The 288,358-nt window shown below is 44.4% G+C and overlaps 2 pseudogenes; both read right to left on the bottom strand.

The window, feature by feature from the left end:
• Positions 1–141,930: 141,930 nt before the first annotated feature.
• On the bottom strand, positions 141,931–142,042 carry LOC136646544 (5S ribosomal RNA; annotated as a pseudogene).
• An 85,611-nt stretch (positions 142,043–227,653) lies between these two features.
• Positions 227,654–227,770, bottom strand: LOC136646157 (5S ribosomal RNA; annotated as a pseudogene).
• Positions 227,771–288,358: the final 60,588 nt, after the last annotated feature.

Genomic DNA, 288,358 nt, shown 5'->3' with positions numbered 1-288,358 from the left:
GCTATCTTCAACTGTATATGCACCATTATAGGTATACTGTACAGCAGCATTTCTTAGCTTAGCAGCTGCGAGGGGCTCTTCAAAGTGACCCCTTCAAAGTGACTGCTACTGAAAGGGTGGCCCATGTGATAATTATGCTCCTCTAGCACTGGCCTTTCAACAGTGTTGCTTCTGCTATTGTGTCACTCTGTAGCTGAGCAGCTGATGGTGATGCTAGGAGAGCCCAATTACCATACAGTTGGATAAAAAGCTTCTGCAGGCTGTGTCCAGACTGCAAGCCTTATATTTGACAACCCTGGGCTAGAATGAGAGGTAGAGATCTTCCTCAGCAACTTGCGGTCCATTTCGAACCAACTTTCCAGCACTGATGCAGCACCAAACCTGAGGTAAGGGAACAAATTTTCCCTTATCTTGAGGATGCCTCCATGAGTGCCCCCACTCCACAGGATGTAGTACATGCCCATCAGCAAGGCTGCATTGGCTCCAGAAAGTTAGTTTCAATTGGGCTGTTGGTGAGTTTCACGGCTGAACCAGGTAGCACAATCCTACCCCCCCACCCCCAGTGTCATGAACATGCCGTAAAGAACATTTATGGCTACTCAGGAGCAGGCTAGGGCAGAGCACAGATGTGCACTGGCCTAGTAGTGCCAGACCTGTGTTGGAAGAGGGTAAGTTTGTGCTGGCTAGACCAGGGGGCTGGAGAAGATGGCAGGAGAGTGGGTTGGAGGAAGGGAGGGGGGACTTTTGGGCAGGGGGGTGGCAGCCTGGGAGGCAGGTTAGGCCTAGGAGGGGGATGGGACTGGCCATGGTAGCGCAGGCCAAATCCTAATCCCCATCCCTGCCCCAACTAGCGTTACACGGGCTGCTTGAATTTGCAGATCCAAGTAGCCTCATAGGACTGGCTGGCATGCAGCAAGGGGGATAAAATCCACTTACTCTGAGTTGCGCCCAAGCCCACAGCTACCTTGCGCTGTATTCAGCGCAGGTCAGTCAGCCTGCTTTTTCCAGAGAAAGTTAGGATTGCCCCCTAAGCCTCCTTGTGTAAGCCTAAGACGTGTAACACTCAGCCCACTATTCTACTCTGTCTCTCATTGGTACATTATAGTAAAGCGGCTACTGCTGACTTGGAAAACCAGGATATGCTTGCCTGCTACTGTTGCTCAGTGATGATATTCAATAATTCAATTATTGTGTTTTCGATAAATTGCACATTTAGAAGGACATGTCAAATCTGATTTCACTGCACGGAGACAACCTATGACTGTATGGTGCTGTGACACCACATCTCTCACTGCTGTCTGAAAGCACAATTTATGGGATATCTAGAGCCAAACAAATGCTCCCTTCCTTTTGGATTTTAAATGGAGTAAATTCCATGCCTCACATGATGTTTATATAAGGTAGCTTGGGGTCGATTTTACAAGCATAAAAGTCAGGAAATTTAAGAACGGATGGTTCCCACAGCAACCTTAACTCACTCAGGTTGCACATATCTAATAAGGCACAGTTAACGGCATACACATGAATATAAAATACTACCCCAGCAAATCTCAGCCATCACATTACATTAATATTGATTTGTTTCATTTAATAATAGATTGTCCCATCATTGCTTTCGAGAGAGAGCAAGATGCTTATTAAACCAGTACTTTAATATTAGGGCATCATTCTACCCCCTCCCCCTTCTCTTCCCCAGCATATTTTATTAACTTTTGCTATTCTAGAGAAGAGACATTGTTTCCCTGTCGGGAGGAAACTGACAATGTGCTCAGGTGGAATTTAGTCACAATTTAACAGTATCTCAGAAATAGCAGTTACAGGGTTTTTAATTAAAAATCTGAAAACCAAAGTGAGATGACAGACCAAAAAAGACACATGTAATCTCTGCAAAAGGAGTCTTTGATAGTAGATAATGAAGTGCCCTCCTTCTTGCTTTCTAGTTTGGGGCCAGGGTCTTGATGAATATAAATAGGTACCAATTCACAGCAATGGAGTTGCAGTTGCCATTCAGGTCATTGTAAACTTGCAGCCAGTAATTCTTTGGGCTGCCTCTGAACATTGTTCAGTAGCTTCAACAGGCACAGGCCACAGTGGCCTGCCTTCTGTCAATTTTCTATCAGTAAAACGAGAGTAATAGATACTTATCACATATATAAAGGTGACCTTCTAACTTTGGAGTTCTAGGGGCAAGGTAGCAAATGGAGTTCTTAATACATCATCCAAGGGGAGGCTGGAGTACCTCTCAGGCATGATATATAGACCAGCAAAGGTCAGAAAAACCATTGCCAGTTTTCTGATGTGCCAATGGCAAAATCTGCCTACCTGGAATTTAATCTGTTGCTTTTTTCACTGAAAACCATTATTCCCATTATTTAATATCATTATCTTTAAGAATACTTATATACCAATTTTAAACAAAAAGTAGTTCATAAAGCAGTTTCCATAGCCAAATAAATCAATAAATGGTTCCCTGTCCCCAAAGGGCTCACAGTCTAAAAGAGATGGAGAAGAGACACCAGCAACAGCCACTGGAAATGACTCCCGCTGCTTGTAATCACTGCTTGATTGACCCTCTCCTGCAGCCTCCCTGCCCCCTCTGTTCCTCCCCCTCTCCACCCAGTTTCTCCCCTCCCTGCCCCGGTTCTCCCCTCCCCCCCACCCCTTCCCACCTCTTCCGCTGACTTACTTGGTCTAGTGGGTGCCGGCAACCAGATCTCTGGTGAGTAATTCCATGAAGGCTCCGGCCTTCCCACCAGTGCTCAGACAGCATGCTCAGTAGCACGCTGCCAGAGTGTGTTTTATGACTGCTTTGCAGCAGCCAGTGCTAGCAGAACATGCATTCTGCCAGCGGGGCAGTCCAACAGGATTGGGTTATAATGGTCTTACGTTTTCTCTGGTCTAATGGTTTCACAGGTTAAAATGGAGGACCAGAGATCACCCCCATCTGTCTTTTTCAGGAGGATTCCCTTAACCATCACAACAGAAGCTCAAAGATCTGGGATGCCCACTAGTGTAGGGGGAGCATTCTTCAAGCACCTGAAGGGCCAGTTAAGAAGAACTGCAAGACTTGCTCTACTGCTACAAGCAAATGAAATGCTTTATGGAATGATGAAGGGCTCACCCTTTGTCTGGTGAGCTGATGTTCTAGGCTAGAGTGAACCCTGTCATGGTCTGATGCTGTGGTTGCAGCACTTGGTTCTTTCTACTTACTTTTGCCTTCCTCTCTGAGCATTCTCCTCTTCCCTTTCCTTCCACCTTTGTTGTCTACCCTTTCACCCCTCTGAGTAATCTCCTTTGTTTCCCCAGATACTAACATCTCACCAGCATCTATCCTATTCCCTCTTCTTTTTTCTCCTCCTCCATTTTGCAAGCTCACACTTCCCTCCTCCTTTTAAGGATTTCTCCTGCATTTTTGTGTACTACCTAGCAACTAATACCAGTTTCGGCTTAACTAGGTGTGTCATATTGATCCCCCTCCCCTTACTGTACAGTAATCCCCCAATAAATTGTATTGTGTTGCACCAATAGTTTTTTCTCTCTCATCCTTACGAAGGGTGACCGGATGTCATAACCACAAAAGAAGACAAGGCACCCCAGTGTAGGACATCCAAGAAAAATGTAGGGCATGACAAAATAAAAGCTAAAACACATGTATGTTGATTTCATGTGGTTAATTTAGACACTACATTACTTATTATTAAAGTTAAAACTATATTACATATTATTAATTACAAAAAGGCTATGCACCCCCTGCAGGGGCCTACTCACAGGGAAAAGGAGGGCATTTAAGTTCTTTTCCAGGACACAAGGATAAAAAAGTGGGCATGTCTGGGAAAAAGAGGACATCTGATCACCTAATCCTTAGGTGTCCACACCATGGAGAAAGGTAAGATATAAGTGAATTGAGGTATATCACTACTAACCGATTGCACTGAGGTTCCTGCATATGTGTTCCAAATCCCCTGCGTGTGCATGTTACATGTGTCCCAGATTACACTCAGTAAAAAAACATCCTGTTATCTTCTATATCGGGGATGTCAAATTCGTTTCATACAGAGGGCTGAAGTTAGCAGTCATGGTGCCTGCTGAGGGCTGGAAAGTGACATCATTAAGCAGAAAGTGACACCATTAAGCAGATGACTTTGTTCTCATATAGAAACTCATTAGCTGCAAATGGCAGAAGAGAAAATGGGCAAATCTTGTTCAGATTTTCAAGAAATGAGAAAGCCCAATTATCAAGCTGGGAGAGCCAATTATAAAGGGGGCCAGTACATTGCTTTGGAGGCTATACTCAGCTCATGGGCCTCATGTTTGACACCCTCCGCAAGACTCCAGCATGGGCCTAATCAGGGTGTGGGTCTGCAGGAAATGGGGTTCCGTAATGTAGTTCCTCATTCCAGTTCACACTTCCAGTAATTCTTGTCTCAGAAGCCCAACTATGGAGATTTCTGCTATCATCTTCCTGTAGCAAGAATTCTCTTTTTTTAATTTAAAAATGATGGTAACTGACAAGCCCGTCAGCATAATTAAAAACAAATGCTTTGAGGTGATTCCAAGATAGGGTCCAGATGGAATATGTCCGCTGCAGCCCACCCCTCCCCCTGCCAAAGTCCAGACTGCCTGTGTTTGTCGAGATGAGAAGCCAGATGAGACAAAGGCACTAAAAGCACATTGTTAACTTAAAAAAAAAAATCCATGGAAATGAATAGTAACAATTTCATTAACAAAGGAGGCTATTTTCCCCTGACAATTTACAAATTAATCATCGGAAGGAGAAATAATGTCTTTCACTGTTTTTTTCCCCAGCCAAATACAAATATTTTGCTCATTTCTTCCCATGTCCTCGCACAGCTAGCCCTCCTGCACTCACTTCCTAGCTCCTCATTTAAATTAACTTGCTAAGCATTGAGTCACTGGATGGTCTGAGGCACTATCTGGTCCATCGGAGGAGGCTAGGCTGGTCACATGACGGCTCTCATTAGCAAGAGGCAGAGACTCAGCTGTGGTGCCTTTGATAAGCCCAACTCCGTTCTCACAAGTACACCGCCAAGCAATTAAAACAGCAAAGGGGCCTTTTTTTCCCCCCACCATCCTTTTTCTTCGTTTTTCCGAACTTGAATAAAAATGATTTGATAAATTATTCTTTTCAGAGCTAAACACTCAGGGAAAAGGGAGGCGGGGGAAGGGGGGGGAGAAGCCACAGGAAAGAAAAAGTCGTTCTTGAGGACTTGTTATTTTCATGAATTCCCAACTCGCTAGCAATCAAGCTAAGGCTTGGTGACGGGTGGCAAGATGTGGCGTCGATGGAGGAACATTGCCCCCTCGGGCCTGCATTGCTTCTATTCAAGTGGCATGTGGGCTAGCATACTCTGGGCATGGGCAACCTAAAATCACAGGCACAAACTCATGAAGCCATGAAGCCAATAAGGCCTAGTTATCAGCAGGCTAATATTTAGCAATAAATAAATAAATAAATAAATAAATAAATAAAATTTAGCTTTAAAAAAGTAGCAATGATTGCCATTGCTAGCCCCCTATCAGCCGGCCGAAGGGCTTTTCTGCCAGCTGATTGGCTGGCTGGCATTAGGGGGCGGGACAACTGAGCCTGATCTAGCAGTTTTGGTTTGTTTTTTTCTGACAGAAAAGGCTCAGTGGACCACATAAGTGGTCAGTGTCTTTATTTGTGCTGAAGCTAGAAAAAGATCATACAAAAAGAAAGACTTTTCCTAGAGCACTCAGTAAAAATGACAATGGCACGAGGTGAAATATAAAAATGGAAGTGACAAACTGGGAAACAGGAGGCTAAATAGGAAGGCTACGTGGGGTGGGTACAGGGCAGTGATTTTCAACCTTTTTCATCTCACCGACAAGGCGCAAAAATGGTCAAGGCACATCATCAGTTTTTTGAAAATTGATGAGGTGCACCACACTGCTGGGGGGAGGGGAGGATCACCCCCTGATTTCCCTGCTAAAAATGACCTTCACCTAAACACCTGTGGCACATCAGCATATCATTTGTGACACACCAATCTGCCTCAGCACATTGGTTTAAAATATCTGTTATAGGGGTTAGGGATACAAGTTAGAATAGGATGATATATGTATGTTTAGAAGGTATGGCAGAGGGAGTTTCTTGTCCCCACTCGAATCCTGGGTTGGGGAATAAAGCTTGAATTGGATCCTCCTGTCAGCACTGTTCACACTTAGCCATTTGTCATCTTTTAGGCTTTTCTCTGTCAAAAGTCATCCTTCTCACATCATTTTCACATAAGCCCTCTTCATGCTTCCCCATATTCACCCAAAACATAGAGAGAAGCGGTGCAGAAATGTGCCAGTTAGCTGTGCCCACTACATCATTGCATTCAGTGGTCACACCTCTTGCTCATTCAGCATTTGTCTGCAGAGGAAAGTCTGCGCTCTGCAGCATTTGTCTGTGAAGCCATTTTCTCCCCACATTCAGGGATTGTGGCCAGCCTAGATTCTGGAATGCAGGGAGAAATTCTCTCTGCATTTAATGCTTGCCACTGTAGACAAGAGCCAAACATGGAAACAGCAGGAGATGTAGTCAAAACGGTATCAGTATGGAAGTGTGGCAAACTGGCACCTTCCACTCCCCTCCTCCCCCTGTTCAGGCTGAGTGTGGGGAGAAGATAGAGAATGTGGGAAGGAAGACAGTTATCCTGTACATGCATTTGCTGAATGAGTAGCATAATGATAGAGAAGAACATAACAGTAGAAACAGCAGTGTGGGGTGTTGAAAGTGGGTTCTAGTATATAGGTGTCCTCCCATAATCGCAAATTTGGTATCCGCAGATCAGGTTCTCCACAGTTCTCAGCAGTTTTCCATGCCCCCCCCCCACCATTTCCTTCATTTATCTTCTTTACGGGGGAGGAATGTATCCTCCATGGGTACTGGGGGACACCTGTATACATAACAGACAGACAATGCAATAGGTTGGGCCAACTAGTACCAATCCCCACCCCATCCAAAGTTTTGCATACTGAATTCAAATTTCAGCTAACAAAGGGTGCAATCCTACCCTTCGCTTGGGCCAATGCAAGTCCCTTGCGCCGGCCCAGGAGGGTCACAAACGTGCCATAAAGCATGTTTGCGCCTCCACAGGAGTAAGCCACACTGCTGCACAGAGGTGTGCAGGCACACGGATGCTGAATCCAGCCTCCGTGGCGGCTACTGCATAGAGCTTTACGTCAGCCCAGCTGGGCTGACGCAAAGCTCTGGGGTGGGCAGGGAGGATGCAGGAGGGAGGTGTTCCTGAGCGGGGGACGGCGGGCGGTGGACTGTCCCGGGGGTGAGTGGATGGGGAGTTGGAGGTGGGGCTGGGATCCAGCACTTATCTGGATCCCAACCCCTGTTCCCAGGGAGTTCGGACCGGCTTGAAGCTGCTCCATTCTCCTCGTGCCACCTCAGGAGGTGGTGCAAGTTCGAGGAGGCCCATAGGGGCAAAAGCGCCTTACCTGGAGGTAAGGGGAAAAGTTTCCCCTTGCCTCTGGCTGAGCTGCTTTGACCCCTATCCTGTACTGGATGCAGCACAAGCCTCTTGGCTTGCCTGTTCCAGCGCAGGGTAGGATTGCACCCTTACTTTGCTAACTTACTTTGACTGTTATGCATGACTACTGTATTATTGCTACTAAGTAAAGTAGAAGAGGACAACTATATGTATCCTTGTATATCAGAGAGAGATACCTTTTTGGAAATGCTAGGCTACAAATCATATCTTCTTTTTTTTAAAAGCTAAAACTGTACACTCCAAAATGGTATTTCAGGCAATGGTGTGTTTGAAGACTCGTGCAGGGTGTTTGAAAATGGCCGCTGTGTCTTTCCGCCTGGAGGATATTTCTCATGCAGAGAGAGTGCATCCCTCCAATGTGTCTTCCAGTCAGTGACACCCAGGAAATGTTTTATGGATGAGGCTTCATCACCTGTTGGCACGGGGAGTAGAAGGCACGGCAGCCAGTGATGGATGGCTCCTCCAAATCTGCACTGTGTCCTCTGTGTCTCCGCCATCCCTCATTATCATGCATCATTCCAAGAGCATCCTATCGCTGATGCTTAGGCCCTCCCTGCTGCCAACCCTTCTATAAGCATGTGACCTCTCCCCTTACATCCTGCAGAGCTTCTGAAAAGGTTCCACCTTCTCATACCTTTTAAAGGATCTATTTATAAAAAAAAATTCAAGAGTTGTTTTCAAAATGTACGATTGTCTAGAAATATGGGAGACAACTTCTTCTCTTCCTTCCTTCATTGTCTTCTACCTATCTGAGCTTTAATGCAATGGCCAACATAAGTCATCAGCATTGGTTGTTTGCTCCCATAACTAGAATAAACATTTGGTGGACTTCAGAAACCAGAGCCAGGATATGACAAACCAGGTCTAGAACCTTTCAATTTTCATTCGAGTTTATAAAAGCCAGCCCTAACTGCTAGTCCCTCTGCTTGGTGAATAAGAATACTTGAGATGAAGGAAGATGTACCTGGAAACAGGGAGGACTTGTTAGAAATATCATATTTTGTGACTGAAAATGATGCACATAAGATGCTCAAGCATGCTCAACGACAGCATTTCCTGCTGGAGAACAAAATACTTCCATACACTTGAGAGGGGAAGGCAGCAACTGGAACTAGATAAGTCTTCCAGGTGACAGAAGAGTCTTTGCTAGCCTTAACCAGAAACGATGCTGTTCAACATGTTCAAGACTTATTTCCTATGCGGGAGTATGGCATTTATTATTTCCTCTGCTTCCCCATGCAATTTGGGAGGCAGAGTAGACCAACAGCCCAATCCTGTTGAGCTCCAATGGCAGCAGATCAGGCACCATAAGTGCTGCTGCAGCACTGCAATTACAAAAGATGTGTAAATCAGGGCCACCAGTGCAAATGACCACAGGTCCCATGCTCATACTGGTGGCCCCCAGATGCTGCGTTGGTACAGGAAAGGATGTGGCATGGGCAGTTAGAGAGCAGGAGGGGGAGGCTCAGTCGCACTAGTGCATGCCAGATTCTATCCCTATTTTCTCAGCTCAACATATCTCCTGCCCCTCCTCAGATTTACTCCATCTGACATAGGTTAGAGGAGACCCATTGATGGCCAGGTGGCCTACAGAAAGTAAAAAGTAAGTAAAAAAAAATTTTGGTAGCAAAAAAATTTTTTTTTACTTACCTCTCCCAGGCCATCTGTCCCCCCCCCCCCCAATAGCATGCAGCACATGCTCCAGCAACATGGTTGCATCACATAGGATGGTGGGGGATAGGATTGGGGCATTAGACTCCCATGCACCCTGCGAGGAAATGTCACATGCTAAAAATCACCAACTGATGTAGGAAGAACTGAAGAGGTGGCAGAAAGAATGCTCAAGGTGTACAAAGGTGGTCTCATCTAGAAGAACAGAGAACATACACCCAACTAGGAATTAGCAATGGTGTCATATTCATCTAGCTTGGAACTCCCCTTATTGGCTCCTTGTATTTAAGTGCTACAACCAAATGCTCAGCAGTGCTCAGTGCACAAAGAGCCATAGTGCAAGTAATTTCCAAGGCACCTGATGTTCATAATCAAGAACTCAGGTGACCTGGGAAAACTGCATTGCCTTGTGCCTTGGATGCTACTATTGTAGCAGTAGAAAAATACTATAGCAGTATTTTTAAAATACTTAAAATTTTAAAATAGCACTAGAAAAATGGAGGAAGAGAGAAAAATACAGGTATAACCTAATTATCCATGGATTTTTTACCTGAGGTTTTATCTCAACATGATGAGAAGGGCCCTTTCAATTAAAGAAAAAAAGTCATTTAACAATAACCTCATTAATGCGAAAGAGGGCAGTTGGCTAACAGTCCATCAATCATTCTTTCTCCAGGCACTTAGAACAGCTTTACTTCAAGGCAAGCAACCCTTCCCCCCCTCCCCCTAAGAGCTAAGAAAGATAATCACTTTGCATTCTGCTCTGGGTGAAGGGACCGGTCGATGGTTCAGAGTGAAGCCTTTCTAAGCACTTGGAGAGAGACTGATGGATGGATTGTCTGCCTAATGACTCTGTCTTACATCACAAAAGTCAACAAGGCTGTTTTTAAATCACAAAGGGACACTGTTTTTTAAAAGGATTTGCTTTAATGCGATTTTTGTCATCCATGTGAGTTCTGGGAATAGAGCCCTTGTGAATAACAAGACTCAACCTGTAGAGGCCACTCAGGATGAAGGGATGAGGCAATCGGGATAAGGAATAGAGGCCCATCAAGATTGGCTGAGAAAAGAGCTTGGACCATTTCACATTCCCAATAAAAGGGCTTCAAATTTTGAAAACAGTTTTGAAAAGATATGCTCATTTTTTATTTCTTAAAAAAAGCTGCTGAATTAAGCAAAAGATTCTTCATCCAACACTACTAAGAACATATGCACACACCATATTTCTGCTAACACAAAATACCTCATTCACGAATCTACCATGTCACCAATTCCTCACCATGGCTGTTTCTCCAGGGGAGTGGGGACACTGATGGATCTCTCTTTTATTGCTATTATTATCGTAAGCCCTAGCATTTACGCTGGCTCTTTCTTTTCTAAGGTTCTTTTTCTTATAATTTTTTTTACCCCTTTCTAAGACTACATTTTGACAAAGGTCAATACTGATTTGGGAGTACTCTTAGATCTACCTAGTCAATTCCTTCTTTCAGGATGACAAGTGACGAAGTGGGACCACAGTCAACTGTGAGTCATGAATTGGTTTATATGAAGAGAAACTTAGGAAGGGTTAGAAAAATTGGTACTGATGATGGATCTGATATAGAATCCCATAACCTACATGAGGGAAAACAAATACCTCAAGAACGAGAGCTTATAAAATGGCACAGAACTGCAAAGACAAATGAGAGAAAGAACACAAGCTGGGAGGGATATAAGGATGTGGCCTATGTAGTTGTCCTCAGATCACCTGAACCAGAGTAAACAAGTAAGTAGTGGTTGCTGTTGCAGGCATGAAAAATTTTAGTACAATGTCCATACATGTTTCTGCAACAACCCTGCAAATGAGCTATATGCACCTCCTTCCCTAGCATGAAAAGGACTGCAGAAGACAAGATAACCCTTGCAGGTTTTCCTCTCTGGTTTCCTTAAAATGCATCCACTGCAGCACTGGGCAGTTGTGGTTTCAGTGTTTCAAAGTCCCTTTATGGGAAGCACTTGATAGCCAGAGACATCTCACTGTCAGGAGGAATATTACGGAGATTCAACTCCATTTTCTCTTTCATTTCATCATTTCTCTCTTGGTTATCAGGAAAAGCTGGGCAAATAGTGCATAATGAATCATTCATTAGATTAATTTCTTAAATTTATTCTCCCTTCCAAATCATTAGGGCCCAGATGCAGCAAACCACGGAGGCTGCTGAAACAAAGTCACGTGTTCCATGATACGTGTGTGGTGAAGTGGGCTTTTTCTCCTTCTGAGTTTGCCTGTCTTGATTAATTTTTGTTCGGCAGAAGAAATACAATCCTGATCTGTGGCTGGTTTGTGAGCCAGACAGTTGCAATTATTTGGCTGAGGTCTGATAGGATACCAAGTTCACATGGTTGTTCAGAAACCATTTTCACAACCCAATAGCTTTAACGCCGGGATCAATTTCCTTGGGGTTATGCTCAGAATTCAAAATCTGTTTTATAGGCAAGAATCGTACTAGCCACCTTCTCTCTATATTTTTAGAAAGTTGTTTTCGGTAGTTTGCTGTGAGTTTTTCTCTCAAAAACCACAGAGTGCAAGGCACCTAATTCAATGAAGTGCCCCAAACAGCATTTCCAATATTGATCCAGGGTGTTACCATCTTAATCAAAGCCCCCAACACCTCAATTGCAATCTGGCTGGAGCCTCTGTTTACTGCTGAGCTAAAATTTCCCTTCCATTTTTGCTACCTATTGGGGCCCTTGCCCCTTCTATCTCCTCTTTTTTTTGGGGGGGGGGGGTTCCTATGTCAAATGGGGTGGGGAAAGATATGTTGGACTCCATCTTGGCCCCAAGGAATATGGCACAGTTGTGTTTTGCTGTAGGAAAAGAGTTTATTCTTCAGTACAGTCTACAGAATGACCTTGGCGCACCCACAAGTCTGCAAGCCTCTCCCCAGTTCTCCTCACTTGGAGCCTCATCCCTCTGCTTCTTACAATGAACCCTTTCTCATAAGGTTGCCAGAATTGCACAGGAGGAACAGTTGTGCTCACTGAGGGATACCTCTTAAAGTGGACATGATAGCCCCATGGAGTTATGGGGTGATGGCACAGCCCTCCATGTCTTCTCATTTCCCAGAGTCTCCACCCTCAGAGCCCAGGTGGAATCATTCCTCCCTGTTCCTGGCTTTTCTTCTTGTCTGCACCCTTCCACTTTGTCTTCCTCTCTTGCTACCCCATCTACCATTTTCTTCCAACTCAGGCTTTGGGATCTTCATCTCCAATCCCTCCATGGATCCACTTCCTCACCTTCCCTTGTGCCCCTTGTCCTCATCTGTACCTTTCTCCATTCACCATGCTCTTCCCTCACTCCTCTTCCCCTTGTCCCCTTCATGTTCCTTTTTTCCCTTTCTTAGCTCCAGCCTTCTTTTCTCACCTTTCTCCCCTTCTGCCTGCCTCACTGCTGGCTCTGAGATACCCAGAGATGACATCATTCCAAGATGCCTCAGGCCCAGCCGGAACGAACATGCATGAGCGGCATGGCCCTCTCAATGGAACCAGAATGCCACACCACCACCCCATCTGCAGGCAGTGAAAACTGAGGGGCAGGGTTCCACTATTTTCAGAGGATGAAATGGGGCATTAAATGGCAGCAATTGTATCCTCCTTGCAGCAATCAACTCCAGGGTCGTCGTCCCCTTCCTCAAATACAACTGTGAAGACAGAAACGTAGGAAGTTGCATCACAACTGGTTATATCCTTGGTCAATTTTTATTTATTTCACTTTATTAACTTTTTTGCTATTCTGAACAGCAAATTCTATTCAGCTGCTATTCTAGCTCAGTATTGTTGACACTTACTGTCCATCAGGGCTCCAGGCAAAAATCTCTCTCTACCCTACTTGGAAATGGAAGAATTGAACCTGGGACTTTCTGCATGCCAAGCAGATGTCCTTCCACTGAGCTATGGCCTCACCTATGTCATCATGAAGCATCATTCCCAGGGAGCAATCTGGGGAAAATGGTGGCCGCAGCAACTAGCCATGGGAAGGGCAGCTGCCACTGTGAGAGAAGTGGTAGCGAAAAGGGGAAAGCCAGTGAGCAAGGTAAGCCAGATTTCCCCCCCCCCCACTGTTCCTCTCCCCTCCCCCCATTTGAAATCTATAGGAATCCTGTGAATTCCTTCTAGGAAAGCTCTCCCTTTGTTATACTCATTATTAACTGTTTAATATTAACTAAGAAAATGCTCATTATTATGATGGGTGGGGTGTACGTGGATGGACGACCTGTAATTTGCAAGGCAAGAAGCCAAGAGACATGTTACACCCCCCCCCCCGCAGAACCGCTGAGAGTGGGGGCAGGCCTCCTAGTGTTTCATAGATGAAATGCAGTGCTTGAATTTTGCCTCAACAGCCTCCTCAAATGCAGTATTTCATTTTGGTACAATATTTCTTTTCCACTTTCCCCAGCATGTGGTCAAAACAGCTCCCAAGAGAGAAGTAAAATGAAATAAAATAAAACAGCAATAATATATAATTAATGCAGGCAGAAGAAGGCTGCAATCCTGTGCACGCTTATCTGGGATGAGCTTCTTCAAACACAGTGGGGCTTACTTCTGAGTACACATGCAGGCAGCTGCGCTGGGAACCAATGAGAAATGGACTGGCCCATTAGAAAAGCCACGCAGGTTAGAAATCCTAAAGCCCTGATGGAAAAGGAGGGGCTCCCAGGTCTTCTGGAATACAACAAAGATGAACAATTTCTCAGTTCCAGATGCTCCCCAACCTTGGGGCTGTACCCTCCCCCATAAAGAGCAGTTACAGGGGAGAAAGTAAAGCAAAGCATTCAGGGGTGGCTGTCTGCCTCCCAGTGACCCAGTGATCAGGGCTTCTGAAAGGATGACAAGATAATGTCTGTGATTTAGCCCATAGGTGGTATCAGAGGTTGAAAGTCTGGACACTGGCCAAGAGCACATGTCCATAAAAGGGCCCATGTGGTCATGCTACCTTTGAACCCTCAGAACCAGTAGCAGCACACAGTGTACCATAGGTGGGGGGAGGGAAGGCAGGATCGTGGTGCTGGCACTGGTCTAGCTTAATGCTCTTTTAAAATAAGTTTTCTGCTGTCCAAGTTATAGTTCATTCTTCCTCCAAAGAAATCAGGGCACTAGTGACACCCCCCCCCCCACAAATCTTAATCCTTAGAACAGGGGTGCCCAAACCCCGGCCCTGGGGCCACATGCAGCCCTTCGAGGTTTCTCAATGCAGCCCTCAGGGAGCCCCCAGTCTCCAATGAGCCTCTGGCCCTCTGGAGCTTTGTTGGAGCCCCCACTGGCCCGACACAACTGCTCTCAGCGTGAGGGCAACTGTTTGACCTCTCGCGTGAGCTGTGGGATGAGGCCTCCCTCCACTGCTTGCTGTTTCATGTCTGTGATGCAGCAGAGGCAGCAAAGAAAAGTCCAGCCTTGCTTTGTGCAAGGCCTTTTATAGACCTTGAGCTATTGCAAGACCTTCATTCATTTATATAGGTTCATCTTTAATATATTCAGTTATGTAAACTTATGCAAATTTATTCAAATTTTAAATGTAAATTAATTATTTTTTTCCCCAGACCCCAACACAGTGTCAGAGAGATGATGTGGCCCTCCAGCCAAAAACTTTAGACACCCCTGCCTTAGAACAATCCTGTGTGGCAGGATAAGTTAACAGTCATCATGCTTGGTCTAAGGTCACCCAGTGAACTTTATGATTGAGGGGGGGATATCAACCAAGATCTTTGCTGTCCTAGGCCGACATGGTAACATTAACCCACCAAACAGGTTTTGCACAACACCTGGAGCTGGAGCAACAGATGTTCCCAGAGGGTTGTGTTTTTTTCTCTCCCAACTGAATTGACATTCCTCAGAGTAAACAGGCATATTTCTATGCCCAGCATGAGTCAATTCCAAGCACTTGTACAGAACTTGATTTACCCACAGAGCAAACTGACTGCCATGAATTGATCTCATTCCTGAGCATCCCATGATTTGTCAGTAACCCTTGTTAAGGATCCAGGTGTGCTGATTCCCACCTTTTCAGATCAAAACATTCTAGCCATTAAACAGGCTCTTGTCTTGCCTCTCTTTTACAAACCAAGCTTTGCTCCTTTCAACTCCATCCATGATGCCTGCACTCCCTCTGCTGGGTTCTCCCTCTCTGTGCAGTCTAATTCAGTTGCAAGTCCTTTAAGACCTTAAGAAATCTGGGTTGCTGCAATTGAAAGGTCTTGAACACATTGTTACTTGTGGTGATTTTTCCTTGTGGTCACTTGTGGATTGTTACTTGTGGTTATTTTATTTTATTAGTACTGTACTATGTCAATATATGCAGTCATGTTCCTGGCCGAATCCCAAAAGATCTCCTCTATGGAGAACTCGTGCAAGGAAAGCGCCCTACGGGTAGACCACAGCTGCAATACAAGGACATCTGCAAGAGGGATCTGAAGGCCTTAGGAGTGGACCTCAACAAGTGGGAAACCCTGGCCTCTATGCGGCCCGCTTGGAGGCAGGCTGTGCAACATGGCCTTTCCCAGTTTGAAGAGACACTTGGCCAACAGTCTGAGGCTAAGAGCAAAGAAGGAAGGCCCATAGCCAGGGAGACAGGCCAGGGACAGACTGCACTTGCTCCCAGTGTGGAAGGGATTGTCACTCCCGAATCGGCCTTTTCAGCCACACTAGACGCTGTTCCAGAACCGCCTTTCAGAGCGCGATACCATAGTCTTTCGAGACTGAAGGTTGCCAACTAACTAACGTTCCCTATATGCCTTGATGCCAGTCTACACCACTCAAGACAAACCTGTCTGCCCATGCCAACTATTTGCCATCATGAACTATCATCCATTCCTCCAAAATGGCCAATACAAACACTGCTTTCCTTGAAAGTCAAATCAAGCCCAAGAACTCCATTCGCTGGCTCAGGCCACACATCCCCAGAAGAGGAGATAATCCCTTTATGCAGTCTTCTGCTTCCAACACTTTAGTGCACCTCCTGTTTGGTACTGGCATTTGGCATTGTCCCCACTAAGTGCCTGTAATCTCTGCATTCTGCCTACAACCCTGTATCAAAACATCTGCATCTTACCTGTTTCCATTGACTGCATGTCACTATGTAAACTCCTCCTTGTACCTGCATTTTGAATGTATCTTTTCCACTGATGTCACCCCATTCCAATGTACTGTGTGTTGGCATCCCTCAGTCTCGGAAGACTATGGTAACACGCTCTGAATAGTGTTCTGGAACAGTGTGTCCTCTCCAGTGCGTGAAGCCTGGGTAAAGTAGGTATGGAGGATAGGCTGTCCCATGTACTGTACAGTACAATGTACTGTATCTGCCTGATATCCCCATCACATCTGTATCACAAAGCTGACTTTGTATCTTGGTTGTGAGGAATTCCTTGGACATCTGCATTTCAGTTGGTACTATTAAGGTTTTGATCAACCCCTTAAGTAAATTTAACCTCATGGAAAATTTAATGTGCACCTTGCCGGTTCATCAGATGCAAAACACAGCCGAGAATGACTTTGCACACAGCCGTCTGGTCATGGTGCTAAAATTGCTCCACACTGGAGAACAAACCCACACTTCTCAATTTACAATGCCCTGAAACAATGTATGGAAACAAATCCCTGCATTCATTCAGGAATTTGACTTCAAGCCGTTGTTTGTGGAATGGCTCATTTCTGTGCTATGGCCTCATACTTTCACTCTCTTAGGGCGCAATCCTAACCCCTTATGTCAGTGCTTTCCAGCACCGGCATAGTGATGCCAATGGGACGTGTGCTGCATCCTGCAGTTGGGTGTCACTCACGGACGCCTCCTCAAAGTAAGGGAATATTTGTTCCCTTCCTTCAGAGCTGCATTGCCCTTATGCCACTGCTGGAAAGGGGTTAGGATTGCGCCCTTAGTCTATAAAAAAAGAACACTCAAATCTCTCTCTCTCCCCCCCCCCCCAACTTGAGGTGCAGAACAACACAAAAAAATGAGCTGAGATATTTTAAAATGCAGGGAAATTGCATTTGGGGGGCAGGCAAAAAAGCAGCTCAGCCAGAGAGGAAGCGGTGACTGTCAGATCTTCCACCTTATTAAAACCCATTTTTGCCCAGTCTGCAGGTGTACACATGTGGTCCCTGTTGCGTATATGCAATGTTGAGCAGAAATGGCTTAAACGTCCCTTATTAAATCTGTCTACCTATCCATCATACAGTCCCTCCATCATTCAGTCTAGTAGGAATGAGGTTGCTTGCAGAAGCTTAGGGAGCTAAGATGACTAGGCTCCAGAAAATAGGTATAATAGTGGAAATGGAAAAGGTGCAAAAGAGAGTGACTAAGATGCTTACGGGGCTGGGGCACCTTCCTTATGAGGAAAGGCTACTTCCTTTGGGCCTCTTCAGCCTATAAAAGAGGCGCCTGAAGGGGGACATGATTGAGACATACAAAATTATGCATGGGAAGGATAAAGTGAATCGAGAGATGCTCTTTACACTCTCACATAACACCAGAACCAGGGGACATCCACTAAAATTGAGTATTGGGAGGGTTAGGACAGACAAAAGAAAATATTTCTTTACTCAGCGTGTGGTCGGTCTGTGGAACTCCTTGCCGCAGGATATGGTGACGGCATCTGGCCTGGATGCCTTTAAAAGGGGATTGGACAAGTTTCTGGAGGAAAAATCCATTATGGGTTACAAGCCATGATGTGTATGTGCAACCTCCTGATTTTAGAAATGGGCTATGTCAGAATGCAGGTCTCTTGTTATCAGGTGTGCTCCCTGGGGCATTTGGTGGGCTGCTGTGAGATACAGGAAGCTGGACTAGATGGGCCTATGGCCTGATCCAGTGGGGCTGTTTTTATGTTCTTAATAGCATAGGGCAGATTCAACCAACCTCCATAGGCTTAGAGGAGCAGATTCCACCCCCCTTTCTAGACTGAAACAGGAATAATTCCATTTAAAGAAACCTTCAGGATGTAGAGTTTATTAATCCAGTTCACTACAGTGACAAACTGTACCTGCTTGATTGTTTGCACTGAAACTGCCTGGCTAATTCCTTCATTCATGTGACAAAGGGATTCATGCACAGTAAATGGAAGCTCAGTGTAATTGTACCATCTCAATTCAGGCTGTTCTCAATAGTATGTGGGGTTATTACAGAAAGCCGACTTACTGAAATAAATATTGTGTAGTAATTCCACAGAGACAAAGTATAACAAGGTGAGAACTTTATTGGTGCCAAGACAGGGACAAGAGCTAAGAATGCCATTTAGTCGAGAAATACGAGTGTCACTTGTGAATTTTGTCAATGTGAAACAGAAAAAAGGCCATTTCTAAACTGAATGTGCTTTTGAGCCTGCGTAGCTTCGATTTAAAAATGGCTTTCTTCCACTTTCTGGCTCACATTATCAACATTCACAACATGCACATCTTAGTCAATGTAGCTTTTTCATTCCGTTTACGGGCACAGGAAATGCAAAGGACTAATTTCAGCGTTGCTTGAGAAAGCGGTTGGAAGCTATCGGAGTGAGAGCAGGTTTGCAAAGAGCCGAGCCACCCTTGCTTGTGTTCCTTTACTCGGACATAAATCCCACTGACTTCGCTGGGACTTCAGCCCAAGTAAGGCTGCAGAGGATTGCTGTCTTCCTCTCGCTGCTGAAAACATATCCAACATGACAAAGAAAGAGAAAAAGCTACTGCTGTTGAGAACATGAACACTTGTGACAAGCTAAGGCTAGGTTTTCACTTTGCGCCTTTAGCTGCCTTGTTCTAGGCTAGAGCCCACAGGCAGTACCAGGAGACTTGGCAGGCATCCAGGCAGGGCAGCTGGACCACAGACATGCTACATGACCAATATTTAATTTCAATTTATTTTTGTTTGATGCAAGATGGGCAGGAGACCATCATTGTGTACTTGGTTCTGAATCCCTGCTCGGAGAAGCAAAGGGCCAAACCAGTACCATGGCTATGAGAGAGGCTGCCGGCATGAGGCCACAGATCCTCAAGCCAGGAAGGCCACCCTTCTGATCTTGAGCCATGCTATCAACCCCCCTCCCCACTCTTTAAGCCTAGAGTTAAAATTGGGATGGAGCTTATTTATCTCTTAAATGTGAATGTAGTTTTGACGTCTTCAGAATGGAGATGAAGTTCTCCATCTCTAAATCCTGCTGGTATAGTTTCTGGGCAGGGAGAGGGGTGGGGAAGGAGGTGGAATGAGGGAGGGAAAAGGCAGGTTTGGTGCAGCCAAATCCCATACCTCTCCCTCTCCCTTTCTGCTGCCCTTACACTTCTTAGTCCTGTGCTGGTGCAGTTTCCAAGGAGCTCCAATGGGAAAGCAATGGTTTTCCCCAGGGCAATGGAACAAAAATCCACTTACTCTGAGGAGACCTCTCTATCTGCCTCTCCCAACCTAGGTTGTAGTACATGCTCCATTGGCACACTGGCACCGGCAGGGGGAAGTTAAGTAGGATTGGGCTGTAGGTGTCGGCTCCACACTTGCACTGTGATTTTTGTTTCTTACTATTACCACTGTTCCTGCTTCAAGTCTCTAACCACAGAGTCATTCACATGGAGTCGACTTAATATATTTATTATTTATTTAAAATATTTACTTCTTGCCTCCTATAAGTGGGACACCCAGAAGTGGAGCTAGAAGGGGCAGAGCAGTAAGTAGAGCATGCTCCCCACCTCCCCATGTAAGCACCTCCCCTGGGCGTCGGAGCTATTCAGGGCAGTGAGGCAAAGTACCATTGCTACTCTGAATGGGTCCAATGCTGAGGGAGAAGGGTGCTTACACAGTGCTTTGCAGAGCATGCCTACTTACCACTCTGCCCCCCAGCTCCACTTCTGGGGGCACCCACTATTATGAAGTCAACCATCTACCCTAAATGATCTGCTATCATCCCCGAGGAATTGCGAAGAATGACATTTTGCCTTCCCTGTCCATAACAAAAGGTGGAGAAAGCAGGGCATTTGCTGCTGTAAGGGCTGCGTGTGGGGCCAGCTGATTCAAGCACCCTGGCATTTTTGCCCTCATTTCTGTGAATGGATGCAGATGGCCCCTCCCAACCACCCAAGAGCTCAGGGAGTTAATCAGACAACCAGCTGGTTGTCAGTTGACGACAACATGGAATTTTTTTTTTGCTCTCTGACCTGATTGGATGCGATTTGGGAGAGTTGATTTTTTTTTTTTGCCTACTTTGGACTGAACAAATGGGTCAAGCGTTTATGTTAGCCAGGTGGTCACAACTGTCAGGTATAGTGTAGGTAGGGATTCCACAGTATAGGTTTTTGCCTCTCCATGTATAGCAGATAGTGGTGTACCCGGGGGTGGCATGCACCTCCATACTGCCTGATTCACAGCCTAATGCCACCTCTGCTCTCATGCACCCATGTGCACCCCTTCTAGGGCAGGTGGGCAAATCAGTGGGTGTGCTTCCATTCCCCCTTCTCTTTACTTACAAAGGATATGCCACGCAGCCTCCTCAGTCAGCACTTCTGTTTGAAATGAACAGCTCATGCTCGTTGCAAACAGAAGATGGGCGAGGCACAGGTGAGCGATTTTACTAGCGCAAATCTAAGTAGCCCCATTGGGCAGCCTAGGGCTCAACATGGGGTTCCCTCATCCTGAGGAGACCTCTGAGCTGTCCAGTGTCAGTGCTGGATATGGCATGGGCCTTGTCGCCTTAGTGCGCCAGTGCTGAACATGATTGGGCTGCCCGTCTCATCCAGTAATTTCTGGAATTGAGGTGATACCACATGCTTGAGCAACTTTCCCCCAAATTGGAGACTGGCTGGTAGTGATTCAAAATGGTGCAGTCTAGGGAGGGTTTCTTCAGCAGATGAGCTACTATAGCTGTCTTAGGCCAATTTTGCAAAGCAGTGACACCTAAGAACATAAGAACATAAGAACAGCCCCACTGGATCAGGCCATAGGCCCATCTAGTCCAGCTTCCTGTATCTCACAGCGGCCCACCAAATGCCCCAGGGAGCACACCAGATAACAAGAGACCTCATCCTGGTGCTCTCCCCTACATCTGGCATTCTGACTTAACCCATTCCTAAAATCAGGAGGTTGCGCATACACATCATGGCTTGTACCCCATAATGGATTTTTCCTCCAGAAACTCGTCCAATCCCCTTTTAAAGGTGTCTAGGCTAGACGCCAGCACCACATCCTGTGGCAAGGAGTTCCACAGACCGACCACGCGCTGAGTAAAGAAATATTTTCTTTTGTCTGTCCTAACCCACCCAACACTCAATTTTAGTGGATGTCCCCTGGTTCTGGTATTATGTGAGAGTGTAAAGAGCATCTCCCTATCCACTCTGTCCATCCCCTGCATAATTTTGTATGTCTCAATCATGTCCCCCCTCAAGCGTCTCTTTTCTAGGCTGAAGAGGCCCAAACGCCGTAGCCTTTCCTCATAAGGAAGGTGCCCCAGCCCCGTAATCATCTTAGTCGCTCTCTTTTGCACCTTTTCCATTTCCACTATGTCTTTTTTGAGATGCGGCGACCAGAACTGGACACAATACTCCAGGTGTGGCCTTACCATCGATTTGTACAACGGCATTATAATACTAACCGTTTTGTTCTCAATACCCTTCCTAATGATCCCAAGCATAGAATTGGCCTTCTTCACTGCCACCGCACATTGGGTCGACACTTTCATCGACCTGTCCACCACCACCCCAAGATCTCTCTCCTGATCTGTCACAGACAGCTCAGAACCCATCAGCCTATATCTAAAGTTTTGATTTTTTGCCCCAATGTGCATGACTTTACACTTACTGACATTGAAGCGCATCTGCCATTTTGCTGCCCATTCTGCCAGTCTGGAGAGATCCTTCTGGAGCTCCTCACAATCACTTCTGGTCTTTACCACTCGGAAAAGTTTGGTGTCGTCTGCAAACTTAGCCACTTCACTGCTCAACCCTGTCTCCAGGTCATTTATGAAGAGGTTGAAAAGCACCGGTCCCAGGACAGATCCTTGGGGCACACCACTTTTCACCTCTCTCCATTGTGAAAATTGCCCATTGACACCCACTCTCTGCTTCCTGGCCTCCAACCAGTTCTCAATCCACGAGTGCCAATCCACCTCTGTGCCAAGTTAGAGGGGTGAAGGCTTGGGGGCAAGCTTTCTCTGTACAGGCACAAGAGTTACAGAATTCCCTTTCAGGGGAATTAAGAACTATTCCCCCCTCATGGCTTTTCAGCAAGGACTCAAAACATACCTGTTTTGTCTGGCTTTTTGTTGATAGGTGGGTGCCTCTATCATAGTGCTGTGGCTTGACTACTTCCTGGAATTAATTTGCTCCACCTCCCAATGGCTTGATGATGTGTGTCAGGTTTTGGTTTGCATTGCTTTGTTTTATGTTTTTATGTTTTGGGGCTTAATGTTAAATTAATCTTTTAATATTTTTGATGTTTTTGCTATTCATAGTTGTGATGCATTTTTATTATGGAGGTGTGTAAGCTGCCTTGAGCATCTGCTTCGGCATGGGAAAGGTGGGATGTAAATTTTTCAAATAAAAATAATAATAATTACCACAAGAGGTGTATTACTAACCTTCAGCCTACTTAGCCTGTCTCCCCCCAACCCCAACTGTCCCCCCCCAACCTCAAACAGACTTTATGATAACCACAGGCAAGAATGCAAGTTGATAACCACACACATCCAAGGATCTTGTCCACATCCTCAGGCTACACAAGCGGAACAGGATCTAAACACACAGGACAAGAAGCATGTGCTAAGAACGCCTTAGCTGGAACAGCCAATGTGGAGGCTAAGTCATGCCAGATGCAAGCATTTGTATCTGCAATGTGCCTTACAAACTACTCACAATGGGCCTTGGATGTATCCTCTGACCTACTGTTTGACTCTTTGCAAATGCAACAATGGCAGAGAAATATAATATTCATTGCCATCGTTGCCACAGAATATCTCCCAAACTGGGATAGACCCTATGTATGTGTAGATCCCATGTATAGATCCCATGTGTGTGTACCTACTTGAGTCTTCTGCCACAATTGCTCAAGCCCACACAAGTGTTTCATTGCCAGGAGCTCCTCAGAAAATCAAGGAACCAACTTGGCTCTGTGATAAGGAAGAGGGACTGTCAACAATACTGGCTATTTTCCCATTCCAGAGGTCAGCCAAGGACCGTCAGCCATAATGACAGGAAATATACCTTTGGATTCAAATATATATTTGAGTCCAAAGCAGCATCAAAAGGCTGGCAGTTTTTCCTTACAGAGGGACGTGCATTTCAAACAGCAGATTGTACCCTGTCATCACTGGCTTATATTTGCAGTTTAATCCCCTGTGTCCTTTGGCCACTCAGCTCATTCACAATTCAGCTGCAAATGTTAATATTCATACCAACCACATTTTCCTTACTGTATAAACTGTGCCGTAATTATCTATTTGGCCAGCAGATGGCAGAGGAGTCGCATTTTTAATATACTTTTTCTTGTAAGGACAAACGTTACCCTCTGCAGTCATATGGAAGTGAAGCCTTAAAGCAGGGTTGGTCTGTCCATATTTAAGTGTGGCCTCAGTATCCAACACTGAACCCCATTCACCAAACCCTCACTTGTTTCCCACATTCATCACAAAGCACACTTCTTTCTCCTGCCCAGCACACTCCACTGAACCATGATCTCTTTCTTCTTGACTTCTCACACACGATTCCAGACACCTAAACCCTCCAACTCTTTCCACCTTCTAAGCACACAGATAGTGGACTGTGAGCACAATCCTATGCTTGTCTACTCAGAAGTAAGTCCCATTGTTTTCAATGGGGCTTACTCTCAGCAAAGTGTACATAGGATTGCAGTCTGAATCCTTTCCTCCACTTCTCTCCTCTGACAACCACTTCTCTCCTCTGCCTCACAACTGTTCCCAGGCAAGCCCCCTATGGCATCTTTTCCAATCTGATCTGGAAACACAGCCTGGTCTGGACATGCAACAGAGTGAAGAGGGAGCAGGTTGAGGCATTAGAATGAACTGTACCACTTCAAGCTACAGGTGGGGTGCGGGTGGGAGGTGGATCTCATTGTGAACGCTCTCCTCCCGTAATAACTGCAAGCAGTTTTCCACTTTCCTGGAAGGAGGAGCAATCAGAAGTGGCATCCCTCCCCTGTAGCCCTAAGAGGTACAGTTCACTCTATCTCCTCCCATTGCTGTACTTGTAGACCCAGCCTATACATCTTACCCTTCCACTAACACCACTTTTGCTCATCACCACTATTCATTCTTCCCCCGTCTACCCACTCTGTCCCCAATTCTGTCTCTGCTTCCATCCCAGAATTCAGCAGAGCAAGCACATACACCCAGCTCATGTGATTGTGGAATCTACTACACATTTCACATCCACAGTTTTGCATCTAGCTGCAATTGCTGGGGGTGAAAAATAACCTCCAGTATTTTCCTTAAACATATGTTAAATCTCCTCTCTACATATGAAGTAGTGATATACATGATGAATGCTTGCACCACAGGCCATAGGCCTGCTCATGATCCAGAAATACAATATATGAAGTTTCCTTCTACTGAGTCAGAGTCTGAATCCATCTAATTCTCACCCACAGCAGTTCTCCAGGGTCTCTTTCCCAATCCTACCTGGCGATGCCAAGCTCAAATCTGGAACCTTCAAAGCAGGTGAGCTATGACCCCTCCCTAAATAAAATTCATAAAGAAAAAAAAAAAGAATGCACCTTGAGTGAAAAGACCTTGTGAACCACATCCATTATATGCTGGACAACCATGGTTTAAACCATGGTTTAAAGAAGGAAGGGTGGATTCAGACAACTGGGAGCCACATAGTAGGTTGCTGCTTAAAAGCTGACCCATAGGAGCAGTTTTCACACCATCACTGTGCATATAATGAACATATGTGGGGGAAGTGGAATCACAGTGATAATCTGCCCCCCCCGACCTAGGTATCTTAACTAAACTAGACCATTAATACAGTTTGTATGTGCATATAACCAGCAAAATTTATGTTCCCCAGCTGCACATGAAAAGCCTGCATGTGCACAGTTTGTACATGCATGTGGACCAAGTGCATGTGTAAGGTACATGCATAGAGCGGGACTTGCTGCCATGATCTCCTCCCACATGTATTCACATGGAAAGTACAATACTGCCTGTAACTGCTTGGTTATCTGCAGCCTCTTCCTAGGCAGTTAACCACAGCATTACAAGACACAGACACTGCCCAGAAATCCAAAGACGCAGACAACACTAGAATTGATACAGGCAGAAGCAGCAGACAACCGTCTCCCCACATTTGTGCAGGCCCATTTGTGCAGGTGAGCATTTCCCTAAGTGGCTACCACACATGACTCCCCATCCTCTGGATTCATCCTAGGCATGGAGCACAAAAGAAATTAGCTGTAAGTGCGTGGGAGAAAATGACATCTCCTGTGTATAAAACGATGGCCTTGCTTGGAGCTTCTGTGTGAGGGAGGGTTTGGAGTTTGCCAAGCAAACAGTGTAATATTCTCATTTTCTCTTTGATTTGTGTGTGGGCTGGATTCATAAGCAGCTGCTCCGTACTATTAAATCTCTCACAGACAGTTGTTACTTGTTCACATCCATCATGGTAAGAGATGAGCTCCTCTGTCTCATTATGAACAATTTTGGCTGGGCTATGCCAGGCGCTCCTCAGATATTATTGGCTAACAATGAAGCCGAACTTCACATGGAACCCGACCTTTTCCTCCTTTTCAAACAATGACTTTGAAGTGTACTTGAAAGGCAGGAAGGACAAAATGGCTTCCTCTCAAGGTGCAACTTGCTAACATAGACAGCAGCGTCTCTCAGAGCTCAGATCTTTTTCACTCACACACAGTCACCCATTGAGCAGATGTGCATGCAGCAATCCTGGCATGCAGCTGTGCGCAGCCTGCTGCTGTGTACATGGATCAGGGCAAAGAGATACTCATCAAGAGTATTAATCCTTGCCACCTCCACTCTCTCTCTCGCCTGGCTCCAGTCCCACCAGCCCACTCAGCTCAGGATCGAATTGCACAACAAAGTCCAAGCTATTCTATCTGGTAGAACATCTGCAGGGGTGTGTGGGTGGCTGTACTACAAAGTTGCCTTTTGTAGTTCTAAGATGGAATGACAGGCATTGATATTCAGGACTGACTCAAGACCTCCTGGCACCTGAGGTGTCATTCTAAATACCCCCCCCCCCTTTGTGGTTATGCCTTAGATGCTACCCACTTATCCAGCAGCACATCAGCCACCACCTCTGCAGTTCTTTCTCCCAGGGCACAATACTAACCCCTATGTCAGCTCTTTCCAGCACTGGCATAGCGGTGCCAATGGGACATGTGCTGCATCCTGCAGTTGGGTGGCAGTCACAGAGGCCTCCTCAAAGTAAGGGAATGTTTGTTCCCTTACCTTGGTGCTGCATTGTCCTTATGTCACTGCTGGAAAGCACTGGGTTAGGTTTAGGATTGCGCCCCCAGTCTCTCAATCTGAAAAGGAAGGAGGTAGTGAACGGAAGTGTGGAGTAGAAAGGAATGACCTACTAGAACAGTAATCTTCAACCGTTTAAATTTCATGGCAACTGACAAAGCATTAAAATTGTTGAGGCACACCATCAGGTTTTTTTTTCTTCTTCTAAACAACTGACAAGGCACACTTTGCTGCTGGTAGGGAGTTCACACATCCCAAAGGCCCCAATGACCCCCCAAAAAACTCACGTGGCACACCTGCAGACTATTTGCAGTACACCAGTGTGCCATGGCACACTGGTTGAAAATCACTGTGCCAGTATGTTGGAGACACTCCTTAGTCAACTCTAAGGTCAGATTGACCCGCTGGATGTTCTTGTGGTTTCTATTAGAAGACTAGCATCACCCTCTCACTGGTTAGAGTGGAGGGAGCCTGGCAAGGTACTATGTGAGGCTTGCAGTTTAAGAAATGATGCTGGGGATGCTCTTTTGGCTGATCCTGAATGGATGATACACAGAGAGGAAATAATGACAGATCACAGTCAGATTTCAACATTCATCACACACACACACACACACACACACACACACACACACGTGGACATCACACTCAGTCACACACACACGCACACACAGCATGGACAACATGGAGATCCAGCAAGGCACTTTAAACAAAACAAACATTCTTGTGTTCCTTATCACAAGAACACACAGAAGCTTGGGAACTGGGATTTCTGGGAGCAGCAAGTGTATAGGACAGACAGCCACAGGGAAGTTGGGAATATATTCATGCAGTAGGCTTGGCACATGGGGTGATTTAACAGAATAAAATATCATCACGTGACAAAAACTCAGACCTTCTTTCCCACTGGCACCTGTTCGGTCTTGCCATTATCAAATCGACTGTTCCAGGGTCCTTCAGACTCTCTCCTTTCACAGTACAAGCTGCAACTCTGATAATTTCTTGTTTGCTATCAGAACAGCAAAGAAGGGATCTAAGAGTCTGAGTCTGAAGGGTGAAGTTATTGTTGAATCCCCTGAGAAAGGACAAGTATCCAAACAGAACAAGATTGCTGCACTGACCTCTTCAAACGGCACAGATACAGTCAATAGAGACAAATTATTCGCTCTCCAAATGCTAGAACTCTGGGTCATCCAATAAAGCAATTGGCAGAAGGTTCAGGATAAATCTGCCTGACTCAACACATAATTAGCTGATGGAATCCATTGCCACAATGGATGCAGTTATGGTCATTAGTGTAGATGGTTTTTAAATGGATTAGACAAATCAAGAAGGGCCAGTCTATCTACTATTACACTATTGAAAAATTGAACTTCCATGTTCAGAGGCAGCATGTCTCTGATATCCAGATGCTGGGACCAAAGACAAAGGGAGAGCATCCCTTGTCTCCTAGGTGTTTTTCCTAGATGCTTCCTAGCTGCTGCTTCCTAGTTCAAGCACTGCACCACATGAACCTTGGTCTGACCTAGCAAGGTAATTCTTATTTTCGTATGTTCAGCAGATGAAGAGCTAAATGAAAATGGAGGCTCCCAGCTAGCAGAGGATTGTTGTCTCCTTAGAGAGGTACTCCACGATGACCTCTCTTGTTAGCTGGGATAAAAGTCACATCACCCGGCTAAGCTACATTGAATTTGTTTCCAACCTTTTTCTGTCGGTGACAGCTTGATTCCAGAGGGGAAGGAGCAAGGGGAGAGATGCCCTTGAGTCAAGAGCTTCTGCTCAGAGATTAACAAAAGCCGTGAAAGGGAAAAAAAATGATTAAAGTAATTGTGAAAGTTAGCCTTTTCAGTACATACACTCTAGTTTGCTGGCCCCAAATTCCCACCTGTGTCAAGGTTAAAAGTTGGTCTCTAGACAGCTTGTCTAACGATCCTGTGGAAAGTCAAACAGTTACGATGTTCAGTAGGTCCACTGAAACATCAGGTTCCTTCAAGCAACCTGGAGGAAGAGCAAGAACTAGATGGATGGAGAAGAGGAGAAATACAACAAAAAGGAAGACGAGAACACCATGCTAGTTTTTGGCTATGCTCCTGACTTTTCTGGACCTTCAAAAATGGAAACAAAATCAGTGGACTTCATGGAAGCTCAGCTTTTGACTATGTTGAAGAAAGAAATGGAATATACAGAAAGGTGAATACATAGGTACAGGCCAGTTATACCATCAGGTCCATAGGTTCAAATGAAAAGAAAAGAAACAACAGCCTTCTGGGGGGACAACAGATAAGCATCAGTAACATTGCCAGGTTGACCACTGCCCAGAGCAGAGTAATGTGATGATGCCATCTCATCACACACATCCTGGTGTCACCACCCAACTCCAGAATGGCTCCGATTTGGAGCCAAACAGAGATGGGGTGGGTGGGGGCCCTCAAAGCTCCGCTAGGTGCTCTGGACTCCTGGGCAGTGAGCACTGTGCACACACCCCCAGTAGAGAGCCTTGCAAACCTCTGGATTTCCATGGGGGAGGGGTGCTCCAGCTGCCTCGGTCTGGCTATACCACTGATAAGCATTATTTTCTAATCTTGGTGCATTAACTGCATATTCTCCATTTTGGATAAGTGTCCTGAACAGTTAGCAGATTTAAGAATTTTATATGGGATCTATGAAGCAGACAACATGGTGAGAGATGTTGGTGGGTCGCAAAGCTTTAGCTGATAAGCTGATAGTTGATAGCTAAGAAGGCCAATGCATGTATCCTTATGGAAAGTGAAACTGAGCCATATCATATGTTTGAGTAGGAAAACTTGCTTTAGTCCATTGGAAAGGGCAGACTGGGAAGATTCCAATGACACTGGAATGGTCCCAATCCGATGAACACAGCCCCCCAAAAACACCCAAGAAGGAAGTCCCTCCCTCCAACTTGATGAATATGTTGAGCCCTATGGAAAGCAAAACTAAGCTACACCTTTGCGTTTACTCATGAGGAAACAATTGTGTCTTGGCTCATGGTCAGGCAAGGAGGAATGCAAGGCCACCAGAATGGTCCCAATCTGATGAAAGTGGAGCTCAACAAATGCTCCAGAAGGCAGCCCCGCCCCCATAAAAAGAATAAAACAGAGACTTGAGCTGGTAATGTTTTTTTTTTTTTCTTTCAGACTTGTAAAGCTGGGGGGGGGTCCTGATAGTTGTTGTTGTTGGCAACCTTCAGTCTCGAGAGACTATGGTATCGCGCTCTGAAAGGTGGTTTTGGAACATCGTCTAGTGTGGCTGAAAAGGCCAATTCGGGAGTGACAACCCCTTCCACAACGGGAGCAAGTGCAGTCTGTCTCCCTGGCTATGGGCCTTCCTTCTTTGCCTCAGTCTGTTGGCCAAGTGTCTCTTCAAACTGGGAAAGGCCATGCTGCACAGCCTGCCTCCAAGCGGGCCGCTCAGAGGCCAGGGTTTCCCCACTTGTTGAGGTCCACTTCTAAGGCCTTCAGATCCCTCTTGCAGATGTCCTTGTATCGCAGCCGTGGTCTACCTGTAGGGCGCTTTCCTTGCATGAGTTCTCCATAGAGGAGATCCTTTGGGATCCGGCCATCATCCATTCTCACAACATGACCGAGCCAACACAGGCGACTCTGTTTCAGCAGTGCATACATGCTAGGGATTCCAGCACGTTCCAGGACTGTGTTTGGAACTTTGTCCTGCCAGGTGATGCCGAGAATGCGTCGCAGGCAGCGCATGTGGAAAGCGTTCAGTTTCCTCTCCTGTTGTGAGCGAAGAGTCCATGACTCGCTGCAGTACAGAAGTGTACTCAGGACGCAAGCTCTGTAGACCTGGATCTTGGTATGTTCCTGATATTATGGTATAGTATGGTATAGTATAGTATGATAGGTATGGTCCTGATAGTGATATCATTTAAATATAAGAACTTAAATTGAACTGGGCACTGGGTAGGGTTGAAAATTTTACTTTTTTTTTTTTTGGTAGGGGGATGTTATTGCAGGCAGGCTACAGAGAAAATTCACTTGGTGGAACAGGGCTTCCCCTTATTTAATTATTTGTTTTACTTTAATTATTTATAATTATTTATTTTAGTTTGCTTGATGATATCACTTCCGGCCATGACATCACTTCCAGTGGGTCCTGGACAAGCTATCATTCTGAAAAGTGGGTCCCAGTGCTAAAAGTTTGAGAACCTCTCTACTACATTATTTTTTATTTATTTATTTGATTTGTACTCTGCCTTTCTCCCTGAAGGGCTCAAGGTGGCCCTTCAAAACAAAAATATATAATATACAAACAACAACAAATATATAATATACAAAAAATGATTAAAAAACAATATATAAAACAATAAAACAAAACAAAGACATTAGACATCATAGTTTAAGACATCATAGTTTAAGAACTACATTATAGTTTAAGAACCCCTTCTTTATATACTGCAAGAGCTTTACTCTGTCCATCCCTCTGCGTAGTTCTTATTTGCAATATTTCTGTTGCCTCTCATATGAATCCTTTATCTTTCCTTCTCCTGTTGCTCTTTTCTCTACAACCCAAGAAGATTACTGCCCATGACAACCTTCCCCGTCCCCAATCCAGAATTGCCAATACCCTACTCTTATTTCTTTCCTCTCCTCCTATAGCTATCATGTATGTAGCTGTCATGTGCATAGCCAGTTGGCCATGTTATATCTTGAACTGGCTGATACATGTTTTAGGACCAGCTGGGGCTTATAGCAGAGCCTAGCAAGCCCTTCATGCCCTGGAGGAGCCAGCCTTACATATATCTATATGTGTTAACAGATCTGTAGGGTTGGGATTTACAGCATTAGGATTATTGCTGAGTAAACATAGGTCACCCACAATTCAAGTATCTGAGGCAAGTGGATGGTTCAGGCTGTTCATTCTTTCTTTCCAGTACCCCAGGGAGAGCTGTGATAATATCCCTTTTGCATTAACCTGCACCTCTTCTGCTGCCCCATTTTTAGTCTTGTCACATAGGAGGCCCTTGGTCCTAATGTGCCAATTCAGTCCTTGTGGCCACAACTCTGCCAAGTCATTTCTTGTTCTACCTGCTGTGCTTGCTGCTTGCTATTCCAAGTCCAGCTCCCCTGCGGAGCAGTGAATGCAGGTTTCAGAATTTTCGCAGGCTTATGAGAAGTGTGATTAAAGGTACTTTTTTTTTGCAATTTGTGAAAACGTACGACAGCTTCAAATTGGATTTCAGGTACTTCCAGATGGCATGTTTACCTTGTGATAGGAGTGGTCTTCAGGAAGCAAACCTGATTTCTGTACAGCTTTGGCCCAGTTCACTTTACTTATGCCAACAGAAGGGGAAGAATGCAACCTACATGCCGGACTGATTGTATTGAGCAAGTACTAGGCACGTAAAGCTACGACATCAGGCCAGGAAACAATGGCCCTACTCATTACAGGCTGCAATCCTATACACACTTTCCTAGTGGTAAGCTCCATTGAGTATAATAGGAAAGGCATCCATAGGATTGTGCTGACTGTATGAAATTGACTTTTCTGAAACTGAGAAGTCTTTCAGTCTTCATCATTTCACTTTTTCTGATATCCTTTTGGGGTAAAGACTGTGATCCCTCCCTATCCTAAACCACTGGCTATACCTCAAAACGGCCACGGTGCCAGAAGATTGGAGGATAGCTAATGTCACGCCTATTTTTAAAAAGGGAAAGAGGGGGGACCCAGGAAACTATAGGCCGGTCAGCCTAACATCCATACCGGGTAAGATGGTGGAATGCCTCATCAAAGATAGGATCTCAAAACACATAGATGAACAGGCCTTGCTGAGGGAGAGTCAGCATGGCTTCTGTAAGGGTAAGTCTTGCCTCACGAACCTTATAGAATTCTTTGAAAAGGTCAATAGGCATGTGGATTTGGGAGAACCCATGGACATTATATATCTGGACTTTCAGAAGGCGTTTGACACGGTCCCTCACCAAAGGCTACTGAAAAAACTCCACAGTCAGGGAATTAGAGGACAGGTCCTCTCATGGCTTGAGAACTGGTTGGAGACCAGGAAGCAGAGAGTGGGTGTCAATGGGCAATTTTCACAATGGAGAGAGGTGAAAAGCGATGTGCCCCAAGGATCTGTCCTGGGACCAGTGCTTTCAACCTCTTCATAAATGACCTGGAGACAGGGTTGAGCAGTGAAGTGGCTAAGTTTGCAGATGACACCAAACTTTTCCGAGTGGTGAAGACCAGACGTGATTGTGAGGAGCTCCAGAAGGATCTCTCCAGACTGGCAGAATGGGCAGCAAAATGGCAGATGCGCTTCAATGTCAGTAAGTGTAAGGTCATGCACATTGGGGCAAAAAATCAAAACTTTAGATACAGGCTGATGGGTTCTGAGCTGTCTGTGACAGATCAGGAGAGAGATGTTGGGGTGGTGGTGGACAGGTCGATGAAAGTGTCGACCCAATGTGCGGTGGCAGTGAAGAAGGCCAATTCTATGCTTGGGATCATTAGGAAGGGTATTGAGAACAAAACAGCTAGTATTATAATGCTGTTGTACAAATCTATGGTAAGGCCACACCTGGAGTATTGTGTCCAGTTCTGGTCGCCGCATCTCAAAAAAGACATAGTAGAAATGGAAAAGGTGCAAAAGAGAGCGACTAAGATGATTACGGGGCTGGGGCACCTTCCTTATGAGGAAAGGCTACGGCGTTTGGGCCTCTTCAGCCTAGAAAAGAGACGCCTGAGGGGAGACATGATTGAGACATACAAAATTATGCAGGGGATGGACAGAGTGGATAGGGAGATGCTCTTTACACTCTCACATAATACCAGAACCAGGGGACATCCACTAAAATTGAGTGTTGGGCAGGTTAGGACAGACAAAAGAAAATATTTCTTTACTCAGAGTGTGGTCGGTCTGTGGAACTCCTTGCCACAGGATGTGGTGCTGGCGTATACCCTAGACGCCTTTAAAAGGGGATTGGACAAGTTTCTGGAGGAAAAATCCATTACAGGGTACAAGCCATGATGTGTATGCGCAACCTCCTGATTTTAGAAATGGGTTATGTCAGAAGGCCAGATGCAAGAGAGGGCACCAGGATGAGGTCTCTTGTTATCTGGTGTGCTCCCTGGGGCATTTGGTGGGCCACTGTGAGATACAGGAAGCTGGACTAGATGGGCCTATGGCCTGATCCAGTGGGGCTGTTCTTATGTACTGCTGTGATATCAGGGGGAAAAGGAGACAATACAAAAAATCCCTGAGTCATCACATGGTTACTGACAAAATGAAGGATTCGTGGCATACGAATGGCTTCAACTGCAAAATGTATTTAAAACATCATATACATAAATATTCCAAATATTAGATATAAGCATAAATCTGTCAAATTGTCATGAAAAATCATGGAATGCAAGGAATAATTGTTGATAAATACAGAATATACAAATAAAATGATCACATATTATATAAAATAAAGTCTATGTTATATAAATAGCAATGAACCCATAATGATTTTGTAAAAGAATGTCATTACACTTGATAGCAATGAAGATAGTGAACTGTTATTCATGAAAATGATGGCAATAACCCTAAAATATCATCATGATATACTCTAAAATTTAACTTCCATTTACCCCAGATAAAAGTGCACACGATTAAATGGGATGCTGAAATCAAATTCAATATAATAATAATAATACTGGTATTTATATACTGCCTTTCTGGTTATCGGATTACTCCTCTGACTTTATTCAAGACGGTTCACATAGGTTCACATATAAACCCACCCCAATTCAACTACATACTCCAGCTACCTGTTTCAAAATTAGAGGTCAGTAATATATTCCAAATAAATCAAACCCAACAGGGCACTGAAATGGTAGTTCAGTGTGTGCCCTAAGAATTCCACTATGTACTCAAAACAGATGTCATCTGTGATCCATTTCAACAACTGCCTTTTTCAGGAGCTTTTCAATGATACATCAAAGAAAAAGGACACAACAATTTCATGCCATAAATCTAGCACGTCAATGTTCACACATAGCAACCCCCCAATGGCTTTTCAGGATATATCATTACAAAAATTCAGTGTTCCTGGATCTCATTCTCCATATTAACTCTCTCCCAGAAATACACGATTGAATGGAAGTGAAATGGAACTTTCATAAAAATTATGTAACAGCGTGAAACAAGAGTCAGTCTTATACTGTTGATAACCAAAGTGCTGGACCTCACCTTTAAAGACCTGAACAGCTTAGAGACCAGGGAATCTATTGGAGCTTTTCATCCCACATGAGCCTGCCCACACATTTAGGGGAAACCCTTATGTATACCCTGACGCATCAGAAATCTGGCTGTTGAGACCTTCTTTGCTACTGTACCTAAGGTCTCAAATGTCTGCCCTAGGAGAGCTCTCTGGATCCATCCATAATGACCTTTTTGCTCTGGTAGGCCTTTGATCTTTTGGATGTTTCACCTGCGTAACTGACTTCCCTGGTTAGCCTGTTGTTCATGCCATTATGTTGTCTTTATTCAGTGCTATGTAAGGGCCCAATCCTATCCAATTTTCCAGCGCTGGTGCTGCTGTGCCAATGGTATTGGGGAGGCAGTCATAGATGTCTCCTCAAGGTATGGGAACATACCTTGGGATGACTGCGGGGCCAGCATCAAGGTGGGCCTCCAGGGTCCCCCCCGAGTGGTCCAGTCCAACCACCCGCAATGATCTCCTCCCATGGAGGATTCCCCCCTTCTTATGCAGGCACCTGACCTTGTTAATACTTCATCAGTTTCAGAGGATATCTAGAGGCACAGAGGGAGCCCCTGGCCATCTCTGATTGCTTACAGCCTGCGCTCCATCTATATGGGAGCCGCTTCAAAAGCTGCCAGGCCAGGCTTCAGCACCCATGGAATTGAGAGGAGTGGATGTGGACACTCTGGCACATTTAATACTGCCTGCCTACCGGGTGCACTTCCCCAACTCCAGCGTGGGTGGCGGTGTTCTGTCTACAATGCGCTCATCAGGAGTACTGCCCCTACTCCTTTAAGAAAATTGGGGTGTTCCGGTGCCGACCCATCTAGTGGACATAATGCCCCTAGGCCTTTGGGAGAGGGGAAGAGGTTCTGTTAACACCCCGTGTAGCCGCTTCTCCTTAGAGAAGGGTGATGTTCTATTACCAACCCACTTAAGGGGTGCACTGTCCCAGCTCCTGGGGGAGAGGCGATGCTTGGTTACAAACCCATTTACAGATTTTTAGCCCCTTCTTCTTTGAGAGGGGGACATTCTATTAGCAACCATTTAATGGGTGCTGCCCCTCCTCTTGGGAGAGGGGCAATGTTCAGTTACCACCCCGCTTGACGGGACCATGGTCCTTCTCCTCAAGAGAGAAGATTTTCTGTTAATAGCCTGCTTAACAGGTGCTCGGCCCCCACTGCTTTAAGGGTGATGTTTTACCAACCCACTTAATGGGTGTGCTACCCCTGCCCCAGTGGGAGAGGGGTGACGTTATGTCAACAACCCGCTAGCGGGTATGCTGCCCCAGTTCCTTGAGAGAGGGGTGAGGTTACCAACCTGCTTAACAGGCAGCCCCTATTCCTTGGTAGAGAGGGGTGATGCCACCAGATCACTTAACAGGTGAGTGGTCCCTGCTCTGGTGTGGGAGGAGTGATGTCCAATTGACAACCTGCTTAGCTACCCCTACTCCTTTAAGAGAGGGGTAATGTCTTCCAACCTGCTTAACAGGCATGTTGCCGCTATGCCCGGTTAAGGCGCTGCAGGAGTAGGTAGCACATTCGGGGGCGTGAGCAGGAGCCCTGTTCCAGCACGCCGATGGCTCCCCGCTGACTTTTTTCCAGTTCAGGGTGGTCTTTTTTGCGTGCCCTCATAGCCCTGAGGTTGCACCCAAAGGAGTATAGCCTTCATTCCCTGCGTATCGGAGTGACTTCCGCAGCCGCGGCATGGGCCTGTCTGGGGGCGACATTCAGCGGATCGGACGTTGAAGTTCTGCAGCGTATAGGTACTACGTTTGGATTTTTTAGAGGCAGGCTCCTTTATCGGCATCCCCCTATAGGGGAGGCACTGCAAAGGGCAGGGGTTATGGCAATAACTTCTCTTTCTCGTTCTGCAGGATGTGGTGAGAAGCTGGTTCGGGTACTGTTCTGCATTCATTCCATGGTAGTTTGGGCCTGGAAGTGGGCGGCCACGAGGCAATTTGGAATGCAGCTCGGGCTCAGCCCCGCCATACAAGTTGGCTGACTGGCCAAGCAGGGGACACGGTGGGGCCAGCTGCTGCCCGCAATGGTGGAGTAATTGAAGGGGAACTTGTCGCCTGACATATTGGTGATCCACCAGCATGAAAATGATCTATGTGGGATGTCCGGGCTGCTGCTCAGGCCCAGAGCAGGCGAGAAGCTCGCCACCCTTCAGGGTTGGCTGCCTGGCATCACAGTGGTCTGGTCGGACTTCCTACAGCAGCAGGCAGGCAGTTGGTGTGGTGCCAACCACTGTGCTAAGGTGGAGAGGATGAGAAGGACGGTTGCCAAAGAGATTGGCCAGTTTGTGGCATGGACTGGTGGACAGGTCATTGTGCATAGCCATTGCCTTCTCGATGCCTGCTCTCTACAGATGAGATGGGGGCACTGTTCCTCTACAGAGGAACAGGGGGCGGACATCTTTATGAGAGACCTGCAGGATGGCCTTAAGGCGCTTCTCCCCCTGTTTGGGAGTGGGGCAGGTCAAGCGCTAGACTGACCCCTCCTTGTGGCAGGTGGTGCAGTAGAGGCATGCTTGGGACTGCGGAGTGCACCTTCAGACAGCATAGGCAGGGCAGAACCCAATAGCAGTCCTCAGTGGCTCAGCAGCATGAGGACATTGACTGGGGCCTTGGCTGGGACCGCGGGGGTCCTCCTCAGAGGCTCAGCGGCTGGAGGCAGCACAGCCCACGGTCTGGCTGCCTTCCCCTTATGGGACAGACCTGCGTCGCCCAAGAATGGGGTGCAGCGAGTCAGGTGTGCATCCTGCCTGGGGGACAGAGTTGGTTCTGGGGCTGCCCAGTGGTCCCGCCTCTGCACCACACAGGGGTGTCGCTGCCCCTGCAGCTACAGGTCTCAGCCTCCTTTTCTGTATTAAAATGCTAATAAAGTGGTCCTTTCTCTAGTCTGGAGTGTTCATTGGACTGTGCCCAGACAATGACAGTGCCCAGAGGCAGAACATAAGATTTGCATGTATAAGGTTCAGTCTCTGCTATCTCCAATTAAGTAAAGGATCTCAAGTAGCAGGGCTTAGAAACAGCTCTGTGTAGGTCTGCCTGTCAGTGTAGATAGTACTCTGGTGGACCAACTAGATGAAGAGATGGTGTGTTTCATTATAAGGTTGCTTTATAGGTCCCAATATGAATGAATGACAAGTTTTGCCACAGTACCACTCAAATTCCCTTATGGGGGATATATTAAAGGGTATATTCAGAGCATCACATGAACGTAGGTTAAAACTGTCCTTAGTCAAGGGGATGTCAGTTTGAAAGGGCAGCTTTTGTCCCCCCCCACAGTTGGTTCTCAGATTGCAGCCTTTGTACCTCTCCCCGTGTTATTCAATGTGAGCTGTTCAAAACCAACCCTGGGCACAGCTCACCCTCTTGGGGTTCTGTGACATGTATACTCACAACTGAGTAGCGTACATTTTGTTTGTGTTCTTTACTTCTGAGCTGCTTTGAGTGTTAATGAAAAACAGAAACTAAATTGTGAAAATAAATAAAAGCACCCAAACATACACATGCCTGGCAAGCAGTAGTGCAAGTTCTTGCATAACTGCACCAAAGCATGGAGACATAATGGACATGGAGACATGAGTAGAAGTTGAAGAAGTTTTTGCTCAATGAGACTGAGAACCTGAGTTGCTACTCAGGATGTTCACAATTTAGATGATCTCTTCAAAAAATGGTAGAGCAACTTAAAGTGCATTTAGAGCAGTGGATTTCTTTGGAATGCACATTGCATTGGGAGATTCCTATAAATTATGTCCTCAAATAGAGGAAGTATAATAAATTTATAGAGGTACCACCATTTCATCACTCTGTTAATCCTGTTCTACTCCAACAATAAATCAGACCCAGTGGTGTAAAATTGGATGACATTTACAGTCCTGGAACACCATTAAACTTAGTTTTGCAATCTTGGAATTAAAGGTATGTCACTTGTGCTATCTTACAACAGCTAACTTGGAAAAAAAATCTAATAACTTTATAGTGAGATTTTTGTAGTCCTATCGTATGGGAGCAGCGCTTCTTCTGTGTTGCTACATTTATTGCTATAGTTTTATTGCTTTTATGACCATCTGGTTTCCATAGACTTACTACCTTCTTATGATACGGGGGCATCATAAGAAGACTCCTGGCATAAGGAGTGCAGGATGGCTTATACTGGAATGTCTCTGTGAATTTTGGAAATGTCAGTTATCTGATCTTGTTTTCAGGGAGACTCTTGATGCATTAGCAATTTGCCATTCTTCTGGTTTTGATTTCCCAGCTTTGTTCAGGTACCCACATAGGTACAGTCTGCAACAATGTTCTGTCTGCATTTGCTTTATATAAATTGCCAGTGCTCAGGAGCATGTGTGCACATTGATTAAAGCACTATTGAAAAAGAAATATTGATACAATGGTATCCTGATATCAAAACTGGTAGATAGACCAGTGCAAACTTACACTCCATGTCTGCATATCTCTGGGTTATGGCCCAATCCTATGCTTACCTAACACTGCCAGAACTCGCATTTCAGTAGTGTTTGGCACTTTACAATGGTTGCAAATGCGACCTGTCATTGGTTGGAGCTGGGCTGCCGCTGCAAGCATCATCATCATCCCAAGAGCAGTCCCTGGACATGTCCCAGAACCCGTCAGCGAGGTGGGAGGAGATGGGGGTGCTTAGCCTTCTCTTGTGGCAACCTGGCTTTTCTGCAAAGCATCTGGTCTGGGACAAGTCTTGTTGTTGGGTAAAGCTGTTCCTGTCCTGTTTTGTTTAATAGCTGTTTAAGGTGATACTCTACATCTGGAGCAGACCATCACAGGGAAAGGAGCAGGGGTGCTCCACACTTGCATAGTGCTGTGAGTGTGACGGAAATGGCAAAATCAACTATATGCAATGTAAGCTTCTGCTTGTAGTTAGTCCAATCTTCCATAGAAGGCAGCCTGGGTATACTAAGAGAGTACCCCTTTAAGTATATATAGAGAGATTTTGTGCTTGGGGAGTGGTAGTGGCTGTGCCAGTCTCTACATGGAATTCTTTCTCCTAATTAGTTAATTGGCCAAGGACACCTTGGATTACATGATGAGCTGCACCTGTGAGTCAGGAGGGAGGGGGCAAGACACCATGAGTAAGTGGCCTCCACTCATATAGCCTACTGGAAGGTTTGGCAGGTTCCAACTTCTGATTGGTTGGGGGGTGGGAGTCAGGTATAAATATCAACCATTTTACCAGGCATCTCTTTCCCACCTCCTGGATGTTAGCCTGCCTGCTCTCAAACTTGGACAGTCCTTTTGCCACTGCTTATCACTGAGGACATTAGGCTTTACTGACTGCAGCAGTGAGCTGATAAGATCAATCCAGGAGAAGTGAGTTTCACTTGGTGAGAGATATTTCAAGTAGGATATAGCTTTTATTATTTTGTATGTTGCTGCATAATGTCTGTGCTATACTTTTCTTAATCTTTCTTAGTGTCTGTCCTTCCTTTTTTTTATAACCACCTTAATTCTAGAATAAAGCACTTACTTCTAAAGGTGTGTCTTATTGAACATACTGGGGGATTTGTGGGTGTAGCTGAAACAAGACCTGGCCGCTTAGCCACTACCAAAGCTACCATAATCTTGTTTAGGCCCTGTGCCCTGAGGCAGAAACCAGAGCTGAGCCCAATGCAAGGTCAAGAATTGGGCTCGGCATTCATTCAAAGCTGCTATAGCAGTTTCTCCACATATGTGTACTTTAACATTGGGAAATTCCCATTTGACTCATGGAGGTTCAAATCCATGGGTTGAACTGGTGTTAAAATACAGCCTAGCTGCTGTCAGGGTTGATTAGTTTATGGTCCTGATTAGTGGTAGCTTGTTACAATGGGTGTAGAATGTCTGAACTGGGCTTCATTGTACAGTAGTATATTTTATGCTTTTATCAATGGTTAGGATGTCAGTGTTATCATGTTGCTATGTTGATCTGTTATAAGCTATTGACTGTTTTATTTTGCAACATAATGATTTATTATTTCATTATTGTGCCATAATCTATAGGAAATGCATGAGTATATACTACTACTACTACAATATTTAAACATTGTGTTTTACGTGGAAAGATAACTCCAACATGGCCAAAAGTACAAATTCATTCTCCAGCTACTCATGACTATACCAGATCCCTAAGTGTGAATGAGATGAAGGCAGTTTACTTTGGTTGTAAGGTCAACATGTAAGAGGTTCAGTTGTCATCTAGTCCTTGATGATGACTCAGCAAAGCACTCACTGTGTACCGCCTCCGAATATGGCCTCACTCTTTTCACACTTTCCAGGAAAAAATGATTAAAGAGGGCGCACACATACCATGGCAAAGGAATGTTTCATGGTTGAAAGGTTAATTCTGTATTTGATTTGTTTCAGAAGTATTGGAAATTTAAGGGGGAAGGATGAACTCGGTGAAGGATTAGTGGGGCTTCTGCTCTCCAAAGAGAATGATTACCAAGATAGATATTTATGCTTAAGAAAAAGGGAAAAAAAGAGTATAGTTGTATCTGAAAATTTATCTGTTTGATTTTCTTGTAATCTTCTTTCTGCTGCAACATCATTTTGTAAATTGTCTGCTTCAGACATGGTATACCTCAATCTGTACTCTCGCCCAGTCCATCCTCTTTCATTATTGAAGATTAATAGGATAAAAAATTTTTTTTTTTGGGGGGGGGGTGTGCCAAGAGAGGAACAGAACAGATAGAAACTGACTGCAGAATGTAGAATCCTCTGTGCTGAATGTTAAGGGACAGAGAAGTGACTCAACAACCTTGAAAGAGAGCAAATCCCAATTTAAATTCATTACATTTAAATTAAATTTAAAGTCCATGTAAATGATTGACTTAGTTAAAGATATTGAGGGTGGAGGAAGAGCACAAGAGTGGCATACAATGTAGGTGTTCAGAATTCACAGGCAAAATCTTTCTGCCCTTACACTAGATTAGAAAAACATACTCGGGACACCTCTTACAAAGAGCATAATTACGGTCACTTCAAATGTTACAATATTCCTACCTGGAAAACATGCTCATGTAGGAAATAACATGCAATCCAGATCATAATGTGAGATTATTACACATGGGGGCAGGGTTAATGCACATACATACAGGTGTGTTGGCAACAAATTTACCCTAATGTGTAATCTGAGGCCATTTGGAAGCTTCTATCCTGGACTGGTTCAGGCACTCCTTTGTGAAGCTCCTACACTACTTTCTTCATAGACAGCCCATAGTGGTTGTATGAAGGCTACCCTGAAATTAGCAATCAATCTCATGAATGAGCATTTTTTGGATCCAAAATAATTTAAACTAGAGATCCCTGTGTTGTTAGTGGTTCTTCAGAGGGGAATGAAACTAGCAATGTTCAAAGCTGCGGCACCCAGTTTCAGTAATGCTGGGACTAGTTCATAGGAGCCTCTCCAACCCCTGGGTGTACTGAAGTCTCCAGCAACATTCACACATGTTCTAAATAACAGCCTGAGCACAGCTGGTTCAGACAGGAATCCTTCAACTATGCACAGCATCCTCCACCTCTGGTGACAGTTCTAACAGTAGCTACATTTCAACCTTCTCAAGACTATTTTCACTATTGCTGATCAGAGAGCAGAGAGTGGGTGTCAATGGGCAATTTTCACAATGGAGAGAGGTGAAAAGCGGTGTGCCCCAAGGATCTGTCCTGGGACCGGTGCTTTTCAACCTCTTCATAAATGACCTGGAGACAGGGTTGAGCAGTGAAGTGGCTAAGTTTGCAGATGACACCAAACTTTTCCGAGTGGTAAAGACCAGAAGTGATTGTGAGGAGCTCCAGAAGGATCTCTCCAGACTGGCAGAATGGGCAGCAAAATGGCAGATGCGCTTCAATGTCGGTAAGTGTAAAGTCATGCACATTGGGGCAAAAAATCAAAACTTTAGATATAGGCTGATGGGTTCTGAGCTGTCTGTGACAGATCAGGAGAGAGATCTTGGGGTGGTGGTGGACAGGTCGATGAAAGTGTCGACCCAATGTGCGGTGGCAGTGAAGAAGGCCAATTCTATGCTTGGGATCATTAGGAAGGGTATTGAGAACAAAACGGTTAGTATTATAATGCCGTTGTACAAATCTATGGTAAGGCCACACCTGGAGTATTGTGTCCAGTTCTGGTCGCCGCATCTCAAAAAAGACATAGTGGAAATGGAAAAGGTGCAAAAGCGAGCAACTAAGATGATTACGGGGCTGGGGCGCCTTCCTTATGAGGAAAGGCTACGGCGTTTGGGCCTCTTCAGCCTAGAAAAGAGACGCTTGAGGGGGGACATGATTGAGACATACAAAATTATGCAGGGGATGGACAGAGTGGATAGGGAGATGCTCTTTACACTCTCACATAATACCAGAACCAGGGGACATCCACTAAAATTGAGTGTTGGGCGGGTTAGGACAGACAAAAGAAAATATTTCTTTACTCAGCGTGTGGTCGGTCTGTGGAACTCCTTGCCACAGGATGTGGTGCTGGCGTCTAGCCTAGACGCCTTTAAAAGGGGATTGGACGAGTTTCTGGAGGAAAAATCCATTATGGGGTACAAGCCATGATGTGTATGCGCAACCTCCTGATTTTAGAAATGGGTTAAGTCAGTATGCCAGATGTAGGGAAGAGCACCAGGATGAGGTCTCTTGTTATCTGGTGTGCTCCCTGGGGCATTTGGTGGGCCGCTGTGAGATACAGGAAGCTGGACTAGATGGGCCTATGGCCTGATCCAGTGGGGCTGTTCTTATGTTCTTATCTTTTGTCCATCTCCTTTAGCAGCAACACCTGACTTTGGGGCACCATGGATGAAGAGTTGCAGTGGCATCCTTATTCCTCCTTTAGCCTACCCAAAGAAGTTAGACATTGCTGAGGAGGGTAAGGAGGTGAGTGAAGAAAACTGTGGTTCTGAGAGGGCTAGAATTGAGCTCTAGATGGCTGTGGCTGCTGTCAAGGGTTGCTACTGCCTGCTTTTAGTTGCTTGCACCAGCTACTGTTGCTGAAGTCTTCAGGACATGCTGGAGCTGGTTCACAGGCTCCTGTGTGAACCAGCCTTACATTAGCTTGTTAACCAGAGAATATATGACCAAGGCCACCACTGGATCAATAATCAATACGTCTGCTGAATGTGTTCTGCATCAGAAATTATCTGTACTAGAAGAACTCCTGTTTAAAAGAACAGCTTATTTTTTGTTTACTCAATGCTTCCTGTTGTAGCTGCTATAGTTTCAATCCACTTTGAGAGAAAGCTTCTTAAAATGCCTACTTCGGCACCTGTCAATGCCAGCAGTACTAGATCACAGCCAATAAGTCTGTACTAACTCTTGCAAGCAATGCTGTAATTTGTTGGAGATGAAGATAGTGGAAGGTACTGCAAACATTCCCACTATGACTCATCCATTTCCAACTGGCTGGTAGCAGGGGGTCAGTTAGAAAATTTTGTTTACTTGTTTCTAGTACATTGAATCAAAATTGCAACCTTGCTGTTAAACAGCTGTTTTTTTAAAAGCATTTCTTTCCCTTCTCTCACCTGGTGGGTGGGAAATGAGTGTGTTTACTTATCAAAAAGAACCTGGATAGCATGATTCAAGGTGGACATGCAAAGTAAATGATTCCCAATGAATTAAATTTGAGCTGGCTGGGAAACTAACAGCAGGATTCAATGCATGTCTTCTCAGAAGTAAGCTCTACTGAATTCAGTGGGACTTATTCCCAAGTAAGTGTGTATAGGATTGTGATCTTAAGCACCCACATAAACAAAGAAATACAGGTGCCCCCCATCCTTGCTTAAATGCTGTAAACAAAAATGAAGGTATTGTAATGGGCTGGGGGGGGAGAGAGAGATCCACAGATAAGCGAGGGCCCAATCCAGACAAATGCATGCAGGCTCACTGCTGGTGCGCACTGTTGCAAATATGCTGCAAGGCACATCTGCAACCATTAGTGTGGGTCCAGCATGGGTTGGAGCTGATTGGAGGACTGGTTGGAGGCCAACGGACAGCCACTTGGCACTTCAAATGGAACACCAGGCAGCAGAGAGGTGGGTGGGGAAATGGGGGTAGGCAGGGAGAGGTATTTCAGGGTGGGGGGAGGCGGGGAGGAGATGTGATGGGGAAGGGAGGAGGGTGGAACTGGTGGAGCTCTGCTCCCCCAGATCCAGAGCCCCGTGTTGGCCCTCACAGTCTGACACGGGGTGTCTTTCCTCTGCACCAGCTAAAGAGCCACCACAGAGTCAAGCAGCCCAATTGTGGGGCTACTTACCCTGCACATGCCTGATCTTGGTAGCTAAGCAGGGTCAGGCCTGGTTAGTACTTGGATGGGAGACCACCTGGGAATACTGGGTGCTGTAGGCTTATACCATAGTCTTTCAAGACTGAAGGTTGCCAACCATTTTCCTTATCCAGGAGAAGAGGATGAATGTTCCCTTCCCCCAAGGAGCTGCAAGCAGCTGCCTGGTGCACTCAGTATGCTTGCCTGCCGGGGCAGCTCAGAATTGAGCTGTGAATCTGCAGATATCAGATCCACAGATATGGGGGATGCCTGTATCTTCTTTTGACAATGGTCTCAATTTCAAGGCTAGCTTTGAAGGCAGCATTTCCTACAAGCTACATTACCTAGATAGGATGCTCATAAGTGTGGGCAGCCATTTGCAAAGCAGCAGTGATAGCTTTGCTCATTATATGGCATAAAATCCCTTTTCTCCAGCATATAAGGGCGACTCTGCGTTATGCCAATGTTCTTTCATGAGTGAAAGCGGCAGCCCCCGCAAATCCAGCACTAGGAGAGACCAGTTTGGATAATATCTCTAGAACCCAATGGAGAGGAAATCTTTATAAATAAAATTATTGCTTCATCTCTTCTTATTGCTCAGATGTTTTTTTAAAAAATATTAAGCTGTAAGTGTAAGTTAATATTTAATGGAAAGAAAATGAGTAAGAGACTCCTGAAGGGTCCGATTTTGGTTTCACTTTCATCAGAAAGTTATGAATACTTGAAGATGGAAATTGTTTATAACATCAGTATATTTGCAGAGCTGAAAGCCCTTCATATCCAATTATCAACCCATCAGGCTTTGCTGCTTCGTGTGATTGGCAGAATCATCTCTATTCGTGGAGCTGAAGTCTCCTGCAGCCAGCATTTGGGCAGGTATGTCTGGCATGGTAGCAAGGAGAAAGGGATACCATGGTGTAGTTGTTCATGCTTTATGTACCTACAGCCCTGTGTTAAATGTGGGGCTGCCTTTGAGGATCATCCAAAGACTATGGATAGCACCAATGCAGCCACAAGAATGTTAAGAAAGGCAGGCTGTTACACCATATTATGCTGGTATTGTTTCAGCACCACTCATTGCCCCTTTGCTTCTGGGTGAAATTCTTGACCTTTAAAGTGTTAAACAACTTGGAATTGTTGTACTGGATGGACTGCCTTTCCCCATATGAATCTGCTTGTATGATAAAGTCTGCTGGGAGGGAGAGAGGACTCACAGGAGGACTTTCTCAGTGGTGGCCATTCTCCATGAATCTTGCTTCCTTGGAGGTTTATTGTGCTCCCTCCCTCTTTTAATTTCATTGCTCTCTCAAGACTTACTGTGGCTGCAGTCCTATACACACTTGCATAGGAATGAGTTCCATTAAAGTCAATGAGGCTTACTTCTGAGGAGGCATGCCTAAGATTGCACCCTTATTCACGTAGGCTTTTCTGGAGCATGTTTAGATTTTGGTTTTGCTCTCACTCCTCTGGGTTGTGTTCATTATATTATGTTTCATGACTGTTTTTATTGGTAAATATCTTAAAATTCCATAAGGTATGTTAGCAACTTAGAGTCATTTTGAGAATGAAGTACGATATAAGACTTAAAATAAATAATAATACATAATCTACTACCACACCGTCAGGATTTTGACAATTGACAAGGTACACCATGCTGCCAGTGGGGGGCTCACATCCCCCACTGACCCTACTAATAAATGACTTTCCCTCAAATTCCTGTGGCATGGCTCACCTGTGAACCATTTGCTGCACACTAATGTGCCACAGCACAGTGGCTGGGCAAAACTTTTCACAGTGGAAGCTTGCGGCTCTGCTAATTCCCAATATTAATATTTTGTGGTGTTATGTATTTCCTCCATAGTATATAGATGCATGGGGATAAAGACTACGGGCTTAGATGCATTAGTAGTCATCTTGGACACTTGTTCCTCTCATGTTCCTGCTGAGCTCTTTGTAACCTTCAGAGATACTTCTCCAAACACCAAACTTATACCTTCACCAGCTAAATAGCAGGTCTTCATATACATTCACCAGCTATAGAGCAGCACATTTCTAGCAAATACTACTGTGTTGCCTCAAATAACCTTTATAGATGCATATTTTGACTCTGTGGCCTGATTCAAACACTTACATGATCATGGTGGAGGAGTAGGTTGCACCATTGTGTAACTACTTGGACGCATGAATAAACCATCACAGATAAAACACGACAGACTGACCTCTCATATCACCTCTGTGACAAGCACACACATTCAGCTGCATGTCATCAAGAGACGAGATATCAAGTCATGTACGTGCATGTGTGGACCAACCACTACACAAGATTGTTTCTCACTATCTATTCCCTTTTGGTAGAAAGGGTGTTCTAATGACCTACTTCAGAAGGTCATTGTAAAAGACAAATGTCAAAATAACTGAAAAGAACTTCCCATCATAGAAAGTACCATGTAAATGGAAACAGAATTCTATGAAAACTGTCATTTGGACCACCACTGAGCTATATGAAATACAGGTGTGCACTACTTAAGGACAGGGATATGTTCTCCTATCCCTGTTATGCGATTAGGTCATTAAGTGAACATTTTGGTTGTGTAAACAGACACTCCCTGCCAGATACTAGCTGGCTGCACAGGCTACTGGAGAAAGAGTTCCTCTTCTTTGCATTAAGAGCCTCTGTTGTGTAAACAGACACTCTGCTGTAAGCTATGGGAGATGTGATTGCTTCATTGAAAGCATCTTTATTGTACTTTGACCACCGTCATATATGCAGTCCATCATTAAGTGAATGGTTGTTAAGCGGCGTACACCTGTACCTGCATAAAACTAGTTTGAGATGAAAAATCAGTCCTCCCAAGCTTTCCTTTCTCTCCTGACCCCCAAGTGCTCCTCATCAGAAACTAAAAGCTAAGCGGATGAGTCAATAACATACTTGTAAGGTATCAATCTGCTTTAGGCGCTGAGATATCTAAGCTTACAGCTTAAATTATGGTCACAAAAAGAAAACAACTATTAGCAGAAGCAACAAGCTAGAAATACTTACTTGAAAAATGCACCTGCCCTATCTGAGGATAAGGTCAGAACATGACATTGCTATTTAGGGGCAAATTCAGATATGTGGAGTCAGTTCATAGCATGCAGTGTGGGGGGAGGGGAGCCCAGATGGCCAGCAAGAGGTAAGAAGAGTATCTTTTACTTACTTCCTGACTGGCCTCCTGGTTGCCAATGGATTTCCTTGGATGCACACCATTATATTACTGGCTTAAGTCCGAGAATAGGAAGTGGGCAGGTTCCGCTTAAAAAATGGGGACAGGATCCCAGCACATGCTTTTGCCACCAAGATCCACACCTCCAGCTCCCAAACTGCCCTCCCCACTCTGAACTTCCCCTGAATTGCCCAGCACCTGCCACCACCTTATCCACTCTGGTGCAGCTGGGTCTGTCAATAGGAGATATGAAGAACTTCCAGCTGTTTGCACTAGTAGCTCTGACACACTTGGCAGTGGAGGAAAGTGGTGTATAGCAGGCAGACATTTATGGTATTGCTGCAACCTTTATGACAGCAGATCAAGAGATTCGCTGGTGTAAAGACAGCACAGGATTGGGCTGTAAAAGTATCAATGGTCTGATTCCGTTTACAGAAACTTCCACTGTTCAATTACACCAAAATTAAAATTCGAAGTACATTTGGGTGAGAGGGCTGTATTCTTGTCTTTGTTTAGAGAAACAAAAAGAGTTTTAATAAGACTACAGAAATTACTTGTGGGAGAAGGTGGCATCCACACATCCCCAAATTAGTACAGTATTTTGCCTATAGCAAAATTAAAAGTGAATTTAGAGCACCTCCCCTTCAGGCCAGACAGCTGAGGAATTTCAATGGAGGGCAAAGCAGTTTCACTAAGACTAGGAACATTTCTCAGGTGGCGGGACTTTGCACACCCTGCTTGCTCGGGTATCTGTCCATACTTAGAAAAATCTTGATTTAGTGGGAAAATATTGGAAAGAACTCATTCAGACACACATTATTTGTCTCCATTAATGGAAAAATGCAGTAAAAATTAAGCGTGAAGAATGAGAACATTGGAAGATGTAACAGCCTGCACCGACTAGCCACTAAAATTCACGGCCCCACATGATGGGTAACTAATCACAGCAGGCAGGCATTCCGCTTGCACTTTCAGTATTAATAACATTTTTCTTCTGACTCATCATTAAGCCAGAGCAGATTTATCGGCCATCAATGCTGGCTTCCCCCATGCTGCCAACATCACTGAGCACATCACCTATCGGCCAGCTGTTTGCCATGACATTTACCAGCAGGATTGCTCTGGGAGGATAAACTTTAACATTAAAAACTAAAATCCACTTGATTCAAATGCAACTCATTTCTTTACTCTAAGTTTCACAAATGCTTTCATGTTATATTGATTCTTCGCATTGTCTGTGAATCCAAATTCTCCCATTTTGCACACCAAACACTCATCCTAGCCCTAGTAAGGCACCTGGCTGGAACCTTTGGTCTGTGGCTCTTGATGATTCCAATTGTCATTCTTCCATTTTCATTTCAATTGTTATTCTTCCTGTTTAGAGCTCCTCAGGTTTCCTTTCCATGCTTCTGTGATTTGTCTACCATCCATCTACATGTATCTTTGTTCCTTTGTTACTTAGACCTTGTGTTCAGGCCCTGTTTAAATGGGGCTTCAGACCCTATGCATATAGGGTCTAGTCATATAGCCCAACACTATGTTAATGTGACTTAACTCACATGTTAAACACTGAAAATGTAGCAGTTTCACTGAAAGGTTTCCATTGGGGTCATAGATCACAATTATTGTGTAAATGCCAGGATGGTGTAGCAATTCAGGAGATGGACTTGGACATGGAAGATCCAGAGTCAACTTCCTGCTTGGCCATGAAACTTCCTGGTTGACCTTGGGCGAGTTACTAACTCTCAGCCTGGCATACCTCACAGGATTGTTGTAGAGTCAAAAGGAGAGGGACTATGTACACCACACTGAGTTCCTTGGAGGAAGGGTGGCATAAAAATATAGAAAATAAATAAATGCAGCACATACAGGGGCCAGTGGATGTTAAAGATCCCTTTAAACATGTTACCAGCCAGAGTGCAACCTTGCAGGGGTAACTACTCTTGTCCAGATATACATAGCATCTTTTTTAAACTGGACCTCGGGCTCTAATTTCCACTATAGTAATTTTATGTCCACAGTGATTTCAAATGTGGCACCATAGCTTTCCAGTACTGTGTGTTCACCTAATTTGTCCCTTAACTTATCTGAATTCTCATTTAAGTGGTTATTTACCAAATGTTTTAAACTAATCTTTCCAACTATGACACTGAGCAGGTGTGGCAAAGCCTAGCAAGGGTCATAGGACACTGGTAGCACCTTTGCCACTGATAACCACCCCCGCCCATCCCAGCATGCTTTCCAGCAGCTCTGATACCTGCCCAGATCTTTCCCCTCTCTGTTCCATTACTCCTCCTTCCCACCCACTGCTGGCATCACTCCTCCTTCTCAGCAGCTGCTTGGTAGCATGTGACAGTGCAAGTTCTGGCAGCGCAGATGGGAGATAGGATTGGGCAGTGGGTTTGATAGTCATGCTGGTGGCAGTATACTGACAACACACTCTCAAGTTTTTAAAGTGGTGCACCCAAATCCCTCCTTTCAGCTGCTTTCTGGACACCCATGTGCAAACAGCCTTGCCCCACAGAGTGTTCAGATACCTTAGCACCAAGTCTTAATATTGTTTCTGCAGAAGACAAAATACTATAAAACACCAAGGTTGTAAACAATTAACTAAATTGGAATTGTCACAATAAATGAATAAAGCGCCTTTTGTGATTCATACTCATGGCTCCATTTTTATGCTGTCTCAATTGCTTGCTAGTTCACAAAATTCTCAATGAGTGTCGAAGTCATTCATGCGAATTAGCCACATTCTCTCATATTCATCTTGTGGTAATGACCTTTATTACCCTCTTGCTACAATGCACATGAATAAAGAACGAAGCTCCATTTAAAAAGTGATGCATGCTCCCTTGTCTCCTCTTCTAGAGGAGAGAGACTGACCCAACAGGCCTGTGCTCACCTTTTGGGTTCTTGCCCACTGGTTTCTGCCCCATCCACCATCTTCAATCTGTTCCTCCTACCCTCCCCCCTCCTTACTTCAGCAAGGCTTGCTTTTCTGAAAATGCTGCAAAGCTGATGGTCATTACCCAGTAGATATCAGGAGACACAACGCTGGAGGCAAGTACAAACACCCGTAGCACATACATTTCCAAATGAGCTGCGTTTGCCAAACAAAGCATTGCAGACTCTATACTACAAGGGATGACAATCAGCAAGTACCAGGTTTTGAAATAAGCATGAACATGGAAATAATAAGGGAACAAGAGAGAGGATGTCAAACGGAAATGGCTCTCTGCTTCAAAGCCCTGTGCTAGAATAGAACCAATTTGTGGGGATGAGTTGGGATGATGGCAACTGACAGGATGGCACTTTCTCCATTATGGCATTTATGAGTCGGAGAGTTTTTCAGTGACAGTGACTTTATTAGCTGAATGCTGAGAACCTCAAAATGCAGAAGCACATTAAAAAAAAAAGTTCCCCAGTGGAAGTAGCAGGAAGCAGATGATCAGGGGCTCTCCCCTCCGGTGGCAAGATGAGAGGGAATGGACAGGTGGCTGTGTTTATGTGCTTCCCCCCCCCCCAGGCTGCGCATTGCTCATTTAACACAGAAACTGAGGCTGAACAATCTGCTGAGGCAGGACCGGCTCTAGTTGGGCTTCCTCCAGAGATAAAATACTCCTGATTTAGGGTCAAATTGCCTGTTACAATAAACGTGTTACATGACCTGGTTGGTTTGTAGTTGTCTGTAGTGGTGGGGAGGGGCATAGAACTGAACCATGGTGAGGGCTGGGGGAAGGGGCTTTAGGAGTTGGCCCCAACCATGGTTCCACTCCCAAGCAAACATACCTCCTGAGCCTTCAAGTGAAGCATTTCTTTTTCTATGCATGGGACAGTGCAATCACCCTGTACATGTGCTAAGAACCAGGTACACCACCTTGAACTCCTTGGAAGAAGGGAGCTATTAAAAAGTGTAGAATAAATTGGAAGAGAACTGGAAACCACTTCTAAACCTCCCCAGTCCCACCTCCACTGTAGTCCTATTAAATTTTGTGGCTTTATCAGTTGCTTTTAAAAAAAAAAAAATACTCACCGGGCTACATCATATGTTTAGTGCAATGTGTCATTTGGCTTTCAAAAAGAAAACGGGGATGGAAAATGGGGATTTTGCTGCTCTCACAATATATACAGCCTACATGGTGGATTTTCTGTCCCAATGGTCCTTAGAATAATACAAATTCTATCCATACAGAAAATTGCTCACAAAGATGCAATCTGTGCAAGGGCAAGGGCATAGTAGGAAAATCCTATTTTGAAGCTGAACCTCAAAGTAGCCACACTCAACATGCTGCAAGATGATTTACAAGTGGATACAAAGTGTAAAATGATTTACAAAAGTGATTAGTCTCAGGTCTAATTAATGATTGCAATACAGAAGTCATTTTTTTAAAAAACTGCCCCATGATTTGTCTTACCGACATCCCTTTAATAGCATTGGTATCATCATAATAAAGGAAATTATCATTGATGATGAGATCAAATCTCCTGGGCCGTATATCCCACTAAAAGGTATTTGCACTAAGGTCTGTGGGCAAATGTCTTTGTTAAGTCCAGGGCTCATTAATTAACATCATGATGCACTTTCCTGGGCTTTCCTTTCCCAGCAACACAAAGAACCTAGTCCAGCTAAATCATTTTTCACAATAGTTTATTCAGGCAAAAGAAAAAAAAAAACTTATTGACAGCTAACGAGAACTCAGCTTCAAATCAGAAATCATTCAAAAGGCAGGGCACCATATTGCCTGGGTGCAGAATAACAAAAAAGCACAATCCTAGCTTGCTCTGGAACAAGCAGGTTGAGAAGCCTGCACTGTATCCAGCGCAAGATAGGTGCTAGCAGGACGGCACCTTGGGGTAAGGGGATAATTTTCCCCTTATCTTGTGTCACACCCCAGTCACCCCTGGGGCTAGTTGGATCTGTGCCAGTGAATTTACTGTCACAAATTCAAGCAGCCCATGTAAGGTTGCAGGGTCCAGGAGTGGGGGGTTAGGATTTGGCCTGCGCTGTTGCGGCCAATCCCGCCCCCCCTCCTGTGCCCAGTCCACCTCCTAGTCCACCCTCCCTCACCCAAAATTCTCCCTCCCCACCTCTGTTCCACCCTCCTGCCACCCTCTCCCATTCCCTGAGATGACTGGTGCAAATTTATCCCCTCCAGCCAGGGATCTGAGCCAGCATACCAGTGCAAGTCCTCTCACTGGCCTAGCCAGCTCGAGAGTCGTTGTGAACATGCTTTACAGCACATTTGCTACCCTCTGGCCAGTGCAGGGGGTTTGCACCAGTCCAGGATTGCATTCAAAGACTTTCATAAGTCACATACATGAAAAGAAGTTGTTTTTTTTTGGGGGGGGGGGGGTCTTTGTGATTATTCTTGCCAGTCAAGTTTTCCATAAACATTATTTCTTAGGGGAATAAAATAAACGACGACATACATTTCCATGCATGCAAAAATTACTCTTGCCAATAAGGGTGGGGAGTTATGGTCAACTTTTGTTTAAAACATTAGCAGGTATCTGTATACAAAATGGAAGAGCACACAGCATGAGTACCAGTGGTGATGAAGCATCAGTCTCATTCTAAGCACCAATTCAACCACTCTGTCACTGCGATAGCATCAGTACTGCCATGTGCCCTTGCAGCACTGGTTTTCACACGCTTTCTCATTTGATGGAAAGCATCTCCATGTGCATCACCTCTCTTCTACCCTCCTTTGGACATTGGAGGAGGCAAGAGGGATTCATATTTGAATAAAGTTATGTATTTGAATAGTTCAGGTGGTATTTAAGATCATCACGTAGTTAATATAGCACGTGGACTCACCATGAGGTCGTTTTTTTCTCACATTCCCTCACTATTACCCATGAAAAGAAGATGCAGCTTAAATGGTTATTTTCTGTAGGTGAGGCTCTTCATTCATCAACTTTATATGAAAAAGACACTTACCTAGGAAGAAAGGATGGGGGAGGAGAGAGAGAGAAAAAGAAATGTCAGTGTTTGTGCAGCTTTTAAAAAAAGAAATATTGCTATTTACTGCACAGCTTGGCATATAAACTTTTCCCAACAATTTCTGCAATTATAAATACATAAACATACAAAGCAAGTAATCAACAACTCTTCACAGAGCTCTTAAACCTAGCAATACCCAAATTGTACCTTGCCTTCTCAAAACTAATAAAGAGAATTATTTCTCCCCTAAAGTCTCTGTCTCCAAATGAATATATTTAGTTACTCCTGACTTTTAGCCAGTCTTTGGCTACCCATTGGTTCAACAAATGAATGGTGCTGGGTCTTGGTAGAAAAATCTTTGCTACCCTTAGCAGGTGCCAGATTGGCTCATGGTGTCCATTCTCTTCATTCAAATGAGCATGTCAATGTGTATTTCATTCGTCATCACAACAGCGCTGTGAGGTCAGGCAGTCTGAGAGGTAGCCCAGTCCTGCCTAGTGAATGAGAATCTGATTGTCTTTGTTGATCAAATCTCATACTGAACAAACAAACACGCAACAAACCTCCATGCACATATAAAGCAAACATGATAGTTATTCTAGCCCAGTCATCTCCATGTGTGGGGTGCAATTTTCATATGGAGAGGACAAACATGAGCAAGTATTTTGTGGACTAGAAAAGACAGAAATGTTTAGTACTAAAGTTGGATGCCTGGGAGTTGATTGAATGTGGCCCCTGCCTGCCTTCCATCTGTTTCTTCTGTTTCATCTATTAATCAGAATGGAAAATTCCTTTCTAAATCCCCTCCCTAGCCCTGAGGTGTTCACAGTTATAGACCGAAATGCCTGTTTGATACACCAACTAATTTGTGAGTTTTACCAAGGAACACTTTGCAAAAAAAATACAAGAAACAAAACTAGGAAGAACCTGCAAATGAATTCTTTCTGTGCAACATGTGTGTACAGTCCCATTAGCAGCAGCACAGCGGGCAATCGATTAGGGAGGAAAAAATGGCTTTTTTTATGGTAATGGATTTTGAGACTCCTGGTGATAATTTATTTATTCGGAATTTTTGCAGAGCTGGCTAGCGTGCTGATGAAAGCCTTCAGAAGAGGTTCATTTTAAAATGAGCCCCAATGAAAAAAAAAAAAAGAGTTGTGCTGCTTATTTTGTAGAAATATTGTTATTAAATCATTTGAAATGTATTGATAAAATGTGCTTGAGAACTACACCGCTCTAATTTATAACACAAATTACACTGCTATTGACAAATGGCAATTTAATCTTGCAATTAACTTTAACAATGTGAATTCTTATGCAGGCTTTTTCTTTTTCTTTTTAGGGGAAACAAACAAAAGGGAACTATCCTTGTTATATATGGTAGAAGAGGCAGGCTTCATGCTATGTTCTCCAGCTACTATAATAATACTGATGACCTTGCACTTATTTGGTTCCATACGGAGCCATAGGGAATTTCCATAGGGAAATTAACCTAACCAACCATTTTATGACATTTAACAAAGAATGGAGAAGCTGTCTGCAAACAGACCATTAGCCACAGGTTGGGGTGCGACTACATGACAATGGGTGCAATCGTGCTTTATTTCAAATATACACATGCTGAAATGTAGTACTTCTGCTTAATTACAAACGATGCAACTGTAATAATACTTAGCTCTAGTAGAATGTGCAAAGAGTTCACAAGAAGTCATCCTTACAATAAATCTGTAAGTGCTGTCCCTATATTGCACCTGGGGCCCAAAGCCACCTTGTGAGTTCATGGCAGAGGTGAGAAATTCAAACTAGAAAAGTCCTCATTTGTTGCTCAGGGCCCAATACTATCCAACTTTGAGGAAATGATGCAGCCATAATGAAGCCTAGAGGTAAGGGAACAAACATTTTCTAAACCTTCAAGTCCTTCATGACTGCCCCCCCCCCCCCATGGCGAAGGGAATTCAGATGTTCATGCTGAATTTCTTTTAAGCTGATTTTAATGGGCTCAAAAGAATATTAAGTAATATACCATTGGAGCTTCTGAAGGACAAAACAGTCAAATATGGATGGAATTTTTTGAAAACTGATCTATCAAAGGCACAATCACAGCCTACTTCCTATTACAGGGAAGAAGATTTAGGCTAGACATGAAGAGTAATTTCTTTATTGTAAGAGCTGTCAATTACAGGAACAATATAGTAATTGGATATCCTTCATTGGAGCTTTTCAAGCAGAAGTTGGGCAGTCACCTGTCAGGAATGCTGTAGCCATTGCCTACATTGAACATGATGACCTCCAAGATCCTTCAAGTGCTATGGAATTGTAAACAATCTACGATTCTATGTCTGAAAGAAAATGCTGCTCCTCAAATAAATTCTAGCTAAGGATATGCTAGGCAGGGTGTCTTCTATGTTGAACTAAGTTCTCTTCCACTTGCTAGTCCCTAAAGCTAGGATTTTTCTGGAATTTGGAAAATAGGTTTGGGGGGATTGGTGGTGTAGCTAAGGGGATGCAGGAGGGTAGCAATTGCATTGGGAAAAAGCTTTAGGAGGGCAACAACCTGAGCTTGACACTAGTGGCCAAAATTGTGAAAACCTTGGTATTTTTTGACTAATACCATCATGTTATAAACCATTTGATACAGAATTTAATGCAGAATGCAGTGACACAAACCATGTCAAAATATCTCTATTTTTATCAAAAGTTATATCTCTAATTTATCAAAAGTAACACAACTGCGTTATGTAACGAAACCTGAATTTTCTAACTCAAAACTGACTAATGAGACTGTTTGTTCCAGGAGCCAATTAGGTGTTGTTATGGTATAGCAAGGAACCACTAAGGTTTTAATACTGGGGGGGGAGGGGAGCCGGGGAGCTGCAGAGCAAGTGGGTGAAGAGCTGCTGGGGAAGAAGGTGGATTTCCCCCTATTTTCACTTTTTTAAAAGCCCAGGTGTGAGTCACTTCTGGAGCACCATTTTGAGCTCAGCACTGGACTACACAATCATTAGCTATGCCACTGATCAGAATTTTGGAACATTACTACTGAACAATTGAGGGGGGGGGGAAACCCTTGAGGTTTTTTGAGCTTCAAAGGAATGCTTAAAAAAATTCTAATTCCTACTTTTTTGAGGTTTCCGCATCACAGTTCCTATTTCGCTTCCTCTTAGCTCCCTTCTTCTCTGATCTGCTGTGAATAACCCTGTTTTGTATTGTCCCCCACTTTGTTCCAGTCTTCCAATGTTGCTTTCAGCCTATCTAGTTGAGGCATGTGCACTCAGGTTGAAAAGTAATGAGAATGAAAAGAAAGTGTATCATTTGTTTTCATTCAGCTTGGATTGAAAATGAGGAGAAAATCGAAAGAAATGATCATTCACTCACTTTCTATTTGTTTTCATTCGTTTTCTCATTTTCCATTTTTTTCAATGGGGGACCCACCCAATCATCTGCTGCCTTTAACATTTTTAACATTACCATTTACATCTGAATTGCATTTCATTATCAGACATATTCCCTCAAGACATTATACATCCCTCATGTCATTATATCCCTGAGACATTATATAGTTGAGAGAGAGAGAGAGAGAGAGAGAGAGAGAGAGAGAGAGAGAGAGAGAGTAAAGGGTACTCTTTGGGTCACGGTCCACAATTTTACAGGCAATCTGAAAAGCATATCATTGTTTAAGATTGCCATTGTACTCAATGGAGGACCCAACAGTGTTTCTGCTACTTCTAACTGATCTGTTTTCCATTCTATTGGCATGAAAGGGACAGTTTAGGAACCCTACATCATCCTTTGCAGCTGCTATTGGAAAAAAAACAAAACAAACAAAAAAACTAAGTACATTAAGTACATTAAGGCCAAGCACTTTATTAATGATAGTTGTCATTTGTTCCTCAGTCTACAAGCCATCTAACCAGGACTGCATGAACCCTTCTCTCCAGCATCTATTATATTGTTGAGGCTCCATATAAAGCATTTCCTGTAGTTTGAATAGCATGGATAGGATTGCAACTTCAGTCACTATACTAAACTATACTCTCACACAATAAGAGACTGAAAAGAAGAAAATGATAGGATTGGTGAGAATGTATAAAATCACCCAGTATTGTATTAAAGGCTTCAGAATTCCAGTAATTGAAAGGCTGCCTCATATGTTATTACAGCATTTAGTGCTATGATATCCAGGCACGATAATGTGGCAGGGATTCCATAAAGTCCCCATGATATAGGGGCTCATTATGTGGATTGATCCTATTACATGGAACCTGCCTGGGATGGATTTGCACTGGGTCATAAGGCTACTGGCTCTGGTATGGACAATGACTTTTCCATATGACAATCTGTTCAAGGGAGAATCCCTTGCATATGTTAGAATAATTATGTCACCAAACTAAAATAACTTTAGACATAGATTTCAATAGTACATTCTTGCAAATAATGCATTCAGGATTTTGAAATGAGGTACAGAGGGCATATACCTGATTAAAGACAGCAAAAACTATTGTCACACTTCATCTAGACGCCAGTCATTCTACCACTGTGTTTCCACCATAGAAATTATGTAATGTTCAAATTAGTGTTTGAGTGTCAGTCCTTGACTGGGAAGATTCCAGTAACAGCAACATCCTTAAAATGTAATTTTGCATTTTACAGTGGATTTTAGGCAGCAAACTCTCCTAGAATTAACCTAATAAAACAAGTGTACAGTACTTCATAGGCATAGGAAACTGTTAAGGATCTGACAGTTCTGGGTTCTGTGGACTTCAGAGCTGTTATAATATGCAGTTAATTTTGCAGTACCTTTATATTAAAAAAACAATGAAGGTTTTTGCTTCATGGCAGAGCAGGGATTTGGATGTTCCAGGTCTAAGTCAGACTCCCAAACCACTACTACTGGTTCTCAAACTTTTTAGCACCAGGATACACTTTTTAGAATGACATTCACCAACAGGGCCGAGGAGAGGGGGGTGAAGGGGATAATTTGTACCCAGGCCCAGAGTCAAAAGGGGGGCCCAGCAGCCAAAGGAGGGGGGCCAGAAATTTCCTGGGATCTGACATTTTCCTGTCTGCTGGGGACACTACCATGACTGGGGATGCTAGGAACACTACTGATGCCACATGGGTGGGTAGACCTGGGCTCCAAAGATTTTTCCAGCTGTCTCTACCCTCCCCTCACCCTGCTTCGCCCCTCCCTGCCCCTATTCTGCTTACCCGTCACCACCCTCCCCGACTCTGTTTCACCCCTCCCCCTTTTCAAAGGGGCCCAAAAGAAACTTTGTACCCCCAGATAAAATTCCTCTCAGAGGCCCTGTTCACCACTGGTAGTGATGTAATTAACCTGAAAGTGATGTCATGGTCAAAAACATCATCAAACAGGAAATTATTTAGCATTCCCCATACAACAAAATCAAATCAATCAAGTAAGAAAATTAAAAGTTTACAATAAGTATATGTTTTTAAGTTTTTAAAGAAGAACCCTCCCAAGCAGTTGCTGATCTGTTTTTAAAAAACTCTGCAAACATTCCAAAGGCTGCAATCCTATTCACACTTACCAGGGGTAAGCCCCATGGACTATCATTGTTAAAAGCATATACATAGTAGCCTGTTCAAAGTACAGTTCTGTAACACGTCCCCAAATGCAGTCAAATACCATGGTAGCATCAAGTCTAATATAAATAGATTTATAAATAAAGTACCCGTTGAAATGAATGGGGACATACCTAAAATTGACTCACGGCTCACCTAATGGATCCAGACCCACAGTTTGAGAAACACTGCACTACACCAATCTGGCTCTCTTTTTTAAAAAACTTAATTCAGAATGAATATCAGCTTTTCTGTTTCTGTTTCCAGGATTTCTATTCCAACTCTTGAAACATCAACGAATGCAGAAATTCAGGATAAGTGAGAGTTTCAATAGTTGAGAGCAATAGATTTGCTCCCACTTCAGAATAGTTTGTGAGAATAAGTATGACAAAAGCCTGGAATAAAGATGGTAAAAATTTAGGGGCATACCAGAAGTTCAACTGGCTTCCATCCTTAATGCTAAAGAGTAAGAAATTGCTATCTTCAAGTAACTGAGCAGGCAAATATAAGACCGGAACAAAAAGGAGAGAGAGAGAGAGCGAGAGTAGGATTAAATGCCCATGCATGAACCAAGAGAACTGTGATACAGCCAGACTGTTCACACCAGGAAGCTGACAGGCATATTTGGGGAAATAAACTAGAAGCCACCAAGAGCTAGAGAATAAGGACCCAATCCTATCCTGGGCCAGCACCAGCACTGAGCTCCAGAACCTGCACTGGGTGAATCTGTTGGGGTGGGAGGGGGCATTCCATCTGTCCAGAAGGTGGGTGGGGGGAAGGAACTGGGGTGGGAGGGGGTAGGACCAGGGGAGCCCTGTTCCGCTGTATCCTATCTTCCGTGTTGGGTTGCAAAGCCCTACACAGAGGCTCTCAAGTCTGCACCAGTGAAATAGCCTGCACAGACTTGAAAAGTCCCAATGCATGGGTCTGGGCTTTTCCCAAGGAAAGGAGACATTTCCCCAAGGGGACTTTCTTCCCAGGGATACCTCTTGTGGCCCCAGCAGTGCTACTGGATGCAGTGGTAGCCATTTTGGTGCTGCTGCACCCGGCAGCACTGCTGGGGATAGGATTGGGCTGTAACTCCACCTCTAACAATGAAATTGTGCACAGGGGCATCTTTGTCCTGTCCTGCCCTGCACAAAGCAAGGCAGTGGCACCCTGGTGGGTATCTGGGTTTAACTGGGGGTATTGCTTACCAGCCATTGTACTATTTGCCTTCTTCAAATAGCTTCTTCACTGGAGCTTGTTAGTGATCGCCTCCTACCCCCCAGAACTACTTGGCCTCAGAGTGAAGCCTCCATAAGGTCATGTTTTGGGAACCTTCCACAGTGCACTTGTCAGTTGTAGCCCCTGACTATTTTTTCTGGAGGTTTTCTATTTAGATACTACTGGCCCTGCCCACCTCTGAGCACAGCTTGGTCTTACAGAGTGTGGCTGCAATTGTAATGCAATCAAGATAATGACTTCAAAAAGGAGGGAGGATCATAATCAGCAGAGACAGATGAACTCCCAAGACAAAAGCATTGGTTTCATGCAGATGTCCCTCCTAATGAAGAATGAGGAACTAGCAAAGCAAAAAAGATTATGAGATGGCAGCAGAATGATTTTTAAATGGAACTATTTCGGAGTTTACCATGGGGTGTTAGAGAAAGTGAATGGAAATGCCCCAGACACAGCCTGGATCCAACCAAGCTGCACTTTGTGTGAAAATGGCCATATGTAGCATATATATCTCCCTTATCTGTTCTGCAATTTACAGCCTTAGTAGAAATTGTAGAAGATAATATAAAATATGCAGGAAACATCCCGGACTCCCTCCAGGCACAGGTTGAGCTCAGTGTCTATGAAAATATTATGCAAATACAAAAATGTGTTTTTTTTGGGGGGCGAGCCATTTAACAGGAGCTTTCAGCACCTTGGAAGCCTGCAGAGAAAAAAGAGCAAGTAAAGATAAATGCAATTTATTTACCAGGAAAGTGCAGGCAGCTGATGCAAAGTGCTCATGCTGTGTGGTGGGGAATTTCAAGAGTAACTGAGCAGCACCCATCTTCGCCAAACGCAATCCCACCCACACATTGGCTGATTTGCACTTTGCAACACAGGTTGGAAAGGATTCGTCTGTAACTTTCTGCGGCCATTATGGACATGGGCAGCTAACCCAGAATTTGGCAGTGGATTTCAGGTTCTGTTGGAGTGGTGAGGAGAACTGTACTAAGAAGACAACATTGGACATGGAGGAGCTGTCAAGGCCTTGATGTTTCTATGATGCCACTGGCATATTACAAAGCTTAGAAGTCTCTTAGAACTTTAATTCTAGTTGGCAGCCTTCAGTCTCGAAAGACTATGGTATCGCGCTCTGAAAGGTGGTTCTGGAACAGCGTCTAGTGTGGCTGAAAAGGCCGATTCGGGAGTGACAATCCCTTCCACACTGGGAGAAAGTGTAGTATGTCCCTGGTCTATCTCCCTGGCTATGGGCCTTCCTTCTTTGCCTCTTTGCCTCAGTCTGTTGGCCAAGTGTCTCTTCAGACTGGGAAAGGCCATGCTGCACAGCCTGCCTCCAAGCAGGCCACTCAGAGGCCAGGGTTTTCCACTTGTTGAGGTCCACTCCTAAGGCCTTCAGATCCCTCTTGCAGATGTCCTTGTATCGCAGCTGTGGTCTACCTCTAGGGCGCTTAATTAGACTTTTATTATTGAGATAAAGGCAAAGAGGTTTGACATGAAATCCACAAGGTGCCTGAGGGGGGACATGATTGAGATATACAAAATTATACAGGGGATAGTTAGAGTAGATAACCCTCTCACACAACACCAGAACCAGGGGACATCCACTAAAATTGAGTGTTGGGAGAGTTAGAACAAAAGAAAATTTTTCTTAATCCAGCATGTAATTAGTCTATGGAACTCCTTGCCACAGGGTGTGATGATGACAGCTTAGATGCCTTTAAAAGGGAATTGGACCGATTTATGGAGGAAAAATTCATCACTGGTAACAAGCCATAATGGGTATGTGTAACCTCCTGGTTTTAGAAATAGGCTACCTCAGAATGAGGTACCTCTGCTGAAACAGAGACGCCTGCGTTGGCTCGGTCATGTCGTGAGAATGGATGATGGCCGGATCCCAAAGGATCTTCTCTATGGGGAACTCATGCAAGGAAAGTGCCCTACAGGTAGACCACAGCTACGATACAAGGACATCTGCAAGAGGGATCTGAAGGCCTTAGGAGTGGACCTCAACAAGTGGGAAACCCTGGCCTCTGAGCGGCCCGCTTGGAGGCAGGCTGTGCAGCATGGCCTTTCCCAGTTTGAAGAGACACTTGGCCAATAGTCTGAGGCAAAGAGGCAAAAAAGCAGGCCCATAGCCAGGGAGACACACCAGGGACAGACTGCACTTGTTCCAGGTGTGGAAGGGATTGTCACTCCTGAATTGGCCTTCTCAGCCACACTAGACGCTGTTCCAGAACCACCTTTCAGAGCGCGATACCATAGTCTTTCGAGACTGAAGGTTGCCAACAATCTGCCAACAACCTCAGAATGCCGGGTGCAAGGGAGGGCACCAGGATGCAGGTCTCTTGTTGTCTTGTGTGCTCTCTGAGGCATCTGGTGGGCCACTTTGAGATACAGGAGGCTGGACTAGATGGGCCTAGTGGGGCTCTTCCTATGTTCACAAGCCCTCTGATTTCTGCCAGTCACCAAGTGATGGAGCTGGTGCAGGTCCATGTTGCCTCATAGCATTTGCTGGGGCTTAAGTGACAAATGTCCCCTTACCCCATGGAGACCTCCAGTGGCTGAAAATCCTCTGTGGGATGTAGTAGAAGCTACCCTGGAACTGCTGCATCACTGCACAGAGATTTTTGTAGGATTGGGCTGCCTGTATCTCAATTAAAAAAGATCTTAATCCTTTTAAGATCTTTTAAGTTTTGCTGTTAGTAAAATCAATATTTAAAGGGGTGACAAATGAGCAGCTAATTACTGTACTACAGAGTCGCTTCTATATAAATGGCTTGACATCTAACAAAAATTTTTTCCTAATTGAATAAATTGCTTTATCTCTAGTAATTATTTACTTAAAATACAGTTTGTTGAAAATATCACATTGGTTTCTACAATGACACATGAAGTAAATATGCCATTTGAAAATAATTGTTCAAGTGGCACATTTTACTTAATACTGAGTCATAATTATATGGAACTTCCTTGCCACAGAGACCCCAAAGGATCTTGCGACCTTTTAAACAAAACCATTCCTGGGACAAAAGTTGGAAGAACTGTAGTATGGTGCTGTGATAATCATTAGAAAACACAGGATATGGATCCCTAGGAATTTCTTCTGCATGTGGAAGTCTCTGGATTGAAAGCTCATTAATTAGTCCTAAAGATTCCAAGGTTGTGTTTAAATCACTCCAGTTCACGCTCTAGCAACTCCTGCGACGCCGCTGGAACCAACCGTATTGGCATCTGCCTTTCCATTGGACCATTCCAGCGACATGGAGAGGGGGGATTTGCTGCATGGGTAACAGCCTATCCTCCATACCTTCTGTACCCAGGCTTCGCACACTGGAGAGGACACTCCAACTTCGCCATACGATGTCGGCACAACAGTGCGGTTTCCGATATGGTATTTCGCAGTGCGGTTTCCGATATGGTATTCTCCCTTAGAAAACTGAAGGAGAAATGCAGGGAACAACAACAGCCACTCTTTATAGCCTTCATAGATCTCACGAAGGCTTTCGACTTGGTCAGCAGGGACGGCCTCTTCAAGATTCTCCCCAAGATCGGATGTCCACCCAGGCTCCTCAGCATCATCAGATCTTTCCACAAGGACATGAAGGGCACTGTTGTCTTTGATGGCTCCACATCAGACCCCTTTGACATCCGAAGCGTAGTGAAGCAGGGCTGTGTTCTTGCGCCAACCTTGTTTGGGATTTTCTTCGCTGTCCTGCTGAAGCAGGCCTTTGGAACTGCAACAGAAGGCATCTATCTCTGGACCAGATCAGACGGAAAGCTCTTCAACCTCTCCAGCCTGAGAGCAAAGTCCAAAGTCCAGCTGAAATGTCTGCGTGACTTCCTCTTTGCCGACGATGCAGCTGTCACTACCCACTCTGCCAAAGATCTCCAGCAGCTCATGGATCGTTTTAGCAAGGCCTTCCAAGATTTTGGACTGACAATCAGCCTAAAGAAAACACAGGTCATGGTTCAGGATGTAGACTCACCTTCCTGCATTACAATCTCTGTGCATGAACTGAAGGTTGTCCATGACTTTGTGTACATTGGCTCAACGATCTCTAACACTCTTTCTCTTGATACCGAGCTAAACAAATGCATCGGTAAAGCAGCTACCACGTTTTCCAGACTCACAAAGAGAGTCTGGTCCAACAAGAAGCTGACGGAACATGCCAAGATCCAGGTCTACAGAGCTTGCGTCCTGAGTACACTTCTGTACTGCAGCGAGTCATGGACTCTTCGCTCACAACAGGAGAGGAAACTGAACTCTTTCCACATGCGCTGCCTCCGACGCATCCACCTGGCAGGACAAAGTTCCAAACAACACAGTCCTGGAACGAACTGGAATCGTTAGCATGTATGCACTGCTGAAACAGAGACGCCTGCGTTGGCTCGGTCTTGTTGTGAGAACGGATGATGGCTGGATCCCAAAGGATCTCCTCTATGGAGAACTCATGCAAGGAAAGCGCCCTACAGGTAGACCACAGCTGCTATACAAGGACATCTGCAAGAGGGATCTGAAGGCCTTAGGAGTGGACCTCAACAGGTGGGAAACCCTGGCCTCTGAGCGGCCCGCTTGGAGGCAGGCTGTGCAGCATGGCCTTTCCCAGTTTGAAGAGACACTTGGCCAACAGACTGAGGCAAAGAGGCAAAGAAGGAAGGCCCATAGCCAGGGAGACAGACCAGGGACAGACTGCACTTGCTCCCGGTGTGGAAGGGATTGTCACTCCCGAATCGGCCTTTTCAGCCACACTAGACGCTGTTCCAGAACCACCATTCAGAGCGCGATACCATAGTCTTTCGAAACTGAAGGTTGTCAACATGGTTTAAATCACTCCCATTGAAAGATTGTGCTTAATCTCTCCCATTGAAATCAATGGAATTTCAAAGGGCTTAACTTTAAGTAGCTCAAGGCCAAAGGTTTTGCTTTATTCAGAATGAATATCAGTATTATATGTGCATGTTTATATTCATTGGTGTTTTGGGACTGCACCAAAAGTACAGGAGATTTTCTTCATCCTGGTCATCAAATGGGTTCCTATAGTGAAGCAGTTTGGACTTCACTGCCTTTTCCGATCACAAGATTGCTTCCCCTATGGCCTAGACGGGCAGGGGATGGGAACAAGAGCCTGCTTTTCTGAACTTAATGTTCTGGTGTTGCTACAAAACTGCACTTTTTAAAGCTGTCTCTTTATCTTCCTGCCTAGAAACATTTAAACCATTTTAAAAAAAAACCTTAGTGAACAGAAATAAAGCAAGGCCTGGTTTAAATCATTATTCTCCTCCTGGCATTGAAGAGAGATGTGAGATCTTTGGAATTAGCTGTGCAATGCAAAATGATATTCAGACTCAATCCATGCTATCTCTGCTAGTATTCTAGATCTGTGATTTTTTTAGGGGGCTCAGAATGCCATTCATTTTTGTTTAATCCCCAGTTTGTTCCAACACTGATTGACTGAATTCACATTTAATTACAAATCTCCCCATTTTTTATTCCTTCATTTCTTTTCTTGAAGAAAGGGGGGCAGCCTTAGGGCACAGCAGAGCATCAGGCTTCTTTTTCCGCTATACTCTTTATAACATTTAAAAGGAGCAGCTGATATTTCTCAGGTGGTTGCTGCAGGGTCCCCCCCCTCCGCACAATGCTATTGTTTTAGGTCAGGGCATTATGGAAAAAAATATGGCAGCTGCATATCTACACAGTGCCCCGGACTGATACAACATCCAAGCCATTGTGAGGAAATGGGGGGGGGGGGATCATGATAGCCACCAGGAGAAAGCAGCTAGGAGGACCTTTGATTCTCCTTTTACACTTAAAAGCAGTTTAAAGAAAACGTTAAAAGCCTAGTGCTATGCCCTGCTACAATTCCATGCCCCCATCATCAAGAAAGCAAACTGAGCCTTAATAGATCACGTACCATTCTGCTAATTCAGGTCCCACAGGAATTAATTTTGTGACAAATGAAAATTGGACTAAATGGGCCCAATTCAGTTCAATTTTCCATTCATCATGAAAGAAATGCAGCCCTACGATTTGTGCATAGCTATGTCAGTGTGCCCCAGTCATGGAAAGGAACATCATTCAACCAAAGCAATTTCCTAGTTTGAAACATTCCAGCTGTCCTCCATTTACAGCGTTCACCTGCAAAGACAACTAGTTGTGACAAATCCCATGGTGATTTCTGCAGAGAGGGAGGGAGGGAGGGAGGGAGCAAAAAAAAAAAAAAAAAGATCAAGCTCTATAGATGACTGGAAAAGATAATCCAAATCAAGAAATTTCCTACAGCAAAAGACACTGGCTTTAGTTTCATTTTACCTGCAGCATCCATTGAACAAATATGTTCAAGAAACTGTGGAAATTTCAAAGAAAACAGAACATGTGCCAATAACAACAACAACAACAACAACAACAACAACAACAACAGGTATTTATATACCGCCTTTCTTGGTCTTTATTCAAGACTTTATTCAAGGCGGTTTACATAGGCAGGCTTTATTAAATCCCTATTAAATAGGGATTTTTACAATTTCAAAGAAGGTTCTTTCTTTCAAGAACCACTACATTCAAGGTGTTTCATTCTGATCTGGCCTCCATCCTCCCACGCTCAGAGCAGATGGAATTGCTCAGCTTCAGCTTGTCAGCTGCTCCAAGGTTGCATGGTGCCGGTGGCCTCGAACTGGCGACCTTGTGGATGTTATCTTCAGGCAGACGGAGGCTCTACACTCTAGACCAGACCTCCTGCCCAGACCTCCTGGCCCAAATAGTCCAGCAAGTGAAGAAAAAGCACATACTAAGCAAATGGTGACTTTTGCAATGTCCAGTTTATGGGGGAAAATGCATCAATGCTCTATTTTAATGAGAATGAAGTGTTATAAAAATATGCCCCCCTTCTGTCGCTTGTCAACTATATCAGCTGTGTCAGCCAACTATGTTATCTATTTGTGCATTTAATTATTCTTTCCTACGTGAACAATTTCTGTATATTGGATTTCAGGGCATTGATTTCCGACATTTCAGTCCTCCCATTCATCAAATGGGAGTCTAAGGCAGACCCTATTCTCCACAGTACTGGTGTGTGTTATCCAGGTTTATGTTACTCATGAATTTGATTAGCATGCTCTCCACTCCATCCTCCGAGATGTTAATGAAAATATTGAGCAGCGTTTGATCCACAGAAAGCCCATGTGGGCCTCCAAATCAACTCTGGGCAACTTTACATGAAGCCATTAATAATAATCAGTACTCCTAAATAGTTCACTTAAATAGTTGGGGAAACAATACAGTAGTTGCTCAATGAGAGAATTGCCGGATCTGATGGGATCAGATTGTAGCTTAGTTTAAATCTCTTTCCGTGAAGCAAAATTGTCTCCAACAAGATTTACCATTTCTTCTAAATGATGTATCCAAATTGCCCCTACCATGAAGCTAGTAAATACTCAGAAGTTCATTCCAAGGCCAGATGTGGACAAGATGGCTAAACCCAGTAAACTGAGGACTGAGCCTCAATTTTTTGAAGTATGTATGAAGGTGCCATTTATTCAGTCATACTATCAGCCTTTCTATCTGATCGGCAGCACTTCCCCTGGGTTTCAGATAGGGGTCTGTCCCAGCCGTACCTGGAGACAGATGGCATCATGTCCCCTCCAGCAGCAGCCTCCCTGTCCCATTTCTCCCCTCAGACTTTCACCAGTAAAATTGCTGGTGCAGGATCTAGGATACCCTTTGTGGAGTGGGAGACTTATGAAGGTGTATGGGGACTTAAATCCCCTTTCCCCTCCCAAGCCTCTCAATCTGCCCTGCTCCAGATGCAGTGTGCCTGCTTTTTGTGCAGCTGCACCAACAGGGGGGAGGGGAAGGACAGGATTGGGCTGTGAGTTCCTTTTACTTCTGCAAAGAAAATGTTCACGAGGCCCAAATGCCATTTTTTAATGAGTTGCAGTAACAGTGTTAAACTGCTGTTGCAAGTCAGTCTAGTTTATTGCCTCAACAAAGTATGGCAAGAATAGCCAACATCTCCAGTGGCTCAAGATGATTGGTCACCCCTCTTCCGTTTACTTTTAAAAGTTTACACCATGCACCCTTCCCCCTCTGTGCTTCTCTGTTTGCAATGAATATGCACGGGGAGGGGGGGGGAGGTCCCAGCATCTCTCCTGGCTCCTGCTTCCTTTAATTTCAGACAGAAGAGGTGTAAAGTGGGGGCTGGCATGGTGCAATCTTTGTAAGTAAATGGGGCGGGGGCACAACTGCATGTTCAATTTCCTGCCTGCCCTCTGTGGGAGGGGTGCAAGCTGCCCAGAGGCAGCAGCGGGTGGGGGATTCAGGTGGCATAGGGGCACATGCTTTGCTGTAAGTTGTTTTCATGATATTGGATATGACACACAGAAAAGGGTGTATGAGACCTAAAGGTTATCGGGTTCAGCCCTAGTCCCCAAGCAGAATCATCTACATGTATTCGGATGGCAAAATGGTCATTCCTTGCCTCTTGCTACAGTCCATGCTCCACATACACCAGTATAGCTTGTTCTGGCATTCTTGCAATTTGGCTGTGCTCCTTAAGATATGAGAGCCCTGGCACACTATGCCTCAGGCACTGTGATGGTGAACTTATCATTAAACCCTGGGTGGAGTTTGATCCCAAGTGGGCATTACAGAAGCTCTTTTAGAATAATCACACCATACTCATAATAAATGCATCCAGCACAGACGGAAGCTTTTCTTTCTTTCTTTCTTTCTTTCTTTCTTTCTTTCTTTCTTTCTTTCTTTCTTTCTTTCTTTCTTTCTTTCTTTCATCTGTTTGGAAAACTTGCATAACTTTAGAACTCTAGTAATCTAAAATCAGTTCCTCCCACATCAGCTTCTTTTCTGATTCCCTCTTAGTGTACATATTTTTTCTTTTGTAAGGAATTATTTAACAATCATTTTTGTCCAGAGTTACTGCCTTCTGATCACTGAATATTTTTTGCAATATTTTTTTTTTCTGAATCTATGCTCAGAAATAAGACTCCTAGGAGTTTCCTCTCCCTTTTTCAAAAACTCAACTAGTATTAAAGAATTCTGCTTAGATTTGAAGTTTGAATTTGAGGCCTCTGTAGTCATGGAGATTCTGGTTCTGAGTTATGTTGGCTCAGATTATTGATAGCACTCATTCCCTATTGATTATTGATAGCACTCAGATTATTGATAGCACTCAGTCTGTGCATTATGGTATTCCAGGGCACCACAACAAACTCACAGGGGCGCTGCTGGATGTCCCCAACAGCTTCTTCTTACTGGCTGACCCGGGCACCACCATTTTGAATCACATGAGATCTCACAAGATATTGCATAATTCAAGATGGCAGCACCCAGGAGAGTCTGGGAATGGTACCACCTTGACATGGCACCATGAACACAGTAAGTTTGGGGACCGCTGGTTTATAATAAGCATATGGCTGGTCAATGTCCATAAGTGTGATATGAGTCATCCCTTCTGAGACAATGTAAAGCTTGTAGGCAAATTTTGGATAGTAAATTGGTGCACTTTTCTTCTGAAACAAGCCTGCAGTGTTTATTTTGAATCCATTCCATCATCATGGCCAGTATTGCTTTAGTAGCTGCGGGTTGATCATCTCAGATGTTATAGGTCATGCTCTGGGAACCAGTGGTAGGTAGTAAGTTTTGCACAGTAACCTGAGACATTAAACCAACCAGCATATTGAGTTTCTTAAGCACGAAGCCTCATTAAATCCTGTTGAGGTATTAATCATGTGTTCAGGAGTTCTAATGAATGTGTATAGGGCAGAAGATGGAGCCTACTGCCACAATGCTGCCTCTCAAAATGCATGCCAGCATCTAAAGAGGTCAGACTCTTCACTGTCAAACGGGGGCACCCACGTGTGCACTGGAGTCAACCAGATGGGGCTCTGGGCAAGTGGCCACACCTAGTGGAAGATCCAATTGACTCACTTCTGTAGCCCCAGCACCTAGTGGCAGCTACTGCCATAGGAGTGGGTGGGCCCAGAGCTGGGCTTTGTTTCAGGGACTGCATCGAACTGGCTCTTATGCTAGATGCGTAGCAAACATCATTTCTCTCCCACAAGCTTACAAAAGCTTATCACTATCTTTTCCAAAAATACTCAAAGCATTGAATGGAATTTAGTAGCTCTTTTCATGTTTGATTTTTCTCCTATTCACCACACAAACCACTTTTTTTGTGCAATATGTACTTGAACTGTTTTGTCCCCTCTAGGAAATTTCAACATCTAAAATTGCCACATTTATTGGGACTCAATCAGGAGTTAGTTCTCTTTCTCTCATGTGCTTGAGTTCCCTTCTATGTGTATTGATGTGTTCTTTCATCTATGACAGTTGCCTTCAAGCAGAAAGTTCTTTGGGCACAACAATGTACACTATACAATGTTGGATGACTTTGCTTCAGCCCACAGATGGATCTGAAATAAAAAGGTCCCCTGGAGTGTGGAAGTAATCCCCCAGTCCATGTGGGACTGTGCACAATCTGGTGCGCATGAATGTCTAGCCATGAGGAGTATACAATTTAAAAACAGCCCACATTCCCCCCCCCCAATGCATAGCATCAGGGAGGTATTTCTGTATTACCCTGCTGACATGCCAGTTTCTGAGCATCCAGAACAGTTAGGGCATCTTATAGCTAATTGCCAGGATCTTTCAACCATTTACATCAGTGAAAAGTCAGTATTTTGATAGGAAGCTAGGTATATTGCCTCCTTGTGTCTCCTTCCTCTCTCCCTCTACACCTGCTACATCCCCATAAGGAAGCCTATTCCACCAAGAGAAGGGGCTGGACATCAGTCATTTCCAATGGCTGCAAGTGCATCATCAATCCTGATCACTGGATTATTCTGTAATTCCACGGTGAGGAACGCAGCTGGATTCATCATCAGCTTTAAGGCTCCCCATGCAGAATTCTTGATTGGGTTGACATTCAAAAGATTCTCTTTTATTAGGCCAGAGCACTGTAGAATACCTAATATTTTTTTCACAAAAAAAAATAAAAACAGCTATACATGCCAAACAATACAACAAAAATTAGCATGTTAAAAAGATACATACAGCAATGATATGCAGTACAAATTGCATTGCATATCTGGCAAAATCCAAAGAAAGAACTGTGTTCTACAAGAGAACAAACCCTAGGAGAGCTGGGGGAATCAGGAACACTTAGGGATCACCACTGAGTTAGAGACCCACAAAATTTACATTGCATCCCCCCCTTTATATTATCAGAAGGAAGCAAAAACATGGGCTGCATTGATATTAAGATATATTATATAATATGTATTGTTTGACCTGGGTGGGCTTGTAGTTCAGTGCTAGAGCACCTGCTTTGTATAGAGAGGTTCATTTTCTAGCAACTCCAGGTAGGGTGACAAAAGATCTCTGTCTGAAACTCAGGAAAGTTGTGGCCAATCAGTGTAGACAATTCTGAGTTAGCCAATATTATTATGCCATTGTACAAATCGATGGTAAGGTCACATCTGGACTTTGTGTGCGGTTCTGGTTGCCACAGGAAGGATATAGTGGAACATGAAAATATGCAGAAAGGAATGATCAAAATAATTGGTGGGCTGGGGTATCTCCCTTATCAGGAAAGGCTACAGTGTTTGGGGCTCTTCAGTTTAGAACAGTGATTTTCAACCTTTTTAATCTAATGCAGGGGTCTATAAACTTTTTGGTGAAAGGGCCGCATCAAACATCTGGCACAGTGTTGAGGGCCAGAAAAAAAAATTAAATATAAAATTTAAATAAATGCATTAGAGATGGAACTTAGATGAATGAATAAATGGGCTCAAATGTCCAGGATTTTTCCAAACACCAACAAAGCCCAAACCACACACTTAAACGGATCCCCATTCTTCCATCCCACAAGCACAACTCTGGTTGTGTTTGGTAAACTGGGTCAGAGGCTCTCAAGAAATCAGAGGCTGGCCGCGGGCCGGATAAAGGCTGGCCGCGGGTTGCATCTGGCCCCCGGGCCGGGGTTTGGAGACCCCTGATCTAATGGAACTCTAATACAGCACTAAAATTTTCAGGGCACACTATTGATTTTTTCACAATGGACAAGGCACTCCATGCTGCTGGCAGGAAGTTCACATCCTCAATGGCCCTACTAATAAATGTAGGGCCTCCCCTAAGCTCCCATGGCACACCTGCAGACCATTTGCAGCACACCAATGTGTCACAACACACTGGTTGAAAATCGCTGCTCTAGAAAAAAGGTGCCTGATGAGAGACATGATTGAGACACATACATCCTGGTTTTAGAAGTAAACTATCTCTGACATGCCAGATGCAAGGGAGTGGCAACAGTATACAGGAATCTTGTGGTCTCTGTGCTGTGCTGATGCCCTGAGGCATCTGGTGGACCACCATGAGATACAGGAAGCTGGACTAGATGGGCCTTTGGCCTGATGCAGCAGGGCTTATGCTCTTAGGTTCTTAGATGTGACTTGTGTGGTCTGCAACTTCCTGTGTGAAAAGGGTGGACCCTGCATGCGCAGTGCAGTTGTATGTATGCATACTGTGTATCTATATATGCACAAGTCACTCTTCAATGGGACTTCCAGTAAGCAAGCATAATTGGCCTTTGCAGGCTTGTTTTCTTCTGGCACTACGGAACCACCTTTAGCACAGGCAACAAGGCGCTTTCCCAACCATTCTCTGGCTACTGCTATTCTCCTGGCTTTAAATTCTCAGCCACACATTCTCTCTATCTGCTCTTGATTTAGGGATGAGCGGTGTATCTTCCAATATAAATTTGTTTCTGTTCTTGCCTGCCCTCATTATTATTTATTATTTCTAAACCTAGCCTGCTGTACATGTTCCAGATGAGTAGGCAAGCTTGTGAAATTCTGGGTAGCAGGGTGGCAGACACATTGTAACAATTTATATTCCAAGTTGAAAAATTGAGAATTATACATCGACTTCACCTTTTTATTGCACTTACATAAGTAACATAAAGTGCCCTGTGTTCTGAGGTTACCAAGGGCTTTTCTGTATCAGTTCACCACAGCCCTCATACGCCCATAAAAGGAAAGGCGGCTTCTGTTTTTCCCCCTGTGCCACACATCAGTATTGGAAGGCGTGACTATTACTTTTCATTCTCCAGAGTCCCCATGCTGCAGGGAAGAGAAATTCTCTCTCCACCCTCCTGCCACTTTCCCTGTAAAAATCTTTCTCTGGCCCACTTGAAAGGACTTTCCATACCTCACTTCAGTGCCTCTCATTATAAGGCATGCTTTCCTCCTCGGTTCTCATTTCCTTCCATTCCCCTGACCTGTCACCATCATAAATTACTTACAGTGCAATCCTATCTTGCGCTGGAACAGGCAGGCCAGGAGGCCTGCGCTGTATCCAGAGCAAGATAGGTGTGACAATCAAGACGACCCTCCCTTATGGGCCGTGTAATCTGTTTATTGCCCTTAGGGTGATCAAGTGGCCATAAACCCTTATAACCTGACACCCCACAGGTCTTTCTGATTCTAATTACCAATTGCTCTTTAACCGTAGAGCTTCCAATCCTGGTAGCCAGGCCAAATTTGGGGAACCCTCCCCTGAACTGTGCTCCAGCCTGACCGCCCCCTTTGGACTCGGCTTGAACCTCGGAGCAGGCTCCTAATACTGGGTCTCCAGGCACACTGAATTAACTCCCACAACCAGTCCCCTCTGCTTCGCCAGTTCCAATAATCCAGTCAGTTGTAATAGATGGGATTTATTGAATATAGGTTTAAAGAATAGTTATACAGACAGCACTGCATCAGTCAAGGTTTTAGAATTTAGGATAGAGCATACCAATACAATGCAGCACTAATAAAACAATAAAGACATAACTCCTAACTCTAACTATCACTCACCAAAGTCTTAGATTTCCAAAGTCCAGTCTAACCCATATTGCTGCAGCCGAGTTGGGTCGCTCCTGCCAGAATGGTCAAAGCTCGGCCCCCTTAGCCAGAGGCAAAGCTAGAACAAAGAACAACTCTTTTCCCTCACCTTTATAGGTCTCCTGATACATCCACCAATCAAACACAGTTCCAGCTGAACATTCTAGGGGTGGACATGCCACAAGCCTCCTTACTCATGGTGGAATCCACCCTCCCAATCTGAGAAGTTCACAGCTGTACCCTGTTGTTAATCAAGTTGGCCTTGGAGCCCACTTGGTAGTTTGGTACTGTATCTGAGGGCCCTGTGAACTGGCCTCCTCCACAGTTTCCCCAGACCTGGTATGTACTAATTAGAAGTTGGTTACAGCTGGGGCCCTGCACTTGGGCCTAACTAGCTACAAGCAGGAACTTTCCTTGTTCAGATGTTACTTGGTCATTGATACTCACTTTTCTGTCACAATAGGGCCCCAAAGTGGCTCAGCCGGAGGTAAGGGGAAACTCTTCCCCTAACCCTGGGTAAGCCACTACAGCCCCAATGGGTCTCCTTGGACTTGCGCCACCTCTGGAGGTGGCATAAGTCCCCAAGGAGAGTGGAGTGACTTGCAGCTGCTCCATGCAGTTCGTGAACTCCGGCATATCTGTTGGGTCCCAGCCCCACCTCCCGCTCCCCGCCTGCCCCAGGACCACCCTCTGCCTGCCCTCTCCCTGCCCAGGAACGCCTCCCTCCCGCCTCCTCCTTGCCCAACCCAGACCCTTGAGTCAGCCAAGCTCAGCCGATGCAAGGCTCCCTGTCAGAGTCAGAGCTGACACTTGATTCAGCCTCCAGGGATTGGCGCGCGTCCCTGTGCCAGCCCAGCCAACTCTCCAGGAGGCGCAAATGTGCTTCATGGCACATTTGCGATCCTCCTGGGCCAGTGCAAGGGACTTACACCAGCCCAAGGGCGAGCTAGGATTGCGCCCTTAATTTGCATAGAGTTTTTGGATGCAGGATTCTAGTCACTGTAGCATGGAATGTAGAGGAGCCGCAGTAGCAGACCTGGGGTGGGGCAGGGGGGCAAAAGCCCCAGGTGCCCACTGCCCTTTGGAGCTGTTCCAAGGGGGTGATGTGATGCAGGGGGTGGCATATAGTGGAAACTGCATCCTCGGGCAGCATTGGACCAGGTTCATTACTGGGAAACAGAAGCCTTCAATTGTTACCAGTCATATGCAGAACTTCCATTTTGAATTGTGTTTCCTCTGTCCTTCGACCTGGTTTCTAACATCATCGCCAATGGAAGATGATGCCACTTCTGCACATTCTGAAGAAGTGGGATGCAATCAAATGTGTGACCCTTGACATTTCTGCATCTAAGAGTGCAATCCTAACTGGCTGGCTCAGTGACCGCTGGACTGGCCAAAGGTGTCACAAATGTGCTGTAAGGCACATCACAATACTGTGTGAATAAGCAGCACTGGGGGAATGGCTTGCGTCAACCCACTAGTGCCACATTCAGAGCCCCAGACACTGGTGGAGATTCAAGTAACCCCATTCAAGTAATCCAGCGCTGGCTGGAGCATTACTGGGATGTTACTCAGGGTAAGGGAAAAACACCCCATTACCCAGAGGAGACCTTCAGCTGGTTCTGAACTAGCACTGAATACAGTGCAGGCCTGGCAGCTTGGCAGTGCTAGTTAGGATTGGGTTGCCCATCAGTGAGTAACTGCTGAGCACTGGAGTGTGTTACTCCTGTGGCGTTAGAAAAAAGCTTTCAAACTGCAGTGACTCCGACTGAAGGAGGGATGGTTTGAAATGCTTGGCTTCTCATTTGTGCCTAATTTTTTTTTTTTTTTAAAGAAAAAGAACAGCATTGCTTTTTCAATAATTTCTTTGTTGTTTTAACTTGAAGGAATGCAGTAGACAGATTAGGTCAATTTAAAAATGAGTCTTCTGCAGAGAATTAAACAGTTCTCTTTCAGTGGTGAGTGCCAAAAGTAATTTTCTGGCTATTGATCTCTTTCAAATGGGAATCGCTTTGAGATTATTGCCCTTCTCCATTCCTGCCTCATCACCTGCGCACAGTGGGCCTCCCCAAGGATTGCTATCTCAGAGTTATTCAATGGATAAAAAGGTTGGCGTTGGGCTGGAATGATCTGGGCTCAAATCCCAGGTCAGCCATTAACTTGCAAGTCATTATTTTTCAGCCTCACTTCTCCAGCTGTAAAATGGAATAATAATTGGTGTTGGATGACTGAGAGAAGAGCCGGTGAACTCTTTGCAACACATACGAATACAAGAAGAGCCCAGCTGGATCAGACCCTGGGCCCAACTAGTCCAACTTCCTGTATCTCACAGTGGCCCACCAAATGCTTCAGGGAGCACAAGAGACCTGTGTCTTGGTCCCTCCCTTGCATCTGGCATTCTGAGGGCCTATCCTTATATCTGGTAAGGAATCGGCCTATACCTTATATCTGCATCTGTGTGTATGTATAACATTGCTATATTTTTCCACAAGAAAGGCTTCAGCAAAATGCACTACACTGGTGCAGCCATCAAGGCATGACCAACTACCACAGTGCTCTTGCACGGCTCCCAATTATTTCAGTGCAGCTTGTGCAAGACAACTTCTTGCTGAATTGCAACTTTTGTGCTCATGGTGGCATAGCTTGTGTCCAGATCTGATCGTGCAAATCTTGTATAAATAGTAGCAATAGATAACAGACACTCAATTTTCTGTTGCACGTTATGGTTGTTTTTGTAGCCATGATCTCTGCTATAGACAAGCTAAGTCTGGAAGATTGCTTCTAATTTTAAATTGTGGACAATGTTCTGGGAAGAGGTGAAGGCTGGCTTCCCTTCACACTTTCATTCAGGATTCTGCCACACCATTTTGGAGTATATGAGGATATAATGTTTCTCATTACCGTATAACTTTATACCTACCTTCTATTACCAAAGAGAGATTGTATTCACAGCCTACCTAATTACGTAGTATTGCCTATCACCAATAAAGGACAAAGATTGTAAGAATGTTTGAGGGCCCAATCCTATACAACTTTCCAGCACTGATACAGATGAAACGCAACGCCAAGAGAAGGGAACAAACATTCACTTACCTTGAGGAGGCCTCTGTGGCTGCCTCCCCTCTGCAGGATGCAGCACACGTCCCATTAGCACGGCTGCGTCAGTGCTGGAAAGTTGGATGAGATTGGGCCCTAAGACATGGGGATGCTTAGAAGCATGGCAAAAGCATGGTACTGATGGTACTTATGAATATTATCTGGGAAACTATGGAACCATGAATTATATGGAAACTATTGTCTGGGAAACTATGGAACCATGAATTTTATCCTTTCAAATATTTTATGGCTGAGCAGACGTTTGAGATTAGATTGGAAGCCCAAAACATCCAACGTTCCAAAACGTTTTATCAGGAGAATCCAAGTATCATAATAGGGCTATACAGGCATAAACTCATTCACTGGTACAATCAATCAATTAGGACACTGATCAAAGCAGTGATTATAATTAATGTGGAACTGCCTCCAAGGCCTGAAAGACATGTCAATGTGTGAAGTGGCCTTGTACCAGATCAGACCCTTGGTCCCTCTAGGTCATTATTGTCTGCACTAAGTGGCTGTGGGATTTCAGGGGCTTTCCTAGCAATACTTGAAAATGCCAGAGATTGGAACTTGAACCTTATGCAAAGACTATGTTGTTCTATTGAAACTGTGGATTCTTCTCTTGGTTTTTTTCTCATTCCAAATGACTGCATTATTACATGCCCAATGGATCTTTTCTCTATAGACAGTTTTTTTGTGGAGGTTGCTAGCAGAAGAAGTCCTCATGGCCCACAACCGGTTTGGTTTTACTTACCATAACAGGGAAAAATATTCCATGCAGTACAAGTGGGGAAGCATAGCAAGGCATTTGCAGATCTGTGCCTCTCTAGTCGAGGTTCACACAGCTGCTTACCTTGAGCAATTAACCAAAAGATATTCCACTGCTCCTATCAATGAATCTTTACTGGTTACAAGCTTTATTTCTCATTATTTACTGCCCCAGGCACAAGTGGCATCATCCTTGATCACTGCTTGGTCTAAAGTTTTAGGCTGTTCTCTTGGAGCAGGCAGCTACAGACATCCTAGATAATGTAAATCCACTTTGTGACCATTATTTCATGGAATGAAAAGATTATATCTTCTGGAAAGTTCTCACATCACCTCTCTGCCATTATGGAAGACAACATGGGATGAAGAACCTATATACCAATGAACCAATGTAATGTATATCTTTCATACTTACTCAGAATAATCCATTCTTTTGTTTCCTTCTTTAACGAAAGCCTGGTGTTATTAAAGATGAAACATTAGATTGAATATGCAGGTCAGCCCTTGCTCTTTGCAGATTTGGTACCTGCAGATTTCATAATCTGCAGGTTCTGAACCTGTTGGGTTCTGGATCCTCTGAAGGCGACTGGAGCTAGGCTCCGATCGGCTTTGGAAGTTGTTCTGAGGCCCGCAGAGGTCACACACATCTGTCCGCGGCCTCTGCAGACCTCAGAATACCCATTTCAGGGGAAAAAATACAACTTCTAATTTCTCATGGAAACCAAAAGTGATGTTTATATGCCTTTAAAAGGTATTCTGAGGACCAGGGAAGCCCTCAGCAGCTTCCCAGGCCCCTAGTGTGCCTTTTAAAGGCATATAAACATAAGCATATATAAAGTTGTGCTTTTTTTTTTTTTAGCAGAAATGGGCATTCTGAGACTGGCAGAGACAATGGGCAGATGTTTGTGGCCTCTGTGGGCTTCAGAACAACTTCTGGAGGCAACCAGAGGCAGGGTTTTCAGGGGCCTGAAATCCAATTATCCATGGATTTCAATATCCACAGGATTCCGGGAATGGAATTCCCATGGAACTCCAGGAATATACTGACTTATATTCCATGAAGCAGCCTCCCCACACCAATGAGAGAACATAAACAGATATCCATCTATCTTCCACTAGGATTTTCAGTAAACAAATCAATTATGAGAGAGGAGGAGTGTTCACCAATGGACACTTAAATGGAAGTTCGACTACTGAGCTGCTATTTGGGAAATCCTTTGCAAGGACATATTGTATATTCCACCATGATGTATCATACTGTGTAGCAGATGATAACCGTAACTGATGTGATTGTGTTTTTCTGAGTGGCCTTGATTTACTGCATTTCTAATACAGGGATTAAAACACCTTTGTAATTCTTGAGTAATGGAATTCATTGTCAAGAACATAACAATAAAATAAAATAAAATAAAAACCTGTGTGATTTTTCTCATAGAAATACAGTTGCTAGAGGACTGCAAACAAAGCCCTGGTGTAAGGAATATTTTGTTATGGTTCCTGCTAAGGCTATCTTTGCTGTATGAAATACCCACATTGAATTCTTGCTTGCTAAGCTATATGTGGAGTCTTGATGTGTGCTCCCTCACCTAGCATCTTGCCGAAATCACTTGTGGAAACGACAGCTGGTGTCCACAGCATCAGGACTTTGCTGTGTACAGATCTTTGTGCCAGGTCAACTGAAACCAGGCCAAGGCAATGTGTGAGTAATTTCTACCAAAAAGGGTTGCAAAGTTTGTGTTGAAGAAGTCAATTTGAATCCCTCAAATTCTTATTTCCTTTCAGTGTATATTTTTTTTAACCATCATAAATCTGAAGTACAATGTGGGGAAGCACTGCAGGACTCACCAAGATCCACATATAGTGGGCCCTCCTTATCCATAGACTCAGCAGACTTGAATATCCATGGATGCTGAGCCTGTGGCTGGAGGCTTCAGAGGACTTCCTAGACACAACTGGAAGTACCTTCTAGTTATGTCTGGGAGGCTTCTGAGGAGACCGGGAGGCCATGTGCAGCCTTCAGCTAAGTAATTGTGATACAGTCCCCCTTCCCTGCAGATTTCATTATCTGCAGAATTCAGTAAACATGGTGTGTGTGTGTGTGTGTGTGTGTGTGTGTGTGTGTCCAGGAATGGATCCCCTGTGGATATTAAAGGTGCAGTGTATTTAGGCATTGTTTTTGTTTGCAGGGACTAACAGCCTAATCCTGAGCTGCCCACTACTCAGAGGAGCAGAGGCACCAAAATGCTTGCTGCCACATCTTATGTGTGCCAGGCAGCTGCCAGCATCTCTTTGGGGAAAGGGGACATTCATCCCCTTCTCCTGGATAAGGGCACAGGCCTTACAATGGGGCTTCTCAAGTGCGTGCAGGCTATTTTGCTAGCACAGAGTTGAGAGCCCCATGTCCGGCCAGAAGGACCAGAGCTCCGCTGGTTCCGCCCCCTCCCTGCTGCTCCCTACCCTGCCCCACCCTCCCCCCATCCTAGAATGCCTCTTCCCACCCCAACAAACCTCTCCACCACCCATAGCACTTCCCTTAGAAGCATTAGGCTTCTGGTTGGCGCAGGGCTCAATGTGAACTGGAGCTGAGCCAGAGTCAGCACTAACCTTGCACTGAGTGTCATAGGTGTGTCTTATGGCACATTTGCAACACTCAATATTGGCATAAGGCTGGTGCTAGGTGCTCAGGATTGAGCTCTAAGGCCTTAGACTGGAAATCATTGGTAGAAGAAAACTATTAGACATAAAAATATGGCTCTAGAGGCTCCTTGACTCTCTGGCCCAAAGGCTGCATAAGCAATTGGTGTTTCTGAGTCCCAACTTCTGACAGCACATGTTGAAAGGAACACATAGCTGTCTTGCCTATGATCCTCTGCAGTTCATGGTTGACATTTGTGAATCCTTTTGTTCTAAATTATGTCCTAAGTCCATGGCCTAAGTTACATGGACCCCCCTGTATATGATGTACAAACTGGAGCAATTTGAGATGGTGAGTGTTTGACAGGTTAGAAAGGAGGTGAGAACATATTTGATATTCATGAACAATTTGCTGTTGTGGACAAACTGTGTTTTTTCCCCAGGTATATACAACTCTGTGTTTGAAAAAGCCTGCACACAAATCTTTCTGGAGCTGTTGGATGTATAGATGCCTAGAGTGATGACCAAGAGCTTTGGGGCAACAGAGTGTCACTGAACAATGGACAGTGATATAAAGAGCTGACAGTGGCACCGTCAGAGAATACAAAGGTTTTCATTTTCTCCAGTCACAATAACACTGAACTGGAGACTCTAACTTTCACCCCTGCAGCCTGATAACTATTTCTATGGAAATAATTATGCTGCTATCAGTAATACAATCTGACAATCAACTCTCTGTTGGATTCAGGTGATGAACTACATCAGAAATAGATTTATGTGAGACAGGGAGCCAAGTTCAACATGTTTCGATCCATAATTCCATAAAACGTGGGAGGCCTGGATGACATAGTTGTTGGGATTTGGGACAATGTTCAGTCAAATGCCAATTATCTTCAATAATTAGAGTGATAGAGAAAACCTTAAAAGGATCTGAAAGCTGGGTATTAAAGCGGATAGTGTGTGTTAAAAAAATCATATTTGATACAGATTGGAATTACTGAGAGACAAAGACTTATGGAAAGCTATAATCACTTTGCAATTAAGATTAGAAGCAAAAACGGATTTCCCTTCTTTATAACATGCATGACTGGCAACAGCTAACAACCCCCTATGGAGATGCTGCCATTAACATGGAAATGATCTCTGTTCTGACCAAGGTATTTGCTGTAGAAAAGTTGACATCTATGCAAATTTCAAAGGAGCTTTTGAATCCAGGAAGGGAAGAAGAGGGAGGGAAACAATCTGTTTACGAATCCACACACAAAAGAATTACAGTCAATGCAGTATAAAAGCGGAAGACCGAATTGTTGAGTCAGGGATGAAAGGAAGGCCACAGTGTTGGATCTGGACAGAACTCTCATTGTCAACACGCAAAAGAACAATCATCAGGGCTATAATGTTAATGCACAAGGTGCATGTGTCTATGTCAAAGACTTTTGTTAGTGTAGCAACAAAAAGGAAAATGAGAAGTATATTGGGTTTTTTTTTTCCTTCACTAGGCAGCTGTATGATTAGGGTGTAGGGAAAAATTACTGCGTTTGGAGAATTCCCTAATTACAGTTGCTCTGGCCTTGAATCCCTGTATCTAATTACTTGATGTGGTATGAGTGGACTTTAGGTATGCCTAAAGTATGAAGTATGTACATGCTTAGAGAAATTTCTACTATTATTTCACATATCCTGCAAATTGGTGACCATTCTTTACTCTTTGGTCTTCGTTACACTGTGAAAAAATGAAAACAATATTATAAACTATTACCACTAGAGTCACTGTTATCCGTTTTTGATGCAATGTACAAAAACTGAAATTCAGAATAGTTACTAGATTGCTCCTAAACAATAAGAATGTAATCAATGGATCCCACATTGCAAATGTTTTCCCTGCTTTGCCTGACATTTTGATGATGTCATACCCATCTAGAGAAGCTCTCCAGCCAACTATCACGAGTCATATTAAGTGCTGATTTTTGTATAGACATGAGAGGAATGTAGTCAGTGACTGTGTGAAAGGCTGAGCAAAGGGAACATAGCCAAACACCTGGCGCTATCATGTGCCTGAAGACAACCTGATATTCTCCAGCTTCAAACAAAATTAAAGCTCCAGGAAAGAGCTTCAATTGTACCAATATTGGTGGAGTCAAAAACATCTGTTTGTCCAGGGACAAGTGCAAATATGGGCAATAAGAAGTGACCAATGAAACTGTGCAAGATGGAAGTTCACTGGACAGCTTGAAGAAGAAATAACACTGAATTGGCAGCTTGATGGTGGTCAAGAGAAGAGGGTGATGTAAGGAGCAGGAGAGCAAAACCTGGTGAAAGGTTTAAAAGATAGCCAAAAAGAACCATTCAGCAGAGATTGCTGACCAAGATGGAGGCAACATGTACATCTCAGAACCCCTGCCTCAAAAGATGGTGCTACATTAGGGCTCCTGCAGCTTGATCACCTGTGGCAAATCCTGCATAAGACACCCATAACACTCTACAAATCCTGTTCCTTCCACTCTCATTTAGCTGACTGCACAGCTCCATCACTCAATCCAATATTTGCAGAAGGTGAAAATTATCTGTAAAACTGCAAGTGTGTGACAGAACATCTTATTTTGAGAGCTGTTACGTTATTACTACTTAGCTGCACAGAATTGTGAAGAAAAAGTGGTTGAGTGCATAAAAAACACACAGTTTCATGCTCCTCTTTCCTTTAGAAGTGGAAAGTTTCCAATAATTTGTCATAGATTCAATTTTTTTTTGGAAGAGAAACAATCAAGAATGTATAGATTCTTACCTACAAAAAGACCCAATTGTGCACATATAACAAGGATGCCGAAGTAATAATAATAATAATAATAATAATAATAATAAAGGTATTTATATACCGTCTTTCTTGGTCGTCAGATTTCTCCACAGATTTTATTCAAGGCAGTTTACATAGGCAGGCTATTTAAATCCCCGTAGGGATTTTTACAATTGAAAGAAGGTTCTATCTTTCAAGAACCACAACATTCAGATGTTTCTTCTGATCTGGCTTCACACTCTGGCCTCCATCCTTCCACGCTCAGAGCAGATGGAATAGCTCGGCTCAGCTTGTCAGCTGCTTCAAGGTCGCACGGTGCCAGTGGCCTCAAACTGGCGACCTGTGGATGTTATCTTCAGGCAAATGGAGGCTCTACCCTCTAGACCAGACCTCCTGCCCAGAGTAGGCACAGAGATAATGCCAGATTCATAAAGATCTGAAGCTACTTCTGCAAAAGCCAAACATTGCCTTCAGGACTCATTGTATTCACACTCAGTTGGGACAAACTCCTCATGTTGTCTTATACATGTGCATGTAGTGGTGGGAACATGCCAGGACAGCATGACCCAGATCAGTCTTGTTGCACTGTCAATTGGGCTGATGGCAGGGAAGCCTCAGCATCCACAGGGCTCAGGGAAAATGCCACACTTTAATTCAGCAGAGCAACAGCCTGCAGATGTAAGCAGGAGTTTGAGGAAGGGTCATTTATTAGTAGGACCATTGGGGGATGTGAGCCCTGCACCAACAGCATGGTGTGCCATGTCAGTTATCAAACATAGCTCTAACCCAGTCAAACTCATTTCATACAGAGGGCTGAATAGCATTCATGATGCCTGCTGAGCGCCGAAAGTTATGTCATTAGGCAGGAAGTGATGTCTTTAAACAGTTTGTGACCAAAAATAAGCACTTTTTCTCACTTGGGAACTCATTAGCTGCAAATGACAGAAGAGAAAATATACATATCTTGATCATATTCAAGATATTGGAGAGCTCAATTTTCAAGTGGGCTGCCCTTTCAGCAGTAACACCTCAGCAGTGCTCAGCAGATGAGAGCCTGAAGGCCGGATAAAAAGCTTCTGTGTGCCGCATCCGGCCCACGGGTTTTATGACTGACACCCCTGCTCTAACCCATTGTTGACATCTTAGAAGGCAAGCAACTAGCTTAGCCCAAGGAGCATGGATGGCACTCAACACAGGTTAACAGGGGTGGTGCACAATGGCACACATAAGGTATTTGACAGGGTGGTTTGCTCAAAGCAATGGTAGATCTGGCCTCCACCTGAGATCCTTGGTGGAGACCACAGCCAGCAGTCACTGAAAATGAAGGGGGGGACCTGCCTCCCCCAGTGGAGGTCAAGTCTACTGGCTGCTTTAAGCAAAGGGTGAGAAGGAGAAAAAGGTAAAAAAAGAAAGGAGAAAAGTGCTTGCATCTGGCCACTGCCTTGAGTGACCAGCTGCTCAGTGACACATTTGACACCCCAGAAGGGTTTGATACCCAGGGCAACTACCACCTCCACCACCCCAACCTTGGTATGCTACTGGCAGCTCATGCCCCCATGTCATCTGAATCACCCCAAATGTCACCTCTGCATGCATGCTTATCCATACACATGCAGCCCCCATATGTGAAGGGGAGAAGATGGACAAGCAAATCAGCAGCAGTGCCCCCATTCTCTTTTAGGAAGAGTGCAGCATTCAGCTTCCCTTGTCTGTGCTGCCTCTTTTTCAGTTAATGGGAACAGTGTACTCTGAGAAGCATCCCCTGCTCCTGCTCATGCAAATGGGAGCAGTGTGGAGCAGGGAGGCTACATGCAGTGCCCTTGGTAGGTAAAGGGAACAGGGTCCAGATTGCTTATCCATGTCTACTTGGTGCTTCAAAAGCACCAAGTATGGGGAGAAGTAATTTGTAGCTTTTTTCCTGCCCCTTCTCCCTCTGGCTGCACTTGCGGATGAAGGAGGCTGTTCCCAGCAAGATGGAAGACGATTGCCCTATGGAGCAGCAGACTGAAGAGGGCAGTGGGCAGATGGGCTGGGGCTTTCTCTCTCTCCTACGACCAGCTCAGATCACTTCACCTGGCAGGGCCAGCCCTGTGCCAGAGACCCAAAGAGTTGTACAAACAGATCTTTGGTCTGTGGGATTGCAGAGATGACAGAAGCCTCTCCGTGCTGCTTGCTGTTGTTGCAATCAGAGTTCAAGTGCTTAGATGATTCAACTAGAACTCTGAGTCACACCAATTTATGGGGAAGAAATGGGGACACTGAGGAGCCAGAGGGAACCTAAAGGCCTATATATAAGCTGACACTAGCATACCTACAGAAGCTGTAAACACAGAATTCTGCAGGTGTGACCAGGAAGACTTTTCTACCACGTAAACAGGAACGGAAACAAAAAAGCGAGTAACTTGCAATTTTACATCTGATTTGCTCCATTTTTGACCCTGCTGACTTAAATGTCTCAGGCCCCAATCCTATCCAACTTTCCAGGGCTGATGCAGCTGCAATGCAGCCCAAGGTAAGGAAAGAAACATTCCCTTCCCTAGAGGAGACCCACATGAATCCCACCACTGGATGCTGTGCATGTCCTGTTGGCACAATTGTATCAGTGCTGGAAAGTTGGATTGGATTGGACCCCTACACATCTGCCTTACCCCAAGACTTACAGCCCAATCCTGAGCTCTTAGCGCCAGTCCACCACTGGCACTGAGTGTCGCAAACCTGCCATAAGGCATGTCTGCAGCCATCACTGCCAGTTCAGCACCAGTGCTAGCTCAGCCGCTGTGCCACCGCTCCACCGTCGCCTGAACTGCTGGGCAGCAGAGAGGTAGGTGGAGGCATGGGGAGAGGCGGGGAGGAAACTTTCTAGGGCAGGAGGAGGCGGGCGGAGGGTGGGGAGAGGGAGCGGGGTGGAAGCATTCCAGGGAAGGCAGTGGGGCAGGAGGGAAGGCAGGCGGTGGATGTCCCCAGAGGTGGGTGGGCGGTGAGGGGGAGGTGGGGCCTGTTTCCCGATGGCCTGGAGCAGTCCCAGGATACTCAGATTTGCACCACCTCATCAGGTGGCGCAGATCGAAGTAGACCCATTGGGGCTGCTGCAGCTCTCCATAGAGTAAGGAGGAAGGTTTCCCCTTGCCCCAGGCTGAGCCTCAGACAGCCCAAAACTTGCGTTGGATACAGTGCAGGCCCGCTGGCCTGCCTGTTACAACACAAGTTAGGACTGAACTGTAAATGTCTTATGTATCCACCTTATACTGAGACTTATACATCTCCCTCAATAGTCTCTACAAGGACAACAGCCTTCTAGGGTTTCAGAAAGAGGGCTTTCCTTAGATTGAATTGAACCTAAGACTTTCTGCATGTAATTGTACATGCTCTGTCACTGACCTGCATCTCCATCTTCAAACCATTTCCCTCCGTTTTTGCTCTTATCCTGTTAGTTTTACTGTGGATCCTAAGCTACCAAATTCTAACTAGGCTCCATTTCTCTCCACCTCCACCCTAACCAGGTTCTCCATCTGACCCATGACCAGCTACCTGGTCTTTTTTTGAAATCAAAAAGTTTTGGTTCTACAAAGTCAAGTCTCTGTTCAGAAGCACAATTCTTACTTAGGCTCTATATCCTTACTAAATGCGTCTCGCTTTCTTCTCTTTTCCCAAAGGTAACAGCCAAGTTCAAAACAGAACTTAATAAGCAAGCTGCTTTTTGTGCAGTCTGCCTGTGCCTGCCAGCCTTTAATGAAACTTTAAGGAAGTGCTCTCTGACTTTAAGCAAACAGTACATTTCTAAGGCATGTTATGGCTTAGAGAAAGGTACAAGACTGGAAATGACCCCTTGTAAGTGGAAAAGAATGCGCAGCCTGAATACCAGATCTGGTACAGAGAATTCCTTATAATGGTGCGATTGACGGACATGCCGGTAATATTGAGTTTGAATGAACTGCTGCTTCCCCCACCCCACCCCAACTTTGGCTGGTTGTAGACAACACTTTCCAGTGTCTCTCACGTTTAAAATGCCATGAAAATACTAGACAGTCTTTTCGTAAGATCCTTTGGATTTCACAGCATTCTAGGTATACATACTAACAGTGGTGTTGACTCACAGAGATTCATGCCAAATGAGTTGAAACAGCACATCTGAAACAGCAAAGCTACTAATGTTAGCATTCAGCCAATTGATTTAAAGTGACAAGAGCCTGCCACTTTATAGCCTTCTTCCTGTCCTGCTTAGCTGACCTTCATTAGGCCCATCAGAATTTGTTTGCAAATTTTCCCTTCACTACTGAAGGTGACTGATACCCCCCCCCCATATATCTCAAATCATGTTGCTTTTTAAATATCCTCCTGTGTGGTTAAAAATATGGCAAACCTACCAAGCCCTGTACCTAGGGTTGGCACATTTCTGGGTTCTGGGGCTCTGGAATAAAAACCCTGCACGTGTGCCCTCTGTGATCAGATACAGAGGGACTTTTTCTGCACCTCCTCAGAGGATAGGAAGCATATTTTCATTTTTCTCTGACAAAAGAGCAGACTCAGCCATTTTTTCTGGTCAGTTGGCAAACAAACCTAGGCTGGATATGCAGGAGGAAAGGGATTGGTGCCTATCCACTAAAGCACAGACAAGAAAGGAATGAGAGGGGTAATAGAAGAGGGAAACAGAGAGAAGTGCTTGCAGGTGGGCAGAAGAGCTCTCAGCTGCAACAGCTTCAGGTTTCCTCTTATTTTCTGGATGCTTTGATTTACGGATGCATTTTGTTTTCATCAAGTGTATTACACCGATTAAGCCAAGTATGGCAGCAAGATGCACTGAAATGCTGAAATCCCCAACTTTTAATCTTTCGTTTGCTTTGTTTTGTTCTGTTCCTATCTTAACACCACCATGTCAATGAGACCTTGGAGAAAGGTCTAGAGAGCAGCGCACAGTGGTGATTGGAGCAATCTTGTATGTTAAAACAGATTGGTAAACACCATTCATTTTATAAGGATGCACCCTTTTACGGGAGGGTCACATGAAGCGCAGATGGCTTTTCATTTAAGGCATCCTTCATTCAGTGCATCCCTCCAGCAAAGTTCTTTGGCTACTTCACTTTCAGGCTCTGCCTAAATGATCAGAAATCTCTTTCATTTTAAAAGGGGTCACAGTGGCCAAGGAAATGGCTCCTTCCAGAAAAATGGTGTTTCAGAGTGTCAATTGGAGAAAAGAAAACCTATTCACTTTATGTTCAATTTAACCTTGCAACTAATAAGAAACGGAAAGGAATCTTATAAACAAAAAGCCTTGGAGCTTAGAAAATGGAGAAATTGTGCATACACGGACTCAAGTCTTACAAGGCAAGCTACAAACAGAGGACCTGTGAACTGGCAAGATGTGAACAGGGAAAATCTTGATTATGCATATGAAATACCTATCACTACCTGTGCACAGTCAGAAAAAACATACCATTATGAAAATAAATATGCACAGAACGGAGTCTCAGGAACTCTTCCAGTAAAACAGGAGGCAGCTCCAAAGTTTTTCCTTATTCTTGAGTTGCCATAATACACAAGGAAACAAGGCTTGCACTCATATACGAAACAAAAACATACATAGGGAGAATCAGTCCTCAGCCACAGTCACCAAATGACAGAAAACATGAGAAAATAACACTTTTTAATCCAGGAATGAATTTGTAGAAGAGAGAAAAGGAGTGTGTGTTATGAACAGGGGATTATAAAGATCTTTCTTTCTGTTCTTTGCCAAGATTATGGAGATAAGAAATAGAGAACATTACAAGCCCTGCTGGAACAGATCCACCTAGTCTAGCATTCTGCTTCTTACAGTGATTAACCAAATGCTTCAATAAAAACTAGGGTATAAAGTCAATAGCATTCCTCCACAGTTATCCCTGAGCTGCTGCATTCTGGTCACTAGTCATAGATAGAACTATGGTCTCTGACTTTTCTAATCACCTATTAAATTCATCAAGACACATTAAGGGCCCATTCATATGTTATGAATAAATGGTACTACACTCAGAAGCTCACACTTTATGTGACAACTTATGCAAGCACTTCAACATGATTTTCTTATGTAATGTCAGAAGGACATCAGAAGTATTCATGGCAGGAGATGACACTCCTAGAAGACCATCTAGCTGCTTCTATGAGCAGAAACACACACACACACACACACACACACACACACACACACACACACACACACACACACACACTTCACAGTTGCACAGCTTTTTCTGTGTACTCTTCCTTTGATGTTACACCACTCACATAGATGTGCAGGTTAGAATTGATTCATAATGAACTGGCCCTAAACACGTATGGTCCAGTCCAACTCACCCCCTGCACCAGTGGAACACATGTTCCACACACCCATGCTGTTGCAAAAGTGCTGTAAAGTGTTGTGTATGTGCAACCTCCTGATTTTAGAAGTGGGCTATGTCAGATGCAAGGGAGGGCACCAGGATGAGGTCTCCTGTTATTTGGTGTGCTCCCTGGGGCATTTGGTGGGCCACTGTGAGATACAGGAAGTTGGACTAGATGGGCCTATGGCCTGATCCAGTGGGGCGGTTCTTATGTTCCTAAGCACTTTGCAACAGTGCTTCTAAACACCACATTGGTAGGAAGGTCAGAGCTTTCCTGCTAGCACCAACAGAGAGAAGGACACCTGCCAGACCAGGTAAGTCCAGCAGAGAGTCAGGGAAAGGGCAGAGTGGAGTGGGGCAAGCAGATCACACCCAGGAAGGAGGCGTGATCTGTAGCACCATATCTAATCCTCCTTCTGAGGCCTGATTCACCTGCACAGATAAACTTGGACTTGTGCCAGCAATATCACTAGTACAGGTCTGAGTTGACCATTGTGGCTATTGGGACTTACCCAGGGGCAAAGGGAAGAATGTCCCCTTATCCTGAGGAGACCTCCAGCAGGTGAAATTCCTGTGGGATGCTGGCACCGCTGCATTGGGAATGTAGTTAGGATTGGGCTGTTGAGGACACTCTGGTTAAATAGGAAACCTATCTCCAGAGAAAGCAGATCTTATAAATTCCACATGGCAAATAAAACAGGCTAAGAAGAGGAAAGCTCAAGGATGTTATAGTCTAATTTCCAAAATCCTTGAGGCTTTCCAACAATGGATGTTGCCAGACTTTACAGATGATAAAATGTATCCTTAAAACTAGGAGGGCTCACCTGGATCATGGCATTTAACTTGGCATTCCTTCTTCCAGTAGAAATTGTATCACTGTACTGGTTGAGTATAAGGTTATTGGTCTCCTGTGGATATCCTTTTAAGAAAGAGACTTGGGATATACTGAAGTGGTTTCACATGTTCTAAAATCACATACAAAAGTAGCACTGGGATAACTTTCATCAACTCAGCATTTATGAGCTTTCTCAGTGAGTGTTTGGAAAAGCTAATCTGTTTTCTCAGTGTTGTCTTAGAGTGCATGGAATTTATAATCCTGCTATCTGGGAATTGTAGTTTTCAACACCAGAGAACTGCTTAGAAATTCAACCCCTCCCCCCCAAAACAATATCCAAGAGCAAAGAAGATTTTTAGAACTGGATGGAGTACAACGGTTGCTTGCAAGAAACAATGGAAAGGATTGGACCAGACAGAGAAGATAATCACTAAACAAAAAGCCACCTGGTCAGGTGGTTTGGCCATGCAGTTGGTTCACACCTTTCATTGAGAGTAAGGGGTTCATTAAAAGGATTTTCCCCCAAATACATGTACAAAACATCCTGGTCTCACTCAGTGAAGAGGCACATGATCTGAACAAGATTTTGTGGGGCAAATAACACTCAATCCATAATACACCTATGTTATTTCTGGACACATTCATGTTTCAAACAAAATTATAACAAGTGTCAGTGATTTTCCTCTAAAAAGTTCTGTTTGTTTCTTTCATTCCCCCATAGATAAGGGGAGCACTCTGCAGGGGTGGCCTCCTGTGATTGGAGTTGAACTGGGGGGAAAAAAGGGTGGGTTAAAGGGACAACTCTTCCCCCACAGTGTTTCATCATGCTGCAGATATGGGGCAACCAGCAGTGACAGGCAGGGCAAGTTGACTTAACATCCTTCTCTGTTGTCTGGTGTTTGCAGAATCCTAGAGGATTGTCTGTAAGATGAAAAGAAAATGGGAAGTGGTCTGGTTCTCTATGCCCAACACTCTCTCCCCATAATAAGATGCAGATTGGATAATGGGCAGTAGCACTCAGAGGAACCCAGACCTGAAACTTATTTGTTTCTTCTGGACTTGGGTTTAAAGAAATTTGAGTAGTTTATTTCTTTCTTCAAGTCTAACAATTTCCTCTAAATTCCTTTGCTCTCAAGACAAACTAGCCAGGAAGCCACTGCCGTGAGCATACGACAAAACTGCTTTTATGCTTGCTGTGAACATTTCTGCCCTATGAAACCTCAAGAGACTTGGGGGAAGCTATGAACAATTGATTCATGGCTTGGCTCGCTTGCTTGATCTGCCTGGACTTGTTTTCCCTGCAGGTACCTTCAATACAGTTTGTCTTCTTTCTGCTAGTGGCAGACCAAGGAGTCTAGCTTATGTGGTTGGTTGTTCTCCAGGTAAGGAAGAGTGCCCTGTGTAAATTTCTATAGTCTTGATGTTTTGATCCAGTCCATCTCTCTGATGCCATGAAAGCAGTTTGTCTACCATGAGACCAACAAAATGATAAGCCTGGATTTGTGAAAGCAACAAGACGGGTTCAAGAATCAGCAGAATGGTTGTCAGGGGTGGGCTGTAAGGAAAGTAATTGAAGTCTAGCTCCCTGGCGACAATCCACCATCATATGTGGAAAGACTGAACTGGGAACGACATCAGGACATATGCTCATTTGATTCCTCCTGTCTCTCCTGAGCACCTTCCCCACTGCTGTTAATATTCCCCAGCTCTGGGGAGCAATGAGCCTATTAGGTTTCTCAGCAATCCTCTGTGGGCTCATATGGGAGTAGTTCATTAGGCCATGCTGCCTGACAGCAGGTACCCAGAGAACCCCAGTGTCGCACCACAATTGCTTGCAAGGGAATGTTCCGTAAGAATGAATTTTTAAACCCACTTATTTCCAGACACCAGGAGGACTCTATTAGCCCTTTATCCCAGACAGTTCCAAGTAAAGCATTAGCACATTATCTGTTACATTGGAACAGAGAGAAGAACACACCAAACTTTTACTATCTTGATGTCATTGAACTTGTTTACTTCCTTCCATCTCATCTTCACAAAGAAGGCAATTATCTTGATCAATTACATTCCAAAGCTATACTCTTAACCCATTGCCAGGCCCACAGGTGTACACATTTGGTCCCTGTTGCGTATATGCAACATCGGACAGAAATGACTTAAGATGGGCTGCAAAGAAAAATGCTTTGTGTCATCACCACCTGATTCATCGTCAAGGCATAGAACCCAACAATCTTGTCTCCAAACTTTAGGATCAGACTGCTATTTTCTGTAGGTGATTCCTCCTAATTAGGACAATTAGGAGGAAGTGGCTTATAAGCATTGGATCCAAGATGTATGATCAGATAGTTGTGATATTTAAATAGATTGTTTTAAAAAATGCTGGGTGTCCCAAATAAATTATAAACATGTAAACTGACTATAGTAACAGTGAAAATTTGGAACAGAGTCCTGAAGCCACTGTGTGGCTTCCAACTATATAGAAATTAGGACTCATGAAGCTCAAGATGTGGATCCAAAGTGTCAAGAATTTCAGGTGGTATGACTTCTCCAGACACAGAGTGAAAATGTAGCATATAAGTCACCTGTTGCTATACTGCTTTCAAAATTCCTGAAAGCACAAGTTCCCTGTCCTTTATTGAATTCAACCAGCAGTCCATGGCCACTTGAATAAGCTTAAAGGTAACGAGCTGACAGTATGTTCAGAATTATGTCCAATGAGCTGAACAGTCACAAATTTAAAAAATTCAGGGTGCCATCTGCATTCTGCTGAAGTCTCGGTCAAGTCTCCCATTGATTTTAATACTTTGAATTCTCCCTGTAAAAACTGCACTTGGATTCTTAATGCCTATTGAATGCCAATCAATGTTAGGTCCTGTAGAAAAGTTCTTGCCTTTTTTTTTTATTTGCAGGTCTTACATCTCAGCTGTAAACACACTTATTTGGAAGTGAGGCCCATTGATTTCTGTGGAATTTATGTCCGCGAACATTTGCCTAAGATTGACGCCTAAAGCAGTTTAAATAACCCTGCTTAAAAACTCATAAGTTCACAGTGGTAACCTCAGAGCCAGACCTCACAGCCTTTTGCTTCACTGAGACTCCTGATGTGCAGGATATTCAGATTGTTATATTATTGCTGGCCAGTCATTCACATGATCAGCATTGTTTGACCGCAAATGTGATGGAAGATTGACAGCATGTGAGCTGCATTTGTACAATAACAGTGGGTGTGTATATATAGGGGTCCATCCTCATCAATAGGGGGAGCTGTGACCTGTTCGGATCCTAGTTAAAACTTGTAGGTTGTTCTCTCCTACTTTGATCAGATTTCTCATTAGCTTCTTTTCCTGTCTTCTTGTTTTATGTCTATCTGACCAGGCTGCCCTGACTAGTTACTTCTCTTGTTTTATTTTGCACTATATATAAAGCTTTTTGTCTAACTCACCTCTACTGTGAATGAATTCTTTCTTTTTCACAGTTCTGCTAACAAAAGAAACTGTCTGGAAGTTATGATGTCTTAGAGGTATGCAGTCAATTATTTTGCAAATGAGTTCACAACATTTCCTGCCTCAGAAGCAACACATGCCCATCACACCTTCAGCTGAACCTTGCTGAATCCATGGCGTCAGGATGGCAAGGCTCATGGTGAATTCATTGGCAATAAGCAGGTTCCATACTGATATTGGACAACTGACTATTGCCCCCCCCCTTACTTCCTGATGGGAAAAGTCAAAAGGACTCTGCTGTCAGCCAAAGCTGAAAGAGAAGCTTTGTATGATCCCTGATTGACTAGGATTGCTGCTGTGACTCTCCTACAAAGAAACCACCCAGTTTTTAATAAATGACTATGACAATTGGCAGCAGATTGGGGGATACAATGGCAGCATACAGTTAGCTAATAAAAGGAGTGGGGTTGGTGGGAAATATTACACATTGCCCTGTTTGTAGCCATTGCTATTCCAGGCAATGAGGTACTCAACAACTTACTGCCTATCCTTGTTTCTGGGAGCAATTTTTATGTGAGGAAAACCGTAAGACATGAGATCACAGAAAATGCTCCAATACACAACAAGCTTTGTAGATTCCTGTGACACTACCAAGTCGATTCTTTCCCCCAGCAGTGGGAGTGATAACCAAGATGCCTGGGGGTGAGAAGAAGTTCCTCCTCAGGGGCTTGACTTAGGGCTTGGAAATTTGCTCAAGAACATTTGCTCAAGTGCAGCGATTAGGGGCACAAGCTTAGGATGTGGAGGAACGTGCATGCAGAACATCATGAAAAGGGAGAATTATGCAGATTCAGCAGGGGGGAATCCATATTTTCTGCCTATATATCTGCACAGGAAAAAAGAGTCAAAGAACTCCCATGAAAGGAAAATATTTCATTGGAACTAGCCTTTCTGTAAAGTGAAGATAATAGACCTTCTCTCCCTCGCTCAGATGATGAAAGGATAAATACATTAGGGACTGTAAGGTGCTCACAGATGCTATGGTAACAGAAGGCTGGCTAAATTCCTTATGCAGATTTTGCACTTCCTGTGGTCAAGGCCACTCATTTGCAAGTCACTCTGCTGGAATTACTAAGAAAACTATCAAGGCAGTCTAATCAGGATTGTCCCAAGTTTTAGTGTCTAGGTTCTTTTGTAGCTCTGCTTAGGCATTATGTGAACTTCTGTGCTTCCCTGAGGCATTTGGTTGACCATCATGAGAAGCAAGTTGCTGAACTAGATGAATCATGGTCTGATCTAGCAGGGGCCTTCTAATCTTTAAATGCTCCAATGCGCAGAAAAGAAATAGGATAGTAGTGCAGGTTTTTTATTTTCCAATCTAGGATGCAAGGGAAGGGAAAAATCACATGTCTGAATACCTCCCTGTGTACACCGCTCCTTGCATAAGCAAAAGTTTCAGTCTGAGAATGTAGTCTTCTGCATATAGAGAGGCTGTTTTGTTTTTTAAAGAAAAAATATGAGAGAGCATTCAAACATTAAAGTAATAGTGCAGACCTTAATGTTTGAATGCTCTCTCATATTTTTTTCAAGTGGTACAATTTAGGAAGGACTATACCTTGTACACATAGGGATTCTTTACATGCATGTTCTATGCCAAGCATCTATGCATACACCTCCGTTTTTCTCCCCCACCTGGAATGGCTTCCAAGAGGAGAGGCAGCTTGCACAACACAGTATGGCTTCCTGCAAAACTTAGTGCTTTGCACCCCTTCTAGCTATGTTACTAGTCTACAGGACTCCAGTTTACCTGTCTATGCACTACTGCAGTAGCCCAGTCCTAGGCATGCCTTTCCCAAAGTAAGCCCCATTAGAGTCAATTGGCTTCCTCTCAGGTAAACACAGCTAGGCTGGCAGTCTAAGAGCCCAGTCCTAGGCATCAAAACTTCACATATAGGCTAATGGGTTCTGAGCTGTCTGAGACAGATCAGGAGAGAGTGTTCTGCCAGATTCCTACTCCAAGCCTCACTTAGGGAACTTATGCCCACTCTAAACTAATTAGCTCCCCTTTTGTTCCCCCCAACAGTGGCCCCAGTTCTCTACAGCAACTTTGCTAGACTCCACCACCAGGGTAGCTTGCCTGTTTAAAATGCAGGGACCCAGTTCCTAAGGAAGCAGTCCTTCCTGGTATAGCAGCACACCTCAGCTCTCTGCAGCCTGTTCAAGTAGTCCATTAGTCACAAAGTCAGTCTGAGTACCCAGGGCAAAGTCAATAAGCCAAGTCACACTCTTCCATCAGTCCAGTCCCAACCTGCACTCCTTCTACAACCCACACCCCCTTCCTGCCTCAGGTTTTCCGTATATCCCTGAGGGCCCTATTGCCTTCAAGTGGGCTGAAGCTGTGCAGCACACTCTGCTGGATGCCCAGGCCTTACCCTTAAAGGGGCCACTGCTGACACCACATCTACCTCCTCACCAGATCTTCCATGATTCCAATACAGAGAGATCTTGGGGTGCTGGTGGACAGCTAGATGAAAGTGTCAACCCAATGTGCAGCAGCAGTGAAGAGGGCTAATTCCATGCTTGGGATCATTAGGAAAGGCATTGAGAATAAGACAGCTAATATTGTAATGCTGTTGTACAAATCACTGGTAAGGCCACACCTGGAGTATTGTGTCGAGTTCTGGTCACCACATCTCAAAAAGGACATAGTGGAAATGGAAAAGGTGCAAAAGAGAGCAACCAAAATGATTACTGGGCTGGGGCACCTTCCTTATGAGGAAAGGCTATGGCGTTTGGGCCTCTTCAACCTAGAAAAGAGGTGCCTGAGGGGGGACATGATTGAGACATACAAAATCATGCAGGGGGTGGACAGAGAGACACTCTTTTCCCTCTCACATAACACTAGAACCAGGGGACACCCACAAAAGTTGAGTGTTGGGAGAGTTAGGACAGACAGAAGAAAATATTTCTTTACCCAGCATGTAATTAGTTTGTGGAACTCCTTGCCACAGGATGTAGTGATGGCATCTTACCTGGATGCCTTTAAGAGGGGATTGGACAAATTTCTGGAGAAAAAGTTCATTACGGCTTACAAGTCATAGTAGGTAAGTGTAAGCTCTTGGTTTTAGAGGCAAGCTACCTCTGATTGCCAGATGCAGGGGAGGGCCTCAGGACGCAGGTTGTGTCTGTTGTCTTATGTGCTCCCTGAAGCATTTGGTGGACCACTGTAAAATACAGGAAGCTGGACTAGATAGGCCCTTGGCCTGATCCAGCAGGGCTCTTCTTATGTTCTTATGCCTTCCCAAAAGCAAGCCCCATTAGAGTCAGTGGGCCTACTCCCAGGTAAACATGGCTAGGCTTGCAGCCTGAGAACCCAGTCCTAGGCATGCCTTCCCAGAAGCAAGCCCCATTAAAGTCCCAGGTATAAATGGTTAAAGGTATAGGCACTCTGTCTGCCATTGTATCTGGTCATCCTGACCACATACACCCCTAGCGACCTTAGGAATGGCATCATCATTCTCTAATACCATAATTTACCACTGCATTCTGATAAACAGGACTTCACTAACTGCTTCTGTCACTGCAATTGTTCATATAAAGCCATTTCTCCCCTGGCAGAGAGATCCAATTCATTCCCTTTTATTGCTAATAAGGATTCTTTGTATATTCACAAGACTGGGAGAGCTTGCAAAATGAGAGCCCCTTAATACAAAGCTGTGTCCTTCAGAATCATCAACATTCTCTTCATTTTCTTGCAAAAGTAACTGAATTTAGTCTCCACAAATTGGAAAAAATCATGCAGCAAGGTGCTGATACTTAACACAGCATTTTCTCTATGGATACAAAAGACATAGCAATCAACATATAATTAACCCACATAACTTGTTGCTGGAGGATATTGTAGAAGAAAATAGCTAAAAAAGATTCAGGCAAGGATTAGGCTGTAGATGAATTGTATCTGCAGTGATTTCGAGATGGAATCAAGCCACTGGGCTTATTAGTCTCCCATATTTACAGACACCGTGATTGCCAACAAAGTCCGGAAAGAAGTGACATACGGTGTTGGGATTGCGTATTAGAAACTTTTCCATTAAATATGTAATGGACACACTTAAAGCATTCTTGTGCCAAACATGCTATTGTTGTTCTTTTTAGGATCAAATGATTGCAATATTGTAATTCATTTTCTATGATATTTGCTGCCTTGGATGACACCCAGGGCGCAATCCAGAGTTGCCCTTGGGCTGGCACAACTCCTTTGTGCCAGCCCAGAGGTGTCGCAAAAGTGTCTTAAGGCACTTTCACGCCACCACAGGAGTCGGGAGGTCAAACCCGGTGTCATTGTGCCAGCAGAACAATGAGTATGTGCCAGTCAAATCAGACCAGTGTGGGGGTCTTGGGAGGGTTGGGGAAGGGCAGAATGATAGTGTTCTGGGGTGGGGGGAGAGTGGGCGGTGGGCAGGCCTGTGGGCGAGCCAGGCTCGGGAGGTGGGTGGGGCCAGGATCTGGCACTTAGGTTGAATTCCAACCCTGCCTGGGTGACCCAGCGCAGTACCAGGCTACTCAGAACTGCGCCACCTAAAGAGGTGGCACAGATCTGAGTATTACCATTGGGTCTGCTTCTGCATTACTCTGGGAAAGGGGAATCAAATCCCCTTGCCATGAGCTAGGCCACAGCCAGCCCCAACCTCCCCACCCCCACCCCCGATATGGGGCAGGCCAGCTGGCTGCCTGTTCCAAGGTGGGTTGGAAATGGGCCGACAGTATGATTTTATATGTGTTTATTCAGGAGAAAGTTCCAAAATGTAAAATGGGATCCCCCCCCCCCAATTGCAGCCTGAATATGAAGCTGCTGTATATAGAATCTAGCCATTATCTAGTCTGGTTCTGTCTGCTCTGACTGTCACTGGCATTGCGGGGTTTCAGACAGGGATCTTTCCAAGCCCAACCTGGAGATGCCAGAGTTTGAACCTAGGACCTTCTCTCAATACTAAGCTATATCAGAATGCACTGAGCTATAGCTCTTCTCCAATAGATAAGGCAGGACATGAATAATGACATAATACATTGTTTTAAAATGATGTTCGACAATGGCTGGGGCAGACTGGTGACCATCAGAATGGGCTCTTCAATGCAACACAGTATTCAATTCCTCTTTTTTTAAAAAAAATATACAATTTCAAATTCATTTCCTTCCTCACAATCAGATGCACACATTGGCACTGAAGTGTAAATTTGCTATTGTAAGCCCAGGGAAGCAAAGAATTTAAGAACCGAGGTAGTAATAGTCATTTAGAGTACAGTAGTTTTTAGATTATAGCCTAAAGGTAAACACATGGAAAACTCTATCATTCTTGTCCCGAGTCTCATGCTGCCTCTGGATTTACATCAGGGAATATAACCTGCAGTTCTTATTTGCCAGCTTCTTCCTTTTTGCAATGTGGATTTTGAAATAAAACAGATAAATACAGTAAATACATATAGTTTTGTTCCAGATTACATAATATTTTTGCCTATTTAGGACCGGCACACACAGTGCATAAGTGAACATATCTTTACTCAAATGGAGGTTGCACAGTATTCAGTGGGACATAATCCTAGGTAAACATTCATAGTATGTTGCATTGCAGCCTTACAGCACATACCTATACATGTTTATTCAGAAGAAAGTCCCATTGTGTTCAGTGGGGCATATTTTCTAGTAAGTACCGTTTAGGATAACTGCCTTAATGAAGTCTTTCACAAAACTACATTATGTGTGTTAGCCAGGAGTGTAAGTGAGGGGCTGTGGAGTTCTGGGACTTCTCCTACAGCAGGACAGCAGTAGTACTCCAGGGCTGACTTTGAAACTGTTTTAAAAAGACTTTGGTCAAGAAGAACCACAAGGTACAGCAAGAAGAAAACTGAGAAAATCCCCTAAGGCAGTGGTTCTCAAGCTTTTAGCACCAGGACCCACTTTTTAGAATGAGAATTTGTTGGAACCCACCAGAAGTGATGTCATGGAAAATTTTTTAACAATCCTAGACTGCAATCCTACCCATGCTTACCCAGGAGTAAGTCCCGTTTACTGTCATTGTTAAAAGAATATACATAGTAGCCTGTTAAAAGTATAGATCTGTAACATTTCCCCAAATGCAGTCACATACCATCAAGTCTATTATATTAAAAATAAAATATTGAAATGAATGGGGACCCACCTGAAATTGTCTCCTGACCCACAGTTTGAGAAACACTGCCCTAAGGACATATGCCAATATCTAGGGCAGACCATAATCTTTTCCAAGGGCCGCCTGACAGATCACTCATTTTGCACTAAGGCTACAATCCAAATTTACCTGGTTGAAGTCCTGCTGAACATAGTAGAACTTACTTCTGAATAAACATGAATAGGCTAGCTCTCTAATATACCTTATTTATTTATCTGACATTTTTTTTTAAATCCCTGTGACCATGGCAGTCTCTTCCTTCTTACCATGATGGGGCAGTTCTGCCTCAAAAGTGTCATGATGTGACTTGGTATTGGCAAAATGGAGCAAATTGGACTCAAGTGCACTGCTTCTTTGACGCAGTTGATTGGCACTCCAAACATCAAGAAGGGGTAAACACACAACAGAAAATAGAGCAGCCCTCCAACTCTGGTGGGGTTCTTCACTCTTACTGCACCTGCACCTGCACTGCACCATTTCCCCATCTGTCCTTGGTACTGATGTCGATGTGGAGGCTCAGTGTAGGTAGGGTTATTGCAGAGCCCAGCTAAGCTCTTGCTATAGTAGCAGTGCAGGATCTCCCTATCATTGGGACCACCTAACTGGGTGGCAGGGAGCAGATAAGTATCTGGTCTGTTGTTTCAGAGGAGCCAACAGTAACCCTCCATGAGCCTTTCACAGGGCTGTAGCCTAAAGAAGGGTCAATGTGAGGCCCCCCCTTTTCTACCCCCGGAATGGAGGCACTACAACCAACATCCCCTGGTGCCTGTCTTCCTGTGGGTCTGTCTCCTGGCTCTTACTACCTCTCTTCCTCCCCTCTGCTTTCTGCACTGCCTCCCAATCCCTTATTTTGTCTCTTCATTCACCTCCCTCCTTGCCTCCTCCATTCTCTCTCTTGCATCTCAGCTCCCCATCTTACCAAACATTCTGCCTGTCCTTGCTTCTGTCCTCCATTTCCTTTCATCCACACCCTGCACTTCCTCTGTGCTCCCTATGTGCTGGTACCAGCTGCTTAGCCCCACCTCAGTGAGAAGGCCAGCAGCTGGCACCCATTCCTCTCAACCCACTGGCTGGTGCCCAGTGCTATTGTCACTGTCAAGTGCCACAGCAGTCAGCTTTGTGCTGTAATTCATGGCTCCTGTTCACATAGCCAGGATGTAAGCTGAGGCTCACAAGCCCTTTTCTCGATTGCAACTAACTCCAAGAGTTTGAGATGAAAATGAGCTAATATAAGAACAAAATAAGAGCCCCGCCGGATCAGGTCAAAGGCCCACCTAGTTCAGCTTCCTGTATCTCATAGGGCCCACCAGATGCCTCAGGGAGCACACAAGACAACAAGAGACCTGCATCCTGATGCCCTCCCTTGCATCTGGCATTCTGATATAGACTACTTCTAAAATCAGGAGGTTATACATACACATCAGGGCTTGTAACCTGTGATGGACTTTTCCTCCCGAAATTTGTCCAATCCTCTTTTAAAGACACCCAGGCTAGATGCCATCACCACATCCTATCGCAAGGAGTTCCACTAACTTACACACTGGGTAATATTTTCTTTTGTCTGTTATAAGAGCAAGCTAGATCAGTGGCTTCTAAACTGATGGGTTGCAACCAACCAGGGGAACCAGAAATAGGCAATTCCCCCTTCAGGGGAGCAGCCCGGGAATGGGTGCCCTGACAGTGCTGCAGCAATCATGGTGCTGTGGGGACCCAGCAACATTTTAACGTACCTGGGGGCCTGCTAAAGCCTCCATGATGGTTCTGGAAGCTTGCAGCCCCCTCTGCGAGGCTCTGCGTGGCTGCCCTGAGCTCTGATTGCTGATTGGAGCTCACTTCTGCTTTGTGCGATCTGCTGCACAAACCCCCTCCCCCCGGGTTGGGAGACCAGACATGGGTCTCCTCAATGCTGCACAATAGTGGGCACAGATACGAGGAGACTCATCAGGGCAGCCTGGGTTTTACACCTGGCATGGAGACCTGGCACTGCTTCCCTGGTCCAATACAGCAGTTGCCATTTTGGCCTCACTGTAGCCCTGGGCACTAGGGAAGGATAGGATTGGGCTGCCCAACTGCTAAAAGCATAAAAATACAAACCAAACATAACTCTCTCTCTCTCTCAATCTCTCTCTTTGAGTTCATATGTCTGTGCCTATGAGCACGCGCACATGTGTGTGTTTGAAAATTTTGGTGCAAAGTTGGGAGAAAAGCCTGATATATTTATTATGACCTATATCTTTACCTTCATGTTCTATGGCTGGATACAGGCCACAAAAGGCCTTCAATGTTTTCAAGCTAGATTCTTAGGTTATTTCAGGAGGCTCAGAGCTGCAGCTATCTCTCTTTCACACACTGGTCTCTGTAGCCTGACACCTGCCTTCTGCTCCAGCCTGATGGTTCCTATCTTTATTACTCCACAGACAGAGCCAGGTGACATCTCTCCTTCTCAGAAGAGGGGCAGCTGCGACCACGCATGAGTCTGTACAGATGCACACGCCGCTTCTCAATCGTCTCCCTTCTGGGCTAGGTAAAGATGTTCAGAATGTTTAGCAAAACATGCTGTGATGCTAATGTAAAGGAAGGGGAAAAGTCCTTCACCTGCAAAAGTAATTAACAGCAAACAAGCTCACTTCAAGGTGGGGGATGTGGCAGGGAAGAGAGGGAGGGAAAGGAACAGGGATTCATTTGAAGGCCAGCAGGGCTTAGTCCCTGCCACTAGGTGGCAGCACAAAGTCATGCTAATAATTCCATGGCTGGGGCTTGCCAAGGTGTTCGTCAGTTTTTAATATTGTGCAAATGTGATGCTCATTGGAGTGAGGTACTGCTGTAGCTGCAACTGAAGCCAAAAAGCTCAGGAATGTGGCTGTCACTGTCCATAAGGGAGCATCTGTAAGATATGGAAAGGACGGAAGCTGATCTGTGAATCAGTAGCCCTGCCAGAGGAGCTTGCTTACACTCTCTTAAAGCAACCCGTGCATTGAACACAAATTTATTAAGCAATGGTTCCATGTGTTAGCTGCTGATGAAAAATTAAGAGCTCTTATTCAATGAGTAAGAGTCAGTCCTTATCTTCAAAAGGCCTTGCCGGTATTAATTAGTGGTGTGTCTCTTTCTTAACCCCAGAGACTTTGCAGGTAGCCCTCCCTTCTCTACAGCAAGCCAGATCTAAATTCATTGCAAGAATGTGTGACCCCTCTAGTGCAACAAAATGAAATGTCAACAGCCGATCCAGGTGCACTTTAAAAATGATGGTTTTATGGTATAATGAATCATACAGGTGGCAGAGAATTCCCGGTGTTATTTATTTTGACATTATATTCCACTCATTTTTGTGCGTTTCTTATATTTTCAAAGTATGTTGGATTGTGATAGCAGCAGCACCAGGGCAGCACTGGATTAAAGTGCACACGAGGGCACTAAGCTGAAACATATTTGGATGGCCCCCAAACCTATATGTCACATTCTCATCTATGCCTGTGCTCTGAATTCATTTACGTGCCCAGGAATGCCTGCTGAGACGGGGGCTAGCAGAACACAGGTTGAATTTGTGTGCGTGACATCACAGTTGTCATGAAGTCCTGACTCTTCAAGATGCCTGGATATGTATTTTTATATTAAAGCTAGCGTATTTATTTTTAACTATTTCCATCCTGCTCCTCCCCAACACACTTTTTTTTATGAAACTCAAGGTACGGAAGAGAGAGACAACGCAATGTTAAAGCAAAAGATTACAGTAATAGCAGCAATCAATCATCCCCTCAAAAGCATTTTTGAAGTGTGACATCTTCTGGCACAAGAAAGCACAAAATGGATAGGAGCAGCCCACAGCAGCTGGACCATCTGCACTGGCAGAGGGTGTTGGGATCTCTCCCCACCTAGGTCTGTGGATGCCACTGTAGAAGGACTGAGAACTTTGTTGCAGCCATGAGTTTCCAACTGACCCAAAGACACAGGGGAGGCTATTAACATGAAGCCACAGTTAGGAAGAGAGGGTTATTTCCGGAAGCCACCTGTAGATGGCCCTGTGTCCCCAAAGGCAGTTTGCTCTCTTGTGGACTGGATCCTCAGTCTGGAGCACTGGTTCGCACAGGTGATCCACAAGACCCTGAGAAGCGATCCACACTCAGGCAAAAAAAGAATAGCTTTTGATCTCTTCCAGTGTCTTGCCAAGCAAACAACCTCCCACAGACCACCAAAGAGAGTGGAGACCACCCACAGCCACAACCACTTAAGTGTCAGCTGTGGCTGTGGGCAGTCCATTCTCTGTCCTCTCTGACAGTCTGAAGGGAAGGGCTTGGGAAACAGACCACCAGAGAGGGCGGAGGCCATACCACCCATAGCTGCATGTAGTCCACGACTATTCCAATTTTAGCCTCAGTGGTCTGCAAACTCCTAAATGTTGGGAACTATCGGTCCAGAAGGGTGATTTCTGGGTTGTATTTGTGGGTTTCCTCTGGCTCTGGATCAGGAATTTGAAGTTGTAGCTGCTCTATCAGACATTCCATCTGGATCCAGAGCCTGCGGGATAGCTCAGTCCTTCCCACCAGCGCTCCTTTGTCCCAGGGTGTTGTGAAGAGCTTTAGGGCACTTTTGTGACACCCTGAGCCAGCACAGCGGTCACTGTGCTGGTGTTCTTCAAGTATAGGATTGTGCTGTCAGTTTATTTACGAGCCGCTGAATTGAAGTTGAAAGGGATTTGAGCTCAGATTATAATTACATTCATTTTCCCCCTTCCCCAGTTTTGAAATCTCATGCTATTATTTTCTCAATGAGTGTAAAACCTATACAAAAAACATGGCTTGGTGTTATTCCTCAGCCTTCCTGGGTTGATAAATGAAGATCCTTCCCATTTTGCTCAGAACTTTTGCTCCAGGAAAAGAAGCAAAACGGCATCGACAAGCTGTTTGTGTATTTCCTTTTGCAAACATGAACAAGTCAAGCATTTCTCCCGGTTTTCAAGTAGAACCTTCAGTTTTGCAACAGTTCCACATGCTTGGAATATTTAGGCTGCCATGGGTAAGCAGTTAGCCTTAAATGCACCAGGGCTCCAAGTGAAGGGATTTGATGCTTCCCTGGAGCCAGACCGTTCCCCGAGGATTCTGCTTTCCAAGCTGCATTTCCCCCAGGGCTTTGCTGAGAGTCTGAGAATACTTATACTGAGCTGCACTGACAAAGAAGAGAGGAAGAGACAGAAGGGGTTTGATGTTATTAAAATAATGTTAGCACCCTATTTGAGGGTATTTCTATTATGGGGGGGGGAATGTCATTTTCTTCATTTTCTATAGGAATGCAGGCAGCAACATTATACTGAATCAGATCTTTGCTCCATCTAGCTCAGTATGGTTAACATTGTGAGCTCCTTGGGGCAGGGATCTGTCTTCTCTTATAAAGTGCAAATCATATTGATGGCCCTATGTAAATAAATAATAAGAGTGGGTGGTGCTTGCAGAGAAACATCTCTTTTGTGAAATTTCCTCCCCAGAGTGGTTTGGCTGGTGCCTCTGCTCCTATCCTTCTAGTGCCAAGAAAAACTGTTGTATTCTCCCAGATCTTTGACAGCTCTATCCTAACTGCCTGTGTTAGGATTGAGCTGCATCAATGCAGCTGCATCAATGGGGTGAATGCTACATCCTGTGGGGGACTTTTGAGCCATGAAGACCTCCTTGAGGTAAAGTCCTCCGTGAGGTAAAGTAACATTTGTTCCCTTGGTATATGCCCTGGTGTAAGCCCATGTGGCCCAGCCAGGTCTACTTGGACCTGCACCAGCTATATATAGCTGGCACAAGTCCAAGTGGACTTGGGTTTGGGGATCAAGGCCAGGAAGGGGGTTCAGATATTGGTGGTGGTATCAACATCATTCCCTTTCAGGTCTTGATCCTTCCATGCTTATGCCTGAGTTTTCTCCCCATTCCTCCCCCTCCCTGCCCTGTTCTGCCGACTCCACCCTACTTCTCACTTTCTTACTGGAACCAGGGGACATAGAAGGACCATGAGTATGCCACTGTGGCCACTCACCACTTGCTGTGGCAGCCCTGCTGCGTGAAACAGCATGTCACATTTTGCGACAGCCATAAAAGAGCTTATGCTGCCGAAATACAAAGTTTTAATTGTGTTGCTGTTTTTTAATTGCAGCTTTAACATTGTTAGGATTGCTTTATGCTTTTACCTAGAAACTGCCTCAAGATACTTGGTGAAAGATGCAATCTAAATTCCCTAAAGAAACAAAGAGCAGCTTACTGGCCAAAAGGCACAGCAATATCATCAATGGCTCTTCCAGTCCCACATATCTAACCTCAGCACAAATGGATCCCTATTATTGACTCTTCCTGTCTAGTGGCCTCCTGCAAAGCTTTTAAGAGCTCATCCATCTGAATCCAGCTCCAGAAGAGGTCTCGGTACCTTTCATGTAAATATTCTGTTTGGCAAAATATGCCACATAATTTGGAAGTGGATATTGACGGTAAGCAGACAGGGTTCACTGGCCCTGAACCATGCGCTTAGAAGATTTGGGGAGCAATCCTAACCGGCACTTATGCCGGTATAGGAGCCCCTGAGGAGTCGCAAATGTGCCGTAAAGCACGTTTGCACCTCCTTAGGTGGGAGCCGCATCGGCGCATCCAGATGCGCCAACATGCGGCCAGAGGCAGAAGCCTCCGCCGCAGCTCCCGCGCTGCCGCTTGTGCCAGTGCAAGTGTGCCGGCACAAGCAGCAAAGGTAGGCATGGGGGGGCGTGGCGAGGGGGCAGGAGGGGGCCTTACTGGGTTGGGGGAGGGCGGGGGGAGTGCGGGCCTGTGGGCAGGCATGGGGGGAGCTGTGGGTGGGGCTGGGACCCAGCAGTTATGCCGGATCCCAACCCCCGTCCCCAGGGCAAGCGGAGCGGCTTCGAGCTGCTCCACTCTCCTCGGACTTGTGCCACCTCCGGAGGTGGCACGGGTCCAAGGAGACCCATAGGGGCGCGCAGCCCTTACCCACGGGTAAGGGGGAGAGCTTCCCTTTGCCCGTGGCTGAGCCGCTACCCACTGCAATCCCATGTTGGATGTAGCGCAAGCTTTTTGGCTTGCCTGTTCCAGCGCGGGTTAGGATTGCGCCCTTGGTTGTTTTTATTTCTGAAGTGTGTTTAGTGTGAAGACATATTGTACATGAGTCAGTCTCGACGAGACCCTAATGAGCTCCTAATGTGCCCCATACTTCAAGGTTTTTCCAAAGAAGCCAGTAACTTAGCAACGACAGAGAATCCTTGATGAGAATAATCAGGATTTCTGCTGCTGTTTCAGGCACCTCTTCTCTTTATTCCACTCCAGCAAAGCGAGTGCAAGTGACAGTGGCAAAGAAGGGGAGGCTTTCTACTTAAATCTTCTCCCCTGTTTGGGGAGGGGGTGGACAGACATGCAAGGAACACTTATTCTTGCAGCTTTGAGGTGACTGAAAAAGTGGCAGCCAGTGAGTTCCTGCTGGAAACACTGTTTTGCATGGGAAGGAAGGGAGCTTACATAGGGCCAGTTCAGATTATATTCCTAATTTGAACCCTGAATCAGACCAATGCAGTAAAAGAGGTCCTCCCCCCCCCCCCCGGTCTGGGAGAATTCAGGAAACTCTTTTTGATTCTGTGGTGGGCACTTTATCTGAACCTCAGAATTTTACCTCAGAGTGCCAGGTGCAAGGGAGGGCATCAGGATCTTGCTGTCTTGTGTACTGCCTGAGGCATCTGGTGGGCTACTGGAAGCTGGACTAGATGAGCCTATGGTCTGATCCGGCAGGGCTCTTCTTATGTCTTGTAAACAATTCCACTACACACACTGACAAACCTAGGTTGCCACATAGGACTGATTCAGTAACTGAAATATTGTTCAGACTGGCCCAGAGTAAGGGGTATATTGTAACATAATAATAATAATAATAATAATAATAATAATAATAATAAACTTTATTTATATCCCCCCAAAGGGGTTGTCAGTCAGGGTTGGATTGGTGTGTCCAGAAAGGGCTGCCCTGGGGACTGACAGCCCAATCCTATGCATGTCTACTCAGAAGTAAGTTCCATTAGTGTCAATGGGGCTTACTTCCAGGAAAGAGTGGATAGGATTGGGTTGTAACAGCCCAATCCTATCCATACTTTCCTGGGAGTAAGCCCCATTGACTCTAATAGGATTTACTTCTGAGTAGACATGCATAGGATTGGGCTTTCAAACTCTAAACCAGCAATTTTCAATCACTGTGCCAAGGCACATTGGTGTACCGCAAATGGTCTGCAGATGTGCTATGGGAGTTTGGGGAGAAGGTCACTTATTAGGAAGGAAGGCCCATAGCCAGGGAGACAGACCAGGGTCAGACTGCACTTGCTCCCAGTGTGGAAGGGATTGTCACTCCCGGATTGGCCTTTTCAGCCACACTAGATGCTGTTCCAGAACCACCTTTCAGAGCGCGATACCATAGTCTTTCGAGACTGAAGGTTGCCAACAACATGAGGGATGTGAGCCACCCCCCACCAGCAGAATGGTGTGTCTTGTCACGATGTGTGTCTTAACAAATTTAGCACTTTGTCAGCATATTGTGTGATGCAAAAGTTTGAAAATTGCTGCTTTAGGCTTTAAGTTTAGAGCAGAGATCTTCAACAGCCCACCACAAATCAGGTTGCAAACCATCAGTGGGTCCCGACCCACAGTTTGGGAACCACCAGCTGAAGGTGTGAGACCTGCTCTCAGCCCCCTGTCCCCAGCTTTGGCTATGCCTGAGTTCTTAGAATCTGGTGTTCCAGTGTCAGCAGAATGTGCTTCGCTTCTTGCACCTTTTAGTGTTTTGTGACACGATGCTTCAGAAGTCATCGGCTTCTTATCGCAGGCAAGATTTAAAAAAAAATAAAACATGCTCACTGCTAAGAGCTGCTAATTCACATCTGGACACATACTGGACACATACTGCAGGACAAGTGCTGGACCTGGTGTTTACAGCTGGGCACGGGGGCAGTGATCTGGACGTAGAGGAGATCAAGATCACTCCGTTGTCATGGACAGATCACTTCCTGGTAAGGTTTAGGCTTGTTGTGACTTCCTACCTCCGCAGAGGCGGGGGACCATTTTCTATGGTCCGCCCCCGGAGGCTAATGGATCCTGAAGGTTTCCTGAGGGCTCTGGGGGATTTCCCCACTGCCAAGACTGGCGTCTCATCTGAGGCCCTGGTTGACCTCTGGAATGGGGAAATGACCAGGGCAGTGGATGAGATTGCTCCGGAGCGACCTCTGCCACGTCGCAGACTCGGAGCGGCTCCTTGGTTCACTGAGGAGCTGCGAAGGATGAAGCGGCAGGGCAGGCGTCTAGAGCGACGGTGGCAGAAAACTCGGGATGAATCCGATCGGACACGGAGTAGAGCCCATTACAGAGCCTATTCCGTGGCGGTGGTAGCAGCGAAGAGAACGTTCTTCTCTGCTACCATTGCGTCTGCTGACAACCGTCCGGCAGAGCTGTTCTGTGTGGTGTGGGGCCTCCTCCATCAGGCCCCCCCAGTAGACCAGGAGGAATACACGGTCAGCTGCTGTGACGTGTTTGCGCAACATTTTGCAGATAAAAACGATTGTATTCGTCACAACTTGGATGCCACATTGACAGTGTCTGACGATGTCCCCTTCGCAACTGCTTATCCTGTGTTGTGGGATTCTTTTCAGCTTGTACAGCCTGAGGATGTGGATAGACTCCTTTGGAGTGTGAGGCCATCTGCCTGCCTGCTCGACCCTTGCCCAGCTTGGTTGATAAGAGCTGCCCGGGGTGGGCTGGCTGAGTGGACAGGGAGGGAGGGTGGTCAACTCTTCTTTGATGGAGGGGACATTACCACTCGCTTTGAAACGGGCGGTGGTTTGCCCCCTCCTGAAGAAGCCCTCCCTGGATTCCACTGTGTTGGATAACTACCGGCCAGTCTCCAACATCCCGTTTCTGGGCAAGGTAATTGAGTGGGTGGTGGCGTCCCAACTCCAGAGGGTCTTGGATGAAGCGGATTATCTGGATCCTTTTCAATCTGGCTTCAGGCCGGGCTTTGGGATGGAAACCGCCTTGGTCGCCTTGGTGGATGACCTACGCCGGGGACTGGACAGGGGGAGTGCGTCCCTGTTGGTCCTGCTGGACCTCTCAGCGGCTTTCGATACCATCGACCATGGTATCCTTCTGGGCCGATTGGCTGAGTTGGGAGCTGGAGGCACTGTTTTACAGTGGTTCCGCTCCTACTTGGAGGGTCGGTCCCAGATGGTGGTGCTGGGGGATGCCTGTTCGACACCCTGGCCATTGAGATGCGGGGTGCCACAGGGCTCAATTCTGTCCCCCATGCTATTTAACATCTACATGAAACCGCTGGGAGAGGTCATCCGGGGGTTTGGAGTGGGGTGCCATCAATATGCTGATGACACCCAGCTCTATCTCTCCTTTCCTCCAGACTCCAGGGTGGCGGTTGAGGACCTGGAGTGCTGTCTGGAGGCAGTGAGGATCTGGATGGGGGCTAACAAGCTGAAATTAAATCCGGATAAGACAGAGGCTCTCCTGGTTCGGAAATCCTCGATGCAGGTGCTGGACTATCGGCTTGCGCTGAATGGGGTTGCACTCCCTCTGAAGGAGCAGGTCCGCAGCTTGGGGGTCCACCTGGACTCGCAGCTGCTCCTGGATTCCCAGGTGGTGGCTGTGGCAAGGGGGGCCTTCGCTCAGCTTCGGCTGGTGCGCCAGCTTCGGCCGTACTTGGATCGTGCAGACCTGGCCACGGTGATCCATGCCCCGGTGACATCGAGATTAGATTACTGTAACGCGCTCTATGTGGGGCTGCCCTTGAAGACGGTTCGGAAACTGCAACTAGTGCAGAATGCGGCGGCCCGTGTGGTTACTGGAGGTAGGCGGTTCGACTCTGTCAGTCCGCTTCTCCAGCGGCTGCACTGGCTGCCCATTCGTTTCCGGGCCCAATTCAAGGTGCTGGTATTGACCTTTAAAGCCCTATACTGCTCTGGACCAGGGTATCTTAGAGATCGCCTGCTCCCGTACAATCTGGCTCGCCCTCTCAGGTCATCAGAGAAGGCCTTTTTACAAGTGCCGCCGCCTAGGGAGGTACGTGGGGCGGCTGCAAGAAATAGGGCCTTCTCAGTAGTGGCACCAACGCTATGGAACTCCCTTCCCCTTGACTTAAGAATGGCTCCCTCTCTTGAGACCTTTCGGCAAGGCCTGAAGACCCTTCTGTTTAAACAGGCCTTCTGAGTTCTTGGCCTTTTAACATCTTTTTAACATCTTTTAATATTTTTTACAGGCCTGATTCTTTTATGACTTGCTGCTGCTCTATGCTCTTTTGACCTATTTTTTTTTTACTCTGACTGCTGTTTTTAGTATGTGTTAATATGTTTTTATTTGTTTTTAAATTGTTTTTAATACGTTGTAAGCCGCCTTGAGTCCCTTCGGGGAGAAAGGCGGGGTAGAAATAAAGTTGTTGTTGTTGTTGTTGTTGTTGTTGTTGTTGTTGTTGTTGTTGTTGTTGTTGTTGTTGTTATCTGGGAGAAAGGAGCAGATCTTTCTGAACAAATCTCCTCAATATGCTGGAGGGAGGCATTGGTGCCCTAATGACCACTTCCCAGCATCCAGATTTCAGTTTAGGCAAGGTGAAAGAAGTTATTGCAAAATGCATCAAGTTGGCAGCAGAACCCAGGCAGTTTTCCAAAGCAGAGTCCAATCTTTCAGTGGCTTTCCAACATTATTCCATCATCATGGGTTGCCGTTCACTGACAATGGGATACAAACTGCTTTGATATTTTGACGGGCACCAGACATGTGCATTGCTGATAGCAGTAAGCTCGGCTTCAGTTTCTAAGGCAATCTGCACCCCTCCAGATTATCATTAAACCAGAAATACACCTGCAATTTTCTTAAGTTCTTTCCGTTACCTCTCTCCTCCCACTCAAGCAGGATTATTTTGAGATAACTGACAAGCATTCCAGCATCAGTGCTAGTTTTTTAAACCACTAACTCTAGGGTAGTCCTAACTGATTCTCAGATGAAATCTCTCAGATCATCCAGAGGTTCTCCATATCAGTGGTTCTCAAACGTTTACCACTAAGACCCACTTTTTAGACTGAGAATCTGCCAGTGATGTCATGACTGGGGGTGACATCATCAAGCAGGAAGTTTAAAAATACTTGGCTGCAATCCTACCCACACTTACCCAGGAGAAAGTCCCATTTCTATTATTTACTATCATTGTTAAAAGCATATACATAGTAGCCTGTGAAAAGTACAGATCTGTAACATTTCTCCAAATGCAGTCACATACCATAGCAATATCAAGTATAATATACTAAAAATAAAATATTGAAATGAATGGGGATCCACCTGAAATTGGCCTGCAACCCACCTAGTGGGGTCCCAACCCGCAGTCTGAGAAACATTGCTCTATATTAAATGGATTGTAGACTGAATCCAGCATCAATGCTTAAAATTTTTAAACCATTTACTGTAGGGTAGCATAACTCTGCAGCCTCTCCAAAACTAGAAAAATCATACCTGGAGGGCCAATTTAAGAAATGATGAGGGACATGTTGGCATCCTTTAGTCTCGGAAGACTATGGTATCGTGCTCTGAATGGAGGTTCTGGAACAGTGTCCTCTCCAGTACGCGAAGCCTGGGTAAAGTAGGTATGGAGGATAGGCTGTTACCCATGCAGCAAATCCCCCCTCTCCACGTCACTGAAATGGTCCAATGGAAAGGCAGAAGCCAATACGGTTGGTTCCAGCGGCGTCGCAGGAGTTGCCAGAACGTGACTGTGTTCAGCCATGAACTGCCTTAGGGACTCCGGCTCTTGATTTTGCCTCGAGGTTGACTCCTGAAGCCTTTTCCTTAACTGGATGTAGCCACAAGGCAGTGGAGGTTTGGGATCAGAGTTTTCCTTCTCTCAGATGAGCTGCCTTCCCAGGCTGACAAGCCCCATCTACCCGGTGGTTGTTTAGTCGCCTCTTACGACAAGTACAGCCAAACTGAGGGCCTATTCTTATCCCCAGCCCCCAGGGGAGGATGAGGGAGGAGATGGGGATTAAGTGCACGTGCATATACTCTGAGACAAACCCAAGTTTGGCAATGTGCAGGCTGATTCACCAGAGAGCACAGTGAGTTTAAGCAAATCCAGGCTTGTTGCCTCACAGCACAATCCTAACTTGTGCTGGAACAGGCAGGTCAGCGGGCTGATTGCAGGCCAGCCCAGGGCAACACTGCAGCCGGGGTAACACTGCAGCATCCCCAATGGGGCTTATAAGATCCACGCCACCTACAGAGGTGGTGCAAATTCAAGTAGTCTGGGGCTGGCCCAGGCTGCCCTGGAACGGGGCGAAGATCCAGCATAAGTGCCAGATCCTGGCCCTGCCGCCCACTCCCCTGTCCACTCCCCTGCCCACTGCCCATCCTCCCCGACCCAAAATGCCCCCTTCTGCCTCACCCCACCGTCCCAATCCCCCCCCCGGCCCCTGCACAGGCCAAGCTTGGCTAGCGCATACTTATCTGTCCCTGTCAGCATGGAGGCTGGATGCGGCTTCAGCAGACGGATCACTTCCCTGCACTGGCACAGCCAACTCCCACAAAGGTGCAAATGTTCTTTACAGCATGTTTGCAACCCTTCCAGGCCAGTGCAAGGGACTTGCATCAGCCGTGGGCACAGTTTGGATTGTGCTCTCAGTAATGTGTGGAACTGGCCTGACAAAATGTCTTGAGCCAATGCAGACAGAACAGTGATGTGTGAAGGGCACCTCCCTTGCCTTACTTCCTCTCATTTCGTTCAATCCCTGAACTTTTTTGACACCTCAGTCGCTACTGTGCTGTAGGCTGGTAAGCTAATTGGGTAAGAGGCACTTTTTCAAGTGGGTGCTCCTTTTTTTAGCAGGGGGAGAGTAACTGGCCCACCTCACCCCAGCAGTATCTTTTCTACTGGCTGTCTGCTGGTGTTCTTTTTGCATCTTTTTAGATTGTGAACCCTTTTGGGACAGGGAACCATTAGTTATTTGATTTTTCTCTGTAAACCGCTTTGTGAACTTTTAGTTGAAAAGCGGTATATAAATACTGTTAATAATAATAATAATAATAATAATAATAATAATAATAATAATAATAAGATGAAGAAGAAGAAGAAGAAGAAGAAGAAGAAGAAGAAGAAGAAGAAGAAGAAGAAGAAGTCACCGCATAGTGTGGTTGCCTGTACTGTGGTTAAAAAGCCCTGAGGAGAGCGTGCAAGACCCAGTTCACACAACCAGCAGCAAGCTGGAGATTGGAAAGGCTCTTTGTGAATGAGAATTCACAGTGAACAGCCAGGACTGCCTCTCTTTAGGTGACCTGGGGTTTGGTCTGCCTCGGCCCTGCACCCACCCCGCTGCTTCCCTCTTGCAAAAATGTTGCGCTGCGTCCCTTGTCTTTTCGTGGCAGACTCTGCTCCCCTCATTTCTGCTTTTTCTTTTCTGAAGAAAGGAATTTTTCTGGGGTTTTTTTCTGAACCCCCAAACCTGCCTTTCTTCCTCTGAGTTCCTCTGGGAAGCCCAACTAAACCCTCTCTACAACCCTTCTTTCTCACATTTTCCCCCTCTTCACGTTGACTTTCTCTTTCTAACCACTTTCTTTAGGGCTCCCTTGTTGTGTGAATATAAGTTGTAGAATCCCCCGTCTAAAATAAGTGGGAGTGAGCTAATTCAGAGCCTGATACTGAGGTCCGCGGCACGGTTCCGCGCCATGAACCTCAGTTGGAAACGTGCCACAAGGCACGTTTGCGGGGCTCACTGCCAGGCTCCCACCAGAGCTAGCCCAGCTCCGGCCAGCGTTGGGCTAGCACACGGCAGTCTCCCGGGTTCCGCGGCCTGGTGGTCTCCCGGAACGCCAGGCTGCGGAATGGGAGGTAGGGGCGTGACCGGGGGCATGGGGGAGGCGTTCCAGGGAGGAGGGAGGCATGGTCAGGGGTGGGCAGGCGGTGTGTTGGGGGAAGGGAGCTAGGTGGAGCTGCGGAGCCGAATTCTGCAGGATCCAAGGTGCTCATGCAGGGCTGCATGCCATACACGAGCGCCTTTACTTTAGCGGTGACCTTCTGGTTGCCACTAAAGTGAGTAGCCCCATTGCAAGGCTGCTTCCCTTACTTGGGGGAAGGGGACGAACGTCCCCTTCTCCCAAGGAGCCTCCCACGGTAGCGCGGGAGGTGCAGGATCCGGCAGCAGCTCTCCACGGAGCTGCGGGCAGCTCAAGATTGGGCTGCCCATTAGACCAAATTGAATCCCCTTTCTTTTTGTTTTGGGTTATTTGTAGTAAACATTTGTGCACCTTCACCCGAATCTCCATTATAATTTCACCTCCAAATTATACAATCACACCATTGGCCATTTCACTGGATCCCTGCACACAATCTCCACCCACCCCCACCCCATACACATATTAATTGTGTTTTTAAAAAGTTCTGCTGGTAGCAGTGAATAGGGCAGGTCTGTGTGTAACAACCCTGCAGTTGCTTCTTACTTCCCATTAAGCCCTCCCATTAATCCTGCAGAACAAGGTAATGCTGGTAACAAGGTAACAAGTACTCCATATTGCACAGACATAGTTGGTCTAAGTAAGTTCATAACAGAGGCAAGATCTGAACCAGGGGCTTCCTAGGATATAATTAGCGCAGAGTAGCGCTCCATCCATCATTCCGCTGAAAATGATGTTAATCGCATTGAGATGGCTCCATTTGCTCTAGCTGGTGATGTATTGCCGAAGTGGACCTCGGAACAGAGCAAATTGCCGACACCAACTACATCAGCAATAGCTGTGACTGGTTTGGATTCTCCCCCACCCCCTTCTGTAGCTCTCATAGTTAGCTTCAACTATAATACAGGAGAATTCTGGGGTGCTTTTGTTCTATTCTAAAAGAATTTGAGGAAAAAGAAAAACTGGCAACTAGATCAAAAGGGATATTCTCAGAGGCATGAATGGGCTCCTGTTGCCCTATCATTCTTCAGCAAGAAAAGAAATGAGTCTGATTCTGGGATATTTATAAAAAGACGAGAACACAAAGGTGAGGGGTCCAGGTGGGGAACATGAACCTGATTGATCCTTCAGCATATTCCTGGATCATTGCGCTCCTAGGATCATCATATCAAGGGGGGGGGGAGCTTATACTTAAAAGTTCAGTGTTCTTCTTAGGATTCTCACCTCTAATTATTTTTCACATGCTGTGTTCTGTGGAGTTTAGATCCTTTGCAGGGTCAGTCACATTCTGCTTCTCAATTGATTTAATACATCTGCCTGTCCCCAAGTATTCTCCTGTTTAATAGATTTTTACAGTCCTTGATTGTCATAAAAACATAAGAACATAAGAACAGCCCCACTGGATCAGGCCATAGGCCCATCTAGTCCAGCTTCCTGTATCTCACAGCGGCCCACCAAATACCCCAAGGAGCACACCAGATAACAAGAGACCTCATCCTGGTGCCCTCCCTTGCATCTGGCATTCTGACATAACCCATTTCTAAAATCAGGAGGTTGCGCGTACACATCATGGCTTGTACCCCGTAATGGATTTTTCCTCCAGAAACTTGTCCAATCCCCTTTTAAAGGCGTCCATCACCACATCCTGTGGCAAAGAGTTCCACAGACCAACCACACGCTGAGTAAAGAAATATTTTCTTTTGTCTGCTCTAACTCCCCCAACACTCAATTTTAGTGGATGTCCCCTGGTTCTGGTGTTATGTGAGAGTGTAAAGAGCATCTCTCTATCCACTCTGTCCATCCCCTGCATAATTTTGTATGTCTCAATCATGTCCCCCCTCAGGCATCTCTTTTCTAGGCTGAAGAGGCCCAAACGCCATAGCCTTTCCTCATAAGGAAGGTGCCCCAGCCCAGAATTGAACTTAGTCGCTCTGTTTTGCACCTTTTCCATTTCCACTGTCTTTTTTGAGATGCGTCGACCAGAAATGGACACGATACTCCAGGTGTGGCCTTACCATAGATTTGTACAACGGCATTATAATATTAGCCATTTTGTTCTCAATACCTTTTCTAATAATCCCAAGCATAGAATTGGCCTTCTTCACTGCTGCCGCACACTGGGTCAACACTTTCATCGACCTGTCCACCACCACCCCAAGATTTCTCTCCTGATCTGTCACAGACAGCTCAGAACCCATCAGCCTATATCTAAAGTTTTGATTTTTTGCCCCAATGTGCATGACTTTACACTTACTGACATTGAAACGCATCTGCCATTTTGCTGCCCATTCTGCCAGTCTGGAGAGATCCTGCTGGAGCTCCTCACAATCACTTCTGGTCTTCACCACTCGGAAAAGTTTGGTGTCATCTGCAAATTTTGCCACCTCACTGCTCAACCCTGTCTCCAGGTCATTTATGAAGAGGTTGAAAAGTACCGGTCCCAGGACAGATCCTTGGGGCACACTGCTTTTCACCTCTCTCCATTGTGAAAACTGCCCATTGACACCCACTCTCTGTTTCCTGGTCTTCAACCGGTTCTCAATCCATGAGAGGACCTGCCCTCTAATTCCCTGACTGTGGAGATTTTTCAGTAGCCTTTGGTGAGGGACCGTGTCGAACACCTTCTGAAAGTCCAGATATATAATATCTATGGGTTCTCCCGAATCCACATGCCTGTTGACCTTTTCAAAGAATTCTATAAGGTTCATGAGGCAAGACTTACCCTTACAGAAGCCATGCTGATTCTCCCTCAGCAAGGCCTGTTTGTCTATGTGTTTTGAGATTCTATCTTTGATGAGGCATTCCACCATCTTACCCGGTATAGATGTTAGGCTGACTGGCCTATAGTTTCCCGCGTCCCCCCTCTTTCCCTTTTTAAAGATCGGTGTGACATTTGCTATCCTCCAATCTTCTGGCACCGTGGTCGTTTTGTGGGGCAAGTTGCATATTTTAGTCAAGAGATCAGCAACTTCATTCTTCAATTCCTTAATAACTCTTGGGTGAATGCCATCAGGGCCCGGTGACTTATTGATCTTTAATTTATCAATGAGGTCTGAAACATCTTCTCTTTTAACCTCTATCTGACTTAATTCCTTGGTCAGGAGGGGCCGTTTGGGCAGCAGTATCTGCCCAAGGTCTTCTGCCATGAAGACAGATGCAAAGAAATCATTTAATTTCTCTGCCATCTCTAAGTCCCCTTTTATCTCCCCTTTCCCTCCCTCACCATCCAGAGGGCCAACAGCTTCTCTGGCGGGTTTCCTGCTTCTAACGAATTTGAAGGAGGGACAGGGTTGTAATCATGGGGGACTTCAATTATCCTCATATTGACTGGGTCAATTTGTGTTCTGGTCACGATAAGGAAACCGGATTTCTTGATGTGCTAAATGACTGTGGCTTAGATCAGCTAGTCATGGAGCCCACCAGAGGACAGGTGACTCTGGATTTAATATTGTGCGGTACGCAGGACCTGGTTAGAGATGTAAACGTTACTGAGCCATTGGGGAACAGTGATCATGCTGCGATCCATTTTGACGTGCACGTTGGGGGAAGAATACCAGGCAAATCTCTAACAAAAACCCTTGACTTCCGACGGGCGGACTTCCCTCAAATGAGGAGGCTGGTTAGAAGGAGGTTGAAAGGGAGGGTAAAAAGAGTCCAATCTCTCCAGAGTGCATGGAGGCTGCTTAAAACAACAGTAATAGAGGCCCAGCAGAGGTGTATACCGCAAAGAAAGAAGGATTCCACTAAATCCAGGAGGGTGCCCGCATGGCTAACGAGCCAAGTTAGAGAGGCTGTGAAGGGCAAGGAAGCTTCCTTCCATAAATGGAAGTCTTGCCCTAATGAGGAGAATAAAATGGAACATAAACTGTGGCATAAGAAATGTAAGAAGGTGTTACTGGAGGCCAAGCGAGACTATGAGGAACGCATGGCCAGCAACATTAAGGGGAATAATAAAAGCTTCTTCAAATATGTTAGAAGCAGGAAACCCGCCAGAGAAGAGGTTGGCCCTCTGGATGGTGAGGGAGGGAAAGGGGAGATAAAAGGAGACTTAGAGATGGCAGAGAAATTAAATGAGTTCTTTGTATCTGTCTTCACGGCAGAAGACCTCGGGCAGATACCGCTGCCCGAACGGCCCCTCCTAACCGAGCAGTTAAGTCAGATAGAGGTTAAAAGAGAAGATGTTTCAGGCCTCATTGATAAATTAAAGATCAATAAGTCACCGGGCCCTGATGGCATCCACCCAAGGGTTATTAAGGAATTGAAGAATGAAGTTGCAGATCTCTTGACTAAGGTATGCAACTTGTCCCTCAAAATGGCCACGGTGCCAGAAGATTGGAGGATAGCAAATGTCACACCTATTTTTAAAAAGGGAAAGAGGGGGGGCCCGGGAAACTATAGGCCAGTCAGCCTAACATCCATACTGGGTAAGATGGTGGAATGCCTCATCAAAGATAGGATCTCAAAACACATAGACGAACAGGCCTTGCTGAGGGAGAGTCAGCATGGCTTCTGTAAGGGTAAGTCTTGCCTCACGAACCTTATAGAATTCTTTGAAAAGGTCAACAGGCATGTGGATGCGGGAGAACCCATGGACATTATATATCTGGACTTTCAGAAGGCGTTTGACACGGTCCCTCACCAAAGGCTACTGAAAAAGCTCCACAGTCAGGGAATTAGAGGACAGGTCCTCTCGTGGATTGAGAACTGGTTGGAGGCCAGGAAGCAGAGAGTGGGTGTCAATGGGCAATTTTCACAATGGAGAGAGGTGAAAAGCAGTGTGCCCCAAGGATCTGTCCTGGGACCGGTGCTTTTCAACCTCTTCATAAATGACCTGGAGACAGGGTTGAGCAGTGAAGTGGCTAAGTTTGCAGACGACACCAAACTTTTCCGAGTGGTAAAGACCAGAAGTGATTGTGAGGAGTTCCAGAAGGATCTCTCCAGACTGGCAGAATGGGCAGCAAAATGGCAGATGCGCTTCAATGTCAGTAAGTGTAAAGTCATGCACATTGGGGCAAAAAATCAAAACTTTAGATATAGGCTGATGGGTTCTGAGCTGTCTGTGACAGATCAGGAGAGAGATCTTGGGGTGGTGGTGGACAGCTCGATGAAAGTGTCGACCCAATGTGCGGCGGCAGTGAAGAAGGCCAATTCTATGCTTGGGATCATTAGGAAGGGTATTGAGAACAAAACGGCTAGTATTATAATGCCGTTGTACAAATCGATGGTAAGGCCACACCTGGAGTATCGTGTCCAGTTCTGGTCGCCGCATCTCAAAAAAGACATAGTGGAAATGGAAAAGGTGCAAAAGAGAGCGACTAAGATGATTATGGGGCTGGGGCACCTTCCTTATGAGGAAAGGCTACGGCGTTTGGGCCTCTTCAGCCTAGAAAAGAGATGCCTGAGGGGGGACATGATTGAGACATACAAAATTATGCAGGGAATGGACAGAGTGGATAGGGAGATGCTCTTTACACTCTCACATAATACCAGAACCAGGGGACATCCACTAAAATTGAGTGTTGGGCGGGTTAGGACAGACAAAAGAAAATATTTCTTTACTCAGCGTGTGGTCGGTCTGTGGAACTCCTTGCCACAGGATGTGGTGCTGGCGTCTAGCCTAGACACCTTTAAAAGGGGATTGGACAAGTTTCTGGAGGAAAAATCCATTATGGGGTACAAGCCATGATGTGTATGCGCAACCTCCTGATTTTAGAAATGGGTTATGTCAGAATGCCAGATGCAGGGGAGGGCACCAGGATGAGGTCTCTTGTTATCTGGTGTGCTCCCTGGGGCATTTGGTGGGCTGGTGTGAGATACAGGAAGCTGGACTAGATGCGCTTATGGCCTGATCCAGTGGGGCTGTTCTTATGTTCTTATGTTCTTAAGAAGCATTTATTATTCCCTTTAATGTTGCTGGCCATGTGTCCTCATAGTCTCTCTTGGCCTCCCGTATCACCTTCTTACATTTCTTTTGCCACAGTTTATGTTCCTTTTTATTCTCCTCATTAGGGCAAGACTTCTATTTATGGAAGGAAGCTTCCTTGCCCTTTACGGACTCTCTAACTTGACATGTTAGCCAGGCAGGAACCCTCCTGGACTTAGCGGAGCCCTTCTTCCTTTGTGGTATACACTTCCGCTGGGCCTCTATTACTGTTGTTTTAAGCAGCCTCCATGCATTCTGGAGAGATTGGACTCTTTTTACCTTCCCTTTCAACTTCCATCTAACCAGCCTTCTCATATGAGGGAAGTCCACTCATCGGAAGTCAAGGGTTTTTGTGAGAGATTTTGTGAGAGATATTCTTCCCCCGACGTGCATGTCAAAACAGATCGCAGCATGATCACTGTTCCCCAACAGCTCCGTAACACTGATATCTCTAACCAGGTCCCGGGTACCACACAATATTAAATCCAGAGTCACCTGTCCTCTGGTGGGCTCCATGACTAGCTGCTCTAAGGCACAGTCATTTAGCATGTCAAGGCATCCGGTCTCCTTTTCGTGACCAAAACACAAATTGACCCAGTCAATATGAGGATAATTGAAGTCCCCCATGATTACAACCCTGTCCTTCCTTGTCACCTCCCTGATCTGTTTCCTCATTTCAAGGTCTCCTTCCGATTTCTGGTCTGGAGGATGATAGTACGCCCCCAGTAGTACATCACTCCTCAAGCCTTGTAATTTAATCCACAGAGATTCTATGGTGGAGTCGGACCCACCTTCAATCTCTACTTTGCTGATTCTATCCCTTCCTTAACATAAACGGCCACCCCACCTCCCTGTCCCTCCTGTTGATTGCGGTATCCCACTGATTTTCCACATTCCACCTGGTTTCCGTTACGCCCACTATGTCAATATTTTCCCTAGTCACCAGACATTCCAGTTCTCCTGTCTTTGCTCGGAGACTTCCGGCATTTGCATAAAAGCATTTGTACATGGAATGCCCCAGGATGGGCTGCTTATTAGCTCCTTTGTCTCCGCATCCTCTCACTGTGCCAAACTGTCTATCACATCCCATCATGCTACCATTCCCAATTTCTTCTCCTACTCTGCCTTTGCCTTGTTGTTCTCTAACCTCCCAATCCTCGTCCCATAGAGATGAGGAGTCCCAAACCGGATGCCCCTCAGCTCCTGTCGGCCTTCCCCCAGGGATCAGTTTAAAAGCTGCTCTGCCACCTTTTTAATGTTATGCGCCAGCAGTCTGGTTCCATTCTGGTTCAAGTGAAGCCCGTCCCTCTTGTACAGGCCCCGCTTGTCCCAAAACGTTCCCCAGTGCCTAACGAATTAAACCTCTCCTCTCTGCACCACTGTCTCATTCACGCATTGAGACCCCTGATCTCTGCCTGGCTAGCTGGCCCTGAGCATGGAACAGGTAGCACTTCAGAGAACGCTACCTTTGATGTCCTGGCTTTCAGCTTCCTACCTAATAGCGCTTCTGCAGAGAGGCAGAGTCAGGAGTTTTTCATCAAATATTGGGCACAGAATCCAGTATCAATTGCTTGATACCAATTAAAAAGCAATGAAATGGGAAGGGCAGTGAAATCCTGAGTGCATTTATTCAGATGTATGTTTCATTGGAGTTGAACCAGACACTCTCCCTAGTAAATGTGCCTTGAGTTGCTGCTTTTATGGCTAACTGAAATCCCATGCTTTTTAGGGGAATTGAATCATGATCAGCTATTTGTGAAGAGGCCCCTTTGGAGAGATATAGCTTTCTTTATTTAGCATCTACATATCTGAGCATTACTTTTGCCTAAGGATGTGTCTTATCTTTTACAATTTAACTGGTTTGCTTTATCTTCTTTTCAGCACTTTTTTTAAAAAAATATGCTTTCAATTAGGTCAAGTTTAAACTCTCTACATACTTTCAGAAATAATTGTTTAAGGTTAGGAGCATCAAAATCAAATACGTAAAATTCAGTGCTGCTTCAGCTTCAAATAGTTTGGATATCCCTTATCTGGAATTTTGAAATCCAAAGTATTCTGAAAACAGTAACTTTTTTGAGTGCTGACATGATGCCACAAGTGGAAAATTCCACACCTGACCTCATGTGATGGGTTACACAAAATTATTTAACATATTGTATAAAATTACCTTTAGGTTATGTCTATAAGTTGTATATGAAACATAAATTAATTTTATATTTAAACTTGGGCTTCATCCCCAAGATAACTCATTAGAAATATGCATGTATTTCAAAATATGGAAAAATCCAATATCCAAAACACTTCTGGTTCCAAGCACTTTGGATAAGAGATGGCCAACCTGTATTAAAAAATTTTAAAAAAAAGTTTCCTCAGCTATTAGATGCCCCCTGGCCACACACATTCTTCCAAAAAAAAGTTTGCAGACGACACCAAACTTTTCCGAGTGGTGAAGACCAGAAGTGATTGTGAGGAGCTCCAGAAGGTTCTCTCCAGACTGGCAGAATGGGCCAGAGGAGGATAAGATGGGCAGTGCCAGGGCCAAGCAAGGGAACCTTTACAATTCTTTCAGTTACACATACTTAAGCTTCATTAAGAAAATATATTTTCCCAGAGTGTAATTACCGCAGACACTCGCCTATAAGTCGACCCCACAGATAAGTCAAGGGCAGGTTTTGAGCCAACAATCATGGAATTTTCTATGACCCTTGGATAAATCGGGGGTTAAACTTAGAGGGGTGTCTGACTATAGTTTTGTCTGATTTTACCCCAGGCCAGATCCTGAAAAATAACCTACCACTAATTGTTACCTAAGAACTATAGCCTCTAATTTATTAAAAACATAGTAAAAGATCATAAGATACATTTTTATTATTTTTAAATTCTGGTCTTCACCACATTTTTGTAAACACTGTCAGAGTAAGTGCACTTTAAACAACATACCAGTAAATCAGTGGTTCCCAACCTGGTATTCATGTACTCCCCAGGACACTCAACAGGACTTTTAGGGGTACTTGAAAAAGAATGGAATAATGGTAGAAAAAGGCAGGTCATGCTCCAGAATGCCTTGCAAGGACCAGCAGTGCAGGAAGGGAGGTAGCTAGTCGGCAATGAAAGCCTCACCAACAGCTAGTTTTTGGTCATCAACTCATGTATGAACCAGTGATTGAAAACCAGCACAGTAAAAAAGCTGAAACATAATATGGAAAGTGATCAATCAGCCAGAATTTCTTAGCACACTTCTGGTGCAAAACAGTGCAAAGGCAGAATCTTCTGTTCTTCAAATAGATAAAAAGAGAAAATACTGTGATGAATACATGAAGTCTGGGTTTTCATAGAGAGGAGATGAGGGCTTGTATTATTACAAACATTTTGCTAATATGAAGGGTACAATTTATTATTGCCAAGGGATATGCAAGTGAAAAAGGTTGGCAACCACTGCAGGAGAACCATGAATCAAATCCACCTTTAAGGTATCTGGTGTGTTAAGCCAGAAGCTCTACATACAACATACAACCCATAATACATAGCTGAGCGTGTGCAATTCAATTCACAGCAGAGAGATGCAGCTGCATATATTTGCAATCCTTTTTACTCAGAAGTAGACCCCCTGCTTTCCATGGGTGTTATTCTTAAGTAATGCTGCATTGAATTGTAGCCTGGGAATTGTTGCTTCAAATGGAAAGGGGATCCCATCCTGGTGTTGAAAAAAAAGACCTCTGCCAAATGCAAAGCCTTTGCAAAAGGGAATCAGGTTGCAGCAGCAAAAGGGAACGGAGGGGAATAAAAGGTTAACTTTGGCTGAAACATCCCAGGAAAGTAACTATAGCAACTAACCAGCTGCCTGCCTAAGCTTAGCAGAGAAAGAACCTGTTCAGAGTTGAAAGGCTCTGCCCTCTTATTGACCTGGAGATAAGGCGAAGTGAGAATTGGAGCTGGATTACTTGGCAAAAATTTCACGTACTATACCTGAGTATCTACAGTAATCTGTGGAACTCCTCCCCACAGAATGTAGTGACTGCATCTAGCCTAGACACCTTTAAAAGAGGACTGGGCAGATTTATGGATGAAAAGTCCATCACTGGTTATAAACCACTGGTTTTAGAATCTGGTTTTAGAATCTGAATGCAAGATGGAAAGGAATGGCAACAGGATACAGGTCTCTTGTCCTGTGTGCTTCCTGAGGCATCTGAGGCATCAGCAGGGCTCTAATGTCCTTATGAGTATTGCTAAGGCTTATTGGAACACAATAGAAAAAAAACATGGGAGAGGCACCTGGGGCCAGTGTGGGGCCCAATATCCTGCCCCCTATGGTTGACCCACGTTATGTTCACGGACAACAGTATATCTTAGCTGCAACATTCCAAGTTTGGGTGCATTTTCACTCCTCATGTTATTCTTGTATTTCCATTATTATTATTTTCCTTCTGGTTTATATGAGCATTTAGATTCAAAAGTAAGAAGCACGTTGGTAGGCAAAACTTATATTAATGAATTCAATCTTCGGGACAATAATATCCACTGGCAGGGTGGAAAAAAAGGGAAAATCTTGAAAGAGAAGCTAGCTTCATGGTCCCACTGCTCACTGTAAACCTTACAAATAGATGTAAAATGATCTCAGAAATAAAGGATACTCTACAAAGTTCCACTCTCCCACCCCAGCTAGTGCCATATACAGCATGCAAATGATATGTGAGGGGAGAATATGCTCTCTGGATACTACAAGCTCCTTTCTTCCCCAGGTTTGCATTCCAGGGTGTATTCCTGAGACAAGAAGAGCTATTTTCCATCATGCAGCTTCGTGCTTAAGTGGAACGAGCGACTTTACACCCGTTGGTTAATTAGAATTGTCTACTACAGAGATGGATCTTTTCCACTCCCTTGATCCTTAGCAAAGGAAACAAAATCTATTTGGGCACCCCAAGGCTGACCCTTTAATTGAACTAACATGGGCTTTTGTTGCTAGTTTTTGTTTTTAAATAAGCAATTTTGTACTTGTAGGTTTTTTAATTTCCCACGTGGCAAAGCATTTCTGACTATATCCAAATCCCAGTCACTGCAGCTCCAGAAATGGCAATTCTATGAATCTGCCTGCCCCTCCTCCCTGCTTGTTTTTTAAAAATAAAATAAAATCCCTTGGTGGTTGCCCCTTTGCTGCAAGATCATCTTGATTTGGCTAATGCTAATCCCGTCATTAATCCCATTATTAAAGAGATAGAGGCAGAAGATCTTACAGCAGTTCTTTATCAAGGAGACATTATCGTATATGACAATCTAGCTGTTTCTACCCAATGTGTATACTTCTTCCAGCCTTCCAAACTTGACACTGCTTTTTAAAAAAAAACTGAACATAAACAGTTCATTAGGCATATTCTTGTTTATCTTGATTATCTAGTAGGCAATAGTTTAATGCAAATGCTCTAGCAGTCAACAAATATCGATTTTCAGTTTTTTCCTGAAAAATGTCTCTTATTCTCCCCTTTTGTTCTGTGGACTTAAGTATGCTGGTGAGGTGGAATCTGGCCTGTAGCAGTTTGAGATTGGAAGGCAGCTGCAATCTCAAGGAGTCAGTGATCTTTCATAGCTTGCATGGCACAAACCCAACTTGAGAAGCGCAGGCCTCCAGCCACTGTTGTTTTGCTTACTTCCCCCCCCCCCCCCCGAGAGCAGTGCTATGTGTTTATCTATCCTTGAATAGTTTTGAGGATGGCCAGATTAACAGCCCGTTCCTAAACTTCCCAGTGCCTTCTGGAGCAGCAGTGCCAAAATGGCTACCGCCACATCCAGTGGGTGCCGGGAAGCAGCTGGAGGTCTCCTTGGGGAAAGGAGACTTTCATTCCCTTCCCCTGGGGAAAGCCCCATGTCCCACAATGGGACTTCTCAAGACTGTGCCAGCACAGACCTGAGAGACTCGGTGTCGGGTCTTCTGCCCTGACACAGAGCTCAGGATCTGAAGGAGCAGAGCTCTGCTGGTCCACCCCCTCCCACCCTGGTTTCTTCCCCCTCCCCGTGCTTCCCCTGCCCTCCCCCCGCCCTGGAATGCCTCCCCCCGCCCCAACAAACCTTACCGCTGCCCGGAGCTCTTTGTTTGCTTTGGGTGGTGTACAGCTGGTGCTGGGCCAGCACCAGTGCTGACCCGGTGCAGTGTTGCATGTGTGCCTTACAGCACATTTGCAACACTCTGTGCCAGCAGAACTCAGGATTGGGTTCTAAGCCCAGATGGGAAAGTGCCTTTGTAACAAAAATTAGCTGTTTCAGCGAACAGCAGGAAGAGAAGGAGGTTTGTGTGTGTGAGAGGCAAGGTTTTGAGTCTTCTAGAATCTGCTTTGTACATATATAGGGATATAACCCCCAACAGTAGGGCAGCACCCTTTGGATTTCACCAAAGATACTGTACAGGCATGCCAAATCTGCTCCACTGAGTCCATCCACTGCTGTCAGGAATCCCCAGCAAACTGAAAGGAGACTGTAAGCTTTCTTTGGCTGATGGATCGTCTTTATATGTAACCATTATTTTATCTAATGCATTCACATTTATTTATATTCACATTTACTCACATCTACATTTACCTGCCAGGGTGGTGTAGTGGTTTGGGAGGTGGACTTAGACCTGGAAGATCCAGGTTCAAATCCCCCCTTAGCCACAAGGCTTCCTGGGTGACCTTAGGCCAGTGACTTTCTCTCAGCCTCACCTACCTCACAGGGTTGTTGTGAGGACAAAAGGAGGGGAGCAGCTATGTACAACGCCCTGAGCTCTTTGGAGAATGGGCGGTGAAAAAATAAAAAAAATAAAAATCTTTGTCTGCATGCCAATAAATCTTATTCTTTCTAATAGGCATGATAATCTGGCTCTCTTTGGCTAGCCTTCAACTAGTGCTAGCCTTCAACTAGAGTAACACAGAGTGCAGTCCAAGGCATGTCTACTTCAAAGTCTCACTGTGTTCAGTAGGGCTTCCTCCGAGGAATGTGTGCATAGGACTGCAGTCACAGAGTTTCACTGAACCATCCTCTGATGTTAAGACATGGTGCAGTACGTGCTTGATTACGTTATCTAATCACTATATGGCCAAGACTTGTCATTCCACAAACATCTGTGTGATGCTGCTACATGTGTGCCTGGTGAATGCTCTTTGGAGATCTTTTGCATTGTATAGGCCTTGAAACTTCGTGCTGTACATTTGTGTTTTTGATTTAGTTCTCCAATTTTGTTATGTGCAGAATTTTGTCAGCATATTGGGTGCTCCTAACCTTGGTGATGGATTAACATTTAGGTAACATACCCTTCCCTGCCCATGTCTGACTTATGCACAGACAGCAGTCTCTCTCTCTCCACAATGACAAAATGAGTATATAAATCCATATCGTACATTTCAATTTTTATCTATTCCATATATATCTAGTTCTTCCCTCCAGTGTCCAGGGAAAGCAGAGTGGCTAGCTCCAGTAGCAGACCTGGGGTGGGGGCAAGGAGGCAAAAGCCCCAAGCACTGTGCTTGCTTACTCCCATCACTGCTGCTTTTGCCTACTTTGCCCCCCCACCTGCCCATCTGAGCAGTTCCATAGGCAGGCGAGACCCCACATGGTGCTCCGCAGCAGACAAAAAGCCTTTTGAAGCTTCTTCTGCTGTTTTAAGCAATACTTCTGGTTTCATTGGGAAACTGGAAGTATTAAACAATACGTCCAACAAGAGAACAGCAAGAGAAACCTCAGAAGGCTTTTCATCCGCTGCTGGATGTCACACAAGGTTCCGCGAGTATCCTGGTGAGCTCCGGTGAATATCCTAGGGAGGGAGTGGGCAGTGTGCTGGAGGAGGGGCAACATGACATGGACCTGCCCTGGGGTACAATGAGGGCAAGTCCATTACTACCTAACTCAGTGGCAGAGAACATCTTTGCAAGTGAAGGTCTCCAACTCAATCCCCAGCATCTGCAACTAAAAAAATCAGTTGGTTGCTTGTGTGGAATGCCAGTAGATCTATGTTTTGGAGAGGCATTTTAATGATGTGCAAGGGCTTGTGCTGAATCATGTTAGCTACAAACCAAGCTTGATTTGTTTGATTTTGCTTCCAACCTATACTTTACCATAAAGACTGGCCGGCTGTTCGACACCCTGGCCATTGAGGTGCGGGGTGCTGTAGGGTTCAATTCTGTCCCCCATGCTATTTAATATCTACATGAAACCGCTGGGAGAGGTCATCCAGGGGTTTGGAGTGAGGTGTCATCAATATGCTGATGACACCCAGCTCTATCTCTCCTTTCCTCCAGACTCCAGGGTGGCGGTTGAGGGCCTGGAGCGCTGTCTGGAAGCAGTGAGGATCTGGATGGGGGCTAACAAGCTGAAATTAAATCCGGATAAGACAGAGGCTCTCCTGGTTCGGAAATCCTCGATGCAGGTGCTGGACTATCGGCTTGCGCTGAATGGGGTTGCACTCCCTCTGAAGGAGCAGGTCCGCAGCTTGGGGGTCCACCTGGACTCGCAGCTGCTCCTGGATTCCCAGGTGGCGGCTGTGGCTAGGGGGGCCTTTGCTCAGCTTTGGCTGGTGCGCCAGCTGCGTCTGTACTTGGATTGTGCAGACCTGGCCACGGTGATCCATGCTACGGTGACATCGAGGTTAGATTATTGTAACGCGCTTTATGTGGGGCTGCCCCTGAAGACGGTTCGGAAACTGCAATTAGTGCAGAATGCGGTGGCCTGTGTGGTCACTGGAGCTAAGCGGTTTGACTCTGTCAGCCCGCTTCTCCGGGGGCTGCATTGGCTGCCCCTTCGTTTCCGGGCCCAATTCAAGGTGCTGGTTTTGACCTTTAAAGCCCTATACTGCTCTGGGCCAGGTTATCTTAGAGATCGCCTACTTCTGCACAATCCGGCTCGTCGTCTCAGGTCATCAGAGAAGGCCTTTTTACAGTGCCGCCGCCCAAGGAGGTTCGTGGGGCGGTGGCAAGAAATAGGGCCTTCTCAGTAGTGGCACCAACATTATGGAACTCCCTTCCCCTTGACTTGAGAATGGCTCCCTCTCTTGAGAACTTTCGGCGAGGCCTGAAGACCTTGTTGTTTAACCAAGCCTTCTGACTTTATGGCCTTTTTAACATCTTTTATACATCTTTTAATTGCTTTTTTACAGGCCCGATTCCTCTAAGAACTGCTGTTTTATGCTCTTTTATTCTGACTTTTATCTGACTACTGTTTTTATGGGTTCTGCTAATGTGTTTTTTAATATGTTTTTATCTGTTGTGAAATTATGTTTTAATCTGTTTTATATGTTGTTAGCCGCCCTGGGTCCCTTTGGGGAGAAGGGCGGGATAAAAATAAAGTTTTTAGTTGTATTGGCAACCTTCAGTCTCGAAAGACTATGGTATCGCGCTCTGAAAGGTGGTTCTGGCACAGCGTCTAGTGTGGCTGAAAAGGCCAATCCGGGAGTGACAATCCCTTCCACATTGGGAGCAAGTGCAGTCTGTCCCTGGTCTGTCTCCCTGGCTATGGGCCTTCCTTCTTTGCCTCTTAGCCTCAGACTGTTGGCAAAGTGTCTCTTCAAACTGGGAAAGGCCATGCTGCACAGCCTGCCTCCAAGCGGGCCGCTCAGAGGCCAGGGTTTCCCACTTGTTGAGGTCCATCCCTAAGGCCTTCAGATCCCTCTTGCAGATGTCCTTGTATCGCAGCTGTGGTCTACCTGTAGGGCGCTTTCCTTGCACGAGTTCTCCATAGAGGAGATCCTTTGGGATCCGGCCATCATCCATTCTCACGACATGACCAAGCCAACGCAGGCGTCTCTGTTTCAGCAGTGAATACATGCTAGGGATTCCAGCACGTTCCAGGACTGTGTTGTTTGGAACTTTGTCCTGCCAGGTGATGCCGAGGATGCGTCGGAGGCAGCGCATGTGGAAAGCGCTCAGTTTTTAGTATTTTAGTTGTGGAAAGTTTTTAGTATTATTATTATTATTATTATTATTATTATTATTATTATTATTAAGCTCATGGAGTCTCCCTAGTCTTTGAAGTGTGAAGCCACCCATGCAAGAGCTTCATATGTACAACAGAGGGCACGTAGAACCCTGCATGAAAGGCTCTGGATATGTCTTTAAACTGCTCATTGAAAGATTTAGAATGGAGATCACAAGAAACCTTTCATCTATTATGGGTGTAAAATCTAATTAGTTTCAAAACAGAGCTGGAAATTTATGAAGGATATTTTATCTTCAATTTGGCATGTAAAATATGGCATGATAGGGACAATTTCACCCTTTAATTGCTGTTCCATGAGATTCGGGCTGCACTTTTTTGCAGGCATCAACAAGGCTACCTGGTGGTAACTGCAGCTAGTCTCCTGTCCAACATGTGAGACAGATGAACATCTCCTCTTAGGCAGATGATGCAGTAAAGTTACATGTGCACAAGCCCTTTGAGGTCTTGGCCTTCGGTCAAGAAGGACATGCCACAGATTGAGGGGAACGCTCTGAGGGGAAAGCACAAGACAAAGAGAATTTCACCAACACAAAAAAGAGATTTTTTTTTTCCCCCCAGGATTAGGCCGGTATGCAAAGGGGTTCTGCTGAGTTCTGCTTAGAATTCTGCAGTCCAAAAAGATGTTTGGCAGCACAGTGTGTACAAAAGTGTGCTGCCATTTTGTGCACACTGCAACCCTCAGTGTGCACACTACACAACTGGCAACAGCGCAGGACACCTGTTGCCAGACCAGGAAAGGTAAGGGGAGTTCACGGACAGGGTGGGGGAAAGAAGGGAGGTAGATTGGGGTAGGATTTATGGCACTCAAATGCTCCAATATCCTGGCACCTTCTGTCTTCCTATCTACTGCAGTTATGTGCCTTAGGCTGCAATCCTAACCACACTTTCCTGAGAGTAAGCCCCATTGAACAAAATAGGATTTACTTCTGAGTAGACCTGGTTAGGATTGTGCCCTTAGGCCTGTAAAATAGCAGGTGTAGATTCAAGGAGTCCCATGGTGGTGGTGGAGACTTCTCTGGGGCAAGTGAACAAAACTTTTCACTTACCCTGACAAGATCGCTCCAAGTGGCCCTTCTCCCACAGATGCAGTGTGGGCTCTGTTGGCATGACTACACAAGAGAGGGGGCTTTAGGAAGGACTGGGTTGTTCATAAATCCTGAACATTTCCTGGGGTGTGTGGGCGGGAGTGTTTTTCACACATTCCTGAGTAGTCACTAAAGTGAAATTCAAGACCAATTTCTCTGATGAGACAAACAAGGAATTTTTCAGGGAACAGGAAAGGAGTGAGAATCTTGAGAAGATCTGTGAACTTTTTCGAGAGGAGGGAGGGCTTCATTTGATCAGAAATAGACATCTCTGCTCAGAATTGGTAGCAGGCATGGACATGCTATGTCAGCTGTCACATTGTTGTATTGATCAGCATGCAGGGCAATTTTAAGAAGGATTTGAAGACAAGACAATGTGATGCATTTACAGAGGTTTACATATTTTTCCTCCCCAGTCTTGCAATATATCTGCTATGTCTTTTCATTTATTTTTCAGTGCAACTGATTTCATTCCTACCCAGCATTATTGACAGATTGTTTATTAAGTGACCTTCTCTTCAAGGTGTAAGTTTTAATAACTTTGTCTACTATGCTCTGTGTAGCAATTTATTACTGAGGGATTTTATAAGCTGTTTGTCAGAGCAAAACCCATATGGATCTTTAATAGCTAGATATTTTTATGGTATTCTGTTTGACTGGTGTAGGAGCGCAGCTAATTTGTATCTCTGATGTAGCTACTATCTAAAGACTCTTTAAATAGCCTGAGAGTTTTGTTCCAAATATTTACTGTGCTTGTAAAAAGAAAACACTGTTGAGAAGCTTCTTTAACTTAAGATAATGTGCTCAGCATTTTACCAGTAGGATAGCTGGAAGGTGTGGTGCACTGGGGAGGTGGAAGGTGGAAGGTGTGGTGTTCCAGTCACATCCTGAGGGTGATCTAAGGTGGGGGGGGGGGCCTGCATGCTTTTAAGGTGACCTGAGGTCTTAAAAGTCACTTATGGTTTTCCCCAAACTAAAGATCTTAAAAGGTCTCAGATCATCCTCTGGATGCAACCGGAGCTGTGCTCCCGTCGCATTAGGAGGGGGCAGGGCAAGTGAGAGGGGCAGGACCCTGGAACTGCTGCCCACCTGGAAGAGTGCTGCCCGGGGTCTTGTGAGCCCTGAGCCCCTCCCTTAGCTACACTACTGCATTTTATACTGATCATCTGAAAATGTTAAAACAGATGAACTCAATGCATGTAAATGACTCAAGAAAGACAGAATGGCCACCAGGTGTTGCTTCTTTGAGAGTTCACTTTCAAGTGACACACCTGAAGACATTTTCTGGGAAACTGAACAAGCCTCAACATTTCTTACCTGGAAGTGAGTCTTGCACATCCTAGGTTGTTATCAGATGCCACAGATACCACAGCTGTCCCTTGTGCCAGCCTAGGAGGGTTGCTAACATGCCGTAAAGCATGTTTGCACCTCCTTGGGAGCAAGCCGTGCCAGCACAAAGAGGTGCACTGACCCATGGAGGTTGCATCCAGCCTCCATGGTGGCTTACAGAAGGAGCCTTTTTTGGCTGAGCTCAGTCAACGCAAGGCTCTGGGGTGGGTGGGGAGGAGGCGGGAGGGAGGTGTTCTGGGGCAGGGAAAGGGTGGGCAGAGGGCAGTCCCGGGGCTGGCAGGTGGGGAGCGGGAGGCGGGGCTGGGACCCGGCTTTTATGCCAGATCCCAATCCCCGTTCCTGAGCAGCACGGAGCAGCTTCAAGCTGCTCCACTCTCCTCAGACTTGTGCCACCACCAAAGGTGGTGCAAGTCCAAGGAGACCCATGGGGCTACATGGCTTACCTGGGAGTAAAGGGAAGATGATTGTTGTATAAATGTTTTTATGTCCGTGTCTTGGAGTGCATTGAAATTTCGTTGTACTTTGCACGACGATAAAGTATTTACCTTCCCTCTGGCTGAGCTACTTTGACGCCCTATCTCGCACTGAATACAGCGCAAGCCTCCTGGCTCGCTTGTTCCAGTGCAAGATAGGATTGCATTGCAAGTCAAAATGTGAGGTTTCTTAGGGCCTAATCATATCCAAGTTTTCAGCACTGATGCAGCCCCGTGGTAAGGGATATTCCCTTACCTTGAAGAGGCGCTTGTCTATCCCCCCCACTGCACCACAGGATACAGCACGCACCCTGATGACACAGCTGCATTGGCACTGGAACATTGGATAGGATTGGCCCTTAGAGTCAAAACCAGAGGTGATGTCGCCTCTGGAACCATGTTCCATGTTCAGAATTCCTGACATTTTCTTTTCCCAAAAGCAGATGTCAAGGGCAGGTGGGGTTTGGATTGGGATTGTGGCACAGGGGAGGGGGCCAAACACTTTCACCCTTACCGCCCCCCCCCCCGCTCCAATCCAATCTGAAGTTTCCTGCTGCTGCTTTTTGAAAAGAGTAAAAAGTTGTGAGTTTCAAACACAATATGGAACTCCTAGCACCTGTAGTTTTGAACTTAGGAACCCATTCAGATAGTATTTATTCACACTTGAATGTAATTCCCAACTATAAAAGACTTGCACCCCTATCTGAACTGCACGTGCATATTGTGTTAGATACTTTTCTCTTTAAACACGACATGGATTATGATTAAAAGTACAAAAATCACATATTACATCTAGTACCTTAAAACAATAGCAGTGTCAATACACTTGAAATGCAGTATAAAAGAAACATTACTAACTATTCCCCATTTGTCTTCTGTGAGTATTTTAAAAATGCAAGCATCTATAGATGAAAGCGTGCACAGGATTTTCTATTCAAGGCTCATACCCAAGTGCAAAAAAGCAGGCTAAGTGGCCCTTGTAATTATTAAAAAGTTCATGATATTTAAGAGGGCATAGTTAAGATTTAAGTGTTCCAAGTGTTGATTGGGTGGTATAGAGACTTGTCATGAATGTTTATTCAGCTTTTAAAATGAATTTTAAAAATTTGTTTCAAGTACAGTCACAATTCTGCCACAACTTAGGGTTAAACTATATGCTACATTTAACACAATAGTGTCATTAGGGACTTACATTTTTACCTATATGTTGCGGGGGATGGCAGTTTGGTTGATGTCCACATTGTGGAGGTAGAGAGTATTGGACCTTTTACCTCTGCATTGGGTTCCCATGGCAAACTATGGGAATTCGTGAATGGCACTTTAAGAATTAAGGGCCCAATCCTAACCAACTTTTCAGCACTGGCATAGCTGTGCCATGAGGCATGTGTTGCATCCTGCAGTTTGGGGGCAGTCATGGAGGCCTCCTCAAGGTAAGGCAATATTTGTTAACTTGGAGTTGTATTGCCCGTATGTCCGTGCTGGAAACGTGCTTGGGATTGCACGTTGCAAAAAGGCTACTGTCCCTAAGTAGCCTTTTTGGGGCAGAGATTTCCTCACTGTGGTCCTGATTTTAACTGTGGCCCTGTGTGGCTGTTACATGTGAGTAAGCTTCTAACTAAGCCATTACATGTCTAACATGAGATGTCATTTCGCCCTTCAAAATGAATGCCAATCTTATCAACCACTTGTACCGTAAAGCACTTTGTGGTGGCGCACCTTCAAGCGGTGCCAACAGGAGGGCCAGAGCTGCACTCTGTGGAGCCCCACAGCACTCAGAACTGCATCACCTCCCCGTCATGTCACCCAAAAGAGAAAAACAAAACAAAACTGACTTTGCTGTCCCTTGTGCAAAACAGGCTGGTTTCCTGTTCTTCACTAACATTACTTCCAGTAATGGTTTTCTTAGCAAGCAAGAGAACCGGACCCACTGTGAGATCCAAAAGACAGAAATGAGGAAGGGAATGGAAAAGATTCTTCGGTTTGTATGTTTAGTCCTCATTCAAAAACAGGAAAATACTCACTCCTGAATCTTATCCTCCCCCACCCCCCACTGGTGCAGCTGCACTGAACTATTTCCTTTTACCCCTTTGTAAGCTTCCCACCTGCAATGGGCCTCCTTGGAGCTGCACCAGCTCTGTAGCTGTAAAAGTCTGAGGAGAAGGTGCAGGGAGCTGTAAAATGAGGGGATAGAATCTGATCCGCACCATCGCTTCTGGATCCATTCCCTCTTGCAGCCTTCCTGCTCCATTCTGTCCCTTTCCCACCCAGGTCCTCCCCGCTTCCAAGCCAGCAGCGCTCCCAACATGGCCTCTAAAGGAGTGCTCTACATGCTGCCAGCAGCCAATTTTGTGGCAGTTGAAATGCGTTCCACTGCTGCGATGCGCTCCAGCCCGCAGCCCAATCCTGGATCCGATTGGGCTGCCCATCCCATTAAACTCAATGTGATCTACTATTGAGTAGACATATTCAAGACTGTGCTGTTAGTTGGATTACAGAGTATCTCCACTGGGACGTCCAATTCATTTCTATCATAATGATGTACACTAGACACTGTTTTTGTTTGTAGGAAAGAAATGGTTAACAGCAGGGATGGAAAAACCCAGAGAGGCTTAACTTGAGTTGAGTCACCAAGTCACCACCCCCAAGACTTGACTCAAAAATGACTTGTAACTGAGACATTTTCCAAGTCACTCTTTTGTGCCTCTAAAGAACTCAAGTTGAGTTGTCCGCCGTTTAAAAAGCCTGCTGCAGAAAAAACAGGGCAGCTGCCAGCTGTGTGTGTGTGTGAGTTCACTTTAAAGACTCCTCCCCCATCCCATCTGTAAAGATGGCGGGAGGGGTGGGGAGGGACTGCCAGAGAGCAGGGACAGAAGCAGCAAGAGGGAGGAAGGTCATGTGCAGCAGCTGCGAGGCTTACCGGAAAACTCTATCCTTAGCAGCTCTACTCAGACGTAGTCCCACTTTAGCCAGTCATTCAATGAGACACCCAAGTAACAACAGAGCTTACAGCAGCTATGCCATGTGGTTGGCAAGCGTGATTGCTACAAACTGCCTCCCTCCTCCTTCCTGGGCTCCTGCAGCCAATCGTAAAGCAAAACCGCCCTTGGGCTCCTCCTCCTGCCCTCTCTCAGCCAAAGATCCAATTATCATTGGTTCCTTCTTTCCTAGCAGAGACCCCACTCCCACCTCCCCACTCCTGCCCTCTGCAAAAGCGAACATTAAGCCTTCCCTGCCTCCCGGCTGAAACTTCCCTGCTGCTCGCCCGGTTGGTATGATTGCACCTCAAGGTTTTTCACACCACAAAAACAGTAGGCAAGCACACCCAGACACAGGCAGACTCGAGTCAGAATGCGTGGGGACGACTGCCAAGTCAGGGCATCCCTGATTTGAGTGTTTTTCAGAAACTTCCATATGTGCGACTCACGAGTCAACGAGTCACAAAAATTGCACATTTTTGTGACCTGAGTTCGAGTCACTGACTCAAGTTCCCATCCCTGGTTAACAGTAATTCATTTTCTTTTTGGGATATCATGTTCTGGGCATCCAGTAACAGTGTCCTAAAAAAACCAAGTGCTAAAGCTTGTTATCTGACGAGCTGCATCTGCTGAAATTTCCTTATCTATACAATTGTTAAAGGCCCAGGAATCCTAAAGTTGAAAGGTTGGCCACCCCTGTGCTAAAGCCACAAATGTTTGAGTTTTCACCATATAAAGTTCTCCTGGAGTAAACTGTTACCCACTCACCCTAAAGATGTTCAGAGCTTGGTATGAGAGCAATGGTTGCTGCTTCGGTATGTCTTGATCACATGCTGCTCTAGGAATGTTTGTAATGAACTGATGAGTATTGCTGCCAATACCTGAGCAAATTAAGAAAGACTTGACAGATACTGAGGCCGTATTTTGACTAGCAAATCAGTCATCCAACACACAGCATCGACCATAAAACAGGTTGCCTGTATTCAGAAAGGCTGGTGTGTGTTCCCCTGTTGTTTTTTTTTAATGCAAATGAATGCTTGTCAGAGAAATATTGCTTATGAGGAAATTGCTATCTACAGAGCATAACATAAGGATAAGCATTCTGGCCAAAGCTACTGCCCAAATCCATTTGCTTGACACTGTGAAATAACCCTTTGTACTCATCTTCTGTTTACCAGAAACTTTTCAAACAAGTTCTACTTTCACAGCCATCTCAATGGGTGTGTAGGCTCTTTATACTGTTACCCACCCCCTTTTCATTTTCAGCATTCTGATTCTTAGAGGAAAGCTCTCCTTCCCTGTCTGCCCCATTTCATAACGGCAGCAATATACTGTATACATTTGAAATCTCTGTGGTATAGCATCTACAACTTGCAATTCTTCCCGGCTTCAGGATGTGATCACCTAACACCCTCACCTCTTCTCAGTGTTTTCATTTTAGAGAACTGAAATTACTGCTGCTTCCTGCTCCCCACCCCGCAAATGTTCAATATTTATTCTGAGCCCTTTAAATAGAATCAGTATAAGTAAACAAACAAACAAACAAACAAACAAACAAACAAACAGTTACTTTATTTGGGTATAAAACTGCACAATTCACTGTAGGGCCATAGAGCTGCTCCAGTATATATTTCTCATTTATTAGCTTCATTCCTTTCCCAGCTTTCCTACAGTAGCATTATATTTCCCACGGGGGTCACACAAGTTTCTTCCTATTATTCTGTGCGCCTGTGTATTTGTGTGTGTGTGTTGTCTGTTAATTTGTTTGCTTATTTAGTAGTCCTTTCCTCTGTTATCATGTATTTATTTGAAGCTTTTGTTCTCCCCATTTGACCTGAGTAAACTCACACACCTTGTTTATAACCAGGTTATCTCCCCTTTCAATGGTGTATTTACACCTGGTTTTCATTTATAGTACCAAAGAGATCCATAACCAAAGTGATTTAATATGTGACATCAGTGTCCTTCCTTCCCCAGATCTACTTTTGTTTCTTCTCAATAAGTGGGAGACTGAAACTAAAAGGGGAGGGGGATATTTGCTTATAGACTGGCCGTGAAAGCCTTTTCCTCTTCAAAGAAATCCCCCTAAGGAACAACCTATAAACCAGCTTTCCAGTATCAATGCTTATCTTATGAGCAAGTCTTCCCGGAGCACTTGCTTCTCTCAAAGGCAGTTATAGCAAAGGGATAGATATAAAAAAACTAGCATTTGCACATAAACACAGCTGTCTCTTTAGTACTACACTGGGGCACTGAGGGAGAGTGAGAATGTGTGCTTGTCCTAGTGGGCGACATTTTTTGAAGCACAGTGATTATTTGGCAGGGCGTGGTTGGAGATGGCCTTTGCCCATTGTTCGGCATCAATATATCAATTGCATCAAGATCTCTGTCATCCCTCTAAAAATGCATGCTGGTAATAAGGGGCTGGCAGATGAAACACCAATTTGCCTGATCACCAAAAGTGAATGACTATTGTATGCGGAATCTCAGTTTCAGCTTTAATTTTCAGTTTTTATGGCTGCTGATAAATTCTGAAACACTAGCTATCTATATATCTCTTTGCTTTGTAAGAAATCCCAAACACATTTGCTAGAGGGGTAATAGGCAGTCTCAGGGCTGGCCCATCCAGGATGTAAATGATGCGGCTCATATCGAGACATAGGTGGGGGAAGTGGCAGACTTGGGGTCTACCACTTGGGGTCTACCACTGCCTGACTACAGCCCATCACAGACAGAGCCTCGTCATTCTGTTTCCTGATCATGAAAAGCAACTAGGATAGCTTTTAAGCTGATGGGTTTTTTTAAGGAAGGAGTAATGTGAATGGATAATAGGCAGGTTCTGGATCACTGCACTCTACTTCTCCTTGCCCACCTAATTGCTTTCCTAAGTAGCTGTGTGGGTGAGGAGGTGGTGGCGGCGGCAACATTTTTCTTTTCCCCTTTCAGGGGCATTGGAGGATGAGGTGGGCTGCAACTGGATTGGAAAACCAATTCAAGCAGCTTGGTAGATGGCAGGTAGAAGGACCTGGGGGAGGCAGGGCCTGAAGGAGGAAGGGAGGCACCCTCACTTTGATGATCTCTCCAGCTCTCTGCCTGAAGCAAGCAATTCAGGGCCCAATCCTATCCAAGTTTGCCGTGCCTGTGCAACTATGCCAATGGGGTATGCATTGCACCCTGTGGTGGGGAGACAGACATGGAGATCTCCTCAAGGTATGGGAACATTGCATTGCAGCTGCACCGATAATGGAAAGTTAGATAGGATTGGGTGCTCAGTCAGCCTCATTTATTAGGCTGATCCTGATCAGAATCCTTCCATGATTAGCCACTAGATGGACAAGGCAAACCCAAAATTCATGTATGTAACATCACTGTGTCTCATGAATTATTTCAAGTCTATTGGCTGGCAGGAAGCTCACATGATAACTTACCCCTGTTCATAACAGCCAGCAAAGCCCAGAAAAAAACAAAACAAACAAAAAAGCATACATGCCTTTAAATTTAGAGGCACTATGCAAGGAAGGAGGGAGGTGAGTGAAGCAGATCTCTGCTGCCCATGCATTTTTTTTAAGCATGGGCAGCAAAGATATGCTTCCCTACCTACTCATCTCTCTCCTTCCTTGCAGTTCCTTTGAACAAAGCAGGAAGTGCAGGACACACTAGGGGTTTCCCAGCACAACTTGTACTTCCTGTTTTGCCAAAAAGGATCATGTGGGAAGGAATGAGTTGAGTGGCTTTTTCACCCTGACTTTTTTTTTGGGGGGGGGGGGGGATAGTGTTGGTAGCAGTGAGTCAGGGTATGATCAGGCAACAGATCTGACTGGGCTGTCACTGGGCAGCCTCCAAAAAGTCTTCCTGCAGCAATAATGGGACAGTGGTCTATAAACATAAACTACTCCAAAATATCTGTGAAGCACATTGTTGCTTCTTTTGCTCAGTGACTAGTCACACAAAATGTAGTCACACAAAATGAAATCCATGTGAGGGGAAAAGTATATATTGCCAGTCCAATACAATTTTTTTTTTTTTTAAATTTGACTGGGGGTGGGATAAGGCAGCCAAATGCACGTTGAACCCATTTATAAAACCACATTCCACATGGTTGGCAACCTTCAGTCTCGAAAGACTATGGTATAAGCCTACAGCACCTGGTATTCCCAGGCGGTCTCCCATCCAAGTACTAACCAAGCCTGACCCTGCTTAGCTTCCAAGATCAGACGAGATCGAGCATGTGCAGGGAAGCTAAGCAGGGTCAGGCCTGGTTAGTACTTGGGTGGGAGACCGCAGGGGAATACCGGGTATTGTAGGCTTATACCATAGTCTTTCGAGACTGAAGGTTGCCAACCATCATTCCACATGGAGCTGGAAGGGAGAAGGCAAACAATGGAAGTCGTTTTTCAGGGCACTGCAGAGGGATCTTGATTTAAATATTCATGCCCCACCTTTCCCCATTATTAAGAGCGCCCATGGTGGGTAACAACAACATGCAAAAACAATTCAGTCTCAAAAACTCAAAACATGCAAAGAGAAGCAATTTCCGAAGGCAAGGAAATTGGACAAGTAAAAAGGATTTCACATTCTAATCAGACTAGGAAACTACCTGATGAAAAATATTGTTTGCTGCGTTGGAACACTGTCAAGGCGAGTGCTAAGTGGATCTCTTGGGAGTTCTGCTGCTTGGGCATTACAACAAACAGCCTCATGCCTTCCTGACAAACACCTCTCCTGCTGTGGCAGAAAATACACCAAGGAGACACCAGCAAACAGCCACTAGAAAAGACAGGGCTGGCCCATCCATGAGGCCTACTGAACCACTGCCTCAGGCAGCAGATTGGCAGAGAGTGCCCACATCTGCTCTCCCCCCCTTGCCTCCAATGAGAGGAAGAGAGGTTGGCACATCACCTGCTAAAGGTGGGAGCATTATCAGGCACCAGGAAGTCCCAGGCCAGCCCTGAGATGAATATCAAGAGCTGCTATCCCCCAGTTAACTCCCACCACTTTAAAAGGTACTGTACCACTTTGCCCCGTTGCGTACCACACACATACACAAACTATTGCTGTTTCTATATCAGCTTAGGGGACAGCCAGCCTGTGCCAAGGTGACCCTTCACTGGATGGTAGAAATATAGATTAAAATGCTTCCAGTATAATATCATCAGCATTTCCAGGGGGGAGGGAGATCTGAATACCACCATACCTTTCAGAGTTGAAAACTCTGGAAGTAGCAACTGAAGAAATTCAACAGCTGTCCAAGGCTGCAATATCTGTGTTCGATCATAAGCCTGCACAAGATGATTCAGACTGAGGTTTGCCTGATCCTTATAAGGTCTATCACAGGAGGAAAGTTTTTACAGGAGAACGTTCACTGTAGCCAAGGAAAAGGGTCTTGCTACACCATTATTGTTCACACAGTGCAACTGTGTCAGCAGCGCTGTGATAGGTCTCCACTTTGTGCTTTCTGTATGTCTCGTTAGAGGGGCACCATCTCTTTTGAAGAAAAAAAATAGATCTGAGTGCTGCAAAAAGTGCTGCTATAAACGTACAAGCAATGCATCTTAACACATTCTAAGACACAAATATGATATCTAAGAGTGCCCGGGCCTAACATGGGAGGTAGCTATTCCATTCAGAACTAGGAAGTATCTTAAAAGATGACAGATTCTAAAAGCATGAATTCTAAAAGCCCTCCTGGCAGGTGAAGAAGGGGAGGGAGAGAAACAGTTCCTCCTGGACTCAGAGTACAGGTGTTCTGTATTCCTCTAGTCAGGGACCATGAGAGAGGGTAAAGGGGGTAATTTGTATGTGGACCCAGGCTCAAAAAGGGGGCCCAGGAGCCAAAGGAGGGGGCCAGATAATTTCTGAGATCTTACATTTTCTGATCTCACTTAAACTTGCTGACAGCATGGGATGCTGAGCATGCACTGGCAGCCGCTGCCATAAGCCTTATCTGCTGGGCTGATGAATGCATTCATGGCGTTCCTTAATACAGTGTCAAATCTTGGAGGAAACTGGTCTGCTATGGTAGTTCTTAATGGATCCCTTAATGGATCCCTTAACCATGAAGGAGTGTTTAGGAGCTCAGAGACACAGGTGCAGGACCACAGCTGCTGCAGAAGTAAGTTTTCGTACACACAAGACACGTTCCATTCTAGTGTGAGCCCAAATACTATGATGTTAATTTTCTGCAATGATTCTCTATATTTAGAAGATTTTGGAGAGACTTAGGAGTGCGTTTGGTTTTCTGTATTACTGTATCTAGCTGCCAATATTGTGCAGGCGGGTAGACCTGGTCTCCGCATTGGGAACCCTAGTAGAACTGGGTTACAAAGACTTTTCTACCCTTCCCCTGCCCTGTTTTGCTTCCTCCTCATCCCTGTTCTGCCCATCCTCTTGTTACCATCCCCTGCTCTGTTTCACCCCCAAAGGGGACCCAAAAGAAAATCTGTACCCCCTGATTAAATTCCTCTTGGAGGCCCTGCCTCTGGTCTGTCAGGAAGGACCCAAGACAGTAGCAATCTAATCTGCTTCTCAGCCAGCAGAGAAGCCTGCTCCAGTAAGTGTTTCTCCTTTTCAGGTTGCCAGGATCACTTTAGGGTAGTATAATCCCTAACCACACACTTTATCCATGTTGAAAGCATTGGCATGCAGGAATAATGAATGAGGAACAACAGAACAGAGGAGCTGGTACTGTTTTAGGGTATGTGAGTCAGTGAATGAGACCAGGGTCATTTTAACATTGATTTTAGGGGCCTGGATGAATTGATGGATTGATTACTAATGTTGATAAAAATGAATGTTTTCTGAAGGTATGTGAATAAATGACTCTGATAGAACCTGGAAAGTATCTGGTATTGAGGGGGAAGATGGATGGGTGGATTGGTTGATATAATGTTGTTGACTACTTGTATTTGTACATGTAAGTCATGACAATCCCAGTAGGCAGACAGAGAGGGGAGTATAACGCACGGCAAGGAAAACCTGTCTCCAATGAACCACCAATGCTGCTCTCCAGTGCAAAATCACTTATGAAGCTGCCTTTTATATAATTTAGACCACTGAGCCATCTAACTCAGTATTGGCTTCACCAGCTATTTTCAACCTTTTTCCTTTCATGGCACACTGACAAGGCACTAAAATTGTCAAGGCACACCATCAATTTTTGACCACTAACAAGGCACACTGTACTGTCGGTGTGGGGCTCACGTCCCCAAATGGTCCTACTAATAAATGACCCTCCCCCAAACTCCTGTGGCACACTTGTGAATCATTTGTGGACACCAGTATGCCCCAACACACTGGATGGAAATTGCTGGCCTGCACAGACTGGAAGCAGGTTCCTAAGATATCAAGTAGGGATTTTTTCCTGCTGAAAAAATGGGGAATGCTGAAAATGAACCTGGGAGCCTCTGAAGGCAAGGGATATACTCTGCCCCTGAACTGCAACCTCTTTGGCAGGATGGAGAAGTGCACCCCCCTCCAAGCATTTGTGAAATCGAAGGCTTGCTACTTGTGATTACAAATCCCATTTCCTGTTACACTTTATACAAAAGAAAGTTTCTTTTCTATTGAAGAAAAAATATAGGAAAGCCTTAAGTTTGAAAAAAAACAAGAAACATTTATAATTTAAATGAAATAACTACAGCATATACCCTTTGACAAAATGTCCAGCACGATGGGAGTGTAACAAGTCTTGAAAACTAGAGATACAGGTGTGCTCCCTTATCAGCAGGCATTCTGTTCCAGAACCCCCGTGGATAACCAAAACCACAGATATGGGCCAATGCCTGTCCCCACAGCTTGAACCAGAGTCGAAGAAAGCCTGGCACCCTCCCTTGCAGAGGGGCTTCTGAGCCCACTGATGTCTGTCCACAGCCTCAGCAAGGCTCAGAATGGCTGTTTTCCTCTGAAAATGTTATTTCTGGTTTTTGGTGAAAAACTGGAAGTGACATTTTAATGTCCATAAAAGGCATTAGGAGGGCTGGGGAAGTGGATACAGATACAGCTCCCCCTGTACATCTTTAAATTGAATAGGTTTTAGGTGTAGGCAGATTCAGTATCATCATCATTATCATTAAGAATATTTATAGGTTAATAGACAGCCAATACAATTAAACACACATGCACACGCACACAATTACTCCCTTGTTCCCTGGATCGTATGAAAACTTTTCCATCACCAGATTCAGAGCCGTTTCCAAATGAACCCCGGTTTCCCCAGTCACATTACAGGTGAATGTTCTTCTCAGAGCAGCCGGGAGCTCTCACTAATTATAAAACTGCCCTTCAGCTATTGAAAGCCCTTCGACTCCCTCATGAGAGAGTGACCAGGCGTTCCTGCAGAGATAAGAGTCCCAGTATTTACTTAATTCCTCCACGTGGCTTGCAGTGCAGACCTTCTGTGTGGCATGCTAGATAATGGAGTCAGCCCAGAGGGGAAGTCCACAGGCAGTCATGCCTACCCTGCTGCATTTTGTTGCCAGCAATCTCAGGAGACAGCAGGGCTGCACAACAGAGACAGCATTTCTAAAGGACATTTCCTTACAGGCAATTCTCTTGGAAGTATTTCCCTTCCCTGTCGTGAGTAACCAGCTGGTAAGATTGAGCAAAATCATTAGGTCTTCCTCCACTTTAGTAGATAAGTCTAAGAACAGATTTGGTGGGGCAGGGAGGGAGGGATACAAAATGAAGTTACTGGTAATTAGGCAAGTGTGATTATTTTCCTGCTGTCTCAATGAATCTTTCAGTTGGTTATTGGGTGGAAATGATTTTCTCTTTGAAATCAACTTGCAGGCTAATTAGATTATGAAGCACCCATTGCACACTCAAGGCAGGTAGACTTTTTAAAAGAGCATTTTGGAATTGTTTTCCTCAACCTGCCACTGAGTTGGTACCCCCAGAAGGGGTCTGTAATTCAGTGGAACAGCATCTGCTTTGCATGCACAAGGCCCCAGGATCAATCCCCTGGCATCTTCAGGAACAGTAGATGAGGGAAAAAAAGACTACTCTGAAACCTTGGAGACCCTCTGCCAGTCTGTGTTGACAATTCTGAGCTAGAAAGAGCCAGGATCTCATGCAAGATAAGGCAGCTTCTTAGGTTCTTCCTCCACCCCAGAGACCCATAAGAATGTGAGAGTTCTGAGATGCTGTAGTACATTCTGGTGAAAGTGGAGTTGCATATCACACAGAGTGTTTCCAAGCCCAGTCTTAGCAGAATTGCAGTTCCAACAAGAGGGGTCAGCAGCTTGTTATAAATATCTTAAACAAACAAATACCAGCTTTTAGAAAGTAAGAATCTCTCAGTATTAGACTTACCTCCCCTCACCAGTGGTGTAGCCAAGGAGGTCGGGGGGGGGGATTCTATTGCCCTGGATACCAGACCTTGCAGGGTGTCAGGGGGTGACTTTTGAAGGCTTCTGAGCCTCAGAGAGGCCATGCACAGCCTTCTCAAGCCTTGGAAGGCTTTAGAGACCTGCCAGAAGCTTCAGAAAGACACTTCTGGTTTAGGTGAAAACCGGAAATGCCTTTCCAAAGCCTTCTGAGGTCTGGGGAAGCCTCCCCGTGCATCAGACCAGCTCCCGAATGCCCCTGGGTGTTAAATTTTTTTGCCCTGGGTGTCTGGTTCCTTAGCTATGACACTGCCCCCCACAGCACTGATCCAAGATGACAAGAGGAGTTTCAGCATGCTGGTTTCATTCCAGTTCATTTTTCCACATTGTCCCTGGCTTGTCTCCTGACCTGAGCTTTCTTTGTCGATCCTGCTATTAAACCTCTGGCTGCATGCACCTGTGCAATCCAGTCTTTCCTACCCATTGCCCCAAACCACATATTCATCCCCAGGAAACGAATATCTAACAGACTGCTAAGCCACACCATTGGGCATGCATGGTTTCATCGGCATGAAAAGGCAAGAGGGTGTCTCAAATGAGGAAGTTATCCTCCTGAACTGGGAGGATTCCCACTGGGAATTGGGTTTATGCACTTGGAAACTATGGTTTTTGAGGTGACACACTGTGGGGAGCCCAACATTTCATGCCAGGGTGTGTGTGATAAGAGACACTTTAATAACACAGTGGAGCATAGATCACCTTGAGAAAAATGCTCTTTGATGGGGATGGAGGAATGGTTCATCATAAGCACATAACCAGGCTCTTGTTGGCCACAGTGCAGCCCCAGACCCCCAACGTCTTCCTCCAGTGTTGAGCTGCATCTTCAGTTCTGTCTTCCTCTCTCACAGTCATAGATTCTGTTTCTGTTTTCTGAGGTTGTTGCCTTCGTTAGAGAGAATTTCAGCTTTGATTAATTATTGAGCCCCTACTGCTGAGACTTTTCCATTCTCCACTTCTCATTACGGATGCCTTGCAGCCTGTGTGCTTCGCTGGTCCCATTGCAGAATTTGATGGATGCACCCGTGAAGTTTTGCTGCCTGCACTGCCACCCTTGCCTTTCACTGAAATTGTTTGGAGGGCAAGGGGAATTCTGCTTTTAGCTACCGTGAGCAATGAAACACATCAAGAATGGTATTATTGTCATTATTATTATTATTATGGCACTGCAAGTAACTTAAAGATCACATTCTGGGGCAGTGTAGCATTTTTTTTTTTTTTAAGAACTCTATTGGTTTGCAGAGATATCAACCGTCTTGTTTTCATTTTTTTTTTCTGCCTCTGGTTATAGAAGATTTTTTCTATTCCTACCTTCTGAACTCCAAGTGGGTTATTGGTTGCTTTCTCTCCTTGTCAACAGTTAACATTCACACACAAGGGGTGACACAAACATAATTTATTGCGGATGGCAAGCCTACAGTAAGAGCTATTTTAAACAAAATCAACACAGTGGGGGAAGGAGAGAAGGGACTGTATGTGGGGGAGGGGGGAGTTTGGTCTTTTTGTGTATCTGTTGGTTTAAGAACAGACTATCTCCAAATGAATCTGCTTGCCCATTCAGATCTGAGGCCATGTTCCATGTTTCCCTGCCTTAGGAAGTCAGACTGTAGGGGCCAGGGTTGACCCCAGCAGTGGCAGGGCTCAATGCAGAGTACTTGCATGGGCACCCAGCCCCCACAGCCCTCTACTCATCATGCAGACACAGTGACTGCAGCCACAGCGAGCACAGCACTGATGGACAGATGATGGCACCCAGAAATAGCTGGCAGTTTCAAGATGGCCCATTTCAATAGTTGGCCCATTTCAAGCTGTATGGATGCAGGGCGAGCAGGAGGGCTGCAAAATGCTCTGCTCGCTGTGCCTCTGCATGGTGTTTCCATGCCAGGGTGGTGGTGGTGGTGTACGGTCCCTCCAAAGTGCAGGGTCCAATTTGGCTGAACTGCACTCAGGCCCGCCCAGGTGGGGACAAACGTGGCAGGGCCTTTTTGGTTGCAGACCCCAGATTATAGAATTTGTGGCCTATCCTGTGTGGTCTCCTCATTGTGTTTCCATCATCTTCTCATAACATGTTTATTCCAAACTGTTACCCTGCACATGCCCGATCTTGTCTGATCTTGGAAGCTAAGCAGGGTCAGGCCTGGTTAGTACTTGGATGGGAGACCGCCTGGGAATACCAAGTGCTGTAGGCTTATACCATAGTCTTTCGAGACTGAAGGTTGCCAACCATTTCAGATGGTGCCATATTTTATTCCATTAAGGGCTATCCTCACATGAAACTCTCCCTGGGTACATCCATGTGCCCAGGTGCAAACACTTAATCTGTACATAGGTACAGTTATTCCCATACTGTAAACCATGCGGTGTGTGTTCCTTGCTAGGGGAAGTGTTGTGGCTCAGTGGTACAGCACATGCTTTGTACAGAGAAGGTCTCATGTTCAACCCTTGGTATCCCCAGTTCCCCAGTTCCTGTGATCCTACCTAGCTTGCTGGTCTGTAAAAATGACTTCCACGTCATTCACATGGAAATGTGTTACCAGGTGCAGACAGCTATGTACAGACATCTTGTACATAATGTGTCAACATAATGTGTGAACAGCCCTTTTATCTTTTTTTTTAATTAATAACTATTGTTAATTATGGGTTATGATTGTGTTTTATTATTATTTTTTCAATTGTTGTAAGCTGTCTTGGGGGTCTCTATAGGGGCAGGCTATTCCTCGTTGTTGGCAACCTTCAGTCTCGAAAGGTATTGTGCTCTGAAAGGTGGTTCTGGAACAGCGTCTAGTGTGGCTGAAAAGGCCAATTCAGGAGTGACAATCCCTTCCACACTGGGAGCAAGTGCAGTCTGTCCCTGATCTGTCTCCCTGGCTATGGGCCTTCCTTCTTTGCCTCTTAGCCTCAGACTGTTGGCCAAGTGTCTCTTCAAACTGGGAAAGGCCATGCTGCACAGCCTGCCTCCAAGCGGGCCGCTCAGAGGCCAGGGTTTCCCACTTGTTGAGGTCCACTCCTAAGGCCTTCAGATCTCTCTAGCAGATGTCCTTGTATCGCAGCTGTGGCCTACCTGTACGGCGCTTTCCTTGCACGAGTGCTCCATAGAGGAGATCCTTTGGGATCTGGCCATCATCCATTCTCACGACATGACCGAGCCAACGCAGGCATCTCTGTTTCAGCAGTGCATACATGCTAGGGATTCCAGCACGTTCCAGGACTGTGTTGTTTGGAACTTTGTCCTGCCAGGATATTAATGTCTTGATAAATAAATACTCCCTGAAGACAAACCTGTTGCTTTTGAACTGGGAGACATACCTCATTAATGTTTCTACCCTGGTGAAGCAGATTGTTCTGTTAGGAAAGGCAAACTCCAACCCCACTTGGGATGCTGGAAATCAGTGTTGGAAGCCCTGTTCTGCATTTCCCTCAGCATTTCCCCTTCTCTCTTCCGTCTCCCAAGTCAGTTTGGAAAGAGACATCTGTCTAGTGCTTGGCCCCTGAACCAAATATGTGCTGGGGCCTGGCCTTTACCATCTGGCCAGGTGGCTCCTCTGTGCAGGGACTCTCCCTCTGGTCCCACCTTCAGTCATCAGCGTCAGATCTGAGCCAAGCTGGCACGCTCTTCTGATTCCAAAGGCAATTCTGTGCCAGCTCCTTGGCAGACCTCTAGAAAACTGGCTTCCCTGCCAGTTTTCTACCCTTGAACGCTTGGCATTAAGAAATATGGCCAATTAAAATGGTGAGTCTGTGACTGCACACCATGTCTTAAGACCCTGCAGCAGTGTCAAAAAAAGGTGCACAGGAATCGGGCAGCTTCCCTGCCCTTTTCATTCCCAGGTGATCCTATGAAAGACGGGAAAAGAAGACTCTTGCCAATCGTTCACCCACGACTGTCTGTTTCCCTGAGGGTTACAAGACTCGACTGAAAGGCATCTGCTAGTAAGTGGTAAGCTACTAATTTAAAAAAAAAAAATTGCTGTAAGGCAAGCAGATGTTCTATGTACCTGTGGCAGGAGCCAGAGCACAATTATCTCCATAGGCTCTGTAAATATTCTTTATGGACCATTCAAATGCAATTTTATTTTTTTATTTCCAAACAGCCTATTGAGGAAGAATACAGGAATGTTTTTTGTTTTTTTTTAAAGGGATCATATGATGTCCTCCTAACATCACTTTGGAAAGGGGAGAGAAAGAAAAATAAGACTTTTCTTCACTACAATACCACAATAGACAAAGTGTTCCTGCTAACTGGGCTGAGAGGAACATATTAAATGATGGTTGTCTTATATTTAGCACCTAGAAAGCAACTATTCAGCATGGCATCCCTGCCAGTCTCCCTTGTGTTTCGATGAGACAGAGGACCGTCTTTTCATTTATTTCGCTCTGCAAACTGCTTTGTGAACTTTCTTGCTGAAAAGCTGTAAAAAATGTTTTTAATAACAATCGTTCTATAAGGGAGGACATTTTAAAAACCAATCTGCAGATGCGCTTACCCATACATGCAAGATAATAATTCCATATGCACACCGTGCTCAATTTTATACACAATCAATCTGTTAATCCTTACATTGCCCTAGCACAGTAAGGAAAGCTTATCATCTTGATCCTACAGGTGCAGGTAAACAGACATGAAGAGAATAATTGGCTTGCTCAAGGCTGTGCAGAGTTATCGGTAGCAGAGCATAAATTAAAAGCGAAGTCCCCCTCTCACAGTCCCCATTCCTTGTCGTTGAAAACACCATGGGAGATGGGACTGTAGCGTGGTGGAAGAGCACATGGTCTGCATGAAAAAAGTTCCAGGTAGTCTCTGGTATGTCCAGGGAAAGAGTCTGGCACTCAGGGTAGACAAAACCGACCTAGATAGACCTAGATGGTTGGCTCAGTAGAAGACAGATTCATGTATATGTTCAAAGCTAATTCATCACAACATAGCTGTTCAGATGAGCCAATAGGCATCATCTCAGCACAGTGTGAACCCTCTGCTATCCAAGGGACAATACTGCACCTACTGATAAGGTTTATAGTACTCAAGCAGTGCAAGGAAGTGCCAGTCCAATTACTCTTGATTTTGCTGCTTCATTTTGCCCATCCGCCATCAGTATTCACTGTTTCCTTCACATTCTCTTCTCACACCATTTTCATCATCAGTTGTGTTGGGGAGACAAGGAAGGTTACTCTCTGCATGTTTGCTGTTTGCATTATTTATCCTTTAGAGGACGCAGACAGACATCTAGAGGAGAGTCCTAGATCAGACGTGATGTCTTCTAAGTAGGACTCAGGGGCTTAACTGGCTGCCGGGTAATCACAGCTAAAGAACCTATGCTTGGGGGATAAAACTGGAGGCAACAACTAACTAGTATCACAAATTTGCCTATAAGTCTTCCCATCTTTCCTCTGCTCTCTGTTTTTTAAGTATATGTGCACATGTTCCAAAGTTTCAAGGCAGGAAACTATATATTGAATACAAGAATAGGATCCAGTTTAAAACTTCACTAACTCCAACCTGCTATCACCTTAACCCATACCCTGCCCCTCTCAAAGCCAGCCCCAATACACTGCTTTTCCCAAATGCCAAAATTTGCAATCTGCAAGTAATTTCATAGTGGTAGAACGGCTGCTGAAGATAGGTCCCCAGGCATCCTTGCTGTCTGATGAACAGAGTACATAAATGGTATTATTGAGAAAGAAAGAACTTGGTCAATATTAGTGACTGTGATAGGTTGTAGGGGAGAAAGAAGATATGGGGGGGCAATGCTAGGGAAAGAAAGATTCTTTTCCAAAATGATGGAGAGCTGCTGCCAGTGAGTGCAGACAATTCCAATCTAGAAGGGCCAATGGTCTGGAAGGGGATTTGACTGCCAGAAGCATACCGCACTGCCCCGGCAACTGGAGCAGTGATGTCACAATGTCATGAGATGTTGTGCCACGTGATGTCACTTCCTGGTTCTCCCAGGAGGAGGGTGCTTGCTGTAGCAGCTTCATGCAACCCCTTCAAGGGGAGCCTCCACAGGAGAAGGAACAGAGGACATGAAGCAGCCAACACTTCCTCCATAATTAGGGCAGAGCCTGTGGGCAGTCATGCGCCCCACCTTAGCATAGCACTTGGAGTAGGTGCCCCTCAGGCTCCATAATAGTTACACCTCTTGTGACTGCAGCAGTGTTTAGGGAGGTCGCCTTGGTACACTGTATCCTAAACTGCATCTTTCTTAGTTTTTTTTTCCTCCAACCTGTATTGAACCTGGGACTTTCTTTGAGGGCACTGTAGAGCTACTTTGAGTCACTGTATAAGCACAATGAAAACAAAGGCTCTGTTGTACTAAGCATGGACTTTCATAAGCAGAATACATGGGGGGGAGGGAGGCAGGGACAATACTGAATTCCTTCACTGCCTGAGTTAGGGAGGCCTTGTTTTTCCTAAAGCAGTGTTTCTCAAACTGTGGGTTCAGGACCCACTTGGTGGGTTGTGAGCCAATTTCAGATGGGTCCTCATTCATTTCTATATTTTATTTTTAATATATTAGACTTGATGCTACCATGGCATGTGACTGCATTTGGGGAACTGTTACAGATCTGTAACATTTAACAGGCTACTCTGTATATGCTTTAAACAATGATAGTAAATGGAACTTACTCCTGGGTAAGTGTGGGTAGGATTGCAGCCTAGGATTGTTAAAAATGTTCCTGCTTGATGATGTCACTTCCGGTCATGACATCACATCTGGTGAGTCCTGACAGATTCTCATTCTGAAAGGTGGGTCCCAGTGCTAAAAGTCTAGAACCACTGTCCTAGGATACACACTATCCAACTTGTTTGGGCTAGATGGAAAGGTTCACCAGTTTCTGCTGCTGGTGAAAGTTGGAGAGGGGTAGTAGTTCCATGGTAGAGAACATGCAAAAGGTCCCTGGTTCAATCTCTGGCATCTGTAGTAGTTTTTCTTTTAAGAATCAGGTAGCAAGTGGTGGCCCTGAAAATCTGCTACCTGTCAAAGTCCAGAGTATCTGGTTAGATGGATCAATCTTCTGACACAGTATATATGGCACTTTTTTTATATAGTGCCAGTATATAGTACTACGTTTTTAACAGCAGACATACAAAAGCTGCCCTGGCGACCATTTGTTGGAAATCCTGCTGGCAGAAGCTATACCTGATACTGAACTGCTGTGTTCACATTTCCAGAAATTCTAGCCATAATGGCTGCATACACTTGCTTTAAGTACACATGTTTCATTCAATGCAGTACAACTTAATTTGTGCATGAATAATGCTTAACCTGATAACCACAGTGGCTTTTTAAAAAAGAAATTCCCTCCCCCCTTTTAATAGTGCCTACATATCAGACACCCCAATGACAAAAGGATTTTTTTTTTTTTTGGCACATCCCTCCCAGCCCAGCAAAGTCTCCCTCAATTTCTTGCTGAAAATGAAATGGGGACAGTAGTGCTTATACAGCCAGAGATAGCAATCAGCACTGTGCACAGACTGACTTATCAAGCAGATTCTTAATGCCATAAAATCAATGGGTTTAGAAATTCTATTATCCTGTCTCTGATAGAACATGCCAAACTAAAGAAACTCCTCACCCTTATTATTTTTAAGTGTACTTAAGGATAACATTTCTTATTGTCCTGTCTTTTCTTATGCTGCTTTAGAGGACATAAAACTATGGAGCCCAGGTGTGCATACAGCTAGGGTGCAGAAAGAAGCCAATTAAAGGCCTGTGATTATTTTGATTTGAGGTATAGTCATCCCAGAGTCTGTTGAGCTGGTTCATTTAACAAATGGGAAAGGGAGACCTACTGGAGCAATTACACAATAAACAGAACAGTAACAGGATAAGTGCCTCAAGCCCAATCCTAACTAAATCCCTGCGTGGTGTTGCAGTGGTGCTGGTACAGCTACTGCTGTATTCCTCAAGGAATTTTTGGCTGCTGAAGATCTCCTCAGGGCAAGGGGAGATTTGCCCCCCTTGCCCCACGGTAAGGCCTAGCAGCTGCTATTGGTCAACTTCAACCTGCACCAGTGACACTGCTGGCACAAGTCCACGTTGGTCAATGAAGGCAGATCAGGCCCAGAAAGGGGGTTAGGATTTGGCATGCATGTCACTGCTAACCACTCCTTCCAGGCCCAATCCATCCTTCCCCCCACCCCATCACTGCCCCGTTCCATCAACCCCTGCCTGGTCAAACCACTTCCAGCCTCCCTCCAATCCCCTGTGCAAAATTACCTGCTCCAGTGGGTCTTTGTGGATCCACTGGTGCATGGAAGGTTGCCCTGGCATTCCTGCCAGTGGGCCTGCAGTGTGTGCTGGTATAGACTGCTTTGCAATGTCATAAAGCAGCCTCTGCTGTTGCAATACTAGCTATGCCGGAGGGGCAGGGGATAGGAATGGGCTGCAGGGTCTCTTTCTTGCAGATTGGGTTGCCAGCTGAAAAGGGCAAAAACCCGGCCTTGCCTATTCTGGTGCTTTTAACAGCAGCATGATCTGGAGAAATCAGACAGTGCAGCATTTAATTGCCTTGGGGGGGGGGGGATAGACTCATAAGGTGCTAACATCTGTAGATCAAGCTGCATTAAAGACATGACAGCAGTAATTGGTAACTAAAGTTGGCAATTTCTCTATTTAAAAGCCAGTGTTCTTCTGTCTGCCATTCCTCTCTTTAAGTTCTGTTAAAATTCCTTAAGTTTCCATAAGGACATAAGAACAGCCCCACTGGATCAGGCCATAGGCCCTTCTAGTCCAGCTTCTCACAGCGGCCCATCAAATTCCCCAAGGAGCACACCAGAAAACAAGAGACCTCATCCTGGTGCCCTCCCTTGCACTGGCATTCTGACATAGCCCATTTCTAAAATCAGGAGGTTGCACATACACATCATGGCTTGTAACCCGTAATGGATTTTTCCTCCAGAAACTTGTTCAATCCCCTTTTAAAGGCATCCAGGCTAGATGCTGTCACCACATCCTGCGGCAAGGAGTTCCACAGACCAACCACACGCTGAGTAAAGAAATATTTCCTTTGTCTGTCCTAATCCTCCCAACACTCAATTTTAGTGGATGTCCCCTGATTCTGGTGTTATGTGAGAGTGTAAAGAGCATCTCTCTAGCCACTTTATCTTTCCCATGCATAATTTTGTATGTCTCAATCATGTCCCCCCTCAGGCATCTCTTTTCTAGGCTGAAGAGGCCCAAACGCCGTAGCCTTTCCTCATAAGGAAGGTGCCCCAGCCCAGTAATCATCTTAGTCACTCTCTTTTGCACCTTTTCCATTTCCACTATGTCCTTTTTGAGATGTGGTGACCAGAACTGGACACAATACTCCAGGTGTGGCCTTACCATTGATTTGTACAACGGCATTATAATATTAGCAGTTTTGTTCTCAATACCTTTTCTAATGATCCCAAGCATAGAATTGGCTTCCCAAGAGCAAGGATTCATTGTAAATTGTTTTTAACTGTTTTTCATGCTGTATTTTTAAATTGTTTGTTAGCCGCCTTGTGTGCCCATTGGGTAAAAAGGCGGGGTACAAATCAATAAAATAAATAAATAAATAAATAAATAAATTCAAAACAAAAGATATGCCTAGAAATCAGCAAGGGTAGAAGCTTCCAAAGAAGCCTACTCTGTCCCTTAAGATTTTCTAAGAATGGCTGAACCCTGGTCTCTGAGAAGGGGGGTGGATGATGAGAAGACCCACAGGCTCTCTTAAGCCTTTATCACTCTTTATGAAGCGATGATTCAATTAGGAATAGGGCTAGTTAATATAATTATCTTAATTATTCATGAAAACCATTTGTGATTAAAAAAATATTCTTAACTTTTTCTGATTTTATCTAAGCAGCAATCTGGTAGTTTTTTTTAGGCAGAAGAACAGCATCTGGGAGTCATTGATACATTCATTGGTAACAGCACTCCATGCATTTGTTCTATTAGCCAAACACTCAGACCCATTTCCCTTTCTTTTAGGATCAGAGCCACAGACCATGACAACACAACAGAGCAAGTGGAGACAAATCCCTGCAAAACAATTTCCTGCATTAGATATTGGGGTATTGCCTTGATGACATACACCATTGTACCCCTCAACAAGTACGTCTCAATGTAGACACCAGAGGGCCTACCAAATGGAGACACAGCCAATGACAATGTGGTGAAGCTGAACTGTGACATGCAGCATGCAATGGAACTTTTTGCCATTCACTCATTCAGTTAGTTCAAAGCTATAAGTACTATAATGGGTGTAACTGCTACCCATTATAATTCACTATCCCCATGTTTTTTCTTGTTTCTCAGTGGCTTTCAAATACTTGCAGAAGTAAGTCTGTTACTTATCTAGTACCATGTAGACTGAGGTCTACAGAAGCAACAGCAGCAACCAACAGGAGACTAGCTGTTACTCTGTGACATTGTCACGTTTGCTTCCAAGGTTCCTGAACCTTTTAGAAGACCCAAGTGTATGGAGCCCCAAAATCTGTAGCTTCCAGGGCATCTATGATCTACAGCAGTGTTTCTCAATCTGTGGGTCAGGACCCACTAGGTGGGTCGCAAGCCAATTTCAGGTGGGTCCCCATTCTTTTCAATATTTCATGTTTAATATGTTGGACTTGATGCTACCATAGTATGTGACTGCATTTGGGAAAATGTTACAGACTTGTACTTTTAACAAGCTACTATGTATATTATTTTAACAATGATAGTAAATGGGACTTACTCCTGGGTAAGTGTGAGGATTGCAGCCTAGGATTGTTAAAAATTTTCCTGCTTGATGATGTTGCTTCCAGTCACGACATCACTTCCGGTGGGTCCTGACAGATTCTGACAGATAAAAAGTGGGTCTCGGTGCTAAAAGTGTGAGAACCACTGATCTACAGTAAATATGCAGGAGTCTTGGGAAATGCTGTTTCATTGTTCTAAGCACCAGGGAAGAGTAGAAGTCTGTTGTAATTTTTGTTCAGCCATTTCTGCTCAACATTGCCTATATACAACAGGGACCAAATGTGTACATCTGTGGGCTGGGCAAAAATGGGTTCGCTATGGAGGGGAGGAAGGAAAAAGGGCTGGAGGTTGATGAAAAGTGTGCGGCAGGAATTTCACAGAGTCATATAGACCCTGACATGTTCCTGATGATATCAGTAAAAGCGCAACTGGTTCTGAACTGTAGAAGGGAGGAGGCTAGAATTTCAGATTGTTTTGGATAATAACTTGTATTAAGCCGAGCCCATTCTGAGTCATGGGGAATTGTCTCATCACTAATGCATTATTTTCTTATTAAATAGATGTAAATAGTGGCCAGCAAATGGCTCAGCTATGGCTGCCATAAATTTTAAAATGGCAAGCTGTGAATAATGCACATGATGAAACAAGTGAATAAGACATTTATGTATCATGCAGGTGTACGTGCCAGAGAACTAGGATTAGCTGAGCCTTCCTGCTTCATAGCTCTTAAGCTGGCCTTTGATACTTAATGGAAGTATGAAGAAGGCTGCAAAGGGAATTCTGGCAAAAGGTTCCAGCCAGACAAGATGCTTCCTGGTAGGGGCACATACATTGGAATAGGCACTGGCTCTATGATTCCCCCCACATGATTGTCTGTCACTCTTGGAGTCACTTCTTCGGCCTTCTCCATATGTACAGTGGGATTAGCAGTAGCCCTTCTCTTCTTTGCAGTTGAGAGGTTCATATGAGGAGTATTACTGTCATATGGAGAACAGATGGACTGCAGTGAGCAGATGGTTTGGAGTGGATCATGCCAATGCAATCCTACGGTATGTAATTTCTTCTTCTGAACAAGAACAATTTGATAATGGAAAGGGTCCAAAGAGGGGAATTGTTTTGACCTGATTAGCCTATCACAGTGGCACACCAGCCTATAAAATGTTCTCGGGCTGTAAGCGGTAATGAATTGTGCTGGAACACCTGATACTTTTAGCTAGCAAAGGTGGTGTGGGAATCTGCCGACAGCACCATTTCACTTACAGCAGTCAACCAAAGAAATAGCCAGAAAGAGTCTGATCAAGATGTATAGGTTGTGGCTCACCAATCAAGACATATGGTGGCAGTTTCTTCAGGTTGCTTTATAACTCTGCTCATAAATACTTGGACCTGATGTATCTGGTTACCAATCTTTTGAAGATACTGGAAATCACAGGATTTTAATGTTCATACAAGTGCATTTCAGGAGACATCTTCATAGCCTGACTTCTAAATCTAGTGCCATGATCTCGTTCAAAGGAGAGGAAAAATTTAGCAATGGGTGATGTTCTCCTGGCTCAAATCTGATTGACTGCTGTTTCTCCTAATATCAGGAAAAAGCTTGGTTGCTCTGCAAGCCAAACTTAAATTGGCCTACTGCACCACTGTGAGCCTCTAAACCCATTCCTCACCGACCCAAGCCTTCTTCCCCCAAAATCCTTAAAACACTTGTGATTCTCCCCCTCCCACCAGCCTCACTTTTTAAAGGGTATAAACCAGGGATTGTTAACTGGGGATATCCATATACCTTGGGGGCATGGGAACTATATGATGGAGAGTGCAATCCAGAAGCACTCTTGGGCCAGCACAACTTCTTTGCACCAGCCCAGATGTGTTGCAAAAGTGCCATAAGGAGTCAGGAGGTCATTGCATGGGCAAGTGCTGGCCTCCAGAGGCCAAATTAAGCCTCCACTGCACCAGTAGAGGGTTGAGTATGTGCCAGTCAGGTTAGGCTGGCGCGGGAATTTGGGGAGGGCAGAATGGGGATGTTCCAGAGTGGGGGGTGGGCAGATGGTGGCACTTAGGTTGGATCCTGAACCCCTCCCAGGCAGCCAACCCATACACCAGGCCATTGTTTGGCCTACTTATTTGGGTGGCACACCACCTATTTGGGTGGCACAAATCAGAGTAGCCTCATAGGGGCAGCTGCCACACAACTGGGGTAAGAGGAACAAATTCCCCTTATTCCAAGTTGTGCTGCAACTCGGCCCAGTCCTGCTCTGGATGTGCAAGCTGGCCAGCCTGTCTGCTCCACGGCCAGTTAGGACTAGGCTGTATATCTGCAAACAATTTTTAAAAAGTTGTTGTTAGATTAGATTTTTAATTTATCATCATTATCAATACTATCTGACTGTTCTGTTCCTAGCTATCCATATGTAAAGGAAAACCAAGCTATTGGGATCTTCTGATGTCATACTGTTATATAATAGGAGTGATGATGATGATTTTGACAGTTTGGCGAAGGGGTTATGGGGACACATTGGGCAATCCACTGCGGGTCTGTAATCATAAAAAGGTGAAGAGCCCCTGGTATAGACAAAGAATGTGGAACATTGTCTTTCAACAGGGCAATCAACAAGAACATGGCAAGTGACAGATGCCTGACTTGGAATTTCTCTACCCATGCGTTGGTGCAGCATGTCAAGGCTTTCAATGCAGTTTTGCACCAATTTCCAGGGACTGACCTCAGACAACTAGATTCAGATTAACATTACAAAGCCTGTAAATGGAGGGTCTTTAACGAGCATCTGAATTAAAGCAAGTGCAAGTGCAGACAGAATACATATCATATGGCTAAGACAAACAGTGCTACAACATGAAGCCTTCCCATTCATATAGCTTATATTTGGAGGCAGCAAAGCTAGACTGAAGAAAGGACTTTGATGATGTAAATTTCTGGGTGTCTCCTAAAGGAGGAGGATGAAGTGCAGGAAGCATTCCCTCTTGCTGTGATCCCCTGCGTTCTCCTCTGACATCCTGAAAGGTTGGACATCTTTGCAAGGAAATTACCTCTTTCCATCCAAGCTAGTTTTCCCCTCACTGAGGTCACAGCACTGTCTTGGTGACACTGCTGTCTGTTGCCATAGAGGTGTTTTTGCTTTCACAAAGTCAGCTTTGGGGTGACTTCTCAAGCAAGGTCATCGCAGAGCAGACGGGCTCTGAAGAAAGAAGGACCTTCTTATTTAGACACAAATAACAACATTAATTAATTAGCCGAAGTGGCAGGAGAAATTATGAAATACACGTCAAATGTGAAAGGACCCTTCAGTAGCCTTGCCTTGGAGGCTTCCCCCCTTGGAAGGAGAATTACAGACAATGTATTTTACCAGATAATGAAACTGATGGTCTGTCTTTGTTTTTTCAGCCTCTGCCCCCAAATCTTTGTGAGATCTCTGTAACACGTTATGTGGTAAGAGAAGACAAAGATGCTCAACTACAGGACCCAAAAAAAATCCTAGATGCCAAGGCTGCAATCCTATCCACACTTACCTGGAAGTAAGCCCCACTGCCAATAAGGAGTTACTTCTCAATAAAAATGCCTAGGATTGAGCTCTCATCCTTTAAAAAACTGGATACTGATGCTAAGGAATTTGAAATATTTTTTTTCCCATCCCTGGTGCAGAAGAAAAGCAGTCACCTTTGAGCTTTAATGCTTCTCACAAAGGAAAGTAACTACCCCATTAGAAGAATAAACATCCCAATAAGTAATTTCTTTTTCTATTGCTGGTCTGTGTAAAGTGATGCTTCAAGGAGAATCATGAGCTTAGCATCTGGTTTGACTGCCCATCATCATGCTGGCACCTTTGATGAAATATTTTGATGAGTATCATTTGGCTACAGATCCTCACCCTTCTCATTAGACTGGCGGCTGATGGGGCTTCCATTATATACCATCCTTCCTACAGATGCTCTTATATGGGCTACCTGGTGAGCTCTGTATCCTGAAGTCTGCTGCTGTTAACCTCTCCAGGCACATTTGACTCAGCCAGCTAGCCATTCTTGTTGCCTGGACCTTCTCTTCTTCTTCCTGGCGTTGTACCTGCGCTATGGGGGGGGGGGTCCGCTTTTCAGCATGTCCGTCTCCATTTGGCTCAGTCCAGGGCATCTTCAGGGGTGACACTTACGCATTTCTAAGCTTTCTTATATTATGATAATCAGCTCTGTTCTCAGCTTTGGGAAGAAGAGGAGCTTCCCTCTGCTGTTGCAGCAAAAATGCTGCTATAGTTAACTAGGGCTGTCTGATGATAAGAAATCATCTAGGTCTTGTTACTGGAACTTTTTCGTTTGTTTTGTTTTGTTTTGCAATGTACCAACCTTCTTGAAATATCGCACAGAGGTCTCTGTATTGTAAAGATTTGATCCATAGGGGCCTCAGTAATAGGGGGTTGAGTGGCTTGATAGCCTTGTCCCTTTCAACCGTACAAGTGCAATTGTGTGATATACGTGCCCCCAAATGATAGGCGTCCCTTCTCTTTTCCCTGTGTTCCAAATAGGATTACATGCTTAGTATTTTTTAGTGGAAGCAATTTCAGTTCAAGTGAACTGCATGAACTTCCTTACCCGTTTTTAGAAGCCCAACTTCAAGTAAACACCATATTCTGGAGGGAATAAAAAGAAAAAATTCAAGCAATAAATGAACCTTGAATTCGAGCTGAATATTATAGGTCTGTAACAATCAAATACAGATCTAAAAGTAGTCATTCAAAAATGTGCCATGATTGCAACAATTCATGGATAATCCATGGCCTTTAAATGAAGCAAGCAATTCATAGTCTTAAAGGAATAGGGGCACAAACTGTTCTGACCAAACTTGAAAGGGCGGGGGGGTGGGTTCTGTGGAAATCCACTACTCATGACTGAGAAGACAAAACTGTAAATTGTTGGTCTCCCACGTGCCTCGTCCAGATGCCAATTAAAGTTTTCACCTTGCTTGTCAGGTGTATCTTGAGCTTTCCAGGTAGTACCACTGAATACAATGCTGGAATTAGCATGAAAGGAAACCACTGCCATTCTGTAGGGTTGTTTCAGCAGCTACTTTTATTTTGAATAGAGTCCCATGGTTCATGTGTCATGATAAGGTGTACTTAGTAGCAGTTTCTTTTTATCAACATTGTTAATGCCTGGCCCAGGGGTACGTTACCACAGCTTCCTATCAGATAATTATTCACTAAATCATTCAACCAGCCACGAGGTATAGAGCAACAACAATGTTTCTAAACCATAATATCATCTTCCATTTATAATTCTCTTTTTATCTCAGAGGATTCTAAACCATCCGCCAATCCCACACATGATAAAGGCTTGGTTCCCCCTGCAGCTAAAAGAAAGCCTGTTCCACCCTCAGCTGAAATTGGAGCGCTCAGATTTGTTCTAATGGGGAATTCACAAACTTTTCTTACTACTCACAGTTTTAAAAAGGCCGTTAATGGGCCCAAGTGCTCAGGACTGAACTGCAGTTTAATGTCTAATTTAAAAAAATCTTCCACCTACTCTCTCAACCAGAACCATTCCCCAAGTTTCAGATGCAGGAGGAATGGCCAACCATGTAATAGTTCAATGCTCAGGGAAAGGTACTTGCTCAGCAGGACTGGCCTGTCCATGAGGCCAACTGAAGTGGTTGCCTCGGGCAGCAGATTGGTGGGGGAAAGCCCATCTCTGACCATATACTTGCCTCCACTGCTCCTCTTTCTTCTTCCGCTCTCTGGATTGGAAAAGGAAGAGGGGGAGAGAGATGAAAAAGAAATATGGCAGGGGAGATTGCTGAGCTAGAACATTTGGAAGTGATTGGAGAAGGGGCTGGCGTAAGGTCCCCCCCATCAGGTAAGGCCCCCCCATCAGGTAAGGGGGGGGCGTTATCTGGCATACTTGGGTGGTCTTGATGCTCAGGGATTATGACCAAGATTCAAAGAACTCCTTGAGCTTATGCAAAGATCTTGCATTAGCCCAATGGGATTTTTGACTTTTCTTCTTTTATCAGGTGATCCCTCATGGATAAGACCCAGCTCCAATATCCTGTTTCCCACAGTGACCAGCCGCATGTATCTTGGGGGCCCTACAAGCAGGGCATTAGGACAATAGCTCAGCACCGACAATTGACATTAGCAATGCTGCCCCTGATCCTGGAGGTTTCAGATAAACCATCTTGCAAGAGTTATCCTCTATTTGTCTAATACCCTTTTAAAACCACCTGTGCTAGTAACTCGTTGTCTCTCACTGCTGTTCATGATAGGCCACTACAGTGAAGCCCTTACTCTGCCTAAAAAGAAGAGGAAAGGTGGTCAACACACTTAAGCATGTTAATCATGCATCCTGTGAACAATTATTCTCTTTTGTTTATCATGAATCTCCTGCCACCAATTAATTTTACTGGATGACAGTTCTAATGTTCTGGTGAAGAGAAAACTCTCTCTCTCTCTCTCTCTCTCTCTCTCTCTCTCTCAACATCATATGTCTTTTCCCCTTAAGCTTAGCATTTCATGTGACACTCCCCCCCCCCCCACTAAAAGCTGCTCGTCATATGATCCTGGTGGCCTTTTTGAGAACAAGTCTAAAACCCCATTGATCTCACTGAACTAGTTTCATAGGTCTTAGATCTTAGCCAAATTCCCTTTTTATCATATTAGTATATGCATGTCAGGGTATTAGAGATGATTCAAGTATTGCCAAGCCATAGGTCAAATTAAAGCCTGGCCTTCATTGATGGCTGACAGGATACATATGGCCTGATCCCAGAGCATCGATCAGCCCGTTCTGCTCTGCTTACCAGGCATAGGCCTGTCCTGTCCATTTGCCTTCAAGTCAGGACAAAAGCTTCCTCTGTGAACATTCCCAACATTAATCATGAAAAATGAAAAGGAAAAAAAGGCTAATCTCAGCTGGCTCTAATCCCAGGGTAAAACAAGCAGATTTTCACAGTCACTATTTCCCTTCTCTGCTATTGCATAGGCATTGTTATCCCCCCTCCTTGAGTGATCCTAGTCAATCAAGGATCACTTGGGATATTGTGATCCTTGAGTGATCCTAGTCAATCAAGGATCATGGGGCAATATGCTAGCATAGGTTAAGCTGAGTGTTGGCATCACTGTGGATAACTGAAGCCCATTGAAAGTGAAGGCCATGCATCCTGGACTAGTCACACTGGTGATCTCAGCCAATCAGACCACCAATTGCCTTCACATATCTTTGCTCCCTTCTAAAGTGACTCTTGAAGCTACCTTGATAGTCCTTCTAATCAATTAGAATCAGTGGCATATGCATTTTTAAAAATAAACAAATAATCAAGTCAAGTACTGAAGCGGATTTCACAAAAAGACATCCTCCTTTATCTCAGATCTAGTTGTACCGTTATCCCATTATGCACTACATGATCCCTTACTGGCTGGGATAAACCATAAGTTCCAGCGTCTTCACAGTGGCCTCCCAGATGCCTCTCAGGAGCACACAAGAGACCTGCATCCTGTTGCCAGTTCCTGAATTCAGAGGCAGCCTATTTCTAAAACAAGGAGGTTGTAACCTCCTTGTAACTTGTGGCTCCACCTTGTAACTCATTGTGGCTTGTAACCTGTAACCTTGCAACCTGGCTTGTAACCTTATAAGCCAAGTGGTTCATCTAGGAAGGAAAGAGAAGCAGGAACTGGGTAATGGTAGGAATGATACTTCAGTATCATGCAGTAGGGAAGGGAACCAACCAGCGGCTGTGAATGAAGCCTGAGCTGCAAGTCCTCAAACTTGCAATTTAGAGGGCGGGGGAGCATTTCCCGTGGCTCATTTCATTCCACCATCACATCATATGTTGTGATGCCAATGGCTTGTCCAGAAGCAGTGATGATGCTCCTCCTGCTACTGACTGCCAGACACTGAGCAGAATCCTGCTCAGAACATGCGCTGTGATCACCATACAACATCCTATGATTTCCTTCCCAGTTCAGTGCCAAGCACTGGTGATACCATCAATTCCAGTGGAAACCAGAGAAGTCCTCTGTTAGAATGCTCCCACTGAAGTGAGGTGCTCCACATGCATGTGTCACCTAGGCCCAGCCCAGGTGGCCTGGAATTCCTCAGGAGCAGGGGTCTCCTCAGGGGTAGGGGCCTCCTTGGGAGTAAGACCTAAGCACTGTCAGGACTGGGGTCCCAGGCAAGACACCTCCCTGGGAGTAGGACCTAGTGCCTCCTGGGAGCAGCCAGCAGCCACGTGGGCTGAAGGGGTGGGGCTGGCCCAGCCCAAGGCTGGCTTCATAAGCAGGCTGGACAGCCTAGAGAGAGGTCACTCCTCTCCAGTTGGGAGTAGGGTTGAAGGGACCAGAGGGGGTAGTCACCCTGGCCTTATGCAGACGATCCAGGCCCCAAAGGGAACTTTGCTTACCTTGGCCCTGGAGAGAGGGGCCGGGGGCTGGGAACTCCCCGATCCTAGGCCCACCCGGGCCCTGGGGGTGACAGCAGGAGAGGCAGGGTTGCAGAACCAGGGACCCGGTACCAACTACCTCCATTGGAAGCCAGCTGATCAAGGGGCAAGCCTGGAGGTACCGGGGTCCTCCTGAGGACAGCTAAGCTGACCCCAGACAACAGCACTGCAGCCCTCGGGAACCCATGCCGCTGGCCGACAGGCACCAGCCAGAGAGCTCTGCCTGAAAACGCAAGGGGTCGGGAAGGAGCAGGGAACGAGCCTATCGTGCGCGGACGACACGAGTCTGTGTAAGGCAACGGGGCCTGTGACGTAACAGGCCCCGTGAATGTCAAGAGTTTGACGCGAGTAAACCGTCTGTCCAAGACAGCTGTGTCTGCCTCCCGTCCTTCTTTCCACCGATGACCGACTTGCCTCGACAGGGTAAGCTCCCTGCGTTTGGTCGCACACCAAGGGGCGGGGTCTCTGCCTGCCATGGACATTACAGCATGCCACATTTCGTGCAGCCTCCAACATCAACAGAAGCATGCCAACAAAGATAGACGTATGCCAACATAGGGGCATTTCTTTCCCTCGCTCCCATTTTCTTTCACTGCAAATGCCATTCCTGACATTAAGAAAGGGCAATGCAAAGTAAGTAGTGGAAGAGAGACTTTAACCTTTGCCACCTGAAAAGGTCACCCATCTTCTCAGTCTTCCCATTCATTTCCCACTCAGCACTATATACTCACTCACTTCAACTCACAAAGGTACACAAGTGCTTTCTTGCTTTCGGAAGCTAAAAGCTGCAGCCCCATCAGCTTTCTGGTTATCTGAAAACCAAACTCGGCTACCCAATTATCACAGGAACTGGGGTGAACTCAACCTTCCCGCATCATTAATTTGTGTCTATTGTGAGGGGGAGAAAGAACAAGATAGAGGGGGCAAAGGAAGGGAAAAAAAGAGACTGAGTAAAAAGCATCATCCGTCGTCTTCAGCAGAAGAGGTGCTTGTGCTTCTTTTGTTCCAAAATACACCCCACCTTCCCCCCCCTTTCAATCCTTCTTCACAGCTTTGGAGCTGAGAGGCCCCCTGCTGTGTTCCACTGGAAATCACCGTCTTCTGTTAATTTCTCCTCTTGCGACCTCCCACTGCTCTGAAATCATATTCAAGTCAGAAATTCGGCGACGCACATAAATTTCCCCCCCCTCTACCTGAATTATGATGGTGATGAATAGAGGGGCTGTTCCCTTCATTGCTGCGGACATGAATCAATGCAAATACATTCACTCCCTACAAATGGCTTGGTGTGTATCGGAAAGGGAGGATTTTGTTCCAACCGGTATTTGGTTCAGTGCAAAATGATGTTCTGTGTCAGGGATTCTGGGGCTTCAACCAGGTTATTCAAGGTTGGGAGTTGGGACCTGACCAAGGAAACTATGGACGTGCTTGGACAAGTGCACCCAAGCACAAAAAGCAATGTGGATATGCAACATGAAGCCTCTAGAGCAGTGGTTATCAAACTGGGTCAGGATCCATCAGTGGGTCACGACCCAATTTTGGTGGGTCACAAAACCAACAAGCTGTTAGCTTGACAAGAAACTGTATTGTGCCCTATGGAAACTGAAACAGAGCAGCGCATGCACATTTACAATCAAGTAGGTGACCGTGCTTCAGTCCAATTTGAAGAGCAGGCCAAGGGGAACACATGCCACCAGTATCGTCCTGATCTAATTGAACATGGAGCTCCACAAATGTTCCAGAAGATGGTTCTCTCCCCCCCCCCCTTCATGGTAAAAAAGGATAAAAACAGAACCCTGAGCTGCTGTTAAAGTGAAACTTTTTAAAAAGTCTCATGAACCTAGGTGGGTGTCAGAGCTAAAAAGTTTGGGAACTATTGCACTCGAGCAATAAAGTCTAATATAAATATGAGGAACCTCTACTTCTGATGTTGTCTTTAGTACTTAGGGTTACTAATGCATCTAATTCCTATCTGTTTGCACATTCAATTCAGGCTGCTGGTTATCTTGACTTAGGCCCTGGATATCTCAAGGACTCTCTAATGTCTTATGAACCTACCCACTGAGGTCTTTGGGGGAAGCTCTGCTCTGTGTCTCATAACTGAATGAGATTTGATTGGCCCGCATGGAGGCAAGAGTCTTCTCTGTATTGAAGATTTGATTGGCCCCCTGGATTTGGAATTCCCTCCCTCAGAGGGTTAATGATTCCCCCACTTTCACAGGCTTAAGGCATTGCTGTTGCACTAAGCCCTTGGTGAATTGTAGTTGCTGTTGGATTTTAATCTGTTTATTACATTGATTAGGTGATGCTGTGTTTGAAGGCCATCACATCCATGTGGATGAGGGATGAGGCCTTTTCAGTGGTAGCCTCTCAGGTCGAGAACTTCCAGTAGATGCTTGCCTACGCTATCCTTTCAAAATGTATAAATGTAAAAATAAAAGTAATGATTTTATTGAGATTAGTTTTCTAGTTTTGTCTCTGAAGTTCTGGGTTCCTTGCTTTTCATTGCTTTAGAATATATGCTCTGTTGTGGTGATGATGTTTCTTTTTTAATGGAGTGTTTTATTATTATTTTATACTTACCTTTGACTCCTACAATGCATAATCCACTTTGTCTGGCTTCCTTGAGCAGGAAATCAGTAAACACAGGAGGAGTTTGTTGCTTGGAGGACATTATCTCCACAATACATGGAACTAAGTAATTCCTCTTTCAAACGCAGAACAGAACTGAATGTGCAGCACCCATTTAATCCATGACTTCTCCATGTAGAAACTGTGAAATATGCATTTTGATGCTGTTATGGGTCCCTAAAAACTGAGCAGCCAAATCATTGCACAGAGATCCCCAAAGCAGCCATTGGACAGTAAAAGAATCCAGGAATCCTTTCCTCAAGGGAAATTTGGAACCTTAGATTCAGAAAGGAAAAACTTTGTAGCTCAGTCCATTCACTTTTATTATCCAGTTTTTCTTACCCTTCAAAAATATTAACAGATTCAAAACACAATAGGGGGGGTAGCATGGCATAAAGAAGAGCAAGTTCCTTATGATGGAGAGGAAAAGCACGTAGCTGGCTCTGGTCTGGTCTTCTTTCCGCTCTCATAAAGTGCAGTGAGAACAATAAAAGAGGAGGAATAAAAACTGCATCTTGGTAGTTAGCTTTTGAATGTGTTTCCTGTCTGCTGGGCTGAAGCTGAACAGTTATAGCTGCAGTAGGTTTGCCAGCCTGTATGCACAAACACAGGTGCCTGACTTTTAACCCTCGGTGGTGTCTCTTTTTGCTAAGCAATTAAGCAGTTATCCATCAGAAGGTTCCATGCAAACCTGCCACTCTGTTCCCCCATTACCTTGATTCATTACCTATTACAACTACTCAGTAGCCACAATCTTGATGGGCAGGCAGACCTTGGGATCCATTGGTCTACTGCTGAGAGGCCACAATTAGTCATGCATTAACCAGGAGGAGAGCATGTTATTACTCTCCAACATGATGCACAAGAGTGCCAAAGATCAATGGAAAGGGGTATTAGAAGAAAAACAAGAAGGGGAAAAAATAGCCTTTAATTTGCATGTTGCTGCAACTTAGTATTGAACAAACTGTGTATGTATTTGTGTGAGCTATATTTGCATGTGTTGTGTGAGACTGTGATTTTTGTGTAGCCATGCATGTCTACAGTGCTGTAGACCAGTGGTTCTTAATCATTTTGTGGTCATGGATTCCTTTGAGAATCTGGTGAAAGCTATGGGTCCCCTCTCTACAAAAATGCATATAAACACATACACATAAAAATTCTCGCACTCTGTCCATGGACTCATGAAGCCCATCCATGGATCCCCAGGGAGAAGAACCCCTTCTATAGAGCATGTAAGGTATGTCCATGTGAAATTCATGCCCATGTGACATCTGTATTTTATTTAATTGTAAAATATTTAACCATAATTAAGTCCAGGTGTTGATAACATTTGTGTGTACTGACAAAACTAGCCTTAAGACATTTTGGGTATACTAACTCCTGTAACTATGAATAAAAGGAGTAAAATGGAACCAGATGTATACCTTCCAAGTTGAGCAGTGGCAACCCCTGATTTGCTGCTAATTATTCAAAAATGGTTTTGATTATTCTGCTGGAATGCACAAATGACATGTTTCCTGTAGGGGGGAGTATGACTCCCAAATTGAATGGGGAGACAGAGAATACTGGAGAGTGTGCAAGCAGGAAATGATCATTTGCAGTTAAGGAGTGGAGGGTCAACCTTCCCCATTACTGATCCCTGTTCTCAAAGTTAAGTTTGCTTGGGGATAAAGCTGGCAAGGAAGACTGGCAAGTGATGGTGGAAGACGGCTAGTGACAGAAGAATGTAACCCTAATTTAAATTGATGGAGAGGAATATCTGTTTCAAGGCCCTTTGCTGTGAATTTCTCCCCACTACTGTTTGTAGCTGGTTAGTTCTAACATGGCCTCCTGTCTGCAACATTCCCACAGGTAGAACTCCCTGCTACCTCCTGCAAGAGTCCCAATATGGTTTCCCTGATGGGCTGGTGTTCATTAACAAGTCCAGACCTGGACTTCTTGTGTGTCTTTTTTCCTGATACCGTAATCCTTGATTAATGAACAGTCTTTAATTACTTCTCCATAATACCAGGAACTGCAGCCTTCTTTACAACATGTCTTGGTGCTGAGATATAAAAGTGAATGCATTAAGTCAGTGATGGAAAGAAACAGTGACTCCCAGTTGCTACATCAGGAAATAAACTATGGGTGCAGTCCTAACCAATTTTCCAGCACTGAGGTAAGGGTAATGCAGCTCCAAAGCACATTGCCTTGAGGAGACCTCCGTGTGTGCCCCCCAACTGCAGGATGCAGCACATACCCCACTGGCACAGCTATGCCAGTGCTAGAAGTTTGGTTAGGATTGTGCCCTATGTCTCCTCAAAAGTGCTTTCCTGCAAAGTTGCCCAGAGTTTCTTAGTGATAGGGGTGGAACCAGCCTGTGAAAGTTTGGAAAGCATAAGAACTGTGCAGTCAGAATTCCCACCATATGATTGCACCATAAAGGAAAAAATCTGGAGAAATCGAGGATCCTATGAGTTTCTCTCATACAATAAAACTTGCAAAAACCCCATTGGAAAAAATTGAGTTTATGATCAGCCTGCCTATGTAAACTGCCTTGAGTATGAGTCTTTGAGTAAGGCAGTATATAAATACTGTAATACATAAAATAATACATACATCCAGTGTTTGTGCCTTTCTCTGCTTGCACTAATAGACGCCTGTTGATTGTCACAACATCCTCCATCAGAATATCACGTTTTGCAAAACTGTCTGGGGAAAGGCTTGATGCAGAGTCCTACACTGCCAATTATTTTCCCCCATCTTCCTCTCTCCCTCTCCCCCATATGTCACTCACATGATAATGATCTGTGTTGTGGTTATTTGCTGGAAAGTGTTAACGTAACCGTTATTTTTTAGGTTGCTGGAACTGAGGTGGGCATCAAGGACTCCAATGAATACAAATAAGCTAAGATGCGAGAGGGCTCCATCTTCTATAATCTTTACTGAATAGTAATCTGGGAATTGCCTTGCAGGGAAATATATAGACAGTGCTGCTGTTATTGCAGTCTGGATGGATCACTCCTGCTTGCACCAAGAACATGCCTGATTCTGCTCCATCACAATAGCTGTAATCTATAGAAAAAGCATTATTCTGAATGAGCCATGGCCACCTACCCATTATTGGAGCAACAGAGGTAAGTGCTTCTGTCCAGCCTATTGGGGCAGCAACCTCATGATCTTAAGCCACAAAGTTTTGTTGCAAGCGCGCGCGCACACACACACACACACACACACACACACGCAGGCACAACCTTAAACTTTGGATGCAAAAGCGACTGTGAGCAAATGGCAGATTGTGACCTTGACAACAGCATTTCAGACAATAGGTGGGAGGATCACATGACTGAATGCTCCAACATATTTTTAAAAAATCAAAACAAATCTACCTATACACAAAACTAGATTTTGGGGAAACAATTCGGGGCTAGTGTTCTCTCCGATAAGTTTTGATTTTTCTGTGCAACGATTACTGGAGGGAGGGGAGCACGTTCCGTTCCCACCTGCCCCAACTGCAATCTTAAGTGCTAAAGGAATTGTTTTACTAAATGACTTGCTGTTTGCATACACTGGCCCCAATGTCTAATGCTTTGTTTTAAAACATTGAGAAATTTGGCATTAAAAAAAAATTCATTAGAAACTGTGAGCAAGCTGAAGTAAAAAACAAGATTTCTTTCTGGAAGTTGCATCTATAAAACAGCTGGAAAGGCTGCTGTCTTATTTCCCAAAGCCTTAGTTCTTGTTCCTTTGTGTTCCCAACGATCATGATAAGACTTATAGCCAAATCTTATCCCTTCTACACTCCCCCCCCCCACATTAATGCAGTGGTGCCAAAATGCACAGTGTGAACCTGCTCCATCAAAGGCTCTGGACATAAAAGCTGACTAGTGCCGGATGTTCAGGTTGGAGTTTGCCACCCTAGTCTTGCTCCTTCTCCAGTATACCTTATCGGATCATGTGAACAGGGTTCCTATCTTGGTTTGACCTCATAATTCAGATATGGGACTTCCTTGGGATACCGTTATATAAACCTATGAAATGCTCCCAATGAGTCTGCTCCCTTCCTAGAACTCACCTTCCTTTTGGATTGCTGATTGGGTGGGTAATGTCTCCACTTGGATGCTGATTTAAAAAAAAAAAAAGATTCCACCTAAGCATGGAAAATAATTACCATAGATACTCACGTACTGTACGTGAAATTTTTGCCAAGTAATCAAGCTCCAGTTCTCACTTCGCCTGGTCTCCGGGTCAATCAGAGGGCAGAGCCTTTCCACTCTGAACAATTTCCTTTCTCAACTGAGCTGTTGCTCAGCTTCAGGCAGGCACCTAGTTAGTTGCTACTTACTTACTAGTTACTTTCCAGGGACATTCCAGCCAAAGTTAACCTTTTATTCTTCCTCCCTTCTGCTGCAGCCAGGTTCTGCTTTGCAAATGCTTGCAAAGCAGGTCTGTTTTTTGAAATACCAGGATGGGACCCTCCTTCCCAGGCTACAATTTAGTGCACTATGACTTCAGAATAACACCCATGGAAAGCAGTGGGTCTACTTCTGAGTAAAAAGAGTTGCAAATATCTCATCTCTCTGCTGTGAATTGAATTGCACACTCTCCGTAATGGGTTGTATGTTGTATGTAGAGCTTCTGGCTTAACACACCAGACACCTTAAAGGTGTCTTTGATTCGTGGTTCCCCTCATGTCCTTAAAGGTGGATTTGATTCATGGTTCAACCTTTTTCACTTGCATATCCCTTGGCAGCCATTTCCATAAATTGTACCCTTCATATTAGCAAAATGTTTGTAATTAATAATACAAGCCCTCATCTCCTCTATATGAAAGCCCAGACTTCATGTATTCATCACATTTTCTCTTTTCATCTGTTTGAAGAACAGAAGACTCTGCCTTTGCACTGTTTTGTACCAGAAGTGTGCTGAGAAATTCTGGGTGATTAATCACTTTCCATATTATGTTTCAACTTTTTTACTGTGATGGTTTTCAATCACTCGTTCATAGATGAATTTATGACCAAAAACTAGCTATTGGTGGGGCTTTCGCAGCCAACTAGCTACCTCCCTTCTTGCCTTGCTGGTCCTTGCAAGGTATTCCTGCCTTGCAAAGTATTCTGGAGCACGGCCTGCCTTTTTCTGCCATTATTTCATTCTTTTTCAATTACCCCTAAAAGTCCTGTTGAGTGTCCCTGGGAGTACATGAATACCAGGTTGGGAATCACTGTTTTACTAGTATATAGTTTACAGTGCACTTCCTCTGACAGTGTTTACAAAAAGGTGGTGAAGACCAGAATTTAAAAAAGAATAAAAATGTATCTTATGATCTTTTACTATGTTTTTAATAAATTAGAGACTGCAGTTAGTGCACCACAATTAGTGGTAGGTTATTTTTTCAGGATCTGGCCTCGGGTAAAATCAGACAAAACTATAGTCAGACATCCCCCTAAGTTTAACCCCCGACTTATCTGAGGGTCATAGAAAATTCCATGATTGCTGGCTCAAAACCTGCCCTCGACTTATCTGTGGGGCCAACTTATAGGCGAGTGTCTGCGGTGAACGCCACATTTTCTTTTGCTGGCAGCTGCCAAAATAATGGCATTTAGTTGCAATAATGGTGATATGTTCATTTACATTTTGTTTTGTTACAGCATGCTGCTAAAAATCACACCATGCCACTATCAAACTGACGTGGCACTGAGGTGTTGAAAGCCATGGCAGTCCTTGTCTCCACCTTCCAGACCTGGTGTTGCATTATGGGCTGCTGTACAATTGGATGTATTGCACTGGCTCCTTCGACTTCTGATGTAGTCATCATACTGCTTTGTGAATGCTGTGCTGCCAATGTCCCTTAAATCTGGCATCACTTCAGATCACAGCACCTCGACAGGGTTCTAGCACATGCCACTCTGCTCCTTATGCTTTGCAACTGTCACAGTCTCAAGAGCACTATTGTGAATTAGAACATAAAGTTATTTTATAACTAGGAATGATTTCCCATAATCCCTTAGGGTCAGACTTGGAGTAGTAACTTGAAGCCAATTTCCAAAGAATTCTGGCAACGTATTGAAAGTGAGAGTCTGGCCCTCCTTCTGCCTTTTATAACAAAAAGCCCACCATTTTGATGGCTAGGTACCTGTGGAAGAAAGCTTCTATATTGCAATAATATTGGTGGAAGCAATCCTGTGCACTAGTGAAGGGTAGGCAACCCATTGTCATTTGTCTGCTCCTCAATGCTCTGCCCCCACAAGACTAAATGACAAAAGTAAAAGGATGTTCCATTGGGGTAGCGAGCCTAATTGTCTACCATGGTGACACCATCCACTGAAAATGAAGATTGAAGCTATCTGAATAACCTCATTTTGGATTCTGATTCTGAAATGAGCAGTAGTGGCGTAGCTAATGGTTGTGCAGCCTGGTGCCAAGCTCAAAATGCTGCCCTGCAAGTGACGTCGCACCTGGGCTTTAAAAAAGGGAAAATGGGGGAAAATCCGCCTCCTCTCCCCAGCAGCTCGCTGCCCACTTACTCTGCTGCCTACCCCCAGGCTCCCCCCATTTTAAAACCTTATTGGTTCCCTGCTGTATCATAACAACACCTAAATGGCTCTCAGAACAATCAGTCTCATTGATCAGTTTTCTGTTAAGAAAATCAAGTTTTTGTAACATAATGCACTTGTGTTTTTATTTTCTGATTATTTGGCTATAACTTCTGATAGAATAGAGATATATTGACATGGTTTGTTTCATTGCATTCTGCATTAAATTCTGCATCAAATGATATATAACATGAAGGTATTATTCCAAATTAACAAAGGTTTTCACAATTTTGTCCACTAGTATCAAGGTCAGGTTGTTGCTCTCCTAAAGCTTGCTGTCTGGTGCAATTGCTACCCCTTGTACCCCTTCACTATACCACTGATGAGCAGAGATAGATAAGGGACCAGATATATATCCATGCATCAAATCCAATGGTCACTCTCCTTTGGTTTTGCAAGGTCATCATGGCTTTACAGATCACCTGTTTGATTATTCTACAGCAGTGGTTCCCAAACCTTTTCAATTGGTGGCTCCAATGGCCTACTCAGCCATTGGCTACAATCCTATACATTGTATAGGACTACAGAATTTTCCATGATTCTCTACAGAGGATTCCATGACTTCCCTGGCTGATTTCTGTGGCTCCCCAAGATCTCTTTCCGTTGGGGAGTCATAGCTCACAGTTTTGAACCACTGCTCTACAGGGACACACCCTATCTTTCGAATAAAGAAAATAAATCCTACATTAGTTTATTATATTTTTTTTATGTTGGCTACAAAACTGCAATTTCTATAATGCCGGAAAGAAATGCCCATAATGAAACTGACTTTCCTTCTGCAGCATTGCTCTTGCTGCTGACACCATGGAGTCAAAAAGACCACAGAAGCATGATGGAAGGGAAACTGTTGACAAATAAATCCATGTGAATGAATGCCAGAATGTGTAGTCCTCATAAAGATGGTAATTAGAGCCCAGCATGAGAGGGATGCATTTTTCACAATAAAAATCATTATTATCATCATAAAAAAATACCTCCAAGACTTACCATCCAGGAGGAAATAATATTTGCTATCATTATTATTATTGTATCACTACTACTAATGATGATAGGACTCTTGCAAAGAGACGGGTCCTTTTGTGTAACCAAGTAAACAGCCTTTAAAGGGCTCTCCTAAAGGCGATGCCTCCAATTAATAAAGGAAAATGACAGATCTGCTCAGGACACATGGTAAGGTACCAATTGATTGCCTCACTTTAATAACTCCTTAATTTGCTTTCCCTTCACCAATCACGTTGAGCAAATTGTTGGCCTCTGCCATGCTTTGACAAAGATGCTGGCATTTGCGTCGACAGACCTTTAGTCGAGCTCCTTCTCCCTCCTCCTTGCATTCACCCAGCTTTTCTGCCTCCGACCTTCCCTGTCGCTCCACCAGCATCTCCCCTCAAAAGCTCAACCAAGATGCCGCTGTTAATTTAGCTGGAAAATTGCATGATGGCAATAGGAAGGCAAATTGATCAGACCTTCTGAGCAGCAACAGGAGGCAGAAAGGAGCACCCCTAGCCATTTCTCCCTGACCTCCTCCGATGCTTAAAGAAAACTCATAAGCTCTCAGCATGAATTAGCATGGCCTCATTATGGAAACAGAATTGGGGTCAGAAAGAACCAAGATGGGTAAAAGGGGGGAAATTCATGAAAACAGCACTGTCGACAGAAGTGGCCAAGCTGCCCACATTGAGAAAAGAGGGGGAAACACTAGACAATCTAAAGAGTTTTACAAGAGATGGGTGTGAAAGTGGCTGGAAAATACACAAACACTGCCCATTAAGGAGTACTTGTGGAGAGCTAGTTGTATTGAGCTGGGATTAAACCTGAAATGCACACTTCTAGTCTCTGCTTCAGGTCAAATTCCAGTTCGGTGGAGAAAAGAAGGCATTTTTGTGAGATGGCTTATCTGGTAGCTCCACTGAGAGCCTTCAGTCTTCCCATACTGTTCAAAGCTGCAGGTTCAGATTTGGGGCAGAGAGTCCTCTGCTAGTTTCATAAGATACTTCTCCCTGATGCAAACGGAAAACTATACAAGTCCTCAAGGATAATGCACTACAAAGGAATGCAGTATTCCAGAAGTGGTGTTGTAAGTAAGACACACTGATCTCAGTGGAATTTAGCACATCCCTCTAGAAAATCTCTTGCCATTATTTCATTTCCTTCCCTGTTTTGATGTGCTGATTTATATAAGCTCACTTGTAGCAAGTTTGGGAGAAGCAGTGAAATGCACTACTCCCTGTGCCTTCCCACTCCCTCCTCCAGCTTGCCTCTGACAGAGATGTTTCATGTTCCCAGTAGTGGGGCCAGAAGGGAGACGGAGCTGTAGGTACCACACAGTTCAGAAACTCTGTAAGCTGCCCTCCCCCTCACTCTTGGGACCATTCTGAGGAAAGCAACATAGAGGCAGCTCTGCTGTTTTGCTTTTGCCCCCGGACATGCTCCGAGAGCGAGGGACAGCTTACACTGCAAGTTTTTGAGCTGTGTAGCACTTACAGCTCCATGTCCCCTCTGGCTCCCCTACTACATGTTGCAATCAACTTCCTGCATGCTCAGAGTGCGAAAGGGATCCAAGCAACAGTAGCACAGCCTATTGCATATTATTAGTAATTTTCAAATGCCTTCTGATCCATATGAAGATGGGACACTGTTAGGGAAGAGGACATGGAGAAGGTAGGCTGACTGAGGGAGAATAGTGCCTAGTGCTTAGGACACATGCTTTCTCTTTACTGGACCAGCAGCTGAACAGGGAAAGACATTGGTGATTTGTATCCATTGCCACCATCCTAGGCTACAGAGAACAGGCAGAGAGGGACTACCTGGGGGGAGGGAAAAGCCTCCCAGGAGAGCACTGAACCCCAGGGGTTCGTATTAAAAGTGAAAACTCACAGTAGCAACTGCAGGGCAAAGAGACGTGACAATCCACTGAATTACCCATGGACATGGACTAGGCAGGGATAGAATCAAACTATAACTAGTTTATTAAAAGTCCAATAGAAAAGGAATTAAAGAGGATAAAGAAAGGTGGGTAAAACAATAAGCAGACTGATGGAAAACACCTGAACTGGGCCAGAAAGCACACAGCAGAAGCTTGTTAAAATACACACTGGATACAGTAAGCAGTAACACCTAGCAGATGGAATAGGGGTGCTACTCAAGAACACATCCTAAAGACCACCCACCACCCAACGCATCACTACATTAAACTTGGAGTTGTTCGCAAGTTGGCTTGGAGGAAAAACAGGAAAAGAAATTTCCTGATTGCTTCTAGTTTGCAACTAGCTATTGTATTAGCCACTTACATCTGTACCAGGAATCCTCAGCCTCTGCACTTGCCGGAGAGCAATGGGTGTTTTCTGTGACCCAGTTTTAGGATCTGAAATGGAGACTGGTGGAAAAATACAAAGAACTTCCTGCTGCTTAGACTTAATGCTGATGATTTAGAGCCCAATTCGAAACAGGGAACATTGGCTTTCTGCTGGAGTACACTGTCACAAATGTAAGGCACGTCTGCTGCCATCAGCACCAGTCCAGCACCAGTGTTAGCTCAGTGCTGGTGGACCACTGCTGCTCATTGCCTGAACTGCTGGGTGGTGGAGAAGTAGGTGGGGGCATTGAGGGAGGCGGGGAGGAGGCATTCCAGGGTGGGGGGAGGCAGGGAGAGGACTGGGAGGAGGCATGCCGGACAGAGAGAGTGGGGTGGGGCGGGGTGGGAGGGAAGCGGGACCGGTGGAGCTCTACTGGATCCTGAGCCTCCATGTCAGGCTGCTGGCCCAACACGGAAACTCTTGATTCTATGGTGAGGTCACTGTAAAATTGAGTATTCCCATTGTGGGGCTACTCTCCTTACCTAGGGAAGGGGACAGAAGCCCCTTCTCCCAAGGAGCCGCCAGTGCTTCCCAGACTGTGCTCAGGATGCAGCGATAGCCATTTTTGGCACTGCTGCAGCCCTGTGCATCAGTCAGCTCAGGATTGGGCTGCCTATCAAGTTACTTGCCTGAATGAGTGGAACCCAGCTGGCCTTGCCATCCCATCCCTCTCATACATAGACAGGTTTGACGCTAGATAAGGAAGGAAAACAAACAACCACCAGTGGAACTGGCCACAGACTTTGTGTATAACTACTATATTTGCTCTAGGGACTAAATTTTGCATACCAACCCCCATGATGTCAAACTTCCCCCTTGGGAGGAGGTGTTAGAGATGGGTGCAGTGACACCATGTGCTTGCTAGTAAAGAACAAAAGCTGCTTGCAGAAGGATACTCCAACACCTTTTCAGTATGCTGAACCTGCCCAGGAGCTTCTGGAGGTTTAAAAAATAAGGAAAAATAAGCAAAAAATTAGGGGGGAAACAGGGCGTTCCTGACAGACACAATGCATAGAGACCCACTGCTGTTTCTTCATATGAAGGCGCGGCAAGAAAAACAGAAAGTTGTCAGAGCACAAGGAAATGTTACAAACCTACTGAGTCAGCAGCTTTAGAGATTGTTGATTTGCTTTATTTTATTAATTCTGCTTTCGAAAGAAAGAAAAAAAGTTAGATGAAAGAGGGAATAAATAGCCCTTTGGATTTATTTACTCCAACACTGTCCCTGATCATTCTCATCCTTAAATCATGCTGCTGCCATGCTGCTGGTCCTTCCGGCATCAATATTAATGCTCCTAACTCCTGGCAGTGGCTGTTGGAGGTTTCATAATTCAGATGCAAAAATTAAAACACGAGTGCCAGAGAGAAAGAGAGACTGCCGAGCAGCTATATTTGCTCGGTCTCTTGATTGAACTCCCCCCAGCCCCCCCCCACCACCTTCCAGGCAAAGGATAGTTCTTTCTCACCACAAAACAAGAAGGGAAACAAGAAGATGAACCCCAAAGGGATTGGTTGCCTCTAAGGATAAGGGTGGTTTTTCTTGACCTAAGGGAAGGCAACCCAATTACACAGCAGTCTGGTATAATGCAGTCATTACTACCAATTAATCAAAGACACATGTTAATCCCAATATATGATGCAACCTTTGAATGTGGCATTTCTATTTCACCTGGACAGACTCCAATACAGAATCCTGTGACAAAAATTGTGCTCGCGATGCAGCACACAAGACGTGTTTGGACTTTGTATTTGTCCACTGATGGTATGTCACTGTGAATGCCTCTGCCAAAAGCTCCACAACAATACACTCAACACAATTAATCTTGCAGCTAAGGGCATAGCACCAGTTGCTTCAGTGGCATCGCTAAAGGGGTGCGGGCTGTATTTGATGGCACGCACGGTGAGTGTGACACCACTACTAGCCAAAATTTTTTAAATCTTGGTATTTTTAAATAATATCATGATGTTATATATCATTCAGTGTGTAATTTCATGTGGAATGCAATGAAACAAACTGCGTTGAAATATCTCTATTCTATCAAAAGTTATAGCCAAAAAAATCAGTGGGGGCAGGGCAATGGTTCTTCACCATGCCCACTGCCCCAGGCATTGCCCCGCCCACTACATGGGAGGAGGTCCATCATGGTGGTGACACCAGGTGATGCAAACCTAGTGACACTACTGGGTTGCTTCACCCTGACTGTTCTCTCTTGAGAACAAGCGCTCTCACATAGCGAGCAAGAGCAGAGTGTCTTGGTCACCACTCTTCCTCACAGACTCCACTGACAAAGGTCCTGGTTACCCAGACCACATGTCTCTGTAAAGCTGTGGCATTTGTGCTTTCCCACCCCTTGACTTTTTGCTCCTCCCTCAGTTCTGGGTGTGTATGTGGAAATGCGATGTGTACACTTGTCATCAGTTCACACAATAGCCATGTTACTGGTCTGACCTATGCTCTTTAGGCAGGCATTCAGCACCATGTTCATGTGCACATACACATGCCTCCTACATGCTTAAAACTAAAAGGAAATAAAATACTGACTAGACACTACTGCTTCCCGACTTAACTACTAGCCTGATCAGAAGCTGCTTGCTTCCAGACCAAACGTGGCACTAATTTGGCATTAAAAAGTCAACTGGAAACAAAGACAATCTGCAGCTTGTCAGGATCCCAAACAGTAACTTCAGTCTTGTATCAGAGTCATGACATACTAATGAAATAATTATAGAGCTGTGCATTGTGGGAAGGGAAGTTTGCATGTTACTGGCTTTTTTCATTCATATCAGAATGCAACTGCAAATTTGTTCCTGCCTTTTATTTCATCCAGTTCATACCTCCTTTCCCCCTCTGCACAAATGAAAGCCATCTCTCTTTTTAGCTGCTATTTCTCAGACTTGTTAACAGTAAGGATAGTTTGGAAAGTGTCGTTTGTGTTCAAGCCACAGGACGAAACGCAGACAGATGGTGTTTTAGTGGCCTTGCAGACTTGATCTGTGTTTGCAAACAGAGCCCTCTCCCCATGCCATTTCAAATACAAAACAATAATTATGAGCATTTGAGGAGGCTCCAGATGGAGTCAGAAAGCATCCCAGGAGGTCATCTGACATTTCTGCTTTCTTTAAGTTCCTGCTTGCTGAGCAAACCTTGACTCCTGGGTCATGTGAATAAACAAGAAGAAGGAAGCTGGTGAATAATAAAAGATGCTTCTATTAGGCCCAATTTCATCCTTTCAATGCAAGGACAGTAAATGACTTCATGTAAAAGGCTGGAGAACTGTTGAACACTGAAAAGCAATTGTGCTCATCATGGACTATACATCACTCGATAGGATGCGCTTAGCTGCCCCTCACCTAAAGTTTCGTGGTATTGACATGGGCTCTTGTGCTTGTATTTGCAGCAAAGCATGCTGATAAGCTGAATATTCACCAGTATCAATTTTTCCACTGAAAGCTGTTACTTCTGTGGTGTACAATGTTGAAAAAGTAGACCACAATGTGGAAAAATTGAAACATTGGAAACTGTTTCAAAGGCAGCCTTAGATGCAGTGGCAGGTCTAGTTTTTTAGACAGCACTAGGGCAAAAGGTCGGCAGAAGGGGTCCCAAATGGCATTCTCTGTCTCCCTGCTTTGAAAAGCATGAATAGATGGCTGGAATGGATGCTGAACAATGTTCCCTTATATTGAGAGATTTCTCCCTCCCCCCACCCCAGGAGGCAGTGCACACTCTATTGGCATTTGCATGGCTATATCAGCACTGGAAAATTGGATAGGATATGGCCCAAAGATGCCTAAGTTAGCCATGGGACAGAGTATTCTGCACCCCACATATGAACCTACTGAACCCATTTTGTGCTCCACACTGGAACAAAGTTTCAAAACAATATTTGTTTAAAGTGTTTTAAAAACCGACTGGCTATGCACAGACATATTAAGTGTCTGCAAGTAAGTGGGGAGTAGGGGGGCTTTTCAAAGTGATAGGTGTCAGTGTACTGTGCAGTCTCTGTGATGAGTCAAAAATGCTTCTCTTGTAGTGTGGATTAGTGATGGGTGAACCAAGCTCACCTTGGATCATGTCTGCAATTATCAGCGTCATTGGAGAACATTGAAAAAAAAAGTGTGTTTTCCCCCTGAAGTTCTACACTGGTTTAGAATTTTTTGTTCTCCCATAGTCTCACAATGCCACTTGGGAACTATAGTGCAGGGTTGACAAAACTGTAATTCTCACTCATGGCTATGACAGAGAAGCTCTTGTAAATTTAGTTTTGGAAACCCAAAACATCTGGGAACCTGAGAAGGTTTTAGATCAGGAGAAGAATTGCAGGCATGTAAAACATCTTGGAAAGGAATTATGGGGACAATCGACTCAAAGAGAGAAGTTTTTCCTTAAACAAAAAGCAACTTATTTGGATGGTCTAGTCACGTAGTTCAGAGCAATCAATGAGGGGTTCATCAAGGGTACAGGGTTAACATTAATGAACTTCTGTGCAAGCATGTGCAAAACAGCTGGCTTTGAATTTCATGTACTTTCCTGGAAATCAATGAGAGTTTCAGTAAGAGTAAGAAGTCTGACAGTAAATAACTACTATGCACCCTACAGGAGACCTGGCTTTGGGTGTGCGTGGCCTGCTGAATGCTAAGTTCTGATGCTCAAAATCTCATATTTTCTTCTGAGTTAAAGAACTTTGCGGCAGGGAGGGGGAATGGTGCTCAATTTGAGATACAGCTAATCATTATGAGCTGGATAGATTCATCCCACACCAGGTAATTATGAACTACGGCGTGAACCAGCATGAACAGCAACCTAGCCTCTGGCTAAGCAGAATTCTTCCTTTAGGCTCTATTTGCTTGTGTCTTAGCTTATGCAAGAGAGCGAGAAACTAAAGCTCATAGGCAGAGGTCCTTTGCTGCTAATGTAACACATCATTACCTTGAACCTGAGATCCCCACTCTACAAACACACTATTTTGCTTCAAGGAAATCAGGATGGGGTACACAAAGCTACCTCCTTTTATTCCCTCCACAACTCTATGAGGTAGGTTAGGCTGAGACAGAGTGACTGCACCAAGGTCACCTGACAGTATTTTATGTCGGCTTCAAACCCAAGTCTCCCCAACTCTCAGTCCAGCTGTAACCACTGCACAAAACTGACTCAACACGTGTTACCTCCAGGTTCAGAGGAAGTATGTTTTTGAATACCAACTGCTGGGAAGCCACAGCAGGAAAAGGGCTATATACCTACATCTTCTTCTGGATTTCTGAGAGCAGTATGGTTGGCTATTGGCAGAAACAAGATGCTAGGTTAGATGGCTCTTTGTGGTGATTCAGTAGGGTTTTTCTTATGGCAAAGGTGAGTAGGATTGTATGTGTATGGAATGAGGATCCCTGGGCTCAGGCCCAGCCTGTGAGCCAGTTGAGAAGCTTTCGTGTCTAAACTGGGATTCCAACTGCCTAATTCTATACAATGTAAAAGAAAGTCTGTAATACACACATTAACAGCCCAACCCTAACCCCTACCAGCGTATGCGATACAGTAGTGCTGTCTGAGTGCTTGGTGCATTCTGTGGGCAGGGTGTGTGTGTGTGTGTGTGTGTGTGTGTGTGTGTGTGTGTGTGTGAGAGAGAGAGAGAGAGAGAGAGAGAGAGAGAGAGAGAGAGAGAGAGTGACCAGATAGCCTGGTGGAAATAAGTAAAAAATCATTTTAATAACCTCCCAATAAGCTGCCTGGCTGCCAATAGGATTTCTTGAACCTACACCAGTTATTTACCTGGTGCAATTCCGAAGAGCCTCATGGGGCATATCAGACCAGGAAAATGGGTAAGGGATCTTGGTGTGTTACTGATGCCATTATCTCCCCCCTCCTTTCCTGTCCTGCTCCCAGTTCAACTTGCTCCCCACCTCAATCCTCCCCTGGACTGCTCCTTCCACCACCTTACTTGCTCCTACGCAGGCTGGGTGAACCTGCAGCACCCATGTGGGGCCTCTGGTCATTTACGCCAGAGGCCCCAAAGTGCACAGCAACAGTGCAGGCGAGGACTTATGGCAGTGGAGTGCAAGAACTGCTGCTGTAAGGCCTTAGGTAGGGTTGGGATATAAGTCTGTAATGCAAAAATCTTCATTGGGGGGGGGGGGAAGAGAAATTCTGCATTAGTGCCAGGACAAAAGACAGCTGATTATGATTGACTGCAGTTTTCCCATGCAACAAATTTCTTTTAAAATTAAAATGCTTCTTGCAGATATTCTGGTGAGAAATATACATCGGTTGTGACAGTGACAACTTCTGAACTCCATTTTAGCCCTACTAAATTCCCATTAGCAATCCTTTCAACAGATGAGAGAGTAAGTCAAGCTTTTCCCTCGATCTTAAAACCAGCCTCGGCACAATTTACCTGTGAAATGTTTTACATTCTCCAAGAATGAATGCTCTCAGGAAGGCAGTGTTACAAATTGATACCACTTTTTAGCCAGATTGCTACTGCCAGCCTTCTAATTTTCAGGATTTTATATAAAAAAAATAGCAAGGAAGGATTCCTAAAATGCTACTTATTCAGGCATTGCTCCACATTTAACAGAGGGAAAAAAGTTTCCAGTCAATGTGAAAAACCTTCAGGATGGGCCTATTACGTGAAGCGGCAGAAGGCACTGAGAATAATGATTACAAAACCAGCTCCTGAGAATCTAAAATGGTCCTTTTCTGTCCCACCTTCAAACATACAAAATTGCCTCCGAGATATTCTGGTGGAGACAGTTCGATGCTCATTTCCATATGCACAGTTTCTCATTTTCTGCTCAAAATGTAACACTTTCTTCTTGAAAGTCAAAGCCAGATACATGCTGTTACCTTGCCTTGAAACCAACTCGGCCTCCCTTTTTATGGTCACGTAGTAATTTATTTTATTGCACAAGTTCCCAAGTTTCACCAGTAAACAGGTGCATGCCAGTATGTTTGCTATGCCACGCCCCCCATCTCTCAACACTGTCTGTGTTTCCCCCACTCCTGGGGTCCAGATAATTAGATCCACCCTAAGAAAACATCAATATATTTTTTAATGAGCTGGGCAGACCTAATTATCCTACTAGGTAGTTGATAAGTGGAATGACAGAGTACGGCGGCATCTTTGATGGATATGGAACCACTGCAGTAATGGTAATGTCTAACAGATGGTATAATAGACTAATGTGGCTTTGGTGGAGCCAAGTTTTGGCAAGAAGGTGAGAATATTTATGTATGAAATGCAGTCATGCTGATGCCACAGATATAGTGGTTGGCGGTCTTCTCTAATGTTCTTGGACACAAAGGATTTTATTTATTTTACAATTTTTAGGCCATCTTTCAAGCCCTCTTCAGACACTACCAAGGCAGCATACAAAATAAAACAACAATATATAAAAAATCTTAGAACAACAAACTCAACAAAACCATAAGACAGAAATCAAGTGCAGAACCAGGGTGTAAACAGCAACTGGAATATAGCATGGCCCCCCATAGCAAATAAAGACAACAGGCATAACTTTGGTTCAAAGAGGCACAAATTTATTTAAAGGATTATCGGTTTGCACCAGGTGCAAACCAATCTAACGCAGCTAAACCCCTTCTGCAGTGCAGGCACTAAGGCTTTGAAGAGCCAAGATAAGATCTCTCCACTCAGCAGTGCCAGATTTACAGAACAACCCAGAATCAGCAATAGGAGTGTTGCAAACATGCCGCAAAGCACATTCACAGCTACTTCAGAGCTGGCTGGGCCGGTGCAAGGATGTACGTCAGCCTGCCAGTGCTGGATTATACCGGTCCAGGCAGGCTGGCGTGGAGGAGGGGGTGGGAGGGCACAGTGGGGAGGGGAGGGGTGTTTTAGAGTGGAGGAAGGAGGTGGATCGGTCCTGGGGGGGTGGGTGGGATTGGCTGTGGCAGCCCGTGTCAAATCCTAATCCCTGTCACTGGCCAGAGCAGCCTTACGTGGGCCACTTGAATTTGCACCAGGTGTTTTGCTGGCACAGATTCAGGTAGCCTCATAGGGGTGCCTGGGCATTACTTGGGGTAAGGAGAAAATATCCCCTTAACTCTGGGTTGTCCTCTAGGGTTAGAACCAAGAGAGATTATCAAGAGAGTTGAATCAAGTGCTTCTAGTCTGACCTCTCCACTTCAGTTCTTCAATTTACAACCAAATTGGAGACTTAAATGGGTTCTGGGTGTTTACCATGAGATAAATGATTGTGTGAATGGTCTCAGACAGAACAAGGATCGCAGAATGTGGAACTAAGCCTGAAGAAAGAATTATAATAGATTAACACACACACACTACTCTGAATTAATGAAACTGTCTATTCTGAAATATGCAGAGCCTCTGTGTAATAATATGAATTAAACAAATGCCCTTCTATTTCACGAACTGTGGTGCCCTTTTGTGAATTAAGCAGAGCTCTTTGTCAGCTTCATAGCAGGTCAGGATTGTGAATTGTGTGATGACTTTGCTTGGGTTTTGTGAACCGGACAAAGGTGTTGCTTAATTATTAATTCACGAATTGGGCAAAGAAGGCATCCACAGAGTGATGGAGACAAAGTTGCTTTCAAGCTCATAAGCTAGGAATGGAATTGACAACTTTGTCAATAAAGCCCTATTTTGCTTTTCTCACTATAAAGCAGATTCAGGCCAGATAAACTAAGATTTCTGCATGGATCCTTGAATGTCACCTAACTTACAGCACAATCCTATGCATGCCTATTCAGAAGTAAGTCCTACTGAGTTCAGTTGAACTTACTTGCAGATAAGTGTGCATAGGATTGCAGCATAATTACTTATTAACAGTATCATTAATATTAGTAGTCCCTGTGTATTGGTCTCTTTCATATTCTGCACTGTTGGGCAACTGCTACAAATTACATAATCAGAAAACAGCACCAAATGGAGCTTCTTTAGCATAAGGGTGACCTTAGGCCAGTCACCATCTCCCAGCCTAATCACAGGGTTGTTTTGAAAATTAAATGCAGGAGGGGAGAGAACTGTATGTGGGAATCTGAGCTCCAGGGAGGAAAGATGGGTTAGAAATTCAAGAAATAAACAAATAATAGTCACAAAAACTATGAGCTGGGAAATCATTGGGTTTCAATCTCTTCTCAGTAGCAATCTGAAGATTTGAGGCACTCTCAGCCTCACGTGTGCTCTCTCCCTCTTTCTGCCCCTCTGCCTCTAGTATGCTAGTCACACTCTAGTCTAATCTACACATACAAGTGTAGATCCAAAGGTGACAAACCCATTGTGTTCAGCTACATAATTTCTGCTCAACCCTGGTTGCAGGATCGTAGTCTTAAATTTGAGAAGACTGCAAGTTCTGAATGAAATTGATTCACCTTCTGCCACTCCAAGATGTCTTCCTTTTCCTTCTGCCCCCAAGAGCCTTCTCTCCCCCCCCCCCTTTGAACCAAGCATTCAGTTGGTATCCCCAATCTGGTATGTCATGTTTGAAGCCAGAGAGAGTTCAGTATGATAAGCCTTCTGGAATATTTACTAATTAGGGTGACATATAAATGAATCTGTACCTCTATGTTAAAACTAACATCAGCCGCAAAACAACTGTGGTAATTAATGCAGTCTTCGAAAGCAAAATATCCATTAAGCAGGCACTTTACCAATTCCCACGGTATTTACATTCCACGTATGCACAAACAGAATATAATGAACAGAGGAAATGCTGATAGATTTGTGCCTGGTGGTTTTTTTTGTGAGGATTGTGTTTGAGACAAGCCATCACAACTGCCGTCTTTTATGTTTTCATCTTTCACCATTGATGCTGCGGGAGACACATTTGGGCAATTATGAAAAAATATAATTAGGAAGATGGGAGGGGATGGCATAGGGAAAACCATGGAAGTCACATCTGCATTTCTTTTTGGGCTGTCACCTGATTAAAGATACTTTAGTTGATTTATTATGTATTTGAGTTGTTTGTTTAACAGCTAAATCTGAACAAATGTGCATATGGAAAAGCCCGGTTCTAAAGGGAGGAGCCTGGTTTATTCATAGATGAGGGGTGAATATACTGCAATGTGGCATCCTCCAGAAGAGGCAGCCCCCTCTTTGAGCCTTGAAAATAAAACAGCCAATACTGGAGAATCAAACAGCCAATATTATAATGCTCCTGTACAAAATGATGGTAAGGCCACATCTGGAGTATTGTGTCCAGTTCTGGTTGCCACATCCTAAAAAGGACATAATGGAATTAGAAAAGATGCAGAAGAGAGCGACCAAAATGATTCCTGGGCCAGGACACCTCCCTTCTGAGGAAAGGCTACAGTGTTTGGGGCTCTTTAGAAGAGGGGTGTCCAACCATTTTGGCAGGAGGGCCACATTATCTCTCTGACACTGTGTTGGGGGCCGGGGAAAAAAAGAATTAATTTACATTTAAAATTTGAATAAATTTACATAAATGAATTTATTAGAGATGGAATTTATATGAATGAATGAAGGTCTTGCAGTAGCTCAAGGTCTGTAAAAGGCCTTGCACAAAGCAAGGCCAGCCTTTCCTTCGCTGCCACTTTGCATCACAGATGTGAAATAGCAAGTAGTGGAGGGAGCCCTCATCCCACAGCTCAGTTGAGAGGTTGAACAATCGTCCTCACACTGACAGCAGTTGCGTTGGGCCAGCACGGGCTCCAGCAAGTCTCTGGAGGGCCAGAGGCTCATTGGCGACTGGGGGCTCCCCGTAGGCCTGATTGGGAGCCCCTGAGGGCCGCAAGTGGTTTGGGCACCCCTGGTCTAGAAAAAAGGCACCTGAGAAGGGACAGATTGAGACATACAAAATTATGCAGGGATGGACAGAGTGGATAAAAGGATGCTGTTTTCCCTCTCACACAACACCAGAACCACAGCCACTAAAACTGAGGGTTGGGAGAGCTAGAACAGGCAAAAGAAAATAGTTCTTACACAGCGTGTAATTAGTCTGTGGAACTCCTTGCCACAGGATGTGGTGATGGCATCTGGCCTAGATGCCTTTAAAAGGGGACGAGACACTTTTCTAGAAGAAAAGTCCATTACAGGTTACGAACTGTGATGGCTATGCACAGCCTCCTGATTTTAGAAGTAGGCTACTTCAGAACACCAGGTGAAAGGGAGTGGCAATAGAATACATGCATCTTGTTGTCTTGTGTGCCCCCTGAGGCATCTGGCGGGCCACTGTGAGATAGAGGAAGCTGAACATGGGCCTTTGGCCTGATTCAGTGGGGCTCTTATATTCTTAAGACTGACTCAGGGTCACCCAGGAGGCTTCATGACTGAGCAGGAATTTGAACTTACTTCTTCCCAATCTAAATCCATCTCCAGAAACACTACACCACGCGGACTCAATACCAGTTTTTGTGAAATGGCAGGGGAGGTTTATTCTCTTCATACCTCACTTGTGGGTTGTTCAAAGGCATCTGGTCAGCCAGTACAGGAAACAATGCTGTACCAGAGACTACATTTCTAGAAAATCATGCTAACTCTGCTTACAAGTCACTTGCCAAATTCAGAACAAAAGAGGGTGTTGTTTTTTTGTTTTTAAAAAAAATGAAATTTAATTGAAAAGTTGAATTTAATCAAACTCCAGATCAAGAAACAGAATTTCAGGACAACATCTAACGTCCAGGTTTATATTAACCATAAGGACATCACAGAATAGACATATTGTCATAATGACCTTGCTGATATTTATTAAGGGCAATGGGAGCTTTAGCATCATTGACCAGCAATGAGAAGCTATAACAACTTCTACCAATAAGTCTTCAAACTCTGAACCCCTTTAATACCGTAGACTCTTCTGAAAGCATCACTTTAAAATATTCCTTCTTCTTGTTGCTCTAATCAGAGGAATCAGGCACTTCAATTCCAGAAGATGTGAAAGCACAATGCAGACTTTGTTACAAAGCGGTTCCTTCATGTTGATTGCCAAAATACAGTTTCCAAGCATCCAAATTCTCTTTGCCAGGCCTGATTAGAAGCCACATTGGCTGACACAGTAATTGCTCCATAATCATATCTTCAGTACCCCGACCTGGTTTATGCATACAATCTATATTCTAATAGCAGTCAACAGGTCACCAGTTAATAAAAATGCCATTAACATCCCCCTGTGACTAAGAAATGGAGATATTCATCTCTCTAGGCCAGTGGCAGGCCAATATAATTTCCATGGCTGTTAGTGTAATTAACTGTGCTGGCGCATGGATCCCCCATGAGGATAGCACAAGTGTGGAATGACCTTGGCAAGTGAACAGTTGCTGGTGGTATGTTGTGTGACCAAGATGTTTTTTTTCCTTGTTCTAGGAGCTCAGGACAGGAATGACTGATAACCTAAGGACTAAAGATACAAGCGTTTTTACAGTACATATACACAGACAGTACTAACAACAAAATAATTTTCTGGGATGATGACTGAAGATGAAAAGTCTCATCATAACTGGCTTCCGGGGAGAGAGAGAGAGAGAGAGAGAGAGAGAGAGAGAGAGAGAGAGAGAGAGATCTGAAAGATTTCCATGGAGTCATGTGTTACCCTCTCAGTGTTGTTTGCATTTTGTATTTTCAGGGATTGAGAACATAATGGTAAAGATTCCTAACATCATAACTGAGAAAGAAGAAATTCTCCAAATACCAGTACTTAGCTTCAACATGACAGTGAAACAACATTGTTCTGTTCCAAAATATTATGGAAATGAATTACAGAATCTATGAAATATAGAAATGTTTTTCTTTAAGGAGCTGAATTTGGGATTCTGCCTCACCTTCCCTCCTTTCCTGTGTTGGCTGCAACCAGAAGTTAAATGGACAGTTGCCCCAAGGCTCTGAGTCAGGATGGAGGTCATCCAATACAGACATAGGAACATAGTGGTTTCCAGTCTGCCCATCATCCCATAACATTTCAGATGCCTGCATTGGGCTGCTGCTGGTGAGATAATTTTTTATTACTGCAGATTCATACATTAACCAATAGAGTTGTGGTCCCTTCAAATTCCGGCATCACATATCCTGTCTCTTCATTCCCTGTCCATGTACAATGCTAGAACAACTGACACTCCAAGATTAAATATAAGCAGATCTTTCACTTACTGCAAGGCTAGGAGTAAATGAGATAACCCATTATGCAATTTGGCTTTCATCTTTGCTTTCAGTGTACGGAAATGTCTGTTTTTGAAAGGTGTGTTTTTCTAGACAAATGTTTGCCAAGAAACAAGGAAAAAAATCAATAAAAGTAATATCGGATAAATGTTCTAAGCTGAGAGGAGTTTCCAGAAACTCCCAAGAAGTGTTTCCAGTGCCAGGATAGCTGACTCCTCTACCCTATCTAGCCTATCTCTGTGTGTTCCTCCTCCCTTAACCTCCCCCAGCCCCTGCCTCCTGGAACCAACCTATCCTCCTTCCACCACGTCTGCTGCTGCCATCAGTCTGAAGGCTTCCAGATTGCCCACAAGGTCTTTAGTGTGAAACAGAAGCGGCACACTAGCCCTGAGTTGCGAATCAAGTCAGGTTTAGTGATGTCCATGACTTGAGTCAACTCGAGTAATAAAGAACAGTGTTGTGTGACTCAAGTCGAGACAACCCAAATCATAAGAACATAAGAACAGCCCCACTGGATCAGGCCATAGGCCCATCTAGTCCAGCTTCCTGTATCTCACAGTGGCCCACCAAATGCCCCAGGGAGCGCACCAGATAACAAGAGAACTCATTCTGGTGCCCTCCCTTGCATCTGGCATTCTGACATAGCCCATTTCTAAAATCAGGAGGTTGCACATGCACATCATGGCTTGTAACCCAGAGTGCCCATTCCTGGTATAATACAGTATGTCCAACAGAATAGTTTAGACCAGTGGTTCCCAAACATTTAGAGGCCCTAGAGGCTGCTGCCTGATTTACAAGTGCCAAGGGGGTGGCGATAATGCTAATTGAGCAGCAGTGCTCCCCCCTAGTAACAGCTTGTTTAACCCTTGATAGGTATAGCCTAATCTGCCCTGTCAGTTTTGCAAACCACCAAAAATTGGGTCACAACTCACTGACCCACAGTTTGCTGGTCTAGACATAAGCAGGGCATGTGTAAATGTGGCAATATCGGCTTTCTTAAGAAAAGGAACTTGGACAAAAACATTTCTGTTGAGAGCTGCCACACATCTTTCCAAGAACAGAGCTAGGTAGGTCCTCCAGACCAAAGGCACTCCCAAATTATATACAATATCACTTTCATTTGAAGGAAGCACCATTCCATTCACAACAGTCTGAATGCTTGTCTGAGTTTCTACATTGCAAAAATGGAAGCCCTTGGGCATGAGAATGATCTATTTTATAGGGCAAATTGGTTGGCAAATGCAAAACTAAATTGGTGTGGTTCAAAGCGATCATTTCAGCTTGATCATCATTCATAATGCACACTTCATGTTCTGTCCTTTTCATAATCTTAATTATTCATTATGCATATAAGAAAGAAATACTCTGATGTACTAAGAAAAAGTTTACGATGGAGCTTAATGTACAAGATCTTTCATATCTTAAGTTCTATGACACAGGCATTTAATTCAAGGGACTTCTTGTTCTAGAATGTAACGCTTTTTCAATGCCATTGGAGCCCCTTCCCCTAAAACGTCCCGAGAGAGAGAGAGAGAGAGAGAGAGAGAGAGAGAGAGAGAGAGACTTCCTCCCATAGAGAGAATCTAGACTGATATTTTCCCGGTTGAATACAAGCAGATATTCAAATCTTCAACTTGCAAATTTAAATTAATGTCCCAGACTTGTTCCAAGTCCAAAGTCAAACTGCTTTCAGCAAATAGGTGTCCTTAAATCACCACTCCACTCCTCCTCCAAATCTTCTTGGATTCAAATGACTGATCTGCCTGCTCAGACTCATTTACATTCTCCACCAGTGCATGACCATCTGGACCTGTGCCCAGTGATTCTACTCAACTGAGCATCTCCTTGTGAAATACCCTCTCGTCCTCCAATTGCTTTGCCTTTATCACAGAACAGCACAGCAAAAAACTCAGGGGAGGATTGCAAAACTTTCAACAGTACTCTTATTGTACAGACAAAGAGGTGACTGAAAGAGACATGTCATTTGGACTGATTTGTTAGGGCTTCCTTCTAGCAGGTGGACTTGGGAACACAGCCCACTCAGAATAATTGACTTCAGCCTCCTACTGTCCCCGCAAAAGGAAACCAGAAAAGGCTACTGGCTGATTGGTCAGTAGTTCTAAGAGCAAGGGGACTGCCTCACAAAGAAGCTCTAACTTTTGTTTCTTGACCTTCTTGCATTGCTATTTTTTTCATTTGTGCAAGCATATGAAGCTGCCTTATATTACATCAAGTGATTGGCCCATCTTGGTTGGTATTGTCCCCAGAGACTGGTTTTGGCTCTCTGGAGTTTCAGACAGGTCTTCCTCAGCCCTATTTGTCAATACCAGAGACTGAACCTGAGACCTTCTGCATGCAAAACCTATGCTCTCCAACTGAGCTATGTCCCTCCCTTTCTTCAAGAGCTTCCTTCTGAACCTGCCACCTTCTCTGATTTGGTCTGCTGTTCTCTGGAACTCTGAAAACCTGATTTTGGTTTGCAGTTCTCTGGAACGGATCCCTAGACCTGAAACCTACCTTCCTGTCTCTCATTCTACAAACAAACCACTTGCACTTCAGCTAGTTGCTCCTCAAATTGTTGGGAGAAAGACCAGGCAGTGACTTCTCTGGTGCTTTAAATCCTCTGTATTATTGCCTGATCTGGATCATTAGCACCTCATAGTCATTATATTTCTGGAACTAGAACTAGCTTTGCCATAGAATGTCTATTGAGTCTTTCTGATCCAATATGTTACATCACTCAAGACTGCCCTTTTGGTTACACTGCAACACCAGAGAAATAATGGACATGGGGTAGAAGCTCAAGCCTATCCCCCAACAGCCCAAGACCATCCCCCAACAGCCCAGACAATGTAGCTCTGATGATGAAGGGGTGGGGGTGGGAGGCGTGACCCAGGACAGAGAAGCAAAACTCTTTTTTTTACTTATTTCACTGTAGACCACCTTGCCTACAGACCTACAGCTCTTTTGCTGGCATAACTCTGGGGAGACATCCGGGGGCAAGTTGAGCCAGGAAGAGTGGAAAGGATTTCTTCATGTGCTGCTACTGCTGAAATCTCCCCCCTCCTGCCCCTCCTACCCCAGCCTGGCCCACTCCCTCCCACGAACTACCCCATAATCCTACCCCAAATCCACCATGCCAACCCAGCCGCTCCAGTGGTTATTCAGAGGCTGGTGTGGAGCTTCCTGTCTCCCATTCGACTGGTAGCATGCTGCCCATTATTGGAGAAATTTGTGAAATGTTAGACCAGCCTTATGCTGATAGGGGCATACATTTATCGATCTCTTTAATTGATAGGATTCCTGATAGAAGTTCCACCATGTTCCCTTTTTGTTTTGTAATAGAAATTAGGGGAACGTCTCCCATTCCACTTCCTTACTGCCCCATGTAATGCGTTGTCTTTGCTCTACTTTCCACTCTCTCTCCCTTGCAGTTTGATTTGGAGAATTTCTAAATTTACTTCTGGAATTGGTACATCTTTGGCTTTCCCCAGCTTTCAGTTTGCATTTATCTCTTGCCTTGCAGATTACCAGTCCTCATACGTGTACTGATGCATACATGGACACTGATGAAAGCATGGTGCAGTGACACAGTCATGTCAGGATACCCTTTCATTTTGTGATTCTGGACCAAATCCTATCCAATTTTCCAGCACCGGTGCAGCCGTACCAATGGGGCATGTGCTGCATCCTGAGGAGAGGGGCAATCATGGAGGCCTCCTCCAGGAAAGGGAATGTTTGTTCCCTTTCCTCAAGGCTGCATTGCGGCTGCACCGGCACTGGAAAGTTGGATAGGATTGGGCCCTTAATCAGTACACATACTGCACTGATTCAGAGTGCAAAAAATGCGTGTTGACATGCCTGTGAAGTAGAAACAAGTTCCTTTTTGTGCTGTGATGTCGTCAATGTGCACATATGTTAATGCACACTGGAAACCTGAACAGAAAGACAAAAAGATGCAAACTAAAACAAAAAAAAGTTGCAAGCTCTGCACACTCAGCAGTCTGAACCAAGTTCAGAGATTTTAAAAACAAATTGCTAATTCATCAATGCCATTTCACAAAGAAGTGTAGATAATTCAGAAACCCAGACTTTGGGGATAAATTTAGATGGGCAGTTTCTCATACACATTCTCAGTGGGTGCTGGTGTATGAAACAGTCATTCTGGGAGGGAGCTCAGTAGCAGAGAACACATGTTTTGCCTACAGAAACTTCCAAGTATTTTTATAGGTAAATCTCCCCCCCCCTTTTTTTCTTTATTTTTCTTTCAATTTTTCTGTCCCCACACTATATTATAGTGTGGTAACATACTATATATATACTGATATATATTGGTATCAGTATGGACTCTGATACCAAGTGACACTACCACCAGCTTGATATGCCAACATCAATGGATACCAGTGTGCAAGATGAACTGTTTCCCCAGAACACCTCTGCACAAAATGGACAGTAAAGACACTATAACTTTGGCATGTAGGCCATGTTTCTCATAAAACTCTGGTCAAGGCTCAAAATCCCAACAGGCCTGCATGAATTTGGCAGACTTTTGAGAAAAGAAGATGGGTTGAGCTACTCACACCAGTGGGCACTTGTGTCCCCCGCTTGGTGAGGGGTGCATCACCCACCCTTTCATGAGTGGGTAGAAGAGAGCTAGGTCCCAGGCAGCCACACAGTAGAGGGAATGTATTATAGAGCTTAAAAAAAAAATCTAGCTAAAGCAGAATAGAGGCGATCAAGATGAAATTTATCCCATTATTTCCCAGCACCACAGACAAGAAATGGAGGCAGCGTAGTTTATAACTGCATTACCCACTGACTACCTGTAATATATCTTTATATACCAAAGAACTAACTAGATTAAGGGAATGCAATCTACATAGCTGATAAATAACACAGCTAGACTCCACTTTCAAAGACAATCAGGCAGCAGCTTTACAATAAATTAAGAAAAATGGCAAGTACACAAAAATGTATTGAACATGTGAAAACCACTTAACACTGTAAACTGGAGAGGTGCTAGAAAGGGGAAAAGTAAAAAAAAACAAGAAGAAGAAGAAGAAGGAAGAAGGAAAAATAAACGGTATTGAAGGTGATTGATAATGGGAAGGAGCATCAGAAATGAGCTCGCTCCCAGGCTGGCATGCACTCAGCACTGATTGTAACCAAATGACAGGAGCATTTTTAGAAAAGATTGTGAGCTATTTACACCACAGGTATGAGGTGGTTTATTACATCGTCATTTGACACGGGTAGAGCAAAGGCTGTTAAGTTGTGCTTAACAGATTCAAATAACACAAGATACTAAAGGAGAGCCATTCAGATGCTAGAATCTCTCTTTCCCTAATTCACTACATGCACATTTTGAATTTCCATAATTAAGACTGCCACCTGCCACATTTTAATAATAATAATAATAATAATAATAATAATAATAATAATAATAATAATAATAATAATAACTTTATTTTTACCCCGCCTTTCTCCCCGAAGGGACTCAAGGCAGCTTACAACAGATTAAAAACATAATTTAAAAACAAATAAAAACATATTAACACATCATAAAAAAAACAGCAGTCAGAGTAAAAATAGGTAAAAAGAGCATAGAGCAGCAGCAAGTCATAAAAGAATCAGGCCTGTAAAAAATATTAAAAGATGTTAAAAGGCCGAGAACTCAGAAGGCTTGTTTAAACAGAAGGGTCTTCAGGCCTCGCCGAAAGGTCTCAAGAGAGGGAGCCATTCTTAAGTCAAGGGGAAGGGAGTTCCATAGTGTTGGTGCCACTACTGAGAAGGCCCTATTTCTTGCAGCCGCCCCACGTACCTCCCTAGGTGGCGGCACTTGTAAAAAGGCCTTCTCGGATGACCTAAGAGGACGAGCCGGATTGTATGGGAGTAGGTGATCTCTAAGATACCCTGGTCCAGAGCAGTATAGGGCTTTAAAAGGTCAATACCAGCACCTTGAATTGGGCCCGGAAACGAATGGGCAGCCAATGCAGCCGCTGGAGAAGCGGACTGACAGAGTCGAACCGCCTACCTCCAGTAACCACACAGGCCGCCGCATTCTGCACTAGTTGCAGTTTCCGAACCGTCTTCAAGGGCAGCCCCACATAGAGCGCGTTACAGTAATCTAATCTCGATGTCACCGAGGCATGGATCACCGTGGCCAGGTCAGCACGATCCAAGTACGGCCGCAGCTGGCGCACCAGCCGAAGCTGAGCAAAGGCCCCCCTTGCCACAGCCGCCACCTGGGAATCCAGGAGCAGCTGCGAGTCCAGGTGGACCCCCAAGCTGCGGACCTGCTCCTTCAGAGGGAGTGCAACCCCATTCAGCGCAAGCCGATAGTCCAGCACCGGCATCAAGGATTTCCAAACCAGGAGAGCCTCTGTCTTATCCGGATTTAATTTCAGCTTGTTAGCCCCCATCCAGATCCTCACTGTCTCCAGACAGCGCTCCAGGCCCTCAACCACCACCCTGGAGTCTGGAGAAAAGGAGAGATAGAGCTGGGTGTCATCGGCATATTGATGGCACCCCACTCCAAAGCCCCGGATGACCTCTCCCAGCGGTTTCATGTAGATGTTAAATAGCATGGGGACAGAATTGAGCCCTGTGGCACCCCGCACCTCAAGAGCCAGGGTGTCGAACAGGCATCCCCCAGCACCACCATCTGGGACCGACCCTCCAAGTAGGAGCAGAACCACCGCAAAACAGTGCATCCAGCTCCCAACTCGGCCAATCGGCCCAGAAGGATACCATGGTCGATGGTATCGAAAGCCGCTGAGAGGTCCAGCAGGACCAACAGGGATGCACTCCCCCTGTCCAGTCCCCGGCGTAGGTCATCCACCAAGGCGACCAAGGCGGTTTCCGTCCCAAAGCCCGGCCTGAAGCCAGATTGAAAAGGATCCAGATAATCCGCTTCATCCAAGATCCTCTGGAGTTGGGACGCCACCACCCGCTCAATTACCTTGCCCAGAAACGGGATGTTGGAGACTGGCCGGTAGTTATCCAACACAGTGGAATCCAGGGAGGGCTTCTTCAGGATCAGGATCATTTTAGATCAGTCCAGGCAATTGTTTGGCCTTCAAAATGTTACTAGGACCTTCAGTATTGCCTATCTCATGCCCTTGCAGCCACATGGGTCACCTGAAGTGCTTTAAATGCTCCAAGCAATAATGCTTCCACTCTGTGGCTTGGGAAGGATCATTGCCTAACACATCTCACTGATTGGATCAAACCAGTGGTGTAGCTAGAAGGGGTGCAATGCACTGTGTTTTGTCCTCCCTCTCAGAGCCATTCTGGGCCATGGAACAGTTCTGAGGGGGAGGGGCTGCTTGCATGCTGCGGTGAGGCTCCCTGCAAAACTTAGTGCTTTGCACCCCCCTCTAGCTATGCCACTGGATTGAACTGTCTCAATTCGAGCATCAGGCTGAACTATTTCCTTGTCAAAGTTCCCTGATGGTGAAAAGGCCAGTCCAGAAAAGAAAGAATCCCCCCATCTTAATATTGTTACTCATACTTGGGAATTCTCTACTTACATTTTAGGATGTAGTACCTTGATATACTAGTTCTAAAGCTATAACCAAAGCGATAACTTTCAAGTGGTATGACTGAGCACCACAATCTGTTATTATTATAACTATCATACATTGGAAGTGTTCCAGAGTTTGTCCAAATTCATAAGGGAAGTAGTCAATTCACCTTAACTTTTAATAGGGCAATGATTTCTCAGATGACCCCATGTGCTTCAAAATAACTATTTCAGGGCCTGTCTTATAAACATGTACTTTCTCTCCTTTCCAAAGAGTTCCAATTCTTCCTTATGACGTGGAAGTTCCAATTCTTCCTTATTCTTCCTTCATCCTTAGACGTGGGAAAAAAAATGTCCAAACCTAGCAACTCATTAACCAGGCCAAAGTTGTTTAACTGAATGACATTATGCAAATGAAGCGCATTTAAAGGTATCAGCCCAGTTCTCTTACTTATTGGCAGAATAGTTATCTATCCATCCATCCATCCTGGAGGAGACTGGTGCAGTATCTGCAGCTTTCAAAATCAAAATTCCTGCTAAGGCTGATCCTGCACAGGAGGCACCCTTCACACATATGCCTGCTGCACAAAGCAAAAGGTCATCATCCTGATTGCCTCAGTAAAAGGAATATGTTTCCTTTTCCCAATCAACACCCATTCAGAATGAAGGCAATGTGGTTTCATCACCATAAAGCTCAATCGGATTGGCTACATAGTGATACGACATCATCGCTCTGTGAATGGATGGGATCATTCAAGGTGAGATTAAAAAAGAAAATAAAATGGCACAGAAGTGCAGGGGCATGGCCAGGTTGACCTGCTGCTTTTGTGAACCATTTAGCTGCACTTGGCAGTGCTATGTGTTTGTGGTGTCCTTTATTTTATTGATTTTATTGATTTATTCGATCAAGCTAAGCATGTATTCTATACATTCACAGAACATATCCCCACCATTAAATGATGCATACCTGTACTGCTTCTTGTAACAGAACACCTAACCACAAGGGTAAATAATAATGTTCATTTTTTTTGGCAGGGATGACTATTCAGTCTTGGGTTATTGTAAGTTCCACATTCACAGAGCAGTCTGGGCTATGTCAGATGCAAAGGAGAGCACCAGGATGCAGATCTCTTGTTGTCTGGTGTGCTCCCTGGGGCATCTGGTGGGGCCGCTGTGAGATACAGGAAGCTGGACTAGATGGGCCTATGGCCTGATCCAGTGGGGCTGTTCTTATGCTCTTATGATGTGTCTAGGCCTAATGTCATTTTAGGGTAGTGTATTTTAGTGTTTTAACGAGCATCATTGATGGAGAGGTAAGATGTAACTATTTTAAAATAAAATGCTATATTCAAACCCATAAAATTGGGGTTAAATATTTGATGCAGCCCTACTTCTAATCCCCTGAATGAATCCACCCATATTAAAAGTATAGCTTTTCTGTATTCTTCATTTAACGCTAGCTGCTATGTTTACATAAAAGGGAATGGATGATAGCACTGAAATGTTTTTAAGAATCAGTTTTACTGGTTTTAAGTCAATTTTTGCATTGCATAGTTTAAGACGTAGGGGCAGAGCCTTTTAATACTTCCAGATGTTTAGACAACAGTTGCCACTCCTAGCTGTAGTCAGGGTGTGCAAGACAATTAATATTTCTGCAACAAAAGTCTTCCCTATTACTCTTATCACATCACATTTCAGGACACTTAACTGCCATAATAAACAATATGCAATTCTGGTGAATGTAGGCCTTTTCAATTGCTGTTTTGCATGTTAATTTGGATGTTATCACTCCTGTACATTAGAGACCTGATTTAATTGTCTTTTTCAAACATATGGGCACATCCTTTCTCATGGGAAAAAAAACCTGACCAGCTTGCTACTGAAATCTATTCAAAGTTCAATTTGTAATTGCTTCTGCAGTCAGCCATATCCATTCAGCAACTTAACACAATGCAAAACTCACATAAAAAGAAACAGAATTCCTCGATTAGAACCATGACAGATTATTATTATTATTATTATTATTATTATTATTATTATTATTATTATTATTATTATTAACATTAACATTAACATTAACTTTATTTCTACCCCGCCTTTCTCCCCGGAGGGACTCAAGGCAGCTTACAACAAGGTTAAAACAAATTAAAAACATAATTTAAAAACAGATAAAAGCATATTAACAACATATCATTAAAAAAGTAGTCAGATAAAAAGCAGTCACGTAAAACGAGCATAGAGCAGCAAATCATAAAAGAATCAGGCCTGTAACCAGGTATTTAAAAAGATATTAAAAGATTTTGAAAAGATGCTAAAAAAGGACTAGAACTCAGAAGGCTTGTCTAAACAGAAGGGTCTTCAGGCGTCGCTGAAAAGAGAGGGAGCCATTCTTAAGTCAAGGGGAAGGGAATTCCATAGCGTTGGTGCCACTACTGAGAAGGCCCTATTTTTTGCAGCCGCCCCACGTACCTCCCTAGGCGGCGGCACTTGTGAAAAGGCCTTCTCTGATGACCTAAGAGGACGAGCCGGATTGTACGGGAGTAGGCAATCTCTAAGATACCCTGGCCCAGAGCCCAGAATATCATTTTTGAAGGAGTTTTCCGAAAATCTGCTCTGTCTTTCAATGCCAATGGTACAAATATGGCAACATTATATCTCATACAGTCTCTGCCACTGTCAAAAAAACTTAAATCTTCCTTATTATTGCCCACTATGAAGTTTTCCAAAGTCAGAAGGGAAGTCATCTGTTTCTCATGTCCTGAGAAAGGGAGCTGCTTGGTAGACAGTCAACTTAATTGTCCACTACTTTTCACTGCAGATACCCTCCCCTTATGATTTTGCGTACAGCAACCTTCTAGTAGCTCAGGATACAGTTTTCATGAGCAAAATAGCCACTGTTGTCAGAACAGGAGGTGGCAATGCTCCAAATCCTCACAGCACCCGTCATGCTACTGTGCTGGGTTGCTTGTCATCATTGTCCCTTATTACAAACACTGACTGGCTTGCTAAAGTATAGGACATCAATCTGTGTCCTCATCATCTTCCTTTATTCAAAGTGCTGATTGACTGGCTTGTTCCTTCACCTGCTACTGCTTGCTGATCACAGTTCCCTACTCAAAATGCTGACCAACCAGCTTGTTGGTATGCAGGTACTGCTGCAACTGTACTTCTTTCACCATTCTGTCAAATAGGTTTATGTGAAGCGCAGCAACAACAGGTCACTCTAGTTGGGTTTCTCTTCCTTTTTGAAAACCTGTCATCTCCTGTTTGAAAACCTGTGACAATTTGTGTACAGGTGATCTTTGCTTCAAGAGGAACACACAACAAGTCTTCGTAGCATCCCTAACCATGATGCTTTGCTAACCACCACTCTTTGTGATGGGGAAGGGATAAAAGCATGATTGTTATTACTACAGTTACAGCAATGCTGATAGCATAATTGTGTGATTGTTCTGTATTATTGTACTACTTGTTTATCCTTCCAGCTTTCCTTCCATAGGTCTTTCTCAAGTCTGGTGCTCTTCTATACATCCCAGCCTTAAACTGGTTGGGACTTTTCCATTGGAAAGGAATTCTATCAAAACCTTGCAGCAGCTGGTATATCAGAAGACTATTATAATTTTGAGGAGTTCAGGTGATCTTCAGAATTTCCCTTCCCTGCCAAGCTTCATGAGGCCTGGAGGTGCTGCTTTCATAGTTCGCCTGTCTACCTGCTGATTTAGCAAGGCCTGGGAGCTGCATATCTATAGGTATGGTTTTCTATAAGCATAGAACACTGCCTAGCACAAATTATCGCATTGCATATTTTACACAAGGCCCAGAAAGAGGAGATCTGTCTGTGTGAGAAGGACATCTCTGCAAAAGTTGCCAAGTTTCTAGCAGCTTGTAGCTTCTCTGAGAGTAGGAATATCAGGCTCCAAAATGCCCCTCTGACCCTTTGAATTTCACTGGTGGATGAGGACTGCACAGTCGAGCAGCAGAATCTGCTCCACTGGAGTCTGTTCACTACTGTGTTTTTGGTCAGCTGAAGAGACAATACTATAAGCTTTCTTTCATCTACAGCACAATCCTAATAGGGTCTTATGCTTTAGGAACTAGCATTCTGGCAGCATAAGGTCCTTTACAGCTGTTGCAAAACATGACATGCCATTCAATGTGGCCTGGCTGCTGTTGCAAGCAGGGAGTGGCTGACACATGCCAGCAGTCTGTCCACATCCCCTGACACCAGTAAGCTAGCCCAGGACAGGAGGGAGGTGGGCAGGAGGAGGAATGAGGCAGAGATTGGAGTGGGAAGGAAGGTGGATCAAGGCTGGGAAGGGGGTGGTATTGGCAGTGGTGGCACAGCCGATTTCCTATCTCCATTACTGGCCTTGATCCTCCTTCCCAGGCCCATATAACTGGCACAGGTTTGAGTAGACCCCTTCAGGCATAAGGGCTTACTCCTGGGCAAGGGAACAAGTGTTCCCTTACCTGGAGGAGAAGCTCCCCCACGGGATACAATGTGCACTGTTGGCATGGCGGAGAGTTAAGCAGAACTGGGCTGCTAGTGTATCTTCTGTATACTGCAGCTCTCTTTTGCCCAATGCCTTCTCTGTGTTCCAATAATCTTTACATATATTGTAGCCTGGCTCTTCTTGGTTACCTTCTGAACTTGGGAAAACAGAGTCAGGATGGATTGGCCACTGGAATTCAAAACAAATATGCAGACATTGCTAGACTGCTTCCTTCCTGTTGAAAAGCAGTAGCTAACATCCAAATAACATCAAGTTTCTGTTTTCTAGCTTGGCATAAGTTGAAAGACGGAAAGCCAGAGAAAGAGGGGGAGTTCTGCCTACAGAACATTGTTTGGTTTAGTTAAATGTTAAATGAACACTTTGTTCTTGTTGCCATGCAACAGATTGGGCTACGGGGGCAGAGAGAAAGAGAGAAAAGTGGCCACTGAAAACTTGGATATTATTCTGCAATTTTCCTCAGGAAGAAAGCAGTAAGAGCACTGTTACCTTTTGACTGCACAGGTTTCCCCACATATGTTGTGTCAGGAGTGGGCAGTCGACAGCCGGGAGGCAAACACAAACATACAACTCATTATGTTTTAAAAGAAATAAACTCAAACTACCCATGATTCTTACACCACCCTCATTATTTATGTGCATATACGTTTCACAGCCATGAAATCAAAGCAGAGAAGTCCTGTGAAGCTGAGCATAACAACCCCCTCTTCACAATCTAAAGGTGCATGCCCTGTGCATATTCCTTTGCTGAATGCACGTTTAAAAGCTACGGGGCAGGCAATGCTTTCTTTCTGCTATGGTCAGACATGTTAAAAGCTTTGGAAAGTAACACACGGGATGGTTCACTGGTCTTTGGCTCAGGCTACTATGTACTAACTTAGCACAGTGCAATGTAGCCACTTGTAGATGGTTGGGAATTGACGAAGTCTGAAAGACCAAAGTATAGATACAGCATATAGACCGCACTATCAAGTGTAATGTTAGCTATGTTAACTTATTTTGTTTCTGGTTCAAAACACGTCTGACCATGATCTTCAGCCTGTGTCCCATCAGTGAGAACACCACACCCTTGACAATTTAAAACAACAGCAAAACTGCCTGTAACGTCCTTTGAGTTGTAAACCACAAAACAAATGCACACATATACGTTTATGTGGCCCAAGATCATCACCACATCAACACAATCCATTGTTACCATTTCAGAGACTTGAGTGTTCTTTCTCCATGAAGAAACATAAGAGATTCTTGCCAAGTATCAGGTATGGTTTCCACTTACCTAAAAGAAGGAAAGAACAAAAATGTATTAGGGAACGCATGATCTCATTACAAATACTATTATGTATATTACCTAAATACATTCCTTTTTTTTAAGCTGAATCTAAGGTGTGTGCCCTATTCTTCCCTTTTTGGAGGTTCTCATGCAGAGGCTGAATGGCCACCAGTATTCTCTCTAATCCCCTCCTCCAAGTGCATGGAGCCCTACTTTGGCTCCATGGGGGTGGCTCTGGACTGCTCAGTGATGACATCATCATCATTGCCAAGCTCTGGAGCACTGAGAGGGAAGCTGCACTGAGCTTCCATTAGAGTTTGGCAGCCACTCAGAGAAAACAGTGATGGCCACCTGGTAGGGGCAGTAGGTGCCTGAACTATGAAGGTCACTGAGCACTGACCAGATGACCTCCAAAATTCTTTCAAAGCTAACATTCTATTATGTTAGTCTACTCATAGAAGCATCTGCCAACTCCAAGCAAAGTTTTCCCATATCTCATTGTTAACCTTGCAGCTTTCCAGAATTTAAAAGAATTCCAATACAGATATGATATGTGTTTTACACACACACACACACCTATATAAACAATTGTAGGGTTTTAGAAATGATTTAGAAGTGATATCGATTCTTAAACTGTGATCAGTTATGAACAGCCATAGGAACTCTTTCATTTCTTCCCTTCAGGACTGAAGTAATGTAGAGCAAATTGTACTATATTCTTTCTCTCAGTAAACTATGCCATTCTGTGGAAACAATATTAAATACAGTTATTTCTTTCGTACTATACCACGTACTGTACCTGAATAACTACTTCACCTCTCTCTACTAAATCACTTTAAAAGGAAAAAAAGGCCCAAGAAATTCTACACAACACTGTTATGTTAAAGAAATGTTTTAAAATGAAGAATACCAGAAAGAAACATCTTCAGTGAACCAAATTAGACAGCATTAATGCATTTATTTGATACAGCTATGAAGCTCCCTTGTCAATGGGCAACTTCAATTCATAGTTACAATTTATTCTAATTCATGCCATATTGAAAGTAACTTCCATCCTTAAAACATCATTTCAAGCACCTCTGAGGAACTGTGGCATAAATGTTTAGTTAACAAACAAATTATAGTTTCTCCACTATAGTTTGCAGAAGGAAGCATCTCTAAGGCCCTTCACACAGAATCTTAGCCAGACATTTTGTGATGAGCAGGCCAAGGGGACAGGGAGTCAGTACAGACCAGCCAGACTATAAGTGGTGCTAATCTATTACATTAGGGCAGCAGTTCACAATCTTGGTCAGGGCACCCTTCTTCCATGGTACTGTTGCAGTGGTACCACAGATCTCGCATGGAAGTGCAAGATCTCACAAGAACCATGCGAGATCTCATGAGAATCATGTGAGATCTCACATGATCACAGCTGGCCAAGATAGCATCTAGAACAACCTGTAGAAAGGAGTTCCAGAGATTAATTAGGGAGGGATAGATGAATGGGGGAAAATTAAAACCCACAAGTGGTTGTGACTCTGGAACCAAGAGCTAATAATTATTTCTTCTTTACAACTTTTCCACTCTAATTGAAGTTTTATGTATGTCACACGAGACTTTTTCATGGGGATTGGGCTTATATGGTGTGTCAGAAATAATTCAACAAAGAGCAGTTGCTATCATTTCTAGAATGATATTCTCATTAAGAAAGGTGAACAACTGTGCTGTGCATCAAGCAAATACAGCACATAGCTGGAAGGTTTTCAAGCCTCTAAAGAAAAACAAGAGAAATCAAGCCCACTGTCTTGCTGTGCAAGGTTAATCAACTGCCAGTCACTTTTCTTGGATTGCCATGATACTCCAACCTCCTCCCCCCAACTAAAAAACTCCAAAGGAGTACAGGTAAAAACCTGTAATGTGTAAAATGTGTAATAACCTGATGGGGTAACAAAATGCAAAATGAAAAATCTATCGGCTTCTTGACTTTGCACATATTCATTACAAACACATTTACAGCAGCCTGAACATTTCCCAGTCATCATTCAATTGATCTAGCAGAAATGCCCTCTTTGGGAACCCTTGGTCTAGATCAAAAGCAGCTAGCCAGGACGCCACCATGTTTGATGTGGTTGATCCTAAGGTTATCTTTGGCTTCCACTGAAGATAGTAATCTCACAAGTTTATACAAGAGATCTCTCAGGCTTTACAGGAGGAACCTTGGAGGCAGAGGTTGCAAGTCAGTAAGTCCATTTCAGCTGATGATGCCCTTTCCTTTTCAGGACCTAGGATGGTTTGAGAAAGCAAGGGTCTCCGAGTCTGCCTACAGGAGCGGGGATGTCTATGGCAAGGCAGTATGAAGACAAGGCTCTAGCCTCCAGAGTTGACACTTCACAAGCACACACCTGCACAAAGATAATTTAAGCAAATTGAAATGTTCCTCTAAGAAGAAACCACATCTCCGGATCTGCGGAAAAGGGAATTATTCTTCAGCTGTGATGGATTCTCCAAGCCAGAGAGGAAAGAAAAAAGCTCCTTGCATTCCTTCTATCTCTTGGGAGCCACTGAACAATCCCCCACACTGACTACAGTAATGAGCTCCGGTGGGACCTTCAGTCCTGCCTTTGAAGTATCATGTTTCTGTGAATGCACTTTGAAATTCCTTTCAAATATTGTTTGCTTGCTCATTCCTCTGACTACCTCCCTATTGAGGGGGATGACAGCTGTTAGCATGGCCATCGTGACAGCACAGGAACATGTCAGCTGGGGAAAAAATAAAAAATAAAAACATGACCATTTCCATCAGGAATGCAATATATATCCCAGGACTAGGAACGATGGAGTACTTGCCTAAAGTGACTGGGAACAAGTCTGAAACAGGAGCTAAAGAATGCTTGTTACTGGATTTCTGAAAGCTGCTCAGGAAAACCGGATGTGGGGATCCAACCTATGCAGACTGATTATTTGACTGCTGGTGAACAAATTGTAACAGAGAGAGTTTGAAGTTTTCTGGGTTTTTTTAAAGGGCTGCATAATTCAATTACCATTAATGGGATCTGCAGGAATTGCTATTAAATATTAAAATAGTGGTTATGGGCCTTAAATGGCTAGACTTAGAGGCCTACCGATCTAGGTTCTGTGGGTAGATAACAAGAGATAACAAGCTCCCTGAAGGATTCATAATATGAATGAACAGGTGAGGCAGAGGGTAATGAGTGCATAAAGACAGAAAAGGGCTTGTCCAAGGTCACAGATTATTAATTACTATTGATTTGTATAAAACTTTTGAGATGCTTTACACATTTATTTGATCAGCAACATATTTCATAAAGGGCATCAAAGGTGGAGAGATCAATCCTTTAGAAATCTGATTAATAAGGAACCAGGATTTCAGTTTCCAGACCAGCAGTATAAAAAGAACAGAGAATCTTGTAGCACCTTAAAGACAAACACATCTCCTGAGGTTTTTGTATTCAAGGTTCTAGAGGTGCAACTGATAAAGTTGGCTCTTATCTATGAATGTCCATGCCACCTGCAATGTCAAGTTCATAAGGTGCTACACAATCTCTAGTGTTTTGTTTTTTTTGTTGGAGCAGAATAAGGGACAAAACAGCCATGACATGAGGAATTTTAAAAATTTCAAAGCAGTTACACTTCTGCCAGAGCAGCAACACTCCCCTTTCCACCTGGGTCACTTAGCCAATCTAAACTACCCTCCACAAAACTGCTATAAGACATGCAATAGAAAACAAGGCAGTACAGTACCTATTGTCATGCTTTTCTTGTTTTTTCCACTGTGAATCTAATTGGGGGATTGGCATTGGAGTGGTGGGTTGAACCCTGCTTCCTCTGGCACTACTACTGTTCCTCATCAAAATGGGATTTCTCAGTTTCAGTTTTGAAAACTTGGAAGATGTGATTGGAAATGTTCTGCACTGTGGCTGTTTTGGCCTTAAAATAGCTACTCTTCCAGAATGATCACATATGTTGTCAGGCTAGAATTACTATTTCATAATAATACAAGGATGAGGCTGTGGCTTAGATCAGTACTTGCTTCCTGTGACACTTTTGTCACTATTTTCTGTTTCTCAGGAGACACCCACCTTCTCTGAATATAGTATATATGTGATTAAACCAGAGTTGGTTTGCTATCAGACTATGTTATGGGAAATAAAACAAAAATAGATGATACAACACTGAGATGTGGGTCATTCAACTCTTGCTCTGTTAAAATCAAGAGGATCGTTATAACTGCCTTTCAGATGATCAGGAATATGTTCCATTTTCTTTCACTAGTATTCAGCCTATAAAGGTATACCCTGTATTCCATAGGAAGGTACCCACATGTGAAACCTGATTTTCAATAGCTCCTATGGAAATTGATAGCTAAAAGGTTCCATAATGACTTCAGCATTCGCCAAGTTATAAATAATAATAGGTGTTTAAATTCAAATGTTTATTGCCCCTTTCTAGGCACCCTTTCAGGCTATGACATACTGAACATTTAACAAACACTCCAGATCTGCTAAAGTGTGAAGGTCCCATCTTCTAATCAAGCAGTTAGCTTCTAATTTGACCCAGTCATTTGGGACCGGCAGAAGGACCATGAAGTCTCCATCCAGCTATCTAGAACTAGAGCTATTTCTAGAGTTAGAAATTCACAGACATCTCTGAAGACCTCTCTGACCTTATGAACAAGCTGCAAGTTCTTCGATATCAGGGCAGGTATGGTTTACACTGGGCAGGATTTGCGTACATTATACACTTCAGTTTGTGGTTCAATGATTTCCAGTACACCTCACATACGAATTTAACCACAAGCCTACAGGATCCATGCGCTACAACTGTCAGTGGACTCTCTTGAGTGAATGGTTATAGCCACAAAAAAGACAACAGGGATGTAAGACATTTAAACCATCAGCTCCACTGGATCCCGAGCCCTGCGTTGGGCCACACAGCTCAACACAGGACTCTTCAATTCTGCACCGGCTCAAGAGCCACTACAGAATCAATAGCCCCATTGTGAAGCTACTTCCTTTACTCAGAGGAAGGAGACAAAAGTGAGGAGACGGCGGTGGCTGCCGGTGTACGCTGGATATCGCAGCAGCCATTTTTGGCACCACAGCAGCCCCGCATGCTGGACATCTTAAGATTGGGTTGTTAAACCCTAGCATCTGGGTAGGGTGTTTCTGAGGTGGAAATCCATCTTTTTCACTTTTTGAACTACACTGACTATGCATAAAGAAGGGGAGACAACGTATAATATAGAGACTAGTATGAGTGGATTCTGAAACGCTTTTTATTTTCCACCCTAAGTGGGCAGAATGGAAAGTAATCATTCTTAACAAAAGGGAAAACTAGCACAAGTTCAACAAATGGATTTTTATAAAAATAATAAGACATTCAGCTATTATACAATATGCATCACCATAGCTTCTAAATGCCCAGACCAACCTATGGTCTCTGCTTAACTCTGGCTAAAACGGAAATATGTACAACAAAATATAACATCTGGATTTCTAAAAGTACACAGATACTCTGTTTGGCTAAATTTTGCAAAGCTAAGCAAGAAGCACCAGAAACCGCACTGCTAAACGTGTTCTCCTGAGATTTCCAGCCCAATTTTGCAGACTCAAGAGGATTGGATAAGATTTGAATAATTAAACCAAATTTGTCAGTGCTTCATAGATGAATCAAACCTCCAAACCTTTTAAGGCTCACCCTCACTGCTAATAACCCTCTTTACTAAGCATTAGCATGGCATAAAATGGTTTAATGATTTAAGAGAATGCAAAAATAAAATTTATGCTGTCAAAACTTTTGTAATGGAAAACATTATGGATTTTAATCAGCTAGAGTCTTTCCAATATAAAATATGAAAAAAATTAAATCAATTTCAGCAGTGCTGAGATTGTTTTGTGGCTTTTAGTTGATATATTTTGAAGGGCCAGTGTACGCTAGCAAAATTATCATGAAAAGGAAATGCCTATTCAGAAATATAAAAACATGCTTGCCTGCCATCAATATGGTTTTCTCTCTCCTGGCTAAGAATACAGGGCACGATCCAGCAAATGTGGAAGGCATGCACATCCAAAGTGCCATTGCTTTCAGTAGGAGAGATTTAAGTATATGCTGAACTCTCTTAATGAACTCAACATGTCTTAAAAGTTCTTAACTATGGCTGGTTCATGGCCATTCATTCATTCACATTTCAAATTTATGGATAACATCGAAAGGAAGTTAGTTGTATGTACAAGTTGGTTTTGCTATTATGTGCCAGAAAATGAGACTGAATATTTAGGGCTGAGTCAATTTCCACTGATATTTTTCAATATGAAAAAGTGGGTTTCACCCCCCCCCCCCAAATGTTCTTCAAAAGACACTACCTTCAGTTCTTACTCTTTCAGTCTTTTTGACTACCCGTTTTCACCAGCTGCTTTGATGAGTTTGTTATTTTATCAAAAAGAGTAAAGATCCAGTTAGAGACCACATAGCTGGAATGATAATTTCACAATGCCATTTAACCAATTACATTAGTCTATGACAGTATGAAGCCAAATCAGATTGAGGGCAGTGCTTCTTGCCCTCACTCAGAACGGAATAATGTTCTCACACAATTTTTAATCCCCCTAAGTTTCCATTAGGGTGTTTGTTTCTGGTGAATAAGATACAATTACAGCCTAAGTCTTACTGAAAACAATGGGCTTCTGAGTAAAATAATGCCATTTTTCAAACATCCCAGGGTCCAATCCTATCCAATTTTCCATTGCCGGTGCAGCTGTGCCAATGGGGTTTGCACTGCATCCTGTGGTGGTGGGGGGGGGCAGTCTTGGAAGCTTCCTCAAGGTATGGGAACATTTGTTCCCTTACCATGGGCTTCACTGCGTTGCACCGGTGCTGGAAAGTTGGATAGGATTGGGTACCCAATCTCTGTAACAAGAGGCGCATTTCATAGTAAAAGAGTAAAAAATTTTATTTGCCTATTGCATCAAAAGAAATCATAAAGCTGATCTCACTCCTCTGGATTGTATGAGAGCACCTTATTGGGAAGCAGAACTTGAAGTGAATGTGGAGTTTTCAGTGTGGGCAAAACACCTGAGGAATTCTGAGCAAGGTCAAAAGAGTTTTGATAGGACTACCATCATTTTGACAAAGCTGAAAGTTGATGTAAACTTGGAAGCTTGTGTTAGGCAAAAATCCAAGAAATTTTCAGATAAAAGTTAGGGAAATCCCTGCCCACTTCGCAGTACAGTAGTTATAACTTACATTGCAACACAATAGAAGGAGAAATTGGGTCTTTGACATTGTGCAAGTTTTTGGACAGAGTGGTTAAAAGTTTAGGAACAGGCTGTTTTGACTTCCATACATTCTGACATCCAGACAAACCTCCAAAATAGAATCAGTATGTAACTTGGGGACGGGCAGACCAATTCCAAGCTTCCTGGCACTCACTGGAGCAGCAGCGCCAAAGTGGCTAACGCTCTATCCAGTGAGCACCAGGAAGCCACTGGAATCTCCTTGGGTGAAGCCCCAAGCCCCGCAATGGGGCTTTTCAAGTCTGTGCTGGCTGTTTTGCCTTCACAGACTCGAGAGACTCCATGTTAGGCATTTCAGCAGAGCTCCACTGATCCCACCTTCATCTTCCCTGGTTCCTCCCCCACCCCACCCTCCCCCTCCTCTCCCTGCTTTCTCAGAGGCTGCACTGCTGCTCAGTGGCCTCACTTACCCCTGCAGTGGTGGTGCATCCTCCTCCTGCCGGCACAGGGCCCAGAGCCTGATTGGTGCAAGCCCAGCGCCAGCGCTCTCTACTCACCAGGTGCGGTAAAGGTGCTTTACAGCATGTTTACAGCAGCCAATACTAGGGCTGAGCGCTGGCACTGAGAGTGTTTAGGACTGGGTCCTTGGTGAATTGGGAATGAGTAAATTCTGTTGTTGTATCAGAATTATGTTCCGTTCTGCCCTTTTTCTAACTTAACATGGAAAATTTCTAAAATGAATTCCAGAACAGATTCATCCATCGCCTGCCACAATTTTCATTTTCTTACATTTGTCCTCTTTTCCCTTCTACCTTAGCAATGTGCACAAGTGATCACTGATGATATGAGTCATATATAAGCACACAAGGAGGATGAGCACACAACTGTCCGAGTACGAGTCCATCAAAATTCCCTTTTTGTTGCTTGATCAAAGACCACAAGCACTTGTGCACATTGGTAAGGCAGAGAGAAAAGGCTGAAAATGAGAATTAAAACTTGGGCAAACTGCCCATGTGCAGCAGTCTGTTTGAAGCCTGAAAATGAAAAAAACAAAACCAAATGGCAGACTGCAAAGCCATTGGTGCCATGCAGCAGATAGAACCAGGTAATTCAAACTCTCAAATCCACAGGCAGTTGGATGGGGAGCATTTTGCAAGCATCCTGTTTATAGGCCAGGGAACAGGCAAACTTCGGCAAAAGTAGCAGAGGTACAAGGAAGCAGGTGAAAGCAGTTAAGATAGCTGCTCAAAAGGGAGAACAGAGCATCCTGTCCCTTAATGAATATTTATTGCAGACTGCTGCCTATTACCTCTCAAAGAATTTTATACAGTTCCCATGTCTTTCATCTGTTTCATGTCATGGTTTATCTAATCGTGGAAATTGCACGCGTCAGGTAAACACTGATTTACATGCAAATTACCCCAAGTAAACTCACCTTTAAGCAAAAGAAGGCTTAGAAATAACTTTTTCTCTCATTAATTTGCCATTAAGGGGGAGAAACGCCACACACAACAAATGCAAATAATCAAATTCATTTGTCAATATAAAACAATTGGTGTAAATTTAACTCTGCGACTCTTTGCCTCCCTCTGCTTTCAAGACAGTGCTGCTTACTAAAAGGCAGACACAGTTCTAGCTTAACATGTTTCCGCACACTCTCCCCCTTTCATACAAAGGGTCACATTCTACAGGGTCAAAACACAACTTAGGGCCTTTCCTGGAAACAGAAACAAATATGGTTTTTCAGCACTGTGGCTGACCACAGTTCAGTGGAAGTAGCAAAGTATCTACTTTTTTTGCTGTAGGAAGAGGGTTGATAACCATGATGTGCAGTGGGGGGAACTGTATAGGTTGATATACAACCCAGTGCTGGAGAAGGGCAGTGTATTTGCTCAGAAAAGCAAATAACAGCAGCAACCAAAGATTCCCAAAGTAGTGCGAGATTGCTATGCAAACAGGGCTGCCATTCTGGTATTTCCAAAGACAGTCTATTTTTTAAAAGGATAGCTACTCCTTCACTGCATTTGCACTGCAGGGAAAGCTCAACAATGCCTTAAAATACTATTTTGTAGAAGGTTATTGGGGAGAGGAAAGTTTTGCTCCCTATGAATGACACTATGGGCCCTAGGCAATAGGTACTCACAGTCACATTCCACATAGCCCCATCTCCAAAAGTGACAAACATACTTGGAATGGAGAAACCGCATTTTCCCAATGACAAAATCATGCAAATTGCATATTAGGAGAAAGCAGTTCTCTCCCAGTGGATGAGCTCAGTGGGGCATAGATATCTGATGTCTCATAATAGCTGTAGCAACTCCATTGTGCGAGGCAGTGATTGTCGGGGAAAATCCTCAGAGCCTAATCCACAGGAAGTTCTCCTACACAACTCTTCTGAAACAAACAGCACTGCCAGTGGATTGTGTACTCAGACCTTTTATCATATACTAGAAAGCTACATGGGCTTTGAAGGTGTTTATTCCTCTGCATTTATTTTGTCCTCCCAATTTAATATCTTATGTGACTTTTCTCTATTAGACTTCACAACAGAAAAAAAAGATAGTTTTTGGCCACTCATTTGTTTCTCATTATCTGTGTCTTCCATTTGGCATCTCAGTTAGCTTGAATAACAAGGCAACATTACTGTGGTGTACTTTCAGTTTATAGGTAATAATTGCTCCTGTTGTTGTGACATTCCTGATTAATCCTGTGTTGATGCCCCTCCTTCTCTCCCAAGCGCAAAGGAGGGATAAAAATTCAGTACTTCTCTATCTGTTGCTGATTTGAAGATTAATCAGTTAATTACTGGAGCTCAGAATTTCACATGCTGCACAGTACTTTGGGTTAGTACTAACAATTCCATGCACCTTTAGGAGCTCTTTTCTGTACTCTGTTACCAGGTCATAACTGGGAAATCACATCTGTCTTCTTGGAAGATCTGCAGTTGAGAGTTTTCCTCCTGCGAGGAGGCAACAGGAGTATCCTTCTCTGCTATAGCAGATGAACAAGGGCGGGTAGGCAATAGGGCAACAGAGGAATGGGACACGAACCACAGCGGCTATGTATTTTTCTTTTGCAGTTGTTCTCTTAAATAGACATGATCACTGAATTGCTACCTGGCAGACTTAAGACAGCCATACACACACGGGGGGGGGGCATATCCGTGGATCCCGTATTGCCGGATTCATGAATCTGTGGATCAGGTACGCCCTCCCCCTCAACAGCCAAGGGGAACTCCGCCCCCTTGCCTCCAGAAGGTCCTCTGAGCCCAGCCCAGAGAGCTTACCCAGGCCTCCTCATTTCTTCATGGAGGAAACCAAAAGTGACTCTTTTTCACTGTCAGGCTCATCATTGACCAAAGAAACTGACAACATGAGCACAGTGACATTGAGGATGATACCAAAGCATAGTGATAAAGCACCTGCTGTCCCAGGTTCAGAAAATCTGGCATTGCCAGGTAAGGCTAGGAAAGACCCATGTCTGAAAGCCTGGAGAGCAGCTGCCAGTCACTGTAGATAATACTGAGCTGAGCTCCATGAGATTCAGTCTAAGCCAGTTTCATGTGACAAAGCCTAGAACTCTCAAACAAGTTTTTTTTTTCCCCCAAGCAGGAAAAAAAGCAGAGGAAAGGTTGAGATCACCAAGGAGTAGCAGATTGATTGGAGATCAATTAACTTAGCAACTGAATTGACCAGGAGGCAGGGAAGGGAGAGATGTGCATGGGAGATGGAAAGAAAAGGATGGCATTCATGATGCTAAGTGGTCTGTCATTAGATGGGGGTGCATTTAGCTGAGGGTGCACTGGGGGATCTTTTGAAACATGAAAAAGCCTTCAAAGGTAGAGAAAGACACATGTAACATTTTTACAGCAAGGCGGCCACTCTGGAATCACTTGCATTGCATTCAGTTCAAAACTATCTAGTCATTATCAGGTTAAAGCTCTGAAAAAAAAAACCAGCTCTGTGAGTTTCAAGTTGTGCACAGTACTGACTGGCTGGCTCATGTAAAGTTACCAACCTCCCTTATCCCTGTAACAACTTTGAACCTAAACTTGCACCTTATCCCTGTAACAATTTTGTGTACATGGATAAATATATGACTATACAAAGTAAAGTGTAAAAATAAAGAAGGTGGCAGCTGACATGAAGCAGAGGGGAGGGACAGGGATAATAGCAACATCTGCATTGAGTTTGCCAGTTCATACTTCTGTTATTTTGGTAGTAAGGAGAAGGCTGGCTCACATCACAGCTTGAGAAATCTCTGTGAACTCTGCTTTCCTATTTTGTCTGTCTTCACTAAAAACTAACCAGGAATATTACTACACTTCAAGAAGGCCACTTTTAAGATGCATCAGAACTGTTGAGCCTTTGTTTCCCCCCCCCCTCCTCCTACTGACACTGCTTGTCTTAAGTAAAGCTGTAAGGAAAACGATTCTCTTCAGCCTTCTTTGTGAAACTCGCATCTCAGCTGCAAAATGTTTGACAACCACTTTAAAAAATGAGACCCAGGTTAAAATCAAAGTTAATTGTATGGAAAGCATCGTCTCTGACTTCTAAAGAGCAAATCATTTTGTTTGTTTTTAAAATGCAGTAATCCATCCCATACTGGCATTGCCAAACTTCATTTCAAGCTAATCTCCACTTCTGTATGAAATATCATGATCCCAATCTGATTTGTGTCCTCATCACTAAAACCATTACGTCTGTCCTGTGTTTGTTGGCACAGAGGCCAAGTAACATGGCATCCCATCAAACTCCCAGCTGCAGGCAAATGCGGAGCACTTAGCGCTCTTGTACTGATTCTGCAGGTGGACAGCTAGGAAGTCAGTCTCACATACCCATGAGCACTATGCTACTAGATTCAGAAATCATAAAGAAGTCTGTCTCCTTCAAACTGAGATCTCCGTACAAAAAGAATGGAAGATCGACTTCGTGCATACATGTCACCTGATCACCATAGCCCACACACACATGCCAGTCTTCAGATTGCACTTTGATGGGTATCCCATCCATCAAAGTAGCTAGGAACAGCTGGGGAACCAGAATGGGATTTCCATGTACAGCCTGTTTCTGAATGTTGGCTCCAGGCCACACCATATAAAACAGTGGGAGATCCTTTATAAAAGGTAGAGGTAGTAAGTGGATGGTGGGATTAGTTTAGAGCTATACATTAGAGAAAAGAGTTAACCCTTTCCTTTCTGTAATATTTTTCTTCCTGAAATTTTCAGGAGAGAAGTGACCTGTGGGTCAAGGCTCTGGACAGGAAGGGGACTATGTGGCTATATAGGCAGGAAGCACATAAGGGTGTCTGACAGCAATAATTGGAGGCCCACTCTACAGTACTGTGTTCATACACCCATCAGCCCAGGCTGCTCCTCCCCAGAGGACTGGAGGGATAGTTCATGTCCTTAGTAACTAAATAAACAAATGACTATTTCACTACAGACAGGGAAATCTCACAGAAGACCACATACAGAATCACCATTAATGAGCCAATGGGGTGTGTGTGTGTGGAAGAGATAGAGTTACAGCATTCTTCTGTTTTCATACTTAGAATTAAATGCATACAATTTTATTCAGGGATAATACAAGCAGAGCACAAAAGACATTCCCTCTCTTTCTCCTTGTTTGTCTATGGAAAGCTATATGGAGAATAGCATCTTCACAAAGGTGACCACAGCTTATGTCCTATCTGGTGTTGCTTGATAACCCTTTTTTCATGCAGACAGAGAAAAATGCGTGTATACACATGTATGTGGTGCTGAGTGCTTGCCACAAGATCAGCACCTAAGCCAGTAGCATGGTTTCTGCGACACTGCCATGTGTTAGCTCCAGTGGTGCTGATTTTTATGGGGAACACTGCTGGCAACTCCACCCACAGAAACAGACTGGGAATCTTGGTGCTGCCACCTTGGCGCAGGCTTGCCATTGACCCACAAACTCTCCACTCTGTTCCTTGTTTGTCTCGTGTGCAGCCAAATCCAGACATCCTTAACGTATCTATCCTTTTCTTCTTTGTGTGAGTCCTATTCATATGCATGTGCATTTGTAGGTCTAGGACTCCTGCTCTATTTTTCAACTGTTTTAGTAGAAACTCGAGATTGGCCTCAGGTCTCCTTTCCAGAGAAACTCCCCTAATAATCACTCTCAAACATCTGGGGTGCTCATGATGGGGTTCCCTTTGAGCAGCTGCACTACTTGTTAGGAGGCTTAATCTGGTGAGAGAGAGAGACTGATGGCCCAATCCTACCCTCCTTCCTCAATGATGTAACTAACATTGCATCGGTGGAGGTTGATTTACACCAATGCACACAGTGTTATTTTTCATTTTCATAGTTCCATCTTAAGAATCACATTGATTGGAAGGAAAGGAAGTGCCAATTAACAGTTTTCATTCCGCTGCTATGTAACTCACTGACAGTTCAGAACTGTCAATTACATTCTCCCTTGACTGACCTTCCTCTCTTCCCCCTCACTGCTTGAAAACCTGCCATCCATATATGGAAGAAAAGGATACAGACAGTTATCCTTATCAAATTTTCAGATGACACCAAGCTGGGAAGAATAGCTAACACTGCAGAAGACAGAAGGAGCATGTAGGAGGACTTTGATGCAGTGGAATACTGGACTGAAACAAAATGAAGTTCAACAGACACAAACGCATCAATGCAAGGGAAAAATTCAAAGACACAGGTTTAGAATGGGTGATACCTGGCTTGGCAGTACAAAATGTGTATGCGACCTTGGTGTGGCAATGGATCACAAGGAGACTGAACAGATTTCTGGAGGAAAAATCCATCACAGGTTACAAGCCATGATGGGTATATGCAACTACTAGGTTTCAAAGGCAGCCTACCTCTGAATGCCAGAGTGGCAACAGGATATAGGTATTATGTTGTCTTGAGCACTCCCAGGGGAATCTGGTGGGCCACTGTGAGATACAGGAATCTGGACTAGATGGGCCTTTGGCTAGATCTAGCAGGGCTCTTCTTATGTTATGATTCCTTTTATCCCTTCATGTAAGACATTACTGCCCACCCTGCTCTCTCATAGTGATAATGTTGGATATTTTTGTCTTTTTTATACTAGTATTGGGTGGAAGCTAGGTTTCTCTGAGCTCTTCTTTGGGTGCTTTTTTCAGCTGGCTAGCTTGATCAACATAAAAGGCAGTGACTGACTTCCCCAGTCCCGCACCTGGGGCAAAGGTTTACAATGGTGCAGCCCCGCAAGATGTCACAGCTCCCTCACATGAGAAACCACCCCACCCACTCACCAAAACATTGCAGAGCCTCGTGAAACTCCAAGATGCGTCGTACAAGCATTCTGAGGCTTCCCCGATGTCTTAAACTGTGCTTCCAACAAACCAGAACAGAGAGGCATCCTCGTGATCCTAGAGGGGCGTGGAACTTCACGCTCAGGCATTTGACCCATTGAGTTAATTGCACGTCCACTACTGATCAAAGGATCCTCAACAAAGTTCTCAGTGTTTATCAACAACTTGGTAGTCTTTAGGGCTTTCACTTACCAATCAAGATTGCTAAACTGAAGGAAATGTTCTCTCCAAAGAGACAGTGGTTTTCAAAAGCCATAAATGATAGCCATTGAGCCTCTTAGAGAGATAGGTCATCTCCTCCCCTTAGATGGTAATGATTTTCCCAGGAGCCCTATCAGATTCTTGGAGACTTTGGCCAGGCTGTTTCTGAGTTCAAGACTGATGAGTTTACACTATTAATTCCACCTCCCCATGCTTTCTGTCTCTTTCTGGGGCTTCCCAGGAGTTAGCTGCAGTCACATCTCTGAAACTTGACTCACACCTCCCTTTGAACTAGGGGTGTGCATTAGGTTTGGGATGAATCACACCGAACCACATCAACTCACTTTGGAACCACTTCAGAGAGAACCCTCAACAAAGCAAGTCCCAGATCGAAGCAAGGTCTTCCAGAACAACTTTGGATGGCTAGTTGCTTCATTTGGCTCTTCTCCCCCTTTCTCTCACTGCCTATATCCTTTTCCTCCATATATGGATGGAGGGTTTTCAAGCAATGAAGGGGAAGAGAGGAAGGTCAGTCAAGGGAGAGTGTGACTGACAGTTCTGAACTGTCAGTGAGGCACACAGCAGCAGAATGAAGACTACTAACTGGCGCTTCCTTTCTTTCCAATCATTGTAATTTTTGAGAGGGAACTATGAAAATGAAAAAAAATAAAATAACATATAGATCATGGGCTAACTATACCTCTGCCCTGGGCAAGTTGTCTCTGGTAGTGAATGTTTTCAGGAGCTCTTGATGTGTTCAAATTCAACACATTCCTTCCTGTTCCATTGTCCCTAAATTATCCAACCCTCTCCATCAAAATTACCTTTCATCTTTTGGATAAGATTCTGCAAAGAGCACCTGATTAGCTGATCTCACCCTATGGCAGTCAAGCATCACAACAAGTGGGAAGACACCCAGCAGATCCTGGACCCTTTTCAGTCAGTTCAGCACTCATGATCAGCTGAACATAAGTGGAATGATCCTGACTGAGTAGCAATCTCAGTTCTTCTGCATTCCTTTCAGTTTCACATTGTTTCTGCTAGTATAGTGTTTCTCAAACTGTGGGTCGAGACCCATTTGGTGGGTCTTGACCCAATTTCTGTGGATACTGCAGAGCCTCCAAGGAAAACATGGGTGATGGAAAGATCAGATAACTAATTGCCTCAAGCCCTGATGCTGTTCAAATACCATATAGCCGCTGTTTGCCCTGGAAACAGCTGAACTCCTGCAGTTTGCAAGCTTGAGTAAATATAGGAAGATAAATGTTTGAAAATCTTTTTTCTCATGTGTTTTTCCCCCCAAGTCTGTCAATGAAAGGTAGAGGGGGCAAGGGAAGGCTCACATCACTAAGCCCATCAGACCTTAATGCTATTCATTAGGGCTACTTCATTACAAGAAATGAATCAAGTTTTTTGCAAACAAATGAAATATTACTTGTAATTAAATAGATTTCTTTCTAGATCACTTTTTAAAAAATTCTCATAAAGCTAGATGAATCCTGATACAGTGTCATTTTAAAAAGTGGGTCCCAGTGCTAAAAAGTCTGAGAACCACTGTGCTAGCAGCTAGGAGGGAGAAGCACCAGAAAGAGAGAGAGAGAGAAAGCGTGGGGAGGTGGAATTAATAGTGTAAACTCTCCAATCTTGAACTCAGAAACAGTCTGGCCAAAGTCTCCAAAAATCTGATAGGGCTACTGTTACTGCTCTGGGGGAAAACCACATGGTTCCCAGTTACCTTTCTCAGAAAACCTTGTCATTGCTCTTAGAAAACAGAACAATTAGGACTCACAACCACACACCTTTTTGTCACAGCAGGACTATACAGGGCATAGCATCAATCAACACAACAAATGCATGTCACAAGACACGTCCACCCCTCTGGGCAACTCTTCTGATAGCACACATATTAGATTCCAACAGAGAATGTGAGTCTTTTGGAGTACACAGCAAAATGCCATTAGTCACAGGGAATCCAAGCACAGGCAAGAAAGGGGGAATGTCACGGCTGTGGTGTAATCAGAGGGCCAGGTCTCACAGCTGGAAGACTGCTTTTAACCTTCATCTTTGCCTCTAATAAATATTGATATGATGTCATTTTTAGTGCAAGTGGGGGAAAAAAAAGAACAAAACAATGTTCACAGGCTTTTAACCAATCAGGCTGTGATATGGAAATGAGCTAAGGTGACTTTTCCAATCACTCATCCATTCACTTCTTTGTCAGAATTCTACCAGCCTAAAAGTGGTAGACAGTATTCAAGGCTGTCACATCTGCCGTCAAGCTGGACAACTGCATACTAGAGACCTTAGCCGGTACAATGCCAGTTCCCATGTCTTAAGGAGAATGGCTACAACTGATTTCCCTTCACTTTGTTGTCAGACCCATGAAAGCCTGAATGATAATGTTGATATAAAATTGTGAAATGGAGGTGATAGGGGGAGAGAAATGTTTTAGTCCACAGTTGACCTCCATATAATGCCTTAATACTGTGCAGCCTGGTGCTGGAGGGCTTATAGGTAGCCATGGTAAATGTGTAATTATGCCAATATATGGATAAAGCCATGAGCCAAATCTATGGGCACAGCAAATTAAAACTCATACCAAGATCCAGTAGAATCAGGTCCCTAGGGGTTGAGGAATCCCCCATGGAATCCCCCACTCACCTCCACCCAGCATTTAAAAAGGAATTAAGAATAAACAGCCAGTATTATAATAATATTGTACAAATCAATGGTAAGGCCGCACCTGGAGTACTGCATCCAGTTCTGGTTGCCACAAGTCAAAAAGGATATAGTGGAACTGGAGAAGGTGAAGAAGAGAGTGACCAAAATGATTCCTGGCTGTGGCACCTCCCTTATGAGGAAAGACTACAGCATTTGGAAATCATTACTCTGGAAAAAAGGCGCCTGAGAGGTGATATGATTAAGACGTACAAAATTATGTAGAGGATGGATACAATGGATAGAGGAATGTTTGTTTCCTTGTCACACCAGACCAGAACCAGGGGTTATCCACTAAAACTGAATTTCAGAAGAGTTAGAACAAACAAAAGAAAATATTTCTTTAATCTGCGTGCAATTAATCTTTGGAAGTCCTTGCCACAGAAAGTGGTGATGGCATCTGGCCTAGTTGCCTTTAAAAGCAATTGGATAGATTTCTGGAGGAAAAGTCAATCACAGGTTACAAGCCATAATGGGTATGTGCAACTTTTTAGAAATAGGCTATGCCAGAATACTAGGTGCAAGGGAGTGGAAACAAGATGCATGTGTCTTGTGTGCTTCCTGCAGCATCTGGTGAGCCACTGTGAGATACAGGAAGCTAGACTAGATGGGCCTTTGGCCTGATCCAGCGGGGCTCTTTTTTTGTTCTTATGTTCTAGATGTGATGTTTGAACTTGGAATGGCAGTCAAATCCTTACGTTTAATTGATTTATTCATCCATGTAGATTGATTTTATTTTGTAAATTAAATGTTCACATTAAAAAGTTCATAGAAGCCCGTTTCAAGAGGGTGGCTCAGAGTGCACATGGAGTTAGAGGGTGGCAGGCTCCACCTCTGTGTATTCTGCCCAATGCAGGAGAAGCACAACCCAAAATGCCTCTCAATACCTCTTGGATCTGTTGCTGCCTCTGCACACAAACACACAAAAGCCCCTGACCTTGTTCCTGGTGCTGTTTCTTTAAACGGACAAGTGCAGGGCTTCTGGTTTGATTTCAAAGAGCTCATATGTTTGCGTGATCCCTATAAATCAAACAGGAACTCCAGCACTTATGTGGTTGAAGAAAACACAGGTAAAGATTACATACAGCAAGACCTCCACTTAATTACTCCAAACTGTGGGCCTGCTATATACAGTCCTACAGCCAGGGCGACCAGATACAGTGGAGGACAGAGTGCCTATACCTTTAAGAACTATATAGAACAGGGGTCTCTAAACTTTTTGGCCAAAGGGCCGCATCAAATAGCAGGTACAGTGTCTAGGGTTGGGAAAAAATTAAATAATAAAATTTAAGTAAATACATTAGAGATGGAACTTAGATGAATGAATAAATGAATGGGCTCAAATGCCCAGGATTTCTCCAAGCACCAACACAGCCCAAGAAATAAAGCACACACTTAAATAGCCCCCATTCCCCCACCCCAGAAGTACAACTCCAGTTGTGTTTGGTCAATTTAGCCAGAGGTTCTCAGGGGATCAGAGGCTGGCCATGGGCTGGATAGAGGCTGGCCATGGGCTGCATTTGGCCCCCAGACCAGGGTTTGGCTGGTGCAGCTTTTTAAACTCTTCCATGATGAGCTGCACCTGCCAAAATTCCCTCTTCTATACTATGGTTAAAGGTATAGGCACTCTGTCCTCCACTGCATCTGGTCACCCTACCTACAGCCTGATACCAACCATGATGACTCAGAAATAAGCTCCATTGATTTCAACACAACCTGCCATGCAAGGAAATGTGTTTAAAGGCTGTAGCCATGCAGCACAATATTAAACATGTCAATGGAAGTTCTGTTGGATTTACTCCCTGGTAAGTGTGCATAGGATTACAGCTTTCGACATCTCTAGCATCTTTTGTGATAGAGTATGTAGCTCTTACCCATCTGAAGATTTTGCCAACGCCCACTCCTCTGCTTAGAACAACAGCACGATGCCCTGACAACTAATCAATTCACATTACAATCTTCAAAAGGATTACTGTATCTGCAGAGCAGCAGAGAGATCAGTGCAGGCACGTTCTTGCAAATACTCATTGGACTTGCAGAGCTTGGCTGCACTTGGGATCAAATCAGGTTTCACTTAACCAGAGGCCGGAGCACTTGTGATTTGCATGAGTAATTAGAACAGATTAATAGAATGACTTGCTTAATTAAGTTTATCTCAAAAGGTGCCTCTGGAAGGCTCATGAGTCTGAAAATCCAAAAGCAATTTCCCCTCAATATCTTCTTTGGTTGAGACTGGGGGTGGTGCTTTTTGCTGTTATTGTTTTGCCTCCCCCCAGCCTGGATAGGTAGATATGCATGCATGTCTGCTATCACAGCTATGTCTTAATACAGTATAACCATAAATATGGCTTATTTGAACCATATAATATGTGTCCGTCGGTGTCACCAAACTGCCCTACACAGAATAGATCAGGCATCTTCAATGACCTTCAGGAAAGGGGAACTAGTTGTGATCTCAAATGCAAAAACGCCGTACGGTAAAAGTAACTCTGAAGGTGGGGGAAGAGACAAACTAAATAGGTACGATATGACTGTATTTATCAGTCTTTTTCTTATAGTCCAATCTTATTGGACTCTTCTGCTGGCAAGAGCGTTTCACCAGTGGATACTGCCTAATGGCAGTCACAAGATGGCCTCAGAGAACGTGCAAAGCCTTATCCTGTCAGAGCACCAGTGCAGAGGCTGCAGCAGCCTCACATGCGGTGACAGCACTAGACAGGTCAGCTGACAAAGGTAAATCAGTGGGGGAGGTGGGACTGTGCAAGGGAGGACAGATCGAGGGTGATCAGGTCTGGGAAGGGAGTGGATCAGGCACCAGTGGCAGTAGCCAAATCCAAACCTCCTTCCCAAAACTGATTCTGTGGCCTGAGTCCATGTGGACCTGCGCCAGTGATTTTACTGGTGCAGGTCTGAGTAGACCTCTCCACACTGAGAAGGCTTACCCAGAGGAGAACTCCAGGACTGCCAATCGCCAAGATGCATCTTAAGCCATTTTGCTTTGATTGGGGGGGGGGGGGCATGGAAGCATAGGATTGAGCTGTCAATCTAGGCCAGGGGTGCCCAAACCCCAGCCCTGGGGCCACTTGCGGCCGTCGAGGACTCCCAATGCGGCCCTCAGGGAGCCCCCAGTCTCCAATGAGCCTCTGGCCCTCCGGAGATTAATTGGAGCCCGCACTGGCCTGACACAACTGCTCTCAGCATGAGGGCAACTGTTTGACCTCTCGAATGAGCTGTGGGATGAGGGCTTCCTCCACTGCTTGCTGTTTCACATCTGTGACACAGCAGTGGCAGTGAAGGAAAGGCTGGCCTTGCTTTGTGCAAGGCCTTTTATAGGCCTTGAGCTATTGCAAGACCTTCATTCAATCATACAAGTTCATCTTTAATATATTCATTTATGTAAACTTAAGTAAATTTATTCAATTTTTAAATGTAAATTAATTCTTCCCCCCCCCCCCGTCCCTGTCACAGTGTCAGAGAGATGATGTGGCCCTCCTGCCAAAAACTTTGGACACCCCTGATCTAGGCAGTTGATGAGGAGGATTTTGAGCTTTCTTTTCTGAGTCTAATGCAAGGGCAGTGCTACCCAGAATGCCACCTGATGCCATCTCAGGTGTGCCACCTCTGTGCTAAAAAAGAAACAAACCACCCCCAAACCTTTACAGTGCATGTGGACAAAAGTAAGGAAGGGAATGATCTGTTTCATGCTTTAGCGAATGCAATACAGAGCATTGTGTCTTGCACTGGTAGCAGGTTGGAGGGAGGCAGCAGTGGCAGACTTGGGGTGAAAGGCGCACTGATTAGTTCAATCCTACCCAACTTTGCAGTGCTAATGCAGCTGCAATGCAACACTCCCTTACCTTGAGGAGGGCTCCATGACTGACCCCCCCCCCACTGCAGGATGCAGCACATGCCCCATTGGCAAGGCTGCATTGGCACTAGAAAGTTAGATAGGATTGGGCCCTGAATCCATTGCCCTCTCAGACCCCTTGTAATCTACCACAGATGCATCCTGCATCTGGGCTCTTGGATGGGCTCTTGGATGGGCCAGGAGTGGTCTACCTGGTTTTGGGGACAAGGGGGCATAGCTCAATTGCAGAGCACATTCTTTCCAAGCAGAATATCTTAGGCTCAATCCACAGCATCATCAGGTAGGGCAGAGATAAATTGCTGTGTCAGGTCAGCAGGGGAGGTTAGCCCTTGCTTTCCCAATAGCAGAATGGCTCAGGAGCGTAGGGAGATAGCAAAAGAAGCAGGCAATCCCAAACAGAGCTAAAGAAGCAGACACAGGCTTGTTTGTTTGTTACAGAAGCAGGTATTGGTAAAAAGAGCAGGCAGAAGAGTAGTCAGTCAAACGGTCTAGAAGTCAGGGATACAGCAGGTCACAGTTACGAGAAGGCAGTCCAAAATCAGTACACAAACCATAAGAACATAAGAACATATAAGAACATAAGAACAGCTCCACTGGATCAGGCCATAGGCCCATCTAGTCCAGCTTCCTGTATCTCACAGCGGCCCACCAAATGCCCCAGGGAGTACACTAGATAACAAGAGACCTGCATCCTGGTGCCCTCCTTGCACTGGCATTCTGACATAACCCATTTTTAAAATCAGGAGGTTGCACATACGCATCATGGCTTGTAACCTGTAATGGATTTTTCCTCCAGAGACTTGTCCAATCCCCCTTTAAAGGCATCCAGGCCAGATGCCGTCACCACATCCTGCGGCAAGGAGTTCCACAGACCAACCACATGCTGAGTAAAGAAATATTTTCTTTTGTCTGTCCTAATCCTCCCAACACTCAATTTTAGTGGATGTCCCCTGGTTCTGGTGTTATGTGAGAGTGTAAAGAGCATCTCTCTAGCCACTTGGTTGGCAACCTTCAGTCTCGAAAGACTATGGTATAAGCCTACAGCACCCAGTATTCCCAGGAGGTCTCCCATCCAAGTACTAACCAGGCCTGACCCTGCTTAGCTTCCAAGATCAGACAAGATTGGGCATGTGCAGGGTAACAGTTGTATGTCTCAATCATGTCCCCCCTCAGGCGCCTCTTTTCTAGGCTGAAGAGACCCAAACACCATAGCCTTTCCTCATAAGGAAGGTGCCCCAGCCCCATAATCATCTTAGTCGCTCTCTTTTGCACCTTTTCCATTTCCACTATGTCCTTTTTGAGATGCGGCGACCAGAACTGGACACAATACTCCAGGTGTGGCCTTACCATAGATTTATACAACGGCATTATAATATTAGCCTTTTTGTTCTCAATACCTTTTCTAATGATCCCAAGCATAGAATTGGCCTTCTTCACTGCCGCCGCACATTGGGTCGACACCTTCATTGACCTGTCCACCACCACCCCAAGATCTCTCTCCTGATCTATCACAGACAGCTCAGAACCCATCAGCCTATATCTAAAGTTTTGATTTTTTGCCCCAATGTGCATGACTTTACACTTACTGACATTGAAGCGCATCTGCCATTTTGCTGCCCATTCTGCCAGTCTGGAGAGATCCTTCTGGAGCTCCTCACAATCACTTCTGGTCTTCACCACTCGGAAAAGTTTGGTGTCGTCTGCAAACTTAGCCACCTCACTGCTCTCCCCTGTCTCCAGGTCATTTATGAAGAGGTTGAAAAGCACCGGTCCCAGGACAGATCCTTGGGGCACACCGCTTTTCACCTCTCTCCATTGTGAAAATTGCCCATTGACACCCACTCTCTGTTTCCTGGCCTCCAAACAGTTCTCAATCCATGAGAGGACCTGTCCTCTAATTCCCTGACTGTGGAGTCTTTTTAATAGCCTTTGGTGAGGGACCATGTCGAACGCCATCTGAAAGTCCAGATATATACTGTCTACGGGTTCTCCCGCATCCACATGCCTGTTGACCTTTTCAAAGAATTTTATAAGGTTCGTGAGGCAAGACTTACCCTTACAGAAGCCATGCTGATTCTCCCTCAGCAAGGCCTGTTCGTCTATGTGTTAACCAGCAGCACAGCATGCAGAAACTCCACCACAACAACCCACACCTTAATGTCTGTGCTTGCCCCATATATACCGGGGCCAGCCAATCAGAGTAGCGTGACCTCATAGTCACAAGACAGTCTTGTGACCCACTCTGATTGGCTGTCCAGTGGTGCATTGCACCACTCCACCATAGCCTACATGACTCTGCACACATCTTCCCAGAATCACGTGACTCCCACCTGCAACAGGTGCAGCTGATTGCATCAGCAGTGCTGCCTTGCTGATTGCTTCACACCAGGCCCAGATATCAGGACCTCCTGCCACATCCTGGCTAATAACAATCTCAAGCCTGGGATGCCAAAAACCTGACATGCTGTCGGAAACCCTGAAGAATAATTAACAATACAGTCCTAGATGGACCAATGGTCTGAACTCAGTCTAAGGCAGATTTCTACGACTTACAAGCTTACTGAAGCATAAATGTTCTGGAGAAAACTAGGCTAGGAGCCTTCTGGGTTGCACCTAGCTTCTGAATGGAGGAAAATTTTGTATAGAACAATTTTCAATCAGATAAGCTACATTCTGCATCTGTATTCTGAAATGGTAGAGCCCAGATGCTGGTTTACCAATTCAGCGAGCACTAGCCTGTAAACAAAAAATGACAGACAGCCCTGTGGGCTATGGATAGGTTCACACTTTCCTTGCAACTGCTTTTTCATACTTTTTATAGAGTACTTGTTAAGTCTTTATTAAACTCACCACAGCCAATCATCACGATATTATACCGGGGGGGGGGGATTCCTACATGTATGGTGGGAAAATGAGATGCATGAGTTTGCTGCTTACTTTGAAAGAGCCATACAGTAAGTCATTCTTACAGTGCACCCAGCACTGAGAAGGGCACATCAAGACCACTGAGCACAAGACAGCGGCTAAATATTGACAGGCTTCTGGAGAGAAAGAGGATCATCCTCTGATGAATTAAAATGAAGTGGCAAGAAAAGTAGGAGAGATGAAAAGGATGGGGGGAGTCACCCAGATCAATCAAGCAAACAGGCAGCTGGGAGAGGCACTTATTGACCTTGCTGTTAAAGAATCCCTTCTGAGCCAAGATTACCCAGAAGCCACAGCTTCATGTCTCCATGAGCGACCCCTTTTTGGATAACCAGGACTGGCTGTGACAGTATAAGAAGAAAGAAAACACGATTTTTCTTTGCAGTGGTTTTCCTTTGCCCTTCTATTCCCCCACTACTCCCACCCACAAAATGCCAGGAAAAAAACACACACTTTGGTTAAACAGCCAGAGGAGGGGGAATAAACATACCTCAATACACCCACTTAAAGAAGAATGTTTCATGTATAGAAAGCTACAGGAATAATTAGAGACTTGGAAGTTTTCAGCCCTCGCACTCAATGCTAGGTGATGATTTTCTCTCAATCCCACAGGCAAGATTTGACCTACCTTACAGAGTTGTCAGGAAAAATGAAATGCGCCATCACAGTGCAATGCCTTTGCCATCATGTCTTTATTTCATTCCCTTCAGATTCCAATAAAGCCCCCTCACATCCTCCTCACCCACTCAAGTCTGCTCATGCTCTCGTCCTAAGATAGGAAGATGACGGTTTCCCTTCCAGGCCTATAATTCCAGGATGGATTGAGTAAAAGGGGGCAAAGATGGGCAGGGAATGAATAAGTGGAATGCAGAACCCATTCTCATTCATGCCTTCTTCTACCTTTTTAAGAGATCTGTAAGCAAATTTAAGCCTGCTCCAGATTTAGGGCAACAGTTTGCTCAATCTTGAGCTGTCAAACTGCATAAGAATCTACAGGAGGTTTGGCATCTTGACCTCTAGGTGCCTTTATTACTCCACATGAGTAATTTACAAAATATAAGAATAATGAGAATCATTACAGCAGCAGATGCAAAGCTTTTAAAAAAAATGATTGGTGAAGAAAAGAGTTCCTCCCTCTTCGCATCTGGAATCTCTTTGCATTTGAACAGCTCTTTTTATTCCTCAGCCTGAAGTGCTTCACTGAGGGGGGATAAATTCCTTTATTCTCTGTTATCTCATGGCGTCAGGTGGGCGAGCTTGGGAATTTTAGTTAAAAACCGAGAAATTGTCAGACCAGATCACATGAAGAAGCCCTTCAAACCTTTCCCCCAATGTCACATTTCCGGAAACATTCTTGCGGCTCATTTTGCCTATTCAGGCACCATTTCGACAGAAACTGAGGATAGCTGCGCCGAAGACCTTTCAGCGTGGAACTGGGTCAATGCTGGAAATTCCTGGTGCATATGACTAACACAAAGGGAGTTGGCATCATCTTGGATTCATCAGTAGCCCAAATCAGCATGAGCACCGACACAGGTGGTAATGTAAGAAACTTGCATTAAGGCAGCTAGCATGCCTTTATTGGCATGCTAGCAATGATTGCCAGGCTAACCCCCCTATCAGCCAGCAGCAGGGCTTTGCTGCCAGCTGATTGGCTGGCTGGCATTAGGGGGCAGGACGACTGAGCCCGATCTAGCGCGCTATCCTTGCTATCACTGTCAGGGCTGGTCAGGCAATGCCTTGTGGTGCCTGTGAAAGTGTTCCAAATGTTGCCTCTACCTTACTTGGTGATGTGCCAGCCTCTTCTCCTCCCAGTGCCGAGACTGGAAAAGGAAGAATGGGAAAATGATGGGACAGGCAGAGCAGCAGAGAGAAGTGGAGGCAAATGGATGGAGGTCCACAATCACTCTGCTACCTGAGGCAACCACTTCCGTCAACCTCAAGGATGGGCCAGCCTTGATTACAGTTTTTTATTTAGGACCTGAATATGTTTGGAGCAGTACAATCTAGGTCAGATGAGAGCCATGAGTGTGCAGTGGTTCTGGAGTTGGCCTTAGACGTGAAAGGTTTGGGTTCAAATCCCCACTCAGGCATGAAGTTTCTTGGGTGACCTTGGACCAGCCACAATCTCACTGTCTCACCCACCTCACAGGGTTTTTGTGAGGGCAAAAGGAGGGAAGGAAACATGTACGCAACCCTGAACTCTTTGGAGGTATAAAAATGTTAAAAATAAGTAAGGTTATCTAGTGCTAAATCAAATGAGCAAGATATAGTAGAAAAAAAGACCAGAAAAGAATGTGAGGATTCCCCCCAAGCCACAACTGTATTTCCTAATTTCCTTTGTGTAATCTGGCTTGGAGTCCTCTCTCTACCTGAGTTCTAGTTTCACTAGGAGAAATTCAGACTTAAATTTTAGAGTTACAGTGGCCATCCATGAACTTACCAAGCCCATGGAGGCCTATGAAGGCGGCCAACCAGATGCGGACTGCAGGTCTTCCCACAGGGAAGCATGCTAGTTGGAAGGGCTGGGGAGGCCAAGCATGCATTCCCAAGCACTCCTCGACATGGCTTTCACTTTCACTCTGGGCACAGCTTCCTTGCAGGTGGTGAGGTTACCACCTGCAACCTCCACAATACTGCCGCCCCCACCCTCCATGGCAGCTGACTAGGAAGAGTTCCTGTTGCTAACATGGAGAGAAGAGAGCAGGTGGAATAGGACTGAGGAAGAAGGGAAACTGTGGGAGGGGATTGTCCAGATGTTCGCAGAGCAAAGAAAGGCAGAGCTAGAATTTGGAGAGGTCAGCTAAGGACTTCAAAAGGAGGCTGGGTGCCGGTGTTGAGACTGGATGTTGGAGAGCAGCTAAGAGAACTGGGTCACATGACCTTGTTGGGTTGACTCACTAACAGGCCAACAGGCTGCTGCTGATCAGGGGAGGATCAAGGGTAGAGCCACACCCTCCCTGCCATAAGGACTCTTGAGGCTCCTCCAGTGGCTCCTTGCTCCAGAGAACAGCCCTCCACTGCACCCCGACAACTTAAGGAGTACCTACACTAGCAATGGAGATATCTGGCCTGGAGTCCTAGTGCTCCCTACTCTCCTTTTTTGTGTCACAGCAGGTTAGGCAGGGGCCCAAATATGGCATGCTCAGTTTGTCACAGCTTTCAATTCCTTCAGTTGGTTTGCATCTCCCCCACTGCCACATAAGTGATGTGCACCTGGACCTGAACAATAAAATGCACAAAATCAGTCATGATGTGGTACATAGCATTATTGCATCAATGCATGTTTTGGTGCAATGCTTTTAATGATGTTTACATGCCATCTGGTAAGCACCACATAAAATAAAATCTACAGACAGACAATCACACCAAGGCTGCATTTTTCCCCCCACTGTTTCATCAATGCACATATTCATTTGCTAGTGTGTGAGGCATAAATGGGCTGAAGAGACTGAAAGCTGTAGCAAACTGCGCCCACACAGGGACAATTACAAAAATTTAGAAATAAAAAGAACTATGGAGAATTCTTTACCCGAGTTCCACTTTAGAAACAGGACCAGGCAATTTGGAAGTAAAGTCTTTGGAGAAATTCAGATGAGGAGAATTTGGAATCATCCCTATGGCCAATAACTGAAAAAGAAGTTCTGAGTATAGACCCAATGATGATCAAATGAGGCCACGGTGACCAAAGAATGAAGAGTCTGTTCTTGAAGAATATCTTCTGAGCCAAGATAATCCAGAAGCCACAGCTTCATGTCTCCATAAAAGACTCCCTTTGGAAAATCAGGGCTGTGACATTAGACAAAGGGAATGCAATTTGTGTGTGTGTTGCCCCTTCCCCTCCCCCCACAAACACCCATGTGTCCGAAAGAAAAATAGGGAGTGCTTAAATGAAGGAACTGGTTTGACAAATAGAGTGTGGGATATGGGAGTAATGGGATGTCAAGAGGGCCGGCTTGGAGATAAGCTTGTTGGGAACAGTGAAACAGTAGAGGAATGAAGCAAAAGAAGAGTGGGAGGAAGTGCCTCATCACATCACTTTGCTGCTTTACTCTGCCACAGGCAGCTTCATGTTCAATTTGATATCAGGGAACTCGGGCTCGGCTTTCTGTGTTTGAAGGTTAGTTAGTAGTGATAATAATCCTTCCTTCCCTCACAGGTTTGCTGTGTGCGCAAATACGGTGAAGGTGGCAGAAGGAACAAGATAATGAGGCCCTAGCAAGTAGCAAGAGACAAACATTTCCCAAGAGGTTCCTGCGATACAACGCTGCCAGGCTGTTTTACTTCTAAAGACCCGCATTGAAAGTTTGGTTTCGGTAGGAAATGTCTGGTCCATGGTCGCCTCATTACACGGGGGTGGTCGCTGGGGAGATCAAGAGGTGCTGCTCTGGAGCAGGAGAAGTGTGCTGGGCAAACCGGAGTGAACCTGGAAAGAGGTCTACGGGTCAAGACCGGGTTGTGCTCTCCAGCTGGAAAGTGGAGATATTTGACAAAGAAAAGGCTAGGCAGCTACGTTGAAAATATTCAGACTGAGCAAGCTGCAGAATTGCCCTTCTCTTGGCCTTTTGTTATTTACCAAGGAAGGGGAAAGTCCAGAATCTGAAAAAAGAAAAAGTAACTGAAATTTTAAAGGGGGAAAGGCTAAAATGTGGAAATTCCAGGTCACAGTTATAACACAGAGAGCGCCCTCACACTGAACACTAAATTGTTATTCAATTAGTCATTTGTGCTTGTTCTTTAGTCACATTGTGATAAAGGCAAGGTAAAACTACTGATCCACTACTGAAATGCCTGAATAAGCTGAAATGCACAGCAAGAACGTTTGAGGCAGTATGATTGGTCTGACATTGGGGGAAAGGAAATGAAGAATATGGTCAGTTGCCATTCCTACAGTGGAAATTTGTGATCATTGGGGTGGGAAAGACAAATGTGTTGCGTGGGAGGGGAGGGGAGGCTGATTCACAGGACCTCCAAGTACACATTAGTTACTTATGATTAGAGATGTTGTCAACGTTCATTATTACCCTGGTTGGAAAACAGGAGACTCACCCAGCTGTACAGAGCTTTGTGCGGCATTCCCAGGCACTACAAAAGGCTTCTATGGCCTTCAGAGGGCTGTAAAACAGTATTTTCAGTTTTGTCAAGAACAGGAAGTGCTGTTTAGCGGTGCTCCAGAGGCTGCAGAAGGCTTCCAGAGCACCTGAGGTCACAGCACAGAGCCTCCCTGGCCCAGGAACAGCCTTGGAGGGCAGGTGGAGGCAGCAGTGCCACCCCCACAGGTGTAGCGCCTGGGGCTTTTGCCCCCCTGACCCATCCAGAACTGCCACTGCAGCTCATACTTCTCAGATGCACCACAAACTGAGTAACATTTCCCCAATGAATTCTTCTCTACCTTGGAACGTAAAATGGGATTCTATACATGCACAATCAGTTTTCAATTGCCCTTCAGTTCATCTATTTTTTTTTAATCTAATCACTGGACTCTTATCACAGCTCAGAGAGAAATGTGTGAAGGCCCCCAAAGGTTGATTTTTATGGCTCCAGGGAACTCCGTTGTCCTGAGTTACTGTACTACTGTGATGAGCTGGGAAATAACTCTTGAAAAACAAAGGAGTTATCATTGCAAAAAGTTCATTGATACCAAGACAATATTTAGACAATCTAGCCTAAGGGACTTCATGTCTTGAAAGGAATCCATGCACCAGCATGTAACTACCTGTAGCTACCCAGCTGGCTCTGCCACAACAGGCCAAATTGGGCTGCCATGAACAGTACCCCCAATCCAGCTTTTGGTGAATTCGAATAGCATGTAAACACCCCTGTTCTCTATGCAGGATATGCCATTATGTGTCATTTTTGGCAGAACTGGGCAGGTATCTGAGACACACAGATTTCAAAGCAGATGCTACATGTCTAATGGCTGTATAAATTGTGATTTGGGGCCAGGTAGAATTGTGGAATAAAAAAACAAGAATTTACAATAATCCTATAGTCTTCGCAGGAGAATAAAAAGGATTTGGAAGAAGTCTAGACAAAACAGCGAGAAGAGTAAGGAAAAAATGAGAAGCAATGATTGCAGACAGTAATCATGCCATTTTGAAGGAGGAAGTGCAGGGCTGTCACTATCAGGGATTGGAATTAAGAGGGGGGTCACATTTCTAGTGCCAAAAGTTAGCAAGGTCCTTGATTTTCTTTCAAGAGCACTTAGGACAAGAATGAATCCTGCTTATAGGAGGAGGGAGTCTGGGCTAGGAGTGGGGGCATTCACAATAGAGTAATGGAAGATGTCTAGGAACGGAGGGAGGAACTCAAGAGGCAGGCAGCCATGGAGCCAGTGAAAGACGTGAATGCAAATGATATTGAAAAGGAGGAGAAGGCAGCAGAGGACTCCGAAGGGTGGCAAGATCTAGACTTGCAAATTATAGGGCACTAAATTTGCCTATTATGCCAAATGTAATTTGCATATATTTTCATCTACAGAGCATTTGTTCAAGCTGATCATTTTGCTAGTCTGTTCGAAAAAGTTTAGCAACACTTTTATTTTTCCTATTAAAAGTAGTAAAAAAGAAACAGCGTTAACAAACTGACGCATCAAACCAGTGTTTCTCAAACTGTGGGTCGCAAGCCAACTTCAGGTGGATCCCCATTCATTTCCATGTGTATTTTATTTTTTAATATATTAGACTTGATGCTACTATGGTATGCGACTGCATTTGGGGAAATGTTATAGATCTGTACTTTTAACAGGCGACTACGTATATGCTTTTAACAATGACAGTCAATGGGGCTTACTCCCCGATAAGGGTGGATGGATTGCAGCCTTTAATTTTTTTAAAAAACAGATCATCAACTGCTTGGGAGGGTTAGGAGGGTTCCTCGTTATTTTAAATAATTTTTAACTTATTATAAACTTTTAATTTACTTAAATGATTTGATTTTGTCGTATGTGGGATGTTAAAAATTTTCCTGCTTGATGATGTCACTTCCAGCCATGACATCACTTCCTGTGGGTCCCAACAGATTTTCACTCTAAAAAGTTGGTCCTGGTGGTAAAAAGTTTGAGAATTACTGAATTATTTGGATGAAATGCAGACCTTCCACTCCCCTGTTTTGATAGACAGGTGAATATAAATATTACATATTAAAAAAATTAAAATAAAGTACTTTGTTTAAGGAACACCACACTCACATTTCATGCAACTGTTAACCTATCGCTCACTCCTAAGGGCTTCAAGCACCAGCACAGCAGCCACTGCATTAGTGCTAGCTGTCACCTGACAGCCCTCTCGCTGCCTCCATTATGTTCTCCCCACCACCGCTGCGCCACCTTGCACTGTACTAACCAGTGCTAGTGGCCACAGCTAGAAATTCAGCACTGGTGGGATGGTGCAGGCCTTCCTGTGGGGGCTGCCTACTGAGTCGTTCCAAACAAACTTTATGGCACGCTTGGAACAACTCGGTAGGCAGCATTTGCAGGAAGGCCTGCACCATCCCCCAATGCTGAATTTGGAGCTGTGGCCACCAGCACTGTCAAGTACAGTGCAAAGTGGTGCAGAGGTGGGGGAGGACATAATGGAGGCAGTGAGGGTTTTCAGGGTGGGGTGGGGGCGGTTCAGGCCCCATAGGGAGTGGGGTTGAAAAAGGAGGCCTCTGCCATATCCTAACCCCCTTTCCAGGCCTGATAGCCCTATATGGGGCTTTTGGGACTTGTGCCAGTGATTTTTCTTGCACCAATCCAAGTAGCCACATTGAGCAGGCTGCAACTTGACAAAGGTAAGGACGAAATCCTTTACCCCAAGGAGACCTCCAGCATGTTCAATTCCAGCACTGGATACAGTGTGGGCCGTGTAGCCCCACTGTGCCAGCACTGGATAGGTTTGGGCTATCAGTGTCTGACAGGTGGTTATTGTTTAAAATGGGAGCGTCAAATAGATGCCACAAAATAACTGGCATTTCACAGTGATAGTCTTGAGAAAATTACAGGGAGCCAAGTCCAATTATAATCAGTGGGACCCATCTTATTTACACAGTAATTTGCTCAAATTCCATTGATTTAAGGGAATGGGACTTGGGTGCCCCTTACTTTCTCTGGAATGACCCCAGTTTCCTCAGCATTGAACAAAGCCACACTGTGGAAATAAATTAATACCAAAAATTATTATTTGTCTCAGCTTTTAAAAAAAATAAGTAAATCTCTCTTTGTAGTTTTCATACTTTAGAATTTCTGAATGGCTATGTAATTTTCTCATTTTGTTCTTCAGCACATTTGAACTTCAATACATGTAATAACATTGATTCAAACAATGGCAGCCTGATAAATCTTCACAATTACACAAAGAATGGAAAACACAAATAACTCCTCCTGGCTGAAGTGAGCTATGCTGAGCACGGCAGAGTGTGCCTTCATTTTTGGATTGAATGGAACCTGAACTAAATACAGCCCATTGGGTTCTGGTTCCATGCATTCTAAAATGAACATGATCCTGAACTGATAGGGAACTGATTCCACAGTCAGGGAATTAGAGGACAGGTCCTCTCATGGATTGAGAACTGGTTGGAGGCCAGGAAACAGAGAGTGGGTGTCAATGGGCAATTTTCACAATGGAGAGAGGTGAAAAGCGGTGTGCCCCAAGGATCTGTCCTGGGACCGGTGCTTTTCAATCTCTTCATAAATGACCTGGAGACAGGGGAGAGCAGTGAGGTGGCTAAGTTTGCAGACGACACCAAACTTTTCCGAGTGGTGAAGACCAGAAGCGATTGTGAGGAGCTCCAGAAGGATCTCTCCAGACTGGCAGAATGGGCAGCAAAATGGCAGATGCGCTTCAATGTCAGTAAGTGTAAAGTCATGCACATTGGGGCAAAAAATCAAAACTTTAGATATAGGCTGATGGGTTCTGAGCTGTCTGTGACAGATCAGGAGAGAGATCTTGGGGTGGTGGTGGACAGGTCGATGAAAGTGTCGACCCAATGTGCGGCGGCAGTGAAGAAGGCCAATTCTATGCTTGGGATCATTAGGAAGGGTATTGAGAACAAAACGGTTAGTATTATAATGCCGTTGTACAAATCTATGGTAAGGCCACACCTGGAGTATTGTGTCCAGTTCTGGTCGCCGCATCTCAAAAAAGACATAGTGGAAATGGAAAAGGTGCAAAAGAGAGCGACTAAGATGATTACCGGGCTGGGGCACCTTCCTTATGAGGAAAGGCTACGGCGTTTGGGCCTCTTCAGCCTAGAAAAGAGAGGCCTGAGGGGGGACATGATTGAAACAAACAAAATTATGCAGGGAATGGACAGAGTGGATAGGGAGATGCTCTTTACACTCTCACATAATACCAGAACCAGGGGACATCCACTAAAATTGAGTGTTGGGCGGGATAGGACAGACAAAAAAAAATATTTCTTTACTCAGCGTGTGGTCGGTCTGTGGAACTCCTTGCCACAGGATGTGGTGCTAGCGTCTAGCCTAGATGCCTTTAAAAGGGGATTGGACAAGTTTCTGGAGGAAAAATCCATTATGGGTTACAAGCCATGATGCGTATGTGCAACCTCCTGATTTTAGAAATGGGTTATGTCAGAATGCCAGATGCAAGGGAGGGCACCAGGATGAGGTCTCTTGTTATCTGGTGTGCTCCCTGGGGCATTTGGTGGGCTGCTGTGAGATACAGGAAGCTGGACTAGATGGGCCTATGGCCTGATCCAGTGGGGCTGTTCTTATGTTCTTATGGGACAAGCTGGGTTCATTTTCAGAACATCTTCCATTTGTTACCATTCATTTTCAAATTTAAAAAATCTCATTGCTACTACCTGTGGGCCCAATCCTATGCAACTTTCTAGCTCCAGTATAGCCACAGTGCAACCCTGTGGTAAGGGAACACATGTTCCCATACCTAGAGAAGGCCCCAGTGACTGCCCCTTCACCACAAGACGCAGCACACACCCCACTGGCACAACTGCACCAGCACTGGAAGATTGGATAGGATTGGGCCCTGTGTTTTTAATGGCAGGAAATGTAGTGTACAGCCACCTCCTGGTAGCTGCCATCTTGAATACCCATAACTAGAGGTGCTTGTTTCCATTGAGTAAGGCAGGATTACAGCTTAAGTCTTAATGAACACAATGGGCTTACTTCTATGTAAAACAAATAACACCATTTTCAAACACCTCTACCTATAACAGCCCAGAAACATCCTGGGTCAGCGTGGGTATTTAAGATAGCTTCCGCTAAGAGGAAGCTGTATCTTACACTTTGTAGCAAAGTCAACATAAATGGCAGAGAAAAAAAATTTAAAAAAAAATTTAAAAGTCAAAGTGAATTGACGTTTAAGAAAGAATCCTTGAATTTACAGTTATGTTTATTATTATGTTTATTATTATTATTATTAAGAATATTTATAACCCCTTTCAACAAAAAGTAGCTCACAAAGTGGTATACATAGCTAAATGATTATTAGAAATATTTACATAGGTGGGTCTCTGTGGGTAATCTATTCTTGGACCCCATACAGATACCAAAAACCATGGTTAGCAAACCTATAGTTTTGGCCCTTAAACCTTTAAACCCTCCAAAGGTGACCAGAGGTGCACTCTGGTTGCCCACAGAGGCAGTGTGTGTCCACCCATAATGTGCTCCAGAGGGAAAGCATGTGTTCCTGAGGGAAACCAGAAGTGCTGTTTTTATGCCTTTTAAGGCATTCTGAGTCCCAAGGAAGCCCCCCCCCCCCCGCCTGGCGTTGAGCCAGATCTGTGTTTAGATAATCCACGGAAATGGAGGCCCCACCTATATGCAACTTTTCAACAAAAACAAAGTTCTCTGTTGGGTCCTAAAATAAGGGCATATGGCCCAAATGTGGAACAAACCACAGTGATTTACTGTGACTCAAACATCATGTTTTTATATGTACACATTCCAAATTTTCAGGAGCAATGGAGATTTCTCAAGAACTGTAACAACCGTAAGCCTATCCCGTTGCATGGCAATTCTAATGGCAGGGTTATAGCACATGTTAAATTTTGTGCATAAAATTCAACCTGCAAATGCAGCATCTCATTTGCAAGCATAAGCCTTCCTCAACAATAAATTAAGCCTAACTGCCCAGTGACCAGGACATCTGTACAGTCTTTTCAGCCTCCTTCTCCAGGATGCCAAGTCCACCAACCACCTAAGCATGGGTGCTGCCCATGTCTTTTGCCCTTCATAAACCTTTCTGATTAGGGTGTAATTAAGTCTTTATGCCCTCCTGGAAGGACACAAATTAACTCAATCAAGTCCAGGAAACTCCTAGCTGGAGTTGTTCCAGATACCATTACTCAGCCAGGAGAGTCTTTGTATTCTTTGTCCAAAGCTCTACAACTACCCTTGTTCCAAGAGCAGAATTTTGGTACTGCCTTCCCCACTGGAAGTATCCATGCTGTTCATTTTGGTAATCTGTTCCTCCAGTACAGACTTCGACTCTCTCTGCTTTTGGCTAAGGGTTTCTCACCTCTGGAAGACCTACCAACCAAGGGCCACATTTTTGGCTGCGTTTATCCTTTTTCTCTAGGATTCAAAGCCATGCAGCCCAGTCTTGCTTCATAGAAGGACATAGTACCCCAGTCTACCAAACAGATTAGAGAGACTTTCGCTTCCACTAAACCTCACAGTAACTCCCCATTCCTTCCAAAACCTTCCGTTCCCCAGTGTCTGTTTTAAGCCATTTCTGCCCAATGTGGCATATACGCAATAGGGACCAAATGTGTACACCTGTGGTCTGGGCAAAAATGGGTTAAACCTCATGTTAATCCTCTCCCCTCCCATTGGGTCATATCTGGCAGACGAAACAGCCCAGCCAAACTCTCTCTTTCATTTCCCCATTTAATCCATGTCCATCCAAATGGAGCCATTTACAAATATTCTTTAATCAACAACCAACTCAACCTCTGTGCTACTGGTCTCATATGCAAACCTAGTTATAAGCCGAGTTTAATTGTGGGCCAGGGAAACCCGGACCCGAAATTATGTGTATTAGTGGACAGCATGGCAGCAGTTTTGGCAACACCTATACAGAGATTTTTCCATTATAGCATCAGCTCTGTGGAATTCCCTCCCTAAGGAAGTGGTATGAGTGTGAGCACCAACACCTGCTTTATGTTCAGAAAGCACACAAAATGTTCTTTTGGGAAAGATGGTGGCACACCTTCTGCAGCTTATACTGCCAAGGATGAGTTTTCATTTATTTTTAATATATGCTAAACTGTTTAAGAAACAGTCGCGCTAATGATATTTTCTTTTCTGTCTTGATCATTAGTGCCAGCCCCTTTGAGCCGAACCTGCTTTTAAGAAGGGAGCTATACAAATATTTTAATAAATAAACAAACTAAATAACAGGGCTCCAGCCTGGAATTCCACGTTGCCAGCTTCAAAAGCACAGATTGTGAATGGAGGAAGGATGTTACTTTGAATCTGAAATTGCAAGTCTGGCAAATATGAAAAATTCAAAGTTCGTGTTAAATATTCATTTCCAAACTGACTGCAAAAAGAAATAACAAAACAAGCATTTTCTAGCCTCCTCCGGGAGAATGTGTTACATAATTTCCATTTTAAATAATATAAAATACTGCTAATAACTCGTTCAATACTTGAAAATTAAGAAACACTTGTTCTAGCTAATGTGTTGGAATAGTTCATGCACACGTACGTACTACATACCCCCAAACCCTTTCCCTCAGGAGCTCATTATTATGCAGAAATTACTCTTAATTAGGACATGAATATATTAGGCCTTTTGGGTGCCAAAAAAGAAATAAAAAAGAAAGATAGTATTGAACACGTGATACGCTTATGCTTCCTTAGTTCTTAGGGTGACTGAATTCCAAAATGCCATTAGGAGATGAAAAGGTCACCCCTGTAGAGAGGTAATTGGCACTGCACAGAAGTAACTGATTAAAGAAGCAGCAGCCTTTATTTGGGGAGGGCCTTAGCACTGGGACTCATTCCAGGAATTATCTGTGTTTTAGACCAAGGCCTCTTTGTGGGACAAGAACACAGAAGAGGAGGAAAGCACCTTTGCCTTGTACTGAAACAGATGCCCTCCGCTGATCAGGGCCCCTCAAATGGCATGCTTTAAGGCAGCATGAAAGGCAGAGAAGGTGCTTTCCCTCCTGCAGGTTGCTCTCTGCTCAAACATGTGATTTGCTGATCATTCCCCTAAGAGCTGTTGCTGCTGCTCAGATGCTGCCGGCATTTCATTAGCAAGCACTGGATATTTTTAATGAGTCCAAAACGCCTGAAGGAACAGTCCGCGAGGTTGGAAAAACTACTTATCTTCCCCTCTGCTTCTTTGAAATAGACAAGGGACAGCAGAGTGAAGGAAGAAAGCGGCTCAGAGGCAGCAAAGACAGGGCCCCAATGCAATTTCTCTGTACGGAAGCAAAATGTGGGACGAGCCTTCAGAGTCCCTGAGAAGGAGCCTATTATTCTCTGAAGTGAACAGAACAGTTTGGTTTTCTGTTGTGACGGGTCAAGGTCCAGGATGATGCGTGTCTTGTTACAAGCAGGGAAGTTGTGACAATCAGTTTGTTGGTTTGCTTTCTGTTGTCTAATGCAGGAATAGGATCTATTTTGGTTTTTATTAGTATCCTGAGGATACCATCTGCAGTCAGCTGTGAGGAGACCATCAGGAGTCAGTGGCTAGGGGGACAAGCATGTACTTAGAATTGAGGAAGGTGCACACTCAAACCAGGTATTTGTTTTCAGAATTGAGCACACCGTCTTTGGCGTGGCTCAAACACCACATACACATAGGTGTATGTGCAAGTTCTGTTCTTCAGCGCTTTCCACATGCGCTGCCTCCGGCGCATTCTCGGCATCACCTGGCAGGACAAAGTTCCCAACAACACAGTCCTGGAACGTGCTGGAATCCCTAGCATGTATGCACTGCTGAAACAGAGATGCCTGCATTGGCTCTGTCATGTCGTGAGAATGGATGATGGCCGGATCCCAAAGGATCTCCTCTATGGAGCACTCGTGCAAGGAAAGCGCCCTACAGGTAGACCACAGCTGCGATACAAGGACATCTGCAAGAGGGATCTGAAGGCCTTGGGGATGGACCTCAACAAGTGGGAAACCCTGGCCTCTGAGCGGGCCGCTTGGAGGCAGGATGTGCAGCATGGCCTTTCCCAGTTTGAAGAGACACTTTGCCAGCAATCTGAGGCAAAGAGGCAAAGAAGGAAGGCCCATAGCCAGGGAGACAGACCAGGGACAGACTGCACTTGCTCCTGGTGTGGAAGGGATTGTCACTCCCGGATTGGCCTTTTCAGCCACACTAGACGCTGTGCCAGAACCTTTCAGAGCGCGATATCATAGTCTTTCGAGACTGAAGGTTGCCAACACAATGTGCAAGTTCTGTTGTTGCTCTTCTTAGAGTTGGAATTTGAAAATCTGAAACCCTTGCTGATCTATCACATGAGATCGACCATTAGATCATGATCTAGTGCCAGCCTATTGACACTGGGTAAAGTGAGCACCTTGGACAATGAGCTGAGGTGATACCCTAGCACATTCAGCCTCTCATAAGTGTGGGGTTGGCCCTGCAACACAGCCACCACTGTGATTTTCCATCTTGTTCGCCTCTTGAGAGAAGAGTGAGGAAGAAGGAGATTGCAGTATTCATTGTGCAAAACAAGGAGGAGATGAATAGAAAAATCTCCTGTGACCCAATGGTCACAACTGCCCCTACTGCTCTCCTAAGAGGAACAGTGGTGGTAAGCAGTTACTGAATTAGTGGTTAGTAGGGGAAGGCAGTGCTATCGGCAGGAGGGAAAGGGCTACATTTTGCTACTTGATGGTGGTGACCCCTACTATAACCACCAGTGCTCCTCTCAGAGGAGTGGTAATAGGGACAGTAATGCTCATCGGTGGGTAAAAGGGGAGTCGACCTATGATGAGAGAGCCACAAAAACAGTAAATGGGCTTGGAGTGAGCACCTCCCACAGTCCACAACCTGAGGCATTTACTTCACCAAACCTCATTGATGAACTGGCCAGTTATTATCTGATCATGAATACTGTGCCCCAAATTATCATTCTGCTCTGTATGTCCTGTTTAATATGTGTCATGGCATCCTAGGATGTAAAAATGGATGCATGGTTTCCATTGTAGTCATCTTTATTTGTGACTACTTACCAGACCTTTGTGGGACTATTGACTTCATGCACTGCTGGTTTATTTTAAAGTTAATACCTGAAATAAAATAGCCAGGAAACATGGAGTCTAAATATATGGTTAGTCAATTCCTTGTTCATAAACTCTTAATAGCTAGAATTCTTGTTCAAAAGGCAAGCCTTTGCTATACCCATAAACCCAGGTAGTGTTTGGAGAGGTGTATCTCCTAGCAGATCTTTCATGGCTGTACCTCACAAGCAGTTATCATTGAACTTCAAGTTCCACAATTAATTTGTTACCCTCCTATGTTCACGTATATAAATACCTGTATTATTATTATTATTTTAAAAGAATCAATAAGTTTCACCTGGCAGCAGGAGACAAGTCAGATTGTTCCCATATTCAGAGGAGATATCTAGAACTACTCCCCTGAAGGACGTAGTGGTAGCCATTTTGACATCACTGCATGGGGGGAATACAATTGGGCTGTCACTAGATCTCTAGCTGTCATCATATACTGGGGCAGTATGACAGAATGTACAACATCCCCTCTCATCGTCATGTCACTCAAGGTTTTTGGTTGTGTGTGTTTTTTTTTTCTTAGAATTTACCACAAAGAGAATGAGATGGTATAGTTCAGGATTGTAACCTAGCAGTACCATGGGCTGGAACATTCTCTTGATGAGACAAGACTTGTCCACCACTGACAGGCCACACACACTGAGTGGCTCTCAGGCATTCACAACTCTTAGGCCAATTATGATCAAAAGCAAAAAGAATAAGCAAATTATCCGCATCCCTCTTGCTTTTGATAAGTTCCTAAAGTAGAGCTGAAAAAGTTGGCAGTTTCTGTCCTGGATTAATGTATTCCTTTTACAATGCTAACGTGGCAAGACAAAACCAAATTTACTGTTTAGACTGTAGGCTTAAATGAGTGTTCCTATGACCAAGTATTAAAATTTTTTAAACTCCATAAGCTGAGAGAGAGAGAGAGAGAGAGAGAGAGAGAGAGAGCTGTCAGAAACCTACGGTTTCTATTTACAAACAGCAACAGCAATATTGTGACCACCACTATTTTCATTATTTGTAAGGTGTATCATAAAGTGCAGACTGATCACTAAGAGAAGGACAATTTTTCTTCTAGAAGCAAGACACAATTGAATTATGCTATAGGCAAATTTTAAGACACTCTAAAGGGACAGAAATGGTTTCATTGCAAGAAGATTCTGCTAATGTTTTATTCAGAAATCCAACTGCAAAATTAGTAAATTATCAACAATTTAAATGTGTTGGCTTTATCTAGTAGAGGGAAGACATTTTTCTGTTCCATCACTTCTTCCCTCTCTTACTGCATGTGCTTTGTGGAAATCTGAGGCTACAGAGTATGGAAGGAATAGCATACATTTTTTGAGAATGTGGGCACATAATGGATAGCATCTGCTCTATCACTTGAGTGCGAAGCACCCTTTCCATAACCACTCCAACTGGTATGCAAAATGCAACACAACATTTACAGTCACAAGCAGTAATATCAAGTTTATTCTACAATCATCAAAAAATTAACTGATATGAAAGGCAGAAGGCCAGGAGATAAGTTCACTTTAAAACGTTGGTGAACGTCAACAACAGTTCTGAACAGCACAATTCTATGCACATCTACTCAGAAGTAAGTCCCATTTTGTTCAGTGGAGCTTATTTCCAGGAAGGTATATATAGGATTATAGCCTAAGGGCGCAATCCTATCCTGCGCTGGAACAGGCAAACCAGGAAGCTTGCGCTATATCCAGCACAGGATAGGGGCCAAAAGCAGCTCAGCCAGAGGCAAGGGGAAACTTTTCCCCTTGCCTCTCCGAAAGGCGTCCTTTCCCCTATGGGTCTCCTTGGTCTTGCGCCACCTCTTGAGGTGGCACAAGTCAGAGGAGTGTGGAGCAGCTCGAAGCCACTCTGATCTCCCGGGAATGGTGGTTGGGATCTGGCATAACTGCCAGATCCCAGCCCCATCTCCGGCTCCCCGCCCACCTGCCCCCAGGGCCACACACTGCCCACCCTTCCCCTGCCCAGAAATGCCTCCCTTCCGCCTCCTCCCCACCCCCCCATCTACCTCAGAGTCTTGTGTCAGCCCAGCCAGGCCAACGCAAGCCTCGGTGTCTCCGTCAGCGTGGAGGCTTGTTGCAGCCTCCATAGGCCTTACGGCACATTTGCAACCCTCCTGGGCCGGCTCAAGGGACTTGCGCTGGCCCAAGCCCAGGTCAGGATTGCACCCTAACTGGAGCAGGCAAGAAGAGAGGTGACCAGGTTGGCTCCCCATGAATATGGAGTGGAATGGAATATCCTATTCCACAACATGGAAGAGCCTTAAGAATCATCTTCTTCCATATGAACCACTGTAGCCATTGGAGGTCGGGCAGGTGGCTATCAGAGGTAGGACCATCACTATGGTAGAGACCCTATTATGGAAAACCTTGTCCGGAGACACTCTTCATTACCTACCACTCATCAAGCTGGTGGGTTGCAACCTGATTTTTGGTGGGTCACCAAAGATCCACCGAAGTTGTCTGAAAGATCAGATAACTAATTGCCTCAAGTCCTGAGGTTATTCAAAAGTCAGATACTGTAGTTGATAATTACCCTGCAAAGAGTTCAGCTCCTGCAGTTTGCAAGCATGTGTAAATATACGGAGATAAATGTTTGAGGGTCTTTTTCTGGTTATTATTACTTAGAAATGAATAAAGTATTATTTCTTTCTAGATCTCTTTTTTTAAAAGTCTCGTAAACCTAGGTAGGTCTTGATAGAGTGTCATTTTAAAAAGTGTGTCCTGGTGCTATAAAGTTTGGGAACTACTCAGAGAGAGAGAGAGAGAGAGAAACAGACAGACACAGATCCTTGCAAAAATGAAGAAAAAAGGCCTCATGATCTTCTAAGAGAAATTCCACTTTCAGCCCAAAGCACAGTTCTTCTGTAGTATGTATAATTTAAGGTACCTTCCATCTCCATTTCTTTTACAATAGAAGAAAAAGATGGAAAATACCTTAAATTATACATACTTGAGCCTCATCATTAATACATCAGCATCAGATGGGCTACTGAAGTCTCAGAAGAGACAGTTTTTTTCAAGTGTTGTCTGCTTTTCAAGGAATTATAAACAAACAGATGGGTAAATACAAGCTGGGCAGCCTCTAGTAAACTGTCTGGTAGCACTACCCCGCCCTTTCTTCATTATAGGCATCAACACTGGTGACCAGCATTAAATTAAAAACAAAAATGCAGCATTTGAAAAAAAAAAATGCCCTATGGGAACCCTGTCCAGATGCCGATGAAATTCAGCAACACTGAATAATCAGGCATGTAAAAAACATAACCAAAATCAGGTTCCAAAACTTCGTATAGACATGTCTGCATTCAGCGCTAGCGTCATGTTGTAGGGGGCCTTGCAGCAAGGTCCTGCAGCAAGAAGTCCTGCACCCTTTCTCTAATGGCACATTTGATATTGCCACTGATACTGGAGGGTTAGGTGTCGGCTGGGACAGATGAGTCCTCAAAAGGACATGAACCCTCAAGTCAATATCTAATTTGACTGACACTACTGTTGTCTGCATTGACCTGATTTTGCATGATTGGTTGCAGTTTTATACTCTTCTAGTTGCAGCTGTAATCTACTGTCAACAGTGGGGTTTTAATTCTGAATTTTGATGAAAAAAAAAACCTGAATATCACAAAACAGGAACAAGCCTTGAAACATGCAGGTAGCTTGCTTACTGCTGAATATATTTTATAGTGGGGAAGCTTTCCCTAATACTAAAATTATGGGAAGATAGGTTTGTACTTCTTTTCTTGCTCAAGGGCATCTGATGATATGCACCACATCACCAAAACTGCAGGTGTTCAGATTGTGACTGGTGCATGGCTTGTTGTCAGTAGAATTAGCAAAGTCCCTGTATCTTCCTGTGTGAGCAATACTTGCAGTTTGGTGGGGGGGGGGGATTTAGCTAAATTTCCTATGGGTGATAGAGATGTCACTCTCTACTACCCAACTGGGCCCGCAATCAATTTTCTCATTAAATGATCATCTGCACCCACGCTGCCCCCCCTTTTGCCTCTTCTTCACTAGCCCTCAAACTGTATTTATCAGAAAGCTATAAAACTGGCTGACGTTGCAAATGGGAAATGTTTAATTAAAGGCACAGGACCCGTTAAAACTCTAGTAGAACTTCGCCTGTTCACAGTAGGCACACTGGTGCTGGAATTGCATTTATTTTTGTTCTCTCCACTGTCAAAAGAAACATATCAGGTCTGAAAAAAAACACAGCAGGACAACAGATAACAGACTGAAACACAATGGGCTGACAGCAGTGTTTTTTGGGTACTGTAAATAAGTGAACAAAAGATGGCAATTCCAATGAAAATCGATTAGAAACCATTGTTTCTTATTGCTGTTATACTTAGTGCAGGACTGCTCATGAGATAAGGACTGTTCTACAATAACAGTCAAATACATGACAAACTTTCACCTTATCCATAGTCTTAGATTCTGGGTATTGTTAGACTGTTATTGTATGCAAGAGTAATTTGTCTTGTAGCACATGTAAATCTTGAAAAAGTAACATTTATTTATATAGAATGTTACTTAAGTATTAATTAACACACTACTATATCTTAACTGCACCAATTCTTTCATTGGGCATGGACAAACTAAAAACCTACTGAAGGTTAGCCGATTATTCTCGGACTTAGCAAGGGCATACAAGACTTGTGAGATGCACTCCAGCATTTGTGGAACTGAGCATTAACTGCAATAGAGATATCACCTAGTGTTCCATAAAGTACATAAAGTTTTTGATGCTTGACATGAAAGCAATGCAAGCACAGTAGGATGCTGCAAATATAAATTATTAATGCCCCAGTCCTAAACTGGCTACTGCCGGCAGGATGGGCATGTGATGGGCATGTAAGGATCGTTGTGCCAGTGGTAAGGCCAATGCTGACCTGCCAACTGCCTGTTGGAGGCCTGTGCCCACTGGAATAGGTAGGTGCTTTTCTGGTCAAAGGAGGGCAGGGGGAGGGCAGAATGGGGGCAAGAGAAGGTGGGGCGGGGATCAGGCCCAGGAAGGGAGTGGGAACAGCAGTCATTACTACTTCTGTATCTTATCCCCCTTCCTAGACTTCGAAGTTCAACAAAGAGTGGCTCGGATTTGCACCAGCAATATCACTGGCACACATCTGAGATGCCCCACTGCCGCTCCTGGGGCTTTACCCGTGGTAAGGGCACAAATGTCCCCTTACCATAAGGAGACCTCCAGCAGCCACAATTCCTGTACTGGATGTGGTGGAGGCTGCACTTGCAGCGCTGCACTGCAGAATGGGACTTTTGTTAGGATTGGACTGTCAGTATTTCAACACCCTCAGAGAAAATCCTTCATCCAGAAATCAGATATTTCACCAAGCTGTGTAATTAGAAATGCAATTTTTAAAAAAAGGAGAAACTGGTGTCCTGGGGAGGAGTTAAGGGTATTGGTGTTTCAGCTCTAAAGTGTCAATCTTTGAGAAGTTTGAAAGCCTTAACATTAACCTTGGTCCTTATTTTTTAGCTTTCTGAATTGTATTTACTTACCTGCTAATCAAAACACTCTGCCAAGGACTTTCAGCCTGGCAATAATGATGGTACCCTTAACCTCAACTTCACCTTCATAAGGAAGCAAGATTTTCTTTCCCACTCTAAGCATTGATATTATTTCAGTGTGATTTATTCAATGTGATTTATTAAGCACAGATTGAAATAAAGTACATGCAGTACACTGGGTACCACATGGAGTGTAAATGTCGGATTGAGGTAATGAAACTGGCATAGTTTCTGCACAGATTCAATCAGCATCTGCTATACAAGGTCCCAAATAACAATTGACAAAAGAGCCACTTTCCTAGTGCGGGAAGTTCTGAGTAAACATGCAATCTCTGTTCTGCACCAAATCATAAGTAAACAGGGGAAGGATGAGAGCGCGAGTGAGTTTTGCAGTTGCAAAAAGCTCTGTCAATCTCTACTATGGCAAGATGCTATGTTTGGCAGCACAAAAATGTCACTAATAACTTTAGTGAGACATAACTAAATCCCAGCAATCTGGGTGAAATGTGTCCTTTTATATAGAGACACTGGCATAGACATCATCTTAAAGTGTTCTCCAGAGTTAAATAAGACAGCCAGAGTGCTAAATAATAAATGATTGCAGAGGGCGGCAGATACTAAGCTGTGTAAACAAGGGGGAAAAAACAAGGAAGAGATTTTTTTTTTTACCTCCAGATCATGTCTGAAATGAGACTAAGAACAAATAAATAAAGAGTCCCGAAAAGATAAATTGGGCTCCATTTAAACCTTACAGTTTTTATTGACCTGTATTTTATTCAGAGCAGAGCCAAACATCTGCATCTTTTAATTGTTGTGTTGACATGTATTCATAACTGTCACATACCCATGCAACTGTTAACAAACCTAGCCCCACCCCATGCACATTCAGACATCACCAAGCACAGTGCAGTGGTACTCATGGAGCATGTGCTGCATCCTATGGTGGGGCGAGGGGACCAGAAGGCTCAAAGAGTTAAGTAAAAATCATTTTTGCATATCTTCCCACAAGCTACCTGGCCACCAATGGGTCTCCTCAGACCTATACCAGACAAATAGCTGGTGTAAGTAGCCACAAGGGGTTGTTGGGCCAGGAAAAGGGGGATAGGATTTTGGTGTGCCTCTCTGCCACTGAGATCCTCCCCCTTCTGCCCCTCCCCTGGTTTGGCCCACTTCCTGTCCCAGTCCTCCCCGAAACCACCCTCCGATCATTGCAGCTGACGCCTTACCTGCCTAACTATATTCTACAGGTGGACCAACATCAGTAAACTGTGCAAAGCAGACACTTAGCCTTTAATTTGTTGTATTTTGGATAACATCAGGAAGCATAAAAGTATCTCTAAGACGAGGGTGTACGTACCAAGTATGAAGGACATATGTTCTCCAAGGTGCAGACAGATGGCCTGTCTGGAATCATATGTTGCAACAGTAATGTGTTATGAGTTGGTGTATGGATCCATAAATCTGATCCCATCCACTTTCTGCTAGCCAGCCTGTAGTACAGCAGTGCCAGTGCGGGCTCTGCTGCATACTATGGGTTGGCCTGGGACCATTTCACAATGAAGGGGTAAGTACAATAATGTTGTACTTACCATGCTCTACCATGCCATGGTCCCCAGTGGGCCTGATCAGATCTGCACCAGCCATTTGGCTGCCATGTCCAAGTGGGCCCAAGGGAGTGTGTTGAGACCCAGAAAGAGGCATGGAATAACAGTGCCACCACTATCCATCCCTGACATGCCCCTAGTCAGACCCAATCCCAATCTTGATCCATCCCCTCCTGGCTCACAGCCCACCCTTCTTGCCAATTTATTGGCACCAGCGGTGGCTGGGTGCTCCAGTGGCATGCTGGTGGCCCCATCCTTTGCTGCAGCTTGTGTGTCAGTGGTATGGCTCTTTTGTTGATGATACACGAGTTCTGTAAGCAGAAGGCCCAGATAGGAATGGGCCATAAGATATACAGCAGTTGACAAGGTTGGCTCTTCATTTTAACAACAGGTTTAAAGACTAGTATTTCTTGTTGAGGGGGCTTTAGCATTTAAAATATGTTACTGATGATCAAAAATGATTGCACTGGAAGGCTTTGCCCCATGTTACACATTTAAAGATGCAACCAAACTCCTAATGGAATTGCTTCATTTGAATCTACCATCCCTTTGTACAGCAATGGAAAAAAAAAGATCTTCATTACATTCCAAATGTTTTGATTTAAGGGTCATTGACATCAAAAATTTGTTCTGAATTTTCTGAATCATTTAAGCTCTGAGGTTAAAAGACTTAGAATTGGCTGTTCTAATTTTTCGTGTGAAGTGCTTGATGTATCTTTGTGCTTTTCTGTCACCCCAATAAAATCACATTATATTACAAAATCCAAAACTTAAGCAGATTTCACTGACTATCCCCGGGCAGCCTTGCTCTTATTTTATAATCCATGTAGAGTGCTTAAATACTCTAGAACTAAGTGCTTTTGAAGGCATCTGCCTAGACTTTGACTCATGAATGAAGCCACTTTCAAGGGCACAGATCTTTGATCGTTGTTTCCAAAACTAAATATAATTCTCCAATCCTGTAACCACTGAAGAAGATAACGTTTTGTAGGATATAATGTATCACCGTCTGTCACTTGTGATCTCTTCACATTCTATAAATCCAACATGCCAGTTTGCCATCTACCTTGAAAGATTTTGTTACCGGCCAGAACCCGAGATATAAATTATGAAAACAAAATATACAACTAGCCTGCATCTTATGTGTGATAGAGTTGAGCAAATCAAAGTATTTCTTCTTTGGCTTCCCCCCCCCACCCCCCAAAAAAGACAGAGTAAAACAAAAGTTTAATAGTGCAGGCATTCTAAACTATTAAACAATAGTTTAATAGAAGCATTCCACTAGGCTGCTGCTTCTTCAGTTATGTGTCTCTTGTACTCTCGTAATTCTTAAAGACATAGTAGTATTTGTAGGCTTTATGAGAGTTTTGACTATACACATTTTTGGCTTTATGCACTGAATGTAACTCTTGAATAAGATGCAGGCTGACTGTATATATAAAATAATGCATATAATAGAAATATAGAAACAAGACAAGCTGTTCTAGTAATACAGCCCAGGGGATCAAAGTGTGCTTTCTAAAGTTTGGCAGGTTGAGTTCTAACATGGCAACGATCTCCCTCTGCAAAGTCCCATTCAGAAGCCCTTGGTCCAGCTATCTGACAGAAACCTAGATGTGTGAGTTTGTTGATTTTCTTTTAACAATTCACATTGCGTGGATTTTGAAGGATTGGTTTTTGTGCCTTAAAATGTTGGATGTTTGTTTTCTTGCATTTCAGCTAATTTGATACTTGCTACTACGCAAGATGGCAATGTTCTGTTGAATAAATACTCACATCTCACTCTACTGTCGCTTTTTTGGTTTTGTAACTCAAATCCCTTTAAATACTGTGGTGCATGTATTTTGAATTAGGATTACAGAGGGCAGCTAAGGTAAGGAATCCCAAACAGAAGACTGACAGAAGCTTGGAAGTTCATAAAATATTCTTCAGGAACAGCAGCAACACTTTGTTCTAGGAAGTGAAGAGCAACTTCCCCCCAACACAATTCCCATTTCTAGTGGAATGGTCTAAGTTGGACACTCTGGTTTCACATCAGTGCTGCCTTTTTGCCAAAATCCTAACCTCCAGCATAACTAGCATTGCACCAGCAGGGGCTGCTTTACAGCAGTTGCAAAGCAGACTCCACCAACACACACAGCACAACTGCTGGCAAGAATGCCAAAGTGGCCTCCCATGCACCAGCAGACCTACGTACATAGACCCACCAGAGCAGGTAAGCAGCAAACAGCAGAGCAGTTTGGAGGGAGGTGGTGAGGGGGCTGAACTGAGCAGTAGGTGGAAAGGAGGAGGAGTGGGTGAAATGGAGTGGTGACAGGAGCAGGGAGAAGGATTGATCCGGCCTGGGAAGGAGCAGGATAGATGGTGGCAGTGCACACCAAACCCTGACCCCCTATCCAAGCCTGATCCACCACCCTGGGTCAATGTGGATTTGCGCCAGCTGGCGCAGGTCCAAGTTGACCCATAGTAGCTGCTGGGGTTTACCCCATGGAGACCCTGAGGAGCCAAAAATCCCCTATGGGATACAGCAGTAACTGCATTGGCACATCTACATTGCTGCACAGGGATTCAGGTAGAATTGGGCTGCCCGTAATGGTTAGAAATTATGTGAACACCATAGTATTTGAACCCTAACCACTTTTAGCAAATCATATTGCTGAAGTATTTAAAACATTTTGACCCCAGCTTTTTAAAAGCTTAGGGAGGTTTAGTCATCTGATTTTTCTGGTCGAGTGAGTTTTCTGGGTGGCTGAATTGTCTCATGGCCTCTCTGTGACTCAGAACTTCTGGTTGTGTTCGGGAGTCCTCTGTTGGTCCTTCCACTGTGGGTTCAGAACCTGCAGTGAGTCAAATTCACCGATACAAAACCCACTCATAATGGGGACCCAATGCATAGGCATTGGGAACAGGTCAGGGCATTAAAGTGATATAACATAGATTGATCCCACCTAAGACAACAGAGAAAGCAAGGAGCAAAGAAAAATTCCCCCAAAAGTTATTCCTTAAAAAAAAAAAATGTGTCTCATGGTCAGGTCAGGTCAAGCCATCTCAGATCTTTCTGAAAAAATCATTAATATGATATAAATAAACAAGCCTTCAACAGAAGAAAGACAAGAGCAGCCAAGGACACTCTCCTTGATACTCACAACTTTAATAGAAGACATTTTTATCTTCAGAAGAATTTCTAATAAAAAAGGACCTTTTATAGGGTTGGATCAGGGAAACAATTTTATACAGGTCTCCAATTGCATAACCCCTGCCTAAATCACATCCTTTTGAAAGACCGACAGTTTTCTGAATGAGATTACTGATAAGCTGCTCTTCATAGCAAGGAAATGAGACACCTTAGGATCAAAGTAGTGTGAAAAAGGTTTGTGAATTTTTTTTTCCTGAGATGAATAATAATCCCAAGGAGTAGTGAATGCTGAAAGCCCACCCCCTTCCTTGTAGGGAGATGAGCAATTAGGAATAGTACATCAAGAGTGCTGAGCGTGCCCTCTGCCATCACCTTAATCAAAACATTTTCATTTTGCAAGGCTCTTGTGCAGAGGAGACCAAACAGACGCATTCCATTTTGATTCTCTGAACTGAATGCCATATCAGGTGACACTGCCGTTCTTTTGTCCCTTCTCTCTCCCTGCTTCAGGGAGACTGAAGTGGAAAGGACCATCACTTAGGAGATGAAATATATTTACAAAGTAACTTTTCCAATGCTTGAGAAATTTGATTCTTGTTAGCAAGAATTCTGTTTTAAGTGATCAGCACTTGGAACATTGAAAGAATAAAATCATTTCATCTACCAAATACTGAACTTCCAATGATTCTTTCCTTTTATTCATCTTACTTTTGGCTGCCATCCCGCCTTCTCTCAAAGCCAGTGAAACTTGCTTTGGTGGATGTGTAGTAAAGAGAATGTTTGATCAAGAAAAAAGGAAACTCATTATGCACAGAGAAACACATCTTGAGAAGGAAGAGGGAAGTGAAGAATAAAAGCTTCATATACCGTATTTTTCGCTCCATAAGACGCACTTCCCCCCAAAAAAATTGGGGGGGAAAGTGTGTGCATCTTACGGAGCGAATACTGGGGAGCAAGGTCCGCACCGGGGGCAAGGTCCTCATTTGCACAGGCGCCACAGGGGGAGGGCAGGCGGAGAACAAAGGGGGCAAGATCCGCACCGGGGGCAAGGTCCTCATTTGTGCAGGCGCCACAGGGGGAGGACAGGCTTACTTTAAAAGTAAGTTTTTCTGCTCTAAAAACTAGGTGCGTCTTATGGTCAGGTGCGTCTTATGGAGCGAAAAATATGGTAAATGAAAATAGAACCTGCAATAACTCGACCAGTTTGGAATCCAATCAAGCAGTGCTTGGGTTAAAGATAAGTAAATCAGGACCTCATCCACTATGCAGAGTCATCAGAAGTAAAGAGCCTGGATCACAAATACAAATTTGCCCTACCTTGGACTAAGTCACCTTCACCACATGTTATTATTTTCTGTCACTTTTGTGCCACCTTTGTTATTCCATTCATAAGCCCAATGCACAAGGATCAGGACACATTTCTGATCCATGCAGACTGAGCAGCTGAAATAATGAAAGGTTCTTGCTACTGCTGTGAAACATCTCCGCTGCACCGAGAGAATGCCAACACTTTCCATCCCTAGGGCTTCCGGCTGGTACAGGATGTTACAAACAACAAAACAAAACCAACACAATAAAGTACACAATTAATATTTTATGCAAGAACAGCACTGCCACTAAATGCTTTGGCTTGAATACTGACAAATCTCCATGGGAAGGCAGCTGTGTTCCAAGAACACCCCTGCAAGTGCTCTAGCTCTTTGGATAAATTTGGGCAGAGACGGTATTCTCAAAAAAAGGCCTCTCTGATAAAGACCAAAGGGCAATGTGAAAGAGCAGGCAGTCTATATAGGACTGGAGGTTCATCACGGGTTACAAGACATGATGTGTAAGTACAACCTCCTGATTTTAGAAGTGGGTTACCTCAGAATGCCAGATGTAAGGGATGGAACCCGGATGAGGGTCTCTTATTGTCTCGTGTGCTCCCTGGGGCATTTGGTGGGCCACTGTGAGATACAGGAAGCTGGACTAAATGGGCCTATGGCCTGATCTAGCAGGGCTGTTCTTATGACCACCAACCTTCCAGAATTGGCCTGGAGTCTTCAGGAATCAGCATCAACCTCCAGATAATCACTGAAGCAATCCTGAAGGTTTTAGCAGGGCTTCCTTGACTTAATGACATTACATAATGTTGGCAGCTTCCACAGAGTTTGCAAACCTAGATCAACAAGATCTAGGTTTGATTTTGTTATTGTTATTATGGCCTGGAACATAATAATGAGCTACAGCCAGTCCTGGACCATTTGTGCAATGTACCCCCAGGGAGCTAAGTAATCAGCGGTAGGCCCCCAAGTTCTGCCCCACCTTCCATTTCCACACAGTCTTCAAAGAGAATCCTGTGTGGAGTGCAGACGTAGCCTAATGGTAGTAATGAGAATGTGAGAAGAATAATCTCACCAGCAACAATGGGAATAGTGTCTGTTTTCTTGTTATGTGCAAGCAGAAGTTGAAAGGATTTTGCGAGGTTTGTTGTGTGTGAGCTGCTATTTGATGGGTTAAATAGTCAATTTGAGGTGCTGGGCCTAAAGCTCTTGTAGGAAAAACAAAGAAAGCTATAGGTAGGGGTGCTATTTCTCCTGTATTTGCATATACATTTAGGCAGGATTGCAGGGCTTTAAATAAATCTGAGCAAACAAAACAAAACTCTCTCCAGCAAGATTTCTTTGGGACGAGAGCATGGCAAATCTGTATTCCCCACCCCCAGCAAATCCCCTTTCTCTGCTTAAACTTAATTAGTGGTATCTTCAAATGCTCTGGCACATACAAAGGAGAATAGGATGACCTTTGGAATGAAATTAGAGAGCTGGCCAGCTAAAGCAAGATGCCTCGGTGACACAGAGGGATTTCTGAAGCCTCCAACTATCACCAGTTGAGAGCCATGCAAGAAGTGGCAGTGCTCCAAATCGGGGCAATTGCCACCACTGGCAGTACTAATCACGTATTTTATGGAAGTTATTTAAGCATCTGTGTCTTGTCCTTGTGGTGTTTTTGATCTTCTCTTGTGTGTTCTTATTTAAGTGGTTTATCATGAGCCACCTTAAGGGTCCTGCCAGGGCAATGAGGCAGGATCTACATTTTTAAGATGGCCACTGATTCTTTCCAAGATACTCCAAATAAAATAGAGAACATGTACAGGAATAAAATTCCTGAAACTTTGATTAGAGGTGGGCAGACAACCTCTCCTATTTGGGTTGGTTTGGAATAAGTCAAGCAATTTTTCCCAAATTGGGAAACAGACTAACTGACCTCTGAGTCAATCTCTGCCCCTCCTGCTACAACAATTCTGTAGAAGCTGCTTGTTCCTGGAGCACTGCCTAGGCACCAATAGGCAGAGGTGCTCTCTTGCTTGCTGCTACTAGAGCAGCTGCTGCTGCCAGGAGGGCAGCCCCATCCTAGACTTCCCTAGCGCTCAGGCTACAGCATTGCTGAAATGGCAACCGTTGCATCCAATGGGGCAAAGAAGCAGTGCCAGGTCTCCTTGGGGTAAGGGAACAAATGTTCCCTTACCCCGTGTAGGAGCCAAGCAGCCCCAATGGCTCTCCTCGGAACTGTGCCCACTATTGAGCGGGCACAGAATCAAGGAGGCCCATATTTCCTGGCCCATGAGGGGGGTTGGAATATGGCAGCAGAGACCACCACTGCTTTTGTGCTGCAGCAAGGTGCACAAGAATGCATATGAGGGTCTCTACTCACAGGTTCTGTACAATCAGAGTTTCTATTCCATGGAGTCTCTACAAATCACTAGAGTTTGACTAGGGAATCCTCAATCTTCTGCAAGTTAAGGGGTCCCCTAATCATCTGACCACTTAAAGAGCTAACACCCTAGCCTACATTTCCCTTAAGCAGAAGTATGTAGATTTCACCCATTTAATCTTTATTGAAACTGATGAGTGCAATCCAGAGAAAGAGTTATTTTTCATGTCCCACTGCAATCAATGAGATCCAAGTGCTTTATTCTGTCCTGTGTTTATGTCCCATTGATTTCAGCTGTAATGTAGGCATGTCCAATCCTTCTCCAGAGACTTAGCTCAATGTTGTGAAATCAGCTTACATCCAATCCTTTCAATACAGTTAGAGCTGCTTAAAATCAAGCACTTCAGCTATGGTTAACTAAGATTTCTTTAGACCAGGGATGTCAAACTCGTTTCATACAGAGGGCCAAAGTTAATATTCATGGTGCCTGCTGAGGGCCGGAAGTGACATCATTAAGTAGGAAGAGACATCATTAAGCAGACACTGACCAAAAAGAAGCACCTTGTTCTCACATAGAAACTCATTAGCTGCAAATGACAGAAGAGAAAATTTGCAAATCTTGCTCATATTTTCAAGATATGAGACAGCCCAATTAACACGCTAGGAGAGCCCAATTATAACAGGGAGTGAATAAATTGCTTCTGGGGGCCACATTCGGCCTGTGGGCCTTACGCTTTGACACCCCTGCCTTAAGACAGTCACTGATCAGCACCAGTCATCAGTTGATGCCTTTGGAATTATTTTTCCTCACCCAATTAAATCTCCTTTGATTACCTATGAAGGGAATGGATATATGTGTGAAGAGGCAATATTTTTATGTCACCCACCTTGAGTTAAGGGGGGAGGGGTGGGAAGAGACTATACTAATTAATTAAGTAGCTTGCCTTCCCAGCTCCAGACAGACTCACAGCCCTAGGATATCCCTCTCTTGGCATCTCAAAAATTGTTCTTCAGTTGCTGTTGCCATCTCCCTCTCCAGCATCCTTTCTCCTTCTACACAGTACCCTTCTTCTCAGTGGGCAGCTATGAACCTGAAGGGAGACAGGTCAAATGCAGTCCTTTGTCATACGAATTCCAGAGGAGGAGCTATGGCTTAATGGTAAAATATATGCTTTGCATGCAATCCCAGGGTTCCATTCACAGGATCTCCATGTGAAGCTGGGAAAGCTCCCAGATAGCCAGTCTGAGTAGGCATTACCAACATGGCTAAGCCGCTAGCCTGACTCAGTGCAAGGCAGCTTCTAATATTCCCATGCTCCTAATCATCCATAAGTTGAACTCACTACCTGAACACTCTGTTCAAGGGCTTTTTTTCTTAATCTTTCAGCCTTGTATCCCATACTGGTATTTATCCCTGGCATGTGTCTCTGCTCTTCTAATCAGGTCCCTCATAACCAAAATAAATGCTCAGAGGACTATGGCTACACTCCTATGCACACTTTCCTGGGAGTAAGCCCCATCGACTATAATGGGACTTATGTCTGAGTAGACATGCATAGAATTGGGCTGTAATCTGATTGCACAGTAACCAAAGAAAAGGCACTTGCAACACCATTGGCACAGTAGGACTTAAGAGCAATGCACAGCAGAGTGAAGGCAGAAGTATACATTACAAGAATCATGTGGCTGCTGGTGAAAATGGCAGCCCTGTGTTGATTTCTCACTCTTTTCCTTTGCAGCATGAAGGACAGCTTACCTGTCCTAACAACTCACTGTAGATTTCCTCAGTCTCATGTGCTTGAGGCTAGTGGGTGCCAGAAGACATGCAAAGACACAGGTACATTTTACTACACAGAAGGGAAAAGGGGGAGTGAGAACTCAACACAGGGCTTCTGTTTTTGGTGGCCCCTACAGGTTAATTATTCACTTGTTCCTCCCTGAATGACTGTGTAGATGAATGGTGGAAGAATGGGAGGAAAAGGCTGCAGGATGAGACAGAAGTGGGCATGGCAATGAAGCTGCTCAAGGATAGGTTTCATAACAATATAAATTTCCAAAGGAACTAAGTCATCACCTGCAGAGGGTTTATGAGGGAAGGAAAGATGGAGGAGGAAGATGCCGTTAGTACAAGTTCATTATTTATCTTCAACCATCAACCCTGGGTAGGGAGGGGAAAGCAGCTGCCCAGCTACAGCAGGTATATAACCTGATTGATGTTTCATAAGTGGCTTTCAAAAACTTGACTGAGCATGAAATCTCATCGTTAACGTTTATGTCTTGAGTGAGTAGGGAAAAGAGGGGGGGGGGAAATCAGGATTGAAAATGTATAAAAGGGGCAACTGAAGCAGGCAAAAAATATGGTTATATTATAACCAAATACTGATGGAGAGAGGGTGCCCAACTATGATGATTCAAGAAGAATCCAAGGACAATTCACTGGATTCAGAAGAGAAATAAATCAATCTGGGCCTCAGAAAATGCCTGCCTGAGTAAGAGCATCTAGTAAAGACACCTAGACAAGTGGCCATAAGCATCTTTGGAGGGAATGAATTTCCACAGCAGATTATTAATTTATTCAGTTCAGGGCCACAATAGGTTGTGATGGCCACTAACCTAGGAGGTAATTAGACAAGGTCATGGAGGACAAGTTTATCAATGCCTTCTAGTCATCATGGCTTTTTGCTCATGGATCGTTTTAGCAAGGCCTGCCAAGAATTTGGACTGACGATCAGCCTGAAGAAAACACAGGTCATGGTTCAGGATGTGGACTCACCTCCCTGCATTACAATCCCTGCGCATGAACTGGAGGTTGTCCATGACTTTGTGTACCTTGGCTCAACGATCTCCGACACTTTCTCTTGATACCGAGCTAAACAAGCGCATCGGTAAAGCAGCTAACACGTTTTCCAGACTCACAAAGAGAGTCTGGTCCAACAAGAAGCTGACGGAACATACCAAGATCCAGGTCTACAGAGCTTGCGTCCTGAGTACACTTCTGTACTGCAGCGAGTCATGGACTCTTCGCTCACAACAGGAGAGGAAACTGAGCGCTTTCCACATGCGCTGCCTCTGACGCATCCTTGGCATCACCTGGCAGGACAAAGTTCCCAACAACACAGTCCTGGAACAAGCTGGAATCCCTAGCATGTATGCACTGCTGAAACAGAGACACCTGCATTGGCTCAGTCATGTCGTGAGAATGGATGATGGCCGGATCCCAAAGGATCTCCTCTATGGAGAACTCGTGCAAGGAAAGCACCCTACAGGTAGACCACAGCTGTGATACAAGGACATCTGCAAGAGGGATCTGAAGGCCTTAGGAGTGGAGCTCAACAGGTTGGAAACCCTGGCCTCTGAGTGGCCCGCTTGGAGGCAGGCTGTGCAGCATGGCCTTTCCCAGTTTGAAGAGACACTTGGCCAACAGTCTGAGGCAAAGAGGCAAAGAAGGAAGGCCCATAGCCAGGGAGACAGACCAGGGACAGACTGCACTTGCTCCCAGTGTGGAAGGGATTGTCACTCCCGAATCGGCCTTTTCAGCCACACTAAACGCTGTTCCAGAGCCACCATTCAGAGACTTTGAACCACCATTCATACCATAGTCTTTCGAGACTGAAGGTTGCCAACAACCCGAGGCAGGTTCAAAGTCAGTATTGCCACAGAACACTAGATGAAGATGGTAAAGAGGAGTATCTGTCTACATGTCCTATATTTGGTCTTCCCAGAGGCAACCTGTTGGCCTCTGTGGAAAGTAGATGGACTAATGCCACAAAACCATACATGTTTTCTTGGAAGTAAGTCTCCCTGTTTCCAATGGAAAGTGGAAAGTATACAGAGGATTGCAGCCTAAATTGGGGTCTTATGAACTGAGGCTTCCCTTCAGATACAATGAACATTAGTAAGAATGTGTGTATACTTGGAGGTACTTGTTTAGATCTCCACGGAATAAGAAAGTGAGATTGATGGAAACTTCAGGCATAGCATAAGAAGTTACTTTCCAGCTCAAACTCAGAGGACTACATTTTTTCCTTAAAAAAATGACTTATGCCCAATCCTATGCAACTTTCCAGAGCTAATGCACCCATGAGGTAAGGGAACAAACATTCCCTTACCTTGAGGAGGCCTCTGTGATTGCCCTCCCAGCAGGATGCAGTGTACACCCTGTTGGTACAGCTACATCAGCACCAGAAATTTGGATGGGACTGGGCCCTCATTTAATTTTTATCCCAGTTCCAAGGCAAGTCAGGTTTTGACATGCCATTGATTTTGTCTTTGGGAATGTAATAGGAGTGATCAATTCCCCCCTCCCACTGTGAGTTTCTAGATTCCTTTCTGCCCATCCTCCTACTTATCTGAAACCTCTCTTCTTCTGACCCAACTGCTTACCTGGCTTGCGGCCACAGTGAGGATAAAAGAAAAGCTGTCTCTCTCTCCCCTTACTTCTCTGGTGCAGAAAGTATGGTTATTCTTGTAAACCAGGAATGCTGGGAAATGTAATTTTCCTAGTGCTCCTGCACAGTGTGTCAGATATCAGAATCTTCCTCCCTCCCATTCCACACTCCTTTGGAATAGCAAATCAAGTAACACCACAATCCTATGCATCATACAGAAGTAACTCTTGTGTCAGATGGGGCTCACTCCTGCGATAGTGTATAAAGGATCACGGGTTAAGGGTGTAATCCTAATGGCCACTTGAGCCAGCCCAAGAGTGTTACAAAAGTGCTGTAAAGCACTTTTGTGCCACTTGGAAGTGAGTTAGGCCGGCGCATAAACATGCCTCCCCACACCGCCATGAGCCCTGGAGGACGGGTGAGCTGCACCGGCTAAGCTTGGCCAACACAGGGGTCTGCGGGGGCATGAAGAGGGTGGGGAGGAGGCGGGAGGGCAGTGTTCCAGGGCAGGTGGGAGGGCAGGCAGAAGACATTCCTGGAGGCAGGCAGGGGGAACAGGTGGTTATGCTGGATCATGACCCCTGTTCCTGGGCAGCATGGAGCAGCCTCTGGCTGCTCCATCCTGCTCAGATCTGCGCTGCCTCCTGAGGTGGCTAAGATTTGAGCAGACCCATTGGGGCCGCTGCAGCTTGGCACAGCTTAAGAGGAAGCAATTCCCCTTGCCTCGATCTGTGCTGCTTTAGGCCCCAAACTCACGCTGGATACCACGCAGGCCCGCTGTCCTGCCTGTTCCAGTGCAAGTTAGGATAGGGTTGCAGGTCATTTAATTGGGGTTTAGTGACATGAGGATGAGTGGAAGGAGGGATGATTTAAATTCTCTGGTTTGGACAAAGCACATTTTAGCTACAATGATCCCCTTTGCAGTTTTGGTGACCATGACAAACCACTGAAATTCATAGTTTTGAACCTGGAACTACAACATTCCATTTGGCCTAATTTCACTGTTTTCATCCTTATACTTTGGGTCAGCTATCTCTCGATAGCCTGTAGATTGCACTTCTATACACACTCATGAGTAGGACACACTATACGAAAAGGACTTACTTCTGAGTAAACATGTATAGGATTGTGCATATAGGAAATGACAGAACTTTAAGACATATTTTAATGTGCCAGCTGCAGTTTTTTCCTGCCTTACTTCACTTTGTCTATTAATTGATTTCTGTGAACTTTTTTATATATGAAAACTTGCATATATCCCTGTAGAATTTTTTAAATTAATTAGGCAAAGTAAACACTGCAAAATAAACCTGTTCCTTTGGCCTTCACCTGCAGTGACACCAACAAAGTCTCTAATCTTCCCCCAAGGAAAGATAAAAGAATATATACAGCAAGGAGTGTCTTAGCTCTATGGGATAAACAAGGACAAATAAAGTCACTGTGACTAATTTGTTTACTCCTGGCTTCACTGTGCATAGATCAGAGGTTGGCAACTTACATACACACTCTGATGCTTTATACAGGTGCTTATTAAAAACTTGGGACTTACACTTCTAATTTGTAACCAAATTTCTAATCTTCCTTACTCTGAATAATGTAGTAGCTATGCATCCAGAAGAAAAACAAGATAAATCCTAGTACACTGTTACTCTGAATAGAAAAAAAAATGCATTATCAAGAATCTAGAGATTCGAGTTGACTTGTGAACAGAACTTTACTCAATTCACTAGTATCTCCTTCCTGAAATGAACTTCTAACTTTGAAAGTCTTTGCTTTAGTGAACAAATATTTTCACTGCTGCACTTTTATTTTCCCCAACACTGTACAATACAGTATCACAGTAAAATGGGAGGGGAGGAGTAACTGCCATGTCAACCATCAGGCACATAGATTTCCATGCAAATTTTTTTTTTTAAGAAGTGCACAAATAAATTATGTAGCCAGCTGTGTCGATTCAGGCTGTAAAATATTTCCTACATGGTGCTCCTTTAATCTGGTTCATCAAACTGGTCTTGATGCTTAGTGCAACATATGGAAACATTACTAGCATCTTACTATTTCCCAGTTCAGCACAGTCTGTTCTTTTGAACAATCTTTGTAGATTATGTTACTGATCATCAAATAAAGCAATCTCCAAACTCAAGGAACACTGTCAGTTTACTATCAGTCTCATTTTTTTAGTAACACTACTTGAAAACTAAAGCAGATGACATGAGTTTCACTACCTATCCTGAAACCAATAGAAATACAGTGTGGGGATAAAGCAATGGCTAACCTCTGTCATTTGTGAACAGTTGACTAGATTACCATGTGGTTACACACATCCCAGATATAGTTTACAAGTCCCCCCTCCCATATCTAATGACAGCAACACACTAAAGCAGCGGTTCTCACACATTTAGCACTGGGACCCAATTTTTGGAATGAGAATCTGTCAGGACCCACCAGAAGTGATGTCATGACCAGAAGAGACATCAAGCATGAACATTTTTAACAATCCTAGGCAGCAATCCTACCCACCCTTAGTCAGGAGTATGTCCCATTGATTGTCATTGTTAAAAGAATATACACAGCAGCTTGTTAAAAGTACAGGTCTGTCGCATTTCCCCAAAAGCAGTCACATCCAGTCTAATGGATTAAAAATAAAATACTGAAATGAGTGGGGACGCACCTGAAATTGGCTCACGACCCACCTAGTGGTCTGACCCATAGTTTGAGTAACTAGAGTGTAAACAATTTTTTCATTGGCTGTGCTGTTTGTGTATTCCTGAGCCATAAATTCTGAAATGCATGCATTTAATATTCGCTGCAAGCCAGTTTTAATAATAATATTTATTTCATATTTTTTTAATGTTGCCCATCTAAGGGACAGCCCAGGCAGCTTACAAAAACAAGACCCACAACATACAAAGAGCAGCTTAAAAGAACAATGCAAAACAAGCAGCAAATCAAGAACACAACACAGTGTGATCAAAGAGAAATAGCAACTAACATAATACAACCCCAATTAAACAAGCTCAGTGGAAGGCCAAAGAAAACATGTTTTTACTAGCTGTTTAAAAATGGGCAACACAGGGCAAGCTGGGCCTCTTGGGGGGAGGGAGAGCCACATAAGGATTGGCAAAGCTATGAAACCTAAGCACACATTTAATAAGACAAAAGGTGATCTTATTTCAGTTGTTCACTCTCTCTGTGTGCAATGGCTGAAAACTCTCACGCATGGCTGGCCAACTTCTGTTCTTCAAGACCATTCTAATCTGCACAGAATTCTCCAGTGGCCAAAACTTTATTTCTGCCTCATAAACTGATCAGGTTCCTTAATGGAGTTGGCTATGTCCACAAAAAGGTTTCCCAAATATGGGACACAAGCTGCTGAGCAGAACTTCAAAACAGGTCCTGCTTTCAGATGTGCAACCTAAATACATACAGATACAAAAGCAATCTACATTTACTTCCTGTATATATGATCCTTCTGAAGAAAGGTCCAGAGAGATCATCCTTTAGGAGATCATAACCTAGCTCAGGATGCAATCCAAACCTCGTGCCTGGGCTGCACAAGACCTGGGAGAATTGCAAGCAGATCCTTGCAAAATGGAGCAGAGGAGCCACTCCACACAGCCTCCACAGGCTGGCCCACATCCCTGCACCGGCCCAGCTGACATACGAGGAGGTGCATCCAGCCTCCGCTGCGCCAAAATGGGGTAGGTCTGCGCCAGTCAAGCTTAGCTGGCACAGGGGTCTGGGGGGTATGGGGAGGAGGAGTTTTGGGGCAGGGAGAATGCAGGCGGCAGGTGTGTGAGAAGTGGGAGGCGGAGCCAGGAACTGGCAGTTATGCTGGATTCTAGCGCTGGTCCCAGGCGGTGTGGAGTGACTCCTGGCTGCTCCATTTTGCAAGGATCTGCTCCACCTCATCAGGTGGCACAGATCCAAGTAGACCCATTGGGGTCGCTGTGGCTCTTCCTAGGGTAAAGGAAATTTTTTCCCCTTGCCTCGTATTGCACTTCAGCCAGTCCCAAATTTGCACTGGATACAGCACAGGTTTCCTGGCCTGCCTGTTCCAGCAGTAGTTAGGATTGCGCTATCATTGTCCCAAATGAAGATCCTGGTTGAAACGCATCAGGCTTCTCATGATCCGCACTGGCATGAACCAAGTTTTCTACACAGTACCAGCATGAAGTTTGCCATAAAGTTTAAAGATCTCTTTGTGGACTTTAAAACCAAGGCATTTTATTTATATAACTACTTGCAAAATAATACATTTTAGTTGTATGTGGCAGATCCAGAAAAGTTGCAGAAACCAGCCCTTCTTAGAGATGTTATTTTTTCTAACAGCAATTATAATCAAACAGAGTTTTCTTGTTCCATGAAAACATGTCTCCATCTCTGAGGTGAGATTTGGCACCAAGTCTGAACCAACACCATAACAGTTTTTTTTTTTACTGTAAGAAATGAAGGGTAACTTTTCTAATTAAAAACAGAAGGCATTTTAGAAAAATCAGGATGCAAAGATTCATACTGGGCTGTTGCCAAATTACACATCTCATTTTTAAAGTCACACACACACACACACACACACACACACACACACACACTTCGATAAGCAAAAATGATCAAATGTTTTGACATTATCTCTCAATTCCAGCAGCAAAGTACATTCTCAAAAAGGCTGGAAAGAAGGAAGGGGGAGAAAAGTTTGACATTATGTGGAATTGAAGCAAGGGGCTTTCCAAAGGGCCAGTTCCTCTGGTCACTATCTAGTATACCAACTGGTTTATTTTAACTCAGAAACAGCTTAAACGGACTTCTAAATTATTAGTCTTAAGTGTGCAATACAATCTGACCTGCCCTTGTGCAATCCATGTTTTGCCAAATTTCCAGTCCAACCTTTGCCTAAAGAACCTATGTCAACTTTAAGCTAATTAGCTACCCTGTGTTCCCCAACAATTACCCTAATTTTGCACTGCAGCACTGCTGGACCCCACCACCAGGGTAGCTTGTCTGTTCAACCTGCAGAGGACTTCCTTCCAGCCCTCTCCTGCCAGCAGTTTCTCCAGTCACCACAGCAGGTCTTGGGAGTGGCAGCCACACACCAATCTCCAGTGCCTCCAGCAGTCTCTGTCCCAGCAATCCTCAGAAGTCCATTCACCCATCTGTCCATTAGTCAGTTAGTTCATTAGTCAATCAGCAGGTCAAATAGTCCACCAGCCAGTCCATTAGTTCCTCAGTCCATCAGTAATCCATCCATTTAGGTCTCTCATCTCCAAGGTCCTTCCCTCAGCTCTCTTGGGGCCCAATCCTATCCAACTTTCCAGCATGGGTGCTGCCTCAGTGCAGTCCCAAAGTAAGGGAACAAATGTTCCCAAACCTTGAGGAGACCTCTGTGACTACCTTCTCATCACATGAAGCAGTGCTTAGCCCATTAACACAGCAGCAGCACCAGCACTGGAAAATTGGATAGGATGGGGCTATTAGTCTCTCCAAACTCTGCCTTTTTCTGGTGCTGCTTTTATCCCTTAATGACCTGGTTGCCTCTAGTGCCTGCAGCTGTGCAGCATACCCACTGCTAGTTAGAGTCCTGGGGTTAACCCTATGCTTGCCTGCTAGAGCAAGGGGCCACTGTTAACACCATACCCTATTTCCTCAAGGGATCTTAAGTATTTCCATTACAAGCCATTGGCTGCTGCTCCCCGTTAGGGCTACAATCCTATACATTGTATAGGGTGGCATGTTTCTGCAAGAATTCTGCTCACAGTTTATGAACTGCTCTATCCCTATAAACAGATTGGGCAGATTGGATTAATGCATCACCATCACAGCTGGATATACGTACACTCACTCATTCACTCACTCACTCACTCACTCTGATCTGGTAATGCACAGTTCAGATTTTTCTTCTTTATCATTTTAGGCCACCTACAGCCCATGGATGACTGCTCCGAAGCATCTCATTGCATTCAGTGTAGCTCACTCCCAAGTAAGAGCCCAATCCTGAGCACCGTGCCACGGCTCCATGCCACGGCGGACTGTTGCAAATGTGCCATAAGGCACGTTTGCTAGCCTCACCGCCAAGCTCCCATCTGTGCTAGCCCAGTGCCGGTTGGTGCTGGGCTAGCGCAGGGCGGTCGCCCAGCCTCCGTGGCTAAGCAGTCTCCTGGACTGCCAAGCCGCAGCACAGTAAACGGGGGCCGGGAGGATGCATTCTGGGGAGGAGGAGGCCAGCAGGGGGCGGAGAGAGGGCGGGGAGAGGCGTGATGTGGAGGTGTGATGCGGAGAGGGGGCGGGCTGGAGGCCGGTCCGCGGAGCTCTGCTCCGCAGGATCCAAGGCACTCGTGGAGGGCTCAGTGCCCTACATGAGTGCTTTTACTTTACCGCTGACCTTTTGGGAAGGTCAAGAAAGTTCCCTTCTCCCAAGGCGCCTCCCGCGGTAGCCCAGGGTGCGCAGGATCCGGCAGCAGCTGTTTTTGGTGCCGCTGAGGCTGGGCGCCGCAGGCAGCTCAGGGTTGGGCTGTAAGAATGCATAGAACTGGAGCCCTTGAGTCTTAATGTGGAGAGAAGATGTGTTGAAGAAGAGGTTTTAAACATTGTTTAAGTTTATTAATGTATTAATCTTGTTAATTCTTGTTGCATTACTTCTTTTGTACATTCAAAAATCTTGTTATTAATTTCTCTACCAAATATAATTCTATTATTAATGAATGGAGTACTTGTATCTATTTTGTGTGTCCCCCAAAGCTGCTCAACTGTTGATCAAGGTTAAAGGCATTGTCCTTAACCACATACCCAAAAGATGATATATCTGGTGTAACTTGAAGCTGTTTAAGGGTGAAACAATATGTTTTTTCTTATAAAATTTGCTTTTTGTTTTTCTTTATCCATATTATGAATAAAAAAGGGAGCTTGCTGCATAATTGTTCTGCTGACATAAAGATTGATTATTGTTGTCAGTGAGCAAGTCTAATAACATTATAAGTTTAGATGCCCTGTAATACAGTTGGATGTTTGACATTCCAGTCCTTCCCCCCTTCCCCTGCCATTTTACCAGCTATCACATAGTATTTTCTCAGCTTCTCATTACTCCAAATGAATGTTGACACCATATTTTGACATTCTCTGATGGTATTGTTTCAAATTATAATTGGTATATCCTGTGATTTCAGTCAGATTGGTAGCAGCTTGCTGAAGAATAGGTGAAACTCAGTCCAACTCAGTGGACTGGCCTCATGCAATCTACTTATTTACTGGAATTCCCATGGACTACCCAGAGGTGGTGCAAGTGGATCTGCTGCCTGAATTGAGGCAGATCAGTTACCCCAGCCAGCATGAATCCCCACCACTGCTGTTGCTGTCTCCTCTTCCTGGCTTGATTGACTGCTTAGGAATGTGGCCTGCTGGCCAAGGAAAGGGGCATCATGGAAGAAACACTGTGAGTCAAAGCTCCACCCACTCCTCCTCTTACTTTGCGGTCCTTTGTCCCAAAATGAACATCCCAGCATCCTCTACACATCTTTTCTGTTTCAACATGGCTGGACAAAGAACAAGTGCAAAGAGGCAGCAGTAGTTCAAGAACCTCAAGGTAAGAGGAAGGCAGGAGTCGCCTCCTTCTCCTTTGTGCCCACTTGGAATTCTTGGGGTGGTGGACAAGTACAAGAAGGTGAAGTAGTGCTGTTTTAATTACTCATAGAAGCGAGTGATCAGAACAGGATCTCCCTGCTGCTTCTTCCTGGAGCTCTGCTATCATGATTGCTTCTGGTGGTGGCTCTGGAGGAAGAGGTGGGCTGCCATTGCCCCATCCTCTTCTCACTCACTCAGAGGATTGGAGAACTGATTGAAGTGGCTGGTGGGATGGGACTATGGCAGATATAGGGTGCCACTCCAGCACATCATTCAAAGTGCCCACTACAGTCCACCTCGTGGTTGGGCTAAACCTGGGACCACTATGAGTGTTAAAATTACAAAGGAAAGGAATTTACTTAGCAGCCTCTCAGGGGTTGCCTAAAAACAGGGGTGCTCAAACTTTCAACGTTAGGGATGCTGGACCTTTAACAAGTGTATAGAAGAGAGAATTTCAGCAGGTGTAGCTTGTCATCTGTGGGATGACAAGTTGCACCTGCTGCAATTCTCTCTTCTATGCACTTGTTAAAGGTCCAGCATCCCTAAAGTTGAAAGTTTGAGCACCCCTGCCTAAGAACATAAGAAGTGCCTTGCTGGATCAGAGGCAGGTCTATTGAATTCTGAATCCTTTGCAAGAATCCTAATAATTGCTATTCTCTTCACACAAAACAGGCCAGTAACTCATACACCAGAGTCGATCTTCTCCCAACCCCTGCTTTAAAGCATATCCAAATGATTTTAAAGGGCCAGGAGGCATTCACCTAATCCTGGCATGGCACAGCAATCTGCATCAGTCACTAGATCTGCAAAAGGGCCATTTCGACAGAGTGAGATAGCAAATGGTGACTGGTCAAGCTCAACCTTCTCACAGCAGCAGTCTTGCAAGCCGTCTTGTCTCCTATTTCATGACTCACTTCATCATTCCCTGCAGTCATTAAACTGAACCACTTTTAGTTCCTACCTCTGTTTCACCAGCTTCCTTCATTCTTCCTGCAATTCCTGAAATATTTTGTGTTACTGACAGGACAGGAGGGAGGGATCTTTGCTTTTCTAATTTTTGTATATATGAGTCAAGCACTGTCCACATGAAGGAGGCTCAGATGTAGTTGAGGAGGGGATGAGACCATGGTATGGTTAGACTGGCTCTGAATATACTGAACCATTTTTTTTTTTTTTGCATTGGGGGGGGGGGAGATAGCTCAATCCAAAAAGAACTGGAAATGAAATCATACATTTCTCTTCAAGTCACCTCCTTCTTTGTAATGCATGAAAAGACACTAGCTCTTAGGAAGTGAGGCAGTCTTCACTTGCACATAAGGTACCCATCTGAACATTTACACATGAATCTGATGTACTTATGGTATTGTTGTAAGATAAGAATTGCATTATTTGATTTAAAACAAAAGAATATTCAGTCAAGATGTTCACATCCTCCCCCTACTTCAGTTAAGTCAGTAAGGCATAAATAGTTCAGCCCAGAGGGCAAAAAAGGTTAAATTATAGAGTGGGGAAAAAAAATACAATTCACATTTATCTTAGCAATTTCTTTCATATATTTAAGTGCTTGCACACGTAAGAGATCAGAGACTTATTGAAGCAGCTGTTCAGCAGTCTTGTCACAGTGAGTTATTGCTAACCCAAAGAACCACTTGCCAACAAGGCTAATTCAAGTAAGGCTTCTTCCTCACTTTCTGAAACTATTGTTACCTTTCTCTGTAAAAGTAGTCTCTCTGGTTGCCTGCACTCACTTCCTATCATAACCACAACGAATAGCATCTAATCCTGGGTGTTTTCACCTGTTTGTTGATGGGACAAATCCCAATTCCTAAAGTGAGAAGTAGGTTCAGTGTAACCATGTCCATCTAATGCAGCTGTTCCCAAATTCACTGGAGCTGCAGTGCCCCCCCAACCAGGAAGTGAATGATGGTGATGCAAAACATGTCACTTAGTGATGTCATCACTATTCACTTCCAGGTTCAGAGGCCTAGTGTGAGCCTCCAAAGAGCAGTAAGAGGGTCAAGGTGATCAGGAGAGCTTTCCACAGCACGCGGTTTTTGTGCACTGCAGCTCTTCCCGTCATGCTAAGCCTCCTGCTCTACTTAAAGGTTCATGCTGTGATCTCCCTGGTGAGGCAGTGGGCAGCCTGCAACCCCCAGGCAAGTACCTCATGATGCCCCAGGATGTCACAATGCACAGATTAGGAACTGCTGATCTAATGAGACAGGACCCTGAAGAATACACTAACCCAGTGGTTCTCAAACTTTTAGCACTGGGACCCACTTTTTAGTATGAGAATCTGTCAGGACCCACAGGAAGTGACATCATTACCAGAAATGACATCATCAGGTAGGAACATTTTTAACAATCCTAGGCAGCAATCTACTCACACTAACCTAGGAGTAAGTCCCATTGACTATCATTGTTAAAAGCGTATACATAGCATTCTGTTAAAAGTACAGGTATAACCTAATTATCCACAGATTTCTCACCTGTAGTTTTATCTCAAAGCAATGAGAAGGGCCCTTTAAATAGAAGAAAAAAAGATATTTAACAGTAGCTTCATTAATGGGGGAGAGGGCAGCAGTAGACAATTATTCTCATTCCCATCAATCTCTCTCTCTCTCTCCAGACTCTTAGAACAGCCTCACTCCCAGGCAAGCGACTCTCCCCCAGCATGTGCAAGAATGTAAGTCTTTATCACCTTCTCCATTCTTTCCCTGTGCTGGACTTCTGGCGAAGGGAACGGTCTCTGTCTCCAGTGAAGCCTTTCTAAGCACTGGAAGAGAGACTGATTACCTCTGTGTGCATTACAAAAGGTCTACAAGGCTGCTTTTAAATTGCTGAGTAAAAGGACATCATTTTTTAAATGGTATTGCTTTAGTGTGATTTTTGCCATCCACTTGAGTTCTTCGAACGGAACTCTTGAGAACAACAAGACTCAACCTGTACAGGTCTGTCACATTTCCCCAAATGCAGTCACATACCATGGTAGCATCAACTCTAATATATTAAAAATAAAATATTGGAATGAATGGGGACCCACCTGAAATTGGCCAGCAACCCACCTAATGGGTCCCAACCCACAGTCTGAGAAACACTGCACTAACCCATATAAGGCTGTAATCCTGATCCCAATTGTAGGGAGTAAGACATACCAAATACAGTGAGGCTTGCATAAGAAGGATGGCACAGTACATCCCATTTTCAAAGTCGTGCTCTCAGTGGGTCTGAGTCACAATTAACTTTAGCTAAATTGGGGCCAGAGGTACCATCTTTCATTCAATGATTCTTTCCATCTTCAGAATGTACTTTGTTGTGAAACAGAAATTGTGTCAATCATTTGGAAAACTTGTTTTCAGTGTTTGAAATGAAAATTCTATTCACAGGAGAACCACAAGTGCACCTGTGATTTTTCTTTGTGTAAACATTTGGACAGATTTTTTTTTAAATTTGGAGCAGAACTCAGGATGCTTAGGGGAGCTGACTGCAAATAACAAGGAGAACTGCAAGCTTTCATCTGTAGATTGCTCAACTAAAGCTTTAGTGGCTTCATTGGTGGGGTCAAATTTTAATAGGTGGGCTGAGTTAAGAGTACACTTGTTTATTTTTGAGGCTGTTTTGGTTCTGTTTTGGTTAATTCCACTGTAATGGAATTAACAGATGAGATTTCCTTTTTGTAATCATTGGAAGCTTTTGTTTATTGAAGTGGAAAGTATATATCATCCTCTTTGGTATTTCAAGTAATGTTCCATATCAAGTGTTTGGAATTACTGCATGCACATTTAAATTAAATCAATTACAGCATACACTTAGGTGTATCTACTCAGAAGTAAACCTCATTGAGTTTAATAGGACTTACTCCTGGGTAAGTGTTATAGGATTGCAGCCTTTCCTATATGGAGTTTCCTGGAAATAAGCCTCCCTGAGGTCAGTGGGACTTACTTCTATGCAGACATGCATAGGATTATGCAGTTAATCAGTTTAAAGGCAATGGATGTGGGTGGCTTTCATGAGTAAAAGAAGAAGTGAAATTACCTCCCCCCTTTTCAGTTTTGGGGACAAGATAAATTTGGAGGGAAAGGGATGAGAATTATTGGTGTTTCCCTTGGTTGGTGGCTACCATTTTAGTTACACTAGAATACCCCAGAAAGCTACTACATGATGACATAATGTTGTTGTAGGTCATCCTGAAGAAACTAAAATTATGTCTAGCAATTAGGACCATCATCCATGATGTTTGCACCCCCACCCACACAGATAGCCAAAATACCCACCCAAAATACATTTTCAACATCTCCAAATTGGGTGGCAATATGGGGTAGGACATTTTATCTTCTTAATGACTGCATTTGTGTCTTTCATTGTTCTCAGTATAACTCAAAGTGATGACTTGTCTTGAAGTTGCCTACTGACTAGACCCTGACCTATTTAGCTTCAGGAAGGTTGCTGCATCATTACAGGGTCAGAGATGATGCTCAAGCCAGCAACAAGTCCAGGTTAGTACTATGAGGCCCCTAAATCTTCACCAGCTCAGATCAAATTTCACACTGGAGAAAAATTTTATCTGGCTTACTGACCCACCCAAACACCCACTGATTTCCAGAATGAAGGAAAGTATCATTCTTTCTTCCTCACTTTTCAAGCTAGAATCTCATGCTGGTGCACTCCATTGGCTCCAATAGGCCTTCAGAAAACTACAGTCAGCCTGGCCCATCCATGAATTTGACTAAGGCAGTAGCCTCAGGCAACAGACTGGCAGTGATGCCACTCTGTGTCTGCCCATTCTCCTCCAATTCTTCTCCTTCTCCTCCCATTCTCTAGATTGGAAAAAAGAAGAGGAGGATAGAGTGAGTCCACCACTCACCTCTCTTGAGTAAAGTAACAGGGGTAGAAAAGTAACAGGGGTACAGAACAGAAAAGGAAGTTTGCAGACTTCCTTTTCTGTTCTGTACCCCTGTTACTTTTCTAATCCAAGGAGCAGGGGGAACCACAACAACACTAAGGGAGGCAGCAACTGGTATGTCACCTCAGGTACGAGGCGTCATGGGCTAACACTGAGCATAGTCCCCAACATTTTTATCTAATGGGAAATCTGAAAGAACTATGATGGCTCCACCTCTTAAGAAACATCAGAGGAATTGAGAGGAATGTCAATAGTTATTTTTTAGTGAGACTCTGCACACCCTGAATTATACTAAAGTGAAATTTGAAGCAAATTTATGAATTCTGCCTTGTGTGAAGCATCTTCATAATTGCATCAACCAAAAGAGTATTGATAAAACTAGAGAAATGACTCAGCATAATCCTATGCATGTCTACTCAGAAGCAAGTGTTTGGTTGGGCTTCTTCCCAGGAAAGTGTGTATAGGATTGCAGCTTCAGGTGCTTATTTCTAAAAGTCTCCCATCTTCCACATCTTTTTTAAAGACTTCTGTCACAAAAGACATTTTAATTGCTATTTGAGACACTTGTGAAATGGTCCATGTGCCCGCAATGACCTAAGGTTGACCCGCATTGTGCAGATTCACATGTTGACACATTTGTGTTTTAAGAAATTCCGCCAACTTCACCACACACCCAAAAGGAACACAACTGAGATGCTATGTTTCCCTATGAAAAAGATGATGATTCTGCTGAGGATGTATAGAATGACCCAGCCTTAATATTAAGGAGTAATATTTATGTTCTAAAAAGGCACAATCCATAGTACGCTATTAAAGGGCTTACCATCTTTGCTACAGTCTGAGCTTATCATTGCATCTTTTCCTTGCTTTTAAATCATTGCACACATCTACTTCAAAGCCTTGGAAGATTTAACAGAGTTTCCCCAGAGTTTTCTTGGTCTCTTTGTGTGCTTTTGTTTTTAAACCACTTTGCCTACTTAAGCAAAGAAAATACTAAAATGACCTATTGCTTAGAAAAATCTTTCAAATGCATGAGGGTTTCCCCCCCCCCAAGCCGGATAAAGACTGTGGGAAGCAAAAAGGTATTAAAAAACAGAAGCAGTTCTCCACCATTTAGAAAATTTAGAACAATTTTCCCTTTAAAGTCTCCTGAACTACAAGCACAAGCATGAGCAATGCATTTACTTGTAGGCTGTTATGTGCTCCCACTCACATGAACTCCTATTGGCCCAATGACTAAACTGGAGAGTGAATGGGAATAAAGATGTCCTTTTCCAGAAGTTTGGGCTGGTCTTTAGGGATGTGCACATGATGGAGGAAGCAAGCTCTCCTCTCACCACAGGCACTTTAATTGACAAGGCTGTCACATGTCTAGTGAGCATGAACAGACACACACAGGGTTTCCAACTGATGGAGAGTTGTCTATGTGTGCCACTGCATGGTGGCAAGCAGAGCACTACCACCACTTCTCCAGAATGAATGTAAGACAAGCCCAGAATTCTAAAAAGGGATGAAGAGAATGCTCAATCTAACCTCCCTAAAATTGGTCAACTTCTATACCACAGCCGCTGTGCCACCTCACAGCTTAATGTACAAATATATACATTTTCATATCACACACACACAAGTTGAATATCTCTAATCCAAAAAGCCAGAATGCTCCACAATCTGAAATAAGTGATGGCTGAGATAGTGACACTTTTTGCTTTCTGATGGTTCAGTGTGCACAAACTTTGTTTCATGTACAAAATTTCATGTTTCACTTTATTTCCTGTACAAAATTATTAAAAATATTGTATAAAATTACCTTCAGGTATGTATATAAGGTGTACATGATACATGAATGTTATGTTTACACATGGCTCCCATTCCCAAAATATCTCATTATGTATATGTAAATATATATATATGTGTATGTATATGTAAACATTCCAAAATCTGGAAAAAAAAAAATCCAAAACCCAAAACACATTTGGTCCTAAGCATTTTGGATAAGGGATACTAAATCTGTATTAAGTCTCTCACTTTATTTTGAATTTAAGATCAAAAAAATCTAGTACTGTAATATGAGGCACTGTCCAGTGTGCAAGATAAAACTGACGATGACAGAACTTTGCTCATGGGCTCAATCTAAATACATTTAGAGCCCAATTCTAGGCATGTCTGCTTAGAAGTAACTCTCATTATAGTCAATTGGGCTTATTCCCAGGAAAGTGTGGATAGGATTGTATCCTTAGATACATTTATAACATGTTCTCCCTTATGAATGGAACTGTATGCAAATGATTGGACATGTCTTGTTTTTAGAATCTGGGGCCACGCCAAATTGTCCCAACAACTAGATGCGGTCCCTGAATCATTAGTTGGCCATTGCTGTTCTAAAGGATGAAGAGGACTGCTTTCAAAGTAAAGTAGTACCTCTTTCCCAGGTAAAGATTTCTTCACTGTGATTATGGCGACTCATTTTCCCTTCCCACTAACTTCAGAGAGGCTATTGTGGGTGGCAAGAAGGCAAGACAGTGAAGAAAATAAAAGAAAGCCCTGAGCCCTATTAGTGTCTCTTCATTATTGAACAAACTTGTGTTGGCATCATCATGATGAATTGTGTGTTTGGGCAGGCAAAGCCCCCTACTGAGGTTTCTTTGGCAAAGGCCTCTCTTGCCAACAGTAGGTTGGCTATTTGGCAGGTTAGCCAATTCCAGTGGCCTCTTTGGTGGCCACAGTCCAGTGGCTGCAGAGACGGAGGTGTGAATGTCAACACATCACAGAGCCATACCATCACCTTGGAAACAAGAGCGGGAATCTCTTGCAACATGCATGTAGGGGGAAAAAGTATATTGTGAGGGGGTTGATTTCCTTCTTGTTGAACATTAAATGTATAAAAGTTTAGAATTTAATACAAGCCAGGAGTGCTAAGGAGACGATTAGCAACCACTCAAAACTGCAAGGGAAAGAATGCTCACGCTTGCCTTCCTCCCACCCGTGAATAAACTCCACTTTGAAGTCTTGCGAAAACTGGTTTGTGGTATGGAAGCCTATCCAGGCGCTGGCTATGAATGAGTACAGTGGGTTTTGTCTTAACATTGGATGGGGGCTGGAAGAAGTTGCTAGTATAACCGCAAGCATGTGATTCTTCTTCCTTTCTGTATCTTGATCTATTGCCAAAAGTAGAGAAAGCAATGCCAGTAAAGTCCAGCCAAGCCTACTGCTATTAGTGCAGGCTTAACGTGCAGTTATGGCACAAGGGAATTCATGACATGGTCAGTGCTAGTGGCTGCATTTGTAGTTTAGCATGTCTGTACAGAGTGTGCTGAGAATGTGATTGTACGCATATATTTGTTCTTCCATCTGAAAAGCAGTAGGTAGTGGTGCTTAAAGTGGTGCTTAAAGGGCAGGAGGTCTGGTCTAGAGGGTAGCACCTCCATTTGCCTGAAGATAACATCTGCAGGTCGCCAGTTCAAGGCCACCGGCACCGTGCAACCTTGAAGCAGGTGACAAGCTGAGCCGAGTTATTCCATCTGCTCTGAGTGTGGGGGGATGGAGGCCAGAATGTGCGGCCAGATCAGAAAGAAACATCTGAATGTTGTGGTTTCTTGAAAGATAGAACCTTCTTTCAAATTGTAAAAATCCCTATGGGGATTTAATTAGCCTGCCTATGTAAACCGCCTTGAATAAAGTCCGAGGAGAAATCTGAGGACCAAGAAGGGCGGTACAGAAATACCTGTAAAAAAAAAGTCTCTCCTTACAGGCCACTTTATTTCCCTACAACTATCAACACTGTTACTGTTCCTCACTTGATGCAGGAATGCCTCTTTGTGATTTCCAACTGAAAGGAAAGGGGTTGAGAAGTTTGGGATTGTTAGGGGAAGGTTAAACTCCTTTGCCAATCAAGCCCTCTCTTTGAGCTTTGAATGAGGAAAGGAGGATTCCCATTCCTTAAGCCTGCCTATCTGCAATCAGTCCTTGGAGGAGAGCAGGCATTTGTTTTCTCAGGCTGAAGCTCAATATCCTATTCACTGTACCACACTGGCTTTATAGAGTCACATCCAATGTTATAGAGAAACTCACAAAGCAAATGGCTCATTTTTATTATTAGAAACCTGAACAGTACGATCGTGGTTTCAAATGTAAGAAGCAGCACATAATCATTTTAGCAACAGCAATTGTCACACAGATTCTCTTCTCTAGGGTGCATGTTTAAGGCAGAAGAGAGAAATAATAATGGGAATATTGCTTTTGATCCTCCCCTGTGCTATCTTTGTACTGTAGGCATCTGTGCCATTGTAGCGCCATAAACTAGCCCAGTGTGAGTAGTAGGCAATTGCCCAACTTTCCCTGGATTTCAACAGATGAAAACCAGTCAAAAATCAAATATATGACATATGACAAGCTTCACTCACACACACACACACACACACACACACACACACACACACACACACACCCTTAAAAGTATTCTTACATTTGTGCTGTCATCTGACACAACAGTGTTTAATAATCATATGTTTCAATCCTGACTACCACAGTATGGTTGCATGACTTCCACTGACTTTTACCCACTGGTACAAGAAACATAGGCGGTCTTAAGCAGGTCAAAGGCAAATGCGGGATGCATCACTCTAAATATGCTGCAGCTACAACATTGATCTAGACCTGTGCCTGTGGCACAGAAGCTAGAAATCAGTACAACTAGTGGTTCCTGTGCTACAAGCAGTCACAAGAATGGGCCTTAACTATCTTGTTTCATACTGATTAACTAACCATTAAAATAAATAGTATAGTGCATCAAGCACTGGTGATCATTTGAAGGTATAGTATAGAGAACAATTAAACAACTTGAGATGAATTGCTTACGGATGGAGAAATTATCTAGATTAGAACACATTCCCTGAATCAAGACAGTCATATGGATAACAGAACCACCAATGTCTTCAGTACTATATGTTCTTTCACAGCTAACCACACATATTCTGCAATTAAATGAATTGATTAAACATGACAATTAATTGATTGTTTCCTTTAACCATAGCACATTATTTAGAAAAAAATAAATCATTAGATAACCTTGGGAATGGAATTGATTAAGAGAAGCTACTAACATGCCAATCACAACCACCTTTGCCCCACCCCAGCGCCCTGTGTGTACTGCAGTCTATGCATGGTGTATACCAAGATCCATACCAAGATCCAGGTCTACAGAGCTTGTGTCCTGAGTACACTTCTGTACTGCAGCGAGTCATGGACTCTTCACTCACAACAGGAGAGGAAACTGAGCGCTTTCCACATGCGCTGCCTCCGACGCATCCTCGGCATCACCTGGCAGGACAAAGTTCCAAACAACACAGTCCTGGAACGTGCTGGAAACCCTAGCATGTATACACTGCTGAAACAGAGACGCCTGCGTTGGCTCGGTCATGTCGTGAGAATGGATGATGGCCGGATCCCAAAGGATCTCCTCTATGGAGAACTCGTGCAAGGAAAGCGCCCTACAGGTAGACCACAGCTGCGATACAAGGACATCTGCAAGAGGGATCTGAAGGCCTTAGGAGTGGACCTCAACAAGTGGGAAACCCTGGCCTCTGAGCGGCCTGCTTGGAGGCAGGCTGTGCAGCATAGCCTTTCCCAGTTTGAAGAGACACTTGGCCAACAGTCTGAGGCTAAGAGGCAAAGAAGGAAGGCCCATAGCCATGGAGACAGACCAGGGACAGACTGCACTTGCTCCCGTTGTGGAAGGGATTGTCACTCCCGAATTGGCCTTTTCAGCCACACTAGACGATGTTCCAAAACCACCTTTCAGAGCGTGATACCATAGTCTCTCGAGACTGAAGGTTGCCAACATGGTGTACCTTCATCTGGTGGAACTCCTTCAGTCCATTCAGCTTCCTCCATGCATCCCTTTGTGGCTGTTGGGTTTCTCACTTCATTAATATAAATGGCCTTTTTTTTTGTCGGTGTGTTCAACAAATCTTCCCACAAGGGATTCCATGATGAGCATGCTTCTGAAAATGTTGTCCCATTAAATAGGACTTCACTTTTTGCAGGACGTCTGCTCAGTGTCAGCATCACACACAAACACGAACAGCCCAAACCTATCCAAGTTCCCCTGTACCAATGCAACTGTACCAGCATAGGCTGTGCTGCATCCTGTGGGGAATTTTGCAGGCTGGGGGTCTCCTTGAAATAGGAGGAGACATTCATCCTCTTGCCTCAGGGAAGCCCCAGCAGTGCAATGGGGCAACTCAGGCCTGTGCCTGCTAAATCACTGGCACGTCCACATTGCCTCATGTTGGTAGATCAAGTCTGGGAAGGGGGATAGGATATGGAGTGCATGGCTGCCGACAATCCTGCTCCCGTCCTGGGCCTGATACACCCACCCCCATCCTCACTCTTCCCCACCCTGTTTCACTCCCCCATGTCCTCCCAGACCATCACAGAATTTACAATGTCTGGCACGCATCATGGCTTGCACCGGTGCCGATGGGATGGCAGTGGCCTTTCTGTCAGTGCCAGTAACTTCTGTGCTGTCACAACGTGAGCCATCAGGGTGTGTGGTCCGCCAATGCAAGAGGTGGACAGAATTGGGCCAAAGGTCAATACATCAACCTGCAGCAAAAAACAAAACTCAGTACAAAAATCACTTCTTGGTATCCTTTTAGCCGAAGTGCCTTTTGAAGGCTCTCTCTGGCACTGGAATGAAAGTCTCTTGTTTCTGGGAGTATCAGAGGAAAATTACAGAACTGGCTTTTAAGTAGGCAGGATTTTTCCTGCCTGCAAATTGTTTTGTTACACATTCTCTATCTACCTTTTCTTCACAATTTCTTTTCACTTGTGGCTCTTCTTCCTGTTGCTTTCCACACCCTGGTGTGCTGGCATCTGTGAACAGATTGCTAGTTCCACCCACGGATCAGGAAAATGTTTTCAGTCTTTGAGAGAGTGAATGACCTATATTTTATATATGTACTTCCCTAGCTAACTGATGCTGTAGATCAGAAGGAAAAACAGGAATTCCACTAAGACATCGTGCTCTAGCCTTCAGATAGGGCTGCTCACACACATAGTGCTCCCTGTGTGTTCAGCATGGGAACTAGCAGGGTCTCTGTAAGGAACATGGTCACTCTGCATTCAGCTAGGGGAGCCATTTGTGTGAACTGACCCTTCCATTTAAAGATGGCACACAACCACCTTGATTTCCACAATGGTGGTGGCATTCTTTGGAACCACACTCCTGGTGGAAATCAGGTGGGGCATGTAGCTATCATCCACACTGAGGTACCAGTCCATGCTCACCGGTCATGGTGAGCACAAAACCCTGACAACATTCAGTATATTCTCAAGGCAATGATGTGGAAGATTTGGCATCGAAAATTGTAAATATAATGACATTTGGGGCTACATCCTATCCAAATTTCCAGCACTGATGTAACTGCATCAATGGGGTGGGCACTGCATCCTGCTGTGGGGGGGGGGGGGGCAGTCATGGATGGCTCCTTAAGGTAAGGGAACATTTCTTTCACTTACCTTGGGGCTGCATTGAAGCTGCATTGGCACTGGAAAGTTGGATAGGATTGGGCCCTTAAAAATGCATTTTAGGGTTCATGTCTAGGGAGAATCTGAGAATTCTGAGGAGAAGGCAGCTGAGCTTCTCTAAAGGCCCAGTCCTCTCCAACTTTCCATCACTGATGCAGCCAAGACATCAGGGTGTGTGCTGCATCCTGCAGTGTGTGGGGGAGGCAGTCACAGAGGCCTCTATGACACCAGGGCGTGTGCTACATCCTGCAATGTGGGGGGGGGGCAGTCATGGAGGCCTCTTCAAGGTAAGGGAATGTTTGTTCCCCTTCCTTGGGGCTGCACTAGTGTTGGAAAGTTGGTTAGGCTTGGACTCTCAGACAAGTAAAATGTCTTAGACTATGTCTGCCACCATGAAATTCAAGGGACTGAAAGAAAGAAAGAAAGAAAGAAAGAAAGAAAGAAAGAAAGAAAGAAAGAAAGAAAGAAAGAAAGAAAGAAAGAAAGAAAATTTCCATGGCAGTTTCATTGCATTCCAGTTTCACTTGTGATTCCAAGATTTTGTAGAACTGATGTTGATAATTTTACTATTCAAAGTTATCAAAAACATGTATACAGCACAGTACTGTATATACATCTTTACACAGTGAACAAGGTACTTGATATCCCTCTTCCTTTCTATCCATTGTGCTTTCCAAGTTCCTGCATAGGATAGGAAACACCCTTCCATCTGCTTCAGGAAATGTCCTGCAAAGTGCTCATCAAGAAACACTTACTATCACTCAGCTTCATCTTGGTTTAGACTCACAAATCATACCCATCCCTAGGACTAGGCATATAAGCCTTAGAGCATTGATGTTCATGGAAGGTATGGTTTTGTGAGCAGAGAAAGAACACCCAACAATGGACTATCCTAGCAATCCTTTTCCTGTGCAAGCTCTCCGTGATCTGAGAAAATTACCCAGAATTGGTTTCACTTTGTTATTTTTCTCCATTGGTGCATCATTTTCATCACTTAGAAAAATCACTGAAAAGCAAATGAGTGGCAAAGCTGGCAGAGGTGAGCTGGTTTTGATTTCTGTCCCAGTTTCTACCTGAAGCAAAAGAGTCAGCCAGGAAATAAGAAGATAATAACAGAATCTCAGTTTCCCTTGGGCCTACTTGGGAGTTGTTCATGATAGCACTAGGAGAGCTAGCCCTTGCTGATCAAACACTGATACAGTACAGTGCTTCTGATTCAGAGGTCATCTTCCCAGGAGGACTCAGGGACAGAGAATACGCCAGCCGCCTATTGAGTTTGTGGTCATTTTGCTCCCAGCTCTTGTTTGTGGTAATGTCTCCTTTTGTCATGTGACCTGAGCCCACATTATTTGGCTCTTAGCTGCTAGTTGCAAAAAGGTGTTGGAAGCTTGTTTCATCCAAGGGTGCTTGCACAAACAGTCTCTGAAATCCAAATCCAAGAAATTAGGGGGAAAGGCTAGAAAAGTGATCATAAATTATTCTTACAGGATGCCTGCAAAAACCCACTCTGGTGGTTTTGCTACTGCTATCACAAAGGCCTTAATGGCGATGAAAGAGGCTTGAAGGAGAGCCACCGTCAATTGGCCCTTTTCTGACAAGCCTCGCCTAATGTAGGCCCTGTAATGAGGAGCTTTGAACACCAAGGGAGCAGTATTATAGCTGTGCAGCTGCGGCAGTCACTGCTAAGAGGTCTTTTGGCCAGTTTATTATGTGTCATTATTTTCAGGGCATTTGAAATTTAGCTGCGCAAAACATGTTCTTACTGGGGAGACCGCCAAGCTCCAACTGAATGCTCAGTGTTGAGGATAACATGGATTTTAGTTTTGAAGTTTTAAAATTTTTTAAAGAAACCCAAGTAAATACAAACTGTTTGGACCTCTTTTGCATGCTGTTCACAATGGGATCTGTACAACCAATTATTAAGGTGACCAATTATTAAGGGATCTGTACAACCAATTATTAAGGCTATTTTCAATAGCCTCTGTTCTTGCGCCTTTAACACCAACTTGACCAGTGTCTATGGGCAAATGACTGTTGGGTATGAAAAAATGGCAGCACATACCAGATGTCTTCTAATAATTCAAGAATTCATGTCTTACAACTCACTGGAAAGTCCCATGGTCAAAACAGATACAGGTATCCCCCGCTTTCGTTGATCCGCTCTTTCAAAACATTTCAATTATACTCGGAAGTCATTCATTCAATACATGCTCTGCTCTTTCAACCTCTCTGTGCTGTTCTAAAGGCTAAAATTGCCCTCCCCCATGTTGATTTGCATATGACATGGCGATTCCAACTGTTTTGGGGGTGTGTGTGTGTGAGAGAGAGAGAGAGCGTTTGTGCCAACTTTAGCTCCGGGTCTATTTCCATTCTCAAAGGCATTAAATGGAGAGTCCATTTGCAGATATCTTTATATGATAGCAGGAATTTGCGAGATAGAAAGGTGTTTGCAATTTGCTAGCTAAAAAGCACTGGAAGCAACATTTGTAAACTAAAAAAAAAGACTGGGTTCCACTTTTCAACCATTTCTGCCTTTCACCACTACTCCAGTCCCTAACCTATAAAATGAGCAGGGAACACCTGTACCCAGCTTACCTTGGAAAAACAGTAAGTACGACATAATTGAGAACTGTTTGTACTTACCAGTCCATCTCAGCCTAGAACTGTTTGGCCCCCTAAGGAGCTCCTTAACCACTCATACAGGCTTCTGTTGCAAAAGTGAGGCAACTTTTTCTGTTTCACATATGTTGTCTCATCCTGAAGTCTTATGGACTCTTAAAGAGGCAGTACACAAGAACTCCATGCCTTGAAAAAATTCACATGTTGATTCCTTCATTTCTGCATATCCACTGATATGCAGGGCTCAGCAAATGAATACTTTTCACGAATGGAAATACAAGTTATCACTTCTTGATAATTGTAGACCATCAAGCAGTTTAGACTTTTTTATTCCTATCCTGAGTAGCAGTTTAGACTTCTTTATTCCTGTCCTGAGCTGTTCATTGGGAGATCACCAACCAGCAGCATGGATGCAAAGATACATGGGAGGGGCAAGGAGTTTATTAACTACACAACTGGAGTTTCACTAGTAAATCATTGCTTGTTACACAGCTTTAAAGGGTTTATGTCAGACCCCCCCCCCCCCCAAAAAAAAAAAATCTGGCAGGTGAACAGCAGCAGGAGAAGAGTATTGGCTACACCTCCCACTTATATATCAAAGACATATGGTTGGTCATTGTGTGGAACTAGATAAGCTAAACTAGACTGGTCCAGCCAGGTTTTTCTTAAGTTCCTAAGGCAACCTTGAACAGCATGGTATGGCTGAATCAATTCTAGATGTCCAAAAGCAGCAAATCATTCAATATTTCCATATGATAGGTTGGAATTTGAAATATATCAGCACGCAAGACACATGGTGAGTTTGGCTGAGCAGAGATTACTGTTTGAGTTTGCCCATGCATGAGCTCGTAAGTCCAAGATAATTGTTGCAGATAGGGTAACAACTGGCTAATTTCAAAGACAGGTTGAACAGCAAGAGTAAGACAAAACTGGGCAGACGTGATGAATGTGCATGATGAGAGAGGGAAAGAAACCGGCAGTGAAAGGCCATGAAAAGGGAAGTAAACATTTTGCATCATTGCATACCTCAGAACTTTGGCAGGCGCTCTTTGGACCTCAATGCTCTGCTCAGTCTGGCCATTTCTAAAGATGGATTAGCAAATTAATGTAAGCAGAGCATAAAGTTGCTGACTGTGGTGGCGCGAGTCACCTTGGGCCTCATCAGCATTGCTAAACATTGCCCATAACCTTTCCATTATCACTCCGGGCCTGCACAGCACCAAGACCCAACTGCTCCAATAATTTCAATTACTTTCCCTGACAAATTTTATGTTTCATGTATTTTACTGGCCTGATAATTATGATTTCTCTCATTTCTCGCTATCAAGCTTAATGGGTTCCAGCACGAGTGTGCAGTTTAAGAAATGAAGTTCCACTTGAATTCACAAGTTATTATCTACTTTCGTTAATGGAATTGGAAAAAAGAGAAAGAGTGGGAAAGAGATAAAGGATGAATAAGAAGGGTGAGGAAAGAGAAGAAAGACACACAGCGGCACAGAGGAAGGAAGAAGGAGCCAAGCAAAAAAAAAAAACAAGTCAACAAAAGGATGGGCAGGAACAAGAAAGGAGGAAAAGGGAATAGAGCCATAGCCGTGACAAAGATGAAGCATGAGAAGGATAAAAGCAAAAGGAATGTGTGTTGAGAAAGAGATAAATTCTCAGAGAGGGAGGGTGGGGCAGGCACAAACATGCAAGTATAAGCAGCATCAGGGAGAGTGTTCACATGACTGAGTGGAGGCACTAGCACAGAACTAGGGATTAGACACATGCGCACAGATACACATACAGTTCTGTATATGAATCTACTTCAGGAGACTGCAGATTAGCAGTTAAAATCATGCTGTCCCTTTTCCCTGCTGGGCGCCTTGGTTGTCAGCCTAGCCAAAAGTGGTTACTAATCACAGATTAATAATCTCCTTTGTATCCAACTTCAGGATACATGTCCTGTCATTGTTCCTGCCAGCAATCCCATGCCTTTTAGCAGCCATGTGAAGAGGGATGCAACAGGTGCAGCTTTCCCCCAGAATGGGGATGCAATGATTGGAACTACTGTGTGAAGGGCTGGCTTTCACACAGTTGTCAAAAGCACAAAGCCTCCATCAGGGATTGGGGGGGGGGGAGAGAAATGCAGCAGGCAAGAAAACCCCTATGTCAAGATCAGATGAATAGAAGGCAGGCATTGGGGAAAGGATTACCAGTTGTGACGTGTGATGAGACAACTTCCCCCCCCCAACTGCGTTCCCTCGGTGAACTCTTTCCACATCACACTGACTTGTCTGCCAAGGAATCCCAAAGCACTGCAGAGTATTCTGGGGCATGTTGAAGTCTGCAAAAAACTGCCTGACACTGGCCAGCCTTACTGGGCCTTCCTGTTGGCAGACATCAACAGAGATTGTGATGTAGGATCCACATCCGTGTGACTGTGCAGTGCAAGACACAATAGGTGAGCAAGTTGCTTTTCAGGGAGGCTTGCAGGCCATTACAACAAACCTCCAGGGGTATGAGGTGGATCTCAGCAACGCTGGCATACTCCAGAACGTACCCCCTTTCCCCCAAGCCTCCCTGCCCCTTTTTCTC

This window comes from Tiliqua scincoides, chromosome 3 (assembly GCF_035046505.1).
Source record: "Tiliqua scincoides isolate rTilSci1 chromosome 3, rTilSci1.hap2, whole genome shotgun sequence".
NCBI lineage: Eukaryota > Metazoa > Chordata > Lepidosauria > Squamata > Scincidae > Tiliqua > Tiliqua scincoides.
This window is presented reverse-complemented; position numbering and strand designations above follow the sequence as displayed.